General features: G+C 35.6%; 1 protein-coding gene across 1 annotated transcript; it reads right to left on the bottom strand.

The window, feature by feature from the left end:
* Positions 1-2,313: 2,313 nt before the first annotated feature.
* On the bottom strand, positions 2,314-130,597 carry LOC150108287 (kelch-like protein 17). Its single transcript, XM_090390437.1, has 10 exons — positions 130,468-130,597; positions 117,070-117,191; positions 106,215-106,436; positions 81,746-81,862; positions 75,033-75,246; positions 52,168-52,312; positions 38,049-38,305; positions 17,894-17,967; positions 15,561-15,742; positions 2,314-2,524 (listed from the first exon to the last, which is right to left on the bottom strand). Exons 1-10 carry the CDS (start codon positions 130,589-130,591, stop codon positions 2,314-2,316), a joined length of 1,668 nt encoding a protein of 555 aa, XP_090246563.1. The 5' UTR covers positions 130,592-130,597.
* Positions 130,598-209,222: the final 78,625 nt, after the last annotated feature.

Raw genomic sequence — 209,222 nt, 5'->3', positions numbered from 1 at the left:
GGCTCAGCTTGGGCAAACGAAGTAGCGCCCGAGGCACTACTTAGTTCGCCTTGCGTTCACAGCGGCCAGGATTCCCGATAGCTATAGGGTATTCCTACCTTATGTGACCGCTAATTCATAAGTAGCATAGAAATAGAAGATTCGACGCAACATAAATTTAAAAAAAAAAAAAAAGAATTTTAATTAGGAAAAGATTTTTGAAATTTTTCTAGTGTTTTTTCTTTTGGGGGAGGCCAGGGCCCCTTGGCCCCCTCCTTGGGTGTGCCAATGCTCTCCCTCTACTCACTAATTCAGTCTGCTTCCTTTCACACAGATGTTCAGTTTGTTTGCATTTTCTTCAAATATTTCTTCAAATATTACAGACACTGTTCATTAGAACAGGAATTAATAATTCCTCCACTCTTCTAAATCTGTTAGAACATATGCCACAGTACCATCTTTGGTAATATTTTTCCTTCACATATTTCACGAGTACAATGTAAAAAGTCTTTAAATCTAATGTTAACAAGTTTCTTCTTACCTTCTTGCACATCCATGATACTGATGCATATGAGGTTGAACCTCTCATGGATGAAATTACCATAAAAAACTTACCTGTGCTATATTTCTTTGTTTCTTCAAAAAATATAATCAAGTACAACAACAAAGTAGTTTTACTAGCTAAATCGTTGCAAACTCAAAATGTACATACCCTTTCATTCAGTTACTATAATTAATGATTCAGGAATCATTAATTATATGTGCCTCATCACTAAATTAGTGCAACCTAAGAGTCTGACTCATTCTCTGTTTACCAGCTTTACGACTAATCTAGTGTTCATTTCATTTCACTGTGTTTTTCATGTTTAACTATCCATACTACTACTATTACAAGATGGAGTTTTTTCATTTATGGAACACAAACCACAACATCCGGACACTAGTTATTTACTATTAACAGTGATGAAGGCCCTTCAAGGAAGTTGGTGTTTAATGCATTAATGATTACTTCCCCTTGTAATTAATATGAAAATTACTCCAAGTTTTGTATTGTATTTTATTTACTAGAAATGTATTAGAAAAGCCAAAAACTAGCATACAGATACATACTGTTTTTCTAAGTAATCATATAGCCTTATTGCTACTTAGAAACAAGACCTAGTATTTCTTGCTATAGAAGTTCTCTTTGGCATGTTAGCCATATTTTATTTTAGCAACAGCCTCATCTTGTTCTTAAACTTTCATCCACAAGTGACATTCTTGTGGATGAAAGTGACAAAATCTGTTGAGATCCAGATTTTATGGTGGCTAAGAAAATAAGTCCACAGTTTTGTGATAGTTCCCATTGTTTGCAAAAGAATATACAGACTTACATTATAATATAAAAGAAGAAAATCTTCCTTTCCCTATTCCTGGCCAAACTCTTTCTTCAGCTTGAGTTTCTGCAGAGTAGAAATATATGCCTCATCATTCCTAGTTTTTCCTTTTTCCATAATGCTAACCAGAATCACTCCTTTCACTTCACAGAAGAGTGACTGCCAGTTTTTCTGCTGTAGAATCTGTTTTGAATGGCTGAATGCACAAAGAATTTTAAAATAGCTACTGTAGCAGAAAAAGTGACAGCTGTTATTATAGAAAGAAGAAAAACGAATTCTGGGGCATACATTTACTATTATGTACAGTTATGGCAGCAAGATTATTACTGAAGTCAAACTGTGGTTCTGACCAATCAAACAGGACTTCTACCATGCAGAATATTAGCACTTGTTTCCAAGTTGGATAAGGCTGTGCAAAGGATGGAAATCACAGTGAAAAATAAAGTATATTAAGATCGGTATACCAGTGTATGGACTTTTCTAATCAAGTTCCCATGGAGGGGGGGGGGTAAAAACATGGGGTAAATCTTTTTGAGCAAATCTGATGCCTTTGAATTAGTTGGTTAATATAATGAATAAAATAGTACACCAATATTTTATGCCTTTAGATTGATATCTTAGAAACTTTTTGTACATAAATTCAACTTAACCTACCTTGTTCTAGAATTAGTCATACGGACATATACCTAATAGAATAATGTTCCATATTTCATCATGATAAATTACTCCTGAGAAAATTGCATTAAAACTGAAGTTTTCTTTATAAAAGAAAACAAATATTTAGGGCCTGTCTGCAATTTAAGGCCATATGATAGGGATTAAAATACATCATTTTATAAATCTTGACTATTTATATCATGCATACCAAGAAATAATGGCATGCAGCACCAGGATAAAAAGTATCATGGAAATTGTCATCCACAGTTTTAAAATGAATGCAAAATTTTCTGTTTACATTTTAAGTATCATCAACTGATACGAGTCTCTCTAGACCAGGACATTCAAGAACTGTTGCTCCTACACTGCTCCTTCGCATCATCATTGAAGTGACCAGCATCCATTTGTTGTGCTGAGGATCATAACGTTCCACTGTACTAAGACTAGAACTTCCATCATTTCCTCCAATTGCGTACAGATGGCCTTCTGCTTCTACTACTTCATGAGTTGTTCTGCAAGAGAGCACTGTTTATTTTCATTTATACAAAAAAAAAAAAAAAAAAAAAAAAGTTCTATGTTATTGTCCTAATTAAAATCTGGATTTATGTTTATTGCTATTTTAATATGAATAATGTTAAATATCAAGAAAGCACTGTATTTAATTTAATCTGCTTAATTAATTATGTAATCTCTTCAAAATTATCAAATAACATGAGAGTAACATACTCTCATATTTTTTAATAGTTGGAAGCTGGTATATTTACATATTCCCATAACCTTTTCAGGCTATGAAAATGTAAATAATTGATTTATCTCCATATTTAATGCAAGAGCATTGCACTTCAAAAATATTGGTACTACTGTTTTATATAACAGAAAATAAAATATAATCATGGATCCTGAAATTTATTATCAATCCTAGGTATTAAAAACAGTTTAATTTAACATCGTCAAAGAAGTGAATCTCTGGATTATATATAAGTTATATTTTCTTCCTTTTTGTATCTCTGAAATACTAAATTTATTCACAAAGTGTATAAAATCTCTGAACAGGAGTTTCTACTTTCCTTATTATAAAAATTTATGTTATGTTTATTTGATTTTTCACAAAATATTGTAAAAAAACAACTTCATTCTAAATGTAACCTCGATAAATAGTGTGTCCTGATTTCCACCTGTGAATGATATGAATATGATTTTCTAGATGTAAATTGACTTTTGAATTTTTTTAAATGACTGCTGAATTTACATCTTAAGTAAAAGGGAGGACCTCATTATGTAACTTGTGAACTGTTCAAGGAAAGATCATCATAATGCTAAATACAGATATAGACCAGAACAGATACATTATGATCATATACATTATGAACAGATACATTATTAAAAAATGAGACTTGAACAGATCATTATGATCTGTTCAAGTCTCATTTTCGATCTAATATCCTCTTTTGAGATCTTCTGGCCTTCTTTTACCAATTGGTTTATGTTTTATTAATTGTTTATGATATCAGGTGTTGGCTATTTGGTTTACATGTTCTATCCAATTTTGTTTGTATTTATTTAGTTTTCTTCTATTGTTTTTATTTTTAGTTCTTTTGAAATATCTTTGTTCCTTTTTTTGTCTAATAATGTATCTTTTGCAGTTCTCACGAATTTCATTTCACTTATTTTAATTCTTTATCTTGTTTATTTATTACCCAAATTTTGCTGCCACATAGTAATGTAGGTATTATTGCTAAAGTATTGTATATTTTCAAGTATGTTTCATTTTTGTACAATATTCGGATTGAGCTTTGTATTTATCAGACCCATAATCTGTAAAAATTTTGAAGTTCTTAATTTTATATCTTTTTCTCCTTCATATGATATTTTCAAATTCAAAATAATTAAAAGTATTTTTCTGTTCTATTATTTTATTATTAATGACTATTTTACGTCTAACTGGAGTTTGTCCACAAAATGCTATTGTTTTAATTTTATCTATAGATATTTTCATTCCAAACTGTTTGTAGAGTTTAAATTATATATCACTTTCTGTAAATTGTCTTCCTTATCTGATATTATTACCTGATCATTTGCAAATAATAGCATATTTATTTTATTATTCTGGGAAATTTCTATACCTGGGTTGTTTAAAGGTGTTGTTTCACTGTATTTAATATTTATATTTCATGAATATAAATATTAAAGTGTTGAAGAGAAAACATCCTTGTCTTACTCCTTGGTTATAGATTGCTTTTCAAACATTTTTTCATTTATTTTTATTTCATTATCTTTGTATATATTCAAATATTGTCTGTAGTAAAATATTAGGTATATTTATTCTTTGTAATATATTAGACAATATGTCTTTTTTACTTTATCAAATGCTTTTTCAAAGAGGTAGAGGGGGTGAGGGAGGAAAAAGGATAATAAAACTTAAATGATAATAGACATAAGAATATAATTATGTGATAGCACTGAACAACCAAGTAAAAATTTTTTTTTCTTTCCTGAAAGAAGAAAAAAAACACTTATGTATTAATGGAAATAGGGGATATCGTAAATCCATTCTTATTTCATAGCCAAATGTATAGAAACATATAGTTTCAAAACATAAACCAGAACTATTATGGGAATACAGCCCTTGGCATATGAGTTGCTTTGGAATGCAGTACTTAAGACATGGGCTCTACCTAGGAACCTATGCATTGTTTTGTAATAGTACTTTTATGCACCAAGAGCTCACTAATAGAAAATACATACAACTTTCTGACATAGAACTGTTATGGTCTTAAAGAGGGTTTTTTTTTTTTTTTTCCCTCTAAGGTTTCTGCCTGGTATCTGATTGTCAACAGTTTGAAACAGCACTCAGGCCAGTGAAATCTAAAAGCACTAATAAAAGGCAATGTACAGATTCTTGGGTAGCAGTTGTGTCTTTAGTGCAAGTCCAAGGCAATTGCTGCTGAAGGTTGTATTCCCATACTCTCTGGCAGTGGTGCACCTGGAGGGGGGGTGGGGGGTAAGGGCCCTACCGCCCAAAGAAAAAGAAAAATCCTTTCCTAATTAAAATTAATTTTTTAAAAATTTATGTTGTGTTGTGTCTTCTATTTCTATACTATTTATGAATTAGCAATCATTACAGATGCTCAGTCATAGGTCATATGCAATGCATACTGTGTAATCTCAAATCGTCTACTCAAACCCCCCCCCCAAAAAAAATTAAATCCTGAGTGTGCTACTGCTCTCTGGTATGTTTTCCAAAACTTTTTCCATTAATTTACTTAACCAAAATGAAGCCTTTTAGGTTCTCTTTTTCAATAATTACCTCTATGTATTTTTAAACACTGAATCCAGTTATTATATATAAAATATATTTGAGATTCCATTACTTTCTATAAATATATCCAGCTTCTGCATTGCCAAAGCATAAAGTAAAATTATAGTGGAAGTTCTGCAATTTTACACAAAATGTGTACAATGAGAAGAACTTCCTAACTACAACTGAACAACTTAACTCAATTTAGATCCAACTTCCCTTGGTCAGTTTTTCAGGAATGACTGATGGAGGCTAAAGAAACTTTCAGCACCTGAAATAGTGATGAAATATGTACAAAAAAGATTTAAAAAAGAATTGTAGGAGCAGCTTTCAGAGATTAAATGTGGATTCACAAATACAAACAATATTGGAGAAAAAAAAGTTTTTGCTAAACCATAGAGATCCAATGGCAAAATCTGAAGAAAATATTGACCTAATCAGCCAGGAACATGTAATGAAACTGTCTGGAAGAACAGATAATTTGTAACTTTATGGTTGAGTCAAGAAGTACATCCTGGAAAGAAAAGAAAAAAAAGAAAACAAGTCAGCAGGTGCCTGCATGTTACAGAGAAAAACTAGAAAAGTAAGTTATATTTAGCTATGTTTCAAGGAATACAGATGAAAATATAAGAAAGCTAAATTAAAAGGCAACAGAAAGATGTATGACATGAGGAACCTTTATGTAGTCTCTTTCAACTAAATGTGAGTTAGTCGGTCTCATACGGAGGTAGGGGGGTAGGGTTTCACCTAGAAACTCGGGTTTTTCATTCCCCAGAACAGGCAATCCAGCCTGTGAACACACACATGCATCTGCAAACATAGGACACACTGACAGTCATCTTAAGACTGTCAGACAAACATAGGAGACAGTCATCTTAAGACATAACTAGTACTTGCTTTCTCATCTCTCTCTCTTTTTTTTTTAAACATAGAGGGCACATAATTAGGACTTGAGTCTTTGTGTTGTTGCTACAATTTTTCAAACTACTCTCATTATTACACCATGTTGTTGTTGTAGTCTCATGTACTGTGACAAACCGTGTTTTGTGCTCTGAAAATGCTGGTTATAACACCAGCGAAATATCAGCAATAAGTCAATAAATAATTATTTACTTATCTTTCTGTGTTCTGATATATTTCCATCAAAATTATCAACATTTGTTTCTTTCAAGTGTTTCTTTAAATTTGGGAATAGGAAATAGTCAGATAGGGGCCAGGTCTGGTGAATACAGTGGGTGAGGCAGGCACTGAAAGCCCAAGTTGTGTATTGTCTGTTGGGTCTCATGAGAAGAGTAGGTGTGTTGTCCTGCAAAAGCACACACCTCTGCTCAGTTTCCCACAGTGTTTTTCCATCAGTACCTCCTTCAGAGCTGTTGTATAAACCATTGCTGTAACAGTTTCACCTTTTTTGAGGTACCTGGCAAGGATTACACCATCTATCCCAAACGACCTAATGCTAATAACCTTCTCTGCTGAACTTCTTTAGCCATGGAGAACCCTTGTATCTCCACTCCATAGACTGTTGTTTGGTTTCTGGATGGTAGTGATGAAGTCATGTTTCATCAACAGTAACAATAAGAATCAAAGATACCAAGAAATTATATACTTGGTTTAATCCTTTATCCAAGAGTAAGTAAACAAAGTTTGCACCTGAAGTATTTTCAGGAACTGGAGCAACTCACATATAGAAGCTAATGACTTCACATCACTTGCCTTAGTGTCTTATAATGCAAAGAACATATCCTTATAGACATGTATAATGCTATACATTATACATGTCTGAAGTTGTCAGTGTGAAGGGTCACTACCCAGAACCAGTTTCAACCTTTATTGAGATCTCATCAGTGGGAGCCAAACCCAGAGGTGATACTAAAGTTGAAGTAATGTAGAAGTCATATTTTCATATAGAAGTAGACAAAAAACTTCCAGTAACAATACGAGCCAAAACATTCGCACCTGATATCTCAAAATGACTCAAAATCCCTTGAGATGACAACACATGTTCTCTCTTTTGGTCAGCAATTCAAACATTTGGGTACTCACTTCACTGAGAGCTTCTCCATGTCCAGATGTTGATGGATAATGACCCCAACTCATTCCCTAGATATTGCCAGAGTCTTTGGAATGTTTATGGCTGGTATTCGTCTATCATCAAGGATCATGACATGCACTGCATCGATGTTTTCAGGTGTGATCATCTGTTTCTCAGGATGCCCAGTTTTAAACTAGACCACCCATCTGGAAACTGTTACATATACTGGGGCACAGTCCCCTAAAGTTTGGTGAATCTCAGTTGCAAACTTTTCTTGCAGCATGAAAAACTTGATGATGATCTGCACCTCTGGGTCTTCAAATTCTTCAAAACTTCTGGCTTGTATTCTTATATATCCTAAAAGAAAAAGAATTTGTTTCATCAAATTGTAATAATTTGTTACAATTTGATGAAACATGAGGGGGGGGGGTCAAAGGGTTTTAAGATATGTTTTTAAACCCCCCCCCCCCCAATACTTGCCAGGAAGTTTCAATACACTTTCTTCTTTCCCAGGATTGCCTCTAGAGTTCATCACATTCTGAATTTCTATCCTTGCAAATAACTTCACCTCATGTCTCACTGGCTGAATCATTCAATGCTTGCTTTAGTCTTTCCACTGAGTCTCCAAGATTTTATTTTTCTTTTCAAACTCTTATTTTTCATGATAAGTCCAATTCATCACCATAAGTAAGCTACTCAACTTTGATTCTTTTTAAAAACTTTTCTATATATTTTTCTATTTAATATGAAATTCATTTTAATCCTGCTCAAAACTAATTATCATTTCCTATTTTGAATTGTTTGTACTCTTGTGTCATGAACCAGTGTGAAGATATCATTATTAAGAATAACAAACAGTAATACATTTTCCGTATGTCTAATATTAATTTTCCTTCTATGCTGTTTTAGATATGCAACAACGACCAACCTTTCTCCATTATCTTTGTTATCTACCTTATTTAATGACTTGAAAAATTTACAGCCCTATTCTAATCATGTAATCCAGATGATCAGAGTAAAGCTATTATCTAAAAGATAGTGTAATTACTACAGAATTTCTTCTAATTGTTCTAGGTATGATATACCATTTCACATATTTACCTATATGTAAGCTAGAATATTCTGGTAATGAACTTTCTTGACCTATTCTACAGACTACTGAAATATTCTTTCCGAATTCCAAGGAAAGATTTAATCAGAACCAACATTTGCATTGCTTGCTTCCTATTACTGACCATATTGTTCCCCATAATATCAACAAATCTCTATGGAGTCAATAGAGGTCCCACTCTTTCTCTCTCTCTCACACACAGCTCATCATACCTTGACTTAAATGCATTCCAATCACCCACCACTCTCCATGCAAAAAACCTACTCCTCACCTGCTTGCTCACACCGGCCTTTCTTTCCTGTCTGCAGCCATTCTATGAAAAATCTCATCCACATTAATTTTATGATTACCCCCTTACTCATACTCAACATTCCAGAGACCCAAAACCTCTTAGTTAATTATCTCTGAACTCTCTCCAACAGCTCATCATCCTTTTGAAAACCAAGTCTGTGCACAGTAATCCATATGTGATCTGATCAAAACCTTTTATAATTGAATCATAACATCCTTACTTCTACATGTCAGTGTTCTCTGCATCATTGGCATAATCTGTGGTGCTGTCCTCACAATGCTGCTGGTAGCTGTGCATATTTAATTGCAAACAACTGTTTACTGATGATAAGTATTATACTCATCTAAAAATTATTCTCATTATTTGTTACATTTGGCTAATGCTCTTTATTTTTCAACGCTTCTATATACACCTTCCTGGTTCATCATACAGGTGGAAAAGATACCTAGCCTCTGTAGGAAACTGCTCTTCAGAATAGTTGCTTTTGGAGGAGTCTTCACAACACCTGAAGCAATCCAGAATATCTAAGGGAATTTGCTATGATGCAAATAAGAATAAGCATGATTACAGGGATGATTGCCATTTAATACTGGTGCATGGTGACATGGTAAAATAGACATTAAAAAGGATGTTTATTTTATTATTCATCCTACAGTATGTAGGATGACTAATAAAAATTAATCATCCTATAGTACATTAGCATTGGGGGATGGAAAGTTGAGTAGAAAGAAGGAACTTGGCTATTTGTAGAAACTTCAAGTAGTAGAAACTGAATGTTTGTGTGGAAGTAAGTGGAGTAATTGGTGAGAGTTGGGGATAAAGTAATGCCATGAGCAAAAGAATAATCCTAATTTTTTGGATACTGTGGAGAAAATAATCTAAATATGCTTATGCCAAGAGAGATTAGGATAAACCTCAAGAAGAAAAATCTAATCTTATCTAGAAATTTTGGTGTAGGTGAAAGTAAAACTGGAAAAAAATGGTTTGCTTTTGTCATATAAAACACAATTATGTTTCACAAGCATTGAAATTGATAAAAACAGCTTGAAGATGAGAATTTAGGGTGGTAGAGATCAGGATGATTGTGTAGCATTTGCAAAATTAAGGAGGAATGTTCTGTCATCAGCAAAACTAGGTATTAAACTGACAGGCAACTGAAGTAGATTAAAAAAAAAATAAATAAAATATGTTAAGCCAAGAAGTGGGGTGTTTAAGGGTCAAAGCTGTATAACTGAGAGGAGACCTCCATATAGCCTTTAAAGGAATGCGGAGAACCGACCAGGGCTTCTGACCTAATGTCCAATCCTCACCTTCTCATGGTGCATCCTGTTGGGTATCTATTTGGATACTGACTGAACGAGGATGGGCTGGCAATTTGGGATTTAGCCGACCAAATTGTAATTCTTATTGGTTAAACCAAAATAAAAAATGATGGTACAACATGACAAAATTTCATGCCGGCTGGGGCGTCGCCCGGTTAAACAAGGCTCCCGCTGTTTTCGCCAGGGAACCAGAACGAACAGCAAAAATTCAGCTACTGGAACAAATCGGAAAACAAACCCTAACTCAACATCACCAGAGTTAAAGATCGGTACTATCAATGTAAGACCGATCTTTAACTCTGGTGATGTTGAGTTAAAGATTACTTTATCCCTGAATGGCAAAGAAATGGAGCTAGCTGAGGAATTAGATAAGTACCAGATTGACATAATAGGGGTGACTGAAACAAAAAAGACCAAAACTGGTGAGATCTTTCTGAGCAATAAATACAAAATGTTATATTCAGGCAATGACAATCGAGCAAAAGAAGGAGTAGCCATAGTATTCAACACAAAATACGAGGCTAATCTTCTTGAATGGCAGTCAGTCTCAAGTAGAGTTATGTGGGCAAATATGAGAATGGGGAACTGGACAATGAGACTTATTTGTGCCTATGGTCCCACAGAAGGTTCTACTAAGGTAGAAGTGTAGGAATTTTTTGAGGCTTTAGAAAAAGCAACTGACTGACACAATGAAAAAGGAAAAGTTGGTCCTTGTTGGGGATCTAAATAGCAGAGTAGGAAATGATTGTGAGACATACAAAAATATTTTGGGAAAATTTGGAGAAAAGAGCAAAGCTAATAATAACGGCAAATATCTGTTGGATTTCTGCTCAGGACATGGACTGGTTATTACTAACAATATGTTCCAACATAAAAATGTGCACAAATTTACATGGAGAGAAGAGGCTAGGAATAAGAAAAGTCTCATTGACTATGTTATTGTTGATAGTGATGTTTTCTCCCTGGTGCAGGACACCAGAGTGTACAGAGGATTTGAAATTGGAAGTGATCACTATTTAGTCTTGAGCAGGATAAAATTCAATTTCATATTGAAAAGAATAACATGTAAGAAAGTTTTAAAGCGAATAAAAGTTGAGCAGCTCTCAGATGTGAATTGTAGACTAAAATACACAAAGATTATTGAAGAAAAAATGAAAGAGTTTGAGAACACGAATCAAACCTTGGAGATTCAGTGGCAAACTCTAAAGAAAACATTGACTGATTCTGCCAGAGAGGCATGTGGTGAGGTTGTCTGTAAGGATAAAAAAATCAGAACTCCCTGTTGGACACAGGAAGTTAAAGAGGCAGTGAAGGAAAAGAAGAAAGCATATCAAAAGTTCCTGTCAAATAAGTCAGCTAGTGCTCTTAGAGAATATAGAGACAAACGTAAGAATGCTAAACACTGTGTAAAACTAGCTAAACAAAAGTCATGGGAGGACTTTGGCAAGAATATAGAAAATAAATATCAAGAAGGTGGCAAAATATTCTGGAGGTTGTTGAAGAAGCTTAGAAATGGAGGAAAGAGTACTGTAAAAGGAATTAGAGATGATAAAGGTGACATGAAAAAGGGAGAAAAAGATATCCTTGAAGTATGGAGTAATTACTTTGAAAAACTGCTAAATGAAACAAGCAGTGATGATGGCACAGTGGTAAAAAACACTGACCAGGCATGCAGTCAGGAATACATATCCATACTTGAAGTAGAAAAAGCCATCAAAGGCTTGAAATGTGGAAAGGCAGCAGGAGTAGATGATATTCGACCAGAAATGCTGAAGTATGGTGGTATAAGAGTCTTACAGTGGCTGCACTGCATAGTTCAGAAAGCCTGGACAGAGGGACGAATTCCCGATGATTGGAGTAGAGCTCTCATAGTACCCATATATAAAAAGGGAAATAAAACTGAATGTGAGAATTACAGAGGTATTTCCCTACTGAGTGTTCCTGGCAAGATCTATGCAAGTATACTTGAGAAACGGTTGAGAAGAATTGCGGAAGAAAAACTTGGTGAAGAACAAGCTGGATTCAGGCTAAATAGAGGCTGTCAGAATCAGATCTTCACTTTACGACAAATAGTCGAGAAAGCATGGGAATATAACAAAGATCTGTATTTAAGTTTTGTCGATTTGGAAAAGGCATATGACAAGGTGCCAAGAGAGAGAAGCTATTCAATACGCTGCAGTTATATGGTGTCAATGGGGCATTATATCAAGCAATACTTGAGTTTTTATTTGAGTTGTAAGTCAGCAGTTAGAATTGAAGGAAGTACAGGAAGATGGTTTAATGTTAAATCTGGTGTGAGACAAGGATGTACATTATTCCCTCTGTTATTCATTATCTATATGGATCACGTTATGAAGGAAAGTGGTATTAAACATGATATCAAAATTGGAGATGTTAATGTCAGCTCTTTGCTTTATGCGGATGATGTTATACTTCTAAATAAATCTGCTACAAGTCTGCAAGATTCTCTGACTAAATTGAATAGCTGTTGTAATAGATATGGTATGAAGGTCAGCAATAAAAAGACAAAGACAATGAAAATAGGCAGAATCATTGAAAATGTCAACTGTGTTGTGAATGGAGAACCTGTGGAACAAGTAAACATTTCAGCTATTTAGGCACGATTTTTACAGAAGATGGCAAATTAAACATAGAAATAGACAACAGAATCAGCAAAGCTGGTATAGTGGGAAGTCAATCGAATAAATTCATATGGAATAAGAGAGAAATTAGTCGGAACACAAAATTAGCTGTATATAAGACAGTGTTCAAACCAGTTTTAACTTATGGATCTGAGAGTTGGGTCAGAAGTAAAACACTTGACCAAAGACTAGAGACCACAGATATGAGAGTCCTGAGAAAGATTATATGCGTGAACAGATGGCATCAATGGCAGTATCATATTAAAAACAAGGATATTTGGAAAGAACTTGACATTGTCAGCATTCAGGAATGCTTTAGCAGAGCTAATCTCAGGTGGTATGGTCACTTAAACAGAATATGCGAGGAAAGATTAGCAAAACAAGTGTTCTCTGCCAGGTTGGCAGCAAAACAACCCAGAGGAAGACCAAGATATAGGTGGATTGATACGGTACAAAGTGCCTTAGACAATAGAAATATAAGATCTGATAATGTTGGAGTCTTGACAAGTAACAGACTGATTTGGAGGAAAATTGTAGATAGGAAATTAATAATGATGTAATTTTTTTTCATGTAGTACTATCATACTACATGAAATTCCTGCTATATACTCAAGGGGTATATAGCAGGAATTTTTCCATCAAATTCCTGCTATATACCCCTTGAGGGTATATAGCAGGAATTTGATGATGATGATGATGATGATTAAGCCAAGAATTGGGTTGATCAACCTTTAGTATGGGCAGACCTATACTATAGTATAGATAATATATAGAAGTGTGGGTGAAGGGATAGAGCCTTGCAGAACCACTGTTAGTTGCATAGTTAGAAAATAAGGAACCATACATCACACCATACAGTGTGCATCCAGTCAGAAAGCTGGCAGCCGTGTTGCAGAAATCTGGGTACAAACAAAAATGATGGAAGCCTACTTAAAAGGCATTTGTTTCAGACCTGGTCTTGAAGATTAGTCAGACTTTTCCATTACATTTTTCCAAAGATGGATGATATAAATAAGCAGATCTTCTATTGACTGACAGTGACAGAATCTATATTGCTGATCATCTGATAGACATCAAGGTACATCAAGAATTGAGTGTTGATGGTTTCTCCATTACTTTAAGGAGAACTGAAGTGAGAGAAATTGGATGGTAGTCAGATGGTAAACATTTGTTACCCTTCTTAGGAATGGGATGCATGTGGACTACTTTTCAAGCAGCAGCAGGCACAGATACCAGTGTAATGAGAGAATGTAAGAAGACATCATAGGCCTCAGATTTCATAGGTTGACAAGATGCAAAGTTGTCAAATTGGTGGGAGATTGGGGATGAACAAGAGGTCATCCCAAGAAGCTGTATAAAGAGAGTGTGAGCAATGGAGTGAGAAATAGGTTTTTTGCATGGAGAGTTGTGAATGATTGGAATGTATTTCCTGACAGTGTGGCATCTGTAGAGAATTTGAATATGTTTAAGGCAAGGTACGTATGACAAAGGGACCTCCTAGATGAGTCTTTGATTTTATTATTATTATTATCCCAAGACTCCATGGAGTCTTGGGATAATAATAATAAAAGATTCTTCTGATCTCTTTCTGGTTAAAGACCAAAGGGACATTTAGCATTCAGCATCTGGAATGATTGGAGACAAAAATGATATTAAAGCAACTCTTACATATTCTAAAAGAAAAAGAACAAATTATAACAATTTGATGAAATATGGGGGTTAAAGACTGGTTCTTTTAAGATATGTTCTTTCTTGTGATTGCTTTAATATCATTTTTGTTCTAGGTGTTTATCAGAACTTTCCAACCCCCCCCCCCCCATGGTATATATGCATGTGCGCATGCACACACACACACACACACACACACACACACACACACACACACACACACACACCACACCACAATATACTGCTCCTAGACAAGCATATATCCTGCTGTCCCTAAATTCTAGAAAATATGTAAAATTAAAAACAAGGAATAGCGTTTTGATTGTTGATATAATATACAATTCTGGTTTGTGCTACCCTCCAAACTTGCCACTTCTAGGCATTAGTTGCTTACAATGTAGGTTACAATGGTTCTGATATGCATACAGTATTTTGCTTATGCTTTTGCTGCAGGCTACAATCATTAGCATGAAACATTCTTCAGACTTGCCACCATTGTCGAAAAGCATCTGTAAGCATTGCACTTTAAACAATAAGTAACCTCAGGTATTTGTTTCAAGTAGTTGTTCTGCATGTAATAAAAACTATTGCTTAATGTTAATTTCTTAAGCATATTATGCTAGTTATCCCCAAGTGCACTACAACCATAACTTAACTTCAAAATTTAAATTAAGGAGAAAAGGATATGAAAAGACTTGAGAACCAGTTATTTTATAATGTGATAAGCATATCACATTATAAAATAAGCATATATGATTGCTGCCAGTATTGCCAATCAGTGCACTATTCGTAGCAGGTATGCACAATTTGTAAATTTGACGTGCTTATTTATAATGTGTTTTTTACATAAAATTAAATAACTAGTAATATGTTTTATTTGATAATATACATGAAAACTATTAAAATGATCAGTGACATAAATATTAGTATGCACCAATCAAAGCCAACCAGTGATACTTATGGATGCATTTGAATTTTGTCAAGACTAAAATAACATTTCCTTTAGTTGTAACTATCAATATTATTATTTTGTTAATTATCAACTGATTAAAGATATAGAAATAAACATAATATCTGTACCTAATTAGTAAAGGTGTTAATGAAATTGGAATATACCAAAATATGATGGAATAAGAAACCCTGAGGCAGTATATGTGAGAAATCATCTGAATATCTAAATTACCTTCTGGAATGCATAGAACACATTGTCTCCCATGTGTTTCTTACTGGATCAAAACGCTCTACACTGCACATACAAAGACCACCATCATTCCCTCCCACAACATACAGCATACCATCTAGTGGTGCAACTCCACAACTACTCCGGCGATTGATCATTGATGGAATGTGGTGCCACTTGCCTTCCTATAAAGATATCAAAAAAATTATACCAATTAAAATTTTAAATAACTTAAAATCATAATAAATTTCAAGAAAAAATTTAATTGAATATTTAATAAATTTTTAAACATTATTTCAGGACCTCCATGAAGTCAGTCTCAGTTCAAAATGTTTGATTTAGGTGCTACAAATTCCATCATGCTAGTCCTTAAAATCATTTATCATGCACACACTTTACACCCTCTCAAGGAAAACATTTCACCTACTACTCCCCATATAAAAAGTCTACTTCTCATTCCCTTGACATATTCCTCTCATTCTGAGGATACTGTCCTTGATTTTTCTCTTTATTTTGCCCTTAGGAAAATCTCCATAATATCTATTTAGTATGTATCAATCCAGATTGGTCCTCTTAACTTCCATTGCTTCAGTCACATCACCCTTCTTTTCCTGGTTATTGAGTTCTTCAGATAGCATTCCCCCAAGTTGCTTTATGGCTGACAAGTCTCTTTATTCTTGCAAAATTCAGTTACTAGATCAGTGTACCATAAGAAGAATACCACCATATTCTTATTCCGCTAATCTATATCACTGCAGTAATTCTCTTGATTGTTCTCTTTACCTCTTAAGTGTTCCCTGAACTTCAATATTATATTGATCTCATGTTGATAGTTTAATGGAGTGAATTAAACAGCAGTTTCATGACCCTAATATTTTGTCCATCACAGAAACAATCATCTGGGATACAGTATAACACAGGGACAACACAGCAGAAATGTATAGACTTAGTCTGCAGTCTTAAGAAGGGCATCATCTATCATTGCTAGTAAGAAGCTGAAAAGGGAATCTGAGAATTACAGTTTCCTATATCTCAAAAAGTTTGATAATTGTTTAGGTTAGGTCAGTTTTTAAGAACTGCTGATTCCAAAAGTCTCATATCAGTACTTGCTGCAATGAAGCATAGCAATTTTTTTCCATTTAATACTCTGAGTGGCATTCATAGAATGGTTTGCTAAATCTAAATATCCAAAACTGTAGTGACAAATGAATTTATGTTTTGCAGATAGATACTGGTAGATTTCCTGAGAGGAGGAGCTGGTCTTGGGGAGGGGGGGGGAGATGAAAACAGCTAACTTGAAATTAGGTTTGTTGAAAATTTTTCCACTTGGTTACACTATAAATTAAAGATGCCAAGAAGTTATATTCTTGGTTTCATCCTTTATCCAGCTAAGAAGTTATATTCTTGGTTTCATCCTTTATCCAGCTAAGAAGTTTGCATGTGAAGTCGCTTCATGACCGGGCTACTTGTATAATAGAGACTAATAACTTCACATCAATTGTCTTAGTATCCCACAATGCATTGCACATATCCTGACAGACATGTATAATACTATGCATTATGGGAAGGGCCACTACCCAGACTGGTTTTGACCTTTATTGAGGTGAAAAAGTAAAGGAGTTGCTCATCATAGGCCTAGAGTAGTTAGTATAGGGGTGTAAGAGAGCCTGACAATATTAGGAGAAAGAAAGACAGATAGATAGATAGCATGAGAGACAGAGAAAAGGTCTCAACTCTTTTATATCATCATATAGCTAAAGGGCTATCGGTTTTCATTTTTCAATTTCATATAGATGAACAACCAAAAGACCAATTGAAACTAAAGCATAAAGATAACTGATACCCAGGTGGTTAGCCCCCATCTGGGTTAACTGCCTTGAGTTGGCCTTTTCTGCCTGGGATTGCTCTCCAGTCATCCCTGCAATTGACTATAAGACCACATTGAATTAAGAGAATGGAACTATTTAAAAAAACTCTTGTAGCAAGAATAGACCTGAATTTTATCTCACCCTGGTGAATATTGCATAATGTGAGTGGTCTACACCATCTAGTGACAAATTTGATATCTCCTAGAATGCTTCTTTCAAAATACAAAAATCGTCTGACTGAACAATAAAATTTCCACAGTACAATATTATAAAGCATTTGGATGTCATATTGCTAGTTTTCAAATCCATATTTCTTTCTAACCTTCATTCAGAGAGAAGTATAATAGATATGTGTTAGCTGAGTGAGTATGTGTGGTCTCCCATAATGAGCCTTGGATGTAATTGGAATTTCTATATAATAATTACAATAATAAAGTTTGGTTGAGTATAATAATAACTTGTACCTACTCTAGGATCCAATCTTTCAACTGATGAGAGATAACTAGCACCATCATATCCTCCAACAGCATATATAGCACCATCTAATCAAAAAGGATGAAATATTACAAATGGAGTGCAATTGTCCAATTTCACAATATTACTTTTAAATAAAATAAACTAAGACCTGATATTTTTTGGATATGTAAAAAACTGATTATGTGGGAAAAAACTTTTGCAAAATTTCAGTGAGAAACTAATTTCCTTCAATAACAAAAAAAAAAAAAAAGCTAACAAAAAAGCCTTTAAAATTATCATCATCATCATCCATTTCTAACATTGTATCTTCAGAGCACATACAGGATATGAGTATATCATTATCTTTATATTATTACTAGCTTTCTATCAACAATTTTTGTCCAAATTAATTTATTATTGCTGTTATTAATATTACACCTCCATAAAGTCAAATGAGGTCTCCACTGTCATGCACTCAATGAACTTTGACTTAAATTCATTCCCTGTTTCCTCAACTCTACTCACCAACCACTCTCCATACATAGAATCTGCTCCTTGCTTTCACTCTGTTTATACAGTTTCCTGTGAATAGCCGTTCATTATTTTTCCATCTCCCTCCATTCTATGAAAAATCTCTTCTGCATTTAATTCAATAACAACTCCTTACCAATTTATATGTATATCATATCAACCCATTCCTCTTCCTATTCTAGAATACTGAGTATGAAAACAAATTGAGGGAATGCCAATTTGTCTTCATACTCCTTTCTTGTAAATAAACTTGTCTAATTTTTTAGGAAATGACAATGTAAACTAAATTATTAATTATAAAAACTTTAATTAACAATTACCTATATTTCTTCATACTCAATATTCCAGACCTGTACTTACTTAGTCAACTTCTATGGACTTTCCAATATATCTATTCGTGGTGGTGGTGGGGCAATAGATGGAATTGTGTTGATGGTAGTAATGTTGTGTGTAGTTTGGATTAGGTATTGAACTCCTTAGAGGTTTCATTTAATAGGGAGGGAGGATAGAACAAATGGGAGGAAGGAAATGAATTTTATGCAGTTACTAAGGGATAACTACTTGAGACAGCATGTAATGGAATATACTAGGGATTCGAGAGCGCTTGACCTAGTAATTGCATCTGAAAAACTGACTATTATGAATATGACCATATTGCCACCAATTGGTGAGAGTGATCATAAGGTCTTGACCTGGGAAGTGGCTAAATGAGTGTTGCTTGGATCAGTGCCATGGCATGTTAAACTGCAAGGGCTGGATGTTGATAGTGCATGGGAAGCGGTTAAGGAGTGTTTGAGGGAGGTAATGGCTAACTGCATACCTAGAGTCCAAAGAGTAAATCATGTAGGAGTTTAATGGATGAATAACACCATTAAGCTTGAGCTGCAAAAAAAAATAAACAATTGTGGATGAAATTTAAGGAGAAAGGTGACCTGCAGGCACATGAACAGTAGAAAGCACAGGCCAGAAGGGTAACTAGTATGGAAGGAAAAGCAAATGCAGATTATGAAAGGAAATTAGCAATGCAAGTTAAAGTGAATAACAAATAGTTCTTTCGATATGCTGCAAATAAAAGAAAAAATGTATTCGGCAAAATGATTCTAAGGAATGCCGATGGCAGGAAGGTAACTGAATCAGCTGAAATAGAAGAATTTCTAAGCGAATACTTTGCAAGATTTTATCATCCAGGCATTGATATTGCAGGAATGAGAGAATGAATGGCTGATACAGGAATTGAAGTGAATGAAATGGAGGTGAATAGTATATTACAGAACCTTAACATAAATACATCTGTGGGATTGGATGGTATACTAGCTCGAGTCTTACGTGAAGCTGCAATGGAATTGTCAGTTCCCTTGACCATATTGTTTAATTTAAGTCTCAGCTCTGGGTTAGTCCCGAGGGGGTTGGAAAGAGGGGAAGATAGTTCCATTGCATAAAGGAGGTTTCAAGACTGCTATTGTAAATTACCGACCAATCAGCATATCAGGATTCGTTGTCAAGGTTTTGGAGATATTAGTCAAGAGCAAAATACAGGAATGAATAGCTTAAAATGAGATACTGTAAGGAGGACAGCATGGTTTTGTGAAGGGTAGATCATGTCTCAGTAACTCACTCATGTTTTATAATACAGTGACTGCTGTACTGGATAGGATAAGGCTGTACTTTTTGACAGGATACCATATGGAATAACCAGTAAACTGTAGCACATGGGGATGGATATAGGGTTGGTGAGATGGATAGGAGGGTTTGATGGAGAGATATCAGAGAGTAGTTTTTTTCAGGAGTGGAGTCCAAAAGAAGGCCTGTTACTAGTGGTGTGCCACAGGCTTCTGTTCTTGGACCACTGCTATTTAATTTGTTCATTAATAATATAGGAAAGGATCTGAGAGGAACTGTTCATTTATTTGCTGATGATGCAAAGTTGGGTAGGGCAATAGTGAATGCACATGATTTGAATAGATTGGCAGTCTGGGCTCATGAGAATGGATATCAGTTTAATGTAGCAAATTATAAGGTTATGCATTTTGGGGTGAAAAAATTAGCAGCAGTATATCACATTGGTGGAACTGTACTCCAGGAGGTTGACGAAGCCAGAAATTTGGGTGTGTTGGTGGATAGGCAGTTGAAGTTTAGGGGGCACATAGCAAAAGTGGCTAAATCAGCTCATCAGATCACTTGGTTACTGAAGAATACTTTGACGAGCAGAGATAAGCAAACTATTGTTCCTCTTTATCGAGCCTTGATAAGACCCCCATCTTGACTACTGTGCCCAGATCTGGGCTCCTGGGTTTCTTCTTGATGGGGAGGAGGTAGAGAGGATCCAGAGGCGAGTGACCAAGATGATAGCTGGTCTATGGAATGAACCTTACGAGAACAGGTTGAAGATTTGTGAGTTACAGGAACTAGTTGATAAGTGGAAAAGGGAAAAGTGATATGATTGAGACATTCAAATTACTGAAGGGTTTTTACAAGATTAATTCAGAGGAAATTTTTCAGAACAGATCTGGTGATGGGACAACTAGGGGCCATCCATGGAAACTCAGCAAGAATGTAGTTAGCAAGGGTGTTAGAACTAGGTTTTTTACTTGGAGAGTGGTGAATGAGTGGAATAAGCTGCCAGAGTTTGTTGTGGGTGCCATGACTGTAAATGAATTCAAAGCAAAGTATGATAGATACTGTGCGAATGCCGAATAATTGTTCTTGATATGATATTTAGGGCCTCCCTCAATGAGTCTAAGGACTCCTTGGAGTTGCCCGTAATAATAATAATAGTAGTAAAGTCGCAAATCTCTGTTCTACTCTTCATAGCTCTTTCCCAACTTTATATCATCTTACATATCACTATTTTAATCTCTTCCAGTGTCATCAACAAACAAGTTAAATAGCAGCAGTCCCAAAACAAATCCCTGGCAAACACCAGTGGAGGCATTCCTCTTCTAGGACACTGTTCTCCAATATATAATTTGCTGATGTCTCAGACTCTCTTAATATTAATATTCAATGGATTAAATTAAAAACTCTAGCTTCTCATTCAGCTTACATTACAGCCAAAAACAAGTGTAAAAAGTTATCAATGATTCCAAAGCAAACTTCATAAGAATGAAATACACTAAACTTGTCCCTGCTCAACACTATAGTGACCTGTTGACACAGGTCACTATAGTATTATAGATCCTGCAACCTTTCATGTAAGGGGTCATCATAAAAAAAATTGTAATGGATTTATTCAGAATGATATTATCAACTGAACAAAATAAAGAACTGACTTGAATATCTCAAATTTTGATATCAAATTTAATGTCACTTCCTTCATAATTTGATCCATATAGATTATTATTAATACTAGACTTCCATGGAGTCAAAAGACTCATCATAGGAGCCACATAAAAAGTCCATCAAACCAAGCTTTAAACTCATTTAATGTAACTGCATTCACAATGTCAGGCAATGCATTCCATTCACCAACCACTCTCCATGCAAAGAACCTGCTCCTTATACCTGTGCTCACCCTCGTTATACAGCTTCCAGGGATACCCTTTACCAACTTAAATGTCTTAATTTCAATCATATCCCCCCTTCTCTTCCTCCTGTTCACAAGGCTTTGTAAACTTCATTCCCTCAATTTGTCTTCATATCCCACATTATAAAGACAAGTTATCACCTTAGTCTTCTCTAGACCTTTTCCCAATATATCCTGATCACCATGAAAATCTGGGGCCCAAATCTGTTCACAATAGGCCATATAAGACCTGATCAAGGCTTTATACAATAGAACCAGAAACATTTTTAATTTTTGCATAATAAGGTTCTCTGCATCATTGCCATTAACCAATGCACTGACTTCACAACTTGTGCAATGTGCTCTCTGAACTTAAGATCCTTGTTCATCACTACTCCAAGTTCTCTTGTCTCCTTAACTTCCTCCAACATTTCCCAAAGTGTATACTTTGTATCCCATTGTTTCCTACCAAATTTCTACCCTATCATCTGCAAGCAGTTGTATATATACTCTGTAGTCATATGCCTCTGTAGTGCAGTTGGAAGAATGATGGTACATTGCACCCTCACCCTTCGATTGGAAAAGGCTTAAGTTCAATTCTTGTCTTGATGGGAGGAATCTTAATATGGGATTTTTTCAATTGAAGGTGAGTTAGCTAATCTCGTATGGAGGTAGCAGGCTTTTTTCTCCCAGAAACTTGGGTTTTCATCCCACATACAGACAAATCAGCCTTCAGAACACAATCAATTTACAGACACAAAATACTGGTGGTGGGCAGTAGATGACATTGGTGTAAATGGTGATGTTAATGGTGGTTCAGTGTAGTTGATGAATTAAGTGGTGGACATGGAGAGTTGTAGAGTAGGTGCCCTCCCTCAATGAGTCTTTGGACTCCTTGGAGGTGTCATGAAATAATAATATCGGTAGTTAAACCCAGCATCATTAATGTACAAATTAAATTACAATGTTCCCAAAACAGATCCCTGTGACACCCTACTAATGACTTTCCTCTTTTGGGATACTGCACCTCCATACACAACTTGCTGATACCTATCTGAGAGCCAGTTGCCTATCCAACTCGCTAATCTATCATCCAATCCCATCTGCTTCAGTTTATTTACCAACTAGTGGTGTGGCAATCTATCAACAGCCTTTGCAAAATCTAAGATATACCACTGTGTATGCATCTCCCTTGTCCAATACATTTGTTACCTTGTTATAGCAGTACATAAGCAAGTTAGTTAAACATGACCTCCCTTTAAAAAAACCACGCTGACAAGTATAAAGAACTGTGATCAAAAAACTGTATCAAAGAACTGTTATCAAAAAACTGTATCAAAGAACTGTACAAAAAACTGTTATCAACCACTTTTGTAACTTATCTCTCACCAACTTCTCTAATACCTTAACTATACAACTCCAGATATACAGATAGGCTTATAATTTGTAGCCTTAGCTGTATCACCATGTTTGTGAAGTAGAATAATTTTACCTTAACTATGTCCTCTGTAGCAGATACCAATCTCTATCATCCATTAACATCATCTTACTATAATCATCCTTTTTTCTACTTGTCACACATCAAAAAAACTCCACAGGATTTTTCTTGGGCTGATTTCATAATTTCTGCTCACACTGCACTTTTGCTGTTCTTCCCAACTAAGTCACTCTCCTGACCTGCTCTTTATGCAACTGATCGTTATTCTAGATGTACACTGATTTTTACATCAAACCATCTTACAATTTAAGCATAGGCTATGTACTAATCCACATTTCTACAACATAATTATAGGACTTGATATTTTCTCATATGTCTTTTCTAGATTAAATACAGATCCTGATATTGCAATGTTAACACACATTTTCAGTTCGTCATCATCATCAAATTATTGACACGTACCCTCAAGGGGTGTACAGGATATTATGATAGTACTACATGAAGAACTTACTGGTAATTAGTTTACGGAATTAACAATGCATATAAAGTATATTAATTAAAGGTAACTTTAATAAATAACTTCTATATTTTGGCAACGTCACGTTGCCATCTTCAGGAACATAAAGATATGGTATGTGCATGCAGGCACTAACAAAAGCAAATGAGGAAGAAAGCAAGAAACTAATATTGTTCCTAAAGTCCTAATGATGCCCTCTGGTGGGCTAATTTGGTTGACTTGGCAGTTGGGCTGAAGTTCTCAAAATGTAAGTCTCCCAAATTTGGGGTAGTTTCACGCACCCAAATTTGTTGAGGTTAGGAACGTTTTTTAGAGCTGCTGAAGATTCCTTGAATAATCTCTCGTATTTAAACTTGCTGCGTTGTATTATTTTTGTTTTCTTCCAAAAATAATACACCGCAGCAAGGGATTTTTATAATTACTGCTTCTTTCCATTGTTCAGGAATTTTTTCTATCTTCCATTTTTCATTGTATAGCCTTTGTAATTTGGCAGTAGTTGTATTGAGCTCAGCTTTTAACATTTTGGCATTGATATTATCATTTCCACATGCTTTGTTAGATTTTAGTGCCTTCAGGGTCTTTGACTTCGCTCAACGAAATCTCGTCTCCGGAAATGTTCAAAGTGGGTGTTACACTAGTTGTAATATTTTGTGCCTGTTGACATCCTGTATCTACCTTTGCATTTAAAGTTTCTTCAAAATAGTCTCTCCACCTTGCTTCGATTTTGGAGTCAATCGTCAATGACTTTCCTTGTTTGTCTCTAATGGAGGAAGGGATTGCTTTTTTGTTACCATTGATTTGTTTCATAATCTGATAAAGTTGTCTAATTTGTCCATTTTCTACAGCATATTGTGCTTCTTTTGCTAATTCATCAATAAATTTTCTCTTGTCGGCTCGCAGCTCTCTTTATGCTTTATTTAGTTCATTATTTATTTAGTATATAAATAATTTATTTAGTATATAAGGTGCATAGCGATTGCTATGCACCTTATATAATCGTTCTGAATTTGTATTGTTCATTAATGATTTAATCTTTTTTCTCTCTTTGATGATCTTCCAAGTTTCTGCAGGAAGTTTGGAAGATCATTGTTTAACCATTCTTTATTTTTCTTCATTTACCAATTACATCTTCAGCAACCTTCATCATATGTATTTCTGAAGTTTTTCCAATATTCTTCTACTTTGTTTTCTACTGTTACATCTTGATTTTCCTCTATTTTTAATATATTGAATCTGTTCTTTATCTCCAAAGCAAACTTTTCTCTTGTTTCTTTAATTTTTAATTTTTCAATATCAAAAATGCAGTTCTTGAACTTCTTTTCTTTCTTAACCCACCTTACCGGCCATTAAAGATCAAATATGCGTCCTCAAAAGCTTCGTATCCATCATAAATTTCAATGTAATATCAATGGTATCACAATTTTAATATGCATCCATGGAAATGTAGACGTATATATAAGTCCTGGCCGGTAGCGTGGTTAATACACATCGAAGTTTTAATTTCAACTTTGTCACTAACAAGAAGTGCTCACAACCAGGGCAGGCGGAAGCGGGCATTGAGAGCATGCGGGAGCAGCCGCCGGGGTACGGTTCATAAGTTCATTTTTAAGAAACAAAATTTTTATCATAAAAACAAAAAATTCTTAGAATGATCAATATTAAAATAAATAAGGCTGGATACACCGAATAAAAATTTAAAAAAAAATTGTATGTTTACAATTTTGCAGTGAGAGCAGGCTAAATGCTTGCCTGCAGAATGTTGTGTCTACTGCAGTCTATCTAAAGTGAAACGGTGAACAGTTTTGATGCGGAGAAACGAATTTTGGTACAAAACATTTGTTATTAGGTAACCAGTCATATCATATGACTGGTTACCTAGCAACAAGAGCTTACTGACAGTAGCTCAGTGTGGACTATTATTTCGTCTCTGTGTAGTGTTGTGTAATAATTTCTTGTGGGTATAAAATAGAAATGGAATCAAAAATTTAAAAAAAGTTATTCGGTGCACAAAATCATAAGTGTCATGCTGCGAAAGAAGCAGATATTAAGAAACAAACTGGGGCTCTTAATAAATTTGTTAAAATATTAAAATATTCTGATGCAGATTGTAACCAACTCGATAAATCAGAGTTGACGAACCGTACACATCATCCGGTTTGCATGAAAGTACTATTGAACAAGACAACAAGATGCATGATTTAAGTGAAAAACAGGAGAAGATTCAGTTGTAGTTGACCATGACACTAATAACACATTGTTAGTCTCTGTAAATTAAGATCCAGGTGAATGGGGAAATATTGATGAAAAATTACGAGCTGTTTTAATTGAAATGGGGCCTGTTCAAAAGAAAAATATAATACATATGGTCATAAATTTGGCGACACGTATTATAATAGAAAAATGGAAAATGGGGAGCTCGTGCCAAGAACATGGCTTATTTATTCCGGAACTTTAAATTCTGTTTTTTGTTTTTGTTGCAAACGTTTCGCACCTACTGAATCAAGTAGTCTTGTAGAAGGTTATAACGATTGGAGAAATGTAAGTACAACTTTGCATAGACATGAGACTAGTTTAACTCACATGAAAAATTTCTTAAAATGGAAGGAACTCGATAAAAATTTAAAAAACAAAACTACTATTGATTGCCAGACTCAAAGCATGTATGAAATGGAAAAGGAACATTGGACGAGTGTTTTAGAATGCTTGATTGTAATTATAAAATTCCTTGGTAGCCAAAATTTAGCTTTTCGTGGATCATCTGATAAATTATATGAAAAGAATAATGGCAATTTTTTAAAATTAGTCGAACTGTTTGCGAAGTTTGATCCTGTTATGGAAAATCATGTTGAAAGGGCCCTACAACAAAACAATAGAGTACACTATTTGAATAAAGACAGTCAAAATGAAATATTGGAAACTTTAAGTAACGCAATCAGGGATACAATTTTATTATCAATTCGGAAATCTAAATATTATTCCATAATTTTAGACTGCACACCTGATGCAAGTAAAACAGAACAAATGATCATTATTATTTGCTTTGTTTCCTGTGACAATGGAATTGTCAAGATCAGGGAAAACCTTTTCGGTTTTGCAGATATATCAGATTCCACAGGACGTGGTTTACGTGCAACAATAATGGAACAACTGGAAAAATGGAACATTCCTATTGAAGACATGCGAGGTCAAGGGTATTACAATGGGGCAAATATGAAAGGGAAAAAAAATGGACTCCAAATTGGCGTTTGAACAAAAATCCTAGAGCTTTTTATGTGCCATGTGCTGCTCATACTGTAAATTTAATCATTAACGATGCAGCCAAAGTGAATGCAAATACAATTAGTTTCTTTGCAATTATTCAAGAAATATACAATTTCTTTTCATTCTCTCACAAACATTGGGCAATCCTTTTAAAGTTCGTAAAAAATTTCACATTGAAACAGCCATCAGAAATGCAATGGGAAAGTAAAATTAATGCAATTTGCCCTCCATAATATCAGTTAGGAGAAATTTACGATGCACTTTTTGAAGTTTTAAATAATGAAAATTTTAATAAAGAAACAGCATGAAGCACAAACATTATGTACCTAAAATAAAGGACTACAAATTTATTTGCTCTCTTATAACTTGGCATGATTTACTTAAGAGAATAAACCCTGTGAGTAAAGTGCTTCAAGACAAAAATATGAACACTACATTTGCTTTAGAATCTATCAAAAACTTAAAAATATTCTTACAAGAGTATCGATGAGATACAAATTTTAAAGAAGTTTCAAAAGAGCTGAGTGAAGAGGTGGATGAAGAACAAGAATTTAAAACTGATATGGAAGTTTGATGATGAAAGTAGACACGACAATTTGACTATGAGCATCATGACGAAAGCCACAATCGCCAGAAGATAAATTTAGAGTGAATGTGTTTTATACACTTCTAGACGTTGCAATGTGTTCATTAATAGAACGTTTTGAACAACTAAAAACATATTATGATAATTTCAATTTCTTGTATAGATTACTACAAATTAATAACGAAGATTTATGAAAAAATTGTGACAATTTAGAGATTCTCTTGAAGGACGGTGACAGTAGAGACGTAAATGTAATAGAACAATATGATGTGTTATGTGCTTTCTGGGTTATTTTTCAGAAGGATAATTTAAATATTCAAAACCCTTTTGATATTCTTAATTTTATTTTGTCCAATAATTTATCTTTCCCTAACTTTTCAATTGCTTTAAGAATACTATTAACCTTACCTGTTACTGTAGCGAGTGGTGAACGTTCCTTTTCCAAGTTGAAATTGATTAAAACCTACTTAAGAACAAGTATGTCACAAAAAAGGCTTGTTAGTTTGGCATTAATAGCTATTGAAAATGACACATGTGCGGAATTAGACGTTAAGACCATTATTTCTAATTCTGTGAATATGAAATCGAGAACCCTAAAATTTTAATTTGAAAAATTTCAAGTATATTTATGTAATTTAATTTATTTTCTGTTATTCTGTAAAGATGTTATTTTTTGAATACTTATATTAAATGTTCTAATTATTTCTGAATTATTTTCTTATTTTCTCATCTATCTTGAGTTTCTTTTATTTTCCTAAAAGATAGTTCCACTTATAAAAATTATTAAGAAATTTTTACAAGTTACTAAGAATTTAGTAACTTGTAAAATGCAAGAATTTTTTAAACTTTAGTTCAAATAAATTTTATCTTTAATTAAAATTCATTTTAATTTTGTTAGCGATTCAGGTCAGTGAGAAGGCTATAATCCCTGTATCATTATATTCAACGATTTTAACGATTATCCTGCCTAGTCAACACCTCCGGTTCGTTACATTTAGCGAACCAACGTGTGGCTGTTCTGTCAAAATTTATTTTAAGAAATTTCAAATAATTTAAATTTTTATTGTCGTAAAAGAACCACACATGCCCGGATCATTACAGTGGCGCTTAGATAGAAATTGCATGCGGGCGACAAAGACCGTAGCACCGGCACTGGTCAGAACCAACATCTGCACCACATTTGACTCTCACATCAAGCATGGATCTTACGAATTTACTATTGATAGCATCCATATATGCTCTCAATATGCATCAATGGAAATGTGGACGTATATATAATTCCTGGCCGGTAGCATGGTTAATACACATTGAAATTTTAATTTCAACTTTGTGACTAACAAGGTGGTCAGAACCAACATCTGCACCATGTTTGACTCTCACATCAAGCATGGATCTTACGAATTTACTATTGATATCAACATGATCAATTTGTTTTTTTGTGCTGCTGTCTGGTGCGATCCAAGTCAATTTATGCAGTGGAACCTCAGATGACGAACTTAATTTGTTCCCGAAGGCTGTTCGGAAACCGAATTGTTCGAAAACTGAAACCGTTTTCCCATAAGAATTAATGTAAAATGGATTAATACGTTCCCGAACCCCAGATGATTGTTTATTTAAACCTTTACAACAGTACTTCATGCATAAGATGATCTTATGCGATCATCTTTATATATGATCTTATTATGATCGTATACAAACATAATGAAAATGCATAAAATCTTACATAAAAAGAATAAACAGATAAAATATAGATGAAAATTGTTCGCCTCTTTATTTTTGAGTATTGTACATATCGTTGATTTCGCCATACCGAACTGCATAGCAAGATCTGAGACTTTAATGCCATTTTCATGATTTCTTTTTTCATCTCTATCGTGGTTCTAACAACTTTTCGTTTCGCTTTGCTGCTATCACTATTCTTCTGCGGCCCATGGTGGCTTAATTAATAACAATTTATGGAAAAAAAATCAACAAAACACAAAGAAAATCAAGAAAACTCACTGCAAATTCGAGCAGGTGTCTGCACTTAACGAAGAGTGCCTGCGTAACTGACGCTTTCCCGCCTTACAGCCCTGCACGTGGTTGCCGTTTGTCTGTTCGGGAACCGAAATTCTGTATGGAAACCAGGGCATTTTTTGGTTCGGAAAATATGTTCAGGAACCGAATTGTTCGAGAACAGAGGCGTTCGACAACCGAGGTTCCACTGTATTTCTTTATGCTTGAATTTACTTCCTCCAATGACAAAGTTGTTCATTTCACAAAAGGATACAAACATATGCCATTTTCATTTCGGTCTCCACAAGCCTCGAAACCTAAGATTTTTCTTCTAAATATGATCTTTTACTCACTTTTGCATTAAGATCATCAATACGTATTATCATATCGTGTTTTTGGAATGGAATTTACTACTTTTTGGAGTTATTCATAAAAACATTCTTTTATTTCTTCATCTGCATCATTGGTAGGTGCATAAACCTGCACAACAGAAAGTTTGATAAATTTGGAATAAAACCTGGCTTTTATAATTCTCTCGTTTACTGGTTCCCATTCCATCAGGCTTTTGGTTACTTTTGGGTTCAATATTAGCGCAACTCCTTTTTCATGCTTCTCCTCTGATCCAGAGTACAATATTGTCTTGTTGTCTTTAGTTGTAAGTCTACCAAAAGCAGTCCATCTGAGTTCATTGATGCCTAAAATGTCTAACTTGTAATTGTCCATTTCATTTGTTACCTGCCTAGTTTTTCCTACCTGGTACAGTGCTCTGACATTCCATGATCCAATCTTAAACATTTTTTGTGGCTTCATAAGTGACTCTTTCAACAACAAGAGTTCCGAAAGGCTTTCCCCTTGGTGTGTCATATATACTTTATCCACATCAGACCAGGCCAGATACTACTTTTTTACACAATGAGTGCTTGCAAGACCCCAGAAGACCAGGTCTTCTGGGGTCTCGCAAGTCTCGTGTTGCCAGGAGCATTTGTTCAATCAGATTTGCAGTTTCCGTAATCAGATAATTTTTACAGGGAGGGGTGATTAGCCCTTCGCCCAACCCCCGAAGGGGACCCAGATATACCCCCGGGGACTGGATCTCCATTTATCACATCTTAATTTCTTCCACATTAATCTGGCAAGATTAATGTGGAAGAAATTTTTCATTAAATGGGAGAGGGTAGAAAAGACTATTCCTGAAAACTGCATAATGGAGCAGGTTCTCTGAATGCAAGGTGAATTGTGAGCAGAATGCATTGAGTGAGAGTGTGTGGTGAATGCAAACAATGAATGATTTTAAAGCAAATTTTGATGAGCTGTGTGTGATAGTGTGTACCACCCACAATGAGTGTTTTGATCCATGGAGGTCTGGTATTAATAATAACACACATATCCAAAAGAAAGTATGCTGTGCACTATGGGAATTAGAACAATTTGATATTATGTCCCCCCCCCACACACACACACCTCAATATATAGGTAGCCTATTGTAAAGTTACTTCACTAGCTCAAGCATGAATAAAGAATAAAAAGAAGAATATAAAATCTGACCTGACTTTTGTTTGGCTTAAATCCAGCTTGTTCTTCCCCATGTTTCTCTTCTGCACTTTTTTATAGCCTTTTCACGTAATCTTCTAACTGTAACATTTAGGTTTGTTTCCTCTTTTTTTTTTTTTAACTTTTATTATTATTACCTTAAAATCCCATGGAATCAAAGACTAACTTAAGGGGCCCCTTTTGTCATACACACAGCTCATCATACTCTGCCTTAAGCACATTCAAATTCTCTGCAGACACCACACTCTAAGGCAAGGCATTCCAATCATTCAAACTCTAACTCTGCATGCAAAAAACCTGCTTCTCGCTCTTGTTCACACCCTCCTTATACAGCTTCCAGGGATGACCTCTTGTTCTCCCCTGATCTCCCATCATTTTATGAAAAACCTCTTCAACATTGATCCTATAACAACCCCTTACCAACTTGTACATCTCTATCATATCACCCCCTCTTCCTCCAATCCACCAGACTCTGTAAATTGCATCTTCTCAACTTTTCCTCATATTCATTATTTCAGAGATCAGACACTACCTTAGTCAGTCACCTCTGGACCCTTTCCAACATCTCTTTTTCCTTTTGAAAAATCAGGTAACCAAATCTGTACACAGCAGTCTGTTTGTGGCCTAATCAGAGCCCTATACAATGGAACAAGGATCTCCTTACTTCTAAAGTCAGCCTCTGCATCATTCCCAGAATTCATTATGTTGTCCTTACAATATTGGCAATATGTCCTCTAAATTTTAGATCCTTATCCACCATCATCCCAAGATCTCTTATTTCCTCCACCTATAACAATATATACCCACTAAGTGTAAATTCTGCATCCCATCTTTGTTTCCCAAATTTTAAAATCTTCCATTTTGCAACATTGAACTGGTATCCCCACTCCCGTGCCCATTCACTCAATCTATTCAAGTCTTCTTGTAAGGACAGAATATCTGCTCTACTCCTCCTAGTTCATCTCAACTTTGCATCATATGCAAACAACTGAATATCCCCATCCAAATCTTCAATATTATTAACACACAGGTTAAACAACAATTGCCCTAAAACAGACCCCTGAGGCACACCACTAGAAACTTTCCTCTTCTGGGATGTTTCCCCCATACACAACTTGCTGATACCGATCAGACAGCCAATCTCCAATTCAATGCACTAGTCTAATGTCCAACCCCATCCACTCTAGTTTTACTATCAACTTATCATATGGTAATCTATCAAAAGCCTTTGCAAAATCTAACTTACTTATTACAATAAGGTCACAGCTTCATTGGACAAAGGAGATGTATCCTTTGTCCAATGAAGCTGTCACCTTATTGTAATAAGTAGATTACTAAAACATGACCTCCCTATAGCAAATTCATGCTGTCCATCAAAGATAATACCATTGTTTTCAATCCAATTCTGAATCTTGGTTCTCACCAGCCTATCCAATACTTCAACCACAACAAATGACACACACACACACACACACACACACACACACACACACACACACACACACACACACACACACACACACACACAGATAGGCCTATAATTTGATATGAGTAAAGAATAAAAGCAAAAATATAAGATCCGACTTCTGTTTGGCCTAAATCCAGTTTGTTCTTTCCCATGTTTCTCTTCTGCAATTTTTTATAGCCTTTTCAGGTATGACTGTGTAAATCTTATCTGGGATGCTCAACAGGGAAATCCTCAAAGTATAACATTTAGGTTTATCTGAATTTTTACATGTTTACCTGAATACCTGAATTTTATACCTGAAAATTTGAGCATTTCTAGTGGAATAAATGAGGTGAAGCTGAAATGAGGAAAACATTGCTGGAATGCCAGCTATTTTTCCTCATTTCAGATTTCTGCTAGCTTTTTCTACCAACTAATGATATACACTCCTGAGTATTTTCTACCACTTTTCTGTACATGTTTATTTCATTTAACAATTTTTTTAAAGTAATTAATTACTCCAGGCAATTCATAATATCTTTGGTTTATATGTCCTTTTATCATCTCATTTCTTTTATATTGCTCTTCATCTTTTGCCAAATTCCAAATAAATTCCAGAAGATTTTGCCACCCTTGTAATACTTATCTTCTATATTCTTGCAATAACTTTTGTTCAGCTACTTTTACATATAATTTAATTTTTTTATTTTATTTTATTTTGTGACATTTTCTCTGTATTCTCTGAGATGCATGCCAAGTTACTAGCCAGAAATTTTTGATATGGTTTCTTATTTTTCAGTACTGTGCTTTTAACTTCTTAACTGCACCATGAGGTTCTGATATGTCTATCCTTTGCCACATCCCTTCTTAATTGAATAAATCGTTTTCTTCAGTTTTGCACTGAGTGTCCTAGGTTTTTTTTTTCTTCAAATCTCCTCTTTCATTTATTCTGCAATATTTAAGTCTATAATTCACCTCTGAAAGCTGCTCCATTTCGATTCTCTTTTAAAACTTTTGTAAATATTTTTCTTTTTAATGTGATATTTGTTTTATCCTGCTGAAAACTAAATGGTGATCCTCGTTATTTTAGATCTATATAATCATGTATCCTGAACTAGTCTGAAAATATCATTATCAATATCAATAAGACTTATTTCTAGTGCATGTGTTCTTTCTATGTGAATTTATATATTTTTTCATTTTTGCGAGAGACCGCTTGCATTTGAATGAGGAAGGGCATAGGCATTCTGAGCGAGTCGGTGTGTCGATGCAGGGAAACTAGAATACCCAGGGTGGATGGTAGCAGGGGGTGGCCTCTTGTGGGAATGGATACTTGGGAAAAGAGTGACGACATCGGATAACGCTGAGCCCAGTGGAGTCTAGAGGGAATAATGTTTGGAAACAGTGGCATTTTTATGCTTTATACTAAGTGCTTTATTCTGGATACTGCCAGGAGTATCCAGAATAAAGGAGAGGAATTGGTGGCAACGATAGCATCAGCCTGGCCTAAGATTATTGGGATCACTGAGACGTGGTTGACAGAAGAGGATATAATAAGAGCATTTTTCGACAGGATAGGAAGGGAAAGCGTGGTGGTGGAGTACAGCTTATGATAAGTGACAACTTATGTCCTCTAAGAGTGGAGGCTTTGGAAGGCAGTGACACTAATGATTTTGAAAGCATATGGTATGAGGTAGAGGTGGGCAAGAGAGGATATCTAGTGGGGTGTTGCTACAAACCAAGGAGCACAGAGGGTGGGGACCAGGAGATGTTTAGACAGTTGAGCTTGGCAAGTGCAAGAAAAATGATTGTTATGGGAGATTTTAACTACAGCAGTATAAATTGGGGAGAGGAAGATGCATGTAGCAATAAGGGAATGGAATTTCTAGAATTCTTGAGGGAGACAAATGTCTTAGGCAACATGTAATAGAGGGAACAAGAGTTTCAAGAGTTTTGGATTTGGTCATAGCATCAGAAGAGTTGATAATAACTGAGATAACATCTCTTCCACCAGTTGGAGAGAGTGACCATGTGGTTTTGACTTGGAAGATGAATAGACATGCAGGAGTATCAAAGAGACAGGAACGTATGTGGAATTATAAGGCAGGTGATTATAATAGTCTTAGATATCAACATGGGAAGTTTCATGGAGGGAGGAATTGGAAGACCGGGATATCATTAGTGCTTGCGAAATTGTGAAGGAATATTTGTTAGCAGCAATAGTTAGCTGTATTCCACAAGTGAAGAAGAGGACACAATTTGGTGTAAAGTGGATGACAAACAATATTAAACAGGAAATGTTGAAAAAGAGATTATGGAAGAGATATAACGAGACAGGTAAAGAGCAGATGCATGAAGAATATAAGACATAGGGCGGGAGAGTGACTAGTATGGTAAGGAAGGCGAAACTGGAATATGAGAAGAGATTAGCCCCTAAGATCCAAAGAAAATCCTACGGAATTTTTTAGCTATGTGCCCAGCAGAAGGAGAAATGATTGTGGAAGAATGACATTGTGGGATAAAAATGGGAATAGAGTGACTGATGCAGAGGACATAGTAGAATTGTTCAATGAACACTTTATTGGGGTATTTCATCCTGGAGGAGTAAATTTTAATACTAGAGGAATAGGGCAGGTTCAAGGTTTAGAGGTGCAGGAGGAGAGTGTGTGTTCCAAATACTGAGTACTCTGGATACCAGTAAAGCTGTGGACTGGATGGTATTTCACCACGAGTCTTGAGAGAATCTGCTAAAGAACTGGCAACTCCTTTGAACTGGCTTTTCAATGAAAGTCTGGCTATGGGAAAGGTGCCCAGGGAATGGAAGGAAGGTAAGATGGTGCCACTGCATAAGGGCGGTAGCAGACTGGAAGTGTCTAATTATAGGCCAGTTTGTGTGTCATCAATAGTTGTTAAGATCTTGGAGAAATTTGTGAGGGACCATATACAGCATTGGGAAGATGAGGTAATGCTATCTGTGAGAGTCAACATGGATTTGTTAAATGGGTGCTCTTGTTTTAGTAATATGCTAGCCTTTTATAATAAAGTTACAAAAGCAGTAAATGAGAGAAAGGCATATATTGTCATTTTCTTGGATTTAGCAAAGGCATTTGACAGGGTGCCATATGATAAGCTGATATTTAAGTTATAGCACATGGGTTTGGATGTTCAGGTTGGTCAACTGGATTCAGGATTAGCTGTCCGATAGGTATCAGACAGCTAATCCTGAATGGTTAGTTTTAAGGAGGGGCATTTTTAAGTATGGTGGGGCAGTTTTAAGGAGGCAGAAGGTTACATAGGGTCCTACAGGGCTCAGTACTGGGACCTATATTGTTTAACCTTTATATCAATGACATTGTCAATGGAATGCAGGGGGATATTCAGTTGTTTGTGGATGATGTGAAGCTGAGAAAGGTTATTAGTAATAGTGCAGATGTGGTAGCCCTGCAAGAGGATTTGAATAAGCTAGACAGATGTGCAAATGAATGGGAGTATCAGTTTAATGCAGCAAAATGTAAAGTCTTGAAGTTTGGGATCCACCGATGGGAGGATGCATTCTTGATTGGAGGAAGTATTGGGAGACAAGATATCTGGGGTTGATGATTGAAAGAAACCTGAAATTCAGTGGTTATATTGCAAAGGTGGTAAAGGTAACACAGAGGATTGCTGCAATACTGAGAAGAACACTGACCTGCAGAGATAAAAGAGTTATCATTCCGTTGTATAAGACCCTGATCAGACCACACTTAGACTATTGTTCTCAGATTTGGTCCCTAGAATTTGAAGGAGATAAATTAACTGTAGAAAGGGTACAGAGGCAGATAACAAAGATGGTTTCAAGACTGTGCAATGTTAGTTATGAGGATCGGCTGATTAGCTCTGCTTCCCAACTCTCCCAAACCATTTCGTATATCTAATATTATATGTATTCATTGCATATTCTGCAGTTTTAGATCAACAAGAGTTAGCTTTTCCTTATGTCAGATGCTTACTTTAATGACATGAAAAATTCTTCTACGTTTTCTTTAGTAGAAACTTTTGTGGAATCATAGGCAAAAATAAGTCTCACTATCCAATTTGGCCACATCACTATTAGAAATTGCTAGCCATTCAAGAAGCTTAATTGTCTAATTTAGATTTGAATACCACAGCTCCTTCTTCCCTACTCTGAACACTGTCACCTGAATATAACATTATTTATTATATATTGACATGGCATATCTATATTTCTTCTGCTAGTTCCATCTCTTTTCCACTGATGATTCTAATAACAATGGTGCCTATCATCAATTTTGCTGAGTTTGTTCTCCTAGCTGATGGCACTGATTGTTCTGGTTTTTTGAAACAACAGGTGGTGTGGATCTTGTTCAACCAGGTAATACAACCAAGCTGGACTGACATTTATTCATGTTAAACTGAAATGTTTACTTTGGTTTAAGATTCAGAATACCATAAATTAAAGATACCAAGAAATTATATTCTTGGTTTAATCCTTTATCCATGTGTAAGCAAACAAGTTTGCACCTGAACTATTGTCAGGACTGGGGCAACTCGTGGCAAAGGTGTATGACTTCACATCACTTGCCTCAGTATCCCATAATGCAAAGCACATATCCTTACAAGTATGTATAATGCTATGCATTATGGGAAGGATCACTACCCAGACCGGTTTTGACCTTTATTGAGATCTCATCAATGGGAGCCATGGTAGGGTCTGGGTAGTGACCCTTCCCATAATGCATACCATTATACATACCTGTAAAGATGTGTGCTTTGCATTATGGGATACTAAGGCAAGTAATGTGAAGTCATACACCTTTACCATGAATTGCCCCAGTCCTGAAAATAGTTCAGGCACAAACTTGTTTGCTTACACTTGGATAAAGGATTAAACCAAGTATATAATTCCTTGGTATCTTTAATTTATAGTATAACCAAGTGGAAACACTTTCAGAATGCCATTTGATCAGCTAACTCCCAGACTGCTAACCCATTTTCAGTATCCATGTAGTGCAAGAATGGACACTGTGTGAGAAGTTCTGTCAACTTCTGCATTTCTTACAGGCTATGTGGAGGTCTTCTCCCAGTTATCTAGCTTTAGCTCTTAAACAACCTTCGTTAAAATCTTCTATTTGCTATCAACTTCAAAACAGTTTATAGAAGTGCAACTTTCTGATTGTATTTTTCTAATATTGATTTATTAGTATTTGCACAAACGAAAAACAGTGCTTCTGACTAGAAAAATCACCATATTACTATGGAGAATATTTAAGTGATACTCACTGCTTGGAATAGTAATGAAAAAAAAAATTTTTTTTTCTAAATATACAACATATACTCACCTAAGATGCCCAAACGGCAATATCGTCGCCTAGTTTCCATGGCTGCTACTGAAGACCAAGTGGTTACAAGGGGATCATAGCGTTCGATACTGTTAAGACAAGAAGCACCATCATAGCCTCCTGCTACATAAAGTAATCCATTTATTGATGCTACACCCAAACAGCTACGTTTAGTACCCATGCTGCTTATTGGTGCCCACTTATTAGTCAGTGGGTTGTAGTATTCAGCCGATGCTAGATCTTTGGCACCATCATATCTGTGCATAAAAATAATTTATAACTAAAGTCATACAGAAAGCAATTTAAAATATTATTATAAATAATATGAAATAAATGCTATTAGATATCTATATTTTAAATTTTACCTAGTAAAGTTTTGTTAATAACACAAATATATAAAGACTACTAGTATACATATAATTAAATGGGTGATTCCAACAGAAAACTGATTCATTAAAGAGATCAAACTCTAATCTTATATCCACAGGATCAATGATTATGCAATACATTTGTTTAAATACACTTGGGCACTGAATAACAACCACTACTGTATTTTCAGCAGTGGTTGTTATTCAGTGCCTAAGTAAAGCATTTTAGAGCAATAATAAGTAATTATTATATTATGCTATGTGTTTGCCATCCACGTCAATGAGAAGTTGACAATATTACCAAACTAAGGCCATTAATCTCAGTAAAAGAAATAAGAAATAGCAAATGAAAACTATAATACTATAATAACAGCTAGATAAAATAAGCCTTGAAACCTCTTGTTAAACATTTTGAATGCAACAAAGACACTATAACCATCCTGGATTTGGGTTAAGATAAATGATCCACTATACAGCCTTCATAATGAACTAAGCAAATGGAAATTACGTCTACCATGAACTTACTTTAAAGTTCATGGTAGAATTTATGTGATTTCATAAATTCCAGGATTTAAATATAATAAATTTAGTTTAATCCTTTATCCAAGTGTGAGCAAACAAAGTTTGCGCCTGAAAGTATCTTCAGGACTGGGGTAAGGTAGTACAACACCGGGCAACTCGTTGCAAAGGTGGAGCAAGCTAACATCACTCCTATCTCAGTATCTCCCATAATGCAAAACACATCTCCTTGCGGATATGTATAATGTTATGCATTAAGGGAAGGGTCACTACCCAAACTAGTTTCGACCTTTATTGAGATCTCTTCAGTGGGAGCCAGGCCAAAGTGGGGATACCAGGCAGAAGCATTAGAGATGACCTTGCTAATGCTTCTGCCTGGTATCTCCACTTGGGTATGGCTCCCACTGAAGAGACCTCAATAAAGGTCGAAACTAGTCTGGGTAGTGGCCCTTCCCTTAATGCATAACATTATACATATCCGCAAGAAGATGTGTTTTGCATTATGGGAGATACTGAGATAGGAGTGATGTTAGCTTGCTCCACCTTTGCAATGAGTTGCCCGGTGTTGTACTACCTTACCCCAGTCCTGAATCGGGCGCAAACTTTGTTTGCTCACACTTGGATAAAGGATTAAACTAAATTTATTATAGTCTAACCAAGTGAAAAATAAACTTTCAACCAGGATTTAAATGTTTGATTAATCTGGCACTTATATAACATGAAACAGTAACTGTTACCTAAATAAATCCTGAAATGCCTTTTCATTCTTCAAAGAGCATAGGCAGGTGATATTTTTGCAAGATATAACTTGGAAACTGATGGCCAGTTTATCTTTCACTGCTTTTGCAATTCAATGCATTACTCCAACATGCTAGACAGAAAGCAATGTTCCTAATCCAAACTAGCATATATTGGTATATATCTCCGTGTGTACTGCGATCAATTATTATTCGATCATTGAACCATGCCTTAAATTCATTCACAGTTCCCCCCCCCCACACACACACACATACCACCACCACACTTTCAGGCAATGCATTCCATTCACCATGCAAAGAACCTGCTTCTCACACCCTCCTTATTAAGCTTCCAGGGATGGCTTCTAGTTCTACCTTGCCTCACTCTACTCTATAAAAAATCTCCACATTAATCTAGTAACAACTCCTCACAAACTTACAGTACATGTTGCAATCATATCCCCTCTTCTTCTATTCACAAGGCCCTGCAAGTTGCACTCCCTCAATCTCTCCTTGTATCTGACATTCCACAGGCTCCTTTCGTTTTAGTGTTGCATGGTGATCAGCATTCATTTTAGAAATTATGGACTTTACAACCACGTCATAAATAATTATTTTAATTTCCCAACATTTTGACCTTCATCATCTGGAGTATATACATTCCATAGACCTGATACTGAACTGTCTTTGATTTGGTTGCCTTAAAAACCAAGCAACAAAATCTGTGCACAGTAGACCATATGTGAACTGATGAACGCCACAAGTGAACCATAACTTCTTTGTTTTTACATGACAATGTCCTCATTATTCTCATAATCCATTGTAATGTTCTTATAATTTTAGCAAGGGTGACCCCTAAACTTCAAGTCTCTCTCCACCATCACTTCCAGATCTCATCCTTCAAAAAATTTCCCCATTAATTGTATACTCTGCATCATAAACTTGCCTAACAATAGCTCAAGTTACTCGATCAATCACACAGTCTATTGAGATCCTTCTGCAAGGCCATAATATCTGCTCTACTTCTCATAATTCTTCCCAATTTTGCATCATTGGCAAACAGCTGCATATCCAGTTAAGCTGGTGCTAATGTCATTAACATACCAGTTAAATGATAATGGTCACAAAATAGATCCTATGGCTCTCCACTAGTGAACTTCCTCTTGTGGGATAACACCCTTTCATACTCAACTAGTTGTGCTAAGCACAAGAGCAACCAATTCTAGAACTGGCTGAAAAAGGATCTGGATAAATTTTCTTTAATGACTAGTAAATGTTGTGGAGGCTATTGAAACATTTTAAGATTCAAGAAAAAAATATTAAAATGTTGGTTGCTTTGTGGTTTATTGATGCAAGAACAGCAAAGGTTATACAGTGACACTGTAAAGATTACGGCAGTTCGCAAGGTCAAAACTATAAATGAATTTATATGATAAAGGTGACATAAAAATTAAAGATATTATTATTCACATTTAGTGTCAATGGACACTGCATGGTCACTCCCCTACCTTATAGGGTTGTGGGAGTGAAGTCTTCTGCTAGAAGAGGTAAGGTTGGAGATTCCCTTTCCACACAGAGTTAATAGGACAATCACAAATATCCATGCCCATGGTGGGATTCAAACCTGCAGTCATTGGCTGGAAAGTGGAAACTAAGAATATAATTTCTTAGGCATCTTTAATTTATAGTTTAACCATGTGAAAACTTTCAGCATCTATCTCTGATCCAAAGTATTTTAATAATAAGTTGATACACCTTTTCTCTACTTCCTATATGGAAAATACGAGCCTCTGTAGCTCAGTCAGTGACACAAGGTACCTTTATCTGGTCTCTTTCAACTAAAGGTGAGTTAGCCGGGTTTTTCTCTCAGAAACTCTGGTTTTTCATCAGTCAAAAAAACAGACAAAAACCAGTCAATAGAACACATGCAATTTACAGACAAGAATACTTAGAGGCATAGGGGTAACCACCTTATCCTCGTATTATGGTTGGGAATCCAAGGATGCTTGGAAGGCCATGGACTTAAGTGCTTGTTAAAAAAAAAAAAAAAGCCACTGATGGATGGATGGATGGATGGATGGATAGATATGGGAAATATATGATTTCTGCATTGCTTAAACCTTGGTTCTTCTTGGTCTGGTTCCCACCTGATAACATTTGATAATGTTCATCTTTGGGCTTGCTTACTTCCTGAGAAGTAGAGAGGCTTTGCTTGGTGACAGGTTCTTGCCTGCCACAGAGTGGAGCCACTGTTGAATTTCCTGTCCTGGAGTCATCCAGATCAAGAGTAAGGAGCTTGGTTGTGATCCTTTGGGGTTGCTCAGTGAGAACACTTCAGTTTGGTGGTAGAGCGAGCCTGTCACTGGATGGACCACCACTGAGTAACAAGTTAAATGATTCTTTGGGTTACTCATTAATTGGGTGATAGCCCAAGCCTTTGGAGAATGCCCACATTTGAATGCTAATTGAGCTTGATTATGGGGAGAAGAGTAGTTCTGCTTGGTAGAAGGCTTTTCCCCATTACTGAGTAGAGCCAGCAATGAGAGTTTGATGAGTTTAGGAATAATCCTTTGGTCACTCAGTGAGATTTAGAGTGATATTTTACATCAATCAGTTTTTGCACAGAGGTACCCTGCACCTTAACATTACCTCAATAAAGGTTGAAACCAATCTGGGTAGTGGCCCTTATTCACATTCAAATGATGGTGTGCTTTGCATTATGGGATTCTAAGGCAACTGATATGAAGTCATTAGTCTATATGCAAGTAGCCCAGTCATGAAGATATAATACTTCACATGCAAACATTGTTTATTTGTACTTGGATAAAGGATTAAACCAAGAATATAATTCCTTGGCATCATTAATTTACAGTGATATTAAACATGATATCAATATTGGTGATGTTAACCACAGCTCTCTATTTAAGCTGATGTTATACTCCTGAAGAAATCCAGTACAAATCTGCAAGAATTTCTTAATTGAACTGAATAATTGCTATAGCAAATTTGGTAGGAAAATCAACAATAAAAAATGAAAACTATAAAAACATGCAGGAATACTGCTGCATCCTGAATGGAGAACTTATAGAACAAGTTAAATATTTCAGCTATTGAGGTGCAATTTTTAGTAAAGATGGCAAATATGTAAATATACAACAGAATAAGCAAAACTGGAATGGTTGGGAGTCAATAGTAAAAACAGTTCTTCAAAGATGAGACACCACAGATATGAAAAATTAGGGGAGGAACAGTGCATGAATGGGAGAATAATTAAAAATGACGATATAAAAGAAAGAACTTGACATTATTACCACTGAACATGTGAGCAGTCTAAGGTGATATGTCACTTAAATAGAATGTTAAAGCAAGGGTTAGCAAAATAATTCTTTCTTTTAGTTACACAGTGATCAGCATTCATCTTAGTAAAATTATGGAGACTACGACCGTGTTAGGAATAATTAATTTCCCAATGCTTTGACCTTCATATCAAGGTCATCATCTGGAGTATACACATATATAAATACAAGGACAAGCTACATTACATTTCTTACAGCAAGCCAAAGTGACAATGATTTGATCAATCATTATTCTACTGACCCGATCTCTAGTGGGAAAAAAAAAACACTACATCAAAGCTATATTCTAGTTATAAAACATTATCAGAGAACAAATTCATATGAATAGTTTTAATACAACAAAGCACTACTTTATTATTATTATTATTGTTATCCAGGCCTCCATGGAGTCAAAAGACTCATCGTGGGAGGTCGTTCTTAAGAAACACAAAGTTTATCATACCACTCCTTGAACTCATTGACCATTCTTGCTCTAACCACTCTCTCTCAGGCAATGCATTCCACGATTCGACAACCCTCCATGCAAAGAAACCACTCCTCACCCTCTTGCCCACAACTTCCTTTCGTAACTTTCAGGGATGGCCCTTGTCATCGCTCCATCCCACCAAGTGAAAGAACTCCCTAGTGTCAACCCTTTAACTACTTCTCGACAGTTTAAAAGTCTCGATCGTATAACCTCTCCTTCTATTCACCAAACTCTGCAGCCCACATTCTCTCAGTCGATACTTGTAACTGACATTGTACAGTCCTGAAACCATCTTTGTTATCTGCCTCTGTACCCTTTCCACAGTTAATTTATTCCCTTCAAATCTTGGGGACCAAATTTGAGAACAATAGTCTAAGTGTAGTCTGATCAGGGTCTTATACAATGGAATTTTTTATTTATTTGTATGGAGTTTCCTCCCCCCCATCCCTATCCCTATTGGGGCGAGTTGAGCCCCCTCATGGGGGAGTTAAGTATTTATGGCTGTAGATCCACGTGCGTTCATGGGGCCGGTTTGCCTGCTTGTGGGATGAAAAAACGCCAAATAAACAGGCGGAAAAAACCCTACTGCCCGCACCCAAGACTGGCTAACTTGGCTATGGCTGAAGAAGATCCTGAAATTCCTCATGTCTTCGACAGGAATCGAACCTGGGACACTCCTTCCCCAGTCATATGGTTGTGAAGCGCACAGCCACTAGGCTAACCGCACGGACATACAATGGAATGATAACTCTTATCTCTGCAGGTCAGCATCCTTCTCAGTATTGCAGCAATCCTCTATGTTACCTTCACCACCTTTGCAATATGTCCCCTGAATTTTAGGTTTATATCAATCATCACCACCCTGATCTCTTGTCTCCCCTCCCTACTTCCTCCAGTACAACTCCTCCAATAGAGTATGAAGTGTCTCCCATCGATGTGTCCCAAACCTCAAGACTTTACATTTGGCTGTATTAAACTGAAACTCCCATTCAGTTGCCCATCTGTCTAGTTTATTCAAATCCTCTTGCAGGGATGCCACATCTGCACTATTACTGATAACCCTTCTCAGCTTCACATCATCTGCAAACAACTGAATATCCTCTTGCAATCCATTGAAAATGTCATTGATATAAAGGTTGAACAATCCAGGTCCCAGTACCGAGCCATATGGAACCCCACTTCTAACCTTCTGCTTCCTTGATATTGCCCAACCATACACAACTCTCTGATACCTGTCGGACAGCTAATCCTGAATTTAGTTGACTAACCCGACATTTAAACCCATGTGCTGCAACTTAAATATTAGCTTATCACGTGGCACCCTGTCAAACGCCTTTGCTAAATCCAAGAAAATTGCAGTATATGCCTTTCCCTCATCAACTGCACTTGTCACTTTATTATAAAAAGCAATCATATTACTAAAGCAAGAGCACCCCTTAACTAATCCATGTTGATTCTCACAGATAACCATTACCCTCATCTTCCCAACACTGTATATAGTCCCTTACTAATTTCTCTAAGACCTTAACAACTACTGATGACACACAATCTGGCCTATAATTAAACACTTCCAGTCTACTACTGCCCTTGTGCAGCGGCACTATCTTACCTTCCTTCCATTCCTTGGATACCTTTCCTGCAGCTAGACTTTTATTGAAGCATCAGGTCAACGGAGCTGTCAGTTCTTTAGGCACATTCTCTCAAAACCCATGGTGAAATACCATCCAATCCCACAGCTTTACTGGTATTTAGAGTACTCAGTATTTGGAACACAATCTCCTCTTGAACCTCTAAACCCTGAAACTGCCCTATTCCTCTAGTATTAAAACCTTCTCCAGGATGAAATATTCCAATAAAGTGTTCATTGAACAACTCTACTATGTCCTCTGCATCAGTCACTCTATTCCCATTTTTATCCTGCAATGTCATTCTTCCACAATCATTTCTCCTCCTACTGGCCACATAGCTAAAAAATTCCCTAGGATTTTCTTTGGATCTTAGTGCCAATCTCTTCTGATATTCCAGTTTTGCCTTCCTCACCATACTGGTCACTCTCCTGGTCTGCATCTTATATTCTTCGTGTATCTGCCCTCCACCCCTCTCCTTATATCTCTTCCATAATCTCTTTTTCAACTACATTTCCTGTTTGATATTGTTTGTCATCCACTTTAAACCAAATTGTGTTCGCTTCTTCACTCGTGGAATGCAGCTTACTATTGCTGCTGACAAATATTCCTTCACAATTTCCCATGCACTAATGATATCCTGGCCTTCCAATTCTGCCCTCCATGGAATTGCCCCTAGTTGATACCTAAGACTATTATAATCACCCGCCTTATAATTTCACATACATTCCCTTTTTTTTTGATACACCTGCATGTCTATTCATCTTCCAAGTCAAAACCACATTGTCACTCTCTCCAACTGGTGGGAGAGATGTCATCTCATTTATTATCAGCTCTTCTGATGCTATGACCAAATCCAAAACTTTTGAAGGAACAACTTATTGAAATATGAAAGATATATATAGATGATGTTTTCTTTATTTAGCCATGGTACAGATTCACTCCAAGAGTTGTTGAACCATCTTGACAACCAACATCCTAGGATAAAATTTACAGCAGAAGTTCCCTTCCTTTTCTTGATGTAAAACTTACTCATTCATTTGAAAAATTGATTATCTATTAAAAAAAAAAAACATATCGAACAGATATCTTCATTCTAAGTTCCATCATTATCCACCTCAAAAGTTTGGTATTATTTCTACTTTGGGAACTCATACACATACTCTCATCAGTGATGAAGAATCGCCAAAGAATTCAAGTTACTTTTATTGATTTTTCAAAAAAATGGTTATCATAACAGTCAATTTCCAAACTCTTGTTTAATCCTCCTTCACACCGTCAACTTCATTCAGTAACTCTTCTGACAGATCTTTTTCATACATATTCACAAGTTTTGCTGCGTTTGCGATAAGTTGACCATTGTCCAAGTTGTGTAAATTTAAAATAGGTGAGAATAATTCACATATATTATCTGCTGCTTCAAACCTTGTTTTTAAATTATTCATAATGAAATCCAATACTGGATAAATTATGAAAATTTTGAAATCTTGTTCAGGTTCTACGATAGTTTCTCAATTTTCGCAAATTTGAGATTGCACACCGATTGCTTCAGCAACTACTTTTGTTTCTTGGACAATACTTTCCCACGAATCATGTAAGTATTGTATCTCTTGCACTAATTCTCTTATAAGTGCGGACACGACCTCAAGAGATACTCCTTTACTTTGTATAATAATGTTCTTATTGTCAATAGTTACTAATATTTTGTGCCAAAACATTGTCATTAGCATACCTTTATAAGTTCTGAAATATTTTTTCCAAGCCTTTAATTGTGTTCAGTGTTGAAGGAGTTAATTCTGTGTCTCTCCGAGAATGACATCTAACACAGCAAGTACACAGGGATAATGTTTAACAATTGGGCACACAGCTTGACTTTCACTCCACCTTGTTTCTGAAAGACTTTGAAGAGATAGTTGTGTTTTTTCAGTACTTCCCGGCATGCAGGACTGTGGGCAAAGAAAGAGCAGAAGCTCTCTATATTTCCAAAAAAAGTTATAACATCTGGGTTGATTTTGGCAGCATTGACTCCTATGCAATTTAGTGAATGTGCTCCACAAGGAGAGAATAAGGCACATTTGTTCTTTTGTAAAATGAGAGTTTTTACGCCACTTATTTTTCCCCGCATATTTGCGCCATTGTCGTAGCCCTGTGAATGGCAATCTTCAAGAGGTATACTGTTTTTTTCCAGAGTTGCAAGTATTTCTTCAGTTATTTTTTCTCCAGTTTTTCCAGTAAAGTTCATGAATTCAATGAAACGTTCATTGATTTAAAATTCGCTTGAGTCTTGGTTTGTGATATGTATCTGAAAATTAGGACGTTTTGTTCATTGTGGGAGATATCTGATGTTGCGTCTACTATTATCCCATAGAAAATTGCATCTCTTCTTCTAGAATAGTTTGGAGCACTTTGCTCGTGCAAAGGCCAATAAACTCATTTTGCAAATTCCACAACAAGTAATGTGCATATCCTTTCATACTTTTACTTCCATCTGATTTTGTTGAACTTTGCCGAGATGTTGTTGTGTCACTTCATCGTACTTTCCAATTAATTCTAATATGCCTAAGAAATTCCCATTATGAGCATCTTCAATCTTCGTGTTCTCTCCTTGAAATGCTAAACCTCTGGATGATAAAAATAACGTTATGTCTACAATTCGTTGCAGAAGTGCTCTCCACTTATTTGTTTCATATGGAATTTGTAGTTGTAAGTCTTTATCAATTCCATGTCCTTTCAATTACTGCAAAAGGGATTTCCAAGCCAGATATTATTCTCTGCATTCAGCATTATTTTCATGAAGAGGCAACATATCATACAACTTTTTCCAAGGCTTATTTCTAGGCGAAAATCCTTCTTGGGCTAAACTGCTTAAGTTTTTGTTATTAGAGTCGCAAAAAATGCAACATGGTAGACAATAGTTTCTTTCGATACACCCCATGTTAACCATTCTCTTGGAAAATGTTCTCTGTTCTTTCATCTTTCGTTTTTGTATAGAGAAAAGAATCTTGAAATTTCCTACCATTAAGATCTCTTGGCAATTCTTTATAAATCTTTTGGAATTCTTGAAAGCTGATAGTTCGTACTATCTCTTGCCGCATGTTGTTTGAGATTACTCTGGACCAAAGTACTAAGGTCATAATATTTTATATCAGATTTTGCAACAGGGCCTGCAACTGAAGCATCAACTGTATCATATTCTTCCATAGTTGCTCCTTCTGCAGGTTTTTCACTTGCGGCCTTTTCTTCAGTTGCAAGAGGTTCACATGTAACAGTCTCTTGACTTTCGACTGCCTTATGAGTTTCGATTTGACACTGATATTCTGTTTGGATTTCAATGTCACAAACATTATCACCACCTTCACTATGATCAGTACTGGAAACTATGTCCTTTTCATTTTCGGATTTGAAAAATTTGGTTATGAATTGATGAACTTGTGATGCTTTCGATTCTCTCTCGGATTTAAGTTTCCTCTTCTGAATTCTGGACTTATGTTTGTACTTTGAATCAGACATTAGGATTTTATTTATTTTAACTAGAATGTCTTTGCTTGCTTGAGAGCAATTTATTTAAATATTTTTAATATCTCAATATGTATGATCTGAAAAGAAATAATAATTAAGTTTGTTTCATACAAAAAAATCATAACTGAAAAAAGCTTTATATTTTCTTTTACTTACTAACTAGCAAAATTTTAATTCAAATAAGACAAATTCTTCTCAAATAAAGAATTTTGTAAAAAATTTTCAGTTTCTTGAGATCAACTTAACCAACTAAAACTATCAAATAAAGCTTTCTCTTTTACAAATAAAATTCTCTCAGCATCCGTAGCATACGCACTATAGGCACGGGTAGGGTAGTGTGCCAGTAACGTCAGCACGGCGTCAGCATTGAAATGACGGCATGCATAGAAAGTGAGATGGGTGAAAGAAAACCGAAAACTAAAGTAAATCCTTTTGAATGGGAAGTTCAGAAGAGTAACCATAAGTCTGAAAAGATGGATAATGGGTTGGAAACGATTACAAAAGCCTAGTAGTCCCTCTCGGCATATATTCATATTTTATAAAGTTTTTGCACGTCTTTTGTTAGTCTCACTTAACTGGCTGGCCTGACAAGGGCCCTATAATTCCGGGCCCCCAAGCTAGAGCCATGTCAGCCCCCCCCCCCTTGTGGGGGCCATGGTGAAGGTGCTAGAGAGATTGGTGAGAAGTAGGATACAGATTTTAGTACCTTTTTGTAAAGCTTGGATTTTGCAAAAGCTTTTGATAGACTGCCACACAACAAGCTGTTAAATTGAAACAACATGGATAATAAATAGTCTGCACGGTTAGCCTAGTGGCTTTGCACTTCGCAACCATATGCCTGGGGAAGGAATGTCCTAGGTTCGATTCCCGTCCACAACGTGAGGAGCTTAAGGATCTTCCTCAGCCATAGCCAAATTAGCCGGTCTTGGGCATGGGCAGCAGGGTTTTTCTGCCAGTTTATCTGGGGTTTTTCATCCCGCAAGCAGGCAAACCGGCCCTGTGAACACACAGGTTACAGTCATAAATACTTACGGCAAGGAAGGCAACGGGAAACCACCTTGCTCATAATCATCTCTCCCTAGAATGGTAGCATATAGCTACCCTCCCCCGGCCGTATGGCAGATGGGAACCAGAAGAAGGATAATAAATGGATAAAAGACTGAGTTGGATCAGTGACTGGCTATTAGATAGGTATCAGACAGTTGTATATGGGGGGAGGGGGGTGTAGTATCCCAAAAGAGGAAGGTCACTAGTGGTGTATTGCACAGGTCAATTTTGGGACCATTGTTGTTTAATTTTTATGTCAATGATATTGAGATGGATTTAACTAGTGATATGCAGCTGTTTGTGATGCAAAATTGGGAAGAGTAATCCATATGAAGCCTTGATCAGGCCTCATATGGATTATTATGCACAGATTTAGTCGCTGGGTTTTCATAGTGACGAGGATATGTTGGAAAGGGTCCAGAGAAGATTCACAAAGGTGGTCAGTAGTCTATGGAATGTGGAGTATGATTCAGATTGAGAGAATGCAAACTGCAGAGCCTCGCAAATAGGAGGAAGAGGGGGGGGGTATGATTGAAACATATGCTAGTCAGGGGTTGTTATCAAGTTGATATGGAAGAGATTTTTTATAGAATGGGAGATGGGGGGGGGGTACAACAAGAGCCCTTCACTGGAAACTGTATAAGGAGGATGTAAGCAGAGATGTGAGGAGCAGGTTCTTTGCATGGAGAGTGGTTAGTGAGTAGAATGCATTGCCTGAGTATGTTGTGAATGCAGACACATTGAATCAGTTTAAAGCATAGTTGGATGAGCAATACTGTGTACCTCCCACGATGAGTCTCTGACTCCATGGAGGTCAGATATTAATAATAATAATAATTGGCAAAAATCCTCAAGAAATATAAGATTCACACTTTATTCATCCTTTAACAAAGCTTCGATCCTACCTTCACCCAATAAAACTAAAACATGACAATTTGAAGTATCCCCATATTATGGACAAACAGAGAAATCAATTGAGCTTCATATCTAAGAACATCTCAGAGATATCACCTATGGTAGAACCAGAGCCACAGCCATTTGCATTCTTAATTCTTCTGATCCAGATGACCATCAATCCACTATACATTCAATAAACTGGGTTAGATTTGAAATAATATATAAATGCTATGAGGAACTTATATTTTCTTTTACTTACTAACTAGCAAGATTTTAATTCAAATAAGACAAATCTTGGAATCAACAGAAATCGCACTAAATCCTGTTCACTTTAACCTGCTATTCAGTTGTGGTGATCATGAGACCATGTCCTTGTGCACAAGAACAACAATGCAGCTAGTCCAAGAATTCATTCAAATATGAGCAATCTGTTGATAATTTAAAACTTTGGTAGATGTACTCAAGTAATGATTTTTATGTATCTGTTTTTCACTTCTGTGTCATGCACACAATGAAGTCTTCTGGAAAGATGAAACTAGTAGTGCCTTTAGAAATAAATTAGTTATTTTCTATTTTATAATTTGACTATATAGTCATATAAGTTATTTTTTTTTAATATATATATATATATATATATATATATATATCCAGAATTAATTGTTAGCTATATTCTATCAGATTAATAGTAGACAAAGGGCATCTGCAGTTTCACACATATTACATTTTGCTTCTTATTTGGATGTTAACTTTAATTATAGCACTGAAGATGGTAATAGAACTTTGGCAGAAAATTATATATAAATATTTTGTACATCACATTCATTCAATATCATTGATTAGTTTATATTTTAAGGATGACTATCCTACCTTTCACTTTTGATACATTTAATATATAATTTCTAATCATTACTGATTAGAACTCTTGCTAGCAAACACAATTATACTAAACTGCCAAAAAGGTAATCAAAGTCCCACATGTACAATGCTATTCCAAAGGAAATCCATAACAAATGCTAATAAGGTCACCATGAATTTGCTACAGTGAGATTCAACAGTATTGGATTTAATTTTAAGGGAATTTTTTTCGGTTGCAAATGCTCTGATCAACAGACTTATTCAATGCATAACTTATTCTTTAGTAAAATAGCTCAATAATTTAACTGTTCTATGATGCTAATCAGTGACAGTATTGAGTGCTTATATCAGCAAAATTGTCAATTCCTGTTAGAAAAAATTAATCCCATTATATAGGTTTGTAAAGCCTATTATATAATTAGTACCATGGGTGAAATCGGATTAGATTATCTGAAAATTCTGCTCTAGAGGCAGCGTTTCACACCAGAAAACAAAATCATCTACCTCCTAAATGCTAATGGGATGCTTTATCAAAGAGGAAAGCAAATACATGGATACCTGAATGAATTTAAAGTAAGATATGAAAGGCACAGCGACAGGGTAGACAGCCTGAAATATTTATGAATGCAATCTAGTTTTAACAAGCACACCTACTACTTCTAATCATGCATACACATTCTTACAAGTCAAAACATATAAAAGTTCATAATTTTCTCTAATGGAAACTTACCCGCCAATAGCATATACAAGTCGACTAAGGGCAGCAACTCCGGCACGTGACCGTCTGTGAGCAGTTGATGCAATAGGAGACCATCTGTCCGTCCGAGGATTATAGTATTCACATTCACTATGAATAGCAAATAATGATCCACCCCCTATAAAGAATAATCATATAATCATTATTTCACCATAGCATTAAAAGATAAAGCCAATTATAACATGAATGTGACTTCAGCAAGTGTGATTAGAGAAACAGATGCAATTGATATCTAGAGCCAGTTCAAAAAGGACTACTCCTAAGAAATTTCACACAATTAACAATATGACTATTCTCAAACCAACCTCCTAAAACTACAAGAAAGGTAATTATGACAGGCTGGAAAAGTACATTGAAGCGATACCTTGGCAAGAAAAGCTGCATGGTAGAGGAAAAAAGTAACACATGGGAAGTGGTGAAAGGATGTCTGAAGGAAGCTATCTCTGATTGCATTCTCAGAGTCAGGAGAATAAATTGCATGCAAGTTAAATGGATGAATAACAGTTTAAAGCAGGATGCATAAAAAGTTGTGGATATGATATCATAAAAAAATGATGATTGGAATCAGGACCAAGAGAGTGATGGCCACAATGAGGATAGCAAAATTGGATTATGAATGGGAATTAGCCAAACATAAGAGAAATCTAGAAGAATTTTATCACTATGTAGGAAGAGTAAAAGAAAAAATTACTACAGAAGAATAGGTTGGGTTGTTTAGAATTATGACTAGAGCAACTATGGCTATGAAGTCAGTATATAATGTCTTATTTTCATGTGTTCTATTGGCCAGTTGTTTGCTATGCAAGATGAAAACTTAAAGCTTCCAGGAAAAAGCTTCATATTGCAGAAAAGTATTAGATGCAGTAGAAACAGCTGAACTGCTAAGTGTTCAGTTTAATGAGATAAACCTTTTAGGTAGATCCAACTGCTCTCTGAATATTGAGGTATACTGGATGAATGATTTATCACGTATGCTAAATGAATGTGCAAGAGAGTAAGCAATGCCCTTGACTTGGTTGTTCAACTTAAGTTGACCAATCAAGTGAAGGAATGATTCTTAATGAGTAGAAATGGAAGATAATTATATTATACTGTATAAAACTAGAGCTAGGACTGATGCAACAAATTATCAACCAATCATATCTCACAAGTGTCCATCAGAGTATTAGAAAGGCTGATTGGAATTAGATTCAAAGGTAAGTTTGATAGCACTAATCCTCTAGAGCAGTGTTGCTCAAACGTTTCTAGTCACTGCAAGCTCAGACAAAGTATATAACTCAGCAGCCCACTAGCCCCATATCCACACCCTTTACCAATAGCTCATATTTTACCACTATCAGTGAGCCTTCACATGCCACTCCTAAATGCAAAATTACAGAGTAGTTAGCATAACCTACACAGAGTTAATATTTTTCAGTTGAAAATTAAGTTGGAGAAAAATCAGTATAGGATTTCTCAGCATACATGGCATCACAGTAGTTGATTTTATAATCACTATATGCTTGCATAGGAGATATACAGCATGTGGCAAAACTTCATATTGAAATGAAATGAATTATATAAAAGAACATTTTTAATTAATAAGATTTTTAATATATTGTATTCTAAATTGTATCTAAAAATTTACAAAATACAAGGGTGGTCTGAAAAGTTCTTGGCCTAACAATGAAAAAACAAATTTGTAATTTTGAAATTATTTTTATTTTTCAACAATCTCCTTTAAGACTAATACATTTATTCCAGCGATGCTCCAGCACCATTATCCCATCCCTGTGGTGGTTCTCAGTAAGATCTGCAAAATATCCCTCTACAGCTGCAATCACTTCTTGATTTTTAAAGAAAAACGCTGACTCGAAGAAGAGTTTTAGTTTTGGAAAGAGACAGAAGTCAGAGGGAACCAAATCTGGGGAATAGGGTGGATGTTCCAACAATTCATAGTGCAGATCCCTTAATTTTCCCATTGCCAAAACATCTTTATGGGCAGGTGCATTATCCTGATGAAAGATGATTTTTTTTCTTCTGCAAACCGGGTCTCTTCTCACAAATTTTTTCATCTAGTCTGGTTAAAAGAGCGGAATAATATTCCGCTGTTATGGTTTTACCCTTTTCAAGATAATAAACAAAATGCCTTTAGCATCCCAAAACACCGATGCCATGACCTTTCCTGCTGATGGAACCAATTTTGTCTTCTTTGGCGCTGAAAAACTGGCTTTTGTCCACTGTTTTGACTGCTGTTTGGATTCTGGGGTGTAATGGTGAATCCAAGTCTCATCCATAGTAATAAATCAATGCACAAATCCATCTTTATTCTTGTTAAAATGCTCCAAGTACTGTTCAGAGATTTTCATGCGAGTGCGTTTTTGATCTGCTGTGAGCAAACGTGGCAGCTATCTTGCACAAAGCTTTTTCATTTGCAATTCTTCATGCAAAATATATCCTACACGTTCTTTTGAAATGCCTATAGTCTCAGCAATTTCACGCACTTTGACTAGCCGGTCATCCAATACCATATCGTGCACTAATCAATGATTTCTGGTGTTGTTACACTTTTTGGACGTCCTTCATGCGGATCATCTTCAAGGCTGATACAGCCACATTTAAACTTGGCAGCCCATTTCTTAATTGTCAAAAACAAAGGAGAAGAGTGCCCATAAGCTTTTATGAACTTCGAATGAATTTCTTTTGGCGTTAAATCTTCTTTTACAAAGAATTTTATAACTGCACAATACTCAATTTTATCCATTTCAAGGGATACAGACAACACTTTTGCTTCAGACAGCTGTATAAAACAAACTACTTGACAGAATGACTTGCAATTTCACATGGATGCTTATGACAGATGTACCAACTTAGAAAATCTTTCCGATATTGTTGCCATCTATGGTCGAGGCCAAGAACTTTTCATTCCACCCTCGTAAAATAAATATTTACTAATAAAACTCTCTGGTGGCCCACCAGAAAAACACCATGTAGCCCTAGTGGGATACAGACAACAATTTAAGAAACACTGGTCTAGAGGATAGCATGATTTTTTTTTTTTTAAAACACTTTAGCAATCTACACATTCTACAGTGTGGCAGCAGAACTTGATATGAGAAATAGATATACTTCTGGTTTTTGCCAAGGCAGATTCGACAAGTGAAATTGTTATACACACACACTCTCAAAGAAATGGATATGCAAAATACACTTATGACATGGATAAGAGTGGCTGGCTGACTGACAGGCATTATTTTCTTGACCTCCATGGAGTCACAAGATTCATCATGGGAGGTCATAATTAGAATGTAAGGTACAAAGTACAGAACTCTGTGGTGTATCAAAGAGTTTTGTATTGGCTTTTGCTGTTTAACTTGTATATTAATGATATCGGAGATCGTTTTGAAGGTGAAATTCAGTTATTTGCTAGCAAGTAAGGAGAATGATACAGCACTTATCTAATACAAAATCCTACAGCCTGAGCTGAACAGTAATTCTATGGGGAATTACACCACCATCTACTAATATTATTTCTGTATGTTAATTGCATGTGTTCTAGGAGCCTCTGTAGCTCAGTCAGTATAGACGAAGCTCTTTGGTTGGAAAGACCTGGGTTCGATTCCTGTCCGTGATGTGAGGAACCTTTATCTCGTCTCTTTCGACTAAAGGTGAATTAGTCTCATATGAAGTTGGAGGGTTTTTTCTCCTGGAACTCGGGTTTTTCATCCCTCAGAACAGGCAAACTGGCCCCATGAACACACTTCTACAGACAAAAATATCTCCTCCTCCAAAGCAACAAGTCGGTTGGGATCGCACGTAAGACCACATCATTTAAAAAAAAAAAAAAGGCCTATCCCAAATAGATGGGATAAGGCACAATAGGAAGAAGAAGAATTGCATGTGTTCTTTGGCCAATTTGCTTGTAAACAGGGTAAAAAACTATTCAGAGTTTTCAGGAGAGAGAAAAAAAGGAAAAAAAACTACTGCCTCCTTATGAGATCAGCTAACTCATTTTCAATTTAAAAAAATCCATATAAAGATTCATCCCAAAGAAAATCCAACTCAAATATAAATCTATCATTAATGTTAATGTGTCAGTTTAACGTTTTGAAGTGCAAGGTTAATGGGAATTTGCTAGAAGTAGCCAATGATGCTAGAGAGACTTGGAATTATAGTGAACAGAGAAAAGTTTAGGGCCACATTGCCAAGGTGGTTAAGGCATCACAGTGGATAACTACAATATTAAAAAGAATGCTAACTTATAAGAAGAAGAGAATGTTATTTTCCCACTTTACAAAATTTTGATAAGACAACAGGAGGACTGTGTGTGTGTGAGAGAGAGAGAGAGACTGTCACTGGTTCCAAGGAGATGGAGACTGGTGTAAACACTGAGAAACAGGTAATCAAGGTAGTAATTGGTCTATGAAAATGAGCAAATGAGGACAGATTGAGGGAACGTGTCTCCTGTCTTCTGTCTATTCCTTCAAAAGTTTGAAGGAATAGACAGAAGACAGGAGAGGAAATATGAGAGAAATGTTGAAGTAAGGGAATCTTATATAAAATATCAGTATGCTTTTGTAGCTTATAGATATAGTAAGTGTGGTCAGGAAACATATGAAGTCTAGGCTCTTCTCATGATGTGTGTGTGTGGAATGGGTTATCATTAGATGCGAGTTAAATTGAACTGATATATTCAAAGAGATATAATAGGTATTTTAGGCATGAGGGACTAAAAAGCCCCCCCCTTCCTCTCTCTCAACAAATCCTTGGACTTCCTGGAAGAAAGTCCAAGGATTTGTTGAGAGAGAGGAAGGGGGGGCTTACACTGACAATATTCAGTTACATTATTGAAAAAAATAACTTCAATGAAACTGAATTCCAAAGGTGATGACAGTTATTTTGCAATTTATGGCAATGTTGGAGAATAAAGATTAACTTAAATTCCTCTATGAAAAGTATAATATAGAAACATTAGATTGCATCTATGGAAATAATTGGATTTTGGTACCTTTATATACCGGTGTGTGTGTGTGTATATATATCACAGATTCTCAAACATTGTGGGACTACAATTTTCTAAAGCATTATATAAATTGATACGATCCATTTTAAAGTTGTTCACAGAGAGCAGAGAAATACAAGCAATTAAATAAAGCATGGAAGCAATTTCAGATAATCAAAAAATAGTGTATCTAGTTTAAGATACATAGACACAAAACATTAGCATATCATTGCCTCTTTAATTCATTATTAAAAATCACGGAAACAACTACTGTGTTATATTACAACTTCAGTTTAAATAAAACTGTTGATTTAATGGTGAAACCTAGTCACTAGTTCAACTGGGATTCTGTATGATGGGATTCTGTTATTACGATCTTGGCATGAGTCAAAGAGATCATAAGGCAAAAATCACTACATATGTTTTTGCTTTCATTCCTAATTCAATTTTCTCTCTCTTTTACATACCACTAGAAGAATCTTTTTGGTTGATGTCCATTTTCACAAAGAAATAATCACTAAAAAATAATAAAAAAAATGAAAAGGTTATTGTACACTGAATGGACAGTTACTTGATTTTATGGGCAAGCATCCAAAGTCAAAAATAATATAACGAGATTAGCATGTTTTCCATGAGCAAGTACAAATTATCTCATGCAGTACTTGACCTTGAAGTGGGCATGCCACAAACTGTGGCATATGCTTCCATCAAAATCAAAATTATGTTGAAAACAGGGAGTAAAAATACTTTCAGGACAGATTACAAACCAATAATTAAGGACTATTTTATATTTGGATATTTGTTATATTTAAACTAATTAATAATAAATGGCATCTCTCTCTATATATTTGTAGCTTAGTACTGGAATGAAAATGACCCTCTATAGCAATAGTTCTCAAACTTTTTTCAGACTATGGCACACTTGGCAATGCAAATTTCTACCTGCCTATCTACCAAACTCTGCAGTCCACATTTCCTCAGCCTATCCTCATAACTAATACAGTTCTGATATCCAGGCAGGTATATTCTGGGTGTACTAGGTGTGTGGTGCACACCCACAGAAATAGCAATATCACTGATATAATTATTATTTTTTTTTTTTTGTATTTATTCCTGTTAAAGACTCCCCTAATTGTTACCTGGCTTCGTGTGATTCATAAAATTAAACATAATAATGCTTCTTGAAGAGGACACTTTTTGATGCATCAACATTGCATCACATTTGCGTTAAGAGCCATTTGAATAAATATACAAATGGCACAGTGGGTCAAATTCTTAACATTCCAGTGGTTTTAAACATTCCACCCAAAAGGCAAAGCAGGGTGTGTGCTGAGACAATAGCGCCCAGAAACCAGTGGCTGTGATTGGTTATTGTGTCAACCAATCCAATTGAACGTTGTCATTTGTCATGAGTTGCTGTTTTGTTTCCAAGTTTCATCTGTTTTGCATCCATGAAATATGAACTGACATGTTTAGGATACCAATTAGACAAGTTTTTAATATAGTGTATAATTTTCTAAAAATAATTTATAACCTTTTTGCCCATATTTACAATGGGAAACAGTGTTGACGATCTACTGAATATACTGTTTTTTGCCAGAGTTTTCGAGAATTGTATGATTATAGTCAAAGGAGGTTGGAAAAGGTATATAAATAACTAAAAGAAGTTATTTCAGCCTTTCTTTGGTTCAGTCCAGAATAATAATTTCCCAAGTGATTAAGTTTTCTGATTTCTGTGCATGTTATATGGCTGTATTTAAAAATCATATCAAAATTCAAATTATCCATGTCTCGTTCTAGTATTTGCCAATGATAATTTAATCTCACCATGAAGTGTAAACCCTTTGTGCTTCTCACATAAACTACCCACACAAAGCATAGCTATTGTTCATTTGACCTTTATGCTTTCTATATTTAAAATTATATTAATTGATAAATTAAAGTATTCAAAGTTATCCTACAGTTAATTGCATTGGACCAATTAAGATGAGCGTTGATGTGCTATGCACTCTTAAAACTTTCATACATCAATAAAAATGCAATCATATGGTCAAAGTGATGTGATTGTAGCATGGGTTGCATAAGTCACAACAGCACATCCAACCGAAATGGGCACGTGACACCATTGCTGATATCATCTTTGTTATCTGCCTCTGCACTCTTTCCATGGTTAATTTATCCCCTTCAAATCCTGGGGAACAAATTTGAGCACATCCAGGTAAGGTCTGATCAGGGGCTTTATACAGTGGAATGACAACTCTTATCTCTGCTGGTCAGCATCCTTCTCAGTACTGAACCAACTCTTGGTTGCCTTCACCACTTTAGTAATATGCTCTCTGAATTGCAAGATTTTATCAATTCAGCCTTTCTTTGCTTCAGCATCCCCAGATCCCTTGCCTCCTCCCCACTTCCTCCAGTACAGTTTCTCAAACAGAGTATGCAGCCTCCCATCAATGTATCCCAAACTTCAAGACGTTATACTTAGCTGAATTAAACTGACATCCCCATTCATTTCCCCATCCATCCCATTACTAATAACCCCTTTTAGCTTCACATCATCTGCAAGCAACTGAATATACCCCTGCAATGTTACTGATATAAAGTTTAAACAATATAGGCCCCATTACTAAGACTTGTGGGACCTCAATTTGTAATTTTCTGCTTTCTCAATACTGCTCCTCATACACAACTCTTTGATACCTATCAGATAGCCAATTCCAAATCCAGTTCACAAACCTGACTTCTAAACCCATGTGCTGCAACTTAAATATCAGCTTATCATGTGGTACTCTGTCAACTGTGCCTTTGTAAAATCAAAAAGGTAGAATATGACTTTCCCTCATCAACCAATCTTGTCACTTTATTATAATAGGCAATCATATTATTAAACCAAGAGCACCTCTTAACAAATCCATGCTGACGCTCACAGATTAACATTGCCCTCATCTGCCCAATGTTGTAAATGATCCCTTACTAATTTCTCCAAAATCTTAACTACCACCAATGAAATACAAATTGGTCTATAATTTTACACTTCCAGTCTGCTACCACCCTTATGCAATGAGACTATCTTTCCCTCCTTCCACTCCTTTGGCACCTTTTCCATGACCAGATCTTCATTGAAAAGCCAGCATATTCTCTCAAAACCCATGATGAAATCCCATCCAGTCCGATTCCTTTATTGACATCCAGAGTACTCAGTATTTGAAACATACTCTCTTCTTGCACTTTTAAACCTTGAATCTGCACTATCCCTCCAGTATTAAAACCTTCTCCAGGATGAAATACTTCAATAAAGTGTTCATTAAACAACTCTGCTATGTCCTTTGAATCAGTCACTTTATTCTCATGGTTATCACATGATATCTTTCCTCCAGTCATTTGTCCTCCTACTAGCCACATAACAAAAGAATTCCTTAGGATTTTCTTTGGATCTCAGGGCCAATCTCTTCTCATATTCCAGTTTTGCCTTCCTTACTATACTAGTCACTCTCCTGTCCTGAGTCTTATATTCTTCATGCATCTGCTTCACTCCTTATATCTCTTTCATAATCTCTTTTTTATCTGCAGTTCCCATTTGATATTGTTTGTCATACACCAAATTGTGTTCTCATCTTCGCTCATGGTATTCAACTTACTATTGCTGCTAATAAATATTCCTTCACAAGTTCCCAAGCATTGATGATATCTTGCCCTCCTAATTGCTCCATCTATGGAACTACCCCAGTCTGATATCTAAGACTATTATAATCACCTGCTTTCAAATTCCACATGCATTCCTTTCTCTTTGATACTCCTGCATGTTTATTCATCTTCCAAGTCAAAACCACATGGTCACTCTCTCCAAATGGGAGAGAGATGCCATCTCGAGTATAATCAGATGCTATGACCAAATCTAAAACTCTTGAACCTTGTGTTTCTTCTACTACATTGTCTAAGACATTTGTCCCTCTAGAATTCCAGAAATTCCATTCCCTTCCAAATTTTTTGCACTTGCCAAGCTCAACTGCCTAAACATCTCCTGCTCTTCATTCTTGATGCTCCCTGGGTTATAGCAACACCTCACTAAATATCCTGACCTGCCCACCTCTACCTCACACCACATGCTTTCAAAAACGATTACTCTCCAAATCCTCCACTCTGAGGACATAAGTCATCACTTATCATAAGAAGTACTCCACAATCATGTTTGTCCTTCCTATCCCATTGAAAAATGCCATACCTGCTACTTCTATTCTTATCAATATATCATCTTCTGTCAACCATGTCTCAGAGATCCCAATGATCTATGGACAGGCTCATACTATCAGCACCACCAATTCATCTCCTTTATTCCAGATACTCCTGACATTATTGTTAGATCTGAAATAGGCGACTTCAATTTTACATGACGTCACCATTCCAGAATCTAACAATCAACAAAACAAAATATATGCATACTTATCTTTTAGTGCAGTGTAACTATGTTTTTTTTTGTAACAACATCTTGTATGATAAACTGTAAATTATGTGAATTTTAATTAATGTATCTATATGTCTAGCATGAATGTAAGTCAGCAAAAATGGGCAGATATGAGAGAAATCGTTAGTGAAATATTATAAATGAAAGAATGCGTATTATTCAGCAACATAGGGCAAAGATTGCCCTAATACTATAAGAGCAGCATAAGCACCCACGGGCATCACATCTCAGAAGACATCATGACGCATACCTTCCCGGAAACAAGAAGTCCCGTATGTTGATCGGTGAAGTCACCCAGCCTGAGACCAATGGGTGAGACGATAAGAGAAATTCAAACTTGGAAAGGTGGCACTCTAGGGGAGTGTATAAAACCCACAACACGGAAGTAAATCCCCTCGTTTTTTTCTTGTTCCTGCATTTCTCTTCGTGTGCTCCAAGAGTTCATCGCAGTTCAGCTCTCATTTTTGAGGGCTGACTTACGAAAGGATCCGGCATGACACCGCAGCAGATTTTTTTGTTTTACGTCAATGAGAGGGCAATCGACGTAAAACCTTAGCAGAGAGATAGCACCCAACTCAGGTGAGCACGTGTAACCCATGTGGCAATAAGATCGAGACAACCAGAATCGAAACAAAGAAGGTAGGATGGAAGAAAATCGATAAAGAATAGATAAGTACTCTCACTTGTTCTAGCCCCTTTTGAGAATTGACTAACAGTGTTAAGAGAATGCATCTTAAAATTTGTAATGGAAGAAAGAGTGAAGAACTAAGATTTATGTAAATGACTATGCTTTTGAAATGAGCTTTAAGAACTTTCAGTTAGATAGAGATTCTGTCGTAATTAATCTGAGAGAGATTATAAATGTGCTAAAATGCCTTAATGTCCAATTGAGCTGTAATTAAGAATGTATTATATGTTGAGTTATTGAATTTACTAACATTTTGAAGTCAATGCATAATTGTTTTAAGAGTGAAAAGGGTGAGAGAAAGTAGAAGATTAAATTAGAATTGATAACTACTTTAACTTGTATGGCATTATATAATGAATTTAATAAATATTTTGGTTCCTTACTTACATGTGTTTCTGATCATGATGACTGACCCTGACCCTTCATAAAAACTTCGAACCTGTGATCATGTGTGTGCGTGTGTGCGGGAATACCCCAACTGAAAGTAGTAGGGCACGACTGCAAATAAAATAAGCCAGAGAACCCAAGACTTCTAAGAATTCAGTTAACATTATTAGTGGCACCTGATAATCTATGTTTATCCTAAAGGTTAAGTTTATCTCTAACTTTAAGGCCCAGGCTGGCGCAGAAAAAAAAAAATTTTGCCTGAGTGACCGGGATAACTCATAGAATTCAGGGAACAGGTAATCTCTGGTGGCCCTTAAAAGGTTAAATTATGTAAGAAAAGGTATAAAAGAAGTGAGACATAATGATAAGACTAAAATTAATGAAGATCACATAACAATGACGCAACTGACTTAACTAAGAGGTACATGCGATAGAATTTGATATAGCGGCTGAAGTAGGAAAAGATAAAGTTAATTATATTGCCTCAATATATCAATATCAGAGATATATGATGCAACAGTATAAAGAATCAAGGCATTGTCACTGTTTCTATACATATCAATACCCCCCCCCAACTCAAGTGGATTCATCATCACATGACATATTAACCCTTCCATCATCACATGACATATTAATTCTAGTTTCCCTGCATTGACACACTGACTTGTTCAGAGAACAACATTCTCTCCAGATGACTATGTCCTTTCTCATTCAAATGCAAATCATCTCTTGCATACAGTTTCTTTCTGTCCTCAAATGCCCTCTAAGCATCCATCTAATCCAAACCTCTCATTTGACACATTCTGGCTATTATACTATTCATTATTGATGCTCTTCAACATACAAGTTAAACAATAATGGTCCCAAAACAGATCCTTATGGTACTCCACAATGACCTTCCTCTTTTGGAATACCACTCCTCCATATATGTCCAACAGCCAAACAGCTATCCAACTTACTAGTCTGTTATCTAATCCCATTTGTTTCAGTTTAGCTACTAGCTTGTTATGTGGCATTCTAACAAAGTCCTTTGAGAAAATCCAAGTACACCACCACACATGTATCTCCTTTATCGAGTGAGTTTGTCACTTTGTTGTAATACGACTGTAAGCAGATTGCTGAAACGTGACTTGCTCCTAACAAGCCCATGCTGACCATAATAAAGAATACTGCTAATCCACTTCTGAACACTAGTTCTTAGCAACTTCTCTAATACTTTAAACTCCAGACACATAGATTAGCCTATAATTTGTAGCTGCAGTTTTACACCCCCTCCTTTGTGAAGTAGAATAATTTTTCCAGCCTTTCATTCCTTTGGGAATTGTCCTGTTGTAAGACTCATATTAAATAGTTGCACCAAAAGTGCTATTAATTCAATAAGGCATTCTCTCAAGATACATGGTGATATACACATGTGTATTGTCAAATTCTATTGCCTTATTAACATCAAATTTACTTAATTCCTCAAGTATTTTCTACTCAATTCACCATCAGTCCCTCCTCCACCATACCCTCTACACTCCAGCTTCTCCTGATGTTACCTTCACAAAGATGAAATACGAAACCACTTATAAACTGATTGTTGAATCATTCAACTATATCCTTTGTATTAGTTACCTATCTTTTAGTGTCATCAACTAATATCATCCTCTCATAGTCATTTTCCTTCTATTTGCCACATATCGAATGAACTCACCAGGATTTTTCTTAGCTTGATTGGATAATTTCTTCTCATATTGCACTTTTGTAACCTTACCAACCAAATTACCTCCCTAGCTTGCTTTCATTCATCTCTTGATCAATACCAACATGCATCTATATCCTTCCCACTCAACTTCTCTTTCCAGACTATAACTCCCAGTGGAACTATATGTGTAACTACAAGCTTTCCATAATCATCAGCCTTGCAGTTTCACATATATCCCTTCTTTATAAAAGTTCTTATGTAACTGTCTGCAACTCAGGTGATCACTTCATGGTCACACTCTCTCCAACCGGAAGATTAGACACTCCATAATCACATGATGATATAATCAGATCTAAGACTCTTGACCCTTGTGTGCCCTCTATCATACTGCCTGAGATTGTTGTCCCTTAAGAACTCAAGAAATTCATTCTCTTTATTCTCTGATGCTCTCTGCATTCCAGTCAATATTGCTGTAGTTGAAATCACCCATGATGATCACCCTTTGCTTGCTCACTAAGCCAAGTTGCCCATACATTTCTTTGTCTCCACCTTCTATATTCCCTGGCCTGTGTTAACACCCCACCAAATATCTCATTCTATCAACTTCCACTACATGCCATACTGCGTGAAGTGGAGGTCAAAATCACTACCACTTTTTTTCCTCCTTGCATAGACATAATTCTCCTGCTATTACCAGCAGCATTCTCATCTCCCTTCATGCCCTTCCTATCTTCATGAAAAATATCACATTCTTCCATTTCTATTCCCATCAAAGCGTCATTCCCATCCAACCATATGTTACTTATTCCAATTATTTTTAGGCAAATAAACTCAATTAACATAAATAAACATAATGATTCATTTCTATCTTCCCCATAGTCACCCATGGATCTTCTCCTCACCTGCTCCTGTCTGCTCATTTTCTGCTCCACACAGCCATCCAGACTCAACTTCCCATGAGTCTGGCCATTCCATTCCTATGCTTACCATATGTGCATTCAATTACCACTTTCAGAATCCACTCTCCTTAAACTGTGTCCCCCCCCCACCTCCCTGGCCCATCCCTTTTCCCTGTCTTATTGTATATCATTCTGGAGAAAGAGCCTTCTATAATTAGATTCATTATGTTCAAATAAGCATTGGGACACCTCTTCATTTTAGAATGAAATGCTGATATAGGGAGATGCCATATCCCCTGTAATAAATTTTGTATTCTACTCCTCATACATAATGAAAGGTCCCAATGAAACCTGAGCCTGGAAACCTCTATTTCCAGGATACAGCCCTTTGTAGTTACAGTATGAATGTCAGTAAGCATGCAAAGCAGACAGGAACAACTGAATCACATGATTGTAAACAACCAAAATCACATACAAGACATATCTGGAGCTGTGTTTAGTTTAATAGGTCTGCTATGAGCAAGTGGTGGTTGCTATTTGTTTCAGTGTGTTTTAAGTCAAACACAGGTGTTTTGTAGGAGGGCCAAATAAACATAAACAAGTTCATGTTTATTTGGCTGATATGCACTTTTATTATGAATGTGCCAACATACTGCACACAAATGTGGTAGCTTTATTAAAAGCTTTATTATCTGGAACGTTCAGTCATCTTCATCACTTCCTTTGTGAGCATGACAGTTTCTATACCATGAAATGAAAAAATGGAACAAAGAATTGTGAGATACCCGAGGAAAATATACTGCACCTAGTGACACAGAATTCATGCACTAGCACATGGAGAATTGTAGTGGAAGATGACATCTTCCAAACATCTGTATGGAAGGCTATGCATGAAAATCAGCTTTACTTGTAGCATTTCCAAGGAGTTTGAACACATTTGACAATTATCATCATCATGAATGACTGGCTTTTTCTCGGTTTCTACAACAGCGTATGCAGGACTAATGGATTTTCACTTGTGTGCTTTTCACACAAGGTGAGGTGGTGTTCATTTGAGGTGGTATTTTCAATTTTCACAACAATCATATGTGAGCAAATCAAAATCCATATGCAATTATTCAGTCAAGGCATCATCTTGTTTGTTTAGGGTTTTATACTGCAAGGACAACTATGGTCATATTGCAACAGTCAAGATCACAGCAGTATACAAGTAAAAACAATAATTTTATAAATAAACAAAAGCATTAACAAGTATAGATAGTCTGCACAGTTAGCCTAGTGCCTATGTACTTTGCAACCATATGCCTCGGGAAGGAATGTCCTAGGTTCGATTCCTGTTGATGATGTGAGGAGCTTAAGGATCCTTCTCAGCCATAGCCAAGTTAGCCGGTCTTGGGCATGGACAGCAGGGTTTTTCTCCCCAGTCTATCTGAGGTTTTTCATCCCACAAGCAGGCAAACTGGCCCCGTGAACACACGCTGCTACAGTCAAAAATACATTCCTCTCCCCACCGGCAGGCCGGTTATGCGTTGTACTAACAAAAGTCGCATCAATATAACATGTGGACCCTGCATTGGAAGCAGGATAAACACATAGAGGAAGAAGATAAACAAGTATAGATAAGAATGTATAAAAAGGAAGTTGTAAAAAAAGGTGTATAAAAAAGTATACAAAGGTAGGTTCTTTTCACAGGTCTATGAAAAACAAGCATAAAAAAGTATGTAAACATGAATATAAACAGCCATGTATTAAAGCCCATGTATAAAAACAGCATTGTTTAAATAAAAAGAATGTAAGTAGTTCATATATGGGGTAAAATATTGATTTGCTGTAAAAATTTAAATACAAAAGAGACACTTGGTGAGTCTAATAAAATTAGCCTGTGCATACAGAGCTTAGACAGATTATGAATATGGCTAAAAATAGTGACTGTGCTCACTGACAAAATGAGGGCAGTCAATTAAAATATGATTAATGGTTAGTCCATTAACACGGAACTCACACACAGGCAGGTCATTAAACACCCCTTCCAGTTAGTGGTAAGATGACTATGACGTATGCAGAGCCAAGCAAGAACAACTTCCTCTTTATATTCTCTGCATAGACTAGACTTCTACAATTTGATTTCAGGCTTGACTTGATGGAGGTTATTATTGGTCTCTTCATTCTATGATAACTGCCACTGAGATAAAATTTTTGTGCCTGTTGATCTGCCAGTAAACAATGTACGGGACAGGCAGGAAGTGGAAGCTTGAGAAATGAGCTTACCTAGCTGCAGTACCTGCAGTCTCATTTCCTTTAATCCCAATGTGGCTTGGAATTCAAGAGAAGAAGTGTAGATTCAAGTATAGCATCCATAAGTGATAGAGGACATGTTGAATTTGAGAGAGCCCTAGATATTTCTGCAGCTCCAGACACTCCAGACATCTTACTGCCTGTAGAGCACTTTGTGTATTATGTAATCTTATGTATTTTAATGCAAGCTCTAACTCATACAGCTCAGCAGTAAAGTTTTTATATCCTAGTGGGACTTGAGTAGATATTATTATTATTATTAGGTAACACCTCCAAGGAGTCCAAAGACTCATCGAGGGAGGACACCTAATCTACAACTTTAACCAGGCACAACACTCTATGGAGTAGTATTTTCAGACAATCACAAATATCCATGCCCACAGCAGGGATTTAAACTCACAGCTTTTTGGCTGGAGAGCAGACCACTCTGCCAAACAGGTTGAGAAGACATATCCTACTGAGAGAGAGAGAGAGAGAGAGAGAGAGAGAGATTGTTGTTGTTGCGATTAACAATGCAATCCTCTATATTACTCTGTCTGTTTGAATACTACTCCATAGAGTGTTGTGCCTGGTTAAAAGTGATAAATGCAGACATCATCAAAGTCATCCAGAGAAATATTACAAGAAGATAGATGCAGCATATTATTATAAGAATTCTGACAGTCTATGATGTATAAGATGTATCAGATATTGTTGCTACTTTTGTGGTACACTGCTTCTTTGCTTCCTGGTAAAGGATACATTGCTCTGTTTTTATTTTTTGTATCTGCTTGCTCATCCTTCTACCTTTGATGTGGTTGGGAGTACGTTGCATAGTCTCCCTCACAGTTAGGGTATTTTGACATCTTATTCTCATGATATTTACTGCCACACCAGGCACAGATGGCAGAGCAATGACAGGCAGTTTGAAAAGGACTATATTTCTTACATTTAAAGCATAGCAAAAGGTTTGGGATACAAGAGCTTTACTGGGAAGCTGTGATAATCTGGTGTGACAGATGTCGGTGGTTTTGGTATGTTGAAGATAAGGATAATGTTCCTGGTAGGAACCAGATGCCCCAGCCCTGCATATAATTCTTCTTATGGCTGTTATTTCTTGATTCTTTAGTTCAGAGCAGATCTCACTCTAATATTATTCCTCCAGAAAAGTTTATGATTTTGTAGGAGATAACCGTAATTGGTATTCTCCCAATAAATGTTGCACAAAGTAATTTTTTAGATTGTATCACTGTTGCTGCTTCAATAAGAATATCTCCTGAATGAAGTTTCTTTATAGATTTTGGAGATCCTGCCAATCCTAGATGAAGAAGGGCAACATTTTTCCAAGTGATGGACGTTACTCTATTGAATTCAGAATTAAGAAACGTAGTGTATTTGTTGCAGCTTCTGATGTTTTCTGTTTCTTATTTTGTTCTTCTGTTGATGTTTCTATGGTTTCTTAACATGTTCAGGGTCCCTTATAAGCAAGAGATGAAAAATTATTCATTCTTAGGAGGAGTTTGATTCAGTGCCATAGCTCTCCCACCCACCACAGGGCCACATATGGATTGTACTTTAGCAAGATGGGATTACCCATCTTGCTGAAACAAGCCAAAGTAGCCTATGGTAAATTAGTACAGTGAGTGAAATTTAAACTTTTTTTTAACTTAAAATTTTTTTTATCATAGGCTGCTATGTGTTTATGACATTAGCGAAAGACATCACCCAAAATCATTTGTAAGCAACATTATCAACCAATGGAAATACAAGAGTATCATACTCAGTTAAGAAACACAGAGGGGAAATATGGGAGTCTCAGCAATTCAATATGGAAATAATCAATGAGTGCTCAAGATCTACAGGAGAATGGGTCAGTAATAGGACACTATGTAAAAAAAAACAAACAAAAAAATTGCAAAGTCATTGTTTCTGGGAAGGACAGCTTTGTGTTATGTTCAGCTTTTTTTTATATTATTTCCATACACAAGAGACAGAAAGGCCTACAGCAAATAAATGGCATGTTTAGGCAACTGCCATGGTCAGACATCAACCATGGCAATCAGCAGAATACACAACACAATAAGTGGTTCACAAAGCACTGGAAGTCTGAAACAACCAATCACTGTATTCACTTTTCCAACTAAATGGAAACACATGGGTGTCACAAATGCCTTGAAAATGTCTTATGCTTAAGTCATTGGAATGTTGAAGTTTGGTGTATAATTGTCTCTAAGCTACTTCTAATGGTCACTCTGACCTTTGTTGTAGTGACTGGAAGCATGAATGCAAACAAATACAGAATACTTTAGGATAATGCAACATAGTGTGGCAATTTTACAGAACATGCCCATTCTCTTTCAAAAACAATGAACAACAGCACCTGCAGTATGATAGTGCTCCTCTGTGATGAACTGAAACACTTGATACAGGTCACACCATCAACAATGGTCTAAGACTGGTGATCATGTTGAAGAAAGAATGGTTCAAAATACCTAACTCATTATCACAAACTGGTGGAGAATATGATGGGAGGTCCATCACAGACAACACAAAGTACCATATCATGCCATTCCTTAAATTCACTCACTGTCTGAACTCAACAACCTACTCAAGCAATGCATTCCATGGTCTAATCCCCTCCCCATCCCCATTCAAAAAAGCCAATTCCCATCATCTTACTCATCACTTCCTTTCACAACTTTCAAGGATGGTTCCTTGTTCCTGCTCCTTTCCAGTATTTTACCATACAAAAAAATCTCAATGTCAATCTGATAAATATCTCTCAACAGCTTAAATGTTTTAATCTATCTTATGTCTCAGTCCATCCTAATAACCAAAAGTGTACAGGCCTGATATCATTCTAACCTTGATCCCAGGAACACGATATGACATTATTATTATTATTAAGGGCAACTCCAAGGAGTCCTTAGACTCATCGAGGGAGGCCTTAAGCATTATGTCAAGAACTATTCAGCATTCACACAGTATCTATCATACTTTGCTTTGAATTCACAGTCATGGCACCCACAACAAACTCTGGCAGCTTATTCCACTCATTCACCACTCTCCAAGTAAAAAACCTAGTTCTAACACCCTTGCTAACTCACTGTTGCTCAGTTTCCATGGATGATAACTAGTTCTCATACCACCAGACCTGTTCTGAAAACTTTTCCCTGAATTAATCTTGTAAAAACCCTTCAGAAATTTGAATGTCTCAATCATATCACCCCCTTTTCTGCCTATCAATCAATTTCCATAACCCACAGATCTTCAACCTGTTCTCGTAAGGTTTATTTCATAGACCAGCTAATCTTGGTCACTCGCCTCTGGATCCTCTCAACCTCCTCCTCATTAAGAAGAAACTCTGGTAACCAGATCTGGGCACAGTATTCAAGATGAGATCTTATCAAGGCTCGATAAAGAGGAACAATAACCTGCTTTGTCTCTGCTTGTCGAAGTATTCTTCAGTAACCAAGTGATCCGATGAGCAGATTTAGCCACGTCTGCTATGTGCCTCACTAAACTTCAACTCCCTATCCACCAACACTCCCAAATCTCTGGCTTCATCAATTTCCTGGAGTATACAGTTCCACCAATGTCATGTACTGCTGCTAATCATTTCACTCCAAAATGCATAACCTTACTTAGCTACATTAAACTGACATCTTTTCTCCTTAACCCAGTCTGCCAATCTATCCAAATCATCCTGCAAAATTCTGACATGTGTATTCACTATTGCTCTACCCAACTTTGCATCATTGGCAAATAACTTAACAGTTCCTCTCAGATCCTTTCCTATATCATTAATGAATAAATTAAATAGCAGTGGTCTAAGAACAGAACCCTGTGACACACCACAAGTCACAAGCCTTCTTTTGGACTCTACTTCTGAATAAACTATTCTCTGATATCTCTCCGTCAACCACCCTACTATCCATCTCACCAACCCTATATCCATTCCCATGTGCTGTAGTTTAATTATTAGAATTCTATGTGGTATCATAGCAAAGTCCAGCAGTATCACTGTAAACCCATTACCCTTATCCGGTTCAGCTGTCACTGAATTATAAAATGTGAGCAAGTTACTGAGGCATGATCTACCCTTCACTAAACCATGCTGCTCCCCCCCCCCCATACAGTATCCCATTTTCATCTATCCATTCCTGTATTTTGCTCTTGACTAATTTCTCCAAAACCTTGACAACGGCTCCTGATATGCTGATTGGTCGGTAATTTGCAACAGCAGTCTTGGACCCTTCCTTTATGCAATGGAACTATTTTCCGCTCTTTCCACACCTCGGGACTAACCCAGAGCTGAGACTTAAATTAAACAATATGGTCAAGGGCACTGACAATTCCTTTGCTACTTCGCGTAAGACTCATGCTAGTATACCATCCAATACCACAGATGTATTTACATTAAGGTACTATTCATCTCCATTTCATTCACCTCAATTCCCATATAAGCCATTGGTTCCCCTCATTCCTGCAATATCACCACCTGAATGATACATTATTATTATTATTATTATCCAGGCCTCCATGGAGTCAAAAGACTCATCGTGGGAAGTCGTTTTTAGGAAACACAAAGTTTATCATACCACTCCTTGAACTCACTGACCGTTCTTGCTCTAACCACTCTCTCAGGCAATGCATTCCATGGTTCAACCACCCTCCATGCAAAGAAACCACTCCTCACCCTCTTGCTCACAGCTTCCTTTTGTAACTTTTGGGGATGGCCCCTTGTCATCACTCTTTCCCACCGTTCCACCAAGTGAAAGAACTCCCAAATGTCTACCCTGTAACTGTCTCTCAACAGTTTAAGTCTCGATCATATCGCCTCTCCTTCTATCCACCAAACTCTGCAGTCCACAATCCCACAGTCGATCCTCATAACTGACATTGCATTGTCCTAAAACCATATTTTTTTCCGCCTCTGTACAGTTAATTTATCCCCTTCAACTCCTGGGGACCAAATCTGGCTGCCACATCTGCACTATTACTGATAACCCTTCACATCATCCACAAAGAACTGAATATCCCCTTGCAATCCATTAACAATATCATTGATACAAAGGTTGAACAATCCAGGTCCCACGTACTGAGCCCCGTGGAACCCCCACTTGTAACTTCTGCTTCCTTGATATTGTCCCACCATACACAACTCTCTGATGCCTATCAGACAGCCAATCCTCGATTCATTTGACTAACTCGACATTTAAACTCATGTGCTGCAACTTAAATATCAGCTTATCATGTGGTACCCTGTCAAACACCTTTGCAAAATCCAAAAAATGGCAGTATATGCCTTTCCCTCATCAACCATATACTCTTGCAAAGTGTTCACTTAGTAATTCTACTATATCAATTGATTCAGTTATCTCCCTACCATCAGTATTCATTAAAATCATTCTGTTGTATATACATTTTTTCTTTTACTTGCAGCATATTGAAAGAACTGTGGGATTCTCTTTAGCTTGTGTTGCTAATTTCCTTTCATAATCTGCTTTTGCTTTTAGTACCACACTAGTTACCCTTCTGGCCTGTGCTTTGGACTGTTCATGTGCCTGCAAGTCACCTTTCTCTTTAAATTTCCTCCACTATTGTTTCTTTTTTTGTAGTTCAAGCTTAATGGTGTTATTCATCCATTTAACTCCCAATTGATTTACTCTCTGGACTCTAGGTATGCAGTCAGCCATTACTTTCCTCAAATGTTCCTTAACCACTTCCCATGCACTATCAACATCCAGCCCTTGCAGTTTTACATGCCATGTCACTAATCCAAGTAATCTCCTAAGCTTGTCATACTTACCAGCCCAGTAATTTCACATGTACCCTGTTTTAATTGAAAATTCCACACATTTAGCCACCTCCCAGGTCAAGACCTTATGATCACTCTCACCAATTGGTGGCAACATGGTCATATTCATTTTAGCCAAGTTGTCAGATGCAATTACTAGATTGAGCACTCTTGAACCCTTAGTATATTCCATTACATGCTATCTCAGGTAGTTATCTCTTAGTAACTGCATAAAATCCATTTTCTTCCTCCCATGTATCCTTGTATCCTCTCCTCCTTCCAATCAATGTTACCATAGTTGAAACCCCCCATAATAATTACCTGTCATTGAGTCTATTTGCCTATGCATACTATCTCCATCATCTATTTCATCGCCTGGTCTATAGCAGCACCCAACTGTATATTTTGTTCTGCTGGCCTCAATCTCACATCAGATAGCCTCAAATGTGCTATTTTCACTATCCTGCAGTTCCACTTCTATTCTCTTTGGCTGCAGTTCATTAGTTATCATCAATAACACTCCTCCCCCATTCTTTTCTCTCTGTCTTTCCTGAACACACTATACCCTTCACATTCTATCCCACTAACTATATCATCTTCTGTTAGCCATGTCTCACTAATGCCAATAACCTGTGGCCAGGAAGAGCTGACCAAGGCCAAAAATTCCTCCTTCTTAATACTCCTGGTATTAGTGTACATAAAGTGAAAAAGCTCCTAGTTCCATCCCTATCTTGATGCTTTATACTTTTCTAGCTCATTCAAATTGTCCTGAAGGACTGCATCAGCTATTACTAATAATACTCCCAAGCTTCATATAATCTGAAAACAGCTGAATATCTCCTTCAATTCAGTATCATTGATAAAGAATAAACAGTAAAGGTCCCAGTACCACATAAAAAAACTATTACAAAAGTTAGAGCAAATGGGAATGGATGTAAAGCTGGTAGTATGAATACAGGAATAGCTGATAGACACAGACACCAGAGCAGTAGAGTACTCAGGATTTAATCTTGGGGGGGGGAACTCGGTCTGCCTGAGAACTATTTCGTTTGCCTTGTGTTCACAGTGGCCGTGATTCCTGAGAGCTATAGGGTATTCCCACCTTATGTGACCACTACTTCATAAGTAGTATAGAAATAGAAGACACAACACAACATAAATAAAAAAATGAATTTTAATTAGTAAAAGATTTTTGGAAAATTTTCTAGTGTTTTTTTTCCCTTTTTCTTTGGGAGTGCCAGGGCCCCCGTTGGCCCATCCCCCCCTCTAGAATCTAGGAGAATGAGGATGACTAGTGGATTACCTCAGAGTTCTGTACTAAGGCTATTACTCTATAATTTGAAATCAATAAAAACGAGAAAGATTTAAAGGGGGATATGAAGGGAATTTTACTAGAAAATCTTGCATTTAGTGCAATTCTCTTTCAATCATATGTCAGTATATAACATTTATAATGCTCACCTTATGCCCATCCAGTACTGAAGTAATTTACTTAATTATATTTGAGTAATAAGCATAATTTTTCATAAGTACTTGATATAAAGTTAAGATTCAATTCCTAATTAGATTTCTCTGCATGGAAGTATCTAAAAAAAAGTTAAAAATAAGCTTCATGGATGGTCTTTGTTTTTAACATTAAAATGATTTAAGTTATACAAACCTATAGCAAATATATATGGTCGAAGTCCTTCAGGTTTCCTTTGTGTAGTGCGTACTGAAACCATACTATTTCTCTGTTCTGGCATTAGATGGTATTTCATTGCTTCAATTAATAGATCCTTTCCTTCCAGGCTTCCATGTACTAATGGTTCATCTCCAACATGTGTCAGAAGAAACTCTCTGCCAATTAAAGGAAGTCTTACATGTTGCAAAAGCTAAGAAAACACCAAAATTCTTCATATCAGTATATTGATTCCATGCTGATTTAAGTCATTTTGACATCCATAAAGCTGATATGAGATAAAAAAGAAAAATCATTCATCTCAAAAGCCATTTTTAATCGATTACAGGAGAAGATATTTTAAAACAGTTAGATAAATTTTAAAAGTAAGCTTTCCTTGGGATCACAAGAAAACTGGTTATTGGTGGCCTGTCAGAATCCTCTGAAAAAATTTTTCCTTCTGGGAATAAAATCTTTAGAAATTATATGATGCAGAACAATAATTCAATAAATAAAGTATTATTTGTATTTCACTTTTTTCCCCCCTTCTTTCTTGATATTTTCTTGGAACTGGATAGAGAAGAAGCATTTAATCTGGGGAACAAAAAAAAACTCATGAGAAATCCTAATGGAAATGATAGTAAATTTATTCAGATGTATTCAACTATGCTACAACATTTCGTTTTCCAGCTGAGATGAGGAAGAAAATCATAAACTCCCAATTTTTTAGATTTTGTATAATTATTATTATTATCTTCTTCTTGACCTCTATATAAGTGTTTCAGAAGGTGAATAATGCCTCTAAAGAAGAAAACTGAAAAAGGAAATATGGTACCTTAATTACTCTGGATAAATTAAAGATGATTGCCATATGCTAACCATATGCCATATGGCCATAAAAACCATATGCTAAGAATATATATATGTTAAAGATACCAGGCAATTTTATAAGCTAGGTTTTTTAATCCTTTTTCCAAAATAAGCAAGCAAACAAGTAAGTCAAGTTTGCGGCTGCACGTAGTACAACACTAGGCAACTCATGGTAAAGGTGGAGTAAGCTCTGATCACTTTCCTTAGAATTTTCCCCTAATGCAAAGCACATTTCCTTGCGGAAATGTATGATGCTATGCATTAAGGTAATGGTCACTACCCATACCGGTTTCGACCTTTATTGAGGTCTCATCAGTGGGAGCCAGACCTAAAAAATGCCAAGAGTGAAGTAATACAGATTTTAGGTCTGGCTCCCACTGACGAGACTTTAATAAAGGTCGAAACTGTTATGGGTAGTGACTATTACCTTAATGCATAGCATCATACATTTCCGCAAGGAAATAGCTCTGTATTACCTCATGCTTGGCATTTTTTAGGTCTGGCTCCCACTGACGAGACCTCAATAAAGGTCAAAACCGGTATGGGTAATGACCATTACTTTAATGCATAGCAACATACATTTCTGCAAGGAAATGTGCTTTGCATTAGGGGAAAATTCTAAGGAAAGTGATCAGAGCTTGCTCCACCTTTACCACGAGTTGCACTACGTGCAGCTGCAAACTTGACTTACTTGTTTGTTTGCTTACTTGGGAAAAAGGATTAAAAAACCTAGCTTATAAAATTGCTTAGTATCTTTAACATAATATATACCCAAGGTAAAAAACTTTCTAAGAATATATATATATATATATATATATATTATGAACCCCCACATACATATGAGAGGTCTCAAGACCTTAAAGAGAGAGAAAAGAAAGGAATCAATCTGTTAACAGACTTCTTAAAATGTTGGGGACTGTATTTGTTGGGAAGAACAGTATGAGGAAAACTGTTCCAAAGACACAGATTTAATAGTTCTGACATTTTGACTTGGTTACAGAGACATCTTCTGGCAATATAGAAATTGTAAAAACACAAAAAAGAAACAGAATAATGTTAGGCTCGAAGCCTAAAGTCCTACAAAGTGCACCTTGTGTTGGTTCTGTGGCCTGCATTTGCTGCTGATGCTAATTTCTGTATTTGCAGTGGTGAAGCATAGTTTTTTTGGGGGGGAAGGGGCAAGATATTCAAAGTCATCGTCAGTTAGACCTGCTTGACCGTAGTTGTGGCAGCAGATGTATTTTTGTGTTCACTAAAGGGATTGTTGGTAGATCTTTCAGTTTGTCCATAATATAAAGGAACCTTGTACACACCTAGAACAGTGAGTCAAGGGAAAAGGGATTGGATCTTCGAGAGAGAGGATAAGGGCAACCAGATTAAAATGAGGTTTGAAAGCAGCACTGAGATTTCTTTAAAATTCTGGAAATTTTCCTGAGGTCCCTGGATATATATATATATATATTGGAGAATAGCAATAGCATTACTATAATCTGTGTGTTGAGAGGGATGTGAGGTGGTGGGAGGAACAAGTATTTTGTTAATCTTTTTAGTATTTCAGCCATTGAATAAATAAGAAGGTATGGCATATATAGGAGAGTTAAGCTGTGAGGCAAGCTGGTTGAAACAGAAGCTGAATGCTCTATTAACGAGGATTTTTATAATACAGTACCACATGGAGGGGGATGATGGGAAAGTTTGTATGTATCTGCCTGTGTGGCTTGGTTTTCTGTAAAGTGAGAAAGAGTGCCATTTGGAAGAAATGTCTAGAAAAGCCGGATTGTTGTTTTCTTTTTCTACAGTGAATAGATTCTGTGGTACTGGCTGTTGAGGTGTAGGAGGAAAGAATGATGTGTCTTAGCAGCCAAATGGAGAATATATCATATTTGTATATGCTTGTAATCATGTTTGTACATGTTTTCCTCCTCTAATTTTGTTTGTACATGATTAGAGAAAAGTGGAGGAATGGTGATGGTGGTGGTCAGTTCAGTGGAGCAGTATCCATGGAAATACCTACAGAAAAGACATAATGCAGAAACAGCATCTACTGAAAAGTGATTGGAGGGAATGAGTGAGAGAAAGAGAGAGAGAGAGAGAGAGAGGGGGGGGTCATCTCTGAAGTAAATAGCCCTATTTTAGATAATATACAAAGAGTAAAGAAGAATTTGAGTTTTTTTTAAATGTCTTTTCCATCCACAAAAGGTTGTTAACCTATAACACACTTCTATGGATGGGCCAAGAGTTAGGAAATTCAAGAACCATACTATAGAGACCAAACACAGTATTTTCCAAGGCACTTTAAGTCGTCAATAATCAGGCTAGTGGTGTTGATAGTCTTGTTTCTTTAGAGTGAATCTTTTGTCACCTAAGACTTAACATTCATTTCCTCTGCAGGATTCAAACCCACAGCTTGTATGTTTGAGATACTTCCACTTGCTCAACGACGCTGGTATACAATATCTACCTGGTAAAATTATTATTATTATTATTATTCAGGCCTCCATGGAGTCAAAAGACTCATCGTGGAGGTCTCCTTTCTAAGAAACACAAGTCTATCAAGACTCATCGAGGGAGGTCCCTCCTAGGAAACACAAAGTCTATCATACCACTCCTTAAACGCATTGACCATTCTCACTCTCACCACTCTATCTGGCAATGCATTCTATGGTTCAACCACCCTCCATGCAAAGAAAACCCTTCCTCACCCTCTTTCTCACAGTTTCCTTTCATAACTTCTAAGGATGGCCCCTTGTCATGACTCCTTCCCGCTGTTCAACCCTGTAACAACCTCTCCTTCTTCTATCCACCAAACTCTGCAGTCCACACTCCCTCAGCCGATCCTCATAACTAACATTGTACAGTCTTGAAAGCATCTTTGTTATCCGCCTTTATACCCTTTCCACAGTTAATTTATCCCCTTCAAATCCTGGGGACCAGATCTGAGAACAATAGTCTAAGTGTGATCTGATCAGAGTCTTATACAACGGAATTATAACCATTTTATCTCTGCAGGCCAGTGTCCTCTCATTATTGCAGCAATCCTCTGTATTATCTTCACTACCTTTGCAATAATACCCCTAAATTTCAGGTTTTTATCAATCATCAACCCCAGATCTCTTGTCTCCCCCTACTTCCTCCAGTTTAACTCCTCCTATAGCGTATGCAGCATCCCATTGATGTGTCCCAAACCTGAAGACCTTACATTTTGCTACATTAAACTGATACCCCACAAAATATTAGTTTTATTTCACCAATCAAGTAGAAATGCAGAAATGGAGAAGAAATACTTGCAAAACATTTAGATTTTGAAATTTCCAGCAAGCAAAGGAAGATTTCGTTTATATTTAGAGAAGAGGTAATAGAACCTAATCTTCATGTTTGTAGAATGTAACGGCATACCAAAATAAAGTATCAAACTATATTCAAACTAAAAACAACTTTTTTATATGGCTCCCACATGAACAGTTGCACCATATTAGTGCTGTGGGTGAGCTAAGAGAGCTCTTGAAATTTTTAATATTTTATATATGCATTTCTTGCATTTCTCTTTATTTTTTTTTACATAATCCAGAAACCCTGCTCTAGGGTTTCTGGAAACATCGAACATCAAACTTTTTCAAGCTACTTCAGGCTTCCAATAAGCAAGCTGATGGTCTGGCAAATGAAATTCACAGACATCCATTCCTGTGTAGGATTTGAACCCACAGCCTATTGGTTGGGTGAGTATGTTAACCATTTGGCCAACCAGACTGGCATAATAATTAGATGATGAATTTCTGTTTTTAATTGTTATGATATTAATAACTTATATTAATATGTTAATATCAATATCTTTCTGAATGAGCATTAAGTTAAACCAGTTAATTTGTAAGTATTATTAGATAACAGGAAGAATTTCTGACACGTTATTGTAGAGAAACATAATTTAACAATGTTTCAGGAATGTACAGAATCTGCAAAATTTTAAGTGCCTTTTGATGGATGTAAAATATCACACACACACAAACACAAGGTGCTATCAAAAAGAAACTGGAATAGGCTAATAAAATCTTTACAACTTACCCAATTCAAATTTGGACTCAACTCTCTTCAAAGTAGTCTCCTCTTGAGTTTATGCAGTGATCCCACAGCTTTCACCATGCTCCAAACGCTTTCTGGAAGTCTTTTTGTTGAAGCGCATCAAGCACCGCTTGTGATTCATCTTGGATCTCCTTAATGGTGTCGAACTGCCACCTCTTCAGCTTCAATTTCATTTTTGGAAACAAAAAAGAAGTCAGAAGGGGCTAAATCTCATGAGTAAGGAGGATGTGGGATGACAACCATGCTGTTGGCCACCAAAAACGCTTGCATTGTTAAGGTGCTGTGGGAGGGGGTGCTGTTGTTGTGGAGGAGCCAATTGTGGCTTCGCTACAGTTCTGGTCTTTCACAACAAATCTTCTCTTAACTGCCTTAAAATGTTGCAGTAGAATTCTGCATTGACTATCTGACTGGATAGGACAAATTCTCAATGCACTATCCCCTTAATGCCAAAAAAGATGATCAACATGCTCTTTGATGCACTCCTGACTTTCCCTTAGCCAGAAACCCAGGTCTCATCCCCCTGTGATGACTCTTGAGATGAAAGCTGGGTCATCAATGGACTTTTGACGAAGACTTGAAAGATGTTCACACTGGGCAGAAGTCAAGAGACGGGGAACAAACTTGGCAGCGATGCGATGCATGCTGAAATCTTTCGTGATGATCACTTCATAGCTGCTCCATATGAAATCCCAACTCTGTCAGCAACTTCCTGGATGGGGATGTGTCGATCTCCACGAATGATCTGCCAAAGTTTTTCGACATTTTCATGGGCTGTGCATGGGTCGTCCTAGCTTCTCATCACCCTTTTGAGGGCCACTCAAAACAACGAGTTTGGCTCATGGCTTCATTTTTATATGCCTTAGGAAGTAAAGAAATATATTTCTTGCAAAATTTTACATTTGCCCTTTGTTCTAATTTCACGTTCATGGCACAATCACAGAACGGTACAAACATGTGATAAGAATAACGTGCGTTACATGAGTTCCAGTGCACACAGCTCAATGCCTTGTGGCAGGCTGACTGACTATCTATCACTGAGTATCCAACACAGTCCGGTTTCTTTTTGATAACACCTCATATATATTAATTGTCCTTTCTTTTGAAATAATCATAAGAGACAATTATCCAAATTACTGTTTTCCCACCTTGACTGCAAGCATCAAATATCTGTGCTATTTTCACAGTGGTGCACAACATTGTACATTTTCAATTGGCTTTATTCTTGTTATTTTTCATTTAGTCTCAATAATTTCAAAGCAACAAGGCTATGGGGCCAGAATAATTCTGTCTGTTAACTGCGTGTCTTTAGCCCAGCTTTGTTTCCTGGATGAAAAATGCTATCGCTTCCATATGAAACCTGGCTAACTTTCCTTCAGTTTATCTAAGGTGAAAGAAATATTTATATTTCTTGCATCCTGGATGGGATTCATATCAAAGTTTTCCAACCAAAGGTCAAACTGCTGCATCCTTGAGACTGCAAAGATACAGATAAACCTAGCCATTTCCAAATTTCTACTACCAAGAGGATCAACAGCAATACAAGAACCTTAAGCAGCTTATTTTATTTATTTATTTATTTTTTTTAATAGGAGCCTTGTTTTAACCTTGAAATCTTAAAACTGAAGTTATGTCTCTGATCACCACCAAGAAAATGTTTTTCATTGCATTCAACAAAATTCTTAGAGATTGATTTAAGAATTTTATAGATAGGTATTCTTTTCAGTTTTGATTTCCAATAAAAACAATAAATAAATGTAAAAACTCACTTTTCCTAAATGTCGCTGTCTGTTTGGAAGATCATGTTTTATCCATGTGATAACCGCTCTGTATACAATTTCCTCAGTTACTACATTCAGCTGGTCACTTGATATTAGATCTTCTACCTGAAAGAAGAGGAAATGAAGATGCTGTGATCACTATAACTACACATTAATCATCATAACACATCATAATTACGGGTATAGACCATATTGGTCTGTTCCGGTCTCATTATCTATCCAGGGTAGACCTCAAAAATATCCTTTTTTGAGATCTACCCTGCCTTCTCTTTCCAATTGGCTTATATTTTAGTATTTGTTTAGGATGTCAGGAGTTGGCCAATTGGTTTACATGTTTAATCCATTTTTGTTTATAATTGTTTAGTTTTTCTTCTATTGATTTTTGTTTTTAGTTCTTTTAAAATGTCTTCGTTCCTTTTCTGATCTAATAATGTGTATTTTGCAGTTCTTCTCATAAATCTCATTTCACTTGTTTTTATTCTTTTGTTTATCTTGTTTGTTTATTGCCCAAATTTCACTGCCATATAATAATGTGGGCACTGCTGAAGTATTGTATATTTTCAAGCGTGTTTCTTTTTGTACTATATTTAGGTTGAGTGTTCTATTTGCCAGTCTGGTTGGCTGAGTGGTGAGCATATCCACTCTCCAGCCAAAAGGCTGTGAGTTCGAATCCCACTGTGGGCATGGATGTTTGTGATTGTCTGTGAAAGTACTAGTGGTGGTAGTCGGCAGTAGATGCCGCTGGATGAAGAAGGTTGGTGGAGCAGCGAGACTAAGAGTTGTAGAGTAGATGCCCTTTCTCGATGTCTTTGGACTCCCTGGAGGTGTGATGTAATAATAATAATATTTATCAGGCCTATAATCTGTAAAAATTTTGAAGTTTTTAATTTTATGTCTTTTTCTCCTTCATATGATATTTCACATCCAAGATAACTGAAAGTATTTATCTATTCTATTATTTTATTATTAATAACTATTTTGCTTCTAACTGGAGTTTGTCCACAAAATGCCATTGTTTTAGTTTTATCTATGGAAATTTTCATTCCAAACTGTTCTACTTTAGTAAGTATGTAGTGCATGATTAATTACACATTAATCATGCACTAATGGAAATTGTATTGAGCTAATACTTAACCATTAGTGCATAAAGAATCAATTATCAAGCATAAGAAAAAATGTCAAATTTATAAAGTAATCAAAACCATTATTTGGTTCACAAAGATTTTTAGGTGTGTGAAAAAAATCTCAAGAGAAAACAGGCACAATATCCTTAACATTCATGAAAAATAATCAAAATAAAAAATATCAAAAATGCTTGTCTGAAGTTGTGGTCAAGGTGTTCTAGAATGAGAATCTAGTTAGGACCAGAATTCAGAACTGGGTTGACAACAGCAGAATTTGCTTTGATGGACAGCATGGGTTTGCTAAAAGAAGATTGTGTTTTAGTAATGTGCTTACTTATTATAACAAAGTAAGAAATGCATTGGACAAGGGGAGATGGCATACAGAGTAATATATTTAGATTTTTCAAAGGCCTCTTTAATAGATTGCAACATGACAAGTTGGTAATTAAATTGGAACAGATGGAGATTAGTGCACTGGATTGGAGATTGGCTGTCTGATAGGTATCAGCAAGTTATATATGTGGGAGCAAAATACCAGAAGAAGAAAGTCACTGGTGGTATGTCCCAAGGGTCTGTTTTGTGGCAATTGCTGTTTAATCTGCATATAAATGATATTGGGAAAGGCTTGAATGGTCATATACAGTTTTTTTTTTCAGATGATGGTAATGTGTTGGGGGGGGGAGCTCTGAGAAGTAGAATGGATGTTGTAGTCTTACAAGAGGACTTCAATAGATTGGGTGAATGGGCAAATGATTGGGAAGAAAAGATGGCATGCAGAATATAAGATTAGCAAAGACATTTTAGAGGAGGTGAAAGAGATAAAAATCTGGTAGTGATAGTAGATAGGGACTTGAAATTTTGGAGACATTTTGCTAAAATTGTGAGGGCAGCAAAGCAGATTATGGCAATGATGTGAGGAACACTGACATGTAGAAGGATATTATGATTCCATGTAGAAGGTTTTGATCAGACTACATGTGGATTACTGTGCACAGATTTAGTCACCTGGTTCTCAAAAGGATGAAGAGAAGGGTTCAGAGATGACTAAGGCAGTTTCCAGTCTCCAAAATGTTGAGAAAAGAGAGGGAATGCAAATTGCAGAGCCTAGTGGAAAGGAGGAAGGGGAACAGATTGAGACATAAGTTGGTAAGGGATAATTACCAAATTAATATGGATGAGATTTTTCATTAACCGCCATGGAGAGTGGCGGGTAATTGGAATGCATATCCTGAAAATGTAAATGCAGAGACAATGAATGCATTTAAATCATGGTACGATAAGCTGTGTGTGTGTGTGCGCGCGTGCGTGCATGCGTGCGTGCGTGTGACCTTCTGCAATGAGGCTCTGACGATGATATAAATAAATGGATAAGCCACCCATAACTGTCACATGATCATGTTGCCACTACATTTCAGCATCTGAATTACTATATCATGAAATCCCTCACATCAAATGCTGTTACAAGCTAAAGGGGCTTGTAATTATGCCATCATTTTAATTCAAGAGCCTTCAAATAAATAACTGACTCTTGAATGGGTTGGAGTGTCAATGAACTTCTAATTCAACATTATGTAAATCTATGCTAAGTTAATCATCCCTTCAAGTTATCCAACCAGTAAACTGATTCTGTGGTCAGATAATTAAGGGATTATTGTAATTCAACATGCAGTTGAATTACAATATTGCCAACCTTTCTGCATATCAGAAAGGTTGGCAATATAAGGCTTTGTCCCTAACAGGTGATAATCTTTTCATTACCTTATGTTCACAAATTACATGTTAAAGTTTGTTAACAATTTGGTTTATTAAACCTCTTCCTCATTACATTCTTATAAAACTTCCAGAGTTGGCCTCCTGTTCTTCCCTCTGACTAATCCTATCATATTAATCTGGTAACTCCCCTCCAAGCAGGGGCATGCCAGTAGTGTCCGGCACCTGTGTGCAAAACTTTAGTTGGAACCCCTATGCTCCTCCCCCAATAAAAAAACACTTTATAAAAATTAATTAAATATATGAAGAGCCAAAGGCTTCAATTCGGTGACATATAACTTGTTTAAGTTAAGGGATATTACATCCCATATCATTACACCCCATACCATCCCATATATTCTCATAGAAGGGATGTAAGTTCTGTTCGCTACAAACTTGGTATTAATTAGGTCTACCTACTCACTGATGAGACCTCAATAAAGGTTGAAACCGGTCTGGGTAGTGACCTTCTCTCATAATGTTGAACAGTAATACAGCTCCTAGGAGCTAAGTTCACATTATGGGTAAATATCAAGAATAGTGATCGGATCTTGCTCCACCTTTGCTATGAGTTGCCTCAGCTTGCACTACCTTAAGGGTCAGTTGCTGCTATCCAGGTATTTGCTTACGCTTGGAATCGCCGAACTTTATATAATTTCTATATTCGGCATGAAACTCTTTTGAGTTTCTTATTCAGCTAAGAAACAATATGGGATGTAATATCCCTTAACTTAAACACTTTATAAAAATGTTATTTTTAATATTTGATGCCAATAAAGTGAGTATTTCATTTTGAATTTTATCTCCTAAATAGGAGGGCATATTTTTAAAGTAGGATCATTAGCTACACGTCGCGTGTGTTCCGATATAAAAAGATCAAACTTTTCTAGCATCTCAATGCATTTTAGCATCTTTAATGCATTGTTGCGATCATAAAGTTTATTACTTTTACCACGAAGAGCTAGATTTTGTGTGCCTAAAAACTGTACTACAAAAATTATTCTTTTTATAACTTCATACCAACGTTTCCTTTCATTATCTAAAATTGTTTGTTGCAAATGATCAATACAAGTTTTATTTTTTAAGGATAATCAATTCTGTCCATTTTTTGTAATTGTTCAAATGATTTAAATTTTTCCCATGACGATTCAGGTACATTGCAAGATGTTGCCTATATTCTGCTAATAACAGCAGAATATAGAATAAAGTTAGAAACTGCAGCAGATTTTCTTATATATGCTTAGAGCACATGCAAGTTTGAAGAAGATTAAACAAATTCAAACGTGCATCATCCTGTAAACAGTAAACTCACGCAAGTTCAAGTTTTCACTTGTTTACGCTAAACTACTTGTTAGAACTGGGATCAGAATAAAATAAGATCTCAAGGAATAATAACAAATAAGTGATTATAAATAATTTGTTTAAGACAAATCTATAAAATATAATTAAAATGTAAACAAAAATGTAATTTATTTTGATATAATTAATGAATAATTTTTTTTTAAGTATTTCCTCCTTGCCTGAAATCTTTGGCACCTTTACTATCCTGGTGCCTCTGTGCATCGCACACATTGCACATATTGCTGGCGCGCCCCTGCTCCTAAGCATGCACACACCCACACACCTCAACTCACCAATTTAAATATTTCTATCATATCAATTTTGCTCAGCAGTTTATATTTCTCAATTTATCCTTATAACTAAACATTCTAGAATCATGATACGACACAACTCACTCATCTCTGGATCTCCTTATCACTTGTAAATCAGGTTATCAAATCTCATACAATGTGTGGTCTGATCATGTCATGTACAGTGATACAGTTACCTTCTTATCTCTAGCTATAAGTGTCCTCATTATCACAACACTAATGCAGTATAGATCTTCACAACTTGCAGCATATCCTTTGAACTTCAGGTCTCTGTCAGCCACCACCTCCCGATCTCAAATCCTATTCTCATCCTGGAGTTCAGCTCTGCCAAGACATACACAGCATTACAATTCTGTACTTAGAAGTGCAAACCATGCACTCAGAAAAATTAAAACAGAAACCCCACTCATTTGTCTAAGCTACCTGATTATTTAAATCTTCCTAGAGGAATTTGACATCAAGTTATAAACATCACTTATTAACTCTGAACTCTGCATCGTCAATAAAAAAAAAATCCTATCAAATCACAAGCAATTCGATTTACAAATAACTTGAACTTCAGTAACCTAACAACACAAGACTATGGCACACACACACACCACTAGTTTACCTTTCTTTCTGAAACATTACTCTCTATATACACCACTTGATGAACAGACAACCAATCTTCTATCAACCTGACTAATCTATTGCTCTCCCCTTTTTACTCAACATGCTGTTACGTCTTGTTTTATCTCCCCTTTGACTAATACTAGTTTGGTTCGGTGGTTACTACTCTTTCCTTTACCTTAATATATATATGTTGGCCTCTATCTGCTATCTTATATATCTCTAAATCGTCTGCCTAACATTGAGTATATGATCTTACTGCCTATCTGACAATCTCTAAATTTTGGGCCCCCAGAAAATACCTATTCCCTGATCTCTATAAGTCATCCACATTCGCTCAGACAAATTTATTTCCTGCACCAGCCTGGGCTTTAAGGACAGCATCGAACTCGGCCTAGGATGGTTATAGAGTATCAGATGCTACTAACATAATTCACTTAAAATCAGAAGCTGTAGGCTTTCTAGTCTGTTTGCAGTCATGCCCCTTTTCCTTTCTTACTTAGGATGTCCCCGCGCATGTATATGGTCGCCAGGTTCGTATTTTTATGAAGGGTCTAGGTCAGTCAACTTGCTTTTCTGACCATGTTGACTGACCTAGACCCTTGATGAACCTTCATGAAAGGTAACATACAAATTTAATGAATTCATAATTAATTACAATACAAAGACAAAATTGATATTAATGCTAGGTTAAAACTCTTATGTTTCTCTCACTTTCTCATTCTTAGATAAACATGGATTTCTTAATCTTTACAACACTATTCCTTCAACTTATCAAACATTTAGTTTACAACTTAATAGGAGCCAGCTAGGTATTTGGCACATTATTGATCTCCCTCGAATAGGTCACGACAGAATCTCTAGTAAGTTAATAGTTCTCAGAATTTAGTCTAATGGTATAGAGTCATAAACACATATATTAATTCTTCATGCTTATCCTTATTATAAATTCGAGATACACTTTCTTCCATTCTGTAAGTCAAGTTCTCTAAAGGGCTAGAATATGTAAAAGTACTTATCTACTCTATCTTAAGTTCTTTTGGGATTTTCTCTGTTCTTCCTTCTTGCGAGGTTCTGTTGCCACGTGGGAATCACGTGCTCTCCCTGGATCGGGTGCTCGGTTTCTTTACTAAGGATTTACATCGATGCTATTCCTTACTGACGGCCTGCGCTCAAATTTGCCGTGTTCTGTGGTGGTGGTGCCATACTAGGATTTCTCGGAGATCAGCTCTTAAGGATAAGAGCTGAAACACGATGACCACTCGAAGCACATGGTGAGAATACAGGAACAAACAAAATGGGGGGGTTTCAATTCTGTGTTGAAGGTTTTATGCGCTCCCCATGAGCGCCACCTTTCCAAGTTTGATCTCTCCTTTTGCCCTTTCGATTCGTCCTCCGAATGGGTGACTTCACCGTTCCTCATACGGGGCTTTCCAATTCCGGGAATGCATGCATCTTGATGTTTTTTCAGAGGTAGTACCCACAGATGCTTACGCTGCTATTGTAGTATTGGGCAACCTTTGCCCCTTCTTACCGAATTATTGGCATTCTTTCACATGTAGAAATTCACTATAATTACTCTCATGTGAGCCCTTTTTTGTTGACTTACAGTTACAATAAAGTACAAACACATTAACTACAATACAAACAGTTCTTAATCTAATTTGCCAGTTGTCATTTCTTTTAAGACATAATTAAATTGTGCCAAAATGATAAGTATGCTTATTTAATGGCTATCTTCTGTTAGACTCCGGAAAGGTGACCTCATTTAGAATTCGCCCCTTTCAGATCTAACAATGCAAATAAACTTAATGTGCGACAATTTTCCAAATGTCTTTGCAAAATTCGAAAAATATCATTATATGATCCTTTTATCCACCAACTTAACTTCATCACCTCATATGAGGTCACTATCCTACTTGTCAGAGACCTGAAGTAGCTTGAAAAGTTCCACATTTGGTCTCTAAAATAGAGTTTCTGGAATATAATAACTCTTAGCTCACCCAAAATATTAATGTTTGCTTAAAAAAAAATAATCAAAAATATTCACCACAGCAAGTAAAAGACTAAAGAAAGATTTACATTCATAGTATGGATCCTATACCTGCCTATCTACTCAATCTTGCATCTAATCCCAACTTCAATACCTTATCCACAATGGCAAATATTAGCATCAAATCTCCATGTGTCAAGACTCATTCTGGAAGATCCTCCTTATCAATCTGAGTGCTCATTAAACCATATTTTACACTTAATTACTACATACTTTTTGTACACTCAATACACACTCTTTCTCTCTGTCTCCAAGCAAAGAGAGAAGTAAAGAAATGTATAAGCAACTTGGGTTATTGAACAAAGGAAGGGTAATTATTATTAAGACCTCCAGGGAGTCAGAAACTCATCAAGGGAGGGCATACTATTTGCACCAGCATACCAGTTCTTGAATTTATTCGCACAACATCCAATGGCAATCCATTACAATCGTGCACCAATCTATGAGAGAAAAATCTAACCCTCACTTCCCTCTTGACAGCATTTATTTGCAACTTCCAAGGATGCCCTTGCATCCTTTCCCCACTCTCTATAAAATGAAAAATTCCATCTACTGAAATTCTGTATAACCCTTTCAGAAGTTTGTATGTCTCAATCATATCACTCCACTTTCTCCTGTTGGCCAGTATCTGCAGTCAACAAATTCTCAATCTGTCTTCATAATCAGAATTCCACAATTCTGATATCATTTTTGACACTCTCTTTCCCCTATATCAGTGGAGAGAGGAATTATAGGCGATTTTAATTATGGCAGCATAGACTAGACTGGAATGAAGAGATGAGATAGCAATAAGGAAAATGAATTTGAGTTCTTGAGAAACAACAATCTTAGACAGCATGTAAAGGAAGGCATGCGAGGATCGAGAATTTTAGATCTTATCTTTCAGCAGTGGATAACTGTGAGTAGGGTTTCGCACTTTCCTCCACTTGGTGAGAGGGATCATGAAGTAATCACCTAGCCATACACACTTCTGTGAGGAAAGGATATACATGGAAGTATGACAAGCTTAGAAGACAGCTTGGAGATATAGCATGGAATGAAGAGTTGAGCAGTAAGGAAATAAATGCTGCTTGGGAATTGACAAAGACTTAAATAATAACAAAGGTTTAAATACATAACAGCACCAATATGTGAATATATTATGAAGGTCAAAAGACTGATTAAAGTAGGTGTTAAATGGATGAATGAGGGACTTAAGCATGAAATCTGGAAGAAAAAGGCACTAAGGAGACCGTATGAACAATTGTAATAATCAGTTAAATGAAGAGTATAAAGAACAAGCCAGGAGAGTGATAGGAAAACAAAAGTGCAGTACGACAGAAATTGGCAAATCAGGCAAAGAAAAACCCTACAGAATTTTTTTTATATTTTTTTTTTTAGATATGTGACAAGTAAAGGGGAAAATGATTATGATAAGACGATGTTAATGGATGAAAATGACAGAATGGTAACTGCTCTAGAAGACATTGTTGAGGTATTCAGTGATCAATCTATAAGGGTGCTTCATCCTCATCAGGATGAAATCATGAGGCACTTAAGTGTCTCATGATTTCATCCAATGTGAGTAAGCAGGAGGTATTTGAGGAAATGAATAACCTTGATGTCAATAAGGCGATAGGATTTGATGACATCATCACACATCTTAAGGGAATGTTCAAGGGAATTTTCATTAGTTTTGATATGACTGTTTAATAAGTCTTAAAACAGCACAGGTTCCAAGGGAGTGGAAAGGTAAAATTGTTCCATTGCATAAAGGTGGTGATAAGGCTGTGGCTACAAATTATAGGCTAATCTATATATCTGGAGTTGTGGTAAAGGTACTGGAGAGATGTGAGAAGTAAGATACAGAAATGGATTGATAACAGCAGTATTCTCTGTGGTTATCAACATGGGCTTGTTAAAGGGATGTTTAACTTACTTATGTACTATAACAAGATGACAAATGTCTTGGACAAGGGAGATGTATATACAGTGGTGTACTTGAATTTTGCAAAAGTTTTTGATAGACTGCTACATGACAAGCTGTTAAATAAATTGAAATGGATGGGATTATTATTATTATTATTATTATTATTAAACAAGACCTCATGGAGTCAAAGACTCATCTAGGAGGTCCTTTTATCTCACACACAGCTCATCATACCGGGTCTTAAACACATTCAAACTCCTTGCAGACACCACACTCTCAGGCAAGGCATTCCAATCATTCACAACTCTGCACGAAAAAAACCTGCCTCTCACTCCCCTACTCACACCCTCTTTATACAGTTTCCAGGGATGACCTCTGGTTCTCCCCTGATCTCCCACTATTCTCTGTAGAACTTCTCCACCATTGATCCTATAACAACCCCTTACCAACTTGTAGGTCTCTATCATATCTCCCCTCTTCCTTCTCTCCACTAGACTCTGCAAATTACATCTTTTCAATCTTTCCTCATACTCGACATTCCAGAGGTCAGAAACTACCTTAGTCAGTCGCCTTTGGACCCTTTCCAACATCTCTTCATCCTTCTGAAAACCAGGTGACCAAATCTGGGCACAATAGTCCATGTGTGGCCTAATCAAAGCCTTATACAATGGAACAAGAATCTCCCTACTTCTACACGTCAGTGTCCTCCTCATCATTCCCAGAAGTCTTTGTGTTGTCTTCACAATTTTGGCGATGTGTCCCCTAAATTTTAGATCCTTATCCACTATCACTCCCAGATCTCTTATTTCCTCTACTTCCAACAATATATTCTCACCAAGCATAAATTCTGCATCCCATCTTTGTTTTCCAAATTTTAAAACCTTACATTTTGCAACATTGAACTCACATCCCCTTTTGCTTGCCCAATCACTCAATTTATCCAAGTCTTCTTGCAAAGCCACAACATCTTCACTACTCTTTATGGTTCGTCCCAACTTTGCATCATCTGCAAACAACTGAATATCTCCATCCAAATCTTCGCCAATATCATTAATATACAAGTTAAATAGTAATGGCCCTAAAACAGATCCCTGAGGCACTCCACTAGTGACTTTCCTTTTCCTGGATATTGCACCCCCATACACAACTTGTTGATACCTATCAGATAGCCAGTCTCCAATCCAATGCACTAATCTAATATCCAACCCCATCTGCTCTAGTTTGACTGTCAACTTATCATGAGGTACTCTATCAAAAGCTTTTGCGAAATCCAAGTATATTACTGTGTATCCTTCTCCTCTGTCCAAGGAAGCAGTCACTTTATTGTAATAAGTAAGTAGATTACTAAAACACGACCTCCCTTTAGCAAATCCATGCTGTCCATCAAAGATTATACCATTGTTGTCAACCCAACTCTGGATCCTAGTTCTCACAAGCTTCTCCAACAACTTAACCACAACACCTGACACACAGATAGGCCTATAGTTTGATGCTTGAGTTCGATCACCTCCTTTATGAAGTGGCACAATCTTGCCCTCCTTCCACTCTTTAGGGACTTGACCAAGTGCAAGACTCATATTAAAAAAATATGTCAAGGCAGGTGTCAACTCTCTGGCACATTCCTTCAAAATACGCGGTGATATATTATCAAGTCCCACAGCCTTATTTACATCTAGTTTACTCAACTCCCCAAACACCTCTTGCTCACTTACAGTCAGTCTCTCCAGTCAGTCAGTCAGATTGGATAACAGACTTCTGAGTTGGATCAGTGATTGGCTATCAGAAAGTTGTATATGGGGTGCAGCATCCTGAAAGAGGGAGGTCACTAGTGGTGTGCTGCTGGTGTCACTTTTGGGACCACTGCTGTTCAATTTGTGTATTGGGATGATATTGGGATGGATTTAACTGGTGATATGCAGCTGTTTGCAGATGATGCAAAATTGGGGAGAGCAATGCAGAGTCAGCCAGATGTTATGGCTTACAGGAGGACTTGAATATATTGCATGAATGGGCAGGTAAGTGGAATTATCAGTTCAATGTTGCAAATTTAGAGTTTTGAAATTTGATAAACAATGATGGCATGAAAAGGATATACTTGGTGGGGAAACTTTAAAGGAGGTAGAGGAAATGAGACATCCAGGAGTGGAGGAGGACAGGGGCCACATTGCACAATTGTGAAGACATTACATTGAATAATGGCAATGATGCAGAGGACGCTGACATGCAAAAATAAAGAGGTTATGATGCATTGCATAAGGCCTTGATCAGGCCTCATATGGATTACTGTGCACAGATTAGGTTACCAGGTTTTTATGGTGACAAGGATATATTAGTAGAAAGGATCCAGAGAAGACTCACAAAGGTTGTCAGTGGTCTTTGGAACGTGGAGTACAAGGACAGATTGAGAGAATATAAATTGCAAAGCCTCATGAATAGGAGGAAAAGGGGTGGATATGATTGAGACGTAACGGCCCTTCAGAATACATGAAATTTACAGACAAAAAAATACTAGCTGTGGTGGTGGGCAGTAGATGGCGGTGAGGTAGATGATTGGTAGTAGAGGCTCAGTGTAGTGGTGGAGACGGAGAATTGTACAATAGGTGTCCTCCTGCGATGAGTCTTCAGACCCCTTGGAGGTGTCACGAATAATAATAATAATATAACCTAGTCAAGGGTTGTTATTGGATTGACATCAAAGAGATTTTTAATAGTGTTGTGTCGGAAAATGTGATGAGTCATTTCCTTTTTCCGACCCAACATAGAGTTAGCTCAGAAGGAATGGATAAGGACATACTTATGCCTCCAAACAGAAAATGTGCTCATTAATGACCCAAGAACATGTGTATATCCAGATTAGTAAATTCTAAGCAATGTTAAAGTATCCCATAAACTAAATAGAGAAGGTTTGTTAAATCTATTAAGGTAGAAAATCATGTATAAATTCTAAAAAGATGTGTACAAGCTAATAATAGTTTTAGGCCATGTCAAAGATAGTTGGCCACGGTATCAAATCGGCAGCCACCATACGTATGACAACACGACCAAGTGAGGGCACTGTTTTGGAGTATATAGGTTTCGGCGGGGATTTGAATTGCTCTTTTTTTTTCTTCTCGTTTCGTCGGTACCTGGTTTCCTGTACGGAAGGCTGTATAGCTGTGAAAAGCTTGCCGCCATGCGTGGCAAGAATCTCCCCTTGCTATATGTGCTACGTGGATCAAAGCTGCAGCTATAGTGCGTCCAGATTCCTAAGAAGAAAGGGCCACTGATGAGTTAACGTCAGTGTATAATTCAGTGTAAGGGTGTTTCGTTTCGTGTGGAACAAAGGAATAGTGAAGCCGCCATTAAAGAAAGTAGAGTAAAGAGATCCGAATATCCAGATAAAGCAAGAACGGTAAGCAGAAATCTTTTCATATTAATATCAGAGTAACCGTGGAGTAAGGAGAACTGGTCTTTAAGAACACAGCCCATTTCCGTGAAGTGTTACAAGAACTGTCTGCAGTTTGGACATTTTGTCTATATCTAAGGAAAAGGCATTTTAGGCTTGAGCCGAGTAGGAGACCGAGGCTATGAACTGTTTGTGTCTAAAGAATAATAATGTTATACTGTTAAAACCTAGTTGAATGTTAACTAAAATTTTGGGGGAGGATTAAGTCTAAAATATAAGAAGGAGCATTGCCTCAAGAAATATGTCAGAGTTACTGAATTGACTTGTATATATATGTAATTAGCATGTGTGATAGTAGATTGGTTATTTAGTATATATTGTCAGAGTCTGAGGATAGTTATATATAAGTGAAGGAATTTGTGTCAGTATAGAGGATTACAGTGTAGAAATTTTGGATGTGTTAAATTAAGAAAAGGGAGGGAACCCAGACTCTTTTAATTTAAGGATTAACTAACTTGTATCATTATGTTTTGTGCTAAATAAACGTATTTCTTTATGTGTAATCAAATGAGTTTGTCATGCTTTCTGTGGATTGAATTACCGCTTGAAAATTACGAACCATGCATAAAAGGGGAACCCACTAGTAATATAAGAAACGGGACCATGACTGCATACTTCATGATCCCTGCATTTTCTTTCTAAAGTAATCTTGGTTAATGTATCAGAATTTAGTTGCCGGCTGGGGCAGTCATTAAATAACATAAATTTGTCGGCAAACGAATTAACTGATAATAAGTAAAGTACAAAAATTTAATGATAACAAAAGATAGAGTTTAAGATAGGACAAATAAGAGATAAGACACTAATAAGACCAACGCCACCAAGATATAACAATAGAATGGGAGGGGGGGGTAGAACAAGAGGTCATTCTGGAAACTGTATAAGGAGGATGTGAGCAGAGGAAATGAGAGTGGTTAGTGAGTGGAATGCATTGCCTGAGTGTGTTGTGAATGTAGACACATTGAATCAGTTTAAGGCAAGGCCAGATGAGTTTTGTGTGCAATAGTGTGTACCTCCCACGATGAGTATCTGACTCCATGGATGTCAGATGTTAATAATAATAAATGCGTGGAAAGGCTTTTGTGTTCACAATACACGTTATTAATTTTCATGGTATTGATGGTAACACAGAATGATAAGAAAATAATATTTATTAACTCATTTGCTGATATTACATCCAGCGTCTTCAGAGCACAAAAACAGTGTCACAGTATGTGAAACAACAATTTGGTATAACAGTGGGAACTAGTTTAAAAAAAACTGAAATGGAAAACACAAGGAACTAAAGTCCTAATTAGGCTTCATCTATGTTGGAAAAAGAGGAAAACAAATATTAATTAGATCTTAAAATGACTATGCCCCAGATTTTTGTAAATTTATACAGCCATACTTGTTGAGGTTTGGAGTATGTTTTAAAGCTTTTGTTGATTCCAAAAACATCTGCTGACTTGATGAATTTTGTCTAGCACTTTTGTTTTCTTCCAATTGATCCTGTGTGAAGTGGTATCCAAGGGATGGTCTGCTAGACCCGACTTACCATAATGATAGTGCCAAAATGTATTTTTTATGTTCATCAAGGTGAATGTCAGTTCTTTCTGTCTATCCATAGTTACAAGCTTGGTGCATAGCTGATATTTATTGAGAACTCTAGATATCGTTTCAGATGTGCCTTGAATGTATGCAATGGTAACAGTCTTGCTGCAGTCTTGTGTGGTAGGCAATGGAAGGGATTTCTGGGGATCACATTCAGTATTTTTTTTTTCTATCCTATGGAGATTATAGCCATTGGCTAAAAAGGTGTGACATAAGTGAGTGAGTGAGTTCAGCAGTAAGAGCATTACAATCACACCATCATCCATCTCAATACTATGTATCCTAAAAACTAACTCACAGAGCTAGAGCTATTTTTTCCAATGACAATGCTCTTAAGCACCTCCGTAGCGCAATTGGAAGAACGACGGTACGTTATGCCCTTCGATTGGAAAAGGCCTAAGTTCGATTCTCGTCATAATGGGAGGAATCTTTATATGGACAATTTTCAATTGAAGATGAGTTAGCCGATCTCATATGGAGGTTAGCAGGATTTTTCTCCTGGAAACACAAGTTTTTCATCCCGCATACAGACAAATTGGCTCTTCAGAACACACGCAATTTACAGACAAAAAAAAAAAATTCTAGCTGTGGTGGTGGGCAGTAGATGGCGCTGATGTTGATGATTGGTAGTAGAGGTTCAGTGTAGTGGTGGAGACGGAGAGTTGTACAATAGGTGTCCTCCTGCGATGAGTCTTCAGACTCCTTGGAGGTGTCACGAATAATAATAATAATAATGCTGAACTCACTCACTTACTTAAAATGCTGATTCATTACATACTACTCCCATTCATTTTTCATGCCATCTACCTTGGTTCTGTGGAACAGCCTTCCCATGAAGTATTCCCTAAAGATTACAACTTCCACCTCTTCAAAAATAAGATCATCAAATTATTCTGTTCTTGATCACTGACCATACACAACATTTTTGCTCAAGGGCCTTGCAGCCTCTTGTGTGTGTGTGAGAGAGAGGGAAAAACTTGTGGAGGAGTACTGCTGGACAATAATCCTCCACAAGTTTTCAATTGCCAGTACTAATTACAAGCTTCTTAAAAATGCCAAAATGCAGACTTCTGGAGTATATTTATTAAAATATTAAAGTTTACGTTTAGTTAATTGCATATACTTCACTTCATAATATTTAAAGTTTAAATAAATGTAGTTTTGTAACAATGAACACTAAATGCAAAGGTGCTTGCTTCTGCAGTGTGCAAATGTCTACATGAAGCTGCAGGACTTGCATGCAGCTTCAAAGCATGCCATTAACAGAAATTCAGCAAACTTCAAATTAAGCAAATTTTTATTTAGTTATTTTTGAATACTACAATATGTACTAGCAGCTACGATGTTGTAAATGAGCAAAATTTGAGATGAGGCATGTAAATGACAATGGTGAAGGTTCCCTTTTTAGATATACTGAATTGATTTGTTACAAACAATTTAATGTCTTCATTCAATCCATTTAAAAAAAAAAAAAAGTGTTAACATGAAGGTTGAATAGCAGAAGAAGCTATTCATGAAGCCACACTTGCTCCTTTTTTCTATGCTACTTCTCCATGTGCAACTTTCCTAACTGTCACCACTCCAACTTAGTATATTCAAGTGCTTTTAACTTAGAACCTTTTAAATCAAGGACACATTAGGTAGCATATGGAAATAAAAAAAAATAATAAATAAAAAATTCAGCTAACACCTTTTATTCCCTTTTAGGTAGTAGGCGAGGCCATTTTAGTCCTAACCTTCAGAGACTGCGTGAGCAGTTCAATCTCTACTGGCAGCCAATCAGATGTAGCTGGCCCAAGACTATCACTCATTATAAGTAGCATCCAATGAAGACTAAAACATGTTACCATCTTGTGGTTCCTAACACAATATGTTGGTATCTGAAACAGTGTGGGTTCTATTGTCAACTGAGTTTATGGGACAAAAAACCTGCTGGCCCATGCTATAGGTGGACTAACTTGGGAACTTGTTGAATAAAGGCTTAGAAAAGTTCCTCTAGTCAGCAATTAGACTTAAGTCTTTCTTTGGGAAGCCTAGAGCAGAGGATGCAAAATCCACTTCCACTGAGCTACACAGGCTGTTATTACTGAAATAAAGTACTGAAACTTTTCATAAGATATTGTTTATTTTGGCAAAGACAAATGTGAGATGTCAACATATCGAACAAGAAGACTGTTGTGAATACTACTCTCATGGATTGCACACAGAGAATAATGAACTACCAAGTACAATAATTCATAGATCTTAGTACACACAGAGTTATGGCAAAAGCGAATAACTATGAGGTCACCATATTATCTGTTAACTGTGTATTCTGGCTGGTTTAATTGTTTTTTCAGAATGAAAATCTAGTTTCAGGAAGGAAAATCCTTCCACCTTCATTTGTGACTGGCTTACTCACCTTAAGCTGAAAAGCCTTTAAGGATTCTTTGCAACATAGATGGTTTTTGAACCAGGTAGTTAGCATGCATAATGTTATGTTTTGAAAAGCACCACAAAGTGCTTCTTTCAGTTGTTTGATATGTGCATTGACATCTTGTTAAGATAACCCAAAATGATTTGTTAGAGACTGAAAGATCTGGCAACATGCTAGACAGTGAAACAAAGATGCCATTTTTGACACCAGTTCATCTTCCAGTAAAAAAAAAAAAATTCACTGGTAAACAGAGGTAAATAGAGTGATGCATTGTCTTTCTTCTGAAGCAAGTATTCAACTTGAAGTCAAGATTATTCAGCTGTGGAATAAAACATTCTTGAAGCACCTTCAGTAACCATATTTCAATGGATCAGTGACAGAAAGTCACTAAGTACCTTGCAGTAAATTACTGCCCAAATAGTGTTCTTAAAATGAGAAAAATGATTTTCTTTACTGCAAATGTTTCTGAAATGACACTGTAAACTGCATATTCATTGCTTGAGAAAAATGATATAAAGGCAATGAATAGCATATATTAAGTAAATTTTCACAAAGTTGTAACATGGCATATCTAAAACTTGGGTTGTTGAGTATGAAAGTGCAGATGTCTACAAATTTATTCCAACTTATTTATTGCAATTTATTCTTGTTTGTGGTCATCTCAACCACAAACATGAATAAATTTTTCCAAGCATGGACTATTGCTTTTGGTGGAAGATCTGCACTTTCATAATATTTGAATAATATTTTAAAGAATTTCCAGTTTTCCATTCATGTATCCAAGGCAGCAATTATTAGCTTCCTTTTCATTTGTAAAAAAAAGAAGTATATTACTACACGCCACATCCAGTGAGTCATCGCAAAAAAAGCACACTACCGCAAAAAATCTACACACCATGATCTTCATAGAGCTCCATCTACAGTACAATAATATTTTTTTAGCCTGTATACGCTTACCGATTTGCTTGCATGTGGGATCAAAAACTCCGCTACCTCTAGGAGTTTTTCCACGAGTTCAGCTAACCCGCCTTCAGCTGAAAAAGCTTATGTATAGATTTCTCTTGTGATGACGAGAATGAATCTCAACATTCTTCCAACTGAAGAGCACAATATTTCGCTGTTCTCCCAATTGCACTATGGAGGCCTTATAATCACTACAGTCGCATTGGTCAGTTTCACCATACTGTTATTATTATTTGTCACCTCCAGGGAGTCCATAGACTCATCGAGGGAGGGCATTTACTCTACAGTCCTGCTTCCACCACTCACAATCCACCAATTGACCGAAACTACACAAATGCCATCTACCACCGACCGCCACCACTAGTATTTCCACAGGCAATCACAAACATTCATGCCCACGGCGGGATTCGAACCCGCAGCTTCTTGAGTGGAAAGCGGACACGCTAACCACTTGGCCAGCCAGGCTGAGCAAATTAAATACTGTATCTAAAATGAACAAAACATATCGTATATCTAGAACAGTGGGAGGAAGCGTTAAAATCTTTTATAATAATGCACAAAATACCATAAAATACTATCATATGTACTGATTATCAAAACTGGTATATTGTAATTCAAATATGTTGCCAAAGCATTCTCTCTCTCTCTCTCTCTCTCTCATACAAACACTACAGTGAGAATTAAATCAGCATTGTCGCTTCTGCATTTCACTATGGAGATAACCTGAAGGGGGATCTTCAGTTTAATTATCAATAAGAAATTCCATTTCACTATTTTGTTGGACAATCAGAATTATGAATATAGCTCAACATGCTGAATAAAATTACATTAAATGGTAATATTAAAAATGAAAAAATATTGATACTTTCTCTAGAGGAACACACCATCATATTACTGTTGTATTCCTATATTGTCATGCAGGGGAGAAATCTTAATATACTTAAAGCACTTATAGGTGCCTATGAAAACTATAAGAGGAATTGATATAAAGTTCTTAAGGAACTCTTTGAAAGCAAAATGGGATGAGAAACTGATATCATGCCACATTTAACCAAGTGACATTATGATCTTTAAACTCGGTTAAAGATAATCATAATTGGTAAATTCTTTCTCACTTATACCAATGCAGCTCAATTGTAGATAAAATAATACAAATATAAGAAATCAAAAATTGTAATATAAATCATTCGGACATGGCAGCGTTCACGCAAAAATAAATCATCATCTTCACTCATTCACTGCAGAACTCCAACTGAAGTTTGAACTAGAAACAAATTTGAAAATGTGGAAAGGTTCTAGTAGATGGTGCAAATACCACTAAACGCTTCACCTAATGTTAGTTTCTAAAATGCAACTCGTTTCAAATCAAATTTGAATTCAAATATGCTAACATATTTTATTTTCCAAAAAGGAGGATTGGAAGGATAGCTATCTCCACCCTCAGACAATCACGGATAGCAGGCCCAATGATAACAATTATTTTAATAAACGTTAAAAGTACTGCAGATAACTACTGTTATAGTGTGGTTCTTAACCTAGTATTAAGTTAAATATTACTCTCCGAAATAACGAGTTCTAGTCGATTTTGAATTGCGGGATTGAACGTGTGGGTTTTCAGGAGACAGATCCTACTTGCCCATGACAGATAAACTAATTCGACATAAGTCTTTCTTCAGGTAGCCTAGGCTATGGATACATGCGCTATTTCCACAGGACTGCAAAGGCCTCCAAAATGTTAATCAACATGTTACTCATTTTGTAATTTGCGTTGTATGAAATATTCATTTTGTAGTGCAAAATGTTTAGCATCATGATTCTTTCAGGGATTTAGGACTAGTAGTTTGCGTTTCAGCATTCCATCAATTCTGTTTGTCTACAATTCTCTGTTTCTCCACGACTTACTTCCTTTAGGCAGGTAGTATCAGAATATCTTTTTGGATATTGAATGGACCATTCGAACCTTTGTTGTTGCTATTATTATTATTATTACAAGGTACTTCTGCTGTGTCCTAGGACTCATGAATTGTAGACCGGTTTTCTGCGATGTGTGTTCTCTGTATCTATTTCTTTTTGTATTTTAAGATTTCATTTATTACTGAGTCGATTTCAGTATTTAGGGTTTTTTTTGTGTGTCCTTCATCATGGAGTTTAGTATTCTGCATTTCTCCACTTTTTTTAAATTCCGTATTTCTCGCATCTATACGGTAGACATGGTTTTGCCAGACATTCACACTCATTCTTGTATGCTTTTCAGTAGGACCTGATTTGAAAATATTATGATCCCCTGTTATCTTTAAAAATTTTGAAAATTTTCAAAATGAAGTTTTGTAAATAAAAAGATTCGAAGACGACCTCGACAAGAAATTATATTCTTGTCCTTATAAATCCAACGTTTCTGTATTCTTTTTCTCTCGTTTTTTTTTTTTTTTCGTTATTGCGCTGCTGTGTTTGTAATCAATTTCTGCTTTCGGTGATTTCATATTTTTCTATTGTTTGTATACTTCTTGTTTTCGATTATTGCTTCTACATTCTCATCTCAGTTCCATATTTTCCTTGACCTCTTGCAGAGCCTTTTGGCTCTGTGACTTTCCTCTTACTGCACTTATTAATAAACTCCTTTCTTCCCCAGTTGGGAACAGGCGTAAGTCTTTAGCTGATACTTTTGGAAACCTTGGTGGCTGGTTTACATACACCCAAGTCATCGCCAGAAGATTAGTTCAATTTCCTGCAGGGGCAATGACAGACAAAAGTGATAAGAAAGTAGACCAGACTTATCATCCTTATGTTAATCTTAACTATTATATACCACAGTATTATACAACAGATTTTTCTCTGTCCGAGGGATTAAGAAACTCACTCTTTTTTTAGATGAGATTAGGGTCGTTGAATTTACACCGAAGCAGCTAGTGCTATGATACAATGCATTATGTCCAGTGCTTTTTTTTTTTTTTTTTTTTTTTTTTTTTTTTGAGACGGCAACGCAACGGTATGGCATACCAGCACCTTGATCAACAGTGCCTGTAATATATGGATGCGGGCAATTTACATTGTGATATTCAAGTAATTTTTATTTCCTTAGTGTGCAAATAAGTTTAGTTACTTAATGAATTTTGCATTCTTCTAAATATCCAATGTTAAGATATTTGCCATATATATATATATATATATATATATATATATATATATATATATATATATACAGGGTGTTCGGGATAAATTTGACAGTTTCGTAAGGAAAAAGAAAATCTTCTTTGTATCTATTAAATTTAATGAATTGACAAAAAAACATTACAGGCAGAGTTAATTACAATACTATCAACAAGATTTACTCAAAATAACCACCATTAGCATCGATCACAGCTTCAATTCTGCTTCGGAACCTCGAACAAGCTGATGCTACAGTCTCCCTGGGAAGGGCCGCAAAAACTGTTTTAGTTTTATCCATTAACTGGGCTTTTGTATTACTGGAAGTGCGATTGGTGTCTTTTTCAACTGCGCCCCATACAAAATAATCCATGGGGTTAAGGTCTGGGGAGTTTGGAGGCCAAACATTTGGACTGGTGAAGTCGTAGAAATTTTCAGACAACCATTTTTGACTTTTCCCAGAGGTGTGGCAAGGGGCCGAATCCTGCTGCCATACATACGGCCTACCATTGGCTACCCTTGTTATCCAGGGCTTGACTACAGTTAGCAACTCCACGAACAAAGCCCGAATTCCAATGCCAGGGTTCTTCAACACCTGTTCCTGCAGATTTGCGAGGAATTCTGCTGTACGAACGCAATCAGATCGTCTGCTAGGGATCTTTCTTCTTGCTACATCCTCGTAGTCACCATTGCAAGTCTCTAGTTCATGCCTGATTGTTTTTACTGTATTCAGGGAGCATTGGGCAGCAGTCGTAATATCCTTATTTTGATGGCGGGCACGAATCATCATGATACAAGTTATTCTCTTCCATGATTCAGGTGGGTTCTAGCTATCCATCCTTTCTGACATCTTGTATATGAATGAAGAAGGGTCCAAACTTTTAAATGAAGAGAAGTGTGTGTTAATACATGTAACTTACGGAAAAATATAATTAATTATAAATATGTCAAATTTATCCCGAACACCCTGTATATCATTCTGGATTTCCCTTTCAGTCGTTTCCGACCGTAGGTGACTTTGTAAGCATTGCCCACAAAGTATTTCTGGTGAGATTTTTACTGGGTAGCTCACCATTGCTTTTCCCTTTAGTCGAAAGAGATCAGATAAAGGTTCCTCACGTCACTGACGGAAATCGAACCCAGGTCTTTCCGACCAAAGGGCTTCATCTATACCGACTGAGATACTTCGTATCTCAGTCGGTATAGACGAAGGGATATATATATATATATATATATATATATCCCTTCTTCTATTATCTCTATCAACTGCGTGTATTCCTCTGTTCGGTGTTTGTTTGCTTCTTTTTTGCAGGAAAAAAAAAACCAGCCGCTTCTATATGAAGCCAACTAAGTCATGTTCTTTGAAATTACTTATATAAAGATTAATTTGCATTCTAGACAGGGTGAACTTAAATCATTCCAACTAAAGTTAATGATTGGGCTAGAGAAACGGGTTTCTTCTGGAAAAAAAAAATACTTGTATGCACTGCAGACTGCTTAGCCGTTCAATATCTTCATTTTATTCCCCTTCAAAAAGAGTGTTTAACATTTTCATCTAAATGTTGAACTAAAATGAATCTCCCGGAGGTTTTTGCTTGGCTTAACCCTCTAAAGTTTCATTTGCAATAGGGTCAGAAATCCAATGTCAGATTCAACGCTGATTTTTTAAATATTCTGCTATTAATGATCTACAATGTTCACTGTTTTCTGATTAGTCATTACATATTCTTATCCCCTTTATTTTTTTCAATGAAGTGAATTTATGACAGTATCTTTTTTTAAAACAAGTATTAGTAATTTTATTATACTATTAGTAAAATATTAGTATACGTGAAATAGCTTTCAAGTATAGTTTGTTTCTATGATACATATTTATGTTTTCTACCAAAAGGCTGTAAACCTATAGCACATCAATGCAGTGCGCAAGCTAAGAATTTTTTATTATTATTTGTATTTATTTTGCACAGTCCACAAACCCTGTCCCAGAGACTAAATAGTTTTCACGCAAATTCAGGCTTTCAATTAGTGAGGCAGTGGTCTCACACCAGTCGACGAAATTCATCACAAGCATTCATGTCCGCGGCAGAATGAATTTTGACCAGCAGGTCAAATATTTGAACCGAGTGAAATGTTTCCCTATTTTGACATTGCAATCTCGCATTATTAAAGAAGTAATTTCGGGTGTATCTTGCATTCGTCATTTTTTTGCATATATGAATAAAATATGTCTATTTTTCTCTCCTCAGGCACACAAATATCCATGAATAGTCAGGAAGGCACTTGATTTATTTTGTAAATGCATGATTTTTTCCTTAAGAGATTAATGATAATGATTCCTGCTTTTACTTCATTTTTAACTTCTTTACAGATATAATTATTGCTTTCATCCGAACTGCTTCCCTTGTTTTTATGACTAACATAATATTTCCTTACGTTAGATTATCTAACAAAGAACTATTTAATTTCATTCTTTTCTTTCTCATTTCCCGTTCGTATCCATTAATTTGTACGAGTCGTTTTCCAGAAAGTAGTTCGAGTTCTTTTATTCTAAGACATTTGAGCAAGATAAAACTGGTTGGTGGTTACCGGTTATCCTTAGCCTAATGTAGTTAGGCAATAACTCAATTTTTAGCATTATGGCATGAGTGAAGCAAAGAGAAGACCGCCATCATTCTGCCAAATGTAAAAAAGCAGCCATTCTTGAACAACTCAGATGTTTTTTTTTAAAAAAAAAAATATATATATATATATATACTCGTAGCTTTTCATTAGGGGGGGGGTACAATATTTCACCACGGTCATCTCTACCTTAACTACGCTTGATAAGATTTCATTGAATTTTAAGATGTAATCATGAAAAAAAAAATGACAGGTTTGAAGCTATATGATATTGCTTTGTCACGACCAAGGAAAAAAAAAAATTATCTTTATCTATAACTGAAATCAATGATTTCACAAAAATTTTAGAGTAGATTAGAACATTTACACTTGACCAACTCATTATATTGCTTTAATGGTTAAAAAGTCAGATTAAAATCTTCCGAAGTTCTGTTATTCTTAATTTGGAATCGCTGCTAAAATATTGGGAACCGACTAATAGCATCTACCGTCTATCACTGGAGAGTTATCTATGGTGTTCATTTGTCTCAAGATTGTTTACTGTCCAACTTTATTTTTTCCTCATCGGCATTAAATTTTTCAGGTCAATAATGATTAATAAGCTAAGTGGCACACTTAAATTATTTCTATCTAGGGACTTGTGAATTTGTCGCCCTAGCTCCTACATGGAGGCGAACACTGATCTCTATGCGTATCTCTCAGCTCAGCTCCAAGTTCTAAGTTTACTTGACACGTATTCATATTCATGAGTCCAATATTTTAAGAGCCCTAAACCAGGTTCCCAAGTGGTGCATGTCAAATTCATGATATTTTCCCAATCACCAAATTCAGATCCTATCTCGAATAACTTCCTTGATCCAGGTCTTTGTTCTTCTAGATCACCTTTAAGCAAGTACTAACTTATTATAGTAATCAAAAATTAATAACAAAAATTAGTTGTCGCAAGAGTGAGCAATGGCAAAACTGCGAATTCCTAAATAAATTGAGAGATGTAACTGGCAAAGCAAATACTTGCAGCATCGAAATTAAAAAAAAAAAAAAAAAAAAAATGTATAAAAGGAGAAAAAAAATTGTTTATGTTATAAGTCCTTCCTTTTCCGAAAGATAAAGTTGTGGTCAACGCAGTTCGAAGAGCTCGTTACGTATTACATCTGTTTGCTTAAAGAAACACATTAATTAACCTGAGAGAAAGGGAGCATCAGGAACTCTTCTGTTAAAGCTACCTCCTGGAAGTTTTGCAAGGCGTATTTGTGCGATTTCCGGTGTAGTTCTTCGCAAGAGTGAGCATCGGCAAAACTGCGAATTCCTAAACAATTTGAGGGATGTAACTGGCGAAGCAGAAACTTGCAGCATGCTTCACGAACGCTGTATACTTGAAGAAGACTAGCTACTGGTAACAGAACCTGAAAAATTAAAACATTCCATTCAGAAAGTAACAAAGATAAAGTAATGAATTATCTATTAATTACCTTAGGTTTAATTGTGGGAATAAAAAATGAGATTTCAGGACAATAACAATTGAATGCCCATAAATCTGAAAAGGTTTATTTTATTTGTAAGTATTAAAAAATCGGTATAAAATAAGTATAAAAAATTACGTATAGATAAATATTTCTAATCTTCTCTATTAGCACGTTACTGAATATATAATTCGGTGTTTTAAAGTTCCTAAAAATGAACTTTGTTAACCGTCTACACGCGCAGACATTACATTTCAAAAGCCAGCCATTTCTCCAACTTTGAGAAGCTTTATGAAAAACGTTAATGCAAGTGACGTCAAAACATGACGCCAGATTTAGCTGATCAAGGTTGACTTTGATCAACTAAAACGTCTTATGGATATAGCTCATTAAAAACAGATGTATTGTATATAGAACAAAACATATTCTCAAAAAGTAGCCCAATGCTCCTACCAAAAGAGCTAATGATTTCATCTTGATATATACAAAAAAAACAAACAACAAAGAATAGATAAAAGATGTGTGCTAGAAAAATAACATCAGCAGCAGATGGCAGGCACTTGAGTTACAAAAGTGCGCATAACTCAAGTTACTTGAGTTACGCGCACACACACACACACACACACACACACGAAAACTTTACATTCACTTATTTCTCAATCTCCACATCCTATCTTGAATAACTTTAAAAGAGGAAAAGAGGTTCGGGTGCTTGAGAAAACTGAATCTTCAAAATATCAACAGTAACTGATGCTAATACAATTAAAGTGATCCAACAGACAAAATTGATAAACAGCACTCAATAAAATCTGAAGGCTGCATCATTCTCGAAGATATCCCCATAAAATATAAAATCGGAACTCCAAGAAGTATTAATAACCGCATTGGCCACTATTATTTGACTCTAAAATGATAACATACCTGTCTGTCAACTGAATGTGTTGTGATCTTTAGGTTGCTTATCTGTTTTGGGAAAGAAGAAATGATCTGTCTACATCTAAAGCTGGTCCGATCTAGATGGTAAGGTACTACAAATGTCGTTCACATCTACATCTTTTACGAATATGAATTTAAATCTTTCCAACCAAGGAGAATGTGTTGTTCTTCCGCCAAACAGGCTAGCAGATGAAGCTTTTGTTCTAGCCTATATTGTTCTTTCCTTCTGGCTCTGGTTCCCACTTACGTACTTTTGTGCTGAAGCGCTTTCCACAGAGTTTGGCTACTGAAGTGGATGCTTTTACCTGCAATATGAGCTGCTCTGCTCGGTGGTGAGATGAGCCTGCCATTGGGTAGAGCCACCGCTGAGGGTTCTTCTCAGTGGTGGATGCTGGACCGTACTTATGCACAGTCGCACGAGGCGCTAGCTCTAGCTGGGGCCCCCGAAAAATTAGTGCCAATTTAAGAGCCCCAAACAATGAGAGATAAAAATTAAGAATTAAATGTATAAATAATTAAAATTGAACATAAAAATTATGATTGTTTTCTGTTAAATTTCCTATATCACTATAATATATATAGCTCAGAAAAAGTGCGGCGATGCTTCAAGTCCATATCCAAATAGATCATATGCTTTTTGAAAAAAAAGAAATAAATAAATAAAAAACAAGAATGCAAATGCTATTTATTTTTATATATTTTTTGTGTAGATGACCTTTTTGCGGTCATATCAAACAGGTAACGTTCATTTTCTGTTCTTAAAAGGGTAAAAAAATATTTATGAAATTCTTTGCATCGGTACAAAATGCCAAATTTATCACTATTATTTTTTGAATATTATGTTGTGAATAAATTTGAATTACGATAATATTATTGATACATTTGCGAAAGAGAATGTCTAGGGAAAAAATATTTATAGTGTCTTTACTTATCTCTAGTTTAACATGTGTTTGTTATCTATTGTTTTTACTTACCATAAGTTTTTTAATAAATGTAATAAAAGTTTTGTATATATTGATTGCTTTTATTCATCATTCGTTTTGTAAAAAGTGGGGAGGGCTCGGAGCACTCTAGTGCCTCGGACCTCGTGAAAAGCGTAAGTACAGCCCTGGTGGGGTAGGTCTGTCATTAAGTGGAACAACTTCTGAGTTATCAGTTAAATGATTCTTCTGATCACTCGCTGAGATTAGAGTGATCTGGAGAATAGCCCGAATTTTTAGAGAATTCCCTTTACTTATAAAGGGAATTCTCTCTTATAAAAGTGAGGAGTCTGCTGAAGGAGTCGTGGCCTCTTTGGTGGTTTCCCTGGGATATGTGCGGCTCTGTTCTGTGGTGGAGTGGGCCTGCCACTGGGTAGAGCCACCACTGAGCAATGAGGTAAATTATCTTTCATGTCACTCATTGAGATTAGGATGATCTAGGGCAGTGCTTCCCAAACTTATGGATGTAAAGGCCTCCTTGGAAAAATTGAAATATTTTACGGCCCCCATCGGGAAAAAAAATCGTTATACAGACATATATTATTATAATATTTATTGTATTTATATTCAATACAAAACATACACAGCGAATATTGCAAAAATCAAATGCAAATATGACATTACCCGAGTATTTTTAGCATCTTGCATATTTGACATGGTACACTTAGTCTTAAAACATTTTAAATTTGTTTGTATTATTTCACGGCCCCCCTCAACAAAACTAACCGCCCCGAGAGGGACCGCGGCACAGTATGGAAAGCGCTGATCTAGGGGATCGCCCAAGTTTTTGGAGAATTCCTTTTACTTATATAGTGGATTTGCTTGCTTCCTGGGGAGTAGAGAGGTTCTACTCGGTGGCTGGTTTTTGCTTGTCATTGAATGGAACCACCGCTGAGTTTTTTTGTCCTGGGGTGATGAGTTTAGTAGTGATCCTACTCAGTAATATTTAGAGTAATCTTGTAGATCACTCAGAGTTTTTGGAGAGGTATCCCTGCACTTAAACATACCTCAATAATGGTCGAAGCCGGTCTAGGTAGTTGCCCTTCCCATAATGCATTACATGCTATCCATCTGAAAGAGGTGTGTGCTTTGCATTATGGAATACTAAGGCATCGATGTGAGGACATTATCCTCTATATACAATGATCAAATAGACTAGTATCTACATATATTGTATACATTCATGACATACCTAACTTTTTCTTAATTTTTTCAATATTTCTAAGCTATGCGGGTTTGTCTGCGAGTGTTTTCAAATTGTCGAAATCTCTAAAAAAATTTCCAATATATATATATTTATTTAAAAAAAAAAGCCCGGTATAAGTGGATCCGCGCAGTTCAAACCCGCGTTCTTCAAGAGTATATGTATATATCAACTGAAGCGTTTCGTTTTCGTTGCATTAACAAATATCTTTATAAGGAATTTCAAAGTCTCAGAAATTGTTTAAATCCTGATGATGGATAGTGAAACCTCTATGGTTTAAATTACTTTCTGTAAAGCAATTAGAATATATACAAATTATTGTGAGTTCTCATTTATATTAGAATCTTGATTGTATGCAGCAATTATTTCATTGCACATTGCATCTCTTTTAGGCCTGCTTGGGAAAAGGTTTGGAGATCTGCTATATTCAGATGTATATTCGCGAATGTTGAAATCATTTCAACTATAGGATAAATTATTTTAGGATTAAAATATTACTATAGGATTAAAACTATAATAAAAAATCCTCCAAAGAAAGCAATTAACGCTTTCGTAACTAAGATTTCCTGGAATAAATATCTTAGATAAATCGAATGTTGTTCCTCAAATGTTTGTTTGCACAAGTTTGTAGCAGAAATTATTATTATTACAACGGGTCTCCATGGTCAGAAGACTCCTTGCTTGAGACCCTACATTGACACACTAGCCATTATTCACACAATACCTATCATCAGAACCGATAATAAAAATTTAAATTATTTGAAATTTCTTAAGTAAATTTTGACAGAACAGCCACACGTCGGTTCGCTAAATGTAACGAATCCGGGGTGTTGACTAGGCAGGATAATCGTTAAAAACCGGAATATTCAAAAAAATCTCAAAAGTTAAAGCAACTTTGATAAAGCCACTTCACTTTAGTCGTTGAATATAATGATACAGGGATTATAGCCTTCTCACCGACCCGAACGAATTAATTCATTTTAATTTTAACAAAATTAAAATGAATTTTAATTAAAGTTAAAATTTATTTGACCTAAAGTTTAAAAAATTCTTGCATTTTACAAGTTACTAAATTCTTAGAAACTTATAAAAATTATTAAAAAATTTTTACAAGTGGAACTATCTTTTAGGAAAATAAAAGAAACTCAAGATAGATGAGAAAATAAGAAAAGAATTCAGAAATAATTAGAACATTTAATATAAGTATTCAAAAAATAACATCTTTACCGAATAACAGAAAATAAATTAAATTACATAAATATACTTGAACTTTTTTTATTAAAATTTTAGGGTTCTTGACTTCATATTCACAAAATTAGAAATAATGGTCTTAACGTCTATTTCCGCACATATATCATTTTCAATAGCTATTAACGCCAAACTAACGAGCCTTTTTTGTGACATACTTGTTCTTAAGTAGGTTTTAATCAATTTCAACTTAGAAAAGGAACGTTCACCGCTCGCTACAGTAACAGGTAAGGTGAATAGTATTCTTAAAGCAATTGAAAAGTTAGGGAAAGATAAATTATTGGACACAATAAAATTAAGAATATCGAAAGGGTTTTGAATATTTAAATTATCCTTCCGAAAAATATCCCAGAAAACACATAACTTGTCATATTGTTCTATTGCATTTACGTCTTTATTGTCGCCGTCCTTCAAAAGAATCTCTAAATCGTCACAATTTTTTCGTAAATCTTCGTTATTAATTTGTAGTAATCTATACAAGAAATTGAAATTATCATAATATGTTTATAGTTGTTCAAAACGTTCTATTAACGAACACATTGCAACGTCTAGAAGTGTATAAAAGATGTTCACTCTAAATTTATCTACTGGCGATTCGTCATGAAGTTCGTAGTCAAATTGTCGTGTCTTCTTTCGTCGTCGGACTTCCGTACCAGTTTTAAATTCTTGTTCTCCGTCCACCTCTTCACTCAGTTCTTTTGCCGTTTTAGAACTTATTTAAAATTTGTACCTGATCGATACTCTTGTAAGAATATTTTTAAGTTTTCGATAGATTCTAAAGCAAGTGTAATGTTCATATTTTTGTCTTGAAGCATTTTACTCACAGGGTTTATTCTGTTAAGTAAATCATGCCAAGTTATAAGAGAGCAAATAAATTTGTAGTCCTTTATTTTAGCACATAATGTGTTTGTGCTTCATGCTGAGTTTCTTTGTTAAAATTTTCAATATTTAAAATTTCAAAAAGTGCATCGTAAATTTCTCGTAACTGATATCGTAGAGGGCGGATTGCATTAATTTTACTTTCCCATCGCGTGTCTAATGGGTGTTTCAATGTTAATTTTTTTTTACAAACTTTAAAAGAATTGCCCAACGTTTGTAAGAGAATGAAAAGAAATTGTATATTTCTTGAATAATTGCAAAGAAACTAATTGTATCTGCATTCACTTTGGCTGCATCGTTAATGATTAAATTTAGAGTATGAGCAGCATATTGCACATAAAAAGCTCGAGGATTTTTGTTCAAAAGCAAATTTTGGAGCCCATATTTTTTCCCTTTCATATTTGCCCCATTATCATACCCGTGACCTCTCATACCTTCGATGGGAATGTTCCATTTTTCTAGTTGTTCAATTATTGTTGCACATAAACCACTTCCTGTGGAATCTGATATATCATGCAAAACCTAAAACGTTTTCCCTGATCTTGACAATTCCATTGTTACAGGAAACAGCGAATAATAATGGTCATTTGTTCTGTTTTACTTGCATCAGATGTGCAGTCTAAAATTATGGAATAATATTTAGATTTTCGAATTGATAATAAAATTGTATCCCCGATTGCGTTACTTAAAGTTTCCAATATTTCATTTTGACTGTCTTTACTCAAATAGTGTACTCTATTGTTTCCTTGTGGGGCCCTTTCAACATGATTTTCCATAACGGGATCAAACTTCGCAAACAGTTCGACCAATTTTAAAAAATTGCCGTTATTCCTTTGATATAATTTATCAGATGATCCGCGAAAAGCTAAATTTTGGCTACCAAGGAATTTTATAATTTCAATCAAGCATTCTAAAGCACTCGTCCAATGTTCCTTTTCCATTTCATACATGCTTCGAGTCTGGCAATCAATAGTAGTTTTGTTTTTTAAATTTTTATCAAGTTCCTTCCATTTTAAAAAAATTTTCATGCGAGTTAAACTAGTCTCATGTCTATGCAAAGTTGTACTTACATTTCTCCAATCGTTATAATCTTCTATAAGACTACTTGATTCAGTAGGTGCGAAAAGTTTGCATCCAAAAAAAAAAATAGAATTTAAAGTTTTGGAATAAATGAGCCATGTTCTTCGCACAAGTTTCCCGTTTTCCATTTTTCTATTATAATACGTGTCGCCAAATTTACGACCATATGTATCTCTGGGATATATTATATTTTTCTTTTGAACAGGCCCCATTTCAATTAAAACAACTCGTAATTTTTCATCAATATTTCCCCATTCACCTGGATCTTCTAAATTTACCGAGACTAACAATGTGTTAGTTTCGTGGTCAACTACAACTAAATCTTCTCCTAAGAGGATTTAGTTGTAGACGCATGATTTCACTTAAATCGTGCATCTTGTTCAATAGTTGCAATAGTACTTTCATGCAAACTGGATGATGTGCACACGGTTCTTCAACTCTGATTTTTGATGTATCGAGTTGGTTACAATCTGCATCAGAATATTTTAAAAAATTTATTATGAGCCCAGTTTGTTTCTTAATATCTGCCTGTTTCACATCATGACGCTTACGATTTTGTGTACTGGATAACTTTTTTTAAATTTTTGATTCCATTTCTATTTTATACCCACAAGAAATTATTACACAACACGACACAGAGACGAAATAACAGTCCGCACTGCGCTACTGTCAGTAGCCTACTGAGATGTGTACCATATGACTGGTTAACTAGCAACAAATTTTTTTACAAAAATTCGTTTCTGCAGTAGACACAACATTCTGCAGGCAAGCATTTAGCCTGCTCTCGCTGCAAAATTGAGAACAGCTGGCTGATCAAAGAGGCAGCAATATACTTTTTTTTTTTATTCGGTGTATCCGGCCTTTTTTCTTTTAATATTGATCATTCCAAGAATTTTTTGTTTTTATGATAAAAATTTTGTTTCTTAAACTTATGAGCTGTGCCCTGGCGGCGGCGCTCCTCTTCGTAGCAGCGCCCCCATGCACCGTATGCTCCGCATGCCCTCTTCCGCCGACCCTGCCTATCATACTTTCTTAAACTCATTCACAGACAAAGCACTCACAACCACTTCTGGCAACGCATTCCACACATTCACCACTCTCCAAGCAAAAATTCTAGTTCTACTACTGTCACACTTTCAGGTAGGTGGAATTACAAAGCTGTTCCGAACTTTGATAATGTTAGTAGCTCACATACAGACTTAAAAATAAAAAAAAAATGAAATATGGATATTTTGGATTACTTACATATTATTCAAACTCCACTATCAATTCAGAGATTAATTAGAAATAAACATCATGAGAAGTAACATTAAACCTCGTGATTTAATTTAAATAATCTATAATCTCTAAGTTATATAAATTATAATTCAGATATCTTAGATTTGATTTTTATTTTTTTATTTTTTTATTTTTTTTTATTTTACAAGAATAAGAAGTGCGGCTCTTGTTGAATGAATTGATGAATTTGATGTTCTAGATTCCGACAAAAAAAAAAAAAAAAAAAAATTGCCTTCAATTTTGAAGTAGTAAAATTAAAATTTCATTACACGATGCCTTAATTTGAAATTTCAAATTCATGGGAGGGGGGGGTGCAGATCACCTCTCCATTTTTGTTTTAACACTTGGATATTCTCAAAGTTCCTGTATTATACGACGACTAATAATTACGGTTAAATCAAATGAGAACGTGTGGAAATTTAATTTTTTTATATAAAAATTAAATACCTATTCATATTTCTACCAAACTGCTCGTGTTCACATATTTGTTAAATAATCTTGAAAAGCTTCAAGAAAGGTGAAGAAAACGTAAATTATTAAAACATAACATTCTCGTCCCCTGGAGTCCTATATCGTTTAAATATTAAATATGCTGCTTCTAGACAGGCACATGACAGTCAAGAATTCTCATTTTGCAAAGCATTTAGTATAAACATAGTAGCAAAATATAGACAGAAGTGGTATAAATGTCTGTACAGGGTGCTCTGAGTACAATATCGTCTTGATACATTTGCTTCATACTTGCACGTTTAAACCGAACATCTCCGAAGCGGCGGCGAAAGGGAAAAAAAGAAATGAGTTTTCCGATCCATTTGAAATATTGTCTCCAGTTGCTATTACTGAAATGGCAAGCAGAAAGCATTCATTTCTGAAAAAAAAAAAGCTGAATTCGCGAAGTGTGATTTCCACCATCGATCTTAACATGGCTACGGTACTCTGATAAGCCAAGTAATATTTCTCCTTTCGAGAAAAGCTATCTAAAACTTCTCGAATCTATTTCGATGCTGCCGTGACTGCAAGTTCTCTACAGGTAAAAGTTTATTTTCTGATCTTAAAATAGCTTCAGGTAACTACGGTACATGCATAACGTATGCATTTTCTAACAAGGAAATGCAACGTCTGCTGTTGGTAATACTTTTAAGCTAAAATCACCAAGATCAAGAGGAGAAATAGAAAATTTAAGAAAATGCACTAGTGCACCGAGATTTAAATACACATAGCACAAAGTAAACGTGCCTAGAACAAATCTTCCAAAAACAATGTGCTACATTTGATGTGCCCGAACTTTTTAAAATGTTTAAAAGAATTATATAGCAACATTTATGTATTTTTTTTTCTTTACCTAGACCAGTGGTTCCCAACCTTTTACCACTTGCGTATCCATTTCTATAAATTATACTCCTTGTTTTTAAAATAGCTGTTTTTAAATACTGACACTTTTGTTCAGTACTCTATCTTAATGTAAAATAGTTTACTTTACTTGTTTTTCCACCATTACTGATTATTTTTCGTGTATCCTGAACGGCCCAGCACGTACCCCCGATTGGGAACCGATGACCTAGACAATTAAATTTCCTCTATTACAAGTGCAATAGGAAAAAAATCCGTCAGAAGTTCAGCTAATTGCAGTTAATGCTATCACTGTAATCAGGAAACAAGACTTTACGGTTTTCTTGCGCGTTCCACCCACAAAAAGTCATAAATCCATATTACAAATATTTTTTTATTCCCGATTTCTTTTCTAGTAGCTGACTAAAAGAACTTTCTCTAAGCATTTCTTCGACCGAAACACTGTTTAAGTCCGCAACTCAAAAACATCGACAGTAGACCTCACTGTTTCAGACAATACTATATTACATTAGGAACTAAGGGATAGCGGCAGTTATCTGCCGTACTCTCTTCGTCGGATGTAGTTTAAAATCATGATAGTCTTGGGCTATCAATCTGTGTGAATCTATCTAGAAGGTGAAGTTAGCTACTCGTCAGTCATCAAAAGCTAGATAGGATTAAGATGGCCTCACGTACTCTCTTTCTTTGAGGAACAACAAGCGTTACCGGATTTTTTTCTATTTTTACATAATCAGAAAACAGCTTGAGATCACATGTATAACTTTTTTAAGCCACATCAGATCTCCAATAAGCGGGGGGGGGTTGCATCTCACATCATAGGGCAATAAAATTGATCTACCACCTACATACGTTTCCTCGAGTGTTTTTTTTTTTTAATTTAAATAAAAAATTGATATGAACATGGGTCCGATTCCGAATGGTGGAGAGAATCAACTATTTCACGATTCAGAAGGTAATAAGCCTTACTATGCATGTATCGGTCTAATTATATAGACTAATTCTCTCAAAGCGTACTCGAAGCTTGTTGTCGGATGTTAAGCTAATGTGTTTACCTATGTATTTTCTGGAAAAGATGCTGGGTAATATTTTAAATTGGGAGTGCACTGACGTTCATTTCATTTAAGGTTTTTCTCATGGCAATGCGAGAACTACTGTTGAGGAATACCGAAGGTTATGTTTCCAACTTGTCTCTAATCAACTATACTTGTATTGAAATACTCCGACGTTGAGTTTAGGTGCTGGTTAATATTCATGTTAAACGTTTAATGGAATGAATAAAATTCATAATTTAACTCATCATTCCATGTGCTGTTTTCATTACATTATGTCAAAATACGTATTTTGACACTGTTTTGGGATCTCTTTCGGAGGATGTCCCTTTATTGAAGAAAAAGGACATGTATTCCATCACGAAGGGGACTTAACGCATTGTTGTCGTTACTATCCTATTCGTTGGAATCAGTTGTTAATCCGAAATGGATAAATGACAGGAGATCCTTTTTCTTGAGAGCTTGACAATGCCATTCCAAGTCGCTGATCTGATTCTATCACTGAAGACGGTAGTATACTTAAGAATGAAATTCAGAATTGTTTCAGAAATATCCCAACATTCGACACTAACCTGAACATTATCTTCCGATATCCAAATCTCTCCAGTATAGGCAAACTCCACGAGTAGCTGAAGAGCAAAAGCATCAACGTCATGCATAGTAATCATGGATTTGTGTTTTTCTGCCATCTCACCTGAAATAATAGTATTGAAATTAGTAATTTTAAAAAAAAAAGACTTAAAAGAACATAAGGATTAATTACTACTAGAAACAAACTTAAGCACGCATATTATCCCCTCCCCCCAAACCACAATGTCAAACCTTATGATTGAAGAATTGCAGACCAAAGTATCCTGGAAATTTACACAAGAAATCTTAAGTAGCAGTCAGTGCATTAGTTTTATGAAAATGTGTACTAAATCACAGTACTTCAAAATGAACTGGCAATTCATTTTTCATGAACAACATGCGATTTATGGTTAATTCGATCTGTGTAAGAAATTATTAGTTTTATTTTAAATGTCTCTTTCTTCACATGACCAAAGAAATTCGGGCTGAGATCCCAGACTTCAATGATAAGGAGGTAATCATTTGTGTTCAAATATAATAAATATTTAGGGAAATAAACTTAATGGAAAAACGAGAGATTTTATGTTCGCCCTTGTGGAATTAACGATTACTTCCATAGCGCTAAGCTACTAGAAGAAAGATCATTATAGGTTCGATTCTAGCCGCCGACTAGAGGAACTTTCTTCAGCCAGTTCCCTAGGTAATCGATCTTTGGTATGGGGGCAAGTATATTTCCTCCCCCTTCCAGAAACTATCGATTAAAAAGAATCCCGTACCTCAAAACAATCGACCATGTACCAACATTCATTACAGACGATATGAATATTATGGTTTAGTACCACGAGATGCCGGCAGTTGTTGAACGTTCTGGTTCTTTTCTCACTCCTTCCTCCTGAAGACTCTTGATTCACTGAAAGCTTCGAGCTCAGGTGTCAGTGAAGGCCGAAAGATGGAGACTGGTTGCCCACTCTTTTCTAAATGTTAGTTAGGACTGAAAGAGCTCCGCCTATTCTCTTTGAGGAATAAAAAGGTGTAAGTGTATCTTTTCCGTCTTGTCTTTATGAAACTAACCGCTATATATTCGAAATTTGGTACAAATACCAAGTACTCATATAGTGGAAAAATTAAAAACCCATTTTTCTTAGAAATGAAATCGTGCTGAAATATAATACGATGCTGATTTCATTAATTTTTTTTTTTTATTACTATGCAAAAAGGACCACATGGGTTACTTTTTTCTTTGACAAGTTTACAAACGCTTACTATCATTTTGCTATTGTCTGCTGACAAATTACCATTTTAGGGATACGGATACAGAGTTTCAAGTTAGCAAAACGTACTCCTGTTTTTCTCGCCCCCCCCCCAACATTTGTCGTCAATAATGCTAAGAACTCTAAATGGCATGTTTCTTCCTCTTCTGAATACTTTTCTCTAAATATTTGAAAATTCTTTTCTTCCTATTCTATTAGAACAGCTACATGCACGACAACACGTGTTTTCATAGCTAAACTCTAGGGATTACAGAAGGTAACTTTTCTTCATTCGTTCACTATTTTCTAGTACACCCTCCTTTCAGGTATTTATTCTTAAAAATTACAGCTTACAGATATTCAAACTGAATATCAGAATTGAATATTATCTTCCTTTGTTCCCAATTTTTGAGATATTAGTATACCGTAAGATTCAACCATCTTTGATGTTTACAAATCGGAATAATAAGAAGAGCCACACAATAAATCAGAAGCTTAATATCCCCAAGAAACTTCAGGATATTAAGCGCCAACCTTTCTTGTTCCATTCGAAATGGCCATGTTACCTTTGATTAGCGCTACTCACACATTCTTGAAGGCTGGCAATGTCAAGTTCATTTCTAATTAAATCTTGATTTCAATATGATTCTATCATTGAAGCCATCCTCTGATTTTTCATCTGTCGCATCTGTGAATTTCCAACCCACATTTTAAAACTGGTTTGAAACGGAATTTCTTCTATACTAACTTTGTTTATATTATATATTTCCATATGTGATTTGCATCTTTCACGAAAAATTGTGCTTAAATGGACGAAATATTACACCTGTGTTTGTTTCATTATTTAAAATGACAAAACAAAAACGTTACATTTTTGTTTAAAAGTGAAACATCAAGTGAAGTATATCAAAGAATTCAGTAAAACAAAATAAACAAACAAAAAAAAAAAAAAAAACTCCGCCATACTGACCCTCAAAGATAAGTTCTTACATTATCTTACGTTCGAGTCAACCTCAGCAAGGAACGCCTCCCTTCTTGGAATGATAGTAACTGCAGATTTCTGCCGATATGAACATAATCTAGCATCCACAAGGCGCGTCAGGATGTAAAAAAAAAAAAAAAAAAAAAAATCTAGACTTCCTCTTCAGGCTCCGGCTGGAACGTCCCCTCTTGTAAAAGCTTTACAAGTCTCAGATCCATTACACAATCTTTCAAAATTTCTAGATATTCAAGAGTAAACCTTTTATAGTTCATTTCACTCCCTAAACAGATGCTTAGACTCTGTTTTTATCATTTCTTCAGGTACTCTACGGATAATGTTCATTTTAACTATAATAGTTCTATTACTTTTTATCCAAAGCTGTCAGCAGGCGTGTTGTAAAACCAAGCCCGTCACCATCAACTTACAGTCCAGATTCAGTCCTACTGTATTGATTTCTTTTTTCTTCCTTTATTCCTGTTACTTGTTTTGTGAACCAGATTACCAGTAGTATTTTTCAGCGATATATTATTTAAAATCATTGAAAAAAAAAATTTTTTTTTTCCCCTTCTCTTCCTAGCCCTTGCGTGCCTACGATACCAGTCAGAGGACTTTAACCTAGAAATGTTTTTCAAGAACTCTTTCATAAATCATAACTATTGATATACGAGAATGTTAATCGGGATTTTGCAGTCTTAATTTTAATGAACCAGGATTTAGGAGATTTTATCATAAGGGAGGGGTAAGAGTAAAGAGATATTTTCCAGTCCAAAAGCATGTAATTTAAGTCACTACCCATATTTTTTTTTTATTATTATAAACGCTGCTAAATATGACCAAGAATTTATATTTTTTATTAAGAATTTCTGAACCTAATCCTTTCATAAGCGACAACCTAGAACTCATGACTAAGTGAATCTGTTGAGGAAATGAAAAGCACGCAACTGAGGTTATCGTAAATAGGTTGAAAATCCTTTTTATGATAGCAAACTGCTCACTGGTGCAATTCCAGAAAGAGATATGGTCAAGGAAGAAAGAAAACATTTATCTTTAGTAGCAGTTTCCGACAGTAGTGTCCATCACTCTCGATACAGTGACGACAGATTCGTCGGACATATTTCCACTTTTATCTGGAATGACTAACGATTGTTTCCTGTTTCTTTCCCATGTTAATGTCACTGGGAAGGACTGTAAGAGCCATTTCGGAGGACATCAGTTTTACGACACGAGCCTTATATCTTTAAAAGCAGCAATCGGTATTGCTGTCATATGGCGCGCGGGGGGGGGGGGGGGTAGTTTTACTTGTGCACTAGAAGATTTAAAATAAAACCAATATATTAAACACATATAAAGCTTTGTGAACTTAAACAGGAAATTAAAGAAATAAAATCATTCGTCTTTGGCTTAAAATTTATCGCTTTTAAGGTGTGTGATACAGAAAGTTGTTTTCGTTTGCCAGAGATGGAAAGGAACGCACCATAAATGTAAGAAACCTTGTGAAGCTGTGCTATTAAAAATAAGCAGACTCGTGTGTGTTCATCTGGTGTTATACTACTACTACTACGAGAATTGCTAACTTTCGATCTATAACTCTTTCTTAATGTCAGTTTATCTGCGATCCAGAGTTAACCATCCGTTAAAAAGTCAAAATGTATTCGCAATGGATACTACTAAGAATTTTCCATGAAGATTTTTTTTTTTTTTTTGACAAATGGTTCATAAGCTTTAATAAAGCACAGTCGGATTCCGCTATTCACAGAGGAAGGTTAGAGTTCAGCAGTATATTATACTTAAGAAACAAATGTTCTTGTTTAATTCATATTCTACCTTAGCGTAGAAAACGAGAAGAAAAAAAAAACGTAAAAAGGGAAAAACAATTGCTCACAGTCAGTATACAAAAAGCGAGTCGTGAATCGTTTTACTTGCTGAAACGTTGTTTAATTTAAAAAACGTTTTCCCACACGAGAGCTGCAAGGCATATAGCAAACATGTGCCGTGTGAGGGTTGAGATAGAAAGCAAACTAATTGGTTGATATTTCTGTTTAAGAGATGGAGGGTTGTAGTCTGTCTTGAGTAAATACTTCGTGGGAAGGGTTGCTCCACAGAACTAAGGTAGATGCAATGAAAGATAACTGGGAGTAACTGGTTCAATGAGTCAGCAGTTAATCTGTAAAATTTGTCGCTCGAGTTGCTGTATTTGATAGAAATGCGGGAAGGGTTCATAATGGAAGTTATATATCCGCTGAACAATACTCATGGAAATATTTACAGGAAAGATAGTGCGAAAATCGACCATCTTTGAGATGGTTAAAGAGTGTGAGAGAGTTGTTAATTGACCGAACTGTTCTCTTCTGATCAAGAATTTTTATAGAGGTTTTATGTGCACCACCTTGTTTTGTAGCGCACCTCCTCGCGATTAACTAGCCAAAGTTGTTTCTTTGTTTTAAAAGCAAAATATAATTATAATATACAGAAGCCACATCGGCGATTTCCACTGCTGCAGACCGATATCCGACTTCCTTGCTTGCAAAGAAGTTATTAGTGGTAATAACAAGATAAGAACAAATAAAACGAAGTTTAGCCTAAAGCGCTCAAGGCAAGGTATTATTCCATTACTTATTGACTAGAACAATACCATCGACGGTCTCTTCGTAAACGAATTTTTATTATAATCCCACATGTATTGAAACATGAAACAATATATTCTCGTTTGCACACTCAATACAAACTACGGAAAACAATTATTACAATGTCTGACATTGTTTGGTTCGATGCCAGTCTGTATAGCTGAGGTTAGAACTGTTCATAACATCTTCCTGTTAGTGGAAAGACGTGTCAGGAGAGAGAGAGGGCTGCACAGTTCCGCGAAGGCTTAAAATTGATTTTCTTGTAGTAACGGATACCCGGATCGATTAGGAAGAAAAGCATCTGCGAATTCTGTCTACGGTGAAAAGATAAAATAAAGGAAACGTAACGATAAGGTTCGTGTTTTAAACATCCTCTGTAGCTATGAAATTCTGAAATGTTTACACACTTTTTACCTCTGCCACCTCTGCTTTCTAGTTATGTTTGATTCTGATCAAGAAAGTGAATGTTAAAATTTGCAAAATATACTAAAGTAGGAGGATAATTAATGATGAGCAAAAGGGTTGTATTTTCAGAAGGCTGATTTTCGTAGGATATTTCACTAGTCTGAAAAAGGGGACACAGTCAACTGGCCGATGGTTAGCGGTGCGCCGGACATCTGGGCGACAAAATAATAAATCAAATATGCAATGCTATTCTATTGATCTACTACCCGCTAAATTTAAATACTTTTTTGAGAAACGAGCTAAAAGAACGATATAAACATAAAATTTGAAAAATCTCGCTTATAATTAAGTTTATTTTTATTGTGTAGAATTACGAAATTGTAGAGAAGTTATATTGAAATTTCCATGTAAAAAATTAATCAGCTAGTTAATAAATATTTTAGTTTATATCATAATGAGAATATTAATTTTTGGTCGTAAAAGTCATGTAATGTGGAGCCAAAGCATGAAGGAATTATTTGTGAATGGCACATTTTTACTTTCTCCCCATCTTTTTGCTCAAATTTTTGTTATTTTGGCTAGAAAGGATGGAGGCCCTGTTTTCTTTGTTTTGTATTGTTTACTACCTAATAAGACTCTTGAAACATACACAAAATTATTTTATATGATACATGAAATGTGGCCATTACTAGATCCCGAAAATATAAATATTGATTATGAAATTGCCATTCATCAAGCTTTACCTATAATATTTCCGCAAGCTAACATAAATGGTTGCTTTTTTCATCTCGTACAAAATCTTCGTAAGCATTTAGCTTCATGCTATCTTTTAACCAGATATAATTCTGATGCGCAATTCGCTTTAGATTCAAAAATGGTCACTTCACTTGCTTTCGTTCCAGAACAAGATATTATTTACGCTATTTCTGTGAAATGGAGAATCATTTATCCAATGAATTTGAACCAATTTTGGAATGGTTTACGAACACATACATAGGTCGTCTAAGAAATAATAGAACCAGGGCTCCACCGATTTTTCCCTCAAACGGTTGGTCTGTGTACCAAAGAACAATAAATGGAAGCGATAGGACAAATAATTTTGCGGAAGCCTATCATCGAAAATTGCATTTGAGCTTTGGCAGCAGCGTAAGTTATCCAAATTTATGGATTTTTATAAATGAACTACAAAAAAATTTTTAAAAAAAATATGATGTTGATTATGAAAGAGTAGTAGCAGGTTATCAACATCAGCACAAACGTAGACGTTACGATGAAGCTGACCAAAGAATTTTGAAAAAAGTTATAAATTACGATAGGGAAAATAGAATATTTACGTAGTATTGCATATAACTATAATATGAATTAATAAATTTAAAATAAAAATTTTGTTTTTAATTTCATATACTTTTTTTTGTTTTAATGTATATATGTAACATGTGTAAATACGTTTGTTAATTAAATAATATTAATAAATGAATTAAAAACTATTTTTTTTTATTTTAATATTTTGCAATTATACCTTTTCATTTTTAAATCATTCTTTTTAACCATCTCTTTCATAAATGATCCTACAAATTTTGATATGTATATGATATAATTCTTCAAAAAAATAAAATTTTTTAATTTATCGAAAATTAGAATATCGGAGCCAAATTCACGCAGGTAACTTAGGTGAGTCTAGGTCATTAGGTCTGGATTATTTTTATTTTTTTATTTTTTAATTATGTGGAAATAACTCATACCTCATGTATAATATAAAATGATAAGCCTTTTTTGTAACGTTTTTGTGACACGTTTTTTGTCAAGTTATTTGAAACGTTTTGAAACTCAGGAGCTACCCTGAGTGTCGAGTCTGCAAAATTCGAGTCATCAGAATTCAAGGGAGAACCGGCCTACCAGTCCAGAACTCGGGGAGCCGTAGGCTCCGGGGGTCCCCTTTCGAATTTTCAATATTCGAGTCATCAGAATTCAAGGAGAACCGGCCTACCAGTGCGGAACTCGGGGGATTGGGCGCCAGGGGTGCGGAACCGCTTTCGAGTCTTCAAAATTCGAGTCATCAGAATTCAAGGAGATCCGACCTACCAGTCCGGAACTCGGGGGGGGGAGCCATAGGCTCTGGGGAGGGGGGGAGGAACCCCCTTTCGAGTCTTCAAAATTCGAATCATCAGAATTAAAGGAGAACTGGCGTACCAGTCCGGAACTCGGGAGGGAGGGATTGGGCGCCATAGGCGCCAGGGGCGAGAAGCCCCCCCCCCCAGTTTATATATATTTTACCAGTATTTACAAAAAAAAATCCGCCAAATTGTATGCCTGCTAAGCGTGCAAAAATTTGTAAGTTTCTGTCGCCCACATGGCTATCTCCCATTGTGAGTCGCCCAGTTGTGTACCCCCTGAAAAAAGTAGGGAAAAAAATCCAAGAATCGCCTACCATTTGGCGAAGATTAATCTCAAGACAGCGAAAACAAAGAGAACTAGGCATAGTAACGCAGTCCGATATAAAATTTTCTTAATATTGAAGTGAAGCAGACGAAAATGCAGTCGATCCAGAATGGGATTTCATTGATTTGTGAGAACTTTGTTAGGTACAAAGATGTAACTAATCGAATTATTTTCGAGTTAAAGAAAGATGATTTAACATTATTTTGAGCATTGCAAAAACTTGGATCCGTTTAACTGGATCCACAAATATACTGATATGTTAGGGATAAAGCTGTCAAGGCCGACCGAATTAATAAGTAGAATTGGACTGTTAAAAAAGTTGGAGTTTTTATTAAAATATATATTTTGTTATTTTCATAGGAATGCATAATGTTGTACTAATGAAGGATCAACTGTTAGGCTTGATTCTTTTGGTGAAATAGCAAATCATTAGAACAACTTCCGAAAAGAATTGTTCTGTTAGATATTATCTCAAATTCAAGACGATATTGTACGCGTACTTGGCGTCCATTAAATTGGACTAACTTGAATCCAATGTCGTTGATACTTCTTTGTTGGGAACATGTGATTCTGTGTTATGTGGATATTTCCTTTCAAAGCAATAAAGATCTTCGGAAAATGTAATCCATGATACTGATATTAGTGTACATTTTCCGAGGATTTTTTATTGTTTTACATACTTTATACTCTCTAACCAGTAAATTTATTTTTTATTTTTTTGTACCGAAAGAATTGCTGAAAGTGTTTCCAAAGGAGAACATACTCGAAAAACATCCATTTTCAGCGGTCATGTGCACATAATGAATACTATTGCGAAAATTTATCGTGATGATGACTTATTCACGTTTTTCTTTCTTCCATTCTCTGCGGCATTAATTCGGTTCATCTACTTCTGCTATTTTGAGAAAATAGCACAGAAGATATCAAAAAGGTATAATTACAGTCTTCACATCTTCAGACGTCAGACTTGTAATTCCACGTAAAGTTTCTTCCTGCTAATTAAACATCTTGCCACGTCTGTGTCGCTCAAAAGTTTTAATGATGTGTAGGAGAATATATCAGTCTAGGGCTCACTTCTAAACAACTTATTTTTAAGTTCGTGACTGACTGACCGTATTTACTATTGTCACGCCAGGAACAAAGTAACTTTCACCTCTTCTCTCTTCGAAATCCATTTGTGATTTTCATAATCTCATTTTTCCCCTTTGTTCTCCAGCATTCATTATCAGCTGAGGTCTCTTTACAACAGAATCATCGATCACTTTCTGCATATTCACCTTTAATATAACCCACGATCGTTTGCAATTACTTAAAAGCATCTTCAGAGAAGTTGATTGCATCGAAGAAACGCAAAAATAATTACTTATCATGCAAACATTCCTTGAATTACCATACAAGAATAATGATGCTCTTGATAGGAACAGTATCAAATGTTAATTGCTTTATAGCCTTATATGCGGAGCACGAGATTAGTATTTGTCTTGAACGATTAAGGTTGTGATCCTTGGGAAATAATGAAGCCATACGATTGTTTTAAGGACTAAATGTGCAGAGATTAAAAGAATGATATTGTTTTCCGAGTTTCAAGTTGAATCACAACGGATGTTGACAGGCTGCTGTTATTTTTGTTGGATGGCCACGAGAAAGTACCTACAGAAATATTACCTTCTCTTCTGCTGTAACTTTGTAATGGTGCAGAATAATTCTTGTTGTCCTTGCGTCAGTAAATCACAAACCAACTAATCTTCAAAGAAAAAAAAACACGTAAAATAGACAACTTTTTTGAAAGTGGAAAGAATCAATAAGAGGCCATAACGATATCAAAATTTCTATTTTCTAATCACAACCAAGAATTCTAGGAAAATTTCTCGTCCCTCTGCTGTAGATGTGGAAAAAACATTCCAATATCTGGGCATAAAAATGTTTCTGCTGTTTGATCTTTGCAAAATCAGGCATTTTCTCTAGGAATACAAATATAGATTTTGCACCGTATTAGTAAATTACATTTCAGGACTGTTTAGACTCGAGCTTGGGACACGAATCACTGCTCTATCTGGATGCTTTGATCCTTATATATATTAAGCTTTATCGATTTTAAAATAAGTGTACAGAAAGAAGATAGAGAGGCGAGATACCTATACATAAAGTCACATCTTCATGCATAGAAACGAATTTAAAAGACCATCATATGTTATCTCAAGTGACGCAAAGAAAATAACACTGACTGCATTAAAGACATCTTTATCAGAAATGGTTACTACATGTAGTTCACTGAAAAAAATGTTAAGCCAGACAAACTTCAATCAACAAACTCAACTACAAAAGGTGCTGCGATTTGCTCTTACATAACGCGATGGACCCTCATGTCGGCGCATTTTAAAGAACAATGGATTTAAAATGGCCTTCCTTCAATGCCTTTGCAAAATGTTTCTTAATTTCATGGATATCCGGAACCTTGGTATGCATGAATGAAGAATCCAAGTGTCCTATGAAATCTCTTGCTATACTTTGCTAAGCAGGACAGATGGTTTCGCAAAAATGAACACAGACGTTGAGAATGAGAGATCACAAGTCAGAATTACAAATCCACACTACGGATGAGGAATAATGTTGTCTAGAAAGTCGTATAATGTATACGAATTTTCAAAGAATATTCAGAGTTGACCTTCCGACAGAGTGCAATAAGAATGAAGAATTGTGGTATACGCTGATTAAGCATTTATTCACGAATGAAATGCTTATGAGAGATTTGTTCCATTTGGAGTGAACTACGCATGTGATATGCCTGAATCATATTTCCCAGAATGAAAGGAAATGCATTCTCCTTACCTTAAAGGATTTAAATACGTGTGAATCCTACCCGCATATTTAAGTATGTAATGTGTGAATCTCAAGTATGAAAGATCATAAACTTATGATCTTTATTGATATAAATTATTGAAACTATTGATATGAGGTATAAAAAACTGCATTTTTATGTTATAAACTATTTCAAAAATATCCCATTGTTTCATGAACTAACACTTTAAAAAAATCTAAGGGGCTTTTCATTCCCCAAAGGAAACAGGTAGAACTCTGAAGATCGGTAGGCAGCCGGTATCCACCTTTCGTGAACATCGATAGTGGAGTTATTTCTACCGACAATTTATCGACTTACTAGTAACAAGAGTACTGAAAATATCTTCCATCTTTAAAAGTTCCTATTGTGGGTCACTAGTACAACATTCAATCTTTCTTCTGATGATTTGGCCTTCTAGATTTACTAGATACACACACTCTAGCACAGGCATTAAATATATACAAATGAGCAGATTGTAGTTGGATCAAGCGTTCTAACACGTGGTTCTCTTTAGAAGTTCATAAAACCCCAGCTGTTTACGGGTGAAAGGCTCAGAGGAAACCTAGAGAAAGTGACAGCCCAACAAAAGGCTCTTCAGAAAGGGGAAGTAGAAATATTTCAAATATTTCTACTTCCTCTTTCTGATATTTCAAAGAAAATAAGCAGTGTTATGTGAAGGTATTTATTCTAACGTAAATGATTGTGACGCAAAACTCATCTTTTCGACATATTCGCTAAAGATATATTTTCATACATTTGCAGTAGTGCCAGAGGTCATTATCCCAACGTCGAAGAAATCAATATCAGGTGTCTTTGACGAGGAGATAACATCGTACTGCTATCGTTTGCTTGGAAGTCTGCCAGTGGTCCAAAGAGATAGAAATTATGAGTAAGAGTTTTGTGAACATGGGCGATTTGCTTCGGTATACTCAATGTTTTCTATAAGTAAAGATAGACACGAACTATGATTTCAACACTACTCAGCGAGATGTTAAACCCTTCAGCAATGTCGGTCTTTGATGAAGACACCTGCAATCAACATTATGTTCCGTGATGGACATTATAGCGCTTCTTGGTGGCTGCTTTGTTGAAAATCTGTCTTGCCTTTAACAAAGATACACTTTCCTTGACATTGCGTTTGGTTTGTACACTTCCACTAAATAACGATGAATTTCTGCATACGCGATACCCTTAACACGTAGAAATCGGCCTGGATATTGAAACGTTGTTATACACGTGCATATGACCATGTTTCCGGTTATCCTGCTTTCTTGATAAAGATGGCAGAAGTAGGAAACATATGAAAATGCTCTTCATCTATTGAAACTCTTTTCTCGAGAAAGATACATTTTAATGTGCTGTTACCCATAGTTTTGTTCATGCAGTATATTACTTGAGACTGACTGGCTTAGTATGTTCAACGTTATGCCTATGACATCATTTAAGCCGCCTGGTTCGGCCGAGTCGTTAGCATATCCAGTCTACAAACAACAGGCTGTAGGTTCGAATCCCGCTATGGGAATGGATGTTTGCGATTGTCTTTAGGTGGAAAATGAATTTAATCGCCTTGTATGAGATCTCTCCTCTTACTGGAGGTCTGAAATTACTTGAAAAAAATTCCATGTTTGGTCTCTAGAGCAATTTCCGGATTTTGGAAAAAGTAAGTAAAAAAAAAAAAAAAAAAAAAAAAAAAAAAACGCCCACGATATGAATATACCGTAGGCTTACAAATAAACTTTTGGTAGGTGGGGCCAACATAAAAAAAAAAGCTTTTAACGAGATTATCATAACAAAATTCAAAAGACGGTAACTTCTTTGGTGATATACCATACCATAACTTGATCTTCACAGTACTAGGCTCTAACTTGGTTCTAAAATCAAATCTTAAATGATTACTGCATTTTAAAAAGAAATTTGAGCCAAAGTACAATTTTCATTTGCAGACTGACTGAGTATCCATGTGCATTTCTTCAGAACTTGCAAAACCTTTGCTCAGTTACGAGTTTTAAGTCTTTAATTATGAAGATTTGCGTATGGATATATGTATTTTTAATTCTCAAAATGTTTCATAAACGTTGGCTGCACAGATAGACAAAAAAGTAAATATGACTTGCTGCTATTAAATAAACTTTTGGGTAGTTTAAAATTTATTTTTTTTTATAAACTTAAATTACACAACATTAAAATTAGCTCCCTAACGGTATAAAAAACGACATTTGCATTCACAATGGATTGCATTCATAATGCTGGAAATAATACTAAATCATAAGAAAAGAAAGGGTGGAGTGGATAACACCCAAACAAACTCCTACCGACCAGGTGAGGTTGATTTTATTGGCATAACGTGCAGGAAATGTCTTAGCATGGGTGTGAATTGCTGATGTTGATCAATGAAACATCAACTGAACAAACTGCGTACTCTCTTTGCCAGGTCCTCTCCGAAAATTCATAATAGCAGACTGGCGTTGAAGCGTAGTAGCAAGTACTAAATAAATTTTTCTTACGAGTTTATCTTCTGCTAAAATGACGTCTTAATTATATTTTAGGTTTAACGACATCTCTAGCCTACTAATTATGTGCGCTAATTACCTCATTAAATTAATTGGCTTCATTTCCATAAACACGCTAGTGGCTATAGAAGTCTTTTTCGGCAGTAGAAGGTCGATTCAACACTAAATTTAGCTCACATGTATATATACACCTTTCAATTACTTTATATGGCGTTTAACACCAGTGGCCTCTGGTGGAATAAATGAAAGCAGTCGATATATATTTTTAAAACGAGAAATATTTGCATATGCTATAAATCTGAATATAAAAAGGAAGCAATACTATATAAAATAATAAGTACGATAACTTACAGTTGAACATCGCATGAAAGTAGGCACTGGAGGCTGCCAAAACCACTTTGTGAGCCCGAATCGCTTCACCGTTTGCCTGCAGAGTTAGATCGCACAGCTGGTCCTTTTTGCGCATGCCATTCATAGCAAGGAAAGCAACACCGTGATGATCTGGATTGACGTGACGGATTTGGTGAGGTCGAAGAGTACTTTCGCTAATACCCTCCAGTACCTTCCCTTCCATCATCTGTAAACAATAAATAAAACGAGTAAATGATGATTATTTTAGCTGGATGCTACCATTACAGAACTCAAGGATTACTTTATGCCGATTAAAAATACATAAACACGATACATTTTTAATTATATTTGTAATCTCTCTCTCAGATGAAAATTCCAAAAGGCTAACAAACTGAGATCTCTTGAGGTTTTGTTTTATTCATCGAAGTTTCGTTAAAAATTCCTAATTTTAATGGAAAGAAAGGTCGTGCTGTATACACATTTCAAAAGATGACTGCGTGGAAACGATTCTAAAAGTCGGTAAACATTTTAGGACTCAATTTTTGTTTATTTATGAACTATTTTAGTTAGCCCTCTGACCTTTAACATGTTACTAATATCTGTTTAACAAAAAAGATATATACATCATTCAACATAAGCTAAAGTCACAAAACAAATCCTTAAAAATGATAAGGAATAATAAAAAAAAACTGTAAATAAGAAAATAAGGTTCTACAATTTTGCGCGAATCGATTTAAATTGATGCGTATATTACAACAAAGAGCCAAAATAATGAGCGATTTATTATCCCCTTAACGTAATTGATGCGTATATGTCGGAATGATACCAGCATACATCTGTCCATAGAATTTATAAACATCTTTATCATAATGAAAATATTGTGACGTTTTGCACCATTTATCCAATGCTATCCGATATAATCATTATTAATAACCGATTTTTCATTCCTATAGCATATCAATCGCTATAGATGTCCGGGAAAATGAAAAATAAATTGATAAAAATTAGGAGTTGAAACTATGTTTTGCAAGTTTGTAGGTTACGAGCAGTGGCACACTCAGGAGTTAATCTCTTGAGGAGGGCCGAGTTGAGTACACTATTTGAGAATAAACACTACACATTGCATACGACCTATGACTGGGCATCTGCAATGATCGCCAATACATGATACCCGTGATCTCCTCTGGCCCTGCTCGGGTAAACGAAGTAGAGCTCGGTCGCCCGAGCACTACTTCGTTCGCCTTGCGTTCACAGCAGCTGTGATTCCCGAGAGCTATAGGGTATTTCCACTTTATGTGACCGCTAATTCATTAGTATAGAAATAGAAGACACGACACAACATAAATAAAAAAAAAAAGAATTTTAATTAGGAAAAGATTTTTGGAAAAATTTCTAGTGGTTTTTTTTCCTTTTTCTTTTGGGGTAGCCAGGGCTCCCTGTGTGCACCACTGCTTGGCCCCCCTCTGGGTGCGCCACTGGTTACGAGTAACTTCTGAATGTGCCTGAACAGATTTAGAAAAGAATGGAGAAATTACTAATGCCAATTCTGATAAAGACCACAGAAATAACCTGTAGAAAATGGATGTAGCAAAAATGAAATGTATGGATGAAAAAGTGCAGTGAAATGGAGAAAGGTCATTAATCACGCTAGCTGATCTCTTTTGCACCCACTCTACATATTTGAGGAACTAGAGAGAGAGAGAGAGAGAGAGAGAGAGAGAGAGAGAGAGAGAGAGAGCAACAGCTTGGAATTCTCTGAGGATATGATTTGAATATGGTTTTCACATTGCGTAAGGTAACGTAGAGTATAGAAAGATAAAAAGAATATAACTCTTCCTTGGATACTCAGAAAATAATCATCTTAATGTGTCCAGAAAGATTGGAAACTACAAATAATCTGAGAATAGAAATTTTGCCTTGGTGATATGATTGTTGTCGAAAGTAAGGACTTTTTACATGACCTTAGTACAATAAATAAGATAGGAGCACATTAAGTCGACTGGCCCATAAGAACAACAAAAAAATCGATAATTCCATCAGGCAGCCAGTCAACTTAAAACCCTCTCTTATGTTATGCACCAAACTAGTGTACAAAAAAAAAAAAAGTAGATATTCTAGAAGGGTTTCGGTGTGTGTGTGTGTGTGTGTGTGTGTGTGTGTGTGTGTGTGTGTGTGTATGTGTGTGTGTGCGCGCTATAATCTGTTTTACCCAGCTTGATTTTTTTGTGGGTATTTGTAAATTTTCAGATATCCGCTATTTGTCAGATAAAAATGGAAAGCAGCTTCCTGTACTTAAAGTTATTTGTTTATAATCTGAACAGCAACTATATGATACGATGACACCCAGCGGACGAAAGTATGTAATGTTTAAATAGGAACAGGCAAAAATTCGTTCCTTGAGTGATGCTCTGGAGGCAGATTCATTCGTATTAATGATACGGTTGAAAATCCTATTTCAGAAGTCAGTTTGAAACACCAACTATTTCATGAATGAAGATTGTAAAATATAATTGTTCTAACCAAAGGAAGTAACATTTGCGACTAGAAACAATTTATGAAACGGATAACAGCTCCATTTTCGCACTGAGTTCCATTGTGTGCACAACTCAAAAGATGAATTCCAAAAAACGGCACAACTGAATGCTCTTTTAGATACATTATAAAATATATCTGAATACTTTTGAATGACTACTTTAAGTTATATGTGGAATCTATGTTTACTTTTGGGAAAAAATATCACCGTCAATGTATATATCATGAAAATTAAAAAAAATATATCTTCAAATTGGAATAAATGATTTATAGATATTATTGCACCTTTCCTCCATTTTGGCAGCAACCTCTCAAATTAAACGAATCCTGATAGAAATTCGAGAAATTTTTGTTAGATTATTCAGAGACACTTAAACAGCTAAGCCATGAAAATAATGGTGCTATGCCAATTGCTCCTGTTATAAAAAAGAGTCCAGAAAAAAACAGCTTCTCACAGATTCCGAATTTAGGTCCTTTCAGTCCAGAGTATACCACTCTTCTGTAAACTGGTCTACAAAAGGCGTTCTTAACTTTTATGTACACAGCAATATGGCAAATTGAGTTATGTTTAAGGGAAAAAACTGCTTAAATAATAAAACATGGAAAATTGTCGCTAGTACGTGGTTGAAAGAATAAGTTTATTTCACTGATTCGTATGTGTGTACACAGATCCATTCCGTTACCATAAATATGAACTGATCTCGAATCAAATATTGTCAGAAAAAAAAAAAAAGTTTATTATTGCAAGACAAATTTCACTCAATTTCTTCAAATCAAGGAAATTGAATATTTCAAGAAACGAGTCTTATTCGAGAACAGACTCAAGTTCCTTGTCACTTACGTTCATAATAGTAAATCTATAAACACCCGAAAAGCTAGGATGGCAAAATAAAGCTATCTCTACCTCTTCTTTCATTGCACTTTGCTGGCATTAAACTGTACTACGAACCATACGAAAAATAAAAGATAGCTAATATTCAGCAAGCTTTCGTAAGGAATTCCTGAAGAATAAGAATATACGTGGGTTTGTTACTTTTTAAGCTTTCAAAGCCGTCGACTGTAAGATAAAGTCGGCGAAAAATGATCAAGAAATCTGCTTCAAGTTATCGAGAATCGTTGCGGACGCATTGTTTAGAATTAGCCATGAAGTAACTTCTCAAACCAAAGTCAGTTCTCCGAGGAAACACTGGCGTTTCTCGACAAGAAGCTGCCATTTCTTGCCGAGCTCACAAGGAAAAATCGATAATTTTTTTACCTTCCTTATGGGATTCAAACTTAGTATTTTTAAAGGGGAAAAAAAAAATATATATATATATAGAAGAGAAAAAAACTTAAAGAACAAGAAAAAATAAACTGAAGCGATCTAGTGGCATTTATAGTAGCAGAGCAAAAATATTTATAAAACCGATAAATCAGGGCAAAAGAATGAATTTTCACGTAAGTAGTGCTTTATCCTTCATGATGCAACGAAGAGAAAAGAACCATTTTAGTATGAACATCAAAATCCTCCAGACTAACATGTTCTGGGGATTTCCCACACTAACCAATCACAATTAAAAATATATCATACACAAAGTTAGTATATTTGGGAGACATTGATTAAAAAGTACCATTTCATCAAAATTATCCAGCCTCTTGCTCATCCCAACTCTTTTTAATATGAGAAGCGTAAATATGGAGTTGGTCAACTATTTTCTGCTTTAAGAACCTTCAATATTCTGGAAAGGCTTTTCCCTAGATTTTTTGGTATATTACTGTGGTAATTTTCATCTATTCTCCCAGAAGAGCATTCGTGAAATCGGTCGCTGATGTCGGAAATTCAACCTGACTAGCAATCGGAAAGCTAGTTGACTCCACAGACGTTCGATAGGGTTGTGATCGGGGTTCTATTTAGGCCAGTAAAGTTCCTCAACACTCATCTATTAAACCATTCCTGGCAGATCTCGCTTTGTGGACAGAAGCATTGTTGAGTTGACACAAGAAAGGACCGTCACAGAACTGTTGCCATAAAGTAGAAAGCACAGAATTGTCTAAAATATCATTACAATCCGCAACGTCAAGATTCCCCGTCACTGGATGTCTGGAGGAGGGGGGGGGGGGAGTCCGAACAATGACGCTTCCTCACCAAACTCTACAGCTGTTACAACACATCGGGTAGGTAGCGTTCTCTTAGCATCAGCCAAAATCACACTTGTCCGTCATACGTGATTCAATGTATTTCCACTGATCAGAGTGCAAGTGACACTTGGTGTTACATTTTCTGATGTTTGGCTTATTTTCGGCTGTGCACCTATTTAACTTCATATTCGAATGTTTCAACCGGGAGCAGGCGATTTTTTTCGTGTCACGCGCTTCAGTACTTAGAATTCCTGCTCTGTGATTTTATGCGGCCTATCAGGTCGAGAGTATTGTATTTTAGTGATATAGACGGGCACTTTAGTTGGAAAAACCTGGGTTCGAATCCTCCCGTCTATGAAGGAACCTTTATCAGGTTTTTCCAATCAAATGATGCGTTAGTTAGCTAGCCTCATATAGAGGTGGAGAGAGTTTCTCTCAAGGCAACTCGGGTTTTTTGTTCCTCAAAATAGGGAAACCGGGAACACACAGATCTATAGGCATAAATACTTGCCTTTGGGGGATGCATCCGGAGAATTAATGCCGACTGCATTAATTCGTCGTAACCATAATCAGGAGACCCTACTCATTATAAGGGTAGAAGGATGGGATGAAAACTAGGTCGCGACTGCTGTTGTTGCTCTAGGCGTTTCCACTTCACAATAAAGTTACTTATAGTTGATCGAGTCAGCTGCGGTAGGAAAGAAATTTCCAGACCCGAGATGTTACAAATGCATCTTATGATAGTGCCACGTTGAAAGTCACTGAGCTCTTCTGTATGGCTCCATTTTACTGTTAATCGTGTATGAAATTTAGTCAAATTTAATTGTAAAATGTCCCTTTTAATTATGTAAAATCGATAGTGGATTTGCATTCCTTTCAAAATCATGCTTTTTTTTTTTTAATTATAATAAGAATGAAACGAAATTGATTTAGTGGTTATATTAAAAAAAAATCACGTCTGTGCAAACTTTTTTATATAAACTAATTTAAAATATGAATGAAAAATAACCATGTAATTTATTACAAGTTGTAACACTATTAAATATACATAAAATATATTAATAATTTTCTTAAATCTAAGCTTTAATTAGAAATTAATTATAACCGTATGTTTTTTTGTTTTTTTTTTTTGGTACACCAAGTGGAATTCTGCTGTCGAAGAACGTGGCGCAATTTATCATCTTCGACGTCTTACCATCCACTATTGGATGGAAAATCACTCCTCCTTCCCCGATAAAATTCCAGTTGTTTTTGTCTTTGTAGGTGTGATTAATCATCAAGTAAAGTTTATTTTATTGATAACGATAAGACATCAGTTATCAAGTTATTAGAAATAGTGCTCTGATTATTTGAGAAATTGTAACGATAACAATTAAGAAAGCAAACGTAGTTCAGTTGGTGTCGACAACAAAGCCCTTAGGCCCGAATCTCGAATACCCTTTACCAGAACATTTCGATGGATGATGAATTAGGTGACCTTAGACGTGTGTGTTGTAAAAACTGGGTTTTTCATTCCACAACCAGACAAACTAGCCGGGGGAGGGGGGAATACACACATACAAGAATATATTTAGGCATAAGACTAACCATCTTAGCCTAAAATTATGGTGACGAAAGTCGATCTGGGCAGCTGTAGGCCTTTAAATACTACAGATTATTATTTTTTAAATAATAATCTGTAGTTTTTAAAGGTATTTAGTGGTTATATTAAAAAAAAATCACGTCTGTGCAAACTTTTTTATATAAACTAATTTAAAATATGAATGAAAAATAACCATGTAATTTATTACAAGTTATTTGTATTACAAGTTATTTAATAGTGTATTACAAGTAACACTATTAAATATACATAAAATATATTAATAATTTTCTTAAATCTAAGCTTTAATTAGAAATTAATTATAACCGTATGTTTTTTTGTTTTTTTTTTTGGTACACCAAGTGGAATTCTGCTGTCGAAGAACGTGGCGCAATTTATCATCTTCGACGTCTTACCATCCACTATTGGATGGAAAATCACTCCTCCTTCCCCGATAAAATTCCAGTTGTTTTTGTCTTTGTAGGTGTGATTAATCATCAAGTAAAGTTTATTTTATTGATAACGATAAGACATCAGTTATCAAGTTATTAGAAATAGTGCTCTGATTATTTGAGAAATTGTAACGATAACAATTAAGAAAGCAAACGTAGTTCAGTTGGTGTCGACAACAAAGCCCTTAGGCCCGAATCTCGAATACCCTTTACCAGGACATTTCGATGGATGATGAATTAGGTGACCTTAGACGTGTGTGTTGTAAAAACTGGGTTTTTCATTCCACAACCAGACAAACTAGCCGGGGGAGGGGGGAATACACACATACAAGAATATATTTAGGCATAAGACTAACCATCTTAGCCTAAAATTATGGTGACGAAAGTCGATCTGGGCAGCTGTAGGCCTTTAAATACTACAGATTATTATTTTTTAAATAATAATCACACAAATGTAAACTTAAGGAACGTAATCTTAGGATATCCCGAAAAGTCTATGCAAGAAAGAGAGATAAATATCGTAACGTACTGAAATCAAGAAAATGCTCCATCAGAACTGTTTTTATGAATCCCACTCCGAATAGTTGAGAATCTGTCTTACATTAGTACAGTGGGTTGGATAAAAGTTAACTAATCAGAAAATTCTGTTTGCCAAATACGGAACTTTTGAAAGCCATTTCAGTCCTCCAGTAAGCAAAATAAAAACAGGGCCGATTTTATCATTAGGCAAACCTAGGCAATCGCCTAGGGGCACTAAGATTTCGGGCGCCAGATTTTGTTACATAGTTCAGGGGAAAATTGCAACCTTCGAAAAAAATTAGTAAAACATTGATTAATAAAAAAAATCTGAAATAAGTCAAGCCGTTCTGGTGCTCGCTGATGATCCTACATTATTTTCGCCTTTCTCTATTTCTTCCACTCCCCTGCTCTTTGTATACTTAATCTCAAGTGCAGAGATTTGTCCTCCTTCTGGCATCAGTCCAGATGAGCGTGAAAGTTCCGGGGTATCCCTCAAACTAACAATCAGTGGTCGCGACTAACCGACTGTTCTCACTTTTTATCTTCATTCCCTATAGACTTAATTCTGTTGATTTTTAGATTAAGCCCTGTTTTTGCAAGCTCTCTGAGGTCTGAGAAGTTGGGGATAAGTCATTCATTTACTCACAGAATCGTCTTGTTAATTAATTCAGTTCAGTTTACAAATGTATTGGTTTTGATTAATAATTTTTTTTAATGTCATAATGATATTTTTTTTTATAAATATCCACATGTGTAGGTTTATGTGGGCTTGTGTGAGTATGACAAAATATATATATAGACAAATGCAATGTAAATTTTCTTTGCCTAGGGGATACTCTCGGACCGGCCCTGTTCACAAATGAAATTCATCTCCAACCTAAAGACATTCACAAACATCCATTCGCAAAGTGGGATTTGAACTTGGCCTAGTGGCTAAAAAGTCCTCTTACGTAACGGATGTTTCACTGCTCTCAATGGAGCAGAGGTCTTGCCATGCACTGGATCGTCATAATGGTCCAAAGCTTCACCAGGCTGGAAGCTTTTGAGTCGTTCCCCACATATCCCCACGAATTTCAATGATGAACTAGTGTCCTTAACGAGATCATTAGGGTGTTTTTTTCCCTCTATAACGGGTAACTCAGGAACAGCTTATACGGAAGTAAACGGATAATACAAATAAAGAAAATAAGAATATATGATTTTTATATTACATTAATTGTATTAAAAAAAATAAGGTGATGTGGGTAAACAAATAAAGGAAAACAAAAGAGAGGTTTAAAAAGATACCTAATTAGTATCTATGTAGAGACAATGGTTTATCAATTAAAGTCTCGCTTTTTTTATTAGAGATAAAATAACCAAACACCATAAGCGCCACCTAGCATCGAAAATCTCTAGCATTTGTTAAATATCTAAAAAGAAATAGTGATTTTGCCATATACAGCGTCAATTTTATTTTACAATATTTAAGAATTTCAACCTCCGAATTGATGTTTCAATGCCAAAGCTTTTATTTTTTTTATTTGATTATTTTTTCCCCTCACACCAGAGCGTAATTCCAAATCAGACCATATTAGGTTTCCCTTGACATTAGTGAATAATTTTCTAAGGGACAGAAATTCATTGCCAATAACTGAAGAATTAAAACCTAAATTCGCTCCATCATACGAATAATTCCACTCAGAATCAAAGAAAAAGAATAAATTATATAGACTTATGACTATGATCGATCGAGACAGTAGTGAATTTGTAAGATAAATTCCTAAAGATAACAATGGGAAACGAATAAAGAAAAATTGAAACCACACAAGATTTGCAATCAAATACAGATAGGCCTATTTAGATATAATGCTCTTCTGAATTAAGTTGGATAGCGAATATTTTCCTTACAGGAGCAATATTATAAATGGAAGTCGAGTTGCTGACTAAAGATACCTTATGTTCACTAAAATAACCTAGAGAATTGTACTCTATTCAAACAAGTAAATGTTTACATCTCTCCGATGACGTACTTACTAACAGTAAGTACGTCATTGGAGAGATTAATAATCGACACTTACAAAACTGCCTAGATTGATTCCTTTGTGCTTTCTTTTTTTCTCCCATTTGCATCCATTGAAATTTGCCACTCATGCCCGTACATGAAGAAGAAATAGTACCAAAACAAAACCAAATTATCCTTATCACGAAAATAAAGAACAGGGCATTTAGAATCATTACCAAACAAAGATAACAGTCCGAAGCAGACTGATCTGATCTTTTGTCAGTAAATTACTATTTCATTAGCACTGAAATCTCAACTTATCTCCTAAACACTTAAATATTTTCGTAGTCAAAATAGGGATCACAGATCCATAAGTATGCTATAATGACCTCAGGCCATCGTTTGAGACATGAACAAATAGGTGTAATCTCATGACTATTTTAAATATTAGCCATTTAACGAATTTAGATAAATTATACATAGTAAGTTATAACACAAACACAGAGAAAATGGTAGCATTCCCATCAATATGGACGTACTTGTTAACGAGTCATCATTGAATTTTACAATGCAGAATTAGTTTGATGTTTAAAGTGAAACGAGGACTGGCTGTTTGACGAAATCACGTGAATGGAAATCATAAGGATTGAAAAAAAATTTTTCTTTTCTCTAAAATTTAACGTACAACCACAACGTCCAGCACCACCATTTCCATAAATAGAATATGTGGTTCTACATAATCGAACTTTTGAAGAGTGGCCTTTTCTTAGCTGTCATTTCTATCAACTTGGATTTGGAGAGGATAAAGCACTTCGTCTTTTTCTGCCGATAACATGATTTTGAAAGTTTCGCAATCCCGATTTGTAAACCGTTTTTCAACAATGGAATTCGATTATCGCCAACATACACACACACACACACAAAAAAAAAACCACCTCCTTCTGCTTTTAAGTGTAACAAATGCACGGAAGGCTGAGTGTTCGCCGTCCCACTGTCAGGTACAATACCACTGGTCTGACACATTCATTGGAGCTCTAGTCGTAATGCTATTCAAGGAATGCTTTTCAAGTTTCCTTGAACAATTACAAATGTCTCCAGTTGCTGCGCAGAATTTACTTATTTTACTGCATAAGTAAAACTCCCAAATTCATCAGGTAACCTAGCAACTGAGCATGCGTATCCACCTTGTAGAGAATTATATATTACAGAAACATGCAGTCAGAATATACAACGTTCGTTCTACTTAAATATCGGTTCCAGAAAAATAAATAAATGAAACGAACGCTTCATATATTAAACATTTTGGTAAATTAATAATCGATAACCACTTTGCTGCACCTGGTTGGCCGAGTAGATAGTCTCTCTCTTCTCTGTAACCAATGCATTATGGGTTCGAATCTCATTAAGGGCATGAGAATATTTGAATGTCTTTAGGCGGCAGGTGAATTTTTATCTTATGGTGCGAGACTTCCCCACTTAGTGATGGGCTGAAGTGGCTTGAAATAGTTCCATTATGTGTTCTTTAGCGCAAGGTTTCGGGATTATGAAAAAAAAATTAAAAAATAATAATAATAAAGAAAAAAACCTTAACCTACCCATGGTATCAATGTACTACAGGTTTACAATCATAAGGGAACTGCATAAAAAATGAATATGGAGGTAAAATTCAAGATTCAATTTCTCATTTTGCTTGATGTGCAGAAACAAGTCTATCGAACTGGTAGTATTGAGTTATTCCTAAGGTCGTCTGCACTAGCCCTAGCATTTTCTGCAGCAGAATACTGTGCCCCTGTCTGGTAAAGAAGTGCGTACACTAACATTATAGACACCCAGCTAAACTCTACCATGCGCACAATTAGTGGGACACTGACAAGTACCCCGCTACTCTGGCTGCCTGTCCTATCTAACATTGCTCCACCAAATATACGGAGAAGACAAGCCTCGATTAAAGAATTTAATAAAGTAATAAGCAACCCGCTCCTGCACCGGACTCTCATAAATCCATTCAGTCTTCGCCTAAATCAAGAAGCCCTTTCTGGTCCATGGACAAACTCTCTCTTCAGCTGCCTTACCATCAACACCTGACATGTGGAGAGAACACTGATCCAACAGTCTCCCAACAAATGGCTTCCTGGTTGAAGATGGCTGTGCTCTGTAGCCTGGTTTTGCTCTTCCTAGGAAGATTTGGTCATCTATCAACAGGATCAGAACTAACCAGAGCAGATATGGCTACCTACTACACAAATGGAAACTGTCAGGCCACCCTTATTGTGATTGTTCCCCCATGGCCCGGACGATCAAGGTACCAATTTCATGGTGGTGGTCTTTAGGACATCCACGAGGTGACGATTAAGCCCTGGATTGGCTTTCTTGACTGCACATTGACCTGTAACTGTAATTGTATTCCTTTTGCCATAAGAATAAATAAAAAATTGGGTAAACATTCACTTAGTCATCTAATAAGTTGATCGAACTGTTTTTTTTTTTTTTATCGGCTCGAAATAGTTTGTGTTTATAGTTGTTTCAAGAATAAGCTCATAGCACTTTGCAGTTACTCTGCGAGGGCCGAAGGCCAAAGTACGTTATTAATAGGAGGTTGTGTTTATTAGCAAGCACTTTATGTGAATAAAAATGTCATATTTTTCTTCCTCCCATAATTTTAATTCCCTTTTACTCCAAATAGAAACTTTCGACATACCGTGTGTAGATATTTCCACACGCCACCTAAAATAATAATAAAAAAGGTTCTATTTTCTTTGAATACTGTATTTAAGTATAAACACATATTATTTACCGAATATACCTGTTTCATTGTGGCACCGAATTCTTTTTTGGAAAGCGAGTAGGAAATATGGTTTTAGAAATTGCCGTAAGTTTTCATTTTTTTTGCGACACTCACTCACGAAATTAATACGGATAGGCTAAGTTTATATACAATATATATATATACATAAAATTTTCTAGAGCCGGATTATATATACGAGGGTGGTCTGAAAAGTTCTCGGCCTAGATCATAGATGTCAACACTATCGGCAAGGTTTTTTTTTTTTCTTCCCTAAGTTGATACATCTGTCATAAGCATCCATGTCCATGTGAAATTGCAAGTCATTCTGTCAAGTAGTTTGTTATATACAGCTGTCTGAAGCAAACGTGTTGTCTGTATCCCTTGAAATGGATAAAATTGAGTATCGTGCGGTTATAAAATTCTTTGTAAAAGAAGCTTTAATGCCAAAAGAAATTCATTCGAAGAAAAAACAACAAAATACAACTAGAATTCAATAACATTTTCAAAATAAGGCAATGCAAATTGGTTTCCTAAATTTCTGCTTCTCTTCCTTGACACTTCTGCCGAGGTACTGAAGGATATACACGTATGAAAAACGAGTTTTCTTCACCCCCCCCCCATTCACGTCCGCACTTACGCACACACGAAACTTGGAATAGCTGACACATCGCTAATAACGTCAGCGTTTATTCCTCCCTTCCCCAAGCAGTGAGAAAAATCAGCTATAATTCGATGTTATTGACTCAAGTATCCACCGTTAACTTCTTTAATGTCAGAATAGACTTACCATAAACTTGTGGAAACAGCTCAAACTTTCGTTTTCAAAAGAAGAATGTTAAGTATACAGCAAACTACTACGTGTTTATCATTGGTGAGAAAAAGTTTTTAGTATTTGTGTGAAGTAGTCAAAAAGTGCTGCTATTATAATAACATTCTAACAGGAATAAATAGTGCAACTCTCCTTCCAAAACGACCGTTTTGGTAAGCAACATTAGTGCATAGCGATGCCAAAGTACTCCAGAAGGGGATATTATTACACGAGGTATAGCGAAGTTTGTAAAGGAGGGGGAAAATATATTGGAACTTTTTAAATGATATCACCCTTGGAAATTGAGAAAGAAAAAATCAAAAGAGCATGTGTGTGTGTGTGTGTGTGTGCGTTGTCATCGGAGATGTTTTCTCTAATGACTCGAATGAAGCCATTTGTGAAACATCCCCGCTTATTCAGGTCTCACATTTCTATCTGAGCACTTCAGAAACTGCTCAAAATCTTATAACTTATAGGCACCAAAAATGTTTTCATTTTTCGAGATAATGTTGGATCACTAACCTATAAAGACAAACCTTACATAAACTGATAAACATCGGTTATTAGTTCAAAAACAATTGAAACCCACCCACTTATTCTTAATTTAAATAAAGGTAAACATGCAAGTTCGTATCAATATATAAATCTCTGAACGAATTTATAAATGCACGAATAAGTTGTGTAATAATAATAGTTAAAAAATAATCCCTCTATAAAGATCTTTCGGCTTACCGAATTCTCATAAAGAGACGACTCCTTCGCTTCATCGTCAAGTTTCTAATTTGGTTTAACAAACTATATCCAGATGGCGCGCAGTATCGTTTTATTTATTTATTTTTGATTTTTTGAAGGTTAATTGTATTTATGCTTAAAAAAAGCTCCGACAAATTTCGTGCTAGAAACGTTTGTGGGAAGGTAAGAAATTCGAAGAAAAAAATATCTAAACTTGGGACTAATATATTTTTAATCCAACAAAATGCTTAATATTCTTCTAATCATTCTGTCGTTATGACAACACGGAGAATTATTTAGAAGGAAAAGAAAAGTCACCTATGTACAGAATATTTTTAGTGTTAGCCACACGATTGTTGTTAGGTGAATTAAGCTGAGAGATTTTAAGCTATTTCTCCATGGCTTTAATTTCCATGCAGTCCCTCAGTAGCGCTGCCCGGTTCCTTGTATCTTTGATGGAATTCAAACCTAGGGTTCTAAAACCTTGAAAGGCAAAATATCTTCTTGCTTTCAGACCATATGCTACGATAGTTGATGGTCTTCAGGATGCTGAATTCATCGTGGTAATGTTTAGTCCACTGAGTTCTGAAAATGATCAATTGAGAGGGAGACTAAACGGCCTTTCAATACGCTATATGAACATTTCCCAGTAAAAGCATAATAAAAATAACTAAAGAAATTAAACAAGCGCGCGCGCGCGCGCGCACACACACACACACACACACACACACACACACACACACACACACACACACACACACACACACACACACACACACACACACACACACACACACACACACACACACACACACACACGTTTCTTTCCCATTTAGGGAGACCCAAACTATCAACAACACAATATCTATCGTACCTCTCCTTGAACCTATAAATAGATAAAGCACTCATAACTGACTCCGGCAACCCATTCCACTCATTCACAACTCTCCAAGCAAAAAATCTAGTCCTCACCCTTGCTAATCACACTTTTACCCAACTTCCAGGGACGACTTCTTGTTCTGCTCCATCTAGCCAAACGTTGAAACATTCCCCTCTCCCTGCATCCTATAAAATCGTTTAATTAACATAATGTTTCTATTATATCCTCCTTTTTTTGCCTCTCAAACAACTTTTGCAATCTACAGACTATTAATCTATTATCATAGGAAGCATTCTACAAACCTCTCGCCCTAGATCCTCTCCACCACTTCCTCATACCCAAGTGCCTAGACCTGAGCAGTATAATCCAGATGTGGTCGTATCAAGGCTTTATAAAGAAGAATGTTAATTCCCTTATCTCTGTTTGTTAGTGTGTTCTTCAATTAACCAAGTAATCCTGTGAGGTACCCTGTCTACTTTAGCAATGTGCCCTCTAAAGTTCAATTTGCTATCTACTACTACTACTCTCCCCAAATCCTGGCTTCATCAATTTCCTGGAGTGCAGTTTCATCAATGTAGTACACAGCTTGTAATCTTGTGTCCCAAAATGCATAACTTTACACTTTTTCACATTAAATCGATATCCATTATGTTTTGTCCATATTGTCAACCTATTTAAATCATCCTACAAGCTCTCTTTTGATTAACCCAACTTTGCATAATCAGAAAAAAATTGCACATCTCCCTTTAAATTATTTCCTGTATCATTTATGCACAAATTAAACAGCAGTGGTCGAAGCACAGCGCTCCTGAAGCATAACCACTACTGACCTGCTTTCTCCTAGATTCTGCTCCTCCATATATTACTGATTTAGTATCTGTCCATGAGCCACCCTTTTGCGTAATAGAATTCCATGTGGTATCCTGTCAAACACCTTTGCGAAATCCAGCAGTACCATCGTGTAGCCATTCCCTTTATACAACTCAGCTGTCACCCTATTATAAAAAGTTAGTGAATTACTAAGGAACAATTGACCTTCACAAAGTCATGCTGTCCCTCCTGAAATACTGATTGGTCTATAATTTGCTACCACAGACTTAGATCCTCCTTTATACAAAGGAATTACTTTGCCCTCCTTCCATTCTCTTGCAACTTTGCCAGAGCTGAGGCTTAAATAAAACAGTCTGGTTAAAGATATCGCCATTTTCTCCTGCATATTCTCTTAAAACGTGAGCCAATAGTCCTTCCAATCCCACAGCTGTATTTGCATTCAAATTCTTCAACATTCTACTTCATTAACCTCACCTCTGTCATGACATCTTCGCTTGGATGATATACCCTTGCAAAATGATCACTCATAGCTCAATAATTTTGTCCGTCTCTGTTACCTCTCTACTATCTGCACCCATTAAAATTATCCTGCCATAGTTATTCTTCCTCCTACTTTCCACATAATGAAAAAAAAAAACTGTTTGGGATTTCCTTTCGCCTCTTGGACTAATTTCTTCTCATAATCTGATTATGAGAAGAATTTCAGGGATAGCCAGTTTGGCTCACACAGTGCCTATCAGGGTCTATTGATGAGTTTACAGAGATGTAAACTCATCATAGACCCTGAATCTCCAACAGTGTTTTTGTTTTCTTTATTTTGACTATTTTTTATTTATTATTTCTAATATATATTGAAACATCACATCCTTTGAATCCTTCCTTATCAACTTACATGTCTTCATACCCATCTTCTTCTATCATTGACAAATTTTGCAAGCAACAGTTCCTTAATCTCTTCTTATAGTCAACATTCCACAGTCTTGAATAATCTTAGTTATTTTCTTGAACCCTTTCTAATGTTTTTTTCATTCCCCCTTAAACTCAGGTGGATCTCTGTGCAGTAGTTCGAATGCTGGTGAAACAACACCTCACATAATAACACTTCTTGCCACGACTTATTAATGTCTCTTTCTTTTTGTTCTAACCCTTTTGTGTGTATCATTTTCACTACTTTTTGCTAGCATACTTTGCACAATCATCACTCCCAAATCCCCTGCTTCTACTTCTTGCAGTGGATTTCCACCAATATAGTTCGTTGCATTCCACTTCCTAGGTTCAAAGTGCAAAACTTTGCACTTTTGACTGAAAATGGACATTCTTAATTATCATTTAGTTAATTATTATATGTACATATAATATATGCATAAAATAAATATTGTATATATACGACATGCATATAAAATATATGATTTAAATTACAGGGAACAAAAGAAAGCGAATGTCCTCTGAAGTTTTAAGATGATACACGAACAATATATGCTTACATTAAATCAACTGTTATTTATATTCGAGGTATTCGATTCTATTTCAAATCTTACCCCTGTAAATAATTGTTGCCGATTTCTGGATTCAATAACCGTATTTAAATATTCTAAAAACACTCAAATAAATGATTATTTCCTTAGCATCAGTTTGCTACAAAAGATACAAACTGGAAACTAGCAGTATTTATCGATTGCAGATTTTGGTCATGTGACTACATGTAATGACTTTTGGTCACTACAGTTCTAGTTGATAGCAGCAGAAAAGAAAAATGTGTTTGATACGGAAACCGACTAGTGGAATTTCAAATTCTGTTTATTCTTATCTCAAACACTGTATAAATGGTTGCGATTTCTTTTTCTCGCATTTAAACAGCTGAACGATAATGGTTGCGAAGAGGGCATGATAGCCTTCGACGATAACAAGGAACTTTGTAGATATCACTTGCTCGTAACAACCAACACTTAAGTTGGTTGTTACGAGCAAGTGATTCAGAAATGTAGGTCAATTTATCACGAAGAGGTAAATACACGAACGTATATATATATATGTCTTGCGCATTTAGTAAAAAAGGCAATAAATGTACTATAGGTTTACTGATAATCTTTCGTATTTTCTGATAATCTTTCGGAACGACATCAAAAAAAAAAAAAAAAAAAAACACTTCTTCATTTAAGTCCTTAAAAGGACTGGCTTAAAGGGACGAAGCAAGAATGCTTTTCATATTCCCCGTTATCTGTAGAGGACAGTGTAGGGATAAGGTGTTATTGAGCTATATATAAATAAATATAAATATAATGCTCTGATCATGGCAGGAGGGTAACAGCAATAGTGGAGCCTCAGTTAAAACTTCATTGGCTACAGCATTGCCATCCATTACCTTCCCAGAATGGAGATAGATCTCCTTTCTCACTTCTTCATTTAGTCCTTATCCTTATAAGGACTGGCTTAAAGAGGCGAAGCAAGAATGCTTTTCATCTTCCCCGTTATCTGTAGAAGACAGTGTATGGATAAGGTGTTATTGAGCAATTAAAGCTCTGATCGTGGCAGGAGGGTAACAGCAATAGCCGAGCCTCAGTTAGAACTTCATTGGCTACAGCATTGCCATCCATTACCCTCCAAGGGTATTGGATTGAAATCAATCTAACACCTAACCCTTCTTTATACAGATCAGACATCATTTAGTAACATAACTGATGGAAAATATATTATGGTGTTCTAGCTTAAATGCTAGAAATAAGAAATATTTAAAGAAAATAGCTAAATTTACTAAACAAAGATTTATTTTTAAACTAATGTTCTTAAATTTTTCTTTTTTATTACTTAAAAATTATAAAGATATATGAAGACGTAATTAAAATGAATTTTGTCCTGATTTAGCATAAGTAAGTGAATGGATAGAAATAGTCATGGACAGTATTTATGTTCGGATAATTAGTGATAGTGATCTTAATATTAACATATGAATTGCTCTGGCTATAAATATATACAAAATCGGGGGGGGGGGGAATGTTAATGGCATTTCTGAGAGTATTACATTTGTGTGAATTTATTTTATTTCTTGATGAACACTTGTTATCGGAATCAGCGCATAGGAGAAACAGCTGTTCTTGTTATCAATAAAGCCACACAGCTAACAGAAAGTGACTGTCCACCCTCTTCTGTATTTAAATAACTAATTATGTTGACGCAGATTCCAATTATATTCGCGGTAAATTCTATTCAATTGCAGAGATGCCTGACTTTCAAAGCGCTGAATGCACATTTATGCTAACCAGAAAGGGTAATATAATGAATAATAAATATGAGCTAAATGTTTAGCCAGGTTGTGCAGTCACTTTACTAGCCATTCTGAACTTATCACGAACAATTATCGAATGAATGACAATAATATCACATTTAATTTATATTGGCATCTGAATGATAGACAAGTTAAATCTGAATATAACTATATATAGTATAAATACAAAATACCAATTTTGTATTCTTTATATATTAATATCTGTATTTCGGTATCAGAATTTTTTTTCCCCTTTTCTTCGTTATGTGACTCTTACCTACAAAAGATTTTTATGTAAACCTATAGTACATTCGCGCTGTTGTTTGGAATAAGAATTTTTTCCAACCACTCGGCCAACCAGGCCAGCCAAGTAGTATTTCATACTTGAGAATGTATTAATATTTTGAAATAAATATTCAGAATTATTAACAGATAAGATATATTGATATATAAATGATATTTTATTTGAAAATGCTAATTATATTATTATTATTATTATTATTATTATTATTATTATTATTATTATTATTATTATTATTATTATTAAACTTTAATCAGTGTTTCGCTTGCAGTGAAAAAGCATTCAGCCTCTTTGCATTAAAACACTTTAAACCTATAAAAAAGGAAAAAAAAAACATTTATTTACTGAACAAGTTATTTAAATGTTTTTAAAAGTACCATATTTACTTGTATACAATTTGAAAAATATTAATACACCTAAAATTGAAATGTAATATAAATATATTTCATTTATATCATCTATTTAAGAATTGTTTAGATAATATATTTAGATACTAGTAGTGGTGGTCGGCGGTAGATAGCGTTGGTGTAGTTGCGGTTAGTTGAAGTTGGTGGTTGAGTGGTGGAGACGGAGAGTTGTGGAGTGGGTGCCCCTCCCTGGATGAGTCTTTGGATTCCCTGGAAGTGTCATAATAATTTTATTTATTTATTTTTTTAACCGTAAATGGAGAAAATTGTAGACAGGAAGTTAGCAATAATGAAAACGTTTAGCTTATTGCTGTGGTGAAGAAATATTGAAAACAAATATTATTATTCAAAAATTTTCAAACAGAATGTACAATACAATATACACGCACGCACGCGCGCGCGCACACGCACGCACGCACGCACACACACACACACACACACACACACACACACACACACACACACACACACACACACACACACACACACACACACACACACACACACACACAGAGAGAGAGAGGAGAAATCCATGTGTAATACCTTCGTGGTATCCTCTTTTCGCTCCTAACAGGACAATCTGCTTCATCTTTAACGAAAAAGAAAGAAGACGAATTCGATATCCACGCCAGATTGTTCCTCCGTTATATGGAAATCCCCCACATTTTATAATCGGCAGCGTATAGCAACATATGACGACAAAACAATTCGCCAAATCCAAGTTAATGGTCAAATGTTCAAGACCACAGGCGATATCCTGCAGCAAGTTTTTAATCATTATTCCAGAGCTTATTCCGATTATGCCGGAATGACAGATGACATTAACGCCTGGAACATAGCAAGTATGCCCGAACACCTCAACACACTTCAACGTGAACCCGATAATATCGGAAGTGGTTATTCGAGCTTACGAAGAACTTAAAGCCCAGGAAAAACCCTGTCCTGGATGGGATTGGTGTTGAGTTTTATAGGCCAGTCTGAAATTTTATCTTATTTATTCTGGTCTTCATTTTTTATTTGTTTTTATCAACCAGACTCGTACATGTTGACTTTGTCAGTGGATACAAGATTTTTATTCCCCAAAAGGGAAAAGAACTGAAGAGTGTAAGTAGTTAAAGGCTCTAGTTTTTTTTATCAATACAGATTACAAGCTGTTCAAAAAAAGTAAAGTAATGAATATAAAATAAAAGAGCAACTTAATGGTTCATTTGTATATTTTAAAACAAATAAAATATTTTGAAAAATGCTTTAAATTCTTAATATTTAGCGATACACCAATAAATATTTATATTGAAGGATATTGAAATTTTATGGAAAGCAGGTTGGCTTTTACTTTATTTGGGTTTTAAAGCTTTTGATAGTGGATCAAACTACCTGTACTGTATACCAGGAAAAGATTCTGTGTCTCCTTGCTTAAGGACAATAATCAAAAGCATTTGCGATAGAGAGACAACATCTATCGCCATAAATGGGTTTCTCAATTTGAACTCATTCTCGTAGACAAAGGGATTCGCCTACGCCTTTCTCTTCTCTCTCTAGTACTAGGATCTTTTTTTAAAACAAAATTGACGACTTTCACTCATTGAGAAAAGTACCGCTGCCCAAGGGCTCCAAACAGAGCAGGATCGTTGCGCATGCTGACGATGATGTCGAAACCCTTTGGGATTTCTATTCCATTTACATTTTTTTCGGCATACTGCTACAATTCAGCGTAGCTGAATGTGGAGGTGGTGCCAGAGTGCTATTATTCCGCATGCAAAATACTAGCATGACTTTTAGCGAAACGAGTCCTGGTACTTCAGGTAATCCATAAAAAACTCTATTGGAAACTTTTTTTTTATTTATTCGGTTTTGAAACGTCTGATCTAGGCATGAACGAAGAGGTGCTCTTTACAAATATCAAAAATAGCTGGCAGCACCTTTTTTAACGGCATTGGACTTGGAGGATCGCTTATTGCCGACTTTCGATGAAATTGGTGAAATCACAATATCGTTTCTGATCTTGTAATCCATTTTAGTGACGTATACCACGGGATTGAAACCGTAGGGCACCTCTTCTACCAGTGTCCACCGATGCAGCTCATTTAGTGGAGGGTGGCCGAAGTATTTAGGATTCCAGTGCCAACTTTCTTTCAGGTGGTCCTACTACAATTCCCCTCCCCTGTGAGGAAAAATCAAAAGTATCTGATTTTTAGTATAAGCGTCTTAAAATACCACATTTTGAAGATACGTTAAAAACATCTCCTCACTGAGGAAAGCAGAATTTATAATCGAATTACGAATTGTTTCTTCGCTATCTCCCTAGATTCTTGGAGCAAGAAAGACACATCATTAGTGAAGAAAGGAGATGGTGTAGGCCACTAATAATTTGTCACATAACACAGCGGAAAATTAAAGTTAGTATCTATCTCTAACACTATTGTTTCTATGACTTTTGAATTCAGATTTTAATTTAGTCTAATTTAATTTTATTCCAAGGTAGACAGCATTGGCCTGAATAAACCCAAGTTGCAAAGGCCAACATCATGGTGGTCCTCAACCCTTTTGAGGAGGGGATTTCCCTCAATTTGTTTCTTTCAAATTATTATTTTTATCTATGAGTATCTTTCTGTTATAATTTTTATCTACGAGTATTTTTAACTAATTCACTCCCAAAGAACTCACAACTGATTCTGGTAACCCATGCCACTTTCCAAGCAAAAGAATGTACTCTTCAGCCACCTATGCAGTTACTTAATTTCCTGGGATTGCCCGTTTTCCTCCCACACTAGTCAGTGTGGAGAGTCATGCTGAAACATTTCATTTGTATCAATCCTGTAACAACTTTTAGGTAACTCGTATGATTTAACACATCCTCCCTTTTCGGTCCATCAACCAATTTCTGTAATCCGTTAATCTTTAGCATATCACCATTTTGTTCACTTACCTCTGGATCCTTTCCACATCTCCAAGAAACTCAAGTGATCAGAACTGTGCTCAATAGTCCTGATGGGGGTGGGGAGGAAGGCGTATAAAAGCCATATAAAGAGGTATAATAATCTCCTTATATTATTAGTGTGCTCTTCAATAACCAGGTAATTCTATGAACGATTTTAGCCACTTTTATAATATGACCTTTGAACTCCATCAGAACTCCCTCCAATACCCAACTTCATTAATTGAGACTTCAGGTGGGTACAAGACTTCACAAGACTTCAGTTGGGCAACAAAAGCTTGTTAATTAGTACTGTCAGTCAAGTTCGTACTGTTGATTTGTGCAGAACGGACGGTTGACGCTCTAATTATTGTCTCCCAGTTTTTGCAGTTGTATTGAGTCTAATCCAGGAGGTGAAGAAAATGTAATACTGAAGGCATTGTCTTCAAGTACAAATTATCAGAAGAAATGTTCCAATCATATATCCGAAATGAAGACTCATATCTCATATTCTCATGCAGTTTCATATGATGATTCGAGATGGATTCGTGGTATATACAGTATCTATAATCTCATTGATGTTGTGACCAGGGCTACTAACAATGATGAACTAACTCGTGCAACTTCGTCCGGGTGATAACACTCTACTCGAAGTATGTTTTGGCAACATTTCCCTCATAACGTTTCTCTAAATCTGTTAGAATAAGTATTAGGTCGATGGTATCGGCAGATGACGAACTTACCAAGGTGGTCTGAAAAATTCTCGGCAAAATTTTCTGAAAAATTTCTATAACAACAGTAACTGTAAATGTTAAGTCTTGGCTTAATTTCAAGAGGCATTTGTTAATATGGATCTACTCAATAAACACAAAGAATTAAACAATATTTATGAATCGGATATTTCGAATAGAAAATAACTTTCCATCATCAGTGATAATAAATTAGGCAAATTCAAAACAAGGCCATACTGACAACAATCGACTAAGCATAAATGGGAAGTGGCGCGTGCAAGAGAGATGACATCGGACGAATTAGCTTAAACAGCAATATTAAAGATATGCATTTCGAAAAACATTAATCTTACTAAAGATAAGAAGCTACCCAAATTTAGATAATGATAGACCGTAATTCTGGTTTAAATTGGTGATAGACCGTAATTCTGGTCTATCATTATCTAAATTTGGGACAAATCTTTAAATTGGGACAATTTCAGCAGACCATATTCCACCTCCATCACTCTTGAAACTCTATTGAAATAAACGCTCATGGTTTCTATGAATTAGGGGAATCGCCTTCCATAGGACCTATGTTCGTGTCGATTCCATGCTGAGAGAGACTCGACTTATTCCACTTCCGGTAGAGAATACACTATTGGTGTTTGCTAATACCACATTACCTTTTTGCCCACTAAACGTCCTGCTTGTCCAGAATACGAAAGATAACACAACATTCACATGGAACACCAGATAGATGGACACAAAGGAGAATTGATCCTTGATGATAAGCAAGAAAGTTCTTCACCCATTTCCCCACCTGGTGTTTACTAATTAAATTGAATACATTTATTCTTACATATGAAACTGATAATTTTAGTAAGTAAGGTGTTTTTTCTTTCCCCTATTGAGAATGCAAACACCTGATATTTTGTGGTTTATTAAAATTATGTGATTTAAAATATTGCTAATCTTTATAATTTACTCAAATATAAGTACTAGAGTTTGGGATGGAAATGAATATTAAAAAGGTGACGCCAAATTTTTTCCCTCTTTTTAGCTGTCAAAAATTTTGGTTTACTTCTGGTGAAGAAGGCACATTCCGTAACCACCTAATACTTCGACTCCAAACTCACTGCGTATTTTTTCCAGCTCTTTATTCATTTCTTCTACTGCCTACTGCCATAATCTCTTATCATATGAATTTATCACGTACATCTATTCAGACTGAATCCTAATAAGGTTTTAGGTTATTCTTTCTTCTCAACGTTCGGCCATCTACAGTACCAAAATCCAATGACTTATTTTGATGTTGAGGTACTTTACTCCATCATAAATGATACCCAGTCTGGTAAATAAGAAGAGTATGCTTTTTTTTTAATTTAAAATGGTAAATTATTGTATGATTACTAAGCTAGCATGTTATTGTTCTTCGGTGGAAATCAATAATCTTTCATGGCCATCAGCACTGAATAGAAATATTTAAGTTAAAAAATAGATTGTTGTGGATTTAGGTTTAAAGAAAAGTTAATGATAGAAACCTATCAGTATTCAAAAACTATAATAGGAAGGATATTTAGAAAATAATGCTTCCATTGTGTTAGTTCTCTACTCAAAAGCAATATGTGTGTGAAATAAAAAATGACGTCTCCTACTATTCACGGCAGGGGGGTGAACTGACGTCCTCCCCCGCCAATGAATATATTTTCTTCACAGCGTAACCATCTTTTCAAAGTCGCCTTGATATTCGCATATGACGAAAGGGATGGCATTAAATTATCATAGATATGCAAAAACCTTGAGAAAAATTGACACAATGCAAAGGAACAGCACTACTTTTGTAATATGACAACGCGAGAATTCGTAGGGACCATCAAAGGGAGTGAATTTGAAGTTACAAAACATCCTCCTACAGTCCAGACTTGGCTTCATCGGACTTCAAGTTATTTCCTAAATTTAACACATCTCCAGGGTATCCATTTTGAAAATGACGAATAGGTCAAAGTAAATGGGAGAAAAGTTTTCCATAAACGAAGGCACTGTAAAACTTGTTGGGAGAAAATGCATCGAAAGGGAAGAAGATTAGGTTGAGAAAATCAAGTAGACTTTAATTTTTTGTTTTTTTGTTTTTTTATTTCATTGAAATGAAATAAAAAAAGATAGTTGGAAGTCTACTTTATTTATTTAAACCTACATATCGCATCTCTTTTGGGTGAGAACTATCACAATGGAGACATTACTTTCGACTTCTCATAAATACTTTACTGTCACAAAAGACAAACCAACATTCCTACAAAGACGTGATCTAACTTATTAACGAACTCTAAGGTTTTATGTTGAAATAGTTAATTAAGTGCATCCAATGGATCTTTCAAGCCAACTTCCGACAATTACAACCTAACATTGACAAACATTGCATTCTCAAATATTTTTCTCATAAGAATTCTGAGAATATTAGAGACATGATCATGATGACTCATACTATCGGCACACTGGTAATGGTAAACTACTCCGGAAATGGTAACATTAAACTCTTAGCCATCTGCCTGAGTCAGTATTGAAAGTAGAAGCTACACAATGCCCACTTTATAAATTCGTCATATGATAGTTGGGGGTCATTTTTTTTTTCTTGTTTGTTTTCAGCAGCTGTCAGATGAAAACGTCATGTCCGACTAATGTGTTAAAAACTTACATGAATTTGTGAACAGGAGTAGGTGGATATCTAAACGGAGCCATCAGAGTTTGTTTACCCAATTAAGAACTCAAAAAAGAGCTGAAGAGAGAGAGAGAGAGAGAGATGAGATGAGAGGGATAGAGAGGTACTTTTTATGTTATATTTACATATTATTCGATGAAAATGATACGAGAAATACATATTAAACAATTTCGTGTGAAGGAAGCGTTGCTGTAATGGCAAATGCAAAGAGGTATCGGTTTTAATATGATTAATGCCTGTTTACAATCTCTGTCGAGTGTTTATATTAATGAAAGGAAATATCAGCTACATTGATTTTTGGATACGAGAGTAATATAACTTCCTGATATGTTATTACACTTCCGGCTCGCGAGATTAGTTAAATTTATAGTTCAGGGATTATTTCATTTGTATTTAAAGAACAATACGAACATTAAATAGGCAGGAAATAATTGGTTAATGGATCATTCGTATTTAGTTTAAGTTTGTATCGTTTACATACCAGAATATGAAGAGTGATAACAAAGTACGTACTCATCTTTTGAATATTTATAAGTCATGCATCAGTGACTCGCTCACTTTGTTTATTTATTAAGGAATAGCTCGTTAATCCTACTAGACCGTAAAATGTAAACAGTCTTAAAGCTCATATATAAGTGGTGTTACGAAAGCCATGGGCATGTTGAGGATCTAGAATAAAGAATCTCTTCTTCCTGTTCAGTGAGCTACGAGTTGATAAATGTGTTGTCCTTATAAAATGAGTCATTCGAGTAATCTACAACTCAACAATTTTATCAAATACTAGTGTGCCACTTCAGAACCAAGAGTGGGGCTCCGAATGGTTAGATCGCCGAGTTTGTATTTCGGCTTGCCAATCACATTGAAAAGAATTTATTAATTATTTTATTACAACCAACTTCTTATTAGTTTTAAATGCGTTTTTGTTTGTAAACTGCATTTATACCACTGATCTGGGATGAAGAAACCAAGTGAAGACTTCTAAAACCTTCATATGCGACTGGTAACTTACCTTCTAGTTGCAAAAACTCCTTATGAAGGTTTTTTCTCATACTGAAACAAGAATTTTCTGAGCAAAGGTCCAACTTCTAATTCTGATAATGAAACATATTTGCATTTTTCTAAAAAAAAAAAAAAAAAATTTCATTTACTAATTAACACTTTCATTGCCAAGCTGAAAATTGGAATTTCGTGTGGTGGCCAAATTTTTTTTATTTTTTAATTTAGTTAGCGACGTTCACGCGATAACGCGTGATTGGCCGTCTGGTGAGAACTCGCAAAGGGCGATATCGCGTGATTGTCAATGAACATGTTAACTAAATCAGTTATCTGTAATCTTTTCCTTCAAGGTAGACCAAAAACGAAATGTTAAATCAATGAATAGAATGAATGAATTCTTCACAACGAATGTGTATTCAGTGTGAAGAATGGCCAACGAATTACCATATAACTAAGGTTTCTATCCCGAAAAATTTTTCGAATCTTTCTTCATGAGTCCCGGGAAAAACATCTCCAGACCTTTCATAAATTTAAATTTACAAATCCGAAACCGAAAAGTTTCGAATTTATTATAATTTTTAATTTTAATAAAAACAATGATTAAACTTTTATTACGAATTTATGGAAGGATTTGACGACTGCAATAAATACAAGGTGGCCCATAAGTCACAAAGGGGATTAAAATAAGTGTTTTTTTTTTATAACTAATAAAAGAAATCTCTAGATTCTGTATTTCATTATAACAAAAAGAATAAAAATATTATTAAATGTTTAATCCCTTTCGTGATTTTTGGGCCATTCGTTATTTTATGCACCTGTTTGTGTTTCTTCTAAATATAATACATTAACATTATTATAGACATGTGACTGTGAATTACGTGCGACGAAACAGACATATGAAATGGACATTTTTATTACTTAATTATATATATATATATATTATTTATTACTTATTACTACCAAAATAATAGAAAAAGAACAAATAATTTAGAACTGTTATAGAAATTATTACAGTCAATTAAACCGAGTAATACAGTGCTAAAGGATATTTTCAATGGCAGCTAATTTTGAATTTAAAATGCGAAATCGATTAGCCGATGAAGCTTTAAATACTGAAATTGTTTAGAAACTTATTTTCTGAATGAAGTATTGAATTAAATGTTCTTTTTGTACTTATTTTATTCAGAACTTTTATATTATTACGTATCATCTTAAAATTGTTCGCGCGGTTAGCCTAGTGGCTGTGCGCTGCCAATTAGAATAAGCATTCTATGTACAAATGTATAGATATTTATTTGGATTGTACGTAGATGCTTTATGGTTAATAAAATATAACCTAGTGGCTGTGCGCTTCGCAACCATAAAAGCTGGTAAAGGAGTGTCCTAGGTTCGATCCCCGTCGATGACGTGAGGAGCTTAAGGACGGCCTCAGCCATAGCCAAGTGAGCCGGCTATGGCTGAGGCTGGACAGCAAGTTTTTTCCCCTCGGTTTTTCTGGGGTTTTTCATCCCGCAAGCAGGCAAACCGGCCCTGTGAACACACGTGGATTACAGTCAGGAATACTTAAGGCATTCCCTCCAGCCATAGAATTCTTGTGTAGAGGCTCCACCTAGATAGGACTTTATTGTCACCCACGTGGTTGGGCTTAGTATTGTAAGTTTTTGTGTGCATGTTACATTAATTGTTTTTGTAATCCCCGTAGATGTCCTAGTGACTAGGACGAAATATAGGAAGTATTAAATTCTATTTTAATTCTTTGTGAGTGCTGTAAAAAGTCCATTAAACCTCCAACATAATGTCCTCACAGCACTTAAGCCTCTACACAAGAATAATAATAATAACCTCCAGCCATAGGTCTGAATTGTCAGCTATTCCGGTCCCGAGCCCGGATAAAAATAGGGGGTAGTGAGGTGGTGCCGTACCTCCCGGTAAAAGGGGATCACGGCCGTTGAATCACCACACGAAATGAATGAATCTTGAAATTTGATTTTGTGTGCATGTATTTATTAATAATAAATATTTTTGTTTGTTTTGTGCTTAAATTTTTACCATGTATATATTCATTCAAAATAAAATTTGTTATAGTATTTTTTTTCATTTTAATTTCAAATCTGTGTATATTTTATTCATTGTATAAATGTATGACAAAATGGAATAGGGTGGCGACGCGAATATACTCAACGCAGTGGCATGGCCATTGGTAAAACGCACAAAACTCTCGGAATATCGCAGCTTTAATGTGATGGAACAATATATATATATATATATATGTAATAATTTTTTTTTTAACTTGGGGATATTGTATATTAGGATAACCAAGTTATTTTATAACTATACATAAAAATATAACGGAAAAACTCACGTAGAAAAATTATTTAATGGTATAATTTTCGCCCGTGTGTCACAGGCATCTTCAGTACAATTAGGCACAAAAAAATTAAACATTAACTGACAATTCCAAAAAGCGCCACCTAAGTAGCTGGTGTAAGATAACTAAAAAGGTCAATAACTTTCCTAAAAAAAAAAAAAAAAAAAAAAAAAAAAATTAATACAATAAAAAGTTAGGAAAGATTAGCTGATTTGTAAAGTACTATCTCCCATAAAGGGGACAGACGTAAGCCGTCGGATCTGTTTAAGTTAGGAGAATGAAGTAGAGTTTCACATGCTCATTGGTTCAGATATGTCGATGACATTTTTGCTGTATGGAATGGCTCTTCTGATGTACTTCAACAATTTCTCAATAAGTTAAACGCATTTCATCCTAGGATCAAGTTTACCCTAGAAGTAGAATCAAATAAGCAGTTAGCCTTTTTAGATCTTCTAATTCTTCGCCAACCAGATGGTAACCTACATTTCTCAGTTTATAGAAAGAAGACTCATACAGGCCATTATATCCATGCGGAATCTCATCACCATCCCAGTCAAAAGGCAGGAACTATTAAAACACTGGTTCATCGGGCCCACTCCTTTTGTTCTACAGACGATCTTTTACAGAAAGAAATACGATATATAACTTCTTCCTTTCTATCTAATGGCTATAAGAATTGCTTCATTAAAAGAACTTTGAGTAGATTTAATATGTCTCCCTCTTCAAACACAGAGGAAATAACGCGCATTACCATCCCTTATATACAAGGCATCAGTGAACGTATAGCAAAAATTTTAAAACCACTGAATTTTTTTGTTGCCTTTCGACCTTTTAGAAAAATCTCCACCTTTCTCGCTTCTCCAAAGGACAAGCTTCCACATCTCAATCATCCAGGTGTCTACCAGATTCCGTGCTCTTGTGGATTATGTTATTTCGGACAAACGGGAAGATCTGCCTCCATTCGGCTAGAAGAACACCAATCTTATATTGAATACTTTAAACCTGAAAAGTCTGGACTTGCAGAACATGCCATCTTCACTAGACACAGAGTTCATTGGAAAAAGACAAGAGTTCTTCACAAAAGTCAGTTTCTCATGGAACGCCTTTATAAAGAAGCATGTGAAACTCTACTTCATTCTCCTAACTTAAACAGATACGACGGCTTACGTCTGTCCCCTTTATGGGAGATAGTACTTTACAAATCAGCTAATCTTTCCTAACTTTTTATTGTATTAATTTTTTTTTTTTTTTTTTTTTTTTTTTAGGAAAGTTATTGACCTTTTTAGTTATCTTACACCAGCTACTTAGGTGGCGCTTTTTGGAATTGTCAGTTAATGTTTAATTTTTTTGTGCCTAATTGTACTGAAGATGCCTGTGACACACGGGCGAAAATTATACCATTAAATAATTTTTCTACGTGAGTTTTTCCGTTATATTTTTATGTATAGTTATGTCTACTCACGGTTTACCTCTTTTAAAACTTAAGTTATTTTATAAACTTGGTTATTTTAACTCCTAATCCCAAGTATGCAAACAATTAAGTTTGCGCCTGAAACAAAGTTCAAGTCTAAAGATGATACAACACCAGTGCAACTCATTGTAAAGGTGGGTAAAGCTCTGATCACTATTCTTAGTATTTTCCCATAATGTAAAGCACATCTCACTAGAAGATGTATACTGCAATGCATTATGGGTGGGGTCACTACCCAGACCAGTTTCAACCTTTTTTGAGGTCTCCTCAGTGAGTAGCTAGACCCTAAATACCAAGGTTATAGTAATATGGAGCCTTATCACCTTTACCTATAGAAGTTGCAACAAGGTGTTTTTATTTTTAATAAAAATCTCTGGAGGAGATATAGATGTAATAAATTTTTATTACATCTGTATCTATATTTATTACATCTATATTAGGAGTTAAAATAACCAAGTTTATAAAATAACTTGGTTATCCTAATATACAATATCCCCAAGTTAAAAAAAAAAAAATTATTACATCTATATCTCCTCCAGAGATTTTTATTAAAAATAAAAACACCTTGTTGCAAATTCTATAGGTAAAGTTGATAAGGCTCCGTATTACTATAACCTTGGTATTTAGGGTCTAGCTAACTCACTGAGGAGACCTCAAAAAAGGTTGAAACCGGTCTGGGTAGTGACCCCACCCATAATGCATTGCAGTATACATCTTCTAGTGAGATGTGCTTTACATTATGGGAAAATACTAAGAATAGTGATCAGAGCTTTACCCACCTTTACAATGAGTTGCACTGGTGTTGTATCATCTTTAGACTTGAACTTTGTTTCAGGCGCAAACTTAATTGTTTGCATACTTGGGATTAGGAGTTAAAATAACCAAGTTTATAAAATAACTTGGTTATCCTAATATATATATATATTTTTTTCCAGACATTATATATACATATATACGTAACGTCTTCTCTCTCTCTTAGTAACTTATTCCTTAGACCGCAATGCGTCACAAAGTATTTGTAAAAGGAAAGGGACATTTAGAATTCAAAACAAATTCGTAGAGCAGTCGGTAACGACGATACCCTTTGATTGGAAAGATCTATCTAGGTTCAAATCTCGTCTATAACCGAATTATTATAAGAATTTTTTAACGGAAAATGTGAGTTACCAGGTCTGGTACGGAAAACGAAAGAAATGGGCTTATTCTATAGCATAATAGACAAACCAACCAGCGAACACAAGTAATTAATAGACAGATTATTCGAATTGTAGTAATTCCACGTAAAGTCAGCTAAAGCCAGGAGATCAGCATATTAGTATATCAGTTATGTGCTCAGGCATCAAAACCTTCCAACAAAATGGCATCATGTGAGGTCGGAATCAGCTATCTATTGAACATGCCTACAATATTCCTCGCATCCTTCACAAAATTCAAACTTATAGCTATCCAGCTAGTGTTCGACTCTCTCATGGAAGTACATATGATTTAAGTATCGATACTCATCCTACTGGGACAAACTAGAAAGAGAGAGAGAGAGAGAGAGAGAATTTAGGAGAAAAATGAATCGTCTATTCATAAAAGTGATATTAGAATAATGCTAAATAATAGAGCAGTCTTTTTCATGAAATGAATCAGCTTAATACAAATTAGTATTTTCCCCATTCACTGAAGGTTTTTTTCAGAAACTACATCTAATACAAGTGATAAATGTCTGTTATGCTCTGGGGAATTCCTACTATTTTTTTTTTTTCCGCAGAACTTTAGAGTCTCAAAGAACATAGTTTAAAGAAAGACTGGCATAAAGCAATTACGTGTTTTATTTTCTTTACAGGAGCTTTTTTACAAGCCACAGTATCTCGGGGATTTTTTCTTTCTTTTTTTTTTTCAAGTTTCAAATAGTACAAGTTATCTTAAGTAACGTTTCGAAGTTTATTTGGGGGGAGGGACAATTAATCGTTTATCTTATACATGACTGGTGGATTCTGACTGTAATGCTTTCTGAAGAACGACGTCTTTGTCTTTAGGTATGTTGTAATGCGTTCTCTTCCTTGTGACGAATATACAGAACTCGTTGTCAATCGATATTTGTTATGTAATTAAGGGTCTAATATTAGCTTTCCGCTAATGTCCTAACACTGACTCGTTTTAAGCTTCTGTTTCCCTCTTTTATGTTACCATGGATCATAAATGGAACACTTGAATTGAAAATAGGTTGTTATCGCGTAACCAACCATGATACTCATAGAATAAATAGTGATAAATTGTCAATTAATTTTTACCACCAAGATAAATATTTATGAAGATCTCCAAAAAATAGTGAAAGAAGAAATGAAGACTCAGAAAGCAAAGGAAAATGTTCAAAATCCAAGCATAGGGATCAAAAAAGCATAAACGTAGTTTTTTAGCAAATATTCTTTAAGGAATTTCCAAAAATTCCTTAAAGAATATTTCCAAAAAAATTAGCATTCAACTTTACATTATTTATGACAAAATTATAACTATAATATTTTATAATTATAATTCCCCCCACGAGCTCCGAAGACGACGCACTATCGAAACGGCTCGCATCCCGTTACTCCCACCCCCTGATCTTATCCCATCATATCCTTCTCCTTTCCCCCCAAATTCCCCCCAAAACCCGTTATTTTATATTTACTAATATAAAATAACGGGTTTGTCAAAAACTTCACATACTCCTTTGCCTCACTAATAATTCTCCCAGATCTCTCTCTACCCCCCACTTTTTCCAACTCCCTTCCTTTCAATCATACTTCCTTCCTTTAACAGTAGATGAATGTATATCGTCACACACCGGAATGTCGCTGAATAATAAGACAGCCGGCAACATCCTACAAAGATATGTCCGAATTTTTTCTCCTACATATTCATCATATATCTGTCTATATAAAACATCAGTAATGCCCTAAACTTTGAGTAAAAAGCCAGTGACATTATAAAAGGGGCACTCCTAAACAAAAATAGGCTAAATAGCCATAAAAATAATATGGCTATTTAGCCATATTATTTTTATACTATTTTATACTATTTAGCCATATTATTTTTATACTATTTTATACTATTTAGCCATATTATTTTTATACTATTTTATACTATTTAGCCATATTATTTTGACAAACACCTGTCACAGACAGGTGTTTGTCAATCGCCTGTCTGTGATGACAGCACAATCATAGATGAGAATAATATTCTGTATTTGCTAATGTCCTATATAGTAAATGCAGGGTTTTTCCTACAGAAAAACTGAGGATTTTTCAACCCTCACTGACTTCGTAGCCTTAGTTGTTTCAGCTTCAATTCCAAAGAACAACAATGACAGCAGTTGTCGACATCTTGTTAACCCTGCAGAGGTCGCGGCTGATCTGACAGATACAAACAGATTGTTTAATATAAATATTCTTACATATATCCAGTGTATAGCTTGGAGGTTATGAGTAGCTACGCATGCATATATTACGAGTGATATTCTACATTGTTTATGCGGTCAGTTTTGGTTTAACACGTGTTATGTAAAGGCGTGTGATATTTCATAGTAAATTGTATCTGAGAGATACCACGACCTCCGATGTCAATATAGTATTGATTTAGTTTTTTTTATTTATTTATTTTATTTATTTACCGTTGAAAATGACGGGAAAAATATATCGATTGGATAATCCAATCCATCAAATGTTGAAGAGATTCAGCGATTTTTCTACTCGAGTCCGTTGATGAGAATGATAAAGTCGAATGCGAAAATGAAAATGATATTTGATAGTAAATTGTATCTTAGAGATACCGTGAACTCCGATGTCAATATAGTATTGGTTTAGGGATTGTTTTTTTCTTTGTTCAATAATTTCTAGATTGTAACTGAAAATAAATAAACCATCATGTATTATATTTGCAGTGTTTTTTTTTTTTAAGTTTTATCGTATTTTAGCACATACTAGTAATGAATGTATCTCTCAGATACACGTGACCTATGCTGCAATTTTTTTAGACCGCGACCTCCGCAGGGTTAAGAGATGCTTCTGATTTTTTGCAGAGAGAAATTCGTATGAGTGAGTGCATGGCAAGTTCGGCTAAAATTACTGTTTAAAAGTTAGGGTTTGTCCAGTAGCATAAATACAAGTTTTCACTTCTCTTGCTAAATACGCTTTTGAATCCCTTTAGAAAATATTAGACTTTTCATTAGGAAGGACCCTAAAATTTTGCTGAAATTGCATCCTTCGATACTGCTGTTCGATACAATTTAATTTCATTTGGGAATTTATTCGAACTGCATCTATTTAAACCTCAACGTTTCTAAAAATATCTTAGCCAATATTGATAAAAAATATAATCACTTTTATACCAACTCTTTCTAAATATTTTTCAAGATGACATTTGTCCTCTGTGTTTATTTCGTGTGCTATTTATAGGTACATTTCCTAGAATTTTCCATTTTCTATCGAACAAGTTGTATCAGCGTCTTCAGATTACTCAATCTTTTCTTAGAGCATCGGGGCTTTATCCGCCTTGTTATGAGCCACTGAACACGATAATCCAGAAACACAGTACCGTAAAAAAGCAATGAAGTATCGTTTCGCTACGCCTCGGTATGTGAACAAGGACGAATGCAGGTGAAGGACGCTTAGAAGTTTTCGAACTAAGAAGAAGAAGAAAAAAAAATTGTAGAATCAGGTGAGTGGAAGATGGAGACAGGAGCTGTTCAATTACTGGATGGGTTGGAACGAGTGCGTTGTTGCGAATCTTTTGATTGAAGATCATTTGCTGAAATGGCTCGATTACTTTCTTGTTACTTGTACATTTAATGAAACTCCAAGTCTGAATTAATCTCTGTGGGCTTAAGTACATAATAATAATAATAAAAAAAAACGCTATTTATTTATTTTTCTTTCAAATAAGTAGTTGTGGAAAAGAATTAAAGACATTCTTATTTTGACAGAGTATAAAAACAACTCCTTAAACTAGTTAAAATACGAATACAATTTCAAGGCAAATTGTATGCGCAAAACAGTTTCTTTCTTTTCACGCCAGAGAACGTGTTTTCCTGAAATCGAACATGTCACCATGGAAACTGATAGTGCAATTTCATATTGCGCATGACTGTATGTAGAACAGACGTTACAATTACAAATTAATTTAACCATTTGTTATAAAATCTTCAAAATTACGATGCGATGCCTGATAGAATTCTTATGTAATTTTATCTGAATTAAATAATAGTAGCAAATGAATAGCTACCAGGCTTTAATTCAGATAAAAATATAACTTCCATTTCCACACTAAATCCATAGGAATACCTTTTATGTCGTATTGTAAATTATTACATTAGTTCTTTGTTTTCCAGAAGCTACTGTATGTCCGAACATAAATATTTTAAATTAAATTCTTCCCTGCCTGGCTAATTATAATCTTTGTTGCCACCAATGTCATTTTCTCTTTGAACTGATCAGAGAGTCAAATTATTATTTCAATTGTCTGTCGTTTCTGCAGATAATACTTTAAAATTTCCGTCATTTTCCCCCTTCACTGAATCTAATTAGGTGGCCCTTTAGAAGTGTTTTTGCATTTAAACAATGATCTGAATGCACCTTTCGGTATGAATCTCCAACAACGATAGCATAACTATCGACACCAAGAGAAGTACATTCATATAACAATGCAGAAGCCGCCTAAAGACACTCTTTTACATCCTCATAGTATTATCAGACGTGTCCTCTCTCAAAAAGCCAGTAGCCTGAGAAAATTTCGTGTCCTGCCTTGACCGATGAACCTACCTCATTATCCATGCTCAGATAAGTTCGTTAGTAAAGATAATATCTCGAGTATCATCACATACAATGGTAACGAAAATATGAAAGTAACCTCATCACTATAAGTTGTAATTACTCTAGAAATAGCTAAAACCTAGAAGAATACGTAGATACTTCCAAAGTTCGTTGCTAACTGTATGGAGTGATTGAAAAGGATACTCACACTTTTATTGACATGTTATAGGAGAAGCCAGTGGATGTTCAACAAACATCAAGAAAGGTTCCTCTGAACGGGGGGGGGGATAGGTGAAGCTTAAAAGTCGAAATCCAAGGGTGTCAAACTCAAGGAAAAGCCCAAACTGCCGACCAAGTCCAGTCTTGAAAGATGGTCCACTATTTCTTTAAATGAGATTAGAATGGTGGCGAAGATAGCCAGGATGACGGAGGCACAAGACTTCGTATTGGATTCTTATGAACGTGAAGACATTCTAAAACCATCCTCAAAGAAACTGTTTCTTTGGAATCAACACACTCTGAATACGAACTCCTAACTTCTGGATTTCGGAAACGAGTCTAAAATAAAACCTACCTATAGTAATTTTTCATTAGTTAGGGATAATTAGCTTCGGTTAACTGAATGTTCTTGATAGAAATTCGAGGTAGGAAGAAGAAATATATGAGTCATAAGTAAAAGTGCGAAATGGATTATAGGAGCATCAGGACTCGAAGTATCCATTAAAAAAGTAGTAGTAGACCTCAGGGGTTCGAGAATTCTTGGCGCATGCTGGACTATCATCTAACTTGGAAACCTCTGAGTTGTGTTCTCGCAGAGCTACGCGATCCCCACGACAAGGATGGAGGGTTGTACAGTTTTAATATCTGTTAAGCTGTGGGTAACATTTCATGTTCTAATTGCAGAAATCTTGAAACGTCGCAATTCTTATTAAAAAATAACCAGTCTCACACGGAGGTTGTAGGAGACTAGTTGTTTTTCATCCACAAAACAGGAAACTAGTTTTGGAACACACACGTAATTAACAAGCATAGTACAATGTCTTCATATCCTTATATACTTTGACTTCGACCGTATTTTCAAAATAACAACAGCTTATTAAAATGGTTTAAAATATAAATCAATTTTTTTTAAAAAAAATTCGCAAACATAGGATGTCATCATTTATCTGTGGCTCGTATTCATTGTGTTTTGGTATGAGGAATTTCGGATTTATTAAAAATTCAAAATTTTAATAATTAAAAAAATGACTAAGAATTCCATAATGCCTGATGCGTTTTTGCCAAAACAACATAATTATCGACGATCGATCAATTTGTAAACTGTATTGTAGCAATTACTGAAACATCTTATCTGGTCGATTGGACATGTTTACTGTAGTTTTCGTTATTCAATCGGTGGTACATTCAAGACAGTTTACTGAAAAAAGTCTTCTTGTTTCATTCGTTTATAATTCTCCTTCTTTTTTGCTCTAATCTATCGATCTATCAGTATTTTTGGAGTGGTGGTGAAGATTTTAGAGAAGTTGGTTTGAAATCGCCTACACAAATGGGTTGACATCATCAAATTCACGATATGCACCCTCAAAAGATGTACAGGATCAAATAATTTCATCATTTGTAGTAAAAAGTCGATTATATTTTTATATAGTCCGAAAAATCTTCCTCTACAGATCAAACATAGAATATTTCAAGCCACTTCAGGCCTCCTGCCTATAGATAATCTCAAGGTTGGAAAGCAGACACTCTATCCTCTTGGCCAAACAGGATAACAAATGCTTACACGTATTTATGAAGATTATAAAGTATAAATATGTATATATTATTTTTAAATATCAATACATATGATCAGGGCCGATTACCCAATAGGCGAACTAAGCGCGCGCCTGGGGTCTTCGACTCAAGGGAACCTCAAAAATTACATAGCAAAAAAGATAATATGCTTCTAAAAGTTTAGCGAATGTTTATATTTATTATTTATTTATTTTCTAATGTATTTTTATATTAGCTAATATTTATTTTCTATTTTATTCGTTATTGCATATAGGAAAAAATTAGGAACATATTAAAATGAAAAGGCGATTTGAATTGGGAGCAGAAAAAAGAAAACGAAGAAGAGAAAAAGAAAAATGTGCTAAAAAACAAAAAAACTCCCTATCTGATTTTCTTATAAAAGAAAATGATCCTGCGCCTCGACCTTACCCTGACCCTAAGTTTGAAAAACTATCTGAAGACTTTCCTGAGGAAATAGCAGAAAGTTTTAGATCAAGGGGTGTATAGAGGAAAATGTCGGTATCAAAATGGTAACTGATAATAATGATGAAAATGAAGCTTGTGAAGATTCCAATCAAAGTTGCGAAATAGAAAATTTTGGTCCAATTATGGTCCAATCTAATATCGCAGAAGATGGTAGACTATTTTATAACAAATAAACCATGCGATAAGGGTGACATAAAAAATGTTAAAATTCAATACTCAGACAGAAATCGAGTTTATCATAAAAGTATTTCTGAAACAAATTTTTATTGTTAGTGGATGATATTTTCTGATACAAACAAGTGCACAAGGGTGGTCTGAAAAGTTCTCCGCGACTCGACCATAGATGGCAACACTATCGGCAAGATTTTTTTTCTATGTTGGTACATCTGTCATAAGCATCCATGTGAAATTGCAAGTCATTCTGTCAAGTAGTTTGTTTTATACAGGTGTCTGAAGCAAAAGTGTTGTCTTTATCCCTTGAAATGGATAAAATTGAGTATCGTGCGGTTATAAAATTCTTTGTAAAAGAAGGTTTCTTTTGGAGTTAAAATTTCTTTTAACTCCAAAAGAAATTTATTCTAAGTTCATAAACGTTTATGGGCATTTTCTCCTTCGTTTTCGACAATTAAGAAATGGGCTGCCGAGTTTAAACGTGACTATATCAGCCTTGAAGATGATCCACGTGAAGGACGTCCGAAAAGTGTAACCACACCAGAAATCATTGATTAGTGCACGATATGGTATTGGGTGACCGGTTAGTCAAAGTGCGTGAAATTGCTGAGACTATAAGCATTTCAAAAGAAAGCGTAGGATATATTTTACATGAAGAATTGCAAATGAAAAAGCTTTGCGCAAGATGGTGGCGCTCTTCCTCACAGCAGATCAAAAACGCACTCGCATGAAAATCTCTGAACAGTGCTTGGAGCGTTTTAACAAGAATAAAATTGATTTTGTGCTTCGATTTATTACTATGGATGAGACTTGGATTCACCATTACACTCCAGAATCCAAACAGCAATCAAAACAATGGACAGAAACGGGTGTTCAGCGCCAAAGAAGATAAAGTCGGTTCCATCAGCAGGAAAGGACATGGCATCGGTGTTTTGGGATGCTAAAGGCATTCTGTTTATTAATTATCTTGAAAAGAGTAAAACAATAACCGGGGAATATTATTCCGATCGATCTTTTAACCAGACTAGACGAAAAAATCAGTGAGAAAAGACCCAGTTTGCAGAAGAAAAAAAATCATCTTTCATCAGGACAATGCATCTGACCACAAAGGTGTGTTGGCAATGGGAAAATTAAGGAATTTGCATTATGAATTGTTGGAACATCCACCCTATTCCCCAGATGTGGCTCCATCTGACTTCTATCTCTTCCCAAAACTAAAACTCTTCCTCGGTGGTCAGCGTTTTTCTTCGGTGATTGCAGCTGTAGAGGGGTATTTTGTACTGAGAACCATTACTGGGACGAGATAATGACGCTGGAGCATCGCTGGAATAAATGTATTAGTCTTAAAGGGAGATTATGTTTGATAATTTTGAAATTATAAATTCGTTGTTCCATTGTTAGGTCGAGAACGTTTCAGATCACCCTCCTATATATTGTTATCCATGCAAACATTTTTCAAAAGCACGAACTAAATTAAGTACTGGATTGAATGACTAGAGAAATTTATCACGTATCCTCCAAAGATCACATTACCTCAATGTTCTCTTTAAAAAGACGATCAACTATTGCGGGACGTGTGGATACAGTTGACCTGTCAAATAGATTCCGAACGCAATTATTGGCGGGAAGTCTTAAAAAGGGATGTTGCAACAGTCAAAAGTTTAGCTAGTATGGGATTAGTATTTCGGGAGCACCGAGGAAACGCTGATTCCGACCGGAAGGGAATTTTTTTTTAGTTCTTTATAATATCTATCAGACTTTGATAGTTTTTTAAAAAAACATATGGAAAAATATAGAATTTTTGGACGAGGTAAATTTAATTATCTCATACAATTTGTAACTCATTTATAAATTTGATGGGTGGTGAAGTAAAAACATGTGTAATTTCCAAAGTCAGAGAAGTTTATATTATTCTATAATTGTTGATTCGACTCCGGATATTACACATTGTGATCAACTACCTTTTATTTTCAGATATGTTAATAATAAAAGGGAAAATAAAGGAAAGAATTTTCGGTTTTCTTCAAATCGAACATCACGATTCTGCTAATTTAGAGAATGTTGTGTTAACAAATTTAGAAAATTTATCTCTTGACATTAAAAAGTGCCGAGGACAATCATACGAGAATGGCTCGAATATGGCAAGCAAATATTCGGGCTTACAAGCTAGAATAAAAGATACACGTGCTAGTCAGAATTTAATCGGAACATGTGCAACAGAATCATTCATCTGCTTTGCACTATTTTGACTTTGTTCAAAGCATCTATCTATGCATATATTTTTCCGCATCTTCTCGGCGATAGAATATTTTAATGGTTATATTAAAAATGTGCTTGTGGAAATTAGTTTAAATCATAACGAAAAACCATTAAGTAAACTTGAAGCTAAAAAAATGGCAATAAAATTCGATGAATATGAAATTGCTTTGTGAAAGAGTTTTGTGGGATAAATTGCTACAAAGAATAAACGCCATCAGCAAGTCATTACAAGATATCCAATCTAATGTTCTTCAAGAATCAACTTTATTAAAATCGCTATCGCAATATGTAATGGAAATAAGAGGTAGATTTGAAGATATCGAAAAAGAGGTAAACTTGTTTACAGAAAACCATAATTTTAAAGAAAACCGAAAAAAGAAACGCGAACTTTTTTGACGAAACTACAAATAATGAAACGCATTTCACCCCAAGAGAATATTTTATTATTAACGTACAAAATGTAATATGTGAAGAAATTATTGGGGAAATTGCAAAAAGAATTATCAGTTACAACAGTCTTGGAGAATTTCTAAATATTTTGTTCAAGAAGATATAAAAAAACTTGCGTTGAGTCATTATCAAATAGTTACAAAGACGATATTGACACTGAATATTTTGAAGATATAAAATTTATCAAAGAAGAAGGTATATAATCCGTGTAATTTCTGAAGTCAAAGAAGCGTATACTATTCTATAATTGTTGATTCGACTCCGGATATTCCTCTTCAAATGCATAAAACAATAATAGATGGTTTGCAAAGTACATTTCCTAACGTAGAGACAATCTTAAAACTTTTTTTTGGCTTTACCATTAAGCAATGCTAGTGGCGAACGTTCTTTTTCGGTCTTAAAAAGAATAAAAAATTATTTAAGAAATAATTTAGGGCAGACTCATTTAAACGATTGATCTATAATGTTTATAGAAAATGATATAGTTAATGTGTTAAATTATGAAAACATTATCGATCAATTTGGATTAAAAGCACGAAAGGTAACATTGTAAGTTGTAATACTAAATAGACAAATTAAATAAGTAATTATAGATAAAGAAAAAACTTGTTATTATTATTTAAGGTTTTATTGTCTTTTTAATATAAAAAACATTTTTACATAAAGGGCTTTATAACAAAATTATGCCTAGGTTCAAAGGAACATGATCCGCTACTCCATATGATAATTTATTTTTTTAAAGAAATGTTTTCCCCCCTAATTATTATTATTATTTATATCTGATCCACGCACAAACGGCCACAAGACCTATAGCACATTAGTGCCATGTGGGGACAGGAAGAAAAGAAGAAAGAGGAATCTAGTCACATTTTCTTTGAACAGCTGAGGGTTGTATACTTTGGGGAAGGCAGAGTAGGGGAGACAGTTCCAAAGGACAGAAGTAGATGGGATGAAAGAGGAGGCAGTGAAATTGGTTCGGTGAGTTTCGAAGTGGACTGTAAAAGGATGTTGGTTAGCAGTGGTTCTTGTTCTACTGATGTTTGAGGAAAACAGAGGAATAACAGTGGCCAAATTAGAGGAGCACTGTCCATAAAAGTATCGTATCTTACTTACTGCTCTGTAGAAGAAACACATTTTATCAACCGATATCCTATAACGCCCTCTCAGAAGTTTATAGACCTCTATTTTATTACACTTCTTTCTCCTGTCTGCCAGTATCTGGAGGCCACATCCTCTCAATCTATCCTCGTTAGCTATATTCCATAATCTCGATATCATCTTTGTAACTCTTCTTTGCAGCCTTTCAATACAGGAACACAGGAGACCAAATCTGTGCACAGTAGAGTTGGTGCGGTCAAAACAAGCTTTTTAAAGAGGAAAAATGACTTCCATATCCTACATGTCATTGTTCGTTTCAGTATTACAATTATCCTTTGAGATGTATTTGCAAATTTTGTTATTGTAACCTTTGAACTTCAAATTCCTATTCGCCGTAATTTCAAGATTTCTAGCTTTCAGTTACTCCAAGCATAATCCCAAATATAAAATATGCCATTAGATATCTCATCACGACAAAGTGCACAATTTTACAATTACTAACAGAAAGTGGTATATAGAGGCCCCATATATCACTTTCTGATACCCATCAATTAGCCACCCACTTATCCAAGACAATAACTTATATTCTAATTTCGTAAGCTTCAGTTTATGCAATAGCCCATTATCCAATCAGCTGTAACATTATTATACAGTAAAATAAGAGCAAATTGCTCAGACATGATCCCCCTTTCCTTGTTAATTTATTTTAGTATTTAGACAATTTATTTTAGACAATTTCTCCTTCAGTTTACAGAAAGACTTCTTGCAATATACCTGGTTTGAGGATAAGGATAATGCATATTTATAGGCTAAAATGTTCCTTGTTTGAGGATAAGGATAATGCATATTTATAGGCTAAAATGTTCCTTGTATGCCAATGTGGGCAATTAAATTTAGTTAATGCCTGATAACAGCATAACATGCAGTTTTTTGCAGGATTTATGGTATTCAATAGCAGTAATAACAGTTTCATCGAGATTATCATTTTCATAGTCAATATTTTCAACTAATACGCATTCAGTAAGAGTTGAACTGAATTTTCAGTTCCATTTACTTGCAAAATCCATTAGCTCTGCTTTATTTCTTTTGTAACATCGTTGCTAATTTTTTTAATAACTCGCTTAGTTTTAGAAGGACATTTTCTTGGAGATAATTTTGAATATTTTAAAAAAAGTCTTGGTAAAAATTACGGTATGTAAAAACAACGATAAATTTCTCTTGGATTTTGCGTGTGTTAAGAAAGTAATTTATCTATGAATTTTTTTTTAAAAATTTAGTCCATTTCTCTTTAAAACATTAAACAAATGTTTGATTATCAACAAACGGGTCGGATTTCCAAGCCTTTATTCTCCTTTTATTAAAAAAATTGATGATGTAGAAAGAAGAACATGTTACAAATATCGCGAATTTCTGATAATTCAAAAATTATTCATTAAAATTATCAGAACATTGCAAAGTTGATGGAATATCCTGATTAACGTCAGGTGTATGCGCTACATCCCTATTTATCATTAATGCTGATGGTGTTGATGCAGAACTTTGTGATACAGATATGTTTGTAGAATCGAATGACTGCATTACCGACGATATTTGTATCAATATTGGCATTTAGTGAAGATGACAGACCGGTTGATCACAAATTCACAATTGAAATATTTGTGAAAATATCTGCTAATTTCATACATTCTTGTAAATTGGCTTATGATATTTTTTAAACTTTTCCCACCCACCTTGAACTTTCTGTTTTGACACATAATCCGTTATCACATAAATAACACTATATAATAGTTTATTACTAATATTTAGCAGCCACAAATACATGTAGTTACAAAGTAAACAAATGAACACTGAACAGCCGATATGCAGTTACATCTTAGGCCTATTTCACGACGGTCCACAGATAAATTCCTGGTTGCTTGTCCGTCCTTATATAGTCCTTATAAGGACTGACTTAAAGGGGACGAAGCAAGAATGCTTTTCATCTTCCCCGTTTTCTGTAGAGGACAGTGTAGGGATAAGGTTATTGCTGTTACTCTCCTGCCATGATCAGAGCTATAAAAGCTCTGATCATGGCAGGAGGGTAACAGCAATAACCGAGCCTCAGTTAGAACTTCATTGGCTACAGCATTGCCATCCATTACCCTCCAAGAGTATTAATCAACCGGCATTTTTCAAACTGTTGTTGCCTTAGACAACACAGGGTGGGTATCAGAAAGTGTTATGTTGGGAGGGGAGGGTTAAGTCTGCCAGGTAAAAGATAACCAATGGTGTTCCTCAGGAATCAGTTCTTGGACCATTGTTATTTAATCTATGCATTAATGATATTCGGAAGGATCTGGCGACTAACATACAGCACTTGCAGAATGATTTGAAGACGTTTGAATTGTGGGCATATCAAAATAGTTATCAGTTCAGTGTTAGTAATTGTCAAATTATGCAATTTGGTGTGATGAGATTTTCAATGGCGCATTTTATTGGTGCAACTATGCTTGGAAAAAATGATCAGAGTTGTAATAGTTGTAGTATATATAAATATACCATAATCTACTTACTATATACTATATACTTTTTATATAAAGTTCCAAGGTTGCATAGCAAAAATTGGAAATACAACTTAGAAGATAACTGCGATACTGAAAAAAAAATTGACATGTATGGATAAGGAAGACATATTTGTCTCTTTACTGCTGTGCATAGATTTGATTTCAATGGTTCCTAAGGGGTGAAGAAGCTATGAAAGAATGTAAAGAACAGTTACAAAGCTAATATCAGGATTAGTGAATGTAGATTATTAGTATGGATTGCAGACACTTGTAAACAGGAAAAGGGGGAGTGATATGATAGACATCTCTAATTTTCTGAATGGGAACCGGTTGATGAAATTTTTCCGTTATATTGAAAGTGACGAAAGAACAAGGAAGCATCCATAGAAGTTGAGTTTGTGCGAGTTGAAAAGGGTGAGAGCTAGTTTTTCTCTCTCACAGAGCAGTGAGTGAGTTCCACTATAATTGGTTGGGTTTTCATTGATAAAACTATTATTCAAAATGAGAATAATAATTCCTACTTGATAGAATTCATTCAAATTCAATATTTAAAATCTCTACTAAAATGTGTCGAGTGGTTTCAGCTGGACCTTTTTTAATAATAATTTTGTTGTTAAATGTATATATACTAATTATAGTATTTAGTGGTTCTAAACACTTAGCAAGTTCGCTTAGAATGTAAATGAATGAACAAAGTAGAGAAATAAAAATATTATTATTACGAAATTACAAAATCTGGACGTTGTGATTTGTTTAAAAAAAATGCATTTTAAACCGAGACGGGTTAACGAATGTCAATAAAGACGAAGAAAACTTCAATGAATTTATATTCGGACAATGAATTGGACGGGGAGTGTAGTCTTTTAAAAAAGTGGAGGGAAAACTGTTGGAGATGGTATGGAGTGTGTGGTATGGAGTGACGTAGGACGGACCATTGATTAACTTAGTGGCTCAATGCTTTGACGTCATAATTTCGTCACGTGTGCTAATTTGAAAAGAGATCTGTGTTCAGTTCGAGTCTGTGACAAGAAGTGTTTTCTTGACTTTATCTGAATAAGGAAGATAAACGCTGTCCTAAGGCCGGTGAAGAATAGAGGTCTCAACACAAACAACTGAAAGAGATAATTATCCACTTAAGAAGTCGAAAAGCCGAATTTTATTGCATTTTTCTGAACAATGGCAAGAATTTTCGTGAATTTACAATGCTAAATATTGTAAATCTGCAATTCCATAACCATTGCAGATAGGCGACTAGTTATATGGCTGGAGAAGAAAAACTAATATTCTTCAACTGATTGATTATTTTAAGATGAAAAAAACAAATTTATGTTTTTCTATGTACTCAGTGGAGGGGTGGGGAGTCGGAAAAATTATCACTGAATGAATAAAATCTCTAAACTTCTTGAAGATAGTAAGGAAATCACAATTCGGTGATTTTGCTTCTGAATTTTGTTCTTCACTGATAGCAAGAAGAGTGAAGAACTCGATTTCATCCCCATCTAGAAAGAGACATAAGGGTTTTTCAAGTGTAGGCGGGTTACTCGATTCAAACAGTTACAAGGTTTTCCTCCAGTTACTTTAAGTTTTAACCTAAGCAAAGCAGACAAGCCTACCTGAGAGCAAACTTCTTTAACAAACATAATTTCTCTCTCTTTCTCTCTCCATTTTTGTCGACCTCTTCTGTATCGTTATCTTCTATTATTTCTTTTGTGATTATTATGCTTTTCTCTGGCTCCCTTCCTCTCTCTTTCTTAAGTTCAATTCGTTTTTCTTTTGATGCATTCTCTTTTATTCGATCTTCATGTAATTATTTAAAGCATTAATTTTTCTTTTATGTTTTCAGTTTGTAAATTTATATCTTTCATTCTCTCCCATCCTTTCTTTTCTCATAAAACTTTGATGCATTCTCTCTCTCCACCTTCCCCCCCCCCTCTCTCTCTCTCTCTCTCTCTCTCACACACACACACACACACACACACACAAATTTCTTAATTAAATCCTGCATCGTTGCATTACGTTACTCTACTATTATTTCATAACTGTCCATTTCCTTGAGAAGATTATTAAGAATGATTAGTAAAAGAAAAGGATGAGGGCTCAAGACATCAATCAGATTATTCATCTGTGAAAAACGTTTTATGGCTCTCACAACTGACGTTCCTAATGCTGCACGCAAACAAGAAATGAAACAAAAAAAAAATGAAATGATTAACTACAACTCTCTTCTATCAGTAATAAATTAACACATCGGGAATATTTAATGAAAGTTATGAGGTATGATTCTACTCATTTCATGACAGTAGCAAATGGTGAAAATAGCCTTAATTTGTTTTCAGATAGTACATGAATCTATAACAGCTGTGCTGGCCCTTCTCCAAGTGACATCCAAGACAACTGCTATAGATCTGCGTTATACATCTCGCTTAATGTTTCTGTAATCTACAGCCATCTTCTTGGTATAAACTGAATTACGAAAACCCATTGCTATATTGTCAACCATCTCTCATAGAGAGCGCGCAAATACAGAAAGCAAACGTTGCATGTCTATACGTCATTAGCCATGTTTATACCGTTCACCAATATCAAGACTCCCGGTGTTCCACTGTATCCATCACACACACACACACACACACACACACACACACACACACACACACACACACACACACACACACACACACACACACACACACACACACACACACACACACACACACACACACACACACACACACACGTAAACATCGAATAGCGACAGTCGAGAATCCAATCAAACGTACTCCTTATTAACAACGCCCAACGAATTAACTACATCTCGAAGACAATGTCTTAACATTCAAAGAAGCTTTAATTACTTACCTCTTTGATACGTCTGCGGCAACGTTCTTTGCTCGATCTCCGGAAGCCGCTTCTTGACTCCAGTGATCGCGGTATGTGCTGAGCGCGGGAAGGAACCAGACAGATCGACCGACTCTCTCCCTCTCTCTTTCTCTCTCTCTTCCTCTCTCTCTCTCTCTCTCTCTCATACACACACTGCGCAAACCACTGGAGGTCAATGTCCGAACAGGAGCACGTGATGACAATGAACTTAAAATTTGTCACATTATTCCGATCGGGACATTTCCCGATACATCTCATCAACTACGATAGTATTTCTGGGAAATGAAAGGAGGAAATCTAACGACGGTGCTTTCCGACCCTGCCCAGATTACTCCCACTTGAAAGCGAGGGAGGAACGCTACTGATGCAATGGAGAAAATGGTTTTCGACTACAACAGGTACGTGCTAGTGGCTGCCTACACACACAACACAACACTGGCTCAGTATCGACTTTCTGCAAAAGCGATCTTAGTTAAATAGAGACCAACTTCGTGGTACATACACACACACACACACACACACTCACACACATAGACACAGACTTGGCTACGGAAGGTCTTGATGGCAGTCGACATGAACTGATGACGGAAACGATCCTCCAGTACGTTTGTGGTCGGGCGTCTCTGAACTGGTTCACTGACACTGTTTATTCAAGGCAGTAATCCCTTTCAAGGCTGACTCCATTATAAATTAGTATCCAGAAAAAAAAAAAAAGAAATATTTTTCTCTATATGAAATAAATGCAATCTTTTTGAACGCTAGTGCTGTGTACCATCGTTAATGCCTTAACTCTATAATTGTTTCATTCATAACTGTCTAGCGTGGGTTTACCGATTCTTAAGCTGTCATATACGGAAAACATCAAAGCCACAACTAGATGAATTTATAAGTGCTAATGAAGGGAGCCAAAGAATAATAAGCAAGTGTCTGTTGTGATAACATAATGCGCAGTGCAAAACTCGCATCAGAATCGTATTACACATTTTGTATTTAAATTTTTTTTTAAATGTCTTTTGTGAAGACTTTCGGAACCAGTGGCGGCCGGTGAAAATTTTGAGTGGGGGTGCTGCATGTACAAAATAAAAATAAAAAAATTATTATTTTCCTAATCAGTAACGAATTTATTAATAATTAAATTTACATATTAAACAATTGCTTTATTCAAAAATATTTCACCCTCATCACGAACAAACACCAATAATAAAAGTTTCACATCTCACAGAAATAACGCGCGCAAGCATACGATACACTGCCCAAACGAGCAGTGTCGGATTCACTGGTAACGTGCAATGAGAAGCGAAAACGAATATCGGCGAGACCAGCTGCAATTGGCCTAACGTGATAATTCCGACACTGCGTTAGATCGCAGTGCAATCTAAAGCGTTAATCGAACAATTCCAATTATTAACTACTCAATCAATGTCAAAACATGAGCCGTAACCTTTAACATGTTGTATTGCATTTATATAATGTTGTAAGCATTGTTATTATTTATAAACGCAAACAAAATTTATTTTTTTTTCATTTTTTCCTTGGGGGGGGGGGGGTGCTGCAGTGTCGCAGTGCTTATGCACGAATCGCCACTGTTCGGAACACACTTAGACAATTTCAAACACACCTTTTATACCGATACAAAATTTAAATTTGATTATTTATTTACATTCTATTTATTTGTTTACATTTTATTTATATATTGTATTTACTTATTTATCATTTTTTATACTAAAGCATTGTGTTACATTTTATTCGGATAAAGAGTTTATTTATTACACCGTTCGAGATGTTTTATTTTCTTATTTATGTCGAATTTGTTTTATTTTTAATTTCTATATACTATTCATACACCATATTTGAATATTTTTTAAATTGTTTACGCCAAAAAAAGTATTTATTTATGACACTCAACGAGAACACAATATTAATATTTATATAAATATTTATATACAAAATATTAAAACTGAATAAAGAGGTAACATGAAATTATTCTTCGAATAATCATGGCTTGACTTCTTCCTAAAGTTATGACAAGAGAATAATGAAACAAAAACTAATATACTGCAAAGTGCTGAGCAAACAAAGGATGATATAACATTACAAGAAATCCAACAAACGATACATCAAAGTAAATCAAGAAAAATCCTCTGAGGAAAACGAAATAAATATAATACTTATAAAATATGTAGGTATTCCTTTTGATAAATGAATTTTAAAATTATTTAATAATATTTGAAAAAAAATAAGAAAATATCAGAACGCCATTATTAAGAATACCATTAACATTCTAATATATAAAAACTATAATAAGTATAACTGTAACACTCATGAAATCCCTGTACACTCATGAAATCCCTGGGATGCGAATGAGATTGATTCATTCAATCCAATGCCCTTGGAGGGTAATGTATGGCAATGTTGTAGCCAATGAAGTTTTAACTGAGGCTCGGCTATTGCTGTTACCCTCCTGCTATGATCAGAGCTTTAATTGCTCAATAACACCTTATTCCTACACTGTCCTCTACAGATAACGGGGAAGATGAAAAGCATTCTTGCTTCGCCCCTTTAAGCCAGTCCTTATAAGGACTATAAGGTCATGAAATCCCTAAAGCCCTTAGATCGTTTGAAACATAAAAAACCGAAATCCTCCATCGCAAGAGAAAGCTGATACAGCCTCGTGAAATCCCTTAGAATGGGATTATTAATTTTTTTTTTTCCAATGCGTACAGTTAGGATTCCTTTTGTGTGTAGACATTGAAGCTAATAATATTCAAAGATGACTTTTGTGAAAAACGAAATGGCTTCGGTCAAGGATAATTATGTATTGAACAAATTCAAATGGAAAAGCATTGATTTCAACATCAAAACACACCTAGAGTTCGTAGATTACAGGAAACAACCTGTTGACAAAGATATAGGGAACGAGCTATGAATCATACTTGAGAAGTTGAACATTCCTAAGCAGCTCATTCTTAGCAACAAATAATATATATCAAGACAATCAGATAGCTACGAACGAATGAAAGTTCCACACTAAAACCAAATAAGTCTGCTAAGAATGCTCAAGGCACTTATTTGGTATGTGACATCTCTTATTTGATATCTATATACACTGGTGTCCAAAATCTAAGGACGAACCATTTCTGAATATTACAATTGCAAATTCAAACGAATCAGCTTCTAACAATTTGTATAACTGACGATTTCGAATAGCAAGTGGGTACACATTCAAAATTTCAAAATATGCACGAAGGGATCATGATAGCACCCAACATGATAAAAGGCAAAAGGCTGAGCTAAGCGAATTGCGTTTGATGTCTTGTAATGTCTCAAAGACATCGTCTAGGTGATATCACAAGGGAAAGAATTATCGAAAAGTTTGAAGAATTCCGGATAATTACAGATATTGCCATATAGTTTGGAATCTCACATAGCGTTGTATCCAGGCTCTAAGGCAGCGTTTCAAACCAGCGCTTCTACGACGGAGCATGAAGGCAGATTTTGGTTATAACAGCAAGACGAATTCGATACACTACGGCAGGTCAGCTTGCAGTCAGCTCCATTCAAGCACAGATACTCGGATATCTCGAAAGACTGTGGCAGGAAGTCAGCGACAAGTAGGCCTATATGCCAGAAGGCCTGCACTCTGCGTCCCTTTAACCATACAGCACGTTTTCAGTGATGTTGCAGCCATAAACATTGGACAAGACACCAATGGGCTACTGTATTCTTAACAGATGAGAGTCTATTTAGTCTTTCCTCCGATTCTAGATGAAACTTGGTCTTGCGTGAAAATGGTACTGCTTACTATCACGAGAATGTTCTTAAAGGGATGGATACGGCGGTGAATTTAGGGGAATTTCGAGCAGCAATCCCCTCCCTATGATATCTCAAACGTGGTTCTTGGGGGTTGAGATTCTCCCCTCCAGAAAACAACCAAGGCCTTACAATCTGGTCCGCTCATCTTTCAGAGCAAGGATAATCCTTGCTCTGAAGCAAGGATAATTGCGGACCAGATTGCCTCAAGAATTCCTGAATTACTTGCTGCTGAGCATGGTCCGACGTTGTTGTTGTGAGAGCTGCATCGCATTTCGGGGTGGACATATTCTATACTGAAATGTCTCTCTTTCAGTATAGATTTCTGTACGTACTCTGTATTAATTCCTTATCTATATTCTTAGGAAATTTGTATTTTTTGCCAAGCGTATTGCAATGTAATTTGTACGAAATTTATAGCACATTTTTGTCTAATATAATTTATTAGTATATTGGCAATAAATTTATGTTTATATTTGGCTGTAGTCATGAAAATCTTTTCGTATACAGGTAAAAATCTAGTTCGTCCTTAGCTTTTGGACACCACATGTAGATGAAATAGAACAATATTAAACGAGGGTTTAAATTGAATCGTGGAACTTCGCTCGCAGATGATCAAATATTCACAGCAGGAAGTGAAGATGAACTCCAAAAGTCAATATTTTCCATAAATACAAATATCGGAATGGATTAAATAATCGTGGCTATTAAAGAATAGTCTTTAGAATAATTCTTTAACAGCCACAATTCTATAAGTTTATTTTTGGTCCAAAATAAAGTTATAGAATATGAAATTTTATAACAAATGAACTGTTTCGAATACCTTAGATACTCTGTGGCATTTAGAAATGAAACTGAAGCTGATATATAAAAAAAAATCGAACTTCCTAAAAATAACAGGGAGGATCAATAATATTTTAAAACTTAACAAGGTTCAAAATACAAGAATAAGAGTTATAAATTTTTCCAAGACTTTCTTTGCTATAAAAAAAAAGATCTATGAACATAAAAACTGCAGAGAAGAATAAAAAGAGGAGACATGAAATTCGTACTAGGAATGCAGAGTATACACTCTGGAACAAACAAAATCAAAAGCACAGAAATACATAAATAACTTAAAATAGACTCAGTAATAGATAAAATGTACAAATACAAAAAAAAAAAAAAAAGATCAAAGATATCGAAAGAATGGAAGATACTCAGCACTCGCTAGTTGGAGAAAGTAAAAGTCAAAGATGACTAAGAAAAGATGGATTGCATAACATTTCAAAAAGAAAGAAATAATTAAATTAAAAAAATACAAAGAAAATCTTTTAATATAAACACGGAACAGATGTACATCTCATCGATAGGAACAGCGAAGAAATTTGAGGATATTTATTTGCTATACGTGACGATGTTTTTATGCACCATAAATATATTGTCATGGACAAAATATATCATTATGACGATATAAAAAATAGGCTTGCGATTGAGGAAGAATCAATCGACCGTGAGATGTGGTGATTGATTCATTAATGCCCTTGGGGGTAACAGATGGCAACAATGCAATGCTGTACCAATGAAGTTTAACTGAGGTTCAGCTGTTGCTGTTACCCTCTTGGGCGATGAGTTTTTGAGTTCGCTCTCTTAAGGTTTTTGCCTTAAGGGAGCACTTTGAGTCTCCGGGGAAAGTGTTCTCCAGCACGGCCCGCTGAGGGGCTTTGTCGGTGAAGGTGAATTATTTTCTTCGGAATTTGAGCGGTTCTGCTCAGTGGTCGGGGAGCCCGTCACTGAGTGGAACCAACGCTGAGATTAGGACGGTCTTTCGCCCACTATGGAGTGGCCTAGAGATCGTCCGTATTTTTGAGATGTCACCTTTACTTACATAGTCGGTGATTGATTCATTCAATCCAATACTCTTGGAGGGTAATGGATGCCAATGCTGTAGCCAGTGAAGTTCTAACTGAGGCTCGGCTATTGCTGTTACCCTCCTGCCATGATCAGAGCTTTAATAGCTCAATAACACCTTATCCCTACACTGTCCTCTACAGATAACGGGGAATATGAAAAGCATTCTTGCTTCGCCCCTTTAAGCCAGTTCTTATAAGGACTATAAGGAATAGGCTTGCAGAATGATTGGAGATTTTTATATGGCGTCTGTGAAGTACTCAGTGAATTCGGTGATGTAATTTGATTGATATATAGAGGTAAGACTTTGATTTAGTTGCAATTTAGAAATTGTCCTGATTTCTTAAAAGAAAATACGTTATTGGACTTTAACGGTAGCTATCGCAGAAAAGCTAACTTGTGGAAAACTTTTCCAGTTGCATTCGATACAAAGGAGTGCATTTTGATTGAGATTCACGCAGCGATAAGTGAGGTTTCGCTACTAAATTTTCAGTTTTAGTAATCGACCAACCCCGAATCAAAACCTACTAGTCGTAACTATGACTGACATAGATACGACGCCCTGATAGAAATACTAGACAAAGGTCTGGCTCTAAGCCTACTCAAAAAATTACTAAAAAAATTTGAAGTGGAATGGCCAGGTTATTTGAACCTGTACTCCACAACGAGAGATGATGAGGAAAGTGAGGATTCTGCTAATACAGAGGAAAAATTGAATTTGGTGGTCTCCAATCCCCCCCCCCTGGATTAAGGAGAGTCCCACCCGCGGAAAAAACGCAAAACTCAGTCGACAGAACCACATACAGATGAAGGTATGGAGGAAGATGGACACACCTCTGACCCTCCTACCTCCACTAAAGAGAAATTGCCTCCAATTATCTTAAGAGAAAAGAATAGGTGGACAGAACTACGGGCCACTATGACTAGTCAACAGATAGCATACTCTGCTGCAAAGAATTTAGACGATAGTATTAAAATCCAACCTGCCACTATAATGGACTACCGCAGACTCACAAAGGAGCTAGACGATAAAGGTGTACAATATCACCCTTGACTCCGAGAGGAACCTGAAGGTGGTTCTCCGTGGAGTATCAGAGCACATACAAACAGAAGACATAGCCGCCGATCTCTGCTACCAAGACCTACCACCCATCAAGGTCAGCAGAATGACCAGAGCAGACAAAAGTCCGATGCCACTCGTCTTAGTGAAGATTCACCAGGTATATAAAAACATATATGACCTAACTTCAATTTGTGGGCTAAAAATCAGCCCAGAACCGCTAAGGAAAAGAACCTCATCAGGACAGTGCCACAGGTGCCAAAAATATGGTCATGCTCAGAGATTGTGTAAAGCGGAATACAAATGTTTAAAATGCGGAGAGAGCCACCCCACATATACCTGCACTAAGCCAAAATCCACCCCGGCTAAATGTGCAAACTGTGGGGGCCAGCATCCAGCAAACTACAAAGGATGTATACAATACCCAAAAAACAGACGATCTGCTTCCTCTACTAATCTACAAAAACCAACAGCAGTAGCTCCAACTCCTCAACCCTCCAGAGGTCGACAAAACACGATACAAAACCAAATGCCGCAACCAGAAGCCCGGATCGAAGCAAATCTCAATCGGCAGACAAAGTCCTATGCAGAAGTAGTCCGCTCAACAAAGACCACTCAGGAGCAATACAACCCAAATTTAGCAGCAGTCATCACAAACTCCCTTGCAAATATGCTGCAAGATTTCAGCAAATCTAACCCCACATCGGACTCCAGAAAAAGATTTCTGCAAGAAACCCAATCCATCCTAGTAGCTCTCATAAATGCATAAAAATAAAACCACTCCAGTTTCCCTACAGATCATTGCTTGGAACGCTAATGGACTTAAAAACAAGATTCTGGAACTCCAAGAGTTTGCACAAAGATACAACCCAGACATCATCTTAATAAACGAATCCCACTTAAGACCAGCAAACAACCCCAAAGTTAGAGGATACCTTCTCCACAGAAATGACAGAATAAACTACAGAGGAGGAGGCACTGCCATTTTCATAAAAAACCACATCGATCACCACTCTGTAACTAGCCCCTCAACCAAAAATCTAGAGCTCACAGGAATAGTAGTACCCACTACCTCAACTGGGAAACTAACACTTTATGCAGTTTACAACCCTCCATCAAAGAATCTATTATATTCAGATCTAGATGCCGTCCTAGGCAATAATGATCAAGTCATCATTGCCGGTGATCTAAACGCGAAACACCCGGCATGGAACAGTAAAACTACAAACAGAAATGGCTACACACTCTTTAGCTACTCCAGTTCAAATTATGCAGTGGTGGCAGGCCCTGCAGAACCAACCCATCACAGTACGTATGGCACAGCTGACATACTTGATATTGCTATATTACAAAATATTAAGCTACAGTATAGCCTAGTCTCTTTAAACGAGCTGACATCTGATCATAACCCAATCCTGCTCCAGCTGGGAAAGCAAGAACAACTGCTGCCTCTTCCCCACTCCTTTATCTTATGGAAAAAACTTCCAGAAGTACTATCAGAACACATTGGACCTGTCCCTCACATCAGCTCCATAAAAGAAATTGAAAATGCTGTCAAACGTCTGACTTAGCAAATCACCTCAGCCATAAAGGTTGTCACCTCTACTAAAACCACTTTTAAGCCAAACCGACTTCCAGAAGACATCATGGATCTAATTAGGAACAAAAACAAAGCAAGGAAAAGGTACCACAACACCTGTGCACCTCAGGACAAGGGGATTCTCAATAAACTGAACAATGAAGTTAGAGAAGCGCTTAAAGCTTATAGGAACAAAACTTGGGAAGCCAAACTAGCCTCTGTATCACCCGGCGATCACTCCATCTGGAACATATTAAGAAGTCTGAGAAACAAAAGCAAATCTCTTCCCCCACTCAAGTCAGACACGGGACTAGTACACACGGACGTAGAAAAAGCTGAAGAGATAGCAAAGAACCTAGAAAAACAATGTAGCCCTACATATGACAACTTGGACTTCAAACATGTCTATAAAATCCACCTCCATGTCAGACATGCACTGAAAGTCACCGATACCTGCAACAACATACCTCCAAACACTTCACCAGCGGAAATCTATGAAATTCTAAAGAAGCTAAAGGATAAAAAAGCCCCTGGCCCAGATGGCATAACAAATAGAGTAATAAAACTGCTGCCCCGAAGAGCTGTTGTACATCTCACCACCATAATCAACGCCATGTTCCGATTTAACTATTTCCCCAGCTATTGGAAAGTCGCAGATGTAGTCCCAGTGCATAAACCAGGTAAAGATCCACACCTGCCTGAAAGCTATTGACCCATCAGCCTAATCTCAAATTTTGGCAAAATTGCTGAAAAAATCATTCTCTCTAAACTCCACGCCTCAGCAAATGAGTTAAATATCATTCCTAAGGAACAATTTGGATTCAGACAACATTACAGTACTACTCAACAAATTTATAGGATAATTGAGTATATCACCACCGGATACAATTGGCACCAGCACACCGGAGCAGTCTTCCTTGACATAGCGAAAGCTTTTGACAAAATATGGCACTTGGGATTACTACACAAACTCATTTCAGCAGGTATACCATCAAGTATCGTCCACCTAATTAAATCTTACCTCCAGGACAGACACATACAAGTCAAAATAAATGGTACAGTTTCAAGTCAGCGACGGATCTCTGCGGGAGTTCCTCAAGGTTCCCTACTGGCTCCGATCTTATTCTCAATATATATGGCAGACATCCCGCACAACCCAATGTCATCCATCTTAGCACTTTATGCGGACGACACAGCAGTTCTTGCCAGATCTCTACGACCTCATCTTGTCACCAAAAAGTTGCAAGAAAACCTGCTACAACTAGAACATTGGTTCTCCAAATGGAGATTACAAGTGAATCCCCAGAAGAGTGTAGCAATACTTTTCACCAGAAGAATGGCAACTCCCATGGGGGACCTTTATCTTTTCAACACCAAAATCCCCTGGCAAACAGAAACAAAATATCTTGGAGTAATTCTGGACAAAAGATTAACGTTCAACCCACACACCAAAGCCTTATGTACGAAAGCATCTAAAACTATTGCACAACTTTACCCTCTAATAAATAGAAAAAGTAGACTGAATACCAGAATCAAAGTGCTCCTCTACCTGTTGACGATCCGCCCAATGTTGACATATGCCTCTCCAGCCTGGAGCCACACATCCAACTCCAACATCCTCAGACTGCAGAGAGTGCAAAATAGGTGTTTACGCATGATATTGGACGCACCGTGGTTTGTAAGGAACGTGCAACTGCATAGAGATACAAACATCCCTTACATCTACTCCTTCCTATTAACTACAGCAGAAAAATTTTTCTCAAAGATCTCTACACACCCCAACGATCTAGTTAAACAAGCAGCAAACTATGAAGAGACTGACCTCTTCAAATACAAGAGGCCAAAAGCCATCCTAAATACTTGCAACAATGACTAATCTCCGTGCCCCCCAGGGCGAGCTCTCAGCTCATAAATCTTTCCTTCAATTCATCCTCCTTATCAGACAACGGGGAATAAAAGCATCTTGCTTCACCCTTCTGGCCAATGATGTTATGTTATGTTATAGGCTTGCAATGCAAAACCAGAATATTGAGAATCGACCGTGAGATGCGGTGATTAAAACCCTTGGAGAGTAATGGATGGCAATGTTGTAGCCAATGAAGTTCTAACTGAGGCTCGGCTATTGCTGTTACCCTCCTGCCATGATCAGAGCTATAATAGCTCAATAACACCTTATCCCTACACTGTCTTCTACAGATAACGGGGAAGATGAAAAGCATTCTTGCTTTGCCCCTTTAAGCCAGTCCTTATAAGGACTATTTAAGCCAGTCCTTATAAGGACTATAAGGACTAATAGGCCTGCATATATAAATATATATAAATATATAAATATAGAACGGTATATTTCATTTATTCATATTTCAATTATTTTAATACATAATGTGGCGATTTTTTTTACATGTGATGACGAATTACTTGACAATAAATCTGATGTAGTATTTGAAGCTTATACAAAACATAAACTGTATAGACATGGTATGATATGAAATATTCTTTGGAAATTTATTTCTTGTTCTAGTTTATTTTCTTCAAATGTGTGTATTTGAAGTCATTGGCTAATATTTCGACGAATTAAATACAAGTAGACATTTAAATAAAAATTAATATAACTGACACTTAAGTTAAAAGTTGAAATACATATTTATTTTTATTTTTCATTTTTTTTTCTTTTTGCTCAAGAATCAAGGGTATCTTCATTATGAATTAAATGCAAGAAAATTATTACAACCATGATATAGTTATGTGGAAACACATTTTTAAATAATGTTTGAAATGCATTTAATTTCTTTTTGAAAGAAGTTAACCCGTTAAATAGAAAAGGTCACCGAGAATAAATCAGTTCTAATAAAGAATTTCTGATTTCGCTAATTTCTCTCAAGTGTTTTATTTTTAATTTTTTTTAATAATAATTATTCTGATCATGTGTTTGTTAACATTACAAAAATTGATTGATTAATTAATTAATTAAAAATGAAAATAAAAACAAAAATTAAATTAAAATCTAACTTTAAAATTTAAAAATTAAAAAAATGTAAATATGAATTTAAAAAATAAAATCCAATATTTAACATCAAAAATTAAAATTAAAAAAAAATAAAAATAAAAATTTACAGAATATTATTATTATTATTAAGAGAAGCCTACGGAGAGTCAGGGACTCATCGAGGGAGCATAAGTATGATAGCCTCAGCTATCATACTTATTCTTGAATTCATTCACACTGTTTGTACACACACAACATCCAATTACAATCCATTCAAATCACGCGCTACCCTATGAGAAAAAAATTTAGCCCTCAACCCCCATCCCCTCTTCTTAGCGACATTCATTCTCAGCTTCCAAGGATATTACAAAACAAAAATTTAACCATTGCCTCAGTTAGAACATAATCTTACTGAAATATAACAACACGTGGGTCATTCTATTTCAAATAAATCCATTGTTTGCATTCTACCTTGTATCAATAAATTGAAAAATTCCATCAAGTGAAATCCTGTATGACCCTTTCAGAAGTTTGTACGTCTCAATCATATCACCCCCTCTTTCTCCTGTTTGCTAGTGTCTGCAGTCTACTACTTCTCAATCTGTTTTCATAATCAGTATTCCACAATCCTGATATCATTTTTAACTCTCCTTTGCCCTCTCTCCAATATATCAGAATCACAACGGAAACCAGAAGAGCCACAGGTGTACACAATAGTCAAAGTGAGATCTCACCAAGGCCTTGTAAAGAGGCAAAATGACATCCTTATCTTTACATGAACGTTCGTTTCGGAATTGCAATTATCTTTTGAGTTGTATTTGCAATCTTCTTTAACATAACCTTTAACACTGTAAATACCTCTGATGCCTCACTACTTTACTAATACACCTGAACCGGACTTCGAATACAACTCGCGAACAATTTTTCTTCAATATTTGCTCTACGTAGGATATATTCTTGTTTCCAGAAATTAGTCCACGTTGATGAGTTAATAAAATGAAGAAAAATAAATCTTCAGCCTTTTTAGTTATGTTTAATTAAAAATTCTTGTATCATGGCTATTAACATTAAAATTTACTTGGTATTTATTAAAATAGAAGATTCTCTCTCTTTATGAGAACCTTTTATTTTATATAATATGTTCACTTTGATAGACTTTTAATTGACAGCATACATAAAGGTTGAGAAAACAGACATTATATTGCAAAAATCGATGCATTTCTGCAAGTCCCTCACATTTTTACTAAGCCTACAATAACACAGGCAACAGCTGCCTAACATCCATTTACACTTCGGCTGCTAAACCACAGAAAAACATGTATCTCCTCCCTCATCTTTCATTCTATCTGCCTCTGTTCTCTTAAAAGAGCCTTACTCGTAAAATATTTCCCACGGACTGCAACCACCGGCTGTTCAAAAAAAAAAAAAAAAAAAAAGATCGATAGATTCTTTTTCTTTTAACCGCTGTCCACCACACATGGAACTAATTTGTACCAGAATAATATGAAGAAAAAATAATCAACAGCTTTTTTTTTTTTTTGTATACGAACTCCACACACGAAAGCCCACAAAACTATAACAGTAAGGATAAAGACGAGGTATGCAAGTAAATGACTGTCGTTGTATACAATACTGGAAATAGGGTGCACTCAGTTAAAGCGACTACCAGGGAGATGTGATTATAGACTGAAAGGGTTATCATTCATTTCCCACGATTGCAGCTCATTTGGAGTTCAAAGACTCCAAATCTCCAAATCTACTCAGTCAGGCGTCCACTGATATGGATATTGTGCTAGAACATTACGTACCGAATTCTATAACCTCAGGTTCCACAAAAGAATTGCTGCATATATACATTCACACATACATACAAAATATCGCTTTAAACAATGATTGGATTCAATTTGTGTGAAGCATAGCTCATCATGGTGAGATGTGGTATGGACCAAACACTATCAGATTCTTCATACCGTATGGACGTTTTGGGGAATAATGGTTGCCAGGAGAACATTATTTACTGCAATCTGTCGTCCCATTTGAAAGCGTTATGGTATGTAGGGAGGATTCTTTTAATAGTTTGATTAAGAACTTCTTGTTGTGGTGCCTGTCAATTTTTATTGAGAAAATATCAATTTTTATTGAGAAATTCGCGCGCGCACGCACGCACGTACGCACGCACACACACACACACACACACACACACACACACACACACACACACACACACACACACACACACACACACACACACACACACACACACACACACACACACACACACACACACACACACACACACACACACACACACACACACACACAATAACTTGGAATGTCTTGATGCGTCGCTGAACTGAAAGCTTGAACGAATATATTGTTTCATTAAGTTGGTATGGTAATTTGGGGTCGTGTTTCTTGTTCATAGTATCACAGTGTTTCTTGTTCATTGTCCTTAGAGCTCTTTTCAGGCTATTGTAGTTTGTAAGGTTTCTGTATTCAAAAGGTAATTTGTTTATCATGTCTGCGATATAGAAGTTTCGCATGGCCTTTCCGAAGTGATTATTGTATTTATATGTGATATAATTAGTTGTCTGAGGTCTTGTTATACGGTATGTATTTCTGACTGTCCTGTAGTTGGCATCGAAATAATGTTTTAGCAAAGCTGCATAGTCACATAAATGTTTTGCTGTCAGTATTTTGTGTTCTGACATTGCAGTGTATATAAAGTCGTTATTTTCTCTTTGTTCCCAAAAGATGAGTTTTATCATTTTGTATTGTAACGACATTAATATATTTAGTTTGTAGGGTGCACAGAAAGCATATGTTGTTATAGCGTATCTTAGTATATTTTGGCAGAGTGCTTTGTATATTAGTGTTTTTAGACGTGTGGGAACTGTCTTTTAACCTGTAGAGTTTGCCACTTATTGTTCGGAGTTTGTTGTGTAGATGGTTCATGTGGCTATTCCAGTTCATATCTGCATCGAAGTAAATTCCGAGGTATCGTATTGTTTCAACCTGGGTGATTGTAGTGGTTTCGCTGTTCTGTGTGTTTTTTATGTTGGATAGTGAATGTTGAATGGTTATATATTTGTTATCAACTGGTCGAGTCAGTGGATTTCTGAATATCATTAATTTTGTCTTATATGAGTTTATGTGTATGGAGTTTTTGGTGAGCAAGTCTATAAACAGATTTACGTCATGTTGCATATTTGTTTGGGCTATGCTTGCGTTATTATGGATGGGTATTATAGCTGAATCGTTTGCATATTGGAATATCTTACCTTTGAGAGACAGCTGATTAATATAGTGCGTGTAAATGTTGAATAGAGTTGGGGAGAGTACAGCTCTCTGTGGCACTCCACAGGTTACTGGTAGCTCTTTACTTCGGTTTGACCAGATACGTGTGATACACTTTCTACTTTGAGGGTAGTTTGTAAACCACCTGTGCAGAGGCCTATCTATTCCAACATGCCTCAGCTTTTATCAAGAGTGTATCAAACTAAGCATTTGATACACTCACACATCAAACCATGTGTGAGTGTATCAAATGCTTAGTTAGATCAAAAAGATTACCATGGCAATTTTGTTTTTGTCTAAGGCGGTATTAATTAAGTATGTAAAGTCTTCCAAGAGGGATGTTGTTCCCTTATTTTTCTGAAAACTGTATTGTATTTTGGGGATAATATGAAAGTTCTCCATAATTTGATTGATAATTGGTAATGTTGCTATGGATCTGTAATTGCTGATTAAACGTCTTTTTCCATGTTTGTATATGAATGTGATTATGCGGTCTTTAGCATACTTGGTATCTGTCCTGTTTTAAATATTTTATTTATTAATTTTTATAGGATAGGGCCTAAGCTAGTTGCATGTTGCTTGATATCCTTAAGTCTTATACCATCAATTCCTGGGCCTTTGTTTGGTTTGATTTGATGTATTACAGAGAGAAGTTCTGCTTCTTTTATGGTTGGAAACCATAATGTCTGTTTTGATTGTTATCTAAGTGGAAGAACACGTTCTGTGATTGGGGGAATATTTCTGTGTAGTTCTTGGATGGAGTCTGCAAAGTATTGGTTAAAGTCATTTGCTAGTTGTTGGATAGGTTTTTGCGTCTTTCATGAAGCTGTGTTTTATGGTTTCAGAGGCGATGGTGTTGGGAGCACAATCTAGCATCTCGTTGATCAGATACCAGGTTTGTTTCATGTTGTTTATTGCATAGGTTAATTTGTCTCTGTAGTAGTTTCTTTTTGCATTTCTTATTTGTTTTGCAAGGCGATTCCTTGTTATCTTATATTCAGTTTTTAAAGCTGTGTTATTTGGATATCGCTTTAATTCTTTCGATAGAGCGTCCTTTCTGTGTATTTCTAGGATTAGATTTTGTGTTATCCGAGAATTTGGGGTTATTCTTGAACGAATTCTGACTTTCTTTGCAGCATTCTTATATATATTTCCTCCAGTGTGAATTTAATGTTGTTGTATAAGATATCTGCTGAATCTGATGCCATGTGTTCCCAGTCGGTGTTTCTTATTTCGTGGTTGACTACTTCTTCGTCTATTATTGTTTTGTGTTGCTTTTCTTCTGTGGGGCATTGCATGGATATTGTCTTAGTGTGCAGGTTTAGAGCCGTGAAGTAATGATCTGCTACTTTGCACTTTATGACTGATGCAGTGTAACTGTTTGGTGGTGCTCGGATGTTTATATGATCTAGGCAGGAAGCAGTGATAGTAATTCCGAATATTTCTTCTCTAGTACATGATGTTATTGTTGGTATTAGATTATACATGGATAGCGTGTCTAGGTATCGTATAGTGTTGTTCTGGTTTTCGTTTGCAATATTTTTGTTTATGTCGCCGATTATCATTAGGTATTCGATTGAGCATATTTCTTTGCGTGAAAGCCAGCAATTGAGTTCATGCAAAAATTCTATCATGTTTAAGTTTGATGGCCTTTGGAAAGCAGTTGCTTCGTCATTAGTTATGGATACTTCTGTTAGGACCAATATATCAATAACACCGGTGTAATTCCTCAGATAAGCCTGTAACAATAGCCAATGTTTTCGGATGCTTCTGATGTTAATATGCAAGATTGAGAGACCTCTCGCTTGTACTGTGTGTTGTTTCCATGCATCAAGTGAGTCAAAAGTACAATTGCTGATTATTCTGGTGTAATTACATCTATCTGATGGTTAACATTCATTTTTATTGTGTTGAGGGCTTCTTTTTGAACTAATTTGGAGTCTTTTGTTTCACTCTAGCAACCTATCTATGTCTTCCAAGCTTTTTATTTGTAGAGACTTAGAAGTTTGTGACTTTCACAAGAATAGCTTGCCGTCTTTGATCCACAAAAATTGATAATTTTTTTTCTGTTTTTGCTTTTCATGCTTGATACAACAGATTCTGATTGAATGGTGTTAAACACTTAGATAGAAAGATTGGTGTGTTGTCTTGCGATGCGTTTATGTCCTTGACAACTGTTTTTTTCAGTCTGCTGGCTTTTATGAGATTGTCTCTTGTGGACTTGCTTGTCAAACGAACTATGACTGGTGCGGGTCGTGGCAAGCCTTGCTTTTTGTTCTTCCTGGGAATCCGATTTATGGTCTGAATATCATTATGCTGTAGGGGGATATCAATTGCATGACCTAACTTTAAAACTACGTCTCTGAGATTTTCTGTGGATGCAGTTTCTGGAAGACCGTTTATGACAAGGTCTTCTTTACGTTGTTGTTGGTTGAAAAGTTCGTATTGTAGTTTTAAAGAATTAAGTTCTTGACGGAGTTCGGATGTGTCTTTCATCAATTTGTGTTGCCTGTCAGTTAGTACGTTAATGCGACAGTTAGTACGACAGTTTTCAATGGCGATAACACTTCTCTAACCTGCAAATGATAATATATTTATAAAGCGATAAAGATTTTAGTAAAACTTCAGTATAAAGTAAATAACATGGATAATGATGCGACAAAATGTCTTCCTCTTACACGTATTGGCTTAATTTGCAAGTAATAGTACAAAATTTAAAATTCGTTATAACAATAGTTCTACTTACTACTTTTTGTAATGATGTCAAATTTTTCTTTGTTTTTTAATATATTTAATTTTAATTCATAATCTCATTCTTTATTAAAGCTTTATATTTTCGAAAAAGACAAAAATTTTGAGAAATTTCTTTAAAAAAGTAAATAACACTTTTTATTTTTTATGATAATTCTTACTAAAATTCAGTATAGAAAAGTGATTCTTTGGCACTCAAGGTCACTTGAAAAGTCATTTTTAGGACTTCCAGGGTAACAAATGGCAGTCCTGTAGCCAATGAAGTTTTAACTGAGGCTCAGTTATTGCCGTTCCCCAGCCATGACTAGAGATTTTTAGCTCAATAACACCCCATCCACACAGATTTTCTTCATTCAGATGACGGGATAAAGAGTCAAGGACTCAGTCCATCGCCCAGTTCTTTTAAGAACTTTAAGATTCTTTGGCACTCCGAACATATCACCCCTATCAATCGTACAAATCCGGCAGAAATGATAAATATCATATCCCATCTAAACAGTAAAAAAAGCTCCAGGACCGGATGGCATAGCCAACAGAATAGTAAAACTACTTCCAAGAAAGGCCATAGTCCATCTCGTCAACATTACAAATGCCATCTTTAGATTCCAGCATTTCCCTACTTCATGGAAAACAGCCACCATCATGCCACTGAAGAAGCCAGGAAAAAATCCTCACCTTCCCGAAAGCTACAGACCCATAAGCTTATTGTCCAGCCTCGGAAAGGTGACAGAGAAAGTGATCCTCTCAAGACTTCAAGCAGAAACAGATAAGTTAGGAATTTTGCCTAATGAACAGTTCGGCTTCCGTAAGGCCCATAGTACAGCTCAACAAGTGCACCGGCTGGTAGAAATCATTACTAAAGGCTTTAACTGGAAACTCAACACAGCTGCCATCTTCATCGACGCAGAGAAGGCGTTTGATAAAGTATGGCATCAAGACCTTCTCTACAAACTGATAAAATTTAACTTTCCAGTCAAGTTAATAAAAAATAATACATTCTTGCCTGAAAGACAGATATATGCAGGTCAGGGTCGGCGAAACGATTTCGACCAGACGCAGGATCTCAGCAGGCGTACCTCAGGGATCTCTTCTGGCACTTCTCCTGTTCTCAATCTATGTAGCGGACATCCCTCTGAACCCAAGAACAACATTCACTTCATTATATGCAGATGATACTGCACTGATGGCAAGATCACTGAGCCCAAAACTGGCGACTAAAAGACTCCAAACCAGCATACACATTTTAGAAAAGTGGATGGCAGACTGCAGGATCCAAGTTAACCCTCAGAAAAGCTCAGCTATATTGTTTATTAGAAAGAAAATCCATACCATGGAGGATATTTATTTATTGGGAGTAAAGATTCCATGGCAGACTGAAGTTAAATATCTTGGAGTGATTCTTGATAGTAAACTCCTATTCAGCAAACATATTAGTTACATTACCTCAAAGACATCCAAAGTCTTAGCACAGCTGTACCCTATGATCAACAGACAAAGTAAACTGGACACGCAAACAAAATTAACAATTTACAAGATGGTAATTCGACCGGTGATCACTTACGCATCCCCAGCGTGGAGCCACACCGCGAATTCAAACATTCTAAAACTTTAGAGATTACAGAATAAGTGCATGAGGATGATTGTGGATTCACCTTGGTTTATAAGAAGCACCCAGATCGATAGAGAAGTTAATATCCCTTATATCTCTTCCTTTCTCAAAAATCTAGCTGAGAAGTTCCTTACCAAGACCAGTAACTATCCAAACCCGTTAATCAAGGACGCCTCGGAATATAATGAAGCAGAAATCAACAAATATAAAAGACCAAAGTCTATCTTAAGTTCAGCTGAACACAACTAACTTCACTGCCCTCAATGGGCGAGCATATAGCTTACAAACACTCCATTCAAAGTTCTTCCATTACAAGACAAAGGGGAATATGAAAAGGAATTTTGCTTCACCCATCTAGCCAGAAATATTAATGTTGTTATTGTTGTTGTTGATTCTTTTGGCTTCTATCTTCCTTCAAAGTTAACTCAAACGATACAGAGTTAATTATTATTTAAATTTTTAACATATATACAGTGGAACCTCGGTTGTCGAACTTAATTCGTTCACGAAGGCCGTTCGGAAACCGAATCGTTCGAAAACGGAGGAGTTCGATAACCGAGGTTCCACTGTACTTGCATATGTAATAAATTTACAAATGCGCCTGTTTTTACCCACCAAGTAGCTAATTCGAGCCAGTTTTTTACTCACCATTGACTCTGAAAGTTACAATAATGTTAAAAAAAAACTGAAAGCATGAATACGAAGGGTTCATCCTGATATGCTTTTCTTCCAATACAACCTTCGGCTTTTTATTACAGTTCAAAATGCCATCGATCTTTTCTTGAAAGTAAAGAAAGCCATTTAAGATAACAACACTTCAGTTGACCAGGTCAAATAAGTGACCAATCTATAAATGGAGCGTCAAGACGTCCTGGGTATACTGTGACAAACTCAAAACTTTCTAAACGTTAGAGGAATAATGGGGACCGCAGGGCTAATTATGCTGAAATATGATTATGTAAATTACCGAACTAAAATGCAAAGAAAGCTCTTTTTTTGTTGTTTTTCTATTATCTACTTAAAACCCGTATAAAAAATAATAAGAGCCATTATAGTACGCGATTCTATTTCCACTTTTCATTACGAAGGCATCTGTGTATAAGGACATGATGAAATGAGATTTAATAGCGGCATTACGATTTCAACATTTCCATCCCCCCCCCCCCCCGAAGAATTACGTTATTCAAGAAACTCTATCGAGTATTGGCACTTTTGTAAAAACCGATGAATGTGTCAAAATTTATAATGTATTTATGATGCATCAATCCATTCTTAGATTATGAGCTATACACGTATAATTTTGGTTGCCTAATTTCTTATACAAATTAGGCCCGATTTTAAATTCATTTGGGCCATTTATTTATTGAATTCCAACTACTAAGAACTAAATGAAATAGCCTGACAAATTTTTGCAAAGATTTTTCATTGATTACCACTCCAATTAAACTGAAGTCAGAGTCTTTTAGATGCGTTTCCCAAAATGTACAGCACCTATAAGATTCGTACTGTCCATCCGTAAGTATGCACGTTATTCATCCTCTTTGAATATTGTTAAAATTTTGCATCTTTATGAAAATCTGGCGAATCATGTCAACTTTCTTTTCAACCAGATTATTTGTACGGCCCAAATATGCCGAAACTTTAATTTAAAAGGAATTGAATAAATTTTGGTATTTAGGTTGTTTACTAAAGTCACATCCGGTGAAGTCAATTTTGCTCTCACTTTCAAGTTTTATTAGCGCCACTAATTTAATAATTAATAGTGTATTAAATTTCTTAACGTCAGATTGAGTTGGATTTCGTTCTGACCATTTGTAATAGCAAAATTTGGTAAAACAAAATTCTATCTACATATGCCAAAAACTGCTGTATATTGCATTATTTTGTTGGGAATATAAATAGAAGAATAAGAAATGATTGTCGACGTCCAAAAATGTCTTGGGAAAATTTGGAGAAAAGAGCAAAGCTAATAATAATAATGGTAAATACATGTTGGATTTCTCATTGTTGATAGTGATGTTTTCTCCCTGGTGCAGGACATCAGTGTGTACAGAGGATTTGAAATTGGAAGTGATCGCCATTCAATCTTGAGCAGGATAAAACTGAATTTCATATTGAAAAGAAGAACATGTAAGAAAGTTTTAAAGCGAACGAAAGTTGAGCAGCTCTCAGATGTGAACTGTAGACTAAAATACGCAAACATTATTCAAGAAAAAAATGAAAGAGTTGAGAACAGGAATCAAACCTTGGAGATTCGGTCGTAAGCCTTGAAGAAAACCCTGATTGATTCTGCCAGAAAGGCATGTGGTGAGGTTGTGTGCAAGGATAGAAAAATCAGAACTTCATGGTGGACACAGGAAGTTAAAGAGGCAGTGAAAGAAAAGAAGAAAGCATATCAAATGTTCCTGTCAAATAAGTCAGCTTCTGCTCTTAGAGAATACAGAGGCAAATGTAAGAAAACTAAACACTGTATAAAACTAGTAAACAAAAGTCACGGGAAGAGTCATGGTAAGAACATAGAAAAAAAAATATTGAAGAAGATCAGAAATGGAGAAAAGAGTGCTATAAAAGGAATTAGAGATGATACAGGTGACATGAAAACTTTAGGAAAAAAATCCTTGAAGTATGGAGTAATTACTTCGAACAATTGCTAAATGAAACAATCAGTGACAACACAGTGCTAAAAAAAACACTGGCCAGGCATGCCATCAGGAATACATATCCATACTTGAAGTAGAAAAAGCCATCAAAAGCCTGAAATGTGGAGAGGCAGCTGGAGTAGATGATATTTGACCAGAAATGCTGAGGTATGGAGATGTAAAAGTCTTACTGTGGCTGCACTGCATATTTCAGAAGGCCTGGACGGGGAGGGGGGGACGAATTCCAGATGACTGGGGTAGAGTTCTCATAGTACCCATATATAAAAAGGGAAATAAAACTGAATATGAGAATTACAGAGATACGTTGCCTGTTCTTAGTGATATTTATGCCAGTATATTGAGAAACGATTGAGAAGGATTGTGGAAGAGAAGCTTGGTGACGAACAAGCTGGATTCAGCCCAAATAGAGGCTGTCAAGATCAGATTTTCACTTTACGACAAATAGTTGAGAAAGCATGGGAATATAACAAAGATCTGTAATTAAGTTTTGTCGATCTGGAAAAGGCATATGACAAGGTGCCAAGAGAGAAGCTATTCAATACGCTACAGTTATATGGTATCAATGGGGCATTATATCAAGCAATAGTCTTTATTTGAGTTGTAAGTCAGCAGTTAGAATTGAAGGAAGTACAGGAAGATGGTTTAATGTTAAATCCGGTGTGAGACAAGGCTGTACATTATCCTGTCTGTTATTCATTATCTATATGGATCACATTATGAAGGAAAGTGGTATTAAACATGATATCAAAATTGGAAATGCTAATGTCAGCTCTTTGCTATATGCGGATGATGTTATACTTCTAAATAAATCCAGCACAAGTCTTCAAGATTCCCTTATTAATATTAAATGGATAATAATCCTATATTTTTATATAGCCAGTAATTTTCCAGGTCTACGTACTCACTGATGAGACCTCAAAAAAGGTTGAAACCGGTCTGGGTAGTGACCTCCCCTCATAATGTAATGACAAGTATTACATCTCCTAGGAGCTGTGTTTTACATTATGAGAGAATATCAAGAATAGTGAGGGATCTTGCTCCACCTTTGCTTCGAATTGCCTTCGCCGATAGTTTTTCGGCATTGAAACTCATAGATCGTAGTTATCGATCTTGAGTTTCACTTACTGGCTATACCACAATATAGGATTCTTATCCATTTAATATCTATTCAATTGCCAGAAAACTAGCCTTTTGGCTTTTTATTTTAATTCCCTTATTAAATTGAATAATTGTTGTGATAGATATGGTATGAAGGTCAGCAATAACAAGAGAAAGACAATGAAAATAGCAGAAGTATTGAAAATATCAACTGCATTTTGAATGGAGAACCTATATAACAAATAAAACATTTCAGATACCTAGGCACGATTTTTAGTGCAGATGGTAAATTAAATATGGAAATAGACAACAGAATCAACAAAGTTGGTATGGTAGGACGTCAACTGAATAAATTTATATGGAATAAGAGAGAAATTAGTCAAAACACTATATATAGCTATATATCCATAAAAACTTATGGATCTGAGAGCTGGTCAGAAGTAAAACACTTGACCAAAGACTAGGGTCTACAGATATGAGAGTTCTGAGAAAGATTAGGGGCGTGGACAGATGGCATCAATGGCAATATCATATTAAAAATGAGGATATTAGGAAAGAACTTGATATTATTATCATCCAGAAATGTGTTGTCAGAGCTAATCTCAGGTGGTATGGTCACTTAAACAGAATGGGAGAGAAAATATTAGCAAAACAAGTGTTTGCTGCAGGTTGGCAGCAAAAAGACCCAGAGGAGGACCAAGATATAGGTGGATTAATACGGTACAAAGTGCCTTAGAAATAGAAATATAAGATCTTGACAGGTAACAAATTGATTTGGAGGAAAATTGTAGATACGAAGTTAGTAATGATGTAAATTTTTCATGTAGTACTATCATATCCTGTACACCCCTTGAGAGTACATGTCAGGAATTTGATGATGATGATGAAAACGAATTGTGTCACTACACAACAATGCGATTACAAATTATAACATGCTTTTTTTTACAACAGTCTCTGATGATTTTTACTTGTTGACTTACGAGTATAAGTCAACAAGTAAAACTCCAGATAGTTTATTTATGGTTATTTAAAACATATAATTTTTGTTTATCCTTTCTAAACTTTCACAATGTCCAGTTTAAACGTAAATTGAAATAGTCCTACTTAAATGAAAACTGAAACTTTCCGATTTAACCCATAAAGACCATTTTTATTGAAATTAATCTTACAGAAGAGTAACTGTACGCAATGTACACTGCTTGGAAAGAAGTCAACGTATACCATAGTATGACGAGCAAACAGTCATGGCGTCCACCTTAAAAGAAATCTAGGATCTTCTTTCTTTGCGATGACTTCCGCATTCCTAAGGGACATACTTTCCCCAAGCTCACGCTAGCGTCATTGGGAATTTTATACCATTCTTCCTGTAGGCATGTAATGGGGTCCTTGACTGTTGAGGGACGGAAGTCTCTTGACCTCACCCGACACTCCCGTTCATCCCACAGATGTTGAATAGATCAAGGCTCTGTGGAGACCAGTCCAGTATGGTGATGCTCATGTCCACAAACCGCGTAGTTACAGCAGCAGCTTTATGAGACGGTGCATTGTCTTGCTGAAACAGATAATGGTAGGTTCCGTAGAAAAGCCACATATTAGGAGGTATTGCATTGCCCAGAATTCAGATACTTTCCGGAGCTCAATTTTCGTGGCACCACAGAGGTCCGAGGCCAAACCTCACACTACCACCTCCGGATTTTTAGTTTGGAGTTATGCGCTCCAACTAAAACTTGGCATCCGCTGTACCCACGCCTGTACATCTGCTCTGTAGAGGGTGCGGCGTGATTCGTCACTCAATAGCACAGCTTTCCAAGCTTCCGCGTCTCCCTGTACACGCTATTTGCGCCACTGAAGACGACGCTGCATGTTAGTTCGAGTAATGTGATACTCGCATATTGCGGTCCTATCATAGAAATCCATCTTGTGAGCATCGGTTCTGAATGTTTTTGTGCAGATTCGTGTTCAGGTCGATGCTCGGAACTCTACATTCAACATGTCGGCCGAAGAATTGCGGTTTGTTTTTATGTATTATCCTTCGTAGCATCTTATGGTCGTTCCACTGAGGGTAGCACTTTCAGTTGACTCCCTGCGCTTCCATCTCAGTATGGTATCACTGATTGTTGATCCGGGATGGTCCAATTTTTCAACAATTTGCCAAACAGATAGGCATGCAGCATGGCATCCTATCACTGCACCTCTTTTACGCTCCGTTAGTTCCCTTCTCTGAGACATTTCGCGAGGGCACAGTTGCACTGATTTGGGAGCATCATATTCCTCCAATTTATGCAGGCTACAACCACGTGACTTGTTAAATGGCACGATGTACCTTGACTTATTTTCAAGCAGTTTATGTGTATGAATAAACAAAACGAATCGAATAAATTCTTATCACGTGTTACGTAACACTTCAAAAATAGATAGAAATACAGACTCGATTAACACTTTTTTAATTAATTTACTGAGATAAACTAATTTTAAAAAATGTGGAATCATATGCATTATTACTATCAACTTTTCCGATATGAAAGCAAACAGTGGTACGAATATTTTTAACGTTTATTATTTTTTTTCCCTAACAGAAATGTCTGTCAAATAAAGAAGATAAAAGGCGCACACTGTTGCAAGACGCCTTTCAAAATACGCGATAAGTAATTTCAGTTTAATACAATTTTAAACAAGTTCCCGGTTTAATATACAAAAAGGCTGTTTTTGCACATATTAAATTTGCAAAATTGAGTTAGTTTAAAATGTTACACGCTCGAACGACAACACACGAAGCTGAAATGTTATAAAATGTGAATACTTGAAGTTGAGACTTGCGATATGAAATTGCATAAGGTTGCGGATAAACTCTTACTTTCTAAGGATTTATCTACTACTTCGTAAGTTACTAAAACTATTCTACGTAGTCGAATGACATCATTTCTTATATTTTCATTTTTAATGGTTGCAAGAAGCAATGTAATATATGTTGGTTGCGTGACGTAATTCACACAAGCTGCATCATCAGTTATACTGCATTGTTGCCAGCCAATTAAATACTTAGGAATATTGATTGTAAGAGATAAAATTTGTAATCTAACAATTCTTTGTTTAGTTTTACATTACCGTATGATCGGTGATGTATACATTTATACTTCATATAAAGATTTAATTAACCGAATTCAATTAAGAAATTTGTTTATTGTTGTATCGATGTATAGCATCAATGTAACGATTAAATGCTGAATTGATGTGCAGTGTTTCACTGTGTATCTATACAGCATTTAACTGTTATATCCATCCTCTATTCATATTATATAAGTAGAATAAGTAGAAATGTCTCCGAAGAATAAGAACGAATCTATTCTGTCAAACTAATAGCAGTTTATGATCACATAATCTGCTACGTATCAATACAATTCCAACTATTTTGTTTTTGCAACTAACTTCTTATATATAATTAAAATAAATAACCAGACAAATAAGTCAATAACTAAACATTTAGTTACAAATTTCTTGATAGTTCATTTCCAAATATTCTCCAAAAACGAAACAATTACTGTAGAGCAAGAGTGACGTCATCATCTCTCGCGCTCAACTGTGATCATTGCATTTCAAATAAAAGCATTGTTATAACACATAATAGAAACAGCTGATGTTCAATTTAACAAACTGTTTAAAAAAAAATGAAAAAACTTCAAGTATTTTGCATCGTATCTTTTCAGAGAATTTTGAATTTTTTTCAGAGAATGTACAATTTTGCATTTTATAAGATTATCCACTTTCCAACACTTCCTGGCTACAAAGAAGGTAAATGGAAAGGCAATTACATTAAACTGTGCTACGTTAGACATGAAAGTAGCTGCGAAATGGACTTATATGTGACCTAGGAAATGCAGGCGACACATTCAGAGAGAACTTTTCGCTTGAACATAGTTTGAAACGAATACTATAACAGACGGGTATTTTGACTCGGGGGCGTTTTACGTTGGTTATTTCAAGAAAGTCTGTTTCATTCTTACGAAATGACTTTCTTGAAATGAGGCAGAAACTCTTTTTTTCCACATCACGCTGATGTCAATTTATTTTTATTGCATACATACGAAGCCAAATCTTTACTTTAATAAATGAACAGGAAATATCATTTAACAGTTCAGGTAATATCAGCTCTTCTAAAATTAAAAGAAAAAAAAACCATCTAGGATTAAGAATGTTATCAAATACTATAACCTTTAACTCTAATGTGTGAGGTTTGAGGTGAATAATAGAATGGCTTCGAAAATACTGTTCTTTATTATTATTATTATTATTGAGAAGCTAAAATCGTTTATAATTTACCTTTTTTCAAGGAAAAAACTTTGTTTTTCTAAAAAAATAATTCTTTTTATAAAAATAATATTGAATTAGTTAAACTGCAATAAATTATAAACAAAATTTAAAAATTTTACAAAAATTGTATTTAATGTTTCTCTCATTTAAATACACCTTTCTTTTAATAAGATCATAAATATTCATTAATTCCTTTTCTGCCATTCCACCTGAATTTCACTTGTTGGAATGGAATATGTTGGAATGGAATAAATATATATTCAGTATGTGTATATCAGTGTACATACGCGTCAGTATCAGCAACTTTACGTTTCTTACAACCACATTTCTCTTTCAGTCGCTTTTCTATTTTTGAAAGTTTTGATTTTAATAAGCAAGAATAAAAAAAAAATGTGATTTCAGTTATATTCCTCGTGTAGGTTACAAGTGTCTATCTACCTGAAAGTGTATAGTCATTGTTAGATTGATTCCTAGGTCACAGCGAGTATCATGAAATATAAAATAAAATAGCTAACAATAATGAAATTCCTAGTGAAAAGAATGGGAGGTAGAATAGAAAACATATATTTTTCTATTCTACTGGCAACTAAGAATTTCCTTTTAATTTTAAGTTCGATATCCTAATGACTTTCTTACTTAAAAGTTTTTCTATAAAAATTATATATATATATAAACAGAAAATAACACTAAGATTTCGAATTTCAGCAGAAAGAAATTCAATAGTGCATTTATTAGCTGGTATCTAAAGTTTCATTGTTGAATAATAAAACAATCTAATTAAAGTCTCTAGCTCAACAAGCACTAATGTGCAATACGTTGCGCAACCTTTTTATGAATTCGTTTATTTAAATTTTTTTTGTGAACAATATCAAAAATATAGTAATTTAAAAACAGAAACCACAAGCAATTCAAATGAAAAAGAGGAGGAATGAGAAAATCTGAAACAAATCCAGAAAAGTAGCAACAGAATGCTTAGGCATAAAGAGTAAATGGAATAGACATAGAAGACTACGTAACCACAACAAATAAATAGAAAATATTATAAAAACAACAAAAAAAGGCAGTTACGAGAAATGGCAAAATTCCAATGAAACAGAAACAGGGCAAAACGAGAAGTGAGGGAAAAATAGAGAGAGAGAGAGAGAGAGAGAGAGAGAGGTGGAACAATTTCGTAACCAAAACTAGTAAAGGATATATCTAATCTACAACCAACATATGAAATAATAAAATACATGAACAAAGAAATAAATCATGTATAGATACATGATTTAGGAAAAAATGGGTAATCTCTGAACGAATAATAATAAAGTAAACTTTTATACAACAAAGAATGACCTAACAGAAAATATTACATTACCGTGAACTTAAAAATATAATAAATAAGATGAAGCAGGCAAACACTAGGAGAAGATAATATAAATATGAAACTGTAATAAATGCAGGTGAAAGATTTAATGAAAGACTTCTGAAATTCTTTAACATGATCTGGAAAAACTCCAAATTCTCGAGAAAAAAACACTGGTTATTCCAATTTATAAAAAAGGAAATAAAGATGACTGCAATAACTATAGGGGAAATTAGTCTGCTAAATGAGCGTACAAAATATATGCAGGGATATTAAAAGAGAAACCGAACAGTATTATGGAGGACAAACGACCAGAAGAACAGAATGGTTATTGAAGAGGCCGATCTTACATAGACTTATTTTTACTCTAAAATTATTAATCAAAAGGGAGAAGAGCATTTCAAAAAAAAAAAAAAAGAAACACGTGGCCTTTATTGATACAGATTATTAAAATTGAATTAGCTACTTCAGAAGATAATTTACAGAGATCAGTCAAATCATTAAATTTAGGTTTTAGAAAATTATGACAAGAAAATATCTAAACTAAAGACAAAAATAATGACTTTCAAATCAGAAAATCTAACGAGAAGTAAAATAGTGATTGATAATAAAATATTAGCAAAAGTAAATACTCTCAAATACCTGGGATGAGACTTAAAGATGAAAAAGATGTAGATATTAAAATAACGAATTTTATTATTATTATATAACACCTCCAGGGAGCCCAAAGACTCATCGAGGGAGAGTACCTACTCTACAACTCTCCGTCTCCAACAACCGCAACTACATCTACACCAACGCCATCTACCGCCGATACTACCACCACTAGTATTTTTATAGACTATCACAAACATCCATGCCCATGGCGGGATTCGAACCCGCAGCCTTTTGACGGGAGAGCGGATACGCTAACCACCCGGTTAAATAATAAATGATAATAAATGATATCTTTAAAACAGCTTTGGTACAAAAACACACCAGAATCACACTATATAGCGTTCTGCCTTAACCAACTTTATTATATGGAACATGGACCGTAAAAAAAAGAAGAATGAAAAATGGATTCTCTCAGTAGAAGTGAAATTTCTCAGAAAAACAGCTGGATATACCAAATATATCGAAGCAAATATATCCAAAATTAATCTCCTCATTCTGATAATGAAAATTAGTCCAAAATATGGCTTTAAAATTCATGTCAACTAATTTTATTGTTAATAGATTTTGAGAGATTTTTTATTGAATAAAAAATTAACAATATTGTTAAAATATTTAGTGGTAATTAATTTAGATCCAGTTTAGTGAAAAATAATTAAAGCCTATTAAAAATAATAAAACTAATTTTCAAATACGATTTTAGAATTTATGTTTATCAAAAGATCACAGACAAGATGCATTTCAGCCTCTAAGGAAAAACCATTAACCAGCCACAGAGAACTGCAAGCCTACCTCCGACTTAATGAATTTCTCAATATAGGGAATTGAAATAAAAAAAAAACTGTCATTTACTACATCGTTTAAACTGTGTTTGCTTCCTAACCCTGCTGAATACCAAGTGACATTAATCTCAAACAGAAAGAAATAGGGGAAAAAGAGTAGACAAGACTACTACTACTCTCTCTCTCTCTCTGTGATTTTCTTTCTTTTTACTTATCGATCAGACGTAGAAATCCTGTCACTGACGATTCGTGCAGGAGCAGTGAGGAATGAAAGCAAAAAGCAAAACTGATTTGGGATGCACCATGCATTGCAAGTATGCTCCAGTCTATAAGATGACAGATGACAAGTGACTTCCTTACCGGAAACAACAGCTGCAGTGCCCATAGATCATTCTCCTATTGTATCAACACTTTCAACATTCGTCTCTGATGGAAAATCTATACAGTTTCTGGATTGTGTGTTCATTTATACAAAGATTACTTCGGGATGAAAAGAGACATTATAGATGACATATTTAGGTCTTAATGGTCAACCAGAAAATGTAATGTGCACGGGATGAAATTCTGTGGGCAACTTTTATTTTTTTTTATAGAAAATAATAAAAGACTAATTTTCTTTTCTTTTCTTTTTCTTTTCTTTTTTTTTTTTTTTTTTTGTTCGTTGAGCTATATTTTGTAAATACTTAACTGAACAGCTTTGAGTGGAATGATTTTGATGAAATTTGGTATGTATGAGTTTTATGAAAATCGTGTTGTAATTAAAGCATCAAAAATTTCCATTCAGACTTCTTATGTTGGTACAACATAACAAGCCTGAATGGCAAAGAAATGGAATTAGCAGAAGAACAAGATAAGTACCAGATCAACATAATAGGGGTGATTGCAACAAAAAAGACAAAAACTGGTGAGATCTTTCTAAGCAATAAATAAAATGTTATAGCCAGGCAATAACAATCACGGAAAAGGAGTAGCCATAGTATTCAACACAAAATACGAGACTAATCTTCTTGAATGGCAGGTAGTCTCAAGTAGAGACTACCTGCCATGATGTGGGCAAATATTAGAATGGGAAACTGGACAATGAGACTTATTTGTGCCTATGGTCCCACAGAAGGTTCTACTAAGAGAGA

Source organism: Typopeltis vanoorti, chromosome 3, assembly GCF_054136105.1.
Source record: "Typopeltis vanoorti isolate ZY-2024b chromosome 3, IOZ_Tvanoo_1.0, whole genome shotgun sequence".
In the NCBI taxonomy this organism is placed as follows: domain Eukaryota; kingdom Metazoa; phylum Arthropoda; class Arachnida; order Uropygi; family Thelyphonidae; genus Typopeltis; species Typopeltis vanoorti.
Note: the sequence above shows the minus strand (reverse complement) of the source record. Positions and strands in the feature narration are given on the sequence as shown.

Excerpts from the sequence above, each read along its gene's own strand:
- LOC150108287 (XM_090390437.1), bottom strand. The coding sequence starts at position 130,591 with ATGAATGGCATGCGCAAAAAGGACCAGCTGTGCGATCTAACTCTGCAG. Across the intron at positions 75,247-81,745 it reads GACAGCGACATTTAGGAAAA|CTTTTGCAACATGTAAGACT; the intron begins GTGAGTTTTTAC and ends GTGTTTTCTTAG. Across the intron at positions 17,968-38,048 it reads TTGCCGTTTGGGCATCTTAG|ATGGTGCTATATATGCTGTT; the intron begins GTGAGTATATGT and ends CTTTTTGATTAG.